General features: G+C 38.3%; 4 protein-coding genes across 14 annotated transcripts; 2 read left to right on the forward strand and 2 right to left on the reverse strand.

Moving 5' to 3' along the window:
- Positions 1-76,271: 76,271 nt before the first annotated feature.
- On the reverse strand, positions 76,272-98,574 carry MRPL39 (mitochondrial ribosomal protein L39). 4 transcript variants are annotated; one of them, XM_033418068.2, is made up of 10 exons: positions 98,436-98,574; positions 97,435-97,641; positions 95,501-95,640; positions 92,754-92,853; positions 91,610-91,677; positions 88,035-88,147; positions 85,445-85,510; positions 83,837-83,990; positions 79,218-79,281; positions 76,272-76,375 (listed from the first exon to the last, which is right to left on the reverse strand). In XM_033418068.2, the coding sequence occupies exons 1-10, from the start codon at positions 98,497-98,499 to the stop codon at positions 76,368-76,370; spliced, it is 984 nt and encodes a 327-aa protein (XP_033273959.1). In that variant the 5' UTR covers positions 98,500-98,574; the 3' UTR covers positions 76,272-76,367. The 4 variants fall into 4 exon arrangements, with proteins under 4 accessions (XP_033273959.1, XP_033273967.1, XP_033273961.1 ...); XM_033418076.2 differs by having other exon boundaries at positions 98,415-98,533; XM_033418070.2 differs by having other exon boundaries at positions 98,279-98,523.
- Positions 98,575-126,582: 28,008 nt separating this feature from the next.
- Positions 126,583-194,320, forward strand: JAM2 (junctional adhesion molecule 2). 4 transcript variants are annotated; one of them, XM_004264469.3, is made up of 10 exons: positions 126,583-127,058; positions 165,846-165,911; positions 173,042-173,149; positions 174,576-174,728; positions 177,685-177,887; positions 181,774-181,873; positions 186,076-186,183; positions 187,952-187,967; positions 190,692-190,734; positions 192,315-194,320. In XM_004264469.3, exons 1-10 carry the CDS (start codon positions 126,836-126,838, stop codon positions 192,345-192,347), a joined length of 1,053 nt encoding a protein of 350 aa, XP_004264517.1. In that variant the 5' UTR covers positions 126,583-126,835; the 3' UTR covers positions 192,348-194,320. The 4 variants fall into 4 exon arrangements, with proteins under 4 accessions (XP_004264517.1, XP_049566341.1, XP_049566342.1 ...); XM_033418089.2 differs by lacking the exon at positions 126,583-127,058 and adding an exon at positions 164,151-164,275; XM_049710384.1 differs by lacking the exons at positions 187,952-187,967; positions 190,692-190,734; positions 192,315-194,320 and adding an exon at positions 186,305-187,944 and having other exon boundaries at positions 126,587-127,058.
- A 5,883-nt stretch (positions 194,321-200,203) lies between these two features.
- On the reverse strand, positions 200,204-207,413 carry ATP5PF (ATP synthase peripheral stalk subunit F6). Of its 3 annotated transcripts, none has more exons than XM_004264475.4 (4): positions 207,279-207,413; positions 203,666-203,842; positions 200,884-201,008; positions 200,204-200,387 (listed from the first exon to the last, which is right to left on the reverse strand). In XM_004264475.4, the coding sequence occupies exons 2-4, from the start codon at positions 203,827-203,829 to the stop codon at positions 200,350-200,352; spliced, it is 327 nt and encodes a 108-aa protein (XP_004264523.1). In that variant the 5' UTR covers positions 203,830-203,842; positions 207,279-207,413; the 3' UTR covers positions 200,204-200,349. The 3 variants fall into 3 exon arrangements, with proteins under 3 accessions (XP_004264523.1, XP_033274005.1, XP_049566344.1); XM_033418114.2 differs by lacking the exon at positions 207,279-207,413 and adding an exon at positions 206,941-207,087; XM_049710387.1 differs by lacking the exon at positions 207,279-207,413 and adding an exon at positions 206,549-206,621.
- Positions 207,278-243,509, forward strand: GABPA (GA binding protein transcription factor subunit alpha). Of its 3 annotated transcripts, none has more exons than XM_004264471.3 (10): positions 207,278-207,360; positions 214,809-214,910; positions 218,370-218,514; positions 220,621-220,705; positions 222,787-223,032; positions 228,484-228,678; positions 232,452-232,505; positions 233,436-233,576; positions 233,819-234,011; positions 239,914-243,509. In XM_004264471.3, exons 2-10 carry the CDS (start codon positions 214,834-214,836, stop codon positions 240,140-240,142), a joined length of 1,365 nt encoding a protein of 454 aa, XP_004264519.1. In that variant the 5' UTR covers positions 207,278-207,360; positions 214,809-214,833; the 3' UTR covers positions 240,143-243,509. The 3 variants fall into 3 exon arrangements, with proteins under 3 accessions (XP_004264519.1, XP_033273986.1, XP_033273994.1); XM_033418095.2 differs by lacking the exon at positions 207,278-207,360 and adding an exon at positions 207,733-207,872; XM_033418103.2 differs by lacking the exon at positions 207,278-207,360 and adding an exon at positions 212,948-213,112.
- Positions 243,510-269,633: the final 26,124 nt, after the last annotated feature.

Below are 269,633 nucleotides of genomic sequence, written 5' to 3' on the forward strand. Positions count from 1 at the left end.
CTTATTCACTCAAATGCTTTTAAACCATATTGGATTACTGCACTGCAATTCCATCCACTAAATTGAACCAGCCAAGGAAAACCAAATTCACCTGAATGCCTAGGAGAGCTCATCATAAATTGGTGGTTCAGTTTTGAGCCTTAGGAGAAAAGCTAAAATGAATAATACAGATTGCTCTAACTATTCTCCAATACCATCAGGATTTCAAACTTTCATTAAATCAAACATGCATCACCACCACCAAACAGAATTCATTTACTGGAGGGACAAAAGTACGTGGGTAGGTTTCTGAGGTCATGTTGAGACATATATTTTCATTATTTTCATATCTCTTTTCTAAATTGCTATTTACTGGCAAAATGAACTGAAAGTCCACTAAAGACTTTCTATTCTTCCACCTGATTTGGTTATGAAACTTGGCCTTAATCTTAGAGGTAGATAATTCAGCCTGAGGGTAATCAAAGAAACTAAACCAGGTCTACTTTTTTCACCTAGAACTTGTTATGGTATGTGTATTGTTCCTGCTGATAGCTTGACCTGTTTTTTAAAAATGGAAAAATTTTAAAAACCATGAAAGTACGTGTTATTTTCTCATTTTTCCTCATTGATCACTTTTCATTGAAATATTGTATATTTTAGCGAACCTTGAAACTGGTTTATTGTAGTAAAAAATATCAACATTCTAGGTAGGTTTAGTTTCTGTCCACAACAAATGTAAGGTTTAGAAACTTAATTTCTAAGAATAGACATTGCTTTGCCTGTTGAATAAAGACAAAAGAAAAATGAGTATTATCTGTAATTAAAATAGAACATAACCAAATTGTTCAAATTGCCATTTTAGAAAATTGGTATCATCGATGTACCTTTAGGTCATCTTCCCCATTTATTGTAAATCCAGATTTCTAATAGAATGGAATAAAATACTTAAACCATATAACAAAATATTCCCAAATCACTGAAAAATTCTTCAGCTGTGAATTCAATAGGTTTCTGTGATTTTTTCACGTAATCTTCATGTTTGTTAAGTGTAAACTAAAAGCTTCCTCACGGTTTTCACATGATTAATGGCTTATTTGACTGGCACTTTTTCTTAAAAAACATTGTTTTCTCTACTAACCTTTCCTCTAAGTGCAAATAAAAATAATCTCCTTGATTCTAAGTACTTTGCAAACCTTGTAAAAATTTAAAATAATGTCACTGCTTCTGATACTCTCTGGCTCTGTAAGTCCTTCCTCATAAGCCATTTCTAACACTGTTCTTACTGTGGTAAAGCTAATCGAAAAATAAAGTGATGAATGAGCTTGTATTGAAAATTTAAGAACAGCAGCTATTACCGTATAACACCAAGCAGAAGGGCAGTAGCTGTCCTTTCTCACAGCTGGAAACCATAGGAGGGCTTATTATCATCACTTGCTATGATTAACTCTCTACCTTTTTAACCACGTAACTCACAATATTAGGAAGAATAGAATAGCTTGCTTGTCCAAAGACAAAGTATAAGATGTGCCTTGAACTCAAAAATGTAGTTGATAACAGAGGATGGAAAAAAACAGCCAGAAAATGTCAGGCCTGGGAGTCAGCTAGGCAGGTGGGGATGGGAGATGAGTGAGGTGTAAAAAGGATGTGGTCCATGCCGCGGAGCGGCTAGGCCCGTGAGCTATGGCCGCTGAGCCTGAGCGTCCGGAGCCTGTGCTCCGCAACGGGAAAGGCCACAACAGTGAGAGGCCCACGTACTGCAAAAAAAAAAAAAAAAAAAAAATGATGTGGTCAGGGGGAGGGGGCCACAGGCAAGAGATCAACTCCTCTAGGGAGAGGAGTGCCTAGAGGGAAAAAAATAAAGAAATCAGACTTTTATGCCACCCACTAAGAAAAGACAAGAAGCAGAGTCCAAGGAATCATGTGGTAGACAGAATAATGGCCCCAGCAAAAATGTCCACATTCTAATTCCTAGAACTTGTGACTATGTTATGTCACATGGCAAAGGGAATTAAGGTCACAGGTGGAATTAAGGTTGCTATTCAGCTGACCTTAAAATAGGGAGATTTCTTGGATTATCTGTGTAGACCCAGTGTCATCACAAGGGTTCCTAAAAATGGAAGAGGGAAACAAGGGAATCAGAAAAAGAGATATGACAAGGCAAGCAGGGTCAAAGAGGTGTTATGCTGTTGGCTTTGAAAATATAAAGGGGTCCCTCAAGCCAAGGAATGTGGGCAGCCTCTAGAAGCTGGGAAAAGCAAGGAAACAGATTCTCCCTATAACCTCAAGGAAGGAATGCAGGCTTACCAATACATTGACTTTAGCCTAGTGATCAGCATCATACTCTGACCTATAGAACTGTAAGATAATAAATTTGTGTTGTTTTAAGCCACTAAGTTTGTGGTAACTTGCTGGCAGTGGTAGAAAACTAACATGGATCTGTGCCCAATGACTGAGAACAAACTAAAGGGGACGAACAGGCTATTCAATCAGTGTTTGTTGAAAAAAATGGAGAAATGAGTGAATAGAGGAATATGAGGCAGTTGGCAACCACATTCTGGGGTCCATCAAAGATAAGGGAGTCATCAGCCACAGAACGTGATAATAACAATTGATCTATAGACTCAGCATCAATTTCCCTGAACTTTCCCATCCTATGGAGTGTGGATAAAACATGCCTAGTGAAGAATATGTGTTAAAAGTCAGGCTTAAACAAATACATAAAGACATACTCAACATTACTAATCATCAGGGAGATGTATATCAAAATCACAATAAGCTATGACCTCACACCTGTTAGAAAGGCTATCATCAAAAAGACAAGAAATAGGGCTTCCCTGGTGGCACAGTGGTTGAGAGTCTGCCTGCCAACGCAGGGGACACGGGTTCGTGCCCTGGTCTGGGAGGATCCCACATGCCGCGGAGCAACTAGGCCCATGAGCCACAACTACTGAGCCTGCGCCGTCTGGAGCCTGTGCTCAGCAAGAAGAGAGGCCGCGATAGTGAGAGGCCCGCGCACAGGCCTCCACTTGCCACAACTGGAGAAAGCCCTCGCACAGAAACGAAGACCCAACACAGCCATAAATAAATAAATAAATATATTTTTTAAAAAAAGACAAGAAATAACAAGTTTGGCAAGGATGGGGAGGAAAGGGGACCCTTGGGCACTGTCAGTGGGAATGTAAATTGGTACAACCACCATGGAAAACAGTATGGAGGTTCCTCAAAAAATTAAAAGTAGAACTACCATATGATCCAGCACTTCCATTTCTGAGTATATATCTGAAGAAAATGAAATAACTCTCTTGAAGAGATATCTACACCTCTGTGTTCATTACAGCTTTATTTACAATAGCCAATACATGGAAACAACCTAAGTGTCTATCGGTGAATGAATGGATAAAGAAAAATAATAATAAATATATATATATATAATATATATATCCAAAGGAATATTATTCATCTGTAAAGAAGAAAGAAGTCCTGATATTTGTAATAACATGGATGAATGAAACTTGAGGGCATTATGCTAAGTGAAATAAGTCAAACAGAGAAAGAAAATATGGTGCGATCTTACTTATATGTGGGCTCTTCTATGTTTCTCATAGAAACAGAGAACAGATTGGTGGTTGCCACAGGTGGAGGGTGGTAGGTAGGGGAAATGGATGAAGCTGGTCAAAGGGTATAAACTTCCAGTTATAACATGAATAAGTCCTGGGGATGCAATGTACAGCATGCTGACCATAGTTAACAACACTGTATTGTATATTTGAAAGTTGCTAGGAGAGTAGATTTTGAAATTTCTCACCACAAAAGAACAATTGTAACTATATGAGGTGATGGATGTGTTAACTAAGCTTTTTGTGGTGATCATTTTGCAACGTATACATAAAAAATCACTACATTGTATACCTTAAACTTACACAATGTTATATGTCACTTATATCTCAATAAAGTTGGAAAAAGTAAAATCAGGCTTATCTCCCAGTTTCCCAGGTTATTGTGGCAGTTGATCAAGACTGACAAAATGGTATTACCTTACAGCTGCTGACCTTTGTCCAGCAATTAGCCCCACCCCACTCCACTCCCTTCCTCCCACCATGAAAAACACCTGCCAGTCAGATCACCTTACCATGCTCTCTGTCTCCTAGGTCTTTAAGCTTGCTGCTGCCTCTGCCTGGCAGGCTCTTATTGCATACTCCCATAGATGCTCACATCCTCTACTTCATGACATTTGTTTAGTGACTGGTATTTTCCAGTACACCCTAAATCAGGAACACCGGTACAGCCCAATAGTACAGAAGAGTGCCTGGGTCAACCATATTTGCATCAATACGAATCTACCCTTGCTGATTTAATTGGACCAAACTTGCTCTCCTGGGCTGTCACAAATGCTTGTAAAAGGCAGGGATAATATCCATCTTGCTCATCATTCACTCCTCAACATCTAGTACTGACACAAGATGGGTTCCCAGCAAATTTTTGTGGAATGAAAACACTAAAAGACCAAAACAATAAAATCTTGGTCTTTTTGAGAAATTCACTCTTGGATTCCAATTTTGATTCCTGACACCAAGGTGAGTGTTTGGGGCTACTACTGATATTCTCTTCAAAGTTAAAGTGATAACTGCCTTTTATACTTTTCTTTTCCAGCAGGAAGAATAAAAAATATTTTATAATTTCTATTTTCAGCTTTAATATATGAATAAAATGAAAGTCTATTATGTCTAATGTGTGTACATATAAATATACACATACCCTGTATTAGTCAGTGTTCTGGTGAAAGAGGACCAATAGGAGACAGATGATAGATAGATAGATAGATAGATAGACAGATAGACATAGATAGACATAGATAGATAGATAGATAGATAGACATAGATAGACATAGATAGATAAATAGATGATAGATAGATGATAGATGATAGATAGATAGATAGATTAGATAGATAGATAGATGATAGATGATAGATAGATAGACATAGATAGACATAGATAGATAGATAGACATAGATAGACATAGACAGATAGATAGATAGACATAGATAGATGATAGATAGATAGATTAGATAGATAGATGATAGATGATAGATAGATAGATGATAGATAGGTAGATAGATGATAGATAGATGATAGATAGATAGATAGATAGATAGATGATAGATAGATAGACAGATGATAGAGAGATAGATAGATAGATAAATAGATGATAGACAGATAATAGATAGATGATAGATAGGTAGATAGATGATAGATAGATAGATAGATAGATGATAGATAGATAGATAAATAGATGATAGGTAGATGATAGATAGATAGATGATAGATAGATTAGATAGATAGATAGATAGATGATAGATTAGATAGATAGATAAATAGTAGATAGATGATAGATAGATAAATAGATGATAGATAGATGATAGATAGGTAGATGATAGATTAGATAGTAGATAGATAGATGATAGATGATAGATGATAGATAGTAGATAGATAGTAGATTGATAGATAGATGATAGATAGATGATAGATATATAGATTGATAGATGATAGATAGATAGATGATAGATAGATAGATAGACATAGATAGAGGCTTATTGTAAGGCATTGGTGCACATTATGGACTATGGAAGCTGAGAAGTCCCACAGTCTGTCTGCAGGCTGGAGACCCAGGAAAGCCAGTAGTGTAGTTCCAGTCTGAGTCCAAAGGCCTGAGGACCAGGAGAGCCAATGATGTAAGTCCCATGTCTCAGTTCATGCAGTCAGGCAGAGATAGCAAGTTATCCCTTACCCCAACTTTTATTCTACTCAGGCCCTCAACAGATTGGATGATGTCCATCCAAATTGAGAAGGGAAATCTGCTTAACTCAATCTATGAATTCAAATGCTAATCTCTTCTGGAAACACCACACAGACACACCCAGAAATCATGTTTAACCAAATATCTGGGCACCCACTGGCCCAGTCAAGCTGACACATAAAACTGACTATCACACACATATATATATAATTTATTTTATTTTCAAATAGCCTTTATTTTCACTAATGCGTTTTGATTCTAGACTCATGGAATGCTCCTTCACTCTCATATCCGATGATTTGATGAGCAAGAGATTTCTGGATTCAGATGGCTAAATGAAGCTATACTGATTCTCTCTCTTCCAATACACCATGATTTAGAGCACATATATTCAAAATTAACAAAATAAGTTCACCAATATAACTCCCCCAAAAAAGCAGAGTCTAAATATGTATTCTTTCCAAGAAAGGTACCCAAGAAGAACCTGAAGCAGAATCAGGTAGCAGAGCAGAGTGAACCCCACCCCTACCCCTCCCATCCTGCTCACAGACCAGTCTAGTGATCAAAATTTTGACATTTCTGGGGCTTCCCTGGTGGCACAGTGGTTGAGAGTCCGCTTGCCGATGCAGGGGACGCAGGTTCGTACCCCAGTCCGGGAAGATCCCACATGCCGCAAAGCGGCTGAGCCCGTGAGCCATGGCCGCTGAGCCTGCGCGTCCGGAGCCTGTGCTCCGCAACGGGAGAGGCCACAACAGTGAGAGGCCCGCATACCGCAAAAAAAAAAAAAAAAAAAAAAAAAAAATTGTGACATTTCTAACTAATATATCCATGTGTTCATTTTCTATAGCTTCCATAACAAATTACCACAAATTTAGCCACTTAACACAACACTAATTTATGATCCCACCGTTCTGTAGGTCAGGAGTCTGGTGAGCTCAGCTGGTTCCTCTGGCCCGGGTTTCACAGGCTGAGATCAAGTTGTTGGCAAGCTGGACTCTTATCTGGAGCCTCTGAGGGAGCATCGGTTTCCAAGCTCGTCCAGGCTGTTGACAGAATTCAGTTATTTGGGCTGCAGGGCTGAGGTCTCTGTTTCCTTGCTGGCTGTTAGCCAGGAGCCTCTCTCAGCCTGAATTCCTCATCATGTTGTTCTCACAACTGCAAACCAGCAACTTCCTGTTAAGTCCTCCTCATGCTTTGAATCTCTCTGAATTCTCTTTCTACCTCATCCCTTCTGCCTCCAGCTGGAGAAAGTTCTCTGCTTTTAAGGGTTTATGTGATTAGCTTTGGTCCTCTTGGATAATCCAAAATAATTTCCCTATTTTACGGTCAGTAACTTTAATTGCATCTGCAAAGTCCCATTTGCTACGTAACATAACCTATTCATAGGTTCCAGGGATTAGGGCATAGACATCTTTAGGGGAGGGAAGGGACCTTATGCCAACCACACCCCACATCTCAAAGGAGCTAAATGCAGAGGGTTAGAGGTCTCATCTTTCCCCTCTTCTGACTCTAGAATACTATATAGGATGTGTAGAAATTAGTAAAAAAAAAAATTGTCAGGAGACAAGATCCAGAGTTACACCAAACCGGGGGAGGGGTTGTGGCAGAGGGCAGAGATCCCACCTGAAATGCAAAGATATTCTCCCCCAGGGATGGAATACAACCCCCAGTTGGGTAGAGTGGGTCCTAGAGTGGCTCCACCGGTTTACACAATCTTGGAAGAGACAGCAGAGCTCATGTCTTCCAAAAATGATGGCACACCCCCTTCTTTGGAAGCTGAGCTCTTCCTCTCAGTCACCACTGTGCTATGGTTTTACACAAAGTAGATGGACCACCAAAAATTCAGCACTCAAACTGTGAATCAGTGGAGTAAGGAAATGTGTCAAAGGTATGGTGGAAAGGGAGGTATGAATCTGCCCACACTCTCAGACTAAATGAAATTTCTGGGCAGAGCCACACAAGCATGAGTAAGCTAGAAAAAGGAATGGCGTGGCATGCATGCAAGCTACATGGAGAAAGGAAGGAAGACAGCAAGGAAGGGAGGGAGGGAGGGAGGACAGAAAGGGGTGAGAGAGAGAAAGAAAAAAATATACACAACCAAGAGAAAAAAATTCCCAAGTGCTTCAAACTATTTAGAACATTAACAAAAATGCTCAAACATTTTTTTTTAAAAGAATGACATGAGAGCATTGCAGGTTTAATTAAACAATTTGAGGACCTAAACAGCATTATCAAAGACCTAATGGATGAATTTTTAAAAACAGGAAACATAATACGCATGGCTACAGACTGAATAATTGTCATGGAGGAAAGACAGAGCTAGTCAGAAGGAAGACAGATGAAAGAGAGATTAAAGCAATCTGAGAAAAACTGAAAATGATGGAATCTAGGTAAAGATAACCTGTCATAATTGATGTCTGGAGCAGAAAACCCTCCAAATAATGTTGGGACAACCCTTTTAATGGAAAAAGACTATTCAGGGGCACTTGTTAAAGATGGTCATGCAAACTTTATTTGGGACCATCGTAACAGGTATATGGACCACTGCAATGGAACTTTACAGCAGGAGAAAGAGATTAGGCTCAACTCTGATTACAGCACAGGCAGGTGGGAATTTATAGCCAGGGGAAAGGGTGAGGGTCAATGGACAGAAAATTACTAAGAGGAAACATCAGGGGTAAGGGGGATTCTGGCTAAACTGACCTGACAAGATCCTTTGCTGAAGACAGGCCAGGATGAGAAAACATCACCTGTGGGATGGGGAGGGTGAGGGTGAGGAACCTGATCAGAGATCGAAGGTGATCAGACATCAGGTATGCAGGGTTCTTGTCAAACTGACTTAGCAAAGTTCTTCCTAAAACTAGATTTTACAAGGAAGGGCGCAGATGGGCCTAGGAGGAGATTCAGGAACCTGACTGAAGTTTGCTCAAGCAAAGAATCTCCTGCTCGTCTTTCTACTGAGAGGAGGAAAGCTCTACTCAGTTCCCTAAGAGGAAAAAATATGAAACAACCATTTCACCTTGAGTCTGTTCTTTCATTCTGTTTTCCCCAAGGACAGATTGATTTACCTGACGGGTGAATTTGGAATAAAGGACTGGAAAGGGGTGGATCTGTGCCTTTTGGCCCTTGCTTCTGACCTTCCTGTTTGTGGAGAGGTACAGCCAGCTCTGCATCTCAGGGCAAGATAGAGGGCTGACTGAGGGGCATGAAACACGGTGAGCAAATCTGTCTAATTCAGGAGGAATATCATAAACCCACTTGGCCTCAGCTCTCAACGTATACTTTCCAGCTTTATTATAATAAGGATAACATCTTAAACTCTATTAATCTGTCTCCTGGGTCTTATTTCTTTCTTGCTTTCAAACTTGAGAGGAAAAGAAATGGGTAATATTCACCAGTCCTCCTAAATTCAACAAAATATTTTTATTAAAAATACTCAAAGAGGGCTTCCCTGGTGGCGCAGTGGTTGACAGTCTGTCTGCCAATGCAGGGGACACAGGTTCGAGCCCTGGTCTGGGAGGAGCAGCTGGGCCCATGCGCCACAACTGCTGAACCTGCACTCTAAAGCTTGCAAGCCACAACTACTGAGCCCACGTGCCACAACTGCTGAGGCCCGCGTGCCTGGAGCCTATGTTCTGCAGCGGGTGGGGGGCCCACGATGAGAGGCCCGTGTACTGCAGTGAGGGATGGCCCCCCTCACCGCAGCTGGAGAGAGCCCACGCATAGCAACAAAGACCCAATGCAGCCATAAATAAATAAATAAATAAATATTCAAAGATATAATACAGAAAAATCTTTCAAAAGTGAAGAAAGAACTTGACTATGTCAAGTAAAAGAGTATGTGTTTCAGGTACATCTGTTGCAGACTATGACTCACTCATAACTCACTCATGTCCTTTTTAATTGATTGACTTCAAGGATAAATCAAAAAATATTCATATACCCCCAAAGAAAAGGCAAATCTCTCTGAAAAGGGCATAGAAATGAGTCTGGCCAAGATTTCCTGAAGGCAACTATCCAGAGTCCTAGAGGAGGAAGGGCACACTCCAAGATATTGTTTAACAGAAGAGGCGAAAATCAAAAGCTTTTGATTTATTTCCTTCTTACAGCTTTTTATTTAGTCCTTTGACATTATCCTTACAAAGACTTTCTTTGTAAGATTATTCTTGATTATATACATATTGGCTCATATTGTTTCACAAAATCTCTGTGCTTTCCTTTTCTATTTAAACAGTTAATCCAACTAGAATTTATTTTAGTTATTATGGAAGCAAGGGATGGAACTTAATCTTTTTCTAAATTTTTAGCAACTGTCCCAAAATAATTTTTAAATGATTTATTCTATCTTATATTGCTTTGAAATATCAAATTAAGGAAGATAGTAGAAATCTATTGAGAAGTAGATAGTCCAGGTTCACTATGCTAAATTCTCTTCAATAAATCATTAACACACACAAACACTTCTATTTCTGGACTTCCTACTCTGTTTCTTTAGATTGACCAAGTATTCTTGGACCAGAAATACGCTATTTTTATTAACATAGCTTTACAATATATTTTAATGCCAAGAAGCTTAAATTCTATTCCTTAGTGCCTTCTCTCCTCCCCCGCACACACACATATTACTCTTCTATTTAAAATTTTCTTTAGCTTTTCTCTCTTATTAAATTTTCACAATGAGATTTAGGTGCATGAAATTGAATTAATCATAATTCTTGGTCAATCATAGTTGTTGGAATAGATCTATATTACTTTATCTATTTAGCATCTATTCGTTTATTATTTAATAATAAAATGGATACCCATTAATCTATCACCCAGCCCAAGAACAGGAACATTAACTTACATCTACTTATGTACACCCCATCCTATTCCCCTGCCTCTCCTTTGCACACACACATCTGGAGGTAACCACTATCCTCAGTTTTGTGTATATTATTTCCTTACGTTTTTTTGGGGGGGAGGGGCTGCGTTGGGTCTTCGTTGCTGTGTGCGGGCTTTCTCTAGCTGCGGCGAGCGGGGGCTGCTCTTCGTTGCCGTGCACAGGCTTCTCATTGCAGTGGCTTCTCTTGTGGAACACACGCTCTAGGGGCACAGGCTTCAGCAGTTGTACCTCGCAAGCTCTAGAGTACAGGCTCAGTAGTTGTGGCGCACGGGCTCAGCTGCTCCTCGGCATGTGGGATCCTCCCAGACCAGGGCTCAAACCTGTGTCCCCTGCATTGGCAGGCGGATTCTTAACCACTGCACCACCAGGGAAGCCCCTATTTCCTTACTTTGTAAAACAATTTTTACATATAAGCATGTTTAACCAAACACTTTATTTTACTTGCTTTTTAACTTCAGAAACGTTATTTTTATAGATGACTTTAGAATTATTTTGTCAAATCTGTCCCTGAAAAAAATTTACAACTTTAATTGAAATGCATTATATTTATATGTAATTTGGGGAAGAATTATTACCTCTATAATAAAGAAACTTCAGGAATTAGTGGTTATGACCATTTTCATTTAAAATCCCTCTCTCTCTCTCTTTTGCTCTCTATCCTGTTGCTGTTATTGTTTTTGTTGTTTTGCTTGAGGTTTGTCTAGTAATTGATCCTTTCAATGAACTGTGTTTGGAATGTATATACTAGAATTTGGTTTTAAATTCATAATTTTCTGCTTTAATCTTTTTGGTTCTGTTCTACTGATGTTCCTAGATTCCTTGTATAACCCTCTTTTAACTCCTTGTATTACCACAGCCTGTTTAAGCTTTATTTTTTCTTATTTAATAAAATAAATAACACATTGAAAATCTTGAGTACATTCTTACTACTCTGGTTTTCACTCTATTCTAAATATCCTGTAATTGCAATTTTGTTTTCCTCTAGACCTTGAAGTTATTCAGGATAATTTTTTTTAATTTCCAAGTTATTGGGTCTTTAAATCAAACTTACAGTGTTAATTTCTGTTTTTCCTACGTTGTGTTCAGGGGTTGAGTCCCGTAAACTTTGTTTTTTTATAACATGTTGAGGTTATGTGTTCTAATACGTGATCATGTTTTAATGTCCTATGAACATATTCTTTGTGTGTGAGATACAAAAACTGATGTTATCTACATTATTTAAGTGGTTATTAGTGAAAGAATATGATCTCTGGAATATGCCTTAAAACATAACAACAATAACTCACTAATGAAATGCACACACACATAAAAGGGGTAGAAAGCGATGAAAAAATAATGGCAAAATGTGAATTTACCTTTTATCAATATAGATTGGTAATGGTTTTGCTTTGCATGCCAGCTTTCTTTTTGTTTGTATTGATCTTTGCTCATTCTTTAACTTTTAACTTTTTTGGTGATTTTGCTTAAATGGTATCTTTTTTCAACATTATTTTGTTGAATTTTTAAAACCCTACATGAAAGTATTGTTCATTTAATAGAGAAGTTTAACTCATTTATAAATATTGTCATAATTTATATATTTCATATTAAATCTATCCTTTATAGCTGTTTTTAATCCTTTCTTGTTTATAATGTACAATATGATTCAGCTATCTAGGCTAGTCTTTAATATATAGGAAAAATATGTCCTTTTTAAAAAATCTATTAATAGTTACATTTATGTTTTTAAATCATTTTTAATCTATAAATCCAAATTTCAGAATCAAAAATGAAACTCATACATTCAGTCAACAAGTACATAATGAGCCCTTATGCTATGCCAACTACTATAACGTGATTTGAAAATCAAAAGGCAAAAAAAGATAAACCTAGTCCTTGTCCATACATAGCTTAAAATCTATTTGCAGTTACAACTCAGCATTACAAGGGCAACTACAGGAAAGCAAAAGATGCTATGGAAGCATGTAGGAGAGATCCCCCACCTTGACTAAGATGTTCAGAGAACATTTTATGGAGGAAATGACATCTCAGCCAAGACCTTGAGATTGAGTGGGAGTCAGTTAAGACCTTTTAAGCTTTATTATTTAACTTAGAACATGTTTGATCCTCTTCCCTACCATCACTACTTCTCAGCTGTTATTAATATTATCTGATGTTTTATACTTAGATATTTGCTATTAGTTTACCATTTTGCATTCACTAGGAAATGTTGACTTTTTCCTCAGATTTTAACAAGGTAAGTTAAATGTATCTTTATTTCAACGAGTTTTAGTGCTCATATCTAGGTCTTTTAAGCCATTATCTTGCTATTCTTTAGGTACCATTTTCCCTGAAAAATTCTAAATTCTAAAAGGTAAACAGCTAAATATATTTTCCTGAGGTCTGTACCTAATTCTTCCTCCATATCTTTAGGGATATTGCTAAATTAATTATCCCCTCTTGACCATATATCTAGCTCTCCCTCTCTTTCTAGCTCTTTTCCTTCAGCGTATAAATATCCTCAATACCTTTTCTGCTTGAAAAGTCGTGTTTTTGACCCCTTGTTTCTTGTAGCTACTACCCTACATCATTCTCTTCAATGCCAAACTACTTCCTACTTGAAAAAGTTGTCTACACTCTTATGTCCAATTTATAAACACCTGTCTGCTCTTAAACCACTGCTGTAAGCCAGTTTCTATCCTCAGCTCTCGCCTGACACCGCTGTCATCAACATCATCAAAGACCTTCCTGTTGCCAAAAATCAAAGAAATTTTTATGTTACTTGACTTCCCTGCCACACCTAAATCTGTAGAGCAGCTCCTGTGTCACTAAACTCTCTCCTAAGTTGGCTTTTAAGACTCTTCTGTGGTTTTCCTCCTTCCTTGTCCTTCTACTTTTCACTCTTCCTTCAATCATCTCTTAAGTATTGGGGTCCTCAGACTTTTTGAGTTTAAACAGGACTTTTTTTCTCATCTATTCTCTTCTTACACTAGTACTTTTCCTGTCTGATATGGTATAATCTCCATGGCATCAAATAATGTCTATATACCAGTGACTCCAAAATATATACATCTGAAACCAAAATTAATGCTCTGGGCTCCAGAGCATTACATGTAATTGTGCATTCGTGTCTCCACTTGGATATCCAATAAGCATCTTAGTTCAATGTGTCCATCTTCCTCCCAATACTCTTTTCCTATATTCCCTGTGTTTTTCTCTTCTTTGAAACCAGAAACCTAAGAATCATCCCTGACTCCTTCTCCCTGACACATATGGTCAGGCATCAATTACTAATATTTCTACTTTTCAAATTTATATCTTCTTCTCTGATTCCCCACAACTGGCTTAATTCAAGTTCTCATAATTTACCAAATTGGATCATTGCCAAGGTCTTCCATCGTCACCATTTTTGCTCCACTCCAATCCATTCATTAGATTCCTCACAGAATTATTTCCCTAAAACACAAATATGATCATGCCACTTATATACTTCCATCTTCTGATAACTCTTCACTGCCTTGAACAGAGTATTCAAATACCTAACCTGGTATACAAGGTAGTTTCTGATCTAGCCCCTTCCATTAACTGCAGTCTCATCACTACCCCAACTCATACGCACAGGCTCATGCAACCATTTTCCCTAACAAAGTACTTTCTCCCTTTGCATATATAGTTCCCTCTAACTGAAAATTTAAAAATCACCTTTTCTTCCTTACCTGAGCAATTCTTACTTATCCTTTCAGATAGCTCATATGTTATCCCCTATCCTCTCTACTAGTTTGGATCTGACAATTTCATCCCCCAATCTGGGTTACATTTTTTTTCAAGTGTTTATATCATCTTTATAATCATTTTTATTGTCACATTTATAACATTTTAAATAACTGTCTCCAATATTCAACTAAGAATTCAATGAGGGCAGGAATCATATCTTACAAATCCTTCTGCCTTGAGGGCCTGTCACCAATGCCCCATGATCAAGATATAGATTTATAGATTTATATGAATGAACAACAAGTAGTTCAGCATAGATGTATTATGAAGACATACAGGAAAATAGCCAGGTCATGAAAAAACTTGTGTGTCAGACAAGTCATCTTAACAGGAAAGGATATGACCAAATGTACATGTTTAAAACCTCATACTCATGGCCATGTGGTAAATAGACCATAGATGAATAGAACTGGAGGAAGCAAGTGCTTTGAAATGGTTCGAGTGAACAATTATGAAAACCAAACTGATGACAGCAAGGATAGAGAGTGGGAAGCAGATATAAATGACACTTCGAAAGTAAAGTGAATAGGAGTCAATGGCCAATTCAATATAGGAGTTAATGAGGCATTAAGAACCATGAGCAACTCCAAGACTTCTGGCTTGACTGACTCAGAAGATAGATTACTCATGTTGTAAATCATCAAGTCATATTAAGCATATGCTCTAAACAGGCAATGTACCGGGTGCTTAGACCACGAGATAAATAAATCAAACATAGCCCCTGCCTTTCACAGTGTGCAGTCAAAGAGATAAACACACAATAGAACATAATCAATGTTATTATAGATCTGTAGGCAAGGTCCTATGGGAGGAAAAAAAAAGAAAGAAAGTGCTTAACTCTGCTTGGGAATAAGTAGTTTGTAAAACTACCTAGAGTGAAATAAATGCCAAGAAGAATGAGGTACAGTCAACTGAAGTAGGGAATTTAGGAAGTGGAGCAGAATCTGAAGGAGGAAGGGAGGACAATTGGAAGTTGAGATTGAGGGGCCTTTGGGTAATCCAAGTGCCAGCCATCAGGCAGCCAGAATCCAGAGTTGATGGGGAAGAGCTGAGCTAGAGACTTCTTACACCAGGATTACCACAAGGGCTTAGTATTATTTTTTTCTGAAGCTGCCTTAACAAACTACCATAAACTTGGTGGCTTGAAACAACAGAAATTTATTCCCTCAGAGTCTTGAAGGCCAGAAGTCCGAAGTCAAGGTCTGGGCAGGGCCATGCTCCCTCTAGAGGTTCTAGAGGAGAATCTTTCCTTGCCTCTTCCAGCCTCTTCTGGAGGCTGTCAGTGTTCCTACACTTGTGACCTCACCGCTCCAATCTCTGCTTCCATGGTTACATTGCCTCCTCCTCTTCTATCCGTCCCAAACCTTCTCCTGTCTTTCTCTTACAATTCAGGATGATCGCCTCATCTCAGGATACTTAATTGTATCTACAAAGACACTTTTTCTGAATAAGGTAACCTTCATAGTTCTGGGGATTAGAATGTGGACATACCTGGGGGGAGAACCATTCAATCCACTACAGGCATCCTAAGTGAACTCCTTGCTTTCACCACTGTGTCCTTCAGTCAATCCTCAAAACTGCAGCCAACAAGACTCAAAACTTAAGTCACAGATGTAGAAAACAAACTTATGGTTACCAGGGGGGGAAGGCGGGGCGGGGGGGGGAGGGATAAATTGGGAAATTGCGATTGACATATACACACTAATATATATAAAATAGATAATTAATAAGGACCTACTCTATAGCACAGGGAACTCGACTCAATACTCTGTAATGACCTATATGGGAAAAGAATGTAAAAAAGAGTGGAGATGTGTGTGTGTGTGTGTGTGTGTGTGTGTGTGTGTGTGTGTGTGTGTGTATAACTGGTTCACTTTGCTGTACACCTGAAACTAACACAACACTCTAAATCAACTCTTCTCCAATAAAAATTTTAAAAACAAAACAAAACAAAAAACCTTAAATCAGATCAAGTCACTTCTTCATTCAAATCCCTCTATTGGTTCGCACTTCCAGTAACAGCCCAATGGTCTACCAAGCTTGAGTATATCTGGCCCCCAGTTAGCTCTCTGGCCTCATCTCCTACTTCTGTTCCTCATGTTCACTCCATTCCAGACACACCAGCCTCCTGGCTATTCCTCAACATGACACACACACTACACCTAATATACCATTGTATGATGGTTAATTTAATGTGTCCCCTTGACCAGGTCATGAGGTGCCCGTACATTTGGTCAAACATTATTCTGAGTGTGCCTGTGAGGGTGTTTCTGAATGAGGTTAATACTTGTTTTAATTTTATCAAGAATTTATTGTCAGTAAGAAGACTGGCTAATGGTAGTTTTCAGTAAAAATCCTTTACAAGACCACTGCATCACAAATATACAGACACTATTGAAAAAAGAAAAAACTGTGTCATGGTGGTTTTGGTTCTAAACAGGTGTGCAGAAGGTCCCCCTTACACTCTCCAATAATGAAAATGCTTATAATTCTAAATTACAGCAAACATTTAAGACGTGTTCATGTATCAGATCTTTCCTCATCTTACATAGCGCTAGAAATGAATGATTATATTGAAATGTATCAGTGAGATGTCATACTTCAGTGGAAAATGGCAAATAGTGAAACCCCAATTATATTAAAAAATCAGGGTGCTAGGCAGTGACACTAACACCATCAAAATTCGGCCAAAGACAAATGCACAAAATATCTTGAAAATCTAGTTAAAACTATAAAAAATCAAATCTGTATATAAAATTTATCTAAAGAAACCAGGAAAATTAAAATGATTGAATCTATATAAATACATGAATCATGTTAACAAGATTTCAAGACTGATTTTCATTTCATGATTTTAACACAAATGTAAATACAAAAAAGATGTTCATAAATGGCACCAATGTAAATCTCAACCAGTGACAGTTGGTTAGGACACTAGAAATGATTCACACATCAAGAACTGTGGAATTCAGTACAGCCATGCCCATTTTAGCTCACCAAGAAAAAGCACTTAAGCACAGCTGCAAAGAACAATGACGAAAATTACTTATATAATCTCTGGGTTCATTAAAGTCCAGGCACTTTGAGGGGAGTTTGAGCATCAGACTTCCATATGTTGTTATGAACCTAGTCGAGGAACTGTCACCTCTTCAAAGTGGCTGTCATGGCACTCTCATGGACACTCGTCAAGACCTCAGACTCTGTACATGCCGACATATCTGAGGAGGAAGGTGTGGGCATGTACACAGACATAGGCATGTTTGCTACAGTGGAGGCTTCAAAGTTTCTTTGATACCCTGAAGAGTAAGGGGCATAGGGTTCTCTACTAGTATTGTTCTCACCAGTGCCTACTTTTTGAGGTTCAGACATACTGACACAATAGAAACTGGGCAGATAAGTGATTCAAGTTGAACTTTGGCCGGTTTCTCAATGAAGAACCCAAACTACCTGGAGCAAGCATGTTTCTTGGAGGGTTTATGGATTCAAACTGATCACTGAATTCTGGAGGTCATGTTGATGGTTCATCAGGCACACGAAAGTCTTCTAGTGATGGCAGAAAAATCACTTTCAAAGTCGTAACCTCCAGGGTTATAGTCTGTATCAACGGCATTTGGATATGCTGAATACAGGAGTGTCTGCTCATCAATAATTGGGGAATTCTTATATATGTGGCATAGGAACATTTGGCATCCAATCCGATGTATGCCAGTGATACCCAGTGTCATCACATGATTCAGACGGAAAGGCGCTATGGGATTTCCCTTCAGACAGGATTTCCCAGGCACTGTATGAGTGAGAAAGCCTTTCCTCTAGACGTTTCTTGGAGAGGCAAGGATCTAGATCCACTACTTTAGTACCGTGGTGGATGTCTGTGTTAGGCTTCTCTATTGAGTCACTGTCAGGAGGAGAGTTCAAAGGATGAGAGGGAGGCAAGGTTGGGGCTATGTACAGACATCTACTGCTTTTCCATGTCTGTGCACAGACTCAGGGTTAAAGGTATTGAATTCAGGATGCTCTGGTATAACAGATCCTTCAAAGGAATTTCAGTAAAGATTGTTCCAAGAGCCACTTGGAATGCTTGGAGTGTAGGAAATAGGATGGATAGACACCTGGGGTGGTATGTCTGAGTAAATATTCTTATTTAGCTTTGAATCAAACTATGGTCTTGGCAAAAAAGCTGTGGTTGGTCCCAAGTGTCTGTCTTCAGCTTCAGCCTGGTGTTTCTTCTTTCAGCTAAACATCTTATGGCAAAGGACGAACACCACCACCAGTAAATATATCCTTGTTATAAAAAATATTCCTATTCTTTCAGCCAATTTAACATGTCATGGAGTCAACACATGTTGATAGGAGGTGGCATTCTCACAGTATTTTCCTCTGTACTTGTGGATGCAGTTACAGTGATAGGAGCCATGTGTATTCTCACAAAGGGCCCTGTTATGGCAGAAGTTTCTAGCACATTCATCGATGTCACTCTGACACATTTCTCCCCTAAAACCTGAATCACACTGACAAACGGTACCATCCAAACTGTCAAAACATGTTCCACCATTTTTACAGGGTTCATCTTTGCAGCATGGACTAAGCTGGCAGCTCTGACCAGTACATAATTGTCTACATTGGCAAACAAAGTCCATTGTCCACAATGCATGTACCACCATATAAGCATGGATTGGAGGAACATAGATTGCTGTTCACCTCACCTATGTTTAAGGCACTGCATTTGCAGTAATAACCTCCAGTAGGTGATGAATTGTAAATGCCTCCATCCTGGCAGGGGTTACTTGAGCAGTCCTCTATAGCTGTTCATAAGCACCCAAGAGATATATCCACTGATTATTCAATGTGCACATAGCTTCTTGGTTTGCTATTTAAAGGGATCTCCTGCCCATTCAAATAAATTGAATCCATACAACCCCTGAAACCATTAGTAACTTCTTCCACGCCTTGTGCCTTGCTGGTGGATATGACCCCCCTAAAACACATGATTATCCAGGTTTTGATAATTACTGATTATCCAGGTTTTCAGAGCCCCTGGGGCTGTGCCTGATGCAGTGTGGACTTGGTCTAGAACCAATCTGGCATAGTTTCCATTCACTTCAAGTGACACTGCATGTCACAGCCCATCATTGAATTGAATGCTTCAAACAAACACAATTCCAGGGCCACTTCTACAGTTAAATTTGCATTGTAGTCTTTCATTATGAATCTCCACGATGTTATAGTCGGCTCCTTGTGTATACATTACAACTGCATGAGTAGAATATGTTCTAAGCCTCAGGGTCAGTTTCATCTCTAATTTGTTTTTATTTTCAAGATTTCCATTTTAAGAGATAGACTCAGTAAAGCAGATTGTCCTCCCTAATATACACAGGGCTTGTCCAATTAATCAAAGGCCAGAATAGAACAAAAAACTGATCCTCCTGAATAGGAGGGAGCTCCTTCTGCTTGACTGTCTTTGAGTAGGGACATTGGCTTTCTCTTGCCTTCAAGCTCAAACTGAAACACAGGCTCTTCCTGGGTCTCAAACCTGCCAGCTTTTGGAATGGGACTATGTCTTTGGCTCTCCTGGTTCTCAGGCCTTAGGACCCAGACTAGAACTAAACCATCAGCTCTCCTGGGTCTCCAGTTTGCCAACTCACTCAGCAGATCTTGAGTCTTATCAACTTCCATAATTGCATCAGCCAAATTTTTATAATACAACTCTTATATGTATACCTTCTATTGGTTCTGTTTCTCTAGAGAGCCATAATACACATATCTTTTACCTATTTCTCTTATTGGCTGTCTCCCACTGGAATCTAAAATCATGAGGTCAGGGATTTTTCTGGCTTGCTCCCTGGTCACTTGGTCACGTTTAGAGCCTAAAATATGTCTGGCACATTGTATGCATTGAAAAAAATCTCTTGGGCTTCCCTGGTGGTGCAGTGGTTGAGAGTCCGCCTGCCAATGCAGGGGACACGGGTTCGTGCCCCGGTCTGGGAAGATCCCACATGCCGCGGAGTGGCTGGGCCCATGAGCCATGGCCGCTGAGCCTGAGCATCCGGAGCCTGTGCTCCACAACGGGAGAGGCCGCAACAGTGAGAGGCCTGCGTACTACAAAAAAAAAATCTCTTATTGGATTAATTCATGGATATATACAAATCTGAGAGTACTCAGCAAAACACTATATTTTCCTTTCAGTTTAAATAACATAGTACACAGAATATTTCTTGTAATATTCAGTGGATTCTGGTTCACCTAAAATATCAGTGGTCTTTGGCAGAAGAGGTATGTAAGAAAATAATTTAAAATACAGTAAAATTTCAAAGACAGACAAGAAGGCCTTGAATCACACATTATGAAGGCGTTAAATACCCAAGCAAAAGAAGAAGGGACAGACAAGAATATATATCTTTGAGAAGAAAATAAGTCAAAAATAGAATGTAATTGATAAGAAGTTTTAGATTATGCCTACAGGATCAAATTTTTTTAAAGAAAAGTTAACTAGAAACTTCTCTAAATGTATGTGCATAATTATATTTTTAGACTGCTTTTTCTGAAAGCTTTCTGGTTTATAGCCTATAAGGCTTTTATGAAAAGAGAAAAAGCCATTGAATTATATCATTTAAAAACTTGGGGCTTCCCTGGTGGCACAGTAGTTGAGAGTCTGCCTGCCGATGCAGGGGACACGGGTTCGTGCCCCGGTCCAGGAAGATCCCACATGCCATGGAGTGGCTGGGCCTGTGAGCCATGGCCGCTGAGCCTGTGTGTCCGGAGCCTATGCTCCGCAACGAGAGAGGCCACAACAGTGAGAGGCCCACGTACAGCTAAAAAAAAAAAAAAAAATTTCAAAGTTCTGCCTTCCAATAGAAGATGGTTGACTAAACATACACATTTCCTTTTCTTCCCACCACAAATCCCTCTGAAGTAATACAATATAAAAATATGAATAACTATGGTAATGCAGGAAAGCCAGGAAGGCTTGGACAGAAACAATGAGGATTTCTTGAACATATAAAGGAGATAAAATGGATGCTGAATGTCTTTCAAAACAAGATATAAACAAATTAGGTTTTAACTCAAAAAGTGAGTCTTTCTTCAGAAGAAACCCTGAAAAAAAATTCTAAAAGGAGAGAGGGCAGACAGCAAAAGCAAGAAGAACTACAATCCTGCAGCCTGTGGAACAACCACCACATTCACAGAAAGATAGACAAAATGAAAAGGCAGAGGGCTATGTACCAGATGAAGGAACAAGATAAAACCCCAGAAAAACAACTAAATGAAGTGGAAATAGGAAAACCATCCAGAAAAAGAATTCAGGATAATGGTAGTGAAGATGATCCAGGACCTCACAAAAAGAATGGAGGCAAAGACTGAGAAGATGTAAGAAATGTTTAACAAAGATTTAGAAGAACTAAAGAGCAAACAGAGATGAACAACACAGTAACTGAAATGAAAACTACACTAGAAGGAATGAATAGCAGAATAACTGAGGCAGAAGTACAGATAAATGACCTGGAAGACAGAATGGTGGAATTCACTCTTGAGGAACAGAATAAAGAAAAAAGAATGAAAAGAAATGAAGACAGCCTAAGAGACCTCAGGGACAACATTAAATGCAACAACTTTTGCATTATACGGGTCCCAGAAGGAGAAGAGAGAGAGAAAGGACCTGAGAAAATATTTGAAGAGATTATAGTTGAAAACTTCCCTAACATGGAAAAGGAAATAGCCACCCAAGTCCAGGAAATGCAGGGTCCCATACAGGATAAACCCAAGGAGAAACATGCTGAGACACATAGTAATCAAACTGGCAAAAATTAAGACAAAGAAAAATTATTGAAAGCAGCAAGGGAAAAATGACAAATAACATATAAGGGAACTCCCATAAGGTTAACAGCTGATTTCTCAGCAGAAACTCTACACGCCAGAAGGGAGTGGCATGATATACTTAAAGTGATGAAAGGGAACAACCTACAACCAAGATTACTTTATGCAGCAAGGATCTCATTCAGATTCGATGGAGAAATCAAAAGTTTTACAAACAACCAAAAGCAAAGAGAATTCAGTACCACCAAACCAGCTCTACAACAAATGCTAAAGGAACATCTCTAAGTGGGAAACAAAAGAGAAGAAAAGGACCTACAAAAACAAACCCAAAACAATTAAGAAAACAGTCATAGGAACATGAATACAAAAACAAGACCCATATATATGCTGTCTACAAGAGACCCACTTCAGACCTAGGGGCACATTCAGACAGAAAGTGAGGGGATGGAAAAGATATTCCATGCAAATGGAAATCAAAAGAAAGCTGGAGTGGCAATACTCATATCAGATAAAATAGACTTTAAAGTAAAGAATGTTACAGAGACAAGGAAGGACACTACATAAAGATAAAGGGATCAATCCAAGAAGAAGACATAACAATTATAAATATAAATGCACCCAACATAGGAGCACCTCGATACATAAAGCAACTACTAACAGCTATAAAAGAGGAAATCAACAGTAACACAATAATAGTGGGGGACTTTAACACCTCACTTACACCATGTACAGATCATCCAAAATGCAAATAAATAAGGAAACAGAAGCTTTAAATAACACAATAGACCAGATAGATTTAATTATATTTATAGGGCATTCCATCACAAAACAGCAGATTACACTTTCTTCTCAAGTGGTCACGGAATATTCTCCAGGACAGATCACATCTTGAGTCACAAATCAAGCCTCAGTAAATTTAAGAAAATTGAAATCATATCAATCATCTTTTCTGACCACAACACTATGAGATTAGAAATCAATTACAGGGGAAAAAAGTAAAAAACACAAAAACATGGAGACTAAACAATACATTACTAAATAACCAAGAGATCACTGAAGAAATCAAAGAGGGAATAAAAAAATACCTAGAAACAAATGACAATGAAAACACGACGATCGAAAACCTATGGGATGCAGCAAAAGCAGTTCTAAGAGGGACTTTTACAGCTATACAAGCTTACCTCAAGAAACAAGAAAAATCTCAAATAAAAAATCTAACCTTACAGCTAAAGGAACTAGAGAAAGAAGAACAAACAAAACCAAAAGTTAGTAGAAGGAAAGAAATCATAAAGATCAGAGCAGAGATAAAGGAAAGAGAAACAAAGAAAACAATAGCAAAGATCAATAAAACTAAAAGCTGGTTCTTTGAGAAGATAAACAAACTTGATAAACCATTAGTCAGACTCATCAAGAAAAGGAGGGAGAGGACTGAAATCCATAAAATTAGAAGTGAAAAAGGAGAAGTTACAACAGACATTGCAGAAATACAAAGCATCCTAAGAGACTACTACAAGCAACTCTATGCCAATAAAATGGACAACTTGGAAAAAATGGACAAATTCTTAGAAAGGTATAAACTTCCAAGACTGAACAAGGAAGAAATATAAAATATGAACAGACCAATCACAAGTAATGAAATTGAAACTGTGATTTAAAATCTTCCAACAAGGGCTTCCCTGGTGGCGCAGTGGTTGAGAGTCCACCTGCCGATGCAGGGGACATGGGTTCGTGCCCCGGTCCGGGAAGATCCCACATGCTGCGGAGCGGCTAGGCCCGTGAGCCGTGACCACTGAGCCTGTGCGTCCGGAGCCTGTGCTCTGCAACGGGAGAGGCCACAAAGTGAGAGGCCCGCGTACCACAAAGAAAAAGAAAAAAACTTCCAACAAACAGAAGTCCAGGCCCAGATGGCTTCACAGGTGAATTCTATCAAACATTTAGAGAAGAACTACACCCATCCTTCTCAAACTCTTCAAAATATTTGCAGAGGAAGGAACACTCCCAAACTCATTCTATGAGGCCACCATCACCCTGATACCAAAACCAGACAAAGATACTACAGAAAAAGAAAATTACAGACCAATATCACTGATGAATATAGATGCAAAAATCCTCAACAAAATACTAGCAAACAAAATCCAACAACACATTAAAAGGATCATGCACCATGATCAAGTGGGATTTATCCCAGGGATGCAAGGATTCTTCAATATACACAAATCAATCAATGTGATACACCATATTAACAAACTGAAGGATAAAAAACATATGATCATCTCAATAGATGCAGAAAAAGCTTTTGACAAAATTCAACACACATTTATGATAAAAACTCTCCAGAAAGTGGGCATAGAGGGAACCTATCTCAAGATAATAAAGGTCATATATGAGAAACCCACAGCAAACATCATTCTCAATGGTGAAAAGCTGAAAGCATTTCCTCTAAGATCAGGAACAAGACAAGGATGTCCACTCTCGCCACTATTCTTCAACATAGTTTAAGAAGTCCTAGCTACGGAAATCAGAGAATAAAAAGAAATAAAAGAGATACAAATTGGAAAAGAAGAAGTAAAACTGTCCCTGTTTGCAGATGACATGATACTATACATAGAGCATCCTAAACATGCCACCAGAAAACTACTAGAGCTAATCAATGAATTTGGTAAAGTTGCAGGATACAAAATTAATGCACAGAAATCTCTTGCATTCCTATACAGTAATGATGAAAAATCTGAAAAAGAAATTAAGGAAACACTCCCATTTACCATTGCAAAAAAAAGAATAAAATACCTAGGAATAAACCTACCTAGGGAGACAAACGACCTGTATGCAGAAAACTATAAGACACCGTTGAAAGAAATTAGAGATGAAACAAACAGATGGAGAGATATACCATGTTCTTGGATTGGAAGAATCAACATTGTGAAAATGACTATACTACCCAAAGCAATGTAGAGATTGAATGCAATCTCTATCAAATTACCAATGGCATTTTTTACAGAACTAGAGCAAAAAATCAAAATTTGTACAGAGACACAAAAGACCGCGAACAGCCAAAGCAGTCTTGAGGGAAAAAAATGGAGCGGGAGGAATCAGACTCTCTGACTTCAGACTATTCTACAAAGCTACAGTAATCAAGACAATATGGTACTGGCACAAAAACAGAAATATAGATGAATGGAACAGGATAGAAAGCCCAGAGATAAACCCACACACATATGGTCAACAAATCTATGACAAAGGAGGCAAGGATAAACAATGGAGATAAAACAGTCTCTTCAATAAGTGTTGCTGGGAAAACTGGACAGCTAGATGTAAAAGAATGAAATTAGAACACTCCCTAACACCATACACAAAAATAAACTCAAAATGGATTAGAGACCTAAATGTAAGACCGGACACTGTAAAACTCTTAGAGGAAAACATAGGAAGAACACTCTTTGACAAAAATCACAGCAAGATCTTCTTTGATCTACCTCCTAGAGTAATGGAAATAAAAACAAAAATAAACAAGTGGGACCTAATGAACCTTAAAACCTTTTGCAAAGCAAATGAAACTAGAAGCAAGATGAAAAGACACCCCTCAGAATGGGAAAAAATACTTGCAAATGAATCAACGGACAAAGGATTAATCTCCAAAATATATAAACAGCTCATGCAGAGCAATATTAAAAAAACAAACATCCCAATTAAAAAATGGGCAGAAGACCTAAGTAGACTTCTCTCCAAAGAGGACATACAGATGGTCAAAAAGCACATGAAAAGCTGCTCAACATCACTAATTATTAGAGAAATGCAAAGCAAAGCTCCAATGAGGTATCACCTCACACCAGTTAGAATGGGCATCATCAGATAATCTACAAACACAAATGTTGGAGAGGGTGTGGAGGAAAGGGAACCCTCATGCACTGTTGGTGGGAATGTAAGTTGATACAGCCACTGTGGAGAACAGTATGAAGGTTCCTTAAAAAACTAAAAATAGAATTACCATATGACCCAGCAGTTCCACTACTGGGCATATACCTAGAGAAAACCATAATTCAAAAAGACACATGCACCACAATGTTCATTGCAGCACTATTTACAATAGCCAGGTCATGGAAGCAACCTAAATGCTCATTGACAGACGAATGGATAAAGAAGATGTGGTACATATGTACAATGGAATATTGCTCAGCCATAAAAAGGAACGAAATTGGGTCATTTGTAGAGACGTGGATGAATCTAGAGACTCTCATACAGAGTGAAGTAAGTCAGAAAGAGAAAAACAAATATCACATATTAACGCATAGATATGAAACCTAGAAAAATGGTACAGATGAACCAGTTTGCAGGGCAGAAATAGAGACACAGATGTAGCGAACAAATGTATGGATACCAAGGGGAGAAAGCAGTGGCAGGTGGGGGTGGGGATGTGATGAATTGGGAGATTGGGATTGACATGTATACACTGATGTGTATAAAATGGATGACTAATAACAATCTTCTGTATAAAAATTTTTTTTAATTTTTAAAAAATTAAAAAATCCTAAAAGCATAGGCAGCTAAAGCTGACCCATCTATTAAGCTATGAGTTGGTTGTTAAGGAGATTAAAGCTCCATAAGGCTCCAAGTTCAAGTTGTAGTTGAGTACACCTTAATTTTCTCTATCTGCCAAGGTCCTCTTACAGCATAGTAAACCCACAGCTGAGAGAACAGGAGGACTACTATCAGTAAATAAGGGATTCAATAAATTTCTGGAACACAAAAAGCATAAGAAGGAATAGCTATTGATGAAGCAGAACAGAGGAATGTATAGCCTAAAACACACACATACACACACATACACACACACACAACACACACACACAGAGACTGTACCACTGGGAGGTGTCTACCTGGTCTGTTGGTAAGACTCAGAAATACTATACTTGGTACATCAGATGGTTGAAGGGTGGTGCAGGCCCTAAAAACAAGAGTCTGCAGAGGAACAGTCAATCCCCTCCTGACAGCATGGTGTTTCTCCTTAAGGAAGAAAAAAAAGTGGGGAATTCTCTTTTAAAATGGAGTAAACTTTCTGGGAAAAACTGAAGTAGCTCAGAGTCAGCACCCCAGAAACCCCACCACCACCTCCAGTTTCCCTAAAAGAAAACTTGCCAGCTGACAGGTCCCACCCCTGTTCACAGACCTCATGGTCAGCTTTTCTATTTTCTCATTTTGAAATACGAATGGAAAACCAAGGATCACCAGACATTTGTGGAAAAAAAACATAGTACACTAACTACAAATAACCTCTAGGAAACAGAAAAAACCAAAAGAAACAAACAAAAAAGGCAGAAAATAACTTAGAAAATGTTAATTCGTACCCTAGGAGAAATTAAACTAAGATAAAAATCTCGGTTTTGTGTAACCTAAAGCTTAATCAATACTGGGGGTCTTTTTTAAAATGTAAAATTAGAAATATAAAACTTGCTGCAAAAATGAATATTTATATATGAAAAATGTCACAATTTAAATTACATGATCTTAGAGATTCCAATCCCTCTTTTTTGAGATCTATTCAGCCAGAAGAGCTTTCATAAAACTGTTTCCTGATTGTAACATAGCTTTACCTGCCCACTTAGAATACTCTACAACTCCCAGCAACTTTCTGAACTCAAGTGTGGGTCCTTAGTTTTGTGGTAAATTTATTCTGGCAAAGATAAAAAAGGAGGGGGAGGAGAATGAAGATTAGAGAGCAAGAAAGGTATTTTTAACGTTACTGCCAAAAAACAAAAATCAATAAACGTTTTGAAAGACATAGTTGAGGAAACCTCTCAGAAAATAAGTCAAAGAACTCCTCCTCAAAAAAGAGAGGAAAGGGGTTTCCCTGGTGGTCCAGCGGGTAAGACTCTATGCTCCCAATGCAGGGGGCCTGGGTTTAGTCCCTGGTCGGGGAACTAAATCCTGCACGCCACAACAAAGAGTTCACATGCCGCAACTGAGGGGTCCACGTGCCACAACAAAGACCCAGTTCAGAAAAAATAAATAAATAAATATTTTTTAGAAAGAGAGAGAGAGAAAAGATTAGACACAAAGAGGATTAATCCAAGTGGCCCATCATCAGACCAATAAAGAAAGGTTGCAGGAAAATGATTAGAGACAGCAGAACAGAGATAAGTATAAAATGAAGGAGGAGAATTCCCCTGGGTTAAAGACACACTCAGATTTTCAGACTAAAATATCCCCCCACATGCCCAAAAGTTGATGAGTAAAGACCCACACCTGTACATACTATTGTGAAATTTTAGAGTGCAAGAATTAAAGACAATATTCTAAATATTCCCAGTTAGAGAAAAATCAAAACATAAAAGGAAGCCACATACAAAGAAACAAGAATTAATCCAGCATCAGACTTCTCATTTGTAACACTAGATGCAAGAATACAACAAGACGTGGCTTCAAAGTTCTAAACAAGGGATTGGCAAAGTACATCCCGTGGGCCAGACGCAGCCTGCTGCCTCTTTTGAAAATGAAGTTTTACTGGAACACAGCCAGGCTCATTCATTTACCTCTTGTCTATAACTTCTTTTATGCTACAAAGGCAGAGTTGAGTAGTTGCAACAGAAACCATATGGCTCACAGAGCCTAAAATATTTACTATCTGGCCCTTTACAGAAGTTTGCTGACCACTGCTCTTCAGGAAAATGATTATCAACCTAGATTTCTACAACCTTCCAAACCATAATACAAGCTGGAGGATAAGATATATTTACAAACATGAAAGAACTAATAGCTTAATCTATCATACCCTCTTGGAGAATGGAATACACAAGTGGAGTCATAACACAGAAAAGAAAAGGACGTGTGATCCAGGAAACAATGGCTCTTACATCAGAGAATAGTAAGAAAAGTGTAAGGATGACAACCGTGCAGCAAGTCAGGGCACCCAATCCATACTGTGTTGGGAAGACAGAGGAGAGGTCTCTAGGAAACAGAACTTGACAGGATTGACATAATGAAGAGACTGAGGTAGCGGGGAAATGAGGCTATGGTGAAGGCAATACTCTTCAGGGAGAGAACTCCATTTTCTCTAATAATGTAAATACTGACTATTGAGTTTCAATGTGTACCATGAGCCTGTAAGCAAACATGGAAGATTCAATCATGACTGCAAAAAAGAAAGTAAATGTCATCAATCATTACAGTGTAAAAGGAAAAATACAGATCAAAAAGGCTGAAAGATTAAGGGGAGAGGAGACTTAAAGGAAAACTCTCTTCTCTTTGTAATATCTTCATCTTACAGAGTGAGGCAGGACTCTGATGTATCAAGTAATAAAGGTACAATGCTGACCAATACAGAAATCAAAAGTGATAATGGAACTATACTGTAAAGAGAGAAAAGAGGGAGTATGTGGTATAAGTAAATTAAAATGTCTAAATCTGATCAAGTAAGTAACAGTGATATAAATGTGTCATTTAGAAATAAGGTTGAAATCGCCTAGAAAAAAAACTGGTAAAAGTGTTTAAAATGGCCCTGGGAAGCAGAAGTGGGAGTGGGAGGGATGGGGCAGAATTGATGTTTTTAAGCATAAGTCTCTCTGCATTTGATTTTCTAATGATGTGCTTGGTAAATATTTATTTTAAGTGAATAACAAAGTTGTTATTAACCTCTGGATGATGAAATTAAATAATGAAATGGAATGAAATGAAATGAAATGAAATGAGCTGGACTGCATGCAGAGTAGATTCACCACTCCTACTCTCACACCAGTGTGCTGCTGCAATTGTCCCTGGGATAAATAAAGCAAATTTGCTCCATATTGCTTCATTATCTCCTTCTGTACTGTTATTATCAAATATACTATTTATTGTCAAATATATATTTTAATGCATATATTTTCATATATATAGTATATACTCAAAAATATGGTGTTATAATTATTTCATTATTGATTTAAACATTCTTACATTTTTAAGGAAATATAAAAGAAAAGATGGAAAAATACATATGCAGACTGTTACACATACCTACATATTTAACATTTCCTGTGGTCTGCATCTTTCCTGTGGATCTGAGTTAACATCTTCTGTCATTTCCTTCCTTTCTGCTGGACTTTTTTTTTAGTATTCCATAAAGGGAAAGACTGCTAGCAATGAATTCTCTCAGCTTTTGTAGATCTAGGAATGTCTTCATTTTATCTTATAATTTTTGAAGAATAATTTTGTTGGATATTGGCAGGTTTGTTTTTCCCCAGAACTTTGATTATGGCATTTCACTGTCTTTGGATCTCCCTTGTTTCTGATGAGAAGTCAGCTGTTTATTTCTGTATTGTTAATGCTCTCTGTGTGGTGAGTTGTTTTTTTCTTGTGGCTTTCAAGATTTCTCTTTATTTTTAACTTTCAGTAGTTGCGCTATGATATGTCTAAATGTGATTCTCTTTATGTTTATACTAGATTCATTGAGATTCTCAGATGTGTAGGTAAATGTTTTTCATCAAATTTGGGATTTTTTTTAAAACAAGTAGCTGTAAATATAGGTCGATATATATGAACCTCATGGTAACCACAAATCAAAAACCTAAAACAGATTCAAAAAAAAAAAAAACAGAGAGAAAGGAACCCAACATAACACTAAAGAAAATCATCAAACCACAAGAGAAGAAACTAAAAGAAGAAAAAAAACAGAGAACTATAAAAACAATCCAAAAACAATTAACAAAATGGCAATAAGTACATACATATCAACAATCACTTTAAATGTAAATAGACTAAATGCTCCAACCAAAGACATAGGGTGGCTGAATGGATAAAAAACAATACCCATCTATATGCTATCTTAAGACTTCAGAACTTAAGACACATACAGACTGAAAGCAAAGGGATGGAAAAAGATATGTGGTGCAAATGGAAATGAAAAGAAAGCTGGGGTAGCAACACTCATAACAAACAAAATAGACATTAAGACAAAGTCTATAACAAAAGACAAAAAAGAGCACTAATGATAAAAGGGTCAATTGAAGAAGAGAATATAACATTCATAAACATACATGTACCTAATATAGGAGCACCTAAATATGTAAAGCAAGTAATAACAGACATAAAGGGAGAAATTGAAAGTAATACAATAATAGTAGGGGATTTTAATACCCCATTTACATCAATGGGCCAACCATCCAGTGAGAAAATCAATATGGAAACAGTGGCCTTAGATAACACATTAGACCAGATGAACTTGATCTCTATAGAACATTCCAACCAAAAGCAGTAGAATACACATTCTTTTCAAGTACATGAAACTTTTTTCAGAGTAGATAACATGCTAGGCCACATAACAAGTCTCAATAAATTTAAGAAGACTGAAATCATATCAAGCAGTTTTTCCAACCACAACATGAAATTAGAAATCAACTACAGGAAGAAAGCTAGAAAAAACACAAACACATGGAGACTAAAAAAGAAAAAAAAAAAAAAAAAGCATGCTACTAAAAAACCAATAGGTCAATGAAGAAATCAAAAAGGAAATCAAAAAATACCTTGAGACAAATGAAAATAGAAACACAACTTTCAGATCTATGCCAAGATGGGCCAATATCTGGAAAATAATCAATGTGATACACTACATTAACAAAACAAAGGAAAAAAATCACATGATCATCTCAATAGATGCAGAAAAAGCATTTGACAAAATTCAACATATATACATGATAGAAACTAACAATAAAGTTGCTATAGAGGGAACATACCTCAATGTAATAAAGGCCATTTATGACAAACCCACTGCTAACTTCATACTAAATGGTGAAACGCTGAAAGCATTTCCTCTGAGATCAGGAACAAGACAAGGATACCTTCTCTCACCACTTTTTAAATATAGTATTGGAAGTGCTAACCACAGAAATCAGACAATAAAAAGGGATAAAAGACATCCAAATTTGAAGGGAAGAAGTAAAGCTGTCACAACTTGCAGATGATACGATACTTTATATATAATAAAGACTCCACCAAAGAAGTATTAGATCCAATAAATAAATTCAATACAGCTGCAGGATACAAGATTAATATACAGAAATCTGTTGCAATTCTATACACTAATAATGAAATATCAGAAAGATAAATCAAGAAAACAATCCCATTTACAATCAAATCAAAAAGAATAAAATACCTAGGCATAAATTTAACTGAGAAAGTGAAAGACCTGTACTCTGAAAACTATAAAACATTAATGAAGGAAATTAAATGCAATACAAATAAATGGAAATATATCCTGTGTTCATGGATTGGAAGAATTAATATTGTTAAAAATTCTATACTACCCAAAGCAATATGCAGATTCAATGCAATCACTATCAAAATACCCATGGCATTTTTCACAGAACTAGAATAAATAATTCTAAAATTTGTATGGAAACACAAAAGATCCTCAATAACAAAAACAATCTTGAGAAAGAAGAATAGAGCTGGAAGAATCATACTCCCTGACTTTAGACTATACTACAAAGTTACAGTAATTAAAACAGTAGGGGGATTCACTGGTGGCGCAGTGGTTAAGAATCCGCCTGCCAGTAAAGGGGACATGGGCTCGAGCCCTGGTCCGGGAAGATCCCACATGCCATGGAGCAACTAAGCCTGTGCACCACAGCTACTGAGCCTGCGCTCTAGAGCCCATAAGCCACAACTACTGAAGCCCACATGCCTAGAGCCCAGGCTCTGCAACAAGAGAAGCCACTGAAATGAGAAGCCTGTGCACCACAACAAAGAGTAGCCCCCACTCGCTGCAACTAGAGAAAGCCCGCGCCCAGCAACAAAGACCCAACTCAGCCAAAAATAAATACATAAATTTATTATTTTTTAAAGTATGATACTGGCACAAAAACAACCACATAGATCAATGGAACAGAATAGAAAGCACAGAAATAAACCCATACACATATGGTCAACTAATCTATGAAAAAGGAGGCAAGATATACAATGGGGAAAAGACAGCCCCTTCAATAAGTGGTGTTAGGAAAACTGGACAGCTACATGTAAAAAAATGAAACTAGAACATTTTCTCAAAAATAAACTCAAAATGAATTCAAGACTTAAATGTAAAACCTGAAACCATAAAACTCCTAGAAGAAAACATAGGCAGTATGCTCTTTGACATTGGTCTTAGCAATACTTTTTTGGATATGTCTCAGGCAAGGGAAACAAAAGCAAAAATAAACAAATGGGACCTAATTAAAGTTAAAAGCTTTTTCACAGCAAAGGAAACCATCAATGAAATGAAAGGGCAATCTACTGAATGGGAAAAGATATTTGCAAATGATATGTCTGATAAGAGGTTGATATCCAAAATATATAAAAAGCTCATAAACTCAATATCAAAAAAACAAACAATCTGATTTTAAAATGGGCAGAGGACTTGAATAGACATTTCCAAAGAAGACATACAAATGGCTAACAGACACATGAAAAGATGTTCAACATCACTAATCATCAGGGAAATGCAAATCAAAACCACAATGAGATATCACCTCACACCTGTTAGAATGGATATCATCAAAAAGACAAGAAATAACAAGTGTTGGCAAAGATGTGGATTAAAAGGAATTCTCACGCACTGTTGGTGGGAATGTAAATTGGTATAGCCACTATGGAAACAGTATGGAGTTTCCTCAAAAAACTTATAAATATAACTACTATACAATCCAGCAACTCTACTCCTGGGTATTTATCCAAAGAAAACTAAAACACTAATCTGAAAGATATACACACCCCAATGTTCATAGCAGTATTATTTACAATAGCCAAGATATGGAAGCAATATAGTTTGCTTCCAAAAGATGAATGGATAAAGAAAATGTGCCATATATATACAACAGAATATTACTCAGCCATGAGAGAGAATGAAATTTTGCCATTTGCAACAACATGGATGGAGCTGGAGGGTATTACATTTAGTGAAATAACTCAGAGAAAGACAAATACTGTATGTTTCACTTACATATGGAATCTAAAAAATAAAACAAATGAACAAATATAACAAAACAGAAATAGACTCACAGATACAGAGAACAACTTAGGGGTTACCAGAGAGGAGTGGGGTGGGGGCGGGCAAAACAGGTGAAGCGGATTAAGAGGTACAAACTACTAGGTTTAAAATAAATAAGTTACAAGGATGTAATTGTACAGCAGAGGGAACTTAGTCATTATTTTATAATAACTTTGTATGGAGTGTAATCTATAAAAATATTGAATTACTATGTTGTACACCTGAAACTAATATACTATTATAAGTCAACTATACTTCAATAAAAGATTAAGGAAGTTTTTGGCCCTTAGTTCTTCAAATATTTTTCTCTACTCCTTTCTCTCTCCTCTCTTTCTGGAACTCCCATTACATGTATGCTGTATGCTTTATGTTGTCCTAAGGTTTCCTTTTTCTTCAATTTTCTTCTTTTCATTTTTCAGATTGAATTATTTCTATTGATCTTTTTCTTCCTTCAAGTCTCTTATTTTTTTCCTCTGCTATTTCAAATCTGCTGTTAAGCCTGTCTGATAAAATTTTTTATTTCAGTAATTGTATTTTTCAACTCTAGAATTTACATTTTGGGTTTTTTTATACTTTATATTTCTCTATTTATATTTTCTGTGTATTAAGTCATCATCATCACATTTTCCTTTCATTATTTGAACATAATTTCCTTTAATTCTTTGAAAATATTTATAATAGCTGCTTTGAAGTTTTTGTCTATAACCCCAAACTTGGGCTCACTCTGAGCAGTTTCTGTGGACTTCTTTCTTTTTTACTTTTTTTTTTTAACTGAGTATGGGTTATATTTTCCTGTTTCTTGCATATCAAGTAAATTTTGTTTTTTTTTAAATGAACATTTTTAGATAAATATTGTAGGAATCCTTGATTCTGTTTTATCTTTCTTAGGGTTGTGGAGTTTTTTAACTTTTTTTAGTAATTTATCCGGACTTAAGCTGTGGAATCACTGATGTCTATTCTCAGTTTTTTAATTACTTTTTTAGACTATTTATCTAAAGTTCTCCCTTTTATACACATAGCTTATTGGTAAACCAATGATGTGGGCAGAAGTTGAGCTCAAATTCCTCATTCCCATAGGACTTCCACCTCTGTCAATTGATTTTTGTGTTGCTTGCAAAATGCAAAGTTACAACCAGTTCTCAAGTTTTCCTTGACTTTCACTTTTCACCAGGCTCTCTCAGGTCTCCCCCATGCATGTACAGTTTTATAGTCAGCCAAGAATGTATAGAGAATTTATATCAGGCTTTCTATGGATAACTCATTTCCAGGGTTTCCCCATTAAATTTCTGGCTAGTCTACCATTCACCCCAACCAGAACCACAAAGTCAGATTTGCAAAGCTATAGCTATTCCCCATTTATTCCCAACCATGTCCACCCCTTTTAAACAACAAAGCCAAGTATTTTCACCCCCCACCCAAATTTAGTTCACTTCCCTTACAGCAAAGCTGTTTGTTTCAAGACCATCCCCATGCTGATAAAACTATCATTCTTGCCAGCCAAGTTCGGGTGGGGCAAGTGCAGGAAGGATGAATACAGTCCCAGTCAAAAGGCCACACTCTACTGTCCTTACCTGAAGTTCTAGCATTTTTTCAAGAATAAATTCTTCTCAATTTGTTATCTGACTTTGGATGATTTCCAGTGCCCAACCTCTTCACAGCTTCATAAATGGATTTGCCTTCCCTCAAAGAGATTTGAGAAAAAATACCACCTAAAAACACAAGAACAGACTGTTTATAAAACAAATCAAACCAAAAATCTAGCCACTTAGTAATGTTTGAGTCTTATGAAAAGTGCTTGAATACTAAGAAATGTAAACTCTGATTATGGACTAATTAGAAATTAATAAAATTAGGACAACACATATAAAAACTAATGAAATTGTGCCAAAGTGGTATGCAAAGAAGTATTTTTAGCTTTACAATTATTTATAAGAAAGAAAGAAAGAGAGAGAGAAGGAAAGGAAGAGAGAAAGAAAAGGAAGGAAGGAAGGAAGGAAGGGAGGGAGGGAGGGAGGGAGGGAGGGAGAAAGATCTTAAGGAATTAGAAAAAGAACAATAACCAATAAATAAAAAACAATAAATAAATAACAATAAAATAAACCAAAATAAAATAGAAGGAAGAAAAGCATACAGTTAAAAGAAGAAAGTATGAAATATGGAAGAGAAAATTAATCTTGGAAAATAAATATAGGAACTGGTTCTTTGGAAAACAGCAGTGAAATACACAAACTCCAAGCAAGTCTAATGAAGGAAAACATCACTAGAATTAAGCTCCATGAGAGCCTTATTTGCCACTGCATTCTCAGCACCAAGAAAATTGCCTGGTATATATAGGTACTCTGTAGATATTTGTTAAATCAAAAAACTGAATGAACAAACATTAAATTTCTTAAAGAATATAGAAACAAATACAGAATAGAACTTTTAAAGCACATGCTTCTCACTTGTAGGTCTGCAAGTTGGCTACATATCTGCTGGACTATGTTGAGTTCCAGATTCTGGGGTTCAAGCTCTAAGCCCCAAGGCTCCAGGCTAAATGCTATATTCAGTTCTATTCCATGTATCTTCATCTTCATCTCGGACCACAGACTGCTCATTGCATTCTCGTCTCATGATAGATCACAGGCATACAAGAGGCCAAGCAAAATTATGCAGGCACACTTAATGCCTTTACAAGCATCCATCCACTAACATTCTATTGTCCAAAGGTAGACAATGGGGCAATGTCTTAACCAGTTCAGGCTATAACAGAGTACCATAGATTGGGTAGCTTAAACAACATATATTTCTCACAGTTTTGGAGGCAAGATCAAGGTGCAAGCATGGTCAGATTCTCTTCCAGTTTGTAGATGACTGCCTTCTTGCTGTATCCTCACATGGTGGAGAGATCATCTCTCATGTGTCTCTTTTTATCACAGCACTATTCCCATTCATGAGGGCTCCACCCTCATGTCCTAATTACCTCCCAAAAGCCCCACCTCCAAATATTATCACACTGGGAATTATAACTTTTACATATGAATTTTAGGGGGCAAAAGCATTCAGTCTATAGCAGGCATGAAAATATACCACACCCACTCCAGTGTACTCTATGGTTATATGCCAGAAGGAAGTAGTAATGGATTAAGAACAGTAATCCAATGTACCACAAAGCTCAATTTACCACAATAACTGATATGAAAAATAAGTCTACAGTGAGGTAACATTTCTTACCTATGCAATTGAGAAAAATCCTAAATATATTTTCTTGGTGGGGCTATGGGGAAACAGGTATTCTCATACGTTAGTAGTTAGAATACAAAACAGTCCCTCTGAAAGGGAATTTGGCAACCTCTAGAAAAATTATATATGCATTTATTCTTTGACCCAGCAATTCCACATCTAGCAATCTATGCAAAAGACACATTGGTGTGACTATCAGTTTTTATGTGTCAGCTTGGCTAGATTATAGTCCTCAGTTATTCATTCAAACACTAATCTAAGTGTTGCTGTGAAGGTATTTTGTAGATGTGATTGATGGCCATAATCAGTTTACTTTAAGTAAGAAGGATTATACTAAGTAGTTTGAATGGGCCTGATTCTTTCAGTTTGAAAGTTTTAAGAGCAGAAGTTTCCCTGAGGAAGAAGAAATTCCCACCTGTGAACTAGAACTTCACCTTACGAGCAAGATTTCTAGCCTTCCTGACACCCTGTCCTGCCAATTTCAACTGACCTAGCCAGTCTCAACAATCACTCAAGCCAATTCCTTGCAATAAATATCCTACTAGTACTGTTTCTCTGGTGGAACCCTGACTAATAAAATTGGTAAAAATACCAAAAGGCATAACACAAGAGTATTCATTATAGCACTATTTATAATTGCAAAAAATTGAAAATGTCCATCAATATGGGGACTGCAATGGAGGACTATTGCTATGGACTGTAAGCTAGTGTTCCCTCAAAGTTCATATGTTGAAACCTTCATCCCCAATGCAATGGTGTTTGGAGATGGGGCCTTTAGGAGGTAATTAGGTCATGAGAATAGAACCCTCCTCATGAGATTAGTGCCTTTATAAGAAGAATCAGGAGACAGTTTGCTTCCTCTCTCCATCATGTGAGGACACGAGAAGGCAATATCTACAAACCTGGAAGAAGAGTCTTATTACACCCCAGATCTGCTAGCACCTTGATCTTGGACTTCCATCCTACAGAACAGTAAGAAATAAATTTCTGTTGATCTAGTCTATGATATTTGTTATAGCAGCCCAAACTGTATAAGACAATTATGCATCTAAAATAAGGAATAAAGACTAACTCTATCTTCTGCTATGGTGTGATATCCAAAATGCATTGCAAATCAAGAAACACAAGATAAAGAAAAGTGTACACAGCACACTGACATTTATGTAAGAAAGGAAGATATATGCTCAAAAATTGAAGGATAAATTATAAAAATATATTTTAAGGAAAGTAAAAGAAGAAACAGAGAGAAGAGAGGGAGAAAAGATAAACTTCTCTAAATATACTTGTTTTCTAAATTTGAGTTTGAAACCATGCAAATGACTTATGAAAATACATAAAACAAAAATAACTCAAAATAAAAAAGCAATACCTAAAAATTGAAAGTAAATTAAAGAAGTGAACTTAATTGTGAATCACGTTATTAGCCAACAGGGAGAAATTACTTCAAGTGACTTTAAAACGAAGTATTTGGATTATACATTCCCTGTGGGCTATCCTCTGAGGACAAAGAGAAGTGAAAAAAAATTATAAAGTATTAAGCTGTTTTCAGTAGTAATATTACCAGCAACAGTGCTGGTGTTATACACTCTGGTGTGTGTGTAGTAGGATAAAGTAAACAAGTAGTAATGTAAAGATAGCTGGCATGGGAGAGAAGAGATACAGGTGTGACATCAAAGTAAAGTAATACCATGTAGTTTTAAATATGAACTAAAAATATTAGTGAGAGGTAGTAGTTAATGATAAGGGTTAACTTGTCCAAGAATGGTCACCTGCAAGGAGAAGCTGGCCTCTGTGAAGCTATGTGACAACTGGCTACAACCCAGCCACCCAAGGCAATCAGTCCTGGCCAAGCATGATGTTTAGACCTAGCAACTCCCTCTGTATTAGTTTCCTATGCTGCTGTAACAAACCTCCACAAACTTAATACTTTAAAACAACATAGATTTATTATTCTACAGTTCTGAAAAGCAGAATTGTAAAATGGATCAGCAGAGCTCTGTTCCTTTAGAAGGCTCTAGGGGAGAATCTGTTTTCCTGCCTGTTCCAGCTTCTAGAAGCTGCCCACATTCCTTGGCTCATGGCCTTCTTCCATATTCAAAGCCAGTGATGGCTGGGCCAGTCTTTCTCACATCAAGTTATACTCTGATGCCAACTTTTTTGCTTCCCTCTGTTACATTTAAATGACCCTTGTGATCAAATTGGGTCCACCTGAAGAATTTAGTATAATCTAATTTTAAGGTCAACTGATGGGCAAATGTAATTCTAACTAAAACCTTAATTCTCACTTTCCATGTAACATAACATATTCACAGGATCCAGGGATTAGGATGAGGACATCTTTGAGAAGACCATTATTCTGCTTCCTAAACACCTCACCCAGGACATGCCAGGAAAGAGGTTTATGTTTCCCCAACTACGAATGCTAATATGGTGAATTCTGTCATTAACTTGTTATATCATACAGCTACAACCAGAAGGCTTGGACCCTGGCCCCCGATCACATCAGGAGAAAGGCAAGTGCCTCCCTAATCATATGCTTAAAGCCACATAGCCCAGGAGTCAGTTATCACTCTCCCAAAATCTAAGTCTTTTCCTATCAGGTTGCTGTGACCCACCTTAGGATGTGAATGGTAACAAGGAACCTTCACATCTGCTGCTGCCAATGTACTCATGAATTTTCCCCAATGAACACCAACCCAGCAGCTTTGGTGCTATTAAATTATTTGCTCCATGGAAATTGAATACAGCCTAGTGCTTAAAGCATTAAATCGTGGTCAATCAAAATGCTTGGAGCCTGCCCCATCAGATAATTTTGATAAGAGCAAACAAAAGTACTTAACACTCTAGTGAATTAAAGCAAACATTTTGTTACAGAAGATAGTAATGCAGTAATGAGAAGAGAAAAGAACAATGACAGAAAACCTATACTATCCAGAACCCATATTCACACAAGCCAGAGAGACAGGGACAGTAAAACCGAATGGGTGGTCATCTACAGCAAGAACAGGGCACTTGTAGTTTCTCTCACTGGGATGAGACAAAAATGATCTTACTACTTTGCCAAATGATTTTACTATCTTCATACCTTCATACCAGAAGCCTTCGAACCAGGCTTCTTAAATCCCTAGAAGTCTCATAATTAGTTACACCGGTAGCTATTTCTAGAGCTAAGTTTGCCTGTTGCATAACATATTTTTTTTAATTTAAGAATATGCAGCATGAACAAAAATTAATTCAAAATGGATCAGAGACCTAAATGTAAAATGCAAAACTCTAAAACTCCTAGAAGAAAACATAGAAGACCAAGAAGATCTTGGGTGTGTTGATGACTTTTTAGATATAACCCTGAAGGCTACATGATACATGAATGAAATAATTGATAAGCTAAACTTTTTTAAAATTAAAAACTTCTCTGTGAATACTGTTATCCAAAGTATACAAACAACTACTAAAACTCAACAATAAGAAAATAAACAACCTGATTAAAAAATGGGTCAAACACCTTAACAGATACCTCACCAAAGAAGATATACAGATGGAAAGTAAGCATATCAAAAGATGCTCTACCTCATACGTCATCAGGAAAATGCAAACTAAAACAGCTAGATACCACTACACACATTAAAATGTCCAAAATCCAGGACATTGACAGCAAACGCTGGAGAGGATGTGGAGCAACAGGAATTCTCATTCAATTGCTGGAAAGAATGCAAAATGACACAGCCACTTTGGAAGACAGTTTGGGAGTTTCTTACAAAACTAAACATAATTTTGCCATACAACCCAGCATGCAACCCAATCATGCATCTTGGTATTTACCTAAATATCTAAAACCTAATTACCTAAATTCCTAAAATGACCCTAAAACTGAAGATTTATGGTCACACAAAAACCTGCACACAGATGTGTACAGCAGCTTTATTCATAATTGCCAAAACTTGGAAGCAACCAAGATGTCCTTCAGTAGGTGAATGAATAAACTGTAGTACACCCAAACAATGGGATATTATCAGCACTTAAATGAGCTATCGAGCCATGAAAAGACATGGAGGCATCTTAAATGCATATTACTAAGTGAAAATAGTCAATCTTAAAGGCTATTTACTATATGACATTCTGGGAACTCCAAAACTATGGGGACAGTAAAAAGGTCAGTGGTTGCCAGGGGTTGGAGTATGAGGCAGGAATGAGTAGGCAGAATACAGTATTTTTAGGGCAATGAAAAACTCTGAATGATACCATATGGCAGATATATGTCTTTATACTTTTGTCCAAACCCATAAAATGTACAACATCAAGAGTGAACTCTAAGATAAACTATAGATTCGGGGTGACTGTGATGTGTCAATGCAGGTTCATTGGTTTTAACAAACATACCAATCTGGTGGTAATGTTAATAATGGGGCAGTCTCTGCATGTGTGAGGGCAGGGAGTATATGTGAAACCTCTGTACCTTCTCAATTTTGCTGTGTCTCTGAAACTATTCTTTAAAGGAAAAAAAAAAAGAATACACAACTTGTCCTGTATTCTCTTGTACATCCTTGGACACTTGCCCAGTAGATTCATGATTCCAGCATATCTAATGCCCTAAAAGATTATATTAGTGTTTGCACACAATTTATTACTCCAAGGAAGCCAAAGTTATTAATAAACTAATCTATACACACTTTTTCTCCATATGAGGTGGGAATCTTCTGTTTTCTACAAATCGACCCAATGGAGGTAGAACTTCTTGAATTATTTTACATCATTTCTCAGTATAATTTGTGAATATGATTTCCAAGTATAGTGGTAAAGACAGCATGTAAATGCAAAAGTGATCATTTAATGGTTAGGAACAATAAGAATAGAATAAAGAACTTTAAGATTTAAGGCTGTCAGTCTCTTCAGCAAGTGGTGTTGGGAAAGTTGGACAGCCACATGTAAATTAATAAAGTTAAAACACTCCCTCACACCATACACAAAAATAAACTCAAAATGGCTTAAAGACTTAAATATAAGACATAACACCATAAAACTCCTAAAGAGAACATTCTCTGGCATAAAAAAAAACAAAACATTCTCTGGCATAAATCATAGCAGTGTTTTCTTAAGTCAGTCTCCCAAGGCAATAGAAATAAAAGTAAAAATAAACAAATGGGACCTAATCAAACTTATGAGCTTTTGCACAGCAAAGGAAACCATAAACAAAACAAAAAGACAACCTATGGACTGGGAGAAAATACTTGCAAACAATGTGACCAACAAAGGCATGATTTCCAAAACATACAAACACCTCATACAACTCAATAACGAAAAAACAAACAACCCAATCAAAAAATGGGCAGAAGAACTAAATAGACATTTCTCCAAAGAAGACATACAGAGGGCCAACAGGCACATGAAAAGATGCTCAACATCGCTAATTATTAGAGAAATGCAAATCAAAACTACAATGAGGTATCACCTCACACCAGTCAGAATGGCCATCATCAAAAAGGCTACAAATTATAAATGCTGGAGAGCGTGTGGAGAAAAGGGAGCCCTCCTACACTGCTGGTGGGAATGTAAACTGGTACAGCCACTATGGAGAGCAGTATGGAGGTTCTTTAAAAAACTAAAATTAGGGCTTCCCTGGTGGCACAGTGGTTGAGAGTTTGCCTGCCAATTCAGGGGACACAGGCTCACGCCCTGGTCTGGGAAGATCCCACATGCCGTGGAGCGGCTGGGCCCGTGAGCCATGGCCGCTGAGCCTGCGTGTCCAGAGCCTGTGCTCCGCAACGGGAGAGGCCACAACAGTGAGAGGTCCACGTACAGCTAAAAAAAAAAACAAACTAAAATTAGGGTTACCATATGATCCAGCAATCCCAGTCCTGGACATATATCTGAAGAAAAGTTTAATTTGAAAAGATACACGTGCCCCAATGTTCACAGCAGCACTATTTACAATAGCCAAGACTTGGAAGAAACCTAAATGTCCATTGACAGATGAATGGATAAAGAAGATGTTATATGTATATATGTGTATATATATATATATATATATATATATATATATATGAATACTACTCAGCCATAAAAAAGAATTAAATAATGCCATTTGTAGCAACATGGATGGACCTAGAGATTATCATACTAAGTGAAGTCAGTCAGTCAGAGTAATACAAATATCATATGATATCACTTATATGTGGAATCTAAAAAATGATACAAATGAACTTATTTACAAAACAGAAATAGACTGGGCTCCCTGGTGGCGCAGTGGTTGAGAGTCCGCCTGCCGATGCAGGGGACACGGGTTTGTGCCCCGGTCCGGGAAGATCCCGCATGCCGCAGAGCGGCTGGGCCCATGAGCCATGGCCGCTGGGCCTGCGCATCCGGAGCCTGTGCTCCGCAACAGGAGAGGCCACAACAGTGAGAGGCCCGCGTACCGCAAAAAAACAAAACAAAACATAAAAAAACAGGCCTGGAGATGCAGAAGAGGGTACAAAAGAGCCACTGGGAATATTTAACTAATTTAAAAATAAATCTCTGAAAAGAGAAAACTGAGATTATTTTATTTATATAAAAGAATACAGAGAGAAAACCAAACACCATTATGATAGTCAATGAGTGCATTCAACATATGTCAATTCCTATGTTGAATCCCTAGCCCCCAATGTAATTGTACTAGGAGATGGAGCTTTTAGGAGGTAATTAAGGTTAAACAAGGTCATAAGGGTGAAGTCCTAATTCAACAGGACTAGTGGTCCTATAAAACAGAGAGACACCCCTCTCTATGTGCATGCTCTGAGGAAAGCCCATGGGAGGCCATGGCAAGAAGTTAGCTATCTGGAAACCAGGAAGAGAAAGAGCCCTCACCAGGAACCAAATTGGCTGGTACCTTGATCTTGTACTTCCCAACCTCCAGAACTGTGAGAAATCGATGTCTGCTTTTTAGGCCCCCCAATCTACATTAATTTTTATGTCAGCCCAAGCCAACTAAGTTAACACATCAAAGTACCACTGAGTTTGCAGAATGGTTCCAGGGCCTGGTTTGTTCACACTGGTCTTCAGGCAGAAACAGAACACAGGAACGAATAGCGTTGGTGCTCAGAGAAGTCTCTCTGGTCATTTCAGAGAAGAAGAAAAAAAAAAAAAGTCAGTGGAGAGTGATTTACTGCGAGTGACTCATCAATTCACCAACTGAAGCTAAGAACGCTGGGCCAGGCCAGTAGAGATAAGAGCTCGGCTGGGGTCAGATACTGAGTGAAGGGAGTGCCATGGGGGGGTGGCTGGAGGAGTTTTCTCTATATGTGATGATGGTAGATGGGGAAGCAGGATGGTTCCCTGCCAATGTTGTTCATAAACCAAAATATTTTTAGGATCTCCGTTCAATCCCAAGACTCTAACCCTTCCTTTATTACCTGAAATTTTCTAACACACTGTGACAACCTGGCTTCCCAAAACATAAAAAAGGAGAAATTGTCTAAGAGCAAAAAGTTTTCATTACCATAAAGTTTAAACATTAAGGTTATAAAATAAGTTATCTACAGAAGGCAGGCAGCATATATATAGACAAAAGGATTCTCACGAGGTAATTGGTGCGTACAAATGATTGACAATTAGGGCATAACTAATCAGAGCCTGTAACTCAGTGCAACAAACACTACTCTCTTATTTAGATGTCTGACTTCATTCCACTGTGCTTTTGGAAGGGGTGAAAGGGAAAGACAAAGTTGAAAGGTTAATTGTAATTTGTAAACTTCATCTCTTTAATGGAAAGAGATTTAAAAAGGAGAGGGGGACACGCCTTTATCCTCTGAAGGGGAAGACAGGCATCCCAGCATTGAAGAGTATCATGTAACACTCTAAATCAGAAACCCATTTACAGAGGAAATGCCGGTAGGAAAACATAGACTTCAGATTTACTTCCAAGACGTTATAACAGTGAAAGGAATAAAAGTTAAATTATGATAGGAAGAAAACCCAACTTCTTATGCTCTATGTATGAAAAACAAACACCATTCATTAAGTCTGGACATCTTATGCAGGCAAATATTTAGCCTTGGGCATTAATTATGGTTGTGCCAATGATGGGGTCTAGAGGATGCCAATTCAACCCGTTACATCCCCAGGAACGGAAAGCATCCACAAGTTCATGGAGTAGTGGATTATCTCCATTTTATTATTCAACTGAAACCCTGTGCTACATTACATAAGCTGGCCAAGCCTGAAATGTCAGTCTATTTCTTCACCCACCATCTAAAAACTATGATCCACTCTGACAAATGTCTCTTTCTTATATTCTTCCAAAAGGCTGAGCTTCAAGATGAGTTTAATACTAAGCTTCCTGGAATTATTTTTAATTTTTTCCATGATTAATTTTTAAGGAGAGAGGTTGTAGGTTGGTTCCTAATCATTCCCTGTGATTGTTGTGGTTTCTGCAGAATTTCATGAACTTATGGTGTGTTTACCAAAACTTCTTCATTGGTATATAGTTGTGTCAGTTGCCACAATCAATTCATCATTATCTATAATAAGTAATATCAACAAGTACCACTGTGATCTGGGAGGTCACTGGTCTGCTCAGCCTCTGGTGGACATGAGTCATGAGGAGAAGGACAAGGATGTCAGCCAGATCAGCCCTGGACACACATATGGATTAGTTTGCTAGAGGTACCATAACAAAGTAACACAAACTAGGTGTCCTCAGCAACAGAACTTTATTGTCTTACACCATTATGGAGGCTGGAAGTCCAAAATGAAGGTATTGGCAGAGTTGGCTCCTTCTGACGGTTGTGAGGGAAGGATCTGGTCTAGTCCTCTGCCCTTGGTGTGTAGATGGTCATCTTCTCTCTGTGTCACTTTATATCATCTTCCCTTTATGTGTATCTTTTTCTCTACACATGACAATTTTTTTTAAGGACACCAGTCCTATTGGAATAGGAGCCCACCTTAAGACTTCATCTTAAGTAATTACATCTGCAATGACCCTATTTCCAAATAAGGTCACATTCTAAGGTACTGGGGTTAGGACTTCAATGTATAAATTCAGGGGAGATGCAATTCAACCCATAACAACATCCATGAAACAACACTTGTGCCAGCAAGTGGCTCCTACTTTCTCAAGCTCTCATTTGAAACAGGCACTGTGTATACATCATCTTATTTAATCGTTGTATCCCTGTCTTGATCTGCTAAGGCTGCCATAACAAAATACCATAGACAGGTGGCTTAAACAACAGACATATATTTTCTCAGATCTGGAGGCTTGGAAAGTCCAAGATCAAGGTCAAGCAGGATTCAGTTTCTGGTGAGGACTCCTCCTGGCTGAATTTTTCTTTGCGTGAGTGTGGAGAAAGAGAGCTCTGGGATCTCTTCCTCTTCTCATAAGCGCACCAGCCCTATCAGATTAGGTTCTGATGACCTCATTTAACCTTTATCACCTCCTCACAGGCGCTATTTCTTAATACAGTCACATTAGGACTTAAACACACGAATTTGGGGGAAAAAGTTTGAGGGAAACAATTCACTCCATAGCGATCCCTAATGGAAGACATTATTATCTTCATTTTACAGATGAGGAAACTGAAGCACAGAGAGGTTAATCCCCAGGTCCCACAGCTAGAACTAGTGTAAAATGTCAGTCAGTTCAATTTCAAAAAAAGATTTAACAGACTACCCTGGTTGCGCAGTGGTTAAGAATCCGCCTGCCAATGCAGGCGACAGGGGTTCGAGCCCTGGTCCGGGAAGATCCCACGCGCCGTGGAACAATTAAGCCCATGAGCCGCAACTACTGAGTCTGCACTCTAGAGCCCACAAGCCTCAACTATCGAGCACGGGTGCTGCAACTACTGAAGCCCGTGCGCCTAGAGCCCGTGCTCTGCAACAGGAGAAGCCACCACAATGAGAAGCTCATGCACCGCAACGAAGAGTAGCCCCCCGCTCTCCGCAACTAGAGAAAGCCCACGCACAGCAACGAAGACCCAACGCAGCCAAAAATAAATAAATAATTAAAATTAAATAAACAAAAAAACACATTTACCTATCTACCATTACTGTGTATCCCAAACTAGGACCTAATATGAGAAAAGGGAATTTGGACAGGCTTTGCAGGTGTCTACAAGCAGCAGAGTTATGGCCCACCCTGGTGGGGATCATGATTCCTTTCCCCACCACACACTTTACCGCTCTTCTCCAGCTCCTGGACCAACATGGATCTGGCAGGGAGACAGGACTGTGGAGACATACACCTGAGGCAGAGCTGGGTTTGAATCTCTTTTTGACTTCTTACTATGACCTAAGGCAAAGGGCTTAATCTCTCTGTGCCTTTGTGTCCCTCCCTCTTACGATCACACTGAGGACCAAAAGAATGAATACATGTAAGGAGTTTTAGAACAGGGCCTGGCACACAGTAAATGCTTTATAAATGTTATTTGTTATTATAATCATTCTTTTTCGAATTACAAGGAATAGGGAAAATGTAAGCATTCAGAACAGAGGGTTTTAAAATGTCTCCAGCTTCCTTAACCAACCTGGGCCATCTGTAAATTGACTACATCATTTCTAGCTTCCATGCCATCAGGCATTCTAGAAACTAATTTTCTGATATCAGCTTAATACAAACTATTCTAAAATGTCTCCTGCCCCACCTTGGGATGGAGATCCCACTATAGGAGACCTGTGCTGGAATCCAGCCCTGGCCCTGTATTAGCCACAAAAAGGTATGTGTCTCATGGCTATGGGGCCAAGTCTATTCCTGACTTTCCCCTCCTCCCTCCCCCTCAAATTTCTTTCTTCTTCCTTCTTACGGTCTACAAGTTTATTGAACTGAGGCTCAAAAATGAGTTACTCAACTAGGCTTGCGGTATACACGTGTCACGTTTTAGATTGATTTTATTCATTTCCATCCAATGTGTCAAAGGACCTGCTCCAGGAAAATGCCCCCCAGCTCTTGACAGGATGAGAGAAAGTGAAGAGAGAGACAATGAAAGCAAAATTAAAACTCAAGTCCTTTGTGCTCCAGGAATATAACCTTAGAGTGGGAATGGGGGGTTGGAGGAGGTGTGGGCGAAAAAATATTGGTGAGGCCAAAATTAAAGAAGGTCGGGGCCTTATATCCTACCACCCTCAAGTATAAATGTGGGTAACAGGCAAGGCACGAATGCACTCAGACCCCAGGTGTACATCCCAAACCACAGGCTGACTCCTGAAGGGTATTGAGGGCAGGGGGTCACATGGAGGGGTCCCTTGACCGTGTCTACCTCTGTTGGGACCCGCTTGCCTCCAGCTGATTCCGTTGGGGAAGAAAAAGGTCTCCCACTTGCTCCCTCTTCTTTCTCATCTACAAGGATAGTGTAAAGACACCCCTGTCACCCAGTTAGCAACTTCCCCTCTGCCCGCCGACTGAACGCTCATTTGAATGCGTTTCCTTTTCATTAAGAACAAAGGTTGGAGTCCGAGCCTCGCAGCGCGGGGGCCGGAAAGTACACGACGTGTGTCGAGAGCAAACACACACACACACACACACACACACACACACACACACACACACACACACAATGACCCACGAGAAAGGGAAAGGGGAAAACACCAATCCCGCGCTGGGCTTTTTCGACTTTTCCTTTAAAAAGAAAAAAGTTTTCAAGCTGTAGGTTCCAAGAACAGGCAGAAGGCGGGGGGGTGGGGGGGTGGGGGGGTGGGGTGGGTGCGAGGCGGGGGTTTACAGAAAAGGCGCCTGGTCGGTTATGAGTCACAAGTGGGTTATAAAAGGGTCGCACGTTCGCAGGCGCGGGCTTCCTGTGCGCGGCCGAGTCGGGTCGCAGCCCCGAGGTCCCGTCGGGCCGCCTCCAGCCTCGGGACGCGAGCGGAGCCGAGCCCAGCGGCGATCACGCGACGCGGGGAAGGAAGGAAGGTACGCCGACTTTGCACTCTTCTCCGCGCCGGGACTCGGCGGGCGGCGGCGGCGGCGGCGGCGGCGGCGGCGGCTCCCGGGTCCCCCGCTGCCGGGCGCCGGGGGCGGGGGCGGCGCGCACGTGGCCACCACCTAGTGCCGCGCCCGAGCCCGCGAGCGTCCGTCCTAGGGGCGCCGTCCGGGGGACCTCGCCCTGGCCATCAGGTGGCTCGGGATGGATTTCTGGGGAGGAAGGGGGAAGGGGAAGGAGGGGTGCTCAAGACCCGGCCCTCGGCTTCTCCCCAAATTTCCCTTGGTTGGTAGGAGGGGTACCAGGGACGTGGCCCTGGACGAGCTTAGTTAATGGAGCGGCCAGGCAAGTGTGCAGAACAGACTTGAGGGGCAGGGTGGATTGGATCAAAAGGGACTGCCTTCAGGATAGGAGCCTTTTCTATTTTCTTTTGAAAAATAACAAATAATATACCTTCATTTTATAAAGTTAGAATCCTAACGTCTTAGATATCAAGGTCTTTATTTAATCGACGTGAGGACTGAGCAGACGTTCTGTGAGCTTCTGTTTTTACTTGCTCCCATCGTGCCAGGGTGCCCTTTGGCAGAGCACGTTGGTTAGCTCTCTTTATTCCCACAAACCCCCCGTATGTGTCTGTCCTCCACGTCCCAAGGGTGGACCAGTTCTTTGAGTTTTCTGTCATCTAAAGCAGGCATATTGGGATGATTATGAATAAAATTTAACCTGGAATTACTGAAGTTGACAGCTGACAAACATATAAGCCAGAATCCAGTCCTTTAAAATGAGAAGACTGAGGACGCGGGAGGTGAAGTTACTTTTCCAATGTCACACAGCAGATCCAAGACACCATGTGATTTGAAGAGGCCAAAGGTATCTAATAATGCTCATAATTTAGTCTATATTTTATGTCAAATAGTTGAGGTCCAGTGGAGATATTCTTTTCATGTGACCTTATGTAGAAGATTACATAAAGCCGGAGTTACTCTTTCTCTCCATTCATCTCTCTGAAGAAGTAGTGCCTCTGATGTATGGCTTTAACATAATGTATACTCTAAATGACTGTAGGGCAGCTGAACTTTGAATAATCATGGGACTGAGCTTTTAAAAATGGTTATGTATAAAGTATTGAATTGTCTATCCATGTTAACAGTAATATAAGCTATAAAGTTGCCAAGGCAATTTCCTGCCTATTGTCTAGTTTGATAGAGTCATCATAATAGAAAATTAGCAGGGTAGGTGGTGTTATCCCATTTTGCCCATGAGGACTTGTGGCTTGGAGAATTTATGTTTTCTCTGGTAAGGTCACTAGGTCCTTAGTATAAAGCCTGCTTCTAGGGACGGATGTGGGATGTGTGATGTGGGGCGTGGGGCTGTGCAGCCCAGGAGCCTTTTGACTCCATTTAAGCTCATGTCCATTATACTTGCTGCCCCCCTGATTTCTTGCAGGGAGCCAAAGCACACTGAGTAATTACTTCTGCTGCACGGACTAGTGGGTAATGGCTGGTAATAACCGAGTTTCCTCATGCAGTGGGTCAGCTCTCCCTGGCCACCGGACCAAGCTTCTGAACCATGTATATTAACAAAGAGAAACCTGAGCGCGGGCTGAAACCTGCGCTCTTTCAAGGCAGGTCAGTGGCATTGGCACAAACTTCTAGTCTTGTTTTTACTTAACTAATCATGTGTAAAAAGTGTAACTTCTTGGGCTTCCCTGGTGGTGCAGTGGTTGAGGGTCCGCCTGCCAATGCAGGGGACACGGGTTCGTGCCCCGGTCTGGGAAGATCCCACATGCCGCAGAGCGGCTAGGCCCGTGTGCCATGGCCGCTGAGCCTGCGCGTCCGGAGCCTGTGCTCTGCAATGGGAGAGGCCGCAACAGTGAGAGGCCCGCGTACCGCAAAAAAAAAAAAAAAAAAAAAAGTGTAACTTCTTGGTCTTAACAAAACAAACAAACAAAATCCCTGAATGCCATTGCTGTGCATGCAATTCAACTGCAGTAACATAACTAGTTAGAATGTGCTGTGGATTTTGTCATTCTGTACTTTCCAATCACAAACATGGAAAATTAATAACCTTCATCTTTCTGCTTCTGTCGTCAAATCAGTCTTCTGTGAATCAAAAACGCCACCCAAAAAAGCCCTAAGTTTTAACTTTTGAAAGGTTTTTTTCATCAGCTGTTTTATGTCATGACTAAGAGCTACCGCTCAACTGAAAGGAGGTTTTTCATATCAAAGTAATAGTTCTTAACTGTTTTTTTCCAATCTCAAATCTAATGGAAGTTATGTATGCTTTTCCCAGATTTTTTTCTTTTTTAATGTGCATGCTCACACCCAATTTTGCATTCAGTGTCAGGATGCTCCAGGCTTCCTTGAATCTCAGCCATGATCCTCCTGGGGGTGGAGTTTCATAATCTCTATTCTAAACCTAGTAGGACTAAATGGCTTGAGTGGTAGAGACTGGTGGGTAGACTCTACCTTGCCCCTGGATTGAGCACCCCTGTCTTTGACAAGCTGGCGTCTCTACGGTGTTGTGAGGTCATTGGGTATTGCTCAGCTGAAGCCATTGATTTTTATACCTTCGTTGTTTTGGTGTTAGGCCTCCGAAGCCTGGTATTATGGAAAGAGCACCAGCCTGGGAATCATGGCAGGTTTCTAAGTCCCAAGCTCTGAGCAAATGCCTGTGCCTCATTCTTCTTATCTCTAAAATGGGTGGCTGGGATTAAAGTCATTTCCGAAGTCTCTTAAACTGATGAAATTCTATGATTCCAGCGTGACTACCACTTCATTTTCCTATAGCTCCTAAGACACAGCTGGGCTCAGTGAATTCATATCCTCTATGTCCAAAGAGAGCGTAAGTACCAGTATAATTGACTAGAGAATATATGTTTGTCTTTCACTGATCTTATTGCTTCAGAACTGTCACATGTTGGCTGAAATTGGCTAGAATAAGAATATTGTGAAACTTATTTTTCTCAAGGAAAAATATTAAAATTTTAAAAGCTGCTCTTTATCCCACCTTTTGAATACATCTTTATCTCAGACTCTTAAGTAAATGCAGCATTTTTAATTTGATCACTGCTGTATAATTTTCATCTACCACGAAATACTTAAGCTCTGTCCATCAATCTTGTCTTTGGCTTACAATACCCGGGGCCTCAAGCAAGACCACCCCCAAAGCACATCTATCCTTAAATAAATATGCCACGTGTCTGAACAGTTCCACACCCTCAGTCACAACTCCAGGACTCACAGCAATGTGGAAAAACACTTTGAACCAAAAGGCACAGCTCCCACCCTTACGCAAGATGACACACTAGCCAGAAAATGGGGCTTAACATCAGTCAGGGGGCATGGTACTACAATAGACTGTGAATACATCTGTGCTAATTCTGAAAAACAGGAACCATGTGTGGGTACATGGGGTTAAGGCACTGGCAGAAGGAAAGATTACTGAAGGCTATCAAACAGCTGATTTCATGAAATTGTGAAGCTGATGTTTGGATAAGGACAATGACAGATAACAACGTTTGTGTCATGACTCCATAAATGAGAATGTTCTATATGCAGTAGAGATTCTTGGCTGTCTTAACAAAATGCTATGCTCTTTTATGTGGCTCAGCCATGGTCAGGCCAGCATTGTGGTTCAGAGCATGGATGCTGGTGCCAGACTGCCCTCGTTGGTATCCCAGCAGTTTAACCTTGGGCAAGTTACTTCACCTGTCTGTGCCTCCATGCCCCCAGGTGCAAATGGGCAGGTGATAATACTCATTCTGAAGGTTGTTAAGAAGAATAAGCCAGTTAGCAAACATCGAGCAGTCAAACTGCTGCCCGGTCCAGAGGGTGCCCTGTGTGAGTGTTTGCTATTATTATGAATACATTTATGATCTTTTATATTTCAGGAAACCAATTTGGAAAATGAGATACAAAAACAGCCTAAGAAAGTAAAGTATATATGTACAAAGTGGTCTCTAAAAGTTCTTGACAAAGTAAAAAAGTTGTTTGTTTTAAAGAGCTTCTAACAGTTTCAGAATGCATTTCTCTCCTGATCCCAAAGAAAAACTAATGAAACATTTTAGAAAATCATTTCCAAGGAAACATCTTGCTGTACCTTCTAGCAGTTACCTATGACTTAGAGACTAGGATACAAAAGGATTATTTGGCTTCTACAGGTTTTTCAATAACCTCTAATTTATATAATGATTCAGTTATACAGTAGTAAATGTATCTTCACCTGTACTTTTAAAACAACAAGTGCAACATGTAATAGATGTACAGAGACTTATGGGCCCTCGGCAAGTATTCATGACTGATGCCATTAGCACTGTGGCTCACACCCACTGTGATTATGAGCCTAGCACCCGACAAATGCTTTACGTTCACTGTGTCACTTCATCTTCACAACGACCTTTTCAGTAGGTTCTATCATTATCTCTATTTTTAGAGAAACAGCTAAAACTTAAAGAGGTCAATTAAATTACCAAGTACCACACAGCTAGTAACATTGCTGGCATCAGGAATGGAACCCAGGCAGGTTGAAAACAACAGAACAATAACACCCTGGACCTTTCACTTAGATTCATAACATCTGCCACATTTGCTTTATTTCTCTTTGTCCCTATCCACCTCTCTCTCTATGACTGTATCTATATGCAGACCTGGCATTTCACCTCTAAATGCTTTGGCATGTTGTCTCCTAAGAATGAGAACATGCTCCCACACAATGAAAACACATGTTTATGGCATCCAACTGTGGGTCCAAAAAAAAAAAAAAACATGAATGGAACCTAGTTTTTATCCACAACTTCAGATAAGTATATCTGGCAGAATTCTCCAGCTTTATCCTATAATGATTATACTTTGTAGACTGAGATCAAAGCCTAGACTCTTCTGAATGTAAATGGTCCATTACTCATCTGGAATACCAACAAACCTCACTGATCTGCTTCCACATTTATAAGCTTCTACTACCCTAACTCTCCAAGAATCTGCATATTAGTTAAATCTTACTGAAACACTCCCATGTCAGATCCAAGCCAGTTGTGCAGACACAAATGCCTTTGGAGGATCTCAAGCACTTATTCAAAGCATTTACTGAGCGTGAGCTATGTATCAAGGACTGAGGTAAGACCGAGTCCCTGCCCTCAAGCACACCTCAGCACTAGTGAACGACATAGTCACAGTGCTGGGTGATGAGTGCTCCAACTGAGCATGGAGAGAGGACCGACCACCTTGGGGGAGACAGCAGGAGGGAGGGTCACATCAGAAGACAAAGAGAACCCAGCCTCCCGGAGTTTGCTCTCTGCTGGAGAAAGAGAAAGAAGGCAAGGCGGGCAAGGCTATCTTTGAGGAGAAATTTGGAGTAGGAATATCTAGTGCCTAAGAGTATGTATGAGATTATGTCTAGAGATGACTTCGTGTAGAGTAGCAGACGTAACCCTCATCTGGGGTGTCACGGCCCTGACTAAAGTGCTATGGGGGTGGAAGAAGTAAATGGTATGGTGTTTGCCTTGTAACTCAGGGTATCCTATACACGAGGCATCTTAAGAAAATTAATTTTTAAACGGGCAAAACTAAACTGTTCCCAGAACTTGCTCAGTTTGTCTAACATAGTTCTCAGTACACAAAATTTTCCTTTCCGTGATGGTGTGTAGAAATAGAAATTTATGAACTGTGTCTTGTAGAAAAGCTGATTTTTCCTATAATGCCAGACATAGGAGACCGTGTACATATAACCAACAAACAGGTTACACATAGTAAGTTCCAAAGGAGGCATTTTATTGAAATTCACTGTTGAGAATAGGCACTATAAACCCAAATGCACAGAGGAGGCCTAGAAGAGGTGACCCTTGAAAGATGGCAAACACCCAGAGTTGATACCTGCCATCACCCTTCCTTTTTCCTGAGGCGGGGGAGGTGAGGGGAAGGGGAGAGAAAAGACATTGAAAATAAATTATAAATGAAAAAGAAAATTATGATTAAAATTATCTTCTGGAATATGATACTTTAAAGTTTAAGTTGTTACACACGTGGAAAACCTTTTGTGTAAATATGAAAGAAGAATGAACGGCTATGATTTAAAGCAATAGAATGCATCTACCCTGAGCTCTCTCCTTCCCGACCCTTGTTTTTATCCATGATTGTTTGATAACATTTTCCCAAAGTTTCGGGCCTGAAGCTGTGCCAGGGTGAGGTTGGGGCATGGAGGAAGTCCCCTCTGTGATACACTGGTCCAGGAGTCAGGCTGGACTCAGGCTGGCTCTCAACCTACTTCTCACTCCATAGAATGACTCTGGGGGAAAATATTTCTAACCTGTTTTTTTCCACATCCTTATCTGAAAAGTGAAGGTATTAATCTCTGTCCATAATAGAACTATTGGGAAGCCTACTTAGCTTGTAAATAAGTTCCAAGGGAGTTTCACTAAAAAACTTCCTGGTTTTAAAATTGGGAAAAGCAGAATAATCCTCTAAGGCCAATATTCTTTCTCATTTGCGTATTCACAATCTAATGGTCACTCTGTATAATGTTTCCATGGTGATCCTGTGTATCCACACTGGCTTTCTTCTGAGACAGTTCAAAAGTATGAAGAACTTAGTTTTATGTTTTAAAATCATTATTGGTATATATCTTTAAAAACTCATTTTCTGAATTTCAAAATACAGAAAGGTATGTTCTATTAAAGCTGTTTCATGTGCAAACAAGTCTTCCCGGTAAGGAGCTCTTAATTTAGAAAAAGTAGATATTTTCATTAAAGAATTCTTAATTAGAACTATTAAGAAAAGGGATGTTAGATATTTTATGGAAGCAAATGAAAGAAAGTATCATGACATAGTGAGTTTATAATATTTTTCCCAGCAATGGCTTATACAGGGAATTTTCCTTAAATGTAAAGTTAATGACATGAAAAGTAATTTTATCATTTATCAGGAGGTCAGGATATGGGTTATTTCTAAAGAACAAAAGATGCATTTGTGTGCTTTTTTTTTATTGGAGTATAATTGCTTTACAATGGTGTGTTAGTTTCTCCTGTACAGTGAAGTGAATCAGCTACACATATACAGGTATCCCCACCATCTCAATCAGTAGCAGGTCACACCATCAATCCCTCTTTAATGATGGAATTCATGTGAATACAAGAGGAACATAATACTCTTTGCTGCATTTCCTGACAGCACAGAAGTTGACTTAACTCTAAAATGAGTTACTGAGATGTAACACAGAATAATCATATTCTACAGAAAACGATAATAAAAAAACTTCACAAGACTAAACACACTTTAGAAAACCAGTCACTTAAATATTTCTTTTTGTCACTGAATACTGAAGGTCTTTATGAAGAATTATTGAGAAATTGAACAATTTACATGTGGTTTTATAACACGTAGGCGTTGAAACACAGAGGACTGAACTAAAACTCAGGTGAGACTGTTTTAAATACTTAATTTGTGGCTTTTGTAGTCTGGACATGAAAAGAATGAACTCTCAGATGATTTGAGGGTACATCCTCATCTTTCCTCCAAATCACTCTTTATCCCCATTAAAACTTACCCACTTTGGTCCTCCCTCCTCAGTCCTTGATCTCTGCTTTCAGAGATGACTAGCTAGCTAACCTAACAAAGAAGTCTAAGTTGAGGTGTCCATGGAGGGACTTCAACCCCACTCTTCTCCTCCTTCTCCAAATAACTGATTTGCCTTTCAAGGACATTTTACCTGAAACATTACCTGCCACCGTGGTTCTCCCACCCAAAGGAGATGGTTCTAATTGTAAGAAATTCAGACTAAGTAGAAGCGAAGGGAAGCACTACTATGTAGAATTGTTAGAGGGGCAGGTCCTTGGGGCATCATATGCGCAAGCACCCTAGTCAAAAGTTAATCAAGAAATTGTTCTTCCAAAGATGAACAGCGACAAGTACAAACTTTCTCAGGATCTTGATTTTTACATACCTTCGTTAATCTTCACTGCTTAGTTTTATGACCTAAATCAAAACAGCAACTTCAGAACATAGGGAATTAGAGTAAGTTCTGGTGGGAAAGCCAGATGCTGCTTTCTTATGCAATTATATGCTAGTCGCTTTCAGTGAGCGGATCCCAATAGGAATCAACATTGAATTCCATTTTAATGATTATGATTTTTACTGGTACACAAAAAAATTAAATAAAAATGGGGAAATATTTAAAGGAAGTTATCTAAACTTAATCATTTTAATTTTCAAAAGCATAATTACATTACTTTTCACCTATTAAAATGGCTTTGGAGCTAGGATTTGTAAGGCTACATCAATATAGGATCATGCCTTTCAGTAGAAATAAGTGTATATTCACTTTGTAGCAACAAATTAATAGTTTCCAAGTATTTATACCTTTCATGGTGAGTAAAGTCAGGGCTGTCTCGTGATGGCTTGGTTATAAGAGTCAATCATTGTAACTCTTTTCTTTTTAAAGAAAATTTCATAGCATGCAGTTCTTTTTTTTTTTTCTTTTTTTGTTCAATTATTTTTAATTTTTTATGCATCTAAAGTCCTTTGAATGTGTTTCCTTTTTCTTGAGTTTATCTGAAAGTAATATGCACACTCAAACACTAATAAGAGTTGTAAACATGTCCACATTCATAATTCCCATCAAAAAAGAGATATTTCTGAAAAAGGTTACAGTATTCTAAATTTTCTTACCAAGGGGAAAAATATTATGTATTACAAAGTCATGTTAATTACCTATTATAAAAGCCTTGTGAAGTGAAATATCTTGTGAATCCATATCTATTTCCATCTATATCTATTTCTTTATATCTGTGTCTCTATAACATTTGTTATATTGACAGACTCTTCGTATCTGTTACATCAACAATTTAGATTTCTGCTTTGTGTGTGTGTGTGTGTGTGTGTGTGTGTGTGTTTGGGTTTATTAGAAGAGGATATTACACTAAAATTCTTGAGGCTTTCTATAATAGGAAAGGGGTAATCTTTCAAACTGAGTGACAAGAGTTATGCAGGACCCATGAAAGAAGATACTGAAAATGCTTGGTATTCATTCATTCATTCATCAAGCATTACTGAGTGCCTACTATATTCCAGGACCTCTGTTAAACATAGGAATAAGAAAATGAATAAGACATTAGATTGTCTCAGTGTAGTAAGAGAGACTGATAAACAGGGAATTTAATCATGGTGTAATATATTCTATGACAGAGGTGCAGAGTATTATCGGAGCACTGAAGAAGTGTTCTTTTCTTGTTTTGAGAGATCAGAAGACCTTCTCCGAGAAGGTGATGTTTTCCAGAATGAGAAGTTACTGGCTAGGGGAAAAAGGAGAGAGAGGCACCCCAGGCAGCAGAGACACCATATGCAAAGGGGAAAGTAAGAGTCCTGAGAGATCAGGCACTGGAATGACTTGGTGCAGAAGGCCTGGGTGGTGGGTGTGATGGGAAATGGGCTGGAGAGGGAAGACAAGTCACATGTATGCCCTGCTAACAGTGGAGTAATCTGAAGTCAAAGGCTTCAGGATAAGAAGGCAGGGGCAGTGAGTATGGAGAAAAGAGCATGGATCTTTGAGTCAGCTAGGATGTATAATAACAATAGCTCCTGGAATGCAGTTCTTTTGGTATGCAAATATGAAGTGGTTGGTGCTGAGAATATGCAGCAAAATAAGAAAATACATAGGTATATAAAATTGTGGAAGGATCTAACTTATGATTCATATACGAAGAGATCCTTAGTGACAAACTTAAGACATATTCTACTCTGAATGTACAGCTACTGACGTGTTTCCTGGCAAATCAGTAAGGTAAGAAGAAAAGGATATATTGCAATAATATGCCCCCCCCCACAAAAATCATCCTTCAGAAAAGCATAATTTAAGGAAATTTTCCCCAGAATGCTGCCTTCAGTTTAGTGCTAACTACCAGAGGGAGAATCGATCTGCCATATAATGAAAGATACCTATTGTTGTTATTCATCTAGTATATCTAGAGCTTCATTTTGGTAGATTTTTATTGAAGACAAGAAGGAATGGTTCTGACACTCAATTACTGAGTAATAAATTCTGTCAAGTACTACATTGAACTTGGAACCTATCTTCAGCTACTGAAAAGAATTGTGCTATAGTCAAGTTTATATTCACAATGGACATTTCATGCTGTGGGCCTAAAAGTAGTGTGGGTCATAGGGTTTAAAGTATGTCTTTAGAACTGCCCTAGTCAAGACCCTCACTCTAATTTATATTGTATAATCCATATGAATTTCTCTGTATTGCTATACATTACACATTATATTTGTTACAGTCTTATCAAATGGTTAGCAGCTGTAGCTGTTGATTGCTGGGCCTATAATTATATACAATTCTTCTGCCACCCTACCAGCTGGGTGGCTGTACTGATTCCAGAATAAGCCACTTCTTTTCTTATTACCTCATGACATCATCCTGTGCCCAATGCCTTGACTAATAGACTAGCCTTTGTTGTCTGTGGTCACTAATTTCCACTCAGACACACAGAGCAATTCTGGTTTTGGTTAACTTGGGTCCTCCTTGCAAACCCAGGCAAAAACAGTGAAGGTGAGCACAGCTTCACTGCTGGCTGAATGACATTCTGGTCGTTCTAATATCTAAAAGTCTACTGACTATACTTTTAAAAATACTATTCTGGGATAATTTCTCCTTTATTCTGTTTATTGGGATTAATGCTTTTCATCTCTCATTATGTTTTAAATGAGATTTAAGATCGTGTAGTATATTTAGACAAAGTGCTCATTCTGTGCAGTTTTAGGAATTCATCATGTCTGAGGGGTCTGTCTAGATAACACAGTACCACAGTTTCTGTCTGAGCACTGTGAACAAAAGGGGACCTGTGTGGTGCTTTTATTTCAGCATACCTTTAGTGTCTGAACCAATAAAAAAAATAAAAACTGTTAGAATTTTTAATATAGTATTGTGAAAAACATTGTCACTTTTCTGAGCATTCTAATCAGTCGATTGTGGAAAAAGATGAGAGAGAAAAAAATCTGATTATTATACTAAATGCATTTTTTTAATACCTGTGCTCAGATGTCACCTTTAAAGAACAGGAGCAAAATTTATGGGAAGAACGGTACGCAAGCAATTCACCTTAAATACGAATTAGACACAGCTCTTTAAAAGAAGGTTGAATGATATTGGCTGGAGGAACTAACATTAGGATATTAATTTACATTTATTGAGCATTTACTGAGTCCAAGGTTCTGTGAAAGGGGAAAAAAAGTCCATATTTTTATAAGCTTTATTGACTGAAAATCTGTATAAGTAAACTAGAATCCATTATTTAATTCAAAGCTCTTCATCATTAAACTAATTCATCTCAGAAAACAGCAAAGTTAAAGAAAAAAAGTACTATCAGTAAGAATGACAAATTTCCTTGGTCTGGAAATTTCCAAACCACGATATTCTGCCCTGTCAAAATATATTCACTGGGGAATTTTTAACTTTATACACTTCTTTTGAACTTAATCACAATTTCACATCGAGCTGGCTTCATGATTAAATAAAAGAGAAGGTGATTCCCCTCTTGTGCTAAAGGCAACCACATACTTGAATGATACTCTAACTTCTAGGTTCTGCTATAGTAACACCGAAACCAGAAGCTTGTGGGAGAAATGTCACTTTATCTGAGAGAGTAAAATCGGACTCTAACAGGAAGTAGCAAATTCACCTTTTTCTTTTTTCAATCCACTCTGCCGAAGGCAAGTAGTTTGGAACACAGCACTCTGTAAGTCATACTTCCTTTACGCAGATCAAAACCAAAGCCACTGGGTAGTGCTTCCCCCTAAGGAATCTCTAAATAGAAGATGGGGCCATTTTATGATGGATTCATTTGTAGGCAAGACCTCCACTGCCTGTATCAGATCTCCCGAAAAAAAATAAAGGTAAAACCACAACTATTTATTACAGAATGAAAATCTAGCCCAAACTCCTCTGTAAAATAAGGTAATTCTGTTTTAATCTTCATAAATCATTAAGCACCATTTTTAATATTTTGGCCTTTTACCTCAATTACCTACTTTTCAGGTGAGATATAAATCAGAAAAGATAGTACTATGTCAGAATGCAAGGTCTCGCCTTTGCATTTTAGCATTTGGGGACTTTGAAGAATGGTTGCATTTTTGTTTTAAAGATGATCCGTATGTGTAAATAATTCAGAACTATATTAGAATTGAAAACATAAATTTTAAAATAGTCTTCCAGTACACTTAAAGGTAAACATATCATCCTTTAATTGACAATTTCTCTACCCTGAACAAATGACTAACTAGGATTTAATGAACCCTCTCCCTTAAAGAAAAAAGAGACTGTCTTTGCTTTCAGATTTATAGTCTGTGACTCCAACTTTATAACTGCATGTGCGTACACAACAATTTCTGTCTCTCTTGCAGGTGGCACAGACCAGGAAGAGGAAATCTGTGGTTTAAATTCTTTATGCCTCATCCTCTGAGGGCTGGAGGCTTGCTGGAGGCTGTATGCTGTTAATGCTAATCGTGATAGGGGTTTTTACCTCTGACTGACTCCTACATGTTAGCATTAGCAGGGTACGGTGCCTGTTACTAGCATTCACATGGGACAAACGGCCGACATGGGAGGATGACAAAGAAGCGTGAGTCACTCCGTTGGATAAACTCAGACTTCAGGCTTTATTATTTTTTGTTAATCATAATATAGTCACTGGGATGTTCCACCTTAAATTAAGTGTTAAGAGTAAGGTCATTTGAAAGATTTATCAGCTGTATCCTGAATGCCAACATTTTTACTTTAATCCTCAAGCCCACATCCTTGTTTTTATCTTTAATGGAAAATATATTCGTGTCATTTTTAATTCGAAGTTATGGTTTGTCTCTTGTAACTGTTCATAAACACTTTCCATAATTCAACCGGAAAAAATATGGACTAAACACATTCTGAAACAAGCTTCTAGAATATCCTTGTAGTTGAAAATTAAAAGGGCTACCACTATCCACCAGTTACATCATAGATTGTCCAGAAACGTGTATAAAAAGATTTAGAAATTGGTATTTTCCCCCATGTTATAATTCTATTTAGACAACTTTAGTGTAAGATGGATACTTTTATTTGAATCTTAAGGGAGAACTGAAAGGCTATGACAATTATCAACAATTTGTCTTTTATATTTTTACAAATTAGTATGGTAATTGACATCTGAGAGCTAACCCCTGTCTTTTCCCTACAAGATACAAAGATTTAATCAAAAGTTTAATATTTGAAATTAAGTCCCAAATCTAGCCACATAACACCGTGAGGTCAGAGAATCCACTTTTCCTCTCAGCCTGTTTCTCCTTCCACAGAATTGGGCTAATACTTTATGATGTTGGTGTGAGGCTTACATGAGCTAGAGAACTAGTTTGTAAAATATAAAGTGCTACATTAATGTTATAGTAAAATTAATCCAAGAACTACTCCCCCTACTTTGTTAGAGAAGAGCTAATGATTTGGTTTACAGAATTTTTCAGGTTTGGATTTCTATGCAACCTTTCTCCATAATTATAGAACTCTATCACTTACAAATATGTAGCTAATTGTAATTGTTAGCATATTTAATGTGTATTTGTATTAGCAACTCTTCTTAACATTTTGTCAAAGGGGTTATGCACTGTAACCAAATAAATCTCTTGAGTCTTTAGTTGATTTAAAAGAATTTTTTTTGTTATGGCCTTTTTTCTTTTGCAAAGTACAAACTGTAATTTCAGAAGTTATTTACACACACAAAAAAAAAAATGGGAAAAAATTATGCGAATACTAAGGGGAACATTCCTGACTCCTAGGACACAGTATTCTCATCTGAGGGCATCCCCTTGGCCTGTCCCCCATTTCTGTTCAAGTTAAGTGTTACCAAGATAAATTTCTCCTCAACCTGGAGTGAACATTTGGCTCCATGGAGCCCCCATGTAGGTATGTCACGCTGAAGGGTATTTCTTCGCACTGTGCATCTCATCTGCACTGTTTGTCTACAAGGAGTCCTTGTTTTGAGTCCCAATTCTTCAAAACCCTGCTTGCAACCTACAGCCACCAAGTCCCATAGTGTTAGGCCTGGAATACACTAAGCTCATATTACCTTCCTGCTGTGATAATGAAAAGCTACGACCAACAAGAAGGCAGATTAAGAAAAACTGCCCTGTGAAATGCTTCCTTTGAAGAGCACTAAACTACCCTACGTGAAACTAAAGGGAGTTACTTAATCTCTGTACGCCTCCGTCTCCTCAACAGTAAAATGATGAATATATTTCATAAGGATGACAGGCTTAAATGAAAGTGTTTGTAAAGAGGACCATGTCCACTATGCGTTGTGTTAATTAAACACTAGCTTTAAAACTTGTAACTTTCAGCTTTAAATCAAGTGATCTACTATAGCAGATCTCCCCAGTAACTTCAGTCTAACCGTAAGCCTCTGATGACAACCAAGAGAACCTAGATACTGCAAGGGCCCCATCCTCTCAGGCTTCTAGTTCCTGATCTCATGGTCTTAGATGGAGTCCTTCTGACCAATATATTCAGTCATTTCAAAAATTCTCGGAGCATGAGTAAGACTGGGTGTGTGTTTGGGTTGAAGGAAGGGATAAGTGACAAGAAAGAGTGTGTGTGTGTGAGTGAGTGTGTGTGTGTGTGTGTGTGTGTGTTTTGAAGTGACAACTAAGGATGGCTGAAGACGAAGTCAGCTCTGTGGTAGATGGTGTAGGGAAAAGGAACCCAATTTTGTACACAGAAAAACTGAATTGAATGAAACACTACATTACGCAGGACCTGATTTCTTAAAAAAAAAAACAAACTGAAGAATGTCAAGATGGTTTTCTAGGATCTGACCCACTTCCCCAGAAACTTGCTAAATTAGAGACCAGTCCTTTCCTACCCACTGTCAGCAGCCAGATAGACCCAGTAGCTTAAAAATAAAGGGAAGGAACTTCCCTGGTGGTCCAGTGGTTAAGACTCCACGCTCCCAATACAGGGGCCCCGGGTTCGATTCCTAGTCAGGGAACTAGATCCCGCATGCCACAACAAAGAACCCCCATGCTGCAACTAAGAGCCTGCATGCTGCAAGTGAAAAAAGATCTCACGTGCTGCAATGAGGATTCCACACACAGCAATGAAGATCCCACATGCCGCAACTAAGACCCGGCACACCCAAATAAATAAATATTTTTTTAAAATAAAATAAAGAGAAAAGAAATAGAGGAATAAGAAGAAAAAAGGTGAAGTCAGGGGATTAAAGAATGTATAGAAAACATGGAGTATTAGAATTTCCCCAAAAATAGAGATGAGCAGGGCTTTGTTCAAAGAAGGTGGGGAAACCTGAAGAGGAAAAAAGCTTGAAGAAAATAGAGCCCATAAATGGGCAGCACTCAAAAAAGCTGACCCATTATGTGGTTCTCCACTTACAATGACCAGAAAACAGTGAAACCAACTGATGAAACTTGCACATAAGCTTTCCACTTTATATTTCAAATTCTCTTATATGCAATGAGTATAAAGAAATAATATACACATAAAAGGTTTGCTGCTGTTGTTGTTGTTATTACTATTGTATTTTAACTAATCTAAGTGTTCCAGTATTAGTCTTCAGCTGGCTAACATACATATTCCTAACCACTTAAGTAATGATTTTTTTTAGGTGGATTTCTCAACTATCATCCCAAAGATGTCTTCTCTATCTTGGATCACTCTTCCACCCTTCTTTGCAAAGCTCAGGGGTTTCCCAGATCACTAGCACTTAACACACTGTATACTAATTTGTTTTAGTGTGTGAATGATTGCCCTAGAGGAAGTGGAACCCATGAGGGCCCATCCACCATCTTGCATTTCTGTATCCCACTCAATGATTACTGACTTAATCACACCACTATCATTCCAAGTCCAACTGTAAAAATAGAAATAAGTTTACATACAATAAACATTTCACTTTATACTGATAGGCTCAAAGAGGTGATTTTGGGTAAAGATTCATTATAGCAAACAAATGACTGGAAAGTTCTACATATAACTGAAGAGCTAGGGCAGTGACTCTCACCTTGGAAACTCGTTAAGGTGCAGGTCCCCAGGCTCCCACCCCCACCAAGGTTCTTATTCTGTAATGAAGCTGAGGAAACTACCTTTTTACCAAGCTAACCAGGCAATCCAGATGCAAGTGGTTCATAAACTGACTCTGAGAAACAGTAGTTTATACCCAGTGCTGCTGTTGGTGTGGCAGCTAGGAATGATGCTCAGCGGAAATCCTGCAACATACAGGTGTAATGTCTGTTTACACACCATTCACTCTGTGTAATGAGAGGTTCTGCAATGTGGGCTGAGTGATGAGATGCCCTTATCACTGATCTCTTTGGGGGATAAGCAGCAATAAATTTCATGTCCCATTATCCTTCCCTGCCAAAAACATCCTAACCATCTCAATAAAATCCACCTGACTTGAAAGTTGCCCACTGAAACCAGCTATAACCAACCAATGACCTCGTACTATTTAGGCCTAACAGATCAGCTGCTACTTAGAGCAGTAGTTAGGGAGGGTCAAGTAGAAGGAATTCGGTGCAGTTCCTGACAAAAGAATGGATTGACTAAAGAAACAAGCATGAAATGTCGCTGCCATCCTATCTCACCCTCTCACCCCTGGGCTGTCAAGGCCTCACCAACCTTTATACCCAGTCTCCACTTAGGAAAATCCTACCCTTTCCCAAATGCTGACAGCTCAGCAATTTCTGACCCCTTTGCCCATGCTGAGCACATAGGAAAAGAACGCTGAAAAGGGTTGCACCCAAAAGCGATCCTTCTCCTCTGTTATCCCAAAGTACATTTTGTATCTCATAAAAGTGCTTTGCACTGTGCCCCGCGTCCATTATTTGCGTACATGTTGCCCTCTCTTCTAGATCATGAGCTCCTGTAGGGAAGAAATATCATTTTAAACTTTTCTGTATTCCACTCAGCTCAGGGCCTTGCTCACAGCTGCTTAAGTGGAATGGGAAAACGTATCCAAGTCTCCACTGACTTTGGAAATACAGCTTGTTCTGATGCAGGAGACTATCTGTACCTGGCATATGTGTATGTCCAGACCTGAGGGACTGTTTTTCAGGTTGACTTGTATGGACTCATTACAGACAGCTCAAACATCAATTTGGCTTTTCCTAAATTCTGCAGCTCAAGAAGGCAGTCTCCATATTCATTTTAACAAATTCCATCATTAAAAAAATATATATGAAAATTTGTCCTTTCCCTCTCTCCAGGCAGGCTTGGTGTAACACGCAACTTTGCGATCCCTTAGAAATAACACTGCAGTAGTAGCCACCCCCAAAACTATAAATATTTTCCCTTTCTTTCAATATATTTAACCATGTATGAAATCTAAAATCTAATTGAATAAATTTATCTTCAAAAGGATGTTATCTATATTTGTCAAAACTGAAAATACACATACTCTTTGACCTATAGGATCACCTACAAGAATTTATATTATAGAACTACTAGCACACGTGGAGCATCATATGTTCAAGGTTACCAAATGAAGCATTATTTTAATAGCAAAAATGTTAAATCAACAGGGTTCTAACTAAATAATGGTACATCTTTATTTAACACAAATACAGTATTCAGTACAAACAGAATACTATATACTGAAAGAAGAGAAACAATGTATGTAACTTCTAAAACAGAAAGGAAAAAAGAAAATTAGGAAAATTGGATCAATCCAGTATATGGCAAGAAAGGAGAGAAAAGAATGCAAAGAAATGGTAATCACAGGAAGGGGTATATGAATGAAAACCTATTTCTTAAAAGACAGTAATTCCAAAACTGGATTTGAAAAGAAAATAACAGTTTTATGCTGTTTATAAAAGAAAGACTTAAAACATTAACAACATTTAAAAAGTTGAAAAGGGAAAGAAAAATGTATACCATATAAACACTAACAAAAATCGAATGTAAAAATAGAACCAGATTAAAGAAAAAATAGATTGAGGAAACCAGATTAAGGGGGAAAAGCATTATTAGGGATACAGAGGATCCTTATTTACTGATAAAAAAGAAACAATTTGCCACCAAGTTATAAAAATTCCAAACCAGAATATATAATGCTAACAAAATAGTGTCAAAATAAAATAAGCAAATATAAATTGTCAAATCCACAATCATTGTAGGAGAATAGATTTAAGGTAGAGAAAACAAACAAAAAAGAAGATTCCTATGTGCTTTTTTAAAGAGAAAACCTAAAATATAATAATATGAAAAGTTAAAAGGAATGGAAAAATATTTACAACTAACCTAAAGAAATCTCATGTAGAAGTATCAGTATCAACCAGAGGGCAGACAGCAGAAGCAAGAAGAACTACAATCCTGCAGCCTGTGGAACAAAAACCACACTCACAGAAAGATAGACAAGATGAAAAGGCAGAAGGCTATGTACCAGATGAAGGAACAAGATAAAACCCCAGAAAAACAACGAAAACGAAGTGGAGACAGGCAACCTTCCAGAAAAAGAATTCAGAAAAATGATAGTGAAGATGATCCAGGACCTTAGAAAAATAATGGAGGCAAAGATCGAGAAGATGCAAGAAATGTTTAAAAAAGACCTACAAGAATTAAACAACAAACAAACAGAGATGAACAATACAATAACTGAAATGAAAACTACACTAGAAGGAATGAATAGCAGAATAACTGAGGCAGCAGAACAGATAAATGACCCAGAAGACAGAATGGTAGAATTCACTGTTGTGGAACAGAATAAAGAAAAAAGAATGAAAAGAAATGAAGACAGACTAAGAGACCACTGGGACAACATTAAACGTAACAATATTCGCATTATAGGGGTCCCAGAAGGAGAAGAGAGAAAGAACCCGAGAAAATATTTAAAGAGATTATAGTCGAAAACTTCCCTAACGTGGGAAAGAAAATAGCCACCCAAGTCCAGGAAGCACAGAGAGTCCTATATAGGATAAACACAAGGAGAAACATGCTGAGACACATAGTAATCAAACTGGCAAAAATTAAAAACAAAGAAAAATTATTGAAAGCAGCAAGGGAAAAATGACAAATAACATACAAGGGAACTCCCATAAGGTTAACAGATCTTTTCTCAGCAGAAACTCTACAAGCCAGAAGGGAGTAGCATGACATATTTAAAGTGATGAAAGGGAAGAACCTACAACCAAGATTACTCTACCCGGCAAGGATCTCATTCAGATTTGATGGAGAAATCAAAAGCTTTACAGACAAGCAAAAGCTAAGAGAATTCAGCTCCACCAAATCAGCTCTACAACAAATGCTAAAGGAACTTCTCTAAGTGGGAAACACAAGAGAAGAAAAGGACCTACAAAAACAAACCCAAAACAATTAAGAAAGTGTTCATAGGAACATACATATCAATAATTACCTTAAATGTGAATGGATTAAAGGCTCCAACCAAAAGACACAGGCTCGCTGAATCGATACAAAAACAAGACCCATATATATGCTGTCTACAAGAGACCCACTTCAGACCTAGGGACACATACAGACTGAAAGTGAGGGGATGGAAAAAGACATTCCATGCAAATGGAAGTCAAAAGAAAGCTGGAGTAGCAATATTCATATCCGATAAAATAGACTTTAAAATAAAGAATGTTACAAGAGACAAGGAAGGACACTACATAATAATCAAGGGATCAACCACAAAGAAGATATAGCAATTATGAATATATATGCACCCAACAGAGGAGCACCTCAATACATAAGGCAACTGCTAACAGCTATAAAAGAGGAAATTGACAGTAACACAATAGTAGTGGGGGACTTTAACACCTCACTTACACCAATGGACAGATCATCCTAACAGAAAATTAATAAGGAAACACAAGCTTTAAATGACACAATAGACCAGATACAGTTAATTGATATTTATAGGACATTCCATCCAAAACCAGATTACACTTTCTTCTAAGTGCGCACAGAACATTCTCCAGGATAGATAACATCTTGGATCACAAATCAAGCCTCAGTAAATTTAAGAAAACTTAAATCATATCAAGCATCTTTTCTGACCACAAGGCTATGAGATTAGGAATCAATTACAAGGAAAAAAACGTAAAAAACACAAACACATGGAGGCTAAACAATACGTTACTAAATAACCAAGAGATCACTGAAGAAATCAAAGAGGAAATCAAAAAATACCTAGAGACAAATGACAATGAAAACACGACGATCGAAAACCTATGGGATGCAGCAAAAGCAGTTCTAAGAGGGAAGTTTATAGCAATACAAGCCTACCTCAAGAAACAAGAAAAATCTCAAATAAACAATCTAACCTTACACCTAAAGGAACTAGAGAAAGAAGAACAAACAAAACCAAAAGTTAGTAGGAGGAAAGAAATCATAAAGATCAGAGCAGAAATAAATGAAATAGAAACAAAGAAAACAATAGCAAAGATCAATAAAACTAAAAGCTGGTTCTTTGAGAAGGTAAACAAAATTAATAAACCATTATCCAGACTCATCAAGAAAAACAGGGAGAGGACTCAAATCCATAAAATTAGAAGTGAAAAAGGAGAAGTTACAACAGACACTGCAGAAATACAAAGCATCCTAAGAGACCACTACAAGCAACTCTATGCCAATAAAATGGACAACCTGGACGAAATGGACAAATTCTTAGAAAGGTATAACCTTCCAAGACTGAACCAGGAAGAAACAGAAAATATGAACAGACCAATCACAAGTAATGAAATTGAAACTGTGATTAAAAATCTTCCAACAAACAAAAGTCTAGGACCAGATGCCTTCACAGGTGAATTCTATCAAACATTTAGAGAAGAGCTAACACCCATCCTTCTCAAACTCTTCCACAACACTGCAGAGGAAGGACCATTCCCAAACTCATTCTATGAAGCCACTGTCACCCTGATACCAAAACCAGACAAAGATACACAAAAAAAGAAAATTATAGACCAATATCACTGATGAATATAGATGCAAAAATCCTCAACAAACTACTCGCAAACAGAATCCAACAACACATTAAAAGGATCATACACCATGATCAAGTGGGATTTATCCCAGGGATGCAAGGATTCTTCAATATACACATATCAATAAATGTGATACACCATATTAACAAATTGAAGAATAAAAACCATATGATCATCTCAATAGATGCAGAAAAAGCTTTTGACAAAATTCAACACCCATTTATGATAAAAACTTTCCAGAAGGTGGGCATAGAGGGAAACTACCTCAACATAATAAAGGCCATATATGACAAACCCACAGCAAACATCACTCTCAATGGTGAAAAACTGAAACCATTTCCTCTAAGATCAGGAACAAGACAAGGATGTCCACTCTCACCACTATTATTCAACACAGTTTTGGAAGTCCTAGCCACAGCAATCTGAGCAGAAAAAGAAATAAAAGGAATACAAATTGGAAAAGAAGAAGTAAAACTGTCACTGTTTGCAGATGACATGATACTATACATAGAGCATCCTAAAGATGTCACCAGAAAACTACTAGAGCTAATCAATGAATTTGGTAAAGTTGCAGGATACAAAATTAATGCACAGAAATCTCTTGCATTCCTATACACTAATGATGAAAAATCTGAAAGAGAAATTAAGGAAACACTCCCATTTACCATCGCAACAAAAAGAATAAAATATCTAGGAATAAACCTATCTAAGGAGACAAAAGACCTGTATGCAGAAAATAAGACACTGATGAAAGAAATTAAAGATGATACAAACAGATGGAGAGATATACCATGTTCTTGAATTGGAAGAATCAACATTGTGAAAATAACTATACTACCCAAAGCAATCTAGAGATTGAATGCAATCCCTATCAAATTACCAATGGCATTTTTTACAGAACTAGAACAAAAAATCTTAAAATTTGGACAGAGACACAAGAGACCCCGGATAGCCAAAGCAGTCTTGAGGGGGAAAAACAGAGCTGGAGGAATCAGACTTCCTGACTTCAGACTATACTACAAAGCTACAGTAATCAAGACAAAATTGTATTGGCATAAAAACAGAGATATAGATCAATGGAACAGGATAGAAAGCCCAGAGATAAACCCACTGACCTATGGTCAACTAATCTAATGCAAAGGAGGCAAGGATATACAATGGAGAAAAGACAGTCTCTTCAGTAAGTGGTGCTGGGAAAACTGGACAGCAACATGTAAAAGAATGAATTTAGAACACTCCCTAACATCATACACAAAAATAAACTCAAAATGGATTAGAGACCTAAATGTAAGACCAGACACTATAAATCTCTTAGAGGAAAACATAGGAAGTACCCTCTTTGACAAAAATCACAGCAAGATCTTTTTTGATCCACCTTCTAGAGTAATGGAAATAAAAACAAAAATAAACGAATGGGACCTAATGAAACTTAAAAGCTTCTGCAAAGCACAGGAAACTACAAACAAGACGAAAAGAAAACCCTCAGAATGGGAGGAAATATTTGCAAACGAATCAACGGACAAAGGATTAATCTCCAAAATATATAAACAGCTCATGCAGCTCAATATCAAAAAAACAAACAACCCAATCCAAAAATGGGCAGAAGACCTAAATAGACATTTCTCCAAAGAAGACATACAGATGACCAAGAAGCACATGAAAAGCTGCTCAACATCACTAATTATTAGAGAAATGCAAGTCAAAACTACAATGAGGTATCACCTCACACCAGTTAGAATGGGCATCATCAGAAAATCTACAAACAACAAATGCTGGAGAGGGTGTGGAGAAAAGGGAACCCTCTTGCACTGTTGGTGGGAATGTAAATTGATACAGCCACTGTGGAGAACAGTATGGAGGTTCCTTAAAAAACTATAAATAGAGCTACCATATGACCCAGCAATCCCACTCCTGGGCATATACCCAGAGAAAACCATAATTCAAAAAGACACATGCACCCCAATGTTCATTGCAGCACTATTTACAATAGCCAGGTCATGGAAGCAACCTAAATGTCCATCGACATATGAATGGACAAAGAAGATATGGTATATATAGACAATGGAATATTGCTCAGCCATAAAAAGGAACGAAATTGGGTCATTTGTAGAGACGTGGATGGATCTAGAGACTGTCATACAGAGTGAAGTAAGTCAGAAAGAGAAAAACAAATATCATATATTAACGCATATATGTGGAACCTAGAAAAATGGTACAGATGAACCTATTTGCAGGGCAGAAATACAGACACAGATGTAGAGAACAAACGTATGGACACCAAGGGGGGAAAATGGCGGGTGGTGGTGGTGGTGGGATCAATTGGGAGATTGGGATTGACATGTATACACTAATATGTATAAAATGGATAACTAATAAGAACCTTCTGTATAAAAAAGTAAAATAAAATTCAAACAAAAAAAGAAGTATTGGTATCAGAAAAACAGATTTTCAGACTAGCACTCAGAAGTTGACACGCTGATCCAACAACCATCAAAATTTTGAAATAAAAAATAAGAATTCACCATACCATAAATTAAAATGTGTTATGAAGCTGTAATAATTAAAACTGTGTGACAGTGGTGCAGGGATAGACAAATGGACAAGCAAGGTGCACCCAGGCATTTAAAGGAATCTGATACATGTATGATATAACCTCTAAGAGTAGGAAGAAAATAAATGGTACAGAATAACTGACTATCCATGTGGGGGTGGAGAGGGTTCAAAATTAGATCCCTTCCCTCACTCTATATGCAAAATTAAATGTCAAATAAATGACACAATTAAATATGAAAAGACTTTAAAATGTTAAAAAATACAAAAGAATACCTTATAACTTCAAGTTAGGGAAGGCTTTTTAAGATTTCCTAAACACATATAAATCATAAAGAAAAAGATGAGTAATTCTGACCACACAGAGACAGCATCAACAAAGTTAAAAGATAAGCCAGGCTAAAGATATTTGCAGTGACAAAGGTTTTTCTGAAAATATAAAGCACTCGTATTAAAAGGAACAAAGAGGGGACTTCCCTGGTGGTGCAGTCGTTAAGAATCTGCCTGCCAGTGCAGGGGACATGGGTTCGAGCCCTGGCCGGGGAAGATCCCACATGTCACACAGCAACTAAGCCTGTGCGCCACAACTACTGACCCTGCACTCTAGAGCCCATGAGCCACAACTACTGAGCCCACGTGCCACAACTACTGCAGCTTGCTTGCCTAGAGCCTGTGCCCCTCAACAAAGAGAAGCCACAGCAAAGAGAAGCCTACGCACCACCACAAAGAGTAGGCCCCGCTCGCCGCAACTAGAGAAAGTCCGTGCCCAGCAACGAAGACCCAACGCAGCCAATAAATAAATAAACAAATAAATAATTTTATTAAAAGAAATAATAAAAAAAAATAAAAGGATCAAAGATCCGATAAAAAAATAAATAAATGGGGCAAAGCCTTAAACTGGTAACTCACAGAAGAGGAAATCTTATTGGATACTAAACAAAGGGAGAAATGCTCATTGTCACTATATGCTCAGTATTAAACAAATTAATTTAATTAGATAGGATCATGCATATCCAACCGACCAAATATTTGAATGTCTGACAATGACAAGTATTTGCGAGGGAGTAGGGAAACAGGAACTATCAGACTACTAATAGGGAGTAAACTGGTACAACTATTGTGGTGACTAACAATATTTAGTAGAGTTGAAGATGCATGTTCTACTTCTAGGTATGTACCCTAGAGATACTGTCAAATGTGTACACAAAGAAACATAAACAAGAGTATTTTCTGCAGTACTGTTTATAATACTAAAAAGTCAAGACCAACCTCAATGGTCAATAAGAGAATGAACTAATTGTGGGATTAATCATACAAATGGGATACTATATACTCCTACAGGTATTAACCAGCTCAGCACAAGTACTAGCTCTACATGTATCAACATGTTAAATGTGAACACACAATACTGAGCAACGGAAGCAAATTTCAAAAGGATATGCATATCATGAAACCAATTATGTTTAGTATAAAATACAGAGAATAATATACATTGCAAATCATGAATGGTAAGGATATGCAGAAAAAAAGGACAGTAGTTCTTCTTGGAAATGACATGAGGAAAACTTTCAATGGATAGAAAGCTTTTTCTTTATTTAAAAACGAAAGGAAGAAGGTTAACAGTGGTTAATTTGGATAGTGGCTATATGTCAACATTCTTGGTTGCAAACAAGATCTGCTCTACTAGTTCAAGCAAAAAACAAATGGCTCACAAGGCTCAGAGATCAGGTTACAGGACTCAAAGAAATGCCCATTATTACAGCACAGAGCAGCAGCAGGGAGAAAACCACTGAGCACAGCCCCACACCTTGTACCACGACACGGGACCCTCCGCCGCTGCTGCCTTAAAAGCCACATGTCACTGTTCCCCTCAACAAACTGGATCCCGTGTGCCATGGTCTTCACAGCATCACTTTCAAATTTCACACAGGTGTGTCTAACTAGTGAGCCTAGGACGCCTGTCTGGGCCCTGACTGCAAGGAAGGTTTGGAAACTAAGTTTCACTCTCCACTTGGTAAGATACATAAAGGGGGAAGTCATCAAACAGTGGATGTTCAAGCAGGGCTAGGTGCCCAAAAAGCATGAAAAATGTCCATCCAAATAAGGGTTTGTTAAATTATTTTTTGTAAGCTCAAAATATTTCACAATTTTTTAAAAGAAAAAGAAATTCAAAGTATAAATCCACAGACAACAAAGGGGATGGGAGAGGAAAACAGCAGCAGACAAGAAATTTCGCCCAGTTGCTAAAAGATGGACAGTGGAGTGACCAATGCAACAGTAGAGGATGTCACCGCCTAGAATACATGCAGGAGTCCAGCAGAAGACAGCCAACCTGCCCAGTTGGCCTGGAGAAGCTCAAAGATGGTGGAAGACAGAAGACAGAAGAGGGGCTAAAGAGAATGGGATCAACTAAAGGTCTATATACAAACCAGTTGATCTCTACTCCATACCCCCTACCTCCAAATACAGAAGGACCTGAATCCAGATATTTGCCCACAGGTAAGATACTGGAGGGATCTCATAAAATAAAAGAACAGTCTGGGGAGAACGAGACTAGTCATTATAGAAACCAGTCACCAAGACTGACAATCTCTTCATTCTAGCATTAGAAAATCCCCATCATAACAGCCAGCTTCACCTACTTATCTTGAGAAGCCAAACCTCGTCTATACCACAGAGCCACCACTCAACCTCCCTACAGCCGCATTATCAACTAAAACTAACAACCAACAATCGCTAGATTTGAAAAAAAAAAAAAAAAAGCCTGAAACATGAAAGACTGAGATAAGCAAAAAATCCAACTCTAGAGGAACGAGATCATTCAGGGACTAGGAAATAGATGAATGAACAAATCAATGACTATAACTCTATTAGTATGTTCAGAAAGATTCACAAATACATACTATAACTGTTAAACATGAACAAGAGAGTGGTACATAAGAGCACGTCAGTGAAAGCACCTGGGTCCAAATTCCAGCTTTGCTACTTGCCAGTTCTATGCTCCCCAGTTTCCTCATTTACAAAATGGAAACACCGTCTCAACAGGTTGTTGTGAGGATTAAATAAGAGACTCCATGTGAAAAGCTCAGCACGATGGCCAGTATATAGGAAATACTCAGTTACTCAGTAAATAGTCAGTTAATCCATCCACAAACACTTGCCACTTGCCACAATGTTGTTTACTGCATCACTGTTGACAACAGTGAAAAATGGAAACTAGGATGGTCCTATTTATGTTTGTAAAAGATGGCATTTGTATTTGTGCATATATGTTTATACATGTACAAAAAAGGACTGAAAGGAGAAAACAGGCCAAAGTGTTACATTCGGGGAGAGGAGGAGACAGGGTTGTTTCTGTGTAAAATTTTTATTGTGTTATCCTTTAGAAAAAGGAAAAAGTAAACATCAGTATACATCTTAGGGAGAAAAAGACAAAAAGCACACACAAACATTACATAGAAAACTTTTATTTTAATTTACTACACATATCTAAATTTGAGGAAGTTACTAGGCAGATGCACTTTCCTCTGTAGGCTGAGTTTGATCTTCAGGTACCTGTAAAAACATAAATAGCTTTACTTTTCTAATAAACACTTTTAGTTTTACCCTTCACCCACCATTTAAAATCACTGCACAGCCTTTCTCTTATAATGACCCTGTCTTTGTCTTTCTCCTTCAATAGTAATTATTATAGAAAGTTAAGTAGAAAGAGAAGAAAACTTACAAGACCAAGTTCCCAATATAAATTACCAAGTACAACAATTCCATTAAAAATACACTGAGGCATATATCTAGGCTTCTCAAGATGGTCATTTTATTTTTCATCTATAAAATGAAATCATTAGTTTAAGAAAAATATCAGCAGTGCTGCAACAAGGTATTTTAAATCAATCTATCTTGTTGAAAAAAATCAATAATTCTACTTTGAATATAGTATAATACAGGTTTAGTAGAAACAGATATCTGTATGTTAATATTTCTATTATATGTCACTCAGACATAGCAAACAAACAGAGCTAAACTGTATCCCTCATCACCCCCAAAACCTGCCCTACTTCCTGCATTATCTATTTCAGTGAACGGCTCTATCCAGGTGCCCAAGCCTGGCATGAGAGAATCCACAGTTCTCTTACCTGCATATTTAATCAACAGTCCTATTAGTCCCACCTAAGTAACTCTCACAGCCATTTTCACTGCCCTGCCGGAACTTCAGGATCTCATCATCTACTATGGCTTAAGTCACAGTTATCTTCCATGCTGCCCCCAGAATGAGCTTTTACACAGGAATAGTTTACCAATAGGTCACTTCCTTATTCAAATTCTCCAGTTACCTGTCACTTCCTTATTCAAATTCTCCAGTTACCTCCAATCACCTTCAGGAGGGGAATGCAAATTCCACATCATGGAAGACAAGCCCCTCATATTCTATTTCCAACAAACTAATCTGGACTCATCACCCACCCTACATGTGACTGTACATCCAGATTCATCTTACATTCACCACACACTCCATTCCTCCACACCTCTTAGGCGAGTAGCTTAAAACCAGCTTAAGAAACATCAATTCCTGGGAAGCTTCCTTAACCAACCCCTCCCAGCTTGGTTTGGGTCCTTCTCTTCTTTATGCCAGAGCCCCACATGTACACCTGAATTGTCTGCTTCTAAGTCTAGTTATCCTGTTCAAGTAACTTCCTTGAGGACAGCAAGAAGATTGTGTTCATTACTATACCCACTGTTGCTGGCACATAACAAACATTCAATAAGTCTGTGTAGTTAAATCAATGAAGCATATGTTTAACCTACTCCCTTTAGACGAGCAAACAAACAGTGGAAGAAGGAAACTGAACCAAAATAAATGTTGCAAAAACAGCTACTCACTGATTTCTACTAGATACTACTCTAGGTTACTGTCTCTACTATTTTTCTACATTTCTTATAGACTCATTTTTTTCTCTAGTTTCTTAATCTAAAATGGACATTGTGACCAACCAAAGAGACAAAGTTACTCTCCCTATTCAAAAACACTTTCTTCTCATGAGAAAAAGAAAATTTATATCACCTTTACACAAAAACATTATAGCTAAGTGCCTAAATAGTGAATTCTATCTGTAAAGTCATTGATAAAGACTAGGTTTACACATCATCATGCAAAATAATCACTAAAAATGTATTGGGTAATCCCCCATATGCCGAGTGCTGTGTTCAAACTCTGGCATTACACATAGTATACAGCCAACCCTGAATGGGTTAACACAATGTAAATGTACTAGCAAAAATAATCAGAAAACAATATGAGGAGGGATACAATCAAGCAGAGATTGCAGGGATGGATATTTGTTCAGAGATTACTCTGAGAATGTTACATGGAGAAGGTACGATTTGGACAAGGTCTTGCAGAATGAGTAGGATGTAAACAGACAGGAGGAGGATGGGAAACAGAGTCTAGACATAACTGTCATAAAGAAACAAACTTGAGCATAAGTTTGAGTTAACAATATGCAATACGTATTTGAAAGTTGCTAAGAGAGATTTTAAACCTTCTCATCATAAAAAAAAAGCTAACTCTCTGAGATCATGGATGTGTTAACTAACCTTATTGTGTTAAACATTTTGCAATACATAGATATAACAAATCATTACACAGTATATCTTAAAATTACACAATGCTGTATGGCAACTGTATTTCAATAAAGCTGGAAAAAAATGAAGTGACAGAAGAAGGTAAACTAAAACAAAGAAACAAGAAAGTAAGTTTGATGCGTACTTGTAAGCTTGACTAGAGTGGAAACTTAGGGTAATGAGGAAGGGTTCATGAGGCCAGGTTACACAGGAGAGCTATCAGATAATGTAAGTAAAAAGTTAACACTTAGTCTCTGAAAGAGTGAACAGGGATGATCGTGGTCAAGAAATATAATCATTCCTATTTGTGAAATCTAGATGCTAGTGACACAGAATAAACGACAGTAGCACAAGTATTCAAATTTGGTTCTTCAGGACATTTGCATATTTAATATGTCAACTGTCGAGGCAGCTTTAACTCATATCTGGCAAATCTTTAAATGTTCATTAAGTTTACCAAAAAATTATCAAGACCTAATTAACACCATTACAACCATTAAGAACTACAACTACTATACAGTAATATTCTTATTTTTCTTCAAGTTCTACAATATCATTCCCATGATACTAACAAATAAAAATGAAAAGAATTGCCAAATAACAACTTTTCTCTTGCCAAAATACTAACAGGGTCAACAACCACAATACCGCTTTAGCTATTTAGACAACTAATTACTTTTTTCTTTCTTTCTCTTTTCTTTTTTCTTTATTATTTTGTTGTTGTGGTAGTAGTGGTTGCTTAATTTCAAGGAAAATTTCTTCATAGAAATGTACTCACCTGTTGTCAAAAACACCATTTTCCGAGACCTTTCCAATAGTTTATTCCATATCGTAAAATGTGCCTTGAGAAGAAAAGATTTACTATAAGTTATATAAAGCACAAAAGTTACAATAGAAGAGGCTGAGTCTTTACATAGGTTTTAAACAAAACAAATACATAAAAAGTTAGGCAGTACTAATGAGGCGAAGTGGTTCCAAAAGTGAGTTCAAGTAGGGAAAAAGGGTACATACTATACAGAGCAGCTGCTTTGTTTAGCATTTAAGAAAAGAAGACTTAAGGACTGAATATGCCATTCTTCCTCTTTGTCCTTCTTAATCATTACCACCGTAGAACACGTTCCTTCTAATGGGAAGCAAAAATCTGTCCCACTTTTCCACCCGTTCTTTTCTTAAATAGCCAATTCCAACATGCTAGTGGTCATTCTTCAAATCACAAGCAAGCACAAGGAAAGGTTCATTAAGAATCAACTATGACGCAAGAGGGAGGGGATGTGGGGATATATGTGTACGTATAGCTGATTCACTTTGTTATACAGCAGAAACTAACACAACATTGTAAAACAATTATACTCCAATAAAGATGTTAAAAAAAAAAAAACAACTGTGACATCTCACACTGAAAGAGCGGACCTAGAGGATTTAGTAAATTACCCTAAAGAACAAGTAAAAACTAATGAAGACAACAGTAAAGTTATAGAACCACTTTCCTTAATTCTTAACAATCTTATGTAGCAGAGGATTATCAGAATGCATAAATGAAAAATGCAAGGTGCAAAACGACCACATCAATGTTACTAACTCAGTTGAAGGTGATACTGAGGGATATGGGTGGGTCAGGGACTATTTCAAACTGGATGAGCTGGTAAAATCTGTAATAAAAGGTAAAATTACTAAATATGTACATGCAAACCTTCTGGAGGAAGAGCAGCATGGTATGTTAAAGGGAAAACCATACCTGGCTCAGGCAGAATGAGCAGCGGGTGGGAGACTTTAAGGTGTGAGTGGAATATAACGGGTAACGGAGAAAGCGGTATGAGATGCAGTCAGAGAGAGAGAGGCAGGAGCCACACAACGTAGGGCTTTGTGAGACAGAGTGAAGGGTTGGCATTTGTTCATGGGAAGCCACTGGAACGTCTGGGGCAGAGGAACTGCATGATCTGATTTGTATATTAAAAGCTTCGTTTTGGCTACTCAGCAGAGAATGTGCTGTAGGGGGCAAGAATGAAAGCAAAGAAGGGGAGTGAAGAGAAAGAGCGACAGGGATGAGGGAAGCAGTAGTGGATGAGCTGCTATGCCGTGGATGCATTCGGAATATGTTTTAGGGTTAAGAGTTGAAAGGACTTGCTGGTGGATGGGATGTGGCATGGCTATGAGGGAAACAGAGAATCAAGGATTACCTCAAACAGCCGGCTAGACGACAGTATCATTCACTGAAATGGAAAAAGCTAGGAAAGGAAGGTGTGTGGAAAAAACATGTAAAGGACACGTATGGTAAAAACTAAAAAATGCTGATGAAAGGGATGAAAGAAGATTTAAATAAATGAAAAGATATATTGTGTTCATAGATTGGAAGGCTCAATGCAGTAAAGACATCAATTCTCCCCAAACTGATATACAGGTTTAATAAAATTTCTATCAAAATCCCAGCAAAGGAGAACCATTGAAGATGGCGGAAAAGTAAGACGCGGAGATCACCTTCCTCCCCACAAATACATCAGAAATACATCTACATGTGGAACAACTCCTACAGAACACCTACTGAATGCTGGCAGAAGACCTCAGACTTCCCAAAAGACAAGAAACTCCCCACGTACCGGGGTAGGGCAAAAGAAAAAAGAAAATCACAGCAAGATTTATTGATAGAAAAAAGATTACCCTAAAGTTAAATGGAAAGGCAATGGATCTAGAATAGCTAAAACAATTTTTATAACAAATAATAACATGGGAGGAATTATTCTACCTCATTTTAAGACCTATTAAAGCTATAGTAATCAAGATTGTGTGATATCTGGAATAGACACATAAATCAATGGAACACAATTGAGAACCCAGAAATAGACCCACACATATACGACCACTGATTTTTAACAACAGTACAAAAGCAACTCAACAAAGGAAGGATAGCCTTTTCAACAAATGGTACTGGAGAAGTTTGACAAGTATAGGGAAAAAGAAAACAAGGAACCTCATCCTAAATCTCACACCTTATACAAAATTTAACTCAAAATAAACTACAAACTTAAATATAAAACTTTTAGGAAGAACAATAGGGGAGAATCTTTGGGATCTAGGGCTGGGCATTTAATTCTTAGAATTGACACCAAAAGTATGATCCATAAAGGGAAAAACTGATAACCGGACTTCATCAAAATTAAAAACTGCTACCTGTTTTTAATTGAAAAGACAAGCTACAGACAGAAAGAAAATATTTGCAAACTACATATCTAGCAAAGAACTAGTATCCAGAATATCAAAAAAACAAAAAAAAAAACTCTCAAAACAACAGTAAAAAAGCAAACAATCCAATTAGAATGTGGGCAAAAGAGAAAAACAGACATTTCATCAAAAAAAGATACAGATGGCAAGTAAGCCCATGAAAAGATGTTCAACATAACTGGCCAGTAGGGAAATGCAAATTAAAATTAAATAAGAAACCACTACAAACCCATCAGAATAGCTAAAATAAAAATTACTGACAACATCAAGTGCTGACAAGGATTAGAAAAACTGATTATTCACACACTGCTGGTGGGAACAGAAACTGGAACTTAGCTTGGTAGTTTCTTAAAAAACTAAACATGCCCCTGCCATATGACCCAGCAATTGCACTCCTGGGCATTTATCCCAAAGAAATGAAAACATTTATTCACAAAAACCTACACACCAATGTTTACTGCAGCTTTATTCAGAATAGCTTTATTCAAAGTAGCCAGAAGCAACCCAAATATCCTTTAACAAGTGAACGGCTAAACAAACTGTGGTATATCCACACCAAGGAATACCACTAAGCAATTAAAAGGAACAATTTTTTTTTCTGTTTTTTTTGTTTTGTTTTGTTTTTTATTTATTTATTTATTTTTATTTTTGGCTGCCTTGGGTCTTTGTTGCTGCACATGGGCGTTCTCTAGTTGTGGTGAGCAGGGGCCACTCTTCGTTGCAGTGCGCGTGCTTCTCATTGGGTGGCTTCTCTTGTTGCAGAGCACAGGCTCTAGGTGCACGAGCTTCAGTAGCTGTGGCACTCAGGCTCCGTAGTTGTGGCTCGCGGGATCTAGAGTGCAGGCTCAGTAGTTGTGGCGCATGGGCTTAGTTGCTCCACGGCATGTGGGATCTTCCCAGACCAGGGATCGAACCTGTGTCCCTTGCACTGGCAGGCGGATTCTTAACCACTGTGCCACCAGGGGAGCCCAACAGGAACAAACTATTGATATATTGATACATGCAACAATTTAGATGAATCTCCAGAGCATTACACTGAGTGAAAAACCCAATCCCAAAAGATCACAATAGTGAATGATCCCATTCATATGACATTCTTGAAATGACAAAATTATAGAAATGGAGAACAAATGAGAAGTTACCAGAAGCAAGGAGGTGGGGGCGGAGCAGAGGGGAGTGGGTGTGAGTGGCTGTGGCTATCAAAGGCCAACATGAGGGATCCTTGTGAAGGAATTGCTCTGTATCTTCACTGTATCAATGTCCATACTCTGGCTGTGATAGTGTGCTATAGTTTTGCAAGATGTTACCATTGGAAAAACTGGGTAGAGGTACTTGGGATCTCTCTGTATTATTTCTTAGGACTGCATATAAATCTACAATTATCTCAAAATCAGAACTTTAATTAAAAAATAGAAGCATTAGCAAGGGGTGGGAGTAATATGGAAAATGATATGGAATAGATCCTCAAAATAGATTAGGGAGAAGAACGTGCCAAATGTTAAGGCCAAAAGGCACCCCTGAAGGTCCTATCAATATGTGCTCCATTACCCCTCACTGCACCCTCCTCTATACTAATTTGAAGTATTAAAAATACTATCTCGGACTTCCCTGGTGGCGCAGTCGTTAAGAATTCGCCTGCCAATGCAGGGGACACAGGTTCGAGACCTGGTCCAGGAAGGTCCCACATGTCGCGGAGCAACTAAGCCCGTGTGCCACAACTACTGAGCCTGCGCTCTAGAGCCCACAAGCCACAACGACTGAGCCCACCTGCCACAACTATTGAAGTCCGTGCACCTAGAGCCCGTGCTCCACAGCGAAGAGGCCACCGTAATGAGAAGCCCACACACCGCAACAAAGAGTAGCCTCCGCTCGCCACTAGAGAAAGCCCACGTGCAGCAACGAAGACCCAATGCAGCCAAGAATAGATAAATAAATAAATGTATAAAAAAAAGAAAAACTATCTTAATTTGACTTAATTTTTTCAACCAATACTTCTTTTGTAAATTATCTGTTTACATCCTGGGTAAAATTATTTTTAATCATAAACCCAAGTTGACAAAATATTAGTGTTACACAACTTAATGAAAATTAAAATGTATGTCCTTCAAATTGGTATAAAATCAAGACCAGAATCACACCCACACCCAAACTGAATGAGCTGAAACTTTAAGCTTTACTTACTCTTAAGTGCACAGGTAAAGAGAGACCCTGGAATCTTCGTACAAGACTCGACTGGGTGGCTTGAAGATTATGAACCGCTGACACTTCGTACTGGAAACAAATACTTGTTCTTGGAATAAGAGGGCCCTCACTCACATCAATGAAGTCACCAAATCTGATTTGATTTAAAAAATAAACAAATAAAACCTCAAAATCAAATCACTTATAATAGTTAAAAAAAAATCTATTCATTCTTTTTGCCACTACATCCCTAATCAAGAACAATCTATGTGGATCAATTCCATCTCTAATAGCCCCCGACACAAGAATCTCAAGTGATGAGACTAAAATTTTAGAAATTAAAATCAATGAATCCGGGCTTCCTTGGTGGCACAGTGGTTGAGAGTCCGCCTGCCGATGCAGGGGACACGGGTTCGTGCCCCGGTCCGGGAAGATCCCACATGCTACAGAACGGCTGGGCCCGTGAGCCATGGCCACTGAGCTTGCACGTCCGGAACCTGTGCTCCGCAACGGGAGAGGCCACAACAGTGAGAGGCCCGCGTACCACGAAAAAAAACAAAAAAAACAAAAAAAACCCAATGAATCCTTTTCTTACTTAGCATTAATATAATTTTAAAGATTTTTAAATATTTTTTTAATTAATTAATTAATTAACTATTTGGCTGCTTTGGGTCTCTGTTGCTGCATACAGGCTTTCTCTAGTTGCGGCGAGCAGGGCTACTCTTCATTGCAGTGAGCGGTTTTCTCACTGTGGTGGCTTCTTTTGTTGTGGAGCACGGGCTCTAGGTGCACGGGCTTCAGTAGTTGTGGCTCGTGGGCTCTAGAGCACAGGCTCAGTAGTTGTGGCACACGGGCTTAGTTGCTCCACGGCATGTGGGATCTTCCTGGACCAGGGCTGGAACCTGTGTCCCCTGCATTGGCAGGCAGATTCTTAACCACTGCACCACCAAGAAAGTCCCTTAAAGATTCTTAAGATCACTGAACACATCATGCTATCAAGTGGATCCAATGTCTAAAACTGATATCCTATCACCTTATAACAACTAACTGCAACAGAGTTTAGAATTTAGCATGTAAGACAGCTTCCTAGAGGAAAAAATTTAAATCTGAGTCAAGAAAACATTAAGTTGAGAAAACAGATACAGGCCGTGAAGCCACTTTTGCATAATGCATTCTTACCTCTCTCATCCCAGCATCAGAAAGCACACTGTGATATAACTTCCTTATATGTAACATAAGTAGTAACTAGTTAGGCAGTACTCATGTTTCTATATACATATGAATCATGTTCATTTCATAACAATGAGTATTTTGCCCAATTTCAAAATTAACTCTAAAAATTACATTTTCTTACAATGGTTTCCAACTCTTTCAGAAATAGAAATAACAAACAATAAAATGAGGAACAGAAACCACAACTGTTCCTGAAGATGACTTAAAGCTTCCAATTACACCATAGCAAAAAATTGAACAAAGCAGTAAAAAGTAAGGTAATAAGACCAACAAATTAAGGTACAAATCTTTTCCAGTCATACACCAGTCAGGTAACAATAAAACTAAACCTTCCTATAAATTAGCATAGCAGTCAATTTTTATATGTTTACTTACCTGTGTAGCTTGACTATTCTCTCAGGGTTCTGAGATGCCTTCTCTTCTATAAAATCTAATTTGTACCTAAAAAGCAGCAAAGAAACAAATGTTTTAATCCTAAATGTACAAAAAGGTGTTTAAAGCCACTTCCCTTTCTCTTCCTCTTCAGCCGTAATTTTTGCAAGAGGGGTTTACACTTGGAGTCTCCCCTTCCTCACTTCCCATTCACACCTCACTTCCTTCAATCTGGCCACAGCTTCACAACTCCACCAAACTGTTCTCCTTGGTGCCAACCTAATGGACACTCTTTAGTCCTTATTTCCACTGCTCACCTCCACTTCTCAAAGTGTTCTTTTCCACTGGCTTCTGTGGCATTCCCTACTGCTTGTTATTTTAACTCTCTGGTCACCCTTCTCTTTCCCTGCCCTTCAAGGGTTCTGTCCATAAACTCTTTTCACTCTAAGCATCCTCTCTGGGCTAGCTCCTTGATTTGCACAGTTTTAATTACTACTTATGTGTTTATATCTTCTACACCTCTGCTTCCAATCCACATACCTCTTCTGAGCCCCAAACTGTATATCCAAAACACTCCAGACATCCACCAGGGTGTCTACAAGCATCTTACACTCCCAAGTTCTCAAACTGAACAAAAACTTACCCTCTCTTTTCTCACCAAATTTATTCTTATTCCTGAATTCCCTAGTTTAATAAATGACATCACCAACTACCCGCAGCTCCAAGTGAAAAACTTCAGAGATTTCCTTGATTCCTGTTTCTCCCACCACATTCCCTCCATCCAATTCATTACCAAGTCACATCAATTCTACTGCCTAAATGTCTCTCAAATCCACTAGGGTCTGTCAGTATAATGAATAGTACAGATGGAACTGCACAGCCCAGGTTCAAATCATGACCTTACCACTTACTATTAAGAGCCTTGCCTATTTACCCCAGAATGCTAAACAAACATTACACATGTGTGGCAAGGTTGGGAAGCGTCAGTTTGTGCAAAAACATCCGCTTACTGCCATACCCCTTCTTCCAGAGCCCTGATGATTACTGAGGGAGCCAATTCCCTTGAATACTTGTTCCTCTTGACCCACTTCTAAGAGAAACTCCTGTCCCCTGGGAGGCAAAGCCACTGAAAGTTCCCCCTACAGGAGAAAGGCCCCATCACTGATCCACCTTCAACCTCCAAAACTCTGTCTCCTCAAACTTGCCCCTAGATGATCTCCCACCTCCCTTTACACATTCACCTAAAGTTACCAAAGTCCTACAAGCCTCTCCTAGACTTTGACAGTTGAGTGGGAGGAAAGGGAAATCTCAGTGTAACATGAAATGAAAGTTTAGAGTACGCTGCCCAATATAGTAGCTATGGAGCACGTAAATGTAATTAGTCCTAATTGAAATGTGCCTTAAGTGTGAAATACACACCAGATTCTGAAGACTTAGTATGAAAAAGAGAATTATAAAATATTGTTTTTAATATCAATCACATGTTGAAATGTTTCACATACATTGTTTAAATAAAACTGTTTTATTAAAATTAACTTCACCTTTATTCTGAATTTTTTTTTAATATAGCTAACTAATAAATTTAGTTATATAGATGACTCACATTATATTTCTATTGGACAACACAGCCCTAGAATTTTGGTGGGGGAGGTGACTTGATAAATTCTGATAATTTAAGGAATTTTCTTATAGAATTAATGGTAATTTAGTTGTAAAGAATAATTTGTACTCCAGTTCAGTATATTCCTACTGCTTTCTAAGTACACTGGTTCCAAAATATGCTAAATGTTATAAACTAGCCCATGAGAATCTGTGCCTCATTTTATAAATAGCTAAAGAAATTCCAAACTATTTACCTTTAACAATTTGCAGGTGCACATTTTGGCTTCAGAATCTAGTATCTGTATGATTTTTTGCAATGCAGGTATTCCTTTCTAATTAATTCTAATTTTAATTTGTTTAACATTAAAATTTAGTTTATGTTCTCACAATTAGTAGAAGATAAATTGGAAGTTTTCTGAGTGAAAAAGGGAACTGAGAAGGCAGGCAGGATTTAACATGTTGGCGAAGAAAATCTATCAAATGGCTAATTCCCATGCAGAAGACTAAGATCTGTGTGAACGTTTTACTTCAGCTGTTAGCTGCCTCCGAACAGCTGGTATTTTCTGTCTTACCCTTTTCATCTGAAGAGTGGAAAGATGGGAAGGAAAGGTTGCCAAATGCAACAGTTTAAATAAATTTAAGTTTAAATTCAAAATAATACAATTTCTTAACGTAGGCTACCACTTCACAATGGAAGGAAAAAAGGGAAACATATTGCTATGGTGATATAAAGAAAAGGACTAGCCAAAGAAAAAGAGAAGTAAGACAAAGTAAGAAAATTATCAAAGGTGTGGCAGGGGTACTTCTTCTCAGTGAAATAATGAGATGAACAAAAGCAAATAGGCTGGTGCAGAAAAGAGATCCCAGAGCTAAAAAGTAAAAAGTGTGTTACATAAATACATCAAATATGAAAGTTATTAAGAGCTGAATTTTCTTCATTACATACAACTTTGGGAGGTTTAATTTTGTTTAAAAGGAAGCCAACACTTACTTATTGTGTTGAAATATTTCTAACGCCACTTTTGCTTCAACTTCCAGAGTTTCAAATGGAAGATCCTTATAAATTAAAGTACGAGCATCTTTTGTGAAGGAACATAGGTTCTCCTTAAAAATGAAAGTATTAACCTTTTGTAACAATTTACTTAAAAACATTTCCCTATAAGGCAGATAAAACTGTATGCTTAATATTATAAGTCCAACTACAACAAAAAGCAAATTTGCTAGGAAAGCATTAATTTGCAACAATTAAATACTGGAACCATAAAATGTACAATTAGCAATTTTTCCCAATTCTACAAACTATAAAACTTGCAATTAACTTGTAATTAAATAGCCGCCTATATTAGAAATATTATGGATAATCCCACAAAGAAATTTTAATGAACATTTCGTTCAAATTATACAGCCCTATAAATGTTTATTAAAATGATGGTGCAACAAGTAGAAATACTAAGAAGTAAATGGTAAGATACAAAAATTTATTTATACTATGAGTATAAAACTAAGCTTTTTAAATAAAGGCATGAGGAAAAAATTATTATTTATGTGATTCAGAAACTTTCACTAGGAAATGTAATGTCATCATTGGCCATGTCCAAAATATAGCATAAATCCAATATTAGAAATTTCTGTTTAATGAAAATGTCAATTTCACACAATTAAAATGATTAATAATACACATTAACAATGTTTATGAGTTTAATAAAAACTATAAATAAAAACTATAGTTTTCACACTATAAATCATAACGAATACAGAAAAGATCAAGCACTATTATGCAAATAATTTTTGCAATAAAATTCTTTCCATAAACTTCCTAATAGACTCTTTTGAATGAAATGACTCTTCTCCATTCTTAAATGGACAATTTTCTGTACAACCAATGCACATTCATGGTTTAATATAGCTGTTACTTGACTGTAACTTTCCCCCACTTTCTAAACCCCATGGTGCCTGCAATTAACTAGCACATTTCTTTTTTAAAGTTTTATCTTTAAAAAAAGGAAAAGGAGGCAGCAAGTTTCATACATAATGAGACTTAAATTTTCATCTCCTTAGTTTTTACTTAACTCCCCCAATGAATTAAGAATCTTGACAGACTTGAAAAAAAAAGAAATTATATTGCCACAAGTCCACAGATCATGAAGAAACCATTCCAACCTCTCCCCTCACGCCCCCATCTCTCCCAATATCTCTCTTCCCTCCCTTTCTCTCTCTTTTTTCCTTCCTGTTTCCCTCCTCTCTCTCTCTCTCTCTCTCGATATTAAGCAGTAACGGCAGGATTACACAAGAAATAACTGTCAAAGCCAGCATTTAAATCTGGATCTTCCCTGACTCCAAAAATTTTTTTTTCAGGTGTCATTTGTGATTTCCTTTTTTTTCCCCCCACATCTTTATTGGAGTATAAATGCTTTACAATGGTGTGTTAGTTTCTGCTGTATAACAAAGTGAATCAGCTATACATATACATATATCCCCATATCCCCTCCCTCTTGAGCCTCCCTGCCACCCTCCCTATCCCACCCCTCTAGGTCATCACAAAGCACCGAGCTGATCTCCCTGTGCTATGCGGCTGCTTCCCACTAGCTATCTAGCTTACGTTTGGTAGTGTATATATGTCAGTGCCACTCTCTCACTTTGTCCCAGCTTGCCCTCCCACCCCCAACCTCCCATGCCCTCAAGTTAGTTCTCTACGTCTGCATCTTTACTCCTGCCCTGCCACTAGGTTCATCAGTACGGCTTTTTAAAATTCCATATATATGCATTAGCATACAGTATTTGTTTTTCTCTTTCTGACTTACTTCACTCTGTATGACAGATTCCAGGTCCATCCACCTCACTACAAATAACTCAATTTTGTTTCTTTTTATGGCTGAGTAATATTCCATTGTATATATGTGCCACATCTTCTTTATCCATTCATCTGTTGATGGACATTTAGGTTGTTTCCATGTCCTGGCTATTTTAAATAGTGCTGCAATGAACATTGTGGTACATGTGTCTTTTTGAATTATGGTTTTCTCAGGGTATATGACCAGTAGTGGGATTGCTGGGTCATATGGTAGTTCTATTTTTAGTTTTTTAAGGAACCTCCATACTGTTCTCCATAGTGGCTGTACCAATTTACATTCCCACCAGCAGTGCAGGAGGGTTCCCTTTTCTCTGCACCCTCTCCAGCATTTATTGTTTGTAGATTTTTTGATGATGGCCGTTCTGACTGGTGTGAGGTGATACCTCATTGTGGTTTTGATTTGCATTTCTCTAATGATTGGTGATGTTGAGCATCTTTCCATGCATTTGCTGGCTGACTCCAAAATTTTTGCTTTTAGAAACTACAATATTTCACTAAATCCAAGATGTACCACTAAGAAAAAACATTACCAGTTATAATCATAAGATGCTATCTACTGTAAGTCACATTTGCTCTACAGAATTACACTGAGTGAAAAAAGTCAATCCCAAAAGATTACATACTGAACGATTTCATTTACAAAACATTCTTGAAATGACAAAACTATACAAATAGAGAACAGATTAGTGGTTGCCACAGTTTAAGGATGGGGGGGCGGATGGAGACTAAAGAGAAACGTGGGTAATTTTGGCAGTGATAGAAATGTTCCTGGCTGTATCAGTGTCAATATCCTGGTTGTGATATGGTACTATGGTTTTGCAAGATAATACCATTGGGGAAACTGAGTAAAAAGAACATGGAATCTCTATGTATTATTCCTTAAACTCCATGTGTATCTATAATTTTCTTCAACTAAAAACAGTTTAATTTTAAAAAGTTATAGAAACAAACAAAAGACACATTTGTTTTCAGAGATATTAAAATGTGAAAAAAATGTACATAGCGGAATTGATAAAATGGTATGCTACACTGCCTCCCCTCTTCTGATCTCCAGACTTCCAATCTGTAGGACATACAGTTTTGCTTAATTAAGAATTAGGCATTTGTCTGTTCTCCCCAATCATAACTAAGCCTCTAGGCTTGACTTTTGCAAGCCATCAGCATCCTCTACCTACACAGCACCTGATCTAGATTCACTCTGTTAACCAGGCTCCTGCTGCTACCCCAGTCCCAGACCAACAAGGAGCACCCTCCTTATGAAGGCAGACCATTCCAGAAGAGGCTAGTTTGCTGCTATTTAGTTTGCTGCTATTTCGGTTACCTTTGTCAAAGCCCGATATTTTAATTCACCCCTCCCCCACTCTCAATGTAACCCTTGGTGATAGGAAGATCTCAGGATGCAATAGGCTTAAAATGGCTTAGGGCAGTGGTTTTCAAATTGTGCTCTGAAGATCCAAGGAGGTAAGGCTCCAGGCCCCTCGCCCCCACATCAACCAAGACAGTTAAACTTCTATATTTTATTCTGGGTACCATGCTGTTGTGAATACCCTCAATCATATACATTTGTCTTAAATACACTAAAAAGCAACAATAAAGATTGACTGATTCTTTTAATATCCTCGACATGCAGTACCATTCAACAATACTAACACAGGACTCGTTCTAACAAAGAAAGGCACAGACTCTAAAATTAATACTCCAAAAAGTAGACTTACTTTTGTTGGCATCCACTCATCAAGTCTCTTATCCAAAACTACATCATAGCAGAAGGCTCCAGTGATTACTGTAAATCCAACCAAAATAAAAAGCAAAGTCAAATCTGTTAGGGTAGAAAGTTACTAATTTGCAACAAATGAATATTTAGACCATAAAATGAAGGGTCAACAATCTCTCCCAACACTACAAATTATAAAATTGTCACCATTATTCCAGCTGCTTGTCAGAGCTATACCAACTTTCCCCCTACCATAAAACTAACTCACCTTTTTGTTAACCCAACATCACCAGTATTTTTTAACCATTCACATTTTCTTCAGGAATATTACCACCATAGAGATCTCAAATATTAGTTACTAGATATAAAAATTCCTAAAGAGTAAGATAGTTAATAAGTAGATGAATAACTAAATGGACATGAAATGTTTAATTTCTTTTTTAATATCTTCTAAATTTCATTTTTTGTTGTTTTGTTTTGCTTAGAATCATTTATTGCCAAATCAAATATTTTTTGGTATATAAACTTCCACCTTTTTAAAAAAAACTACAGTTGTGATCCTACTACACATACTGTTGCAAAATCCTAGTTTTAGGAAAATTACAAAGAATGTGAACTGTTCCACCTCCCCAAAATGGTATTCCTCCCCAGTGTCAGGGTCATTTCTGGTGAAATGGTACCACCTAAACACAGTTTTCTACAGAAGTCTATTTATACTCATATCTCCTCCTCCCATTCTGTTTGGAAATAAGTACTTAAAATGCTAAGAAATAAATACTGACACAATATAATTACATGAAATTCACATTCAAAAGAAACATTCTCCTCTAATTCTATTATGTTAATAACTGACCGCCAGTAATTAAATAAAATGGATTCTTTTACCATTATAAATAGAAGGTATATATGACAGTAATAGGATGGATTTTGTTACCCATAATAAATGGAATGTATGTATGATGGTAATTTATATTAGACTAAATTAGAAGTGAACTCTATACAACAAAAATATGTACCAAAATATTCAAAGATTACAGAAAGTGTCTGTGTGTCTATATACACACACATATATATATATATGTATATAGACACACACACACACACACATATATATGTTTATTTATTTATTTATATGTGTACATCACCTGGAACTTCTGGAGCTCTGACCAAACTGACCACATATTCATCTTTGAATGCCCTCTCTATCACACAGCCCATCATCATGGCACAAGAACGCCAATAAGCCTAGAAAAATAAAATGCACACAAACATAATAAACACAAGATTTACTAACATTTCTTTAATATTAAAATCTAGGTTGACTTTTGACTTAGGAACCATTTCTCAAATATCTGTCCATCCTCCACATTTAGCAATGGTTACCATCAGACCATGACATGACCACCACCAAGCAAAACCCACAAAAGAATGAAGCACCAACTTCATGTGGTTAGCAATGTTTGTATAAGATACCAGACACTATAATGTTTATCAACCAATAAATAGTTTTACTATCGGTAGTAATTTTACTTTTAACCCAGTATAAAGTTAACTTGTTAACAAACTTGTGCTAAAGTAAAATAAATATATTAAAATATACCTGTTTATAACATACATAAATATGGAGGGATAACCCAACTTTTTTTTTTTCCATCTTTATTGGAATATAATTGCTTTATAATGGAAGCCAACTTTTAAGAATTACTTACGGGCTTCCCTGGTGGCGCAGTGGTTAAGAATCCCTCTGCCAATGCAGGGGACACGGGTTCAAGCCCTGGTCCAGGAAGATCCCACATGCCACGGAGCAACTAAGCCCGTGCGCCACAACTACTGAGCTGGTGCTCTAAAGCCCACGAGCCACAACTACTGAGCCCACGTGCCACAACTACTGAAGCCCGTGCGTCTAGAGCCCGTGCTCCATAACAAGAGAAGCCACCGCAATGAGAAGCCCACGCACTGCAACAAAGAGTAGCCCCCGCTTGCTGCAGCTAGAGAAAGCCCGCACATGGCAACAAAGACCCAATGCAGCCAAAAATAAACATAAAAATAAAATAATAAAATTTTAAAAAAGAATTATTTATGACTCCTATCCTATACCTAACATCACATATCACTTAGGTTATTCATATTTATAACAAAGCAACCTCACTATTAACTGGGCTTCCATCTCACTAGCATTTTGATCCATGGACATGCCCAATATGGGTATCCATGCAATGACCTTCCCAGAGTCATAAAGAGAAATGTAAGTCCTACACCATCTTAAGCTCTGTACTGGCACTACTATAACTAGGCACGTGGCTTTCCTAAGCTCTTCTCCGTATCTGAGGACAAGAGTGGGCTCATTTGGTTGCACATGGCAGAGACTGCTCCAGAATGTGTTCTACACAACCATACAAATATACTAAAAATAAATGCAAACCCAGGCCTTGAAGGCCAGTAGCAAAATGCACTTCTTCATCTATCTGACTTGACTGTTTTTAATGTCTGGTGAACTCCAGGGTCAATGCCTAGATGCAAATCCAGGCTCAGCCACTTAGCAAACTGGTAACCTTGGTCAGGCTACGACACCTCTCTTTGCCTCAGTTTATTTATCTGTAGAAAGGAGACAATAGCACCTTTTATGGGAATTTTTAAAGAGGATTAAATGAGTTAATACCTGTGAATCACTAAAACAGTGCCTGATATACAATAAATGTTCAATGTTAGCTACTACTATTATCATGTCTACCATTTCCTTCTTTAAGTATTTCATTTCAACAAATATTTATTAAATACCTACTGTATGTAAGTCAAGGACAAGATCTAATAAGGGACATGATCCCTGTCGTCACAGAGCCAAGAATCCAGTACATTCAGCAGTTCGTATTACAAGGGAAAATCAAACTACTGTATCTAGAGACACTAGCCGCATGTTGTGAGGCCCGGAAGAAAAGAGGGATTCATTCTGACAAGAAGAAACTGAGAAGGTTCCACAGAGCATATGGCATTTTAATCGAACTATAACAGATAAACAGGATTTTAATAGGGAGGAAAGAAAATACTCGAAGAGCATCAACAAAAGCAAGGAGGATAACACAACAGAAACCATTAGTGACCACGTCCTCCAGTGTGACTGGAGCAAAGACGAAGTGGAAAGATGCCATGGAAGGTGAAGCTCAAAAGGCAGGCGAGAGTGAGAAAAGTGTCCACGCAGAGCTGGGAAAGTTATATGAACGGTTATCAGGTAGACAAGTTCTTTAGGAATAAGTGACATCATCCTTACATCATTTAATAAAACTCTTGCAGGACTATTAAGGAAGACTTTCAGATTAAAAAAGGGGGGTGGGGGCTTCCCTGGTGGCGCAGTGGTTGAGAGTCCACCTGCCGATGCAGGGGACACGGGTTTGTGCCCTGGTCCGGGAAGATCACACATGCCGCGGAGCGGCTAGGCCCCTGAGCCATGGCCGCTGAGCCTGCGCGTCCGGAGCCTGTGCTCCGCAACAGGAGAGGCCACAACAGTGAGAGGCCCGCGTACCGCAGGAAAAAAAAAAGGGGGGGGGGTGGGTGGGAGAGTTAAAAAGTTATTGAAATAATCCAGAAAAGATGGTGAAAGACAAGAATGAAATTACTGCAATATACAGGGTGATTAATAAAAGCAAGCTGAACAAAGATATGAATGTCATTTAGTTTTCTCAAACCAAAATACAGAGACATCAATGCCACTGAGGATTTTTGAACTATGAACATGCCTAATCTACCAAGTAAAACCCTGATTATCTAGTACAGTACAACATTTGACCTTGGCCAGATTTGTACATTTCAAACTCCATAGGAAACAGATTTTAATTTAAAAAAAGACTAGAAAGAAAACTGGGGGGAGGGATACAAAGGAACATAGAGGCAGAAATACCTTATTGACTTCTCCCGGATCATCATCTTTGAAAGTAAGAAATTTAATTTCACATGACTTGGTCAAAGGCTTATACATGTCCCAAGGCTGTCCGTCCACAAGAGCCAGAATGGACTTCCTGCAGTACCACTCACTTAAATCTAGGAATTTAAAACAGATTGAAGATCTAACTCTAACAAAACCCAAGTGAAAAATTACATGTTTAAGCGCTACGTTAAGAAATAAAACAACAGAAAGGCAAGATTCTGCAAGCTGTCCTTTTTGGGGAGAAAAAAAAGATTTGTCGCCAATAAAAAAAATGATTCCCAACACATCCAATGTATTGCTAATTATTAATGAAATTACCCAAACAAAAATCATTAAGGCTAAGTCTAACTTGAAATTAATCTGTCAATTATTAAGTAATAAAATAGTTTTCCAAGAGCTACCCTTAAATATTCGGAGAGCGGCATCGTGGATATATTTGGCTATATGCACACACAGCTTAGAAGGGAAAATATATAAATACACATCCCAGTAAGTCTGTTCTAGATGGGTTTGGGGTCTTGCTCCCAAACCATCTTTACTTCCCTAACATGGACTCTTCAAGTTAAATACCATAGTTACCAGTTTTTATTCAATAATTATCAGTATGAATTCACACATAAACCAATCAGCTCTGGTCTGTTATATGACTCCAGAATGCAACTCCAACTCTGATTAGATGTTTTTTGAGTACCCAGCTATTCACAGAAGTGGTCAAACCACAGGTCTAAATAAGTTCCATAAGGCGGGGATCATGCCTATTTCTGCTCACTTGCCCGTATAGCTAGAGACTAGCATCAGGCCTGAAATACACTAGGTACTCAGTAAAATTTATTGAATGACTGACGGTATGAGTGACAAGCAAGTCTGAGGGCAGTGGTCATGCTAAGAGTGGTTCAGAGGCTTCATCTCTACATGTGATGTGTGTAAAACTCCTGAGCCTGAGCTTTGTCTTAGCCTCCTCTGTATTCCTAATGCCTATCCTACAGCAGAGGTTCAATAAATGCTTGCCAAACAAGTAAGCAATTATAAGTACTAATTCAAGTGCCAAAGTAAAGGAAGATTGAGAGTACACACTCGGCAGGTCAGCTTAAGCTTTTAACTAAAGTTAATTACTTAAATGGAATCATTACTGAGTTTTCCAAAAATCTGAACAATGCAGCCAATCATATATGAGCGAGCATGTAGGTGTACATATCTACTTTTTGTTCTTTTGGAATTTAAACGTTACCAGTTCTATCAAAGCTACTACAAAAGCATTTTGATCGAAAATAACATAGAGGCCTTGTTCCCTTCATTTCCACACCAAATCACACACAGGGCCTTGTTTCCTCCCTTAAGATATGAACACAACAAATATTTTTACCCCAATCACATTCACCCCATGCACTCACACATTTACTACATGTACATGTAAATGTAAACAAAGACACAACACACAGAGGCAAGTGGTGAGCAGATAAAAGACTTAAGTTAGGCTATAAAGAGCAGGAAAGGAAAAGAAGGCCAAAAAAAGCTGATCATCTGAGGCCAGGGCAGGCCCTCCACCCCAAAATCCTTTAATGGGACTCACATGGTGACTGCTCCCATTACACCACAGTGTGTCTAAAAGAGGCAAGCACACTAGTAGCAATGCTTTCAGGTCTGCTTCCTGCAGGAAACAATGACAGCCCTCTAAACTCAGCCAGATTCCAGCAAGTCCCAGGACAACCTATGCGTTACAGCACCAACCTTTCAAGACCCACAGTGCCCTCAACTGCTAAGCCTGCAGTGAACACTCAGTAAGATGCTAGATAAAGGAGAACTTCCGGGAACTTCAGGGAGCAATTACAGCATCTTGTCTCCTCTGTACCGGTTCTTCTCCTGATTTATGCAAAATCTTCAAAATGGTACCCTGATTCGTTACTTACGCATGGCACAGCTATAAGGAGTTGAGATGTTTTTATTCATGACAAAGACAGTGCCAGGGTCAAATTTCCCAACGTGCTTAACTTCAATCTTCTCAGTTCGGGGAGTTAATGATAGCTGCCTGTTTTTCTCTTTGTTAAAGAGATCATTCTGCATTTCTGTCAGTTCGGTCGGTGACAGTTGAGAAGCAGGTGATGTCGCTATAAATCCTGTGCAGAAGTTACAATAAATGTGAATACTGACCAAAAAAATAATATATTGCCCCACCCTGTTCCCCTCCCGTATCACCATCCTCCAACAAGGAAAGAATAGGAGGCAAGGGAACTTTAAACGCTGTTCACCAAAATGAGTTCAGAAGTAAACTTAAACCCCTTTCTAATATTAATAATTAAAACGCCCACGGAAAAGAACTGCAGCCTGCCCTGATCCGCGCCTTTACTTCAAGTTTGCTTTTTCACCATCAGATCGCCACTTCCCACCAGTTTCCTAGGTCGTATTCCAATCTGGGCTTTACAATAAGGGGCAAAAAGTAACCAGGAAGTGGAGTCAAAACCAGACCAGTCATTGGAAACGTGAGCAAAACTGTCGCTTTGAAAAGGCCTTGAGGACAAGAAAGCTCCACGAGACTGCAGGTCCCACACCAAAACTCTCCATATGTAGAGAGAGAAATGCTAAGCTTATTTTCCAAACCCCAAATCAGAGGATTTGGCAAGGCATGTACGAGTCCAATGGAAAAATAAGGACACGTTTGCACCGGGACGTGGTCTCCCTCCCAGGGGCACCCCAAGCTCCTCCCGCGGCCCCGCCCCTGCCCTCCCCGTCCCTCTCGCGTCCCGAGATATGTACCCCAAGGCTGGGAAGGGGCGGCCAACACAGCAAGGACTCAAAAGACCCTCCTCGGCCTCCAACCCCGCGGGACCCCCCAGGACCCGCCTCGGGCCCAATCTGGGCAGACGCCATCCTCTAAGCCTCCCTCCCTGACCCTATGGCCGCTAAAACTCACTCCAGCTGGCCCCGCCGCCGGGGGCGGCCCGCCAGAGCCGCAAGCCCCAGACTCCCACAGCCATTGCCTCCTCCGCGGCGCTAGGAACCTCCGCGCGCAAGTCCTTCTCCGTCTTCTTCCCCGGAAACTCCGAGCGCGCACCCCAGGTTCCGTCGGACAGTTTTGTTCCGGGCCGGGCTGTCGGGCGGCATCCGCCACCAGGGGGCGCGCTCGCGCCTCGCTGATAGTCGCTGGATGTCTGGAGTCCAGAGCCCGGCTTGTTCCCGGCACGCGCAGGATGACCCGGAGGTCCTCGGCCCCACGGCGCCCGGTCGGCCACCCGGTGGGCTCTGCAGGGGGACAAGCGTCTCCTTTGGAGCCGCAGAGCCCGACACGCGTCGTCACCCTCCGCAGGTTCGATTCCCCGCCTGCTGAGCAAAACCCTTGTTTCTCTCAAAGTATGTTTCTGGGGAGAAAAACAGAAAAGCTGACTTCTGTTTACTCTTACTTTCGTGGTCAGCCCGGCCGGCCACGTCGATGGCATCTTCAAGCTCTTGGCTTAACTCTCGGTTTTGCAAGGGTGAGTTCTTAGGGTAGCTGAAGTGGGTCTGCGCCCGGCTTCTCCATTTATTTAGCCGTAGTAATATGGACCTCAAAACGTGTCCTGTTGACGTTGGAGGGAACTTTGTAATCCGTAGAGCGTTTTACAAATTATCTAGATTAATTTATATACTATATAGAGGGCACGTTAAAAGAATCCCATGTTAAAGGGTGGAATTTTTGTCTCTTGTTCACTGATGGATCCCAAGCACCCAGAATGCAGCGTGGCACACAGTAGGTGCTCAATATGTATTTGTTGAACGACTGAATGCCTTTGCATTCAGCGCAGTGTCTGATTCCTTTGTCCGACTAGGATGTTGCTGATATTGAAGTAAGCATCCCAGAGGTTTAGTATGGAAATGCTCTTATTCAAAGTTGTTTACTGCTATAGCTTTATTTAAATCGTGTAAATTGACAAATTCAGCTCAAGGCCTTTCCCTACTCTGCTCCTTGACTTGCAATTGAAAGACACCACCACCAGGTGGCAATACTGGCTAAGGAACAGATGGGCACCGTGAGACTTACCTCCTGCAGCGAAATTGGGGAACCGTGGTCCAGAGGCACAATCTTAGTTATAAGATAAGTACTGGGGATGTAACGTACAACATGATGACTATAATCAACAATGCTATATGGTGTATTAGAAAGTTGCTAAAAGAGGAAATTCTAAAAGTTCTCATCACAAGGAAAAAGTATTTTGTTTTCGTAACTTTATGAGGTGATGGATGTTAACTAAACTTATTGTGGTAATCATTTTGCAATATATACATATGTCAAATCATTATGCTGTACACCTTAAACAGAGTTGTACATTATTTATAAAACTGCAAGAAAAAAAGAAGACTCTGTGCTTGTTAGATCTGTCACCTTGACCCAAATTGTACATTCGCAATAACTGCACAGGGAAAGTATAATTATCGTCACTTTTTTCTTTTTTTTTTCGGTTCGCGGGCCTCTCACTGCTGTGGCCTCTCCCGTTGTGGAGCACAGGCTTAGCGGCCATGGCTCACAGGCCCAGCCGCTCCGCGGCATGTGGGATCCTCCCGGACCGGGGCACGAACCCGTGTCCCCTGCATCGGCAGGCGGACTCTCAACCACTGGGCCACCAGGGAAGCCCTATCTTCAGTTTTTAAATGAGGAATGTAAGTAAGTGTCCGAACTTGGATTTAAACCCAGTCTGCATTTTACCAGACCACCTCTCAATTAAGATACTATCTCAAAACACGAAATATGCATACATCAATATATATGTGTGATGTGTATATATCAGCAAAAAATGTGTATTTTTTGCTTCCTCCTTAAATTTGATCCCTTGGTGATCTTTGTTTCGCTAGCCTTTTAGAGTCTATCCCCATTTAACCTCATGTAGTTGCCTGCAGAACATTTTAGAGTGATACTTAAACAAAGCCTCAGAACATAAATTTAAACAAGTTTAATCATGAATTGCACAGGAAGCAGTGATTGGAAGCCACAAATATCACAGAAATTAACTTGGCTGGAAGGATGTTAGAAATGATAATGTCCAACAAATACTGAATGTATGGCCAGTCATGTTGAACATGCCAATCAATCAGGTTTTCTCACAACCTACTCATGCAATAAGCATATTATTAATCTTCATTTTCTAGGAGAGGAAATTCAGGTTGGGAGAGCTTGAGAGACCTACCTGAGTTAGATATTTGGCCAAGAACCCCCCAAATATTTCCTTACCCTAAATCTCCTATCTTGCCCCCTTCTTTATCACCCCTCTCCCCAAATCTTAGTCTCACTCTTTCAATTTCCCTCCCAAATAAGAAGAATCAGGTCTGTGACAGTAAATATCGAAGGTGAATTTGGAGCATCTTATTGTGCCAGAAGGCAAGAAAATACTCAAAGACAGGAAGAAACATGTTAAAAGGACACAGGATCCAGCTCAAAGGGGGCTCCCATTGTACAAATTTAGTTTGAATTACAAAAAGAATAATGATGAAGGATTATAACGTTATGTATGCTAAAAATCCATGAGCCCATAGTGATACTCAAAAATAAATGGGAGTAGAGAGTGGAGAGGACGTTTTCTTTACAAAAGAATGCCAGGTAACACATAGAGTAGGAATAACAGAATGGGGAAAAGTCAACCATTCTGCAACTACCAGTGTAATGTTCAATTCAGGAAGGGATCATCTGTGGATACTAAAACCAATGGGGAAAGTTTGTTGAGGGTCAAGATATTCACAAATATCACCCCACAGATTACTGACAAAACATAAAGGGATAAAGGAAACTTTTCAATGGAGAAATCTGATGGATACCACCTTAACGTCGTGGTCAAACTTGTCATCACCCAAAATGGGACAGTTTGACATTATTTGTGCTTCCTTGTTGTGATATAAACAAATAATCCATGTAGTATTCCTACCGTAAATGTTGACCCTGAATCTAAAGAGTTATGAGGAAGAAAAATCAGATATATCCAGAAAATGATACATTCTATAAAGCAACCAGCCTGTACTCTTCAAAAATATCAGTTTCGTGAAAGATGGACCAAAAAAGGTCAGGGACCTGCTCTAAATTAAAGGAGATTAAAGAAACATACAACTAGTACCTGTGTATGATCCTTGCTTGGGTTATGGATCAGAAAGAAAAAAATGTACAAAGGAGATTATTATGAAAGAAATTTGAATATAAACTGTATGCTAATTAATATTATTGTATCAATATTATATTTCTTGGATATGATTATTGTATTGATATAGGAAAAAGGCTTTGTTCTTAGGATATAATGTTGAAATATTTAGGGATGCAGTATCTTCACACCTGTAAGTAACTCTCAAACAGTCCAGTAAGCATAGAGAGGGAGCAAGAGAAAGGAAGCAAATGTGGCAAAATGTTACCAATTGGTGAAGCTAAGTGAGGTGCTGATGGTCCCACTCTTTCAACTTTATTCTCAAATTTTTCCAAATAAAAAGTTGGGGGAATAACCACAGTAGTTTTCAACCACAAAAGTCGGGTTTGCGCACACTGCCTGTCAGGGGCAGCAGCTACAGGCCCGCTGGGGCTCTGCAATATTATCCCAGAATCCACGCTGTAAAAGCAGCCCCTGCTTGGGACTTGTGATTCTGTGGCAAAAAGAAAAGAGAGCAAGGACTCATCAGGACCCTTCAGAGCTTCTGCTCAGATCCAGCTGGTACTCAGCCTCCGAGTCCCCTAACCCCAGCAAGTCCCACAGCCAAGCCCAGTGGAGTCCGGCAGGAGGTGTCTGCCTTCTGCAGGGAGCCAGGAAATGAGGTTATAAAAGTCTCCATCGAGAAACAGAACACTGAAATCTAGAATCCAGTAACACAGTTATTCTCCCACAATCACGAGATGAGCTGAGACTTAAATGCAGATCGACCTCCAAAGCCGATGCTTTCTTGTTTCTCAAATTTACATGGTTTTTTTAAATCCAAATAGTTGATTTCACATCTTCAAATTATTATACATTTACTCACTTGGAAAATCAAAAAAAATATCATACCGTGGAGAATTTCCTCCCAGCTTCTTTCCCCATTCACAAGTTCTTAACCAAAACCTGGCAGGGGTTACCACTGTTGTTAATTTCTTATGTACCCTTGAGAGTTCTTGAGGCCTCGGTCTGCTAACCCAAACAGATAATCTTATTTTCCACCCTTTTTGACCCAAAATGCAAGCAAGCAAACATGTGGTTCTTTACCTTGAAAAGCTGTACTTTTTATCAGGTTGTGTTCGTCTGCTTCCCCTAAGAGCCACCAAGACAGAGTTAATCAAACAAGGGTTTTATTAGGGGAAACAACTATGAGAGAAAAGGGGGAGGAGCCTGGTAAAGCTAACCCCTCATAAAATAGAGAAGGAAGGAGGGTAGAGAGGAGGCTAAAGAGGGGTCATCAAGGGTTTGAGGGGTGTCCTTGAGCCAAAGCCCACCACCAGAGGGGTCCCAGTCTCGCAGGAGTGGACCTGCCGTAGTGTCCTGACCACACCCAGTCTTTGGCTGGGAGCAGACTTTGGGGGTGTGGCTGCAAACACGGCCATGGATTTCAGAGTCAGCAGCTGGGACTCTCGGTCAGTGACGCTCCCTGTACTTGGAGGTCTGTGAAGCATACAAAATAAGCTGTGTTTAAGAAGTTAAAGAAGCACTTGCTATGCATTTTACATTTCCTACGTGTTAAACACACACACACACACACACACACACACACACACACATGCACATTTCTAACAGTTATCTCACATCAGGGTACAATACCCTCTGCTTGCACCTGGCCTGACAGGTGAGGACAGACAATCTACCCCTAAGAAATAACGAGAGAGAAAAAACAGGTGCAACCCATAGCTAAACTTCAACATCAGTCCTTACCAACTCTCTAATGGGCTGAGGTGGCAGCGGAGGGTGTGTGGCGGGGGGTGGGGGGGTGACTGTGTGCCTGTATGTGTTGGTGGGTTTCTGGAGAAATGAAATGCAGTTGAATATAAAGATGTACATATAGTCCACTACCATTCCTCCTTAAACCATCCCTTTCTTCTTTATACCACAAGAAAATCATTTCAGTGCTTTTCCTAATAGTAAAGAGAGAACCAAGGATACAGATCATCAAGGCATAGAGTTCTCGTACGTAATATTATTTTCTTTTTCATTTTTAAAAAATATGCATGTATGTATGTGCATGTGTGTATATAAATTGTGTTAAGAAAGTAACACAATGTTTTTGTTTCTGACTCTTATTAATAGATACCAGATAATGTTTATTTAAAATACTAATGATTCAGTAAGTCTTGAAAACTATAAATTAAATCACAAGTTGAAGAGATAGTAAGGATCATTTACTCGACTCACCCCCAGCTCGTTTAATAGAGAAAGTAAGTTACAGAAAGGCTAGTGTTTGGCTCAAGGTCATACAGAATGCTAGCGTAGCATCTGGGATGACGAGGAACACCAGGGCATGTGAAAAATGCCAGGACTCCTGAAATTGGCATGTGTTCTTTAGAATGCTCTGGATCATCCCACCCTGCGGCAGCCACACCAAATCCTTCATTGCATAGTGTTGTGGACACTGCAAGAATTCTCCCATTTGCTTAGGGTTTCAAAGAGGTACTAATCCCTCAAACACATGTTAATATATGTGTTTTCTTTGATGAAGAGGGACAGATAAAAGCTTGCGTCTCCAAAAGTAAGCTCCTCCTTCAGCACCACCCATCCATCCTGTTTCAGAGTGAGAAAGCTCACCTACAAATTCAGAGCTTTTCAGAGTGAAGGGTTCATGCTCTTGGGGTGGTGGGGTGAAAATTAACTAAGGCAATGCTCTTTTCATGAAACAGAATACTTTCCTCCAGAATCGCTCTCCCTTAATTATACATAGCCTTTTTTTCCACTCTTTATTGTTGTTTGAAACTCTTGACTCCCCCGTCTTATTCCTTATCCCTTGGCTATGACATCTGCCTGTCCTTTCTCCTCTGCCCACCATCCAATCTTGACCTTCCCTGGGAAAAACACACAAGCTGAGTCCTGATCACCCAAAGCCACCTTCACCCACAGACTAACTCAGGAAATACAGTATCGTGAGGAGTAAAAGCATCAGTTAGATCCCAGATCTCCACTTCTTAGCCCTGTGGCTTTGGGCCAGTTGGACCATAACTTACATAACCATACTTCCTTTGAGATACACTTAGGATATTTGAAATATTTTGCAGCAATGAGTATCTATGTATCTAAAAATCTGCTCACTGGTATAAGTATTCCTATAGAAGAGCTTCCTAGCAGTGGAATTGCTTGGTCAAATGTATATCATTTGAAATATTGATAAGTGCTTCCAAAGTGTCCACCAAAGCCATTAACATACAAGACAAAGCAGAGATACGTTTATTCCAGATGATAGTTTCGAATATTATCATAGTGGTAAAAAGCTACACTTTCCCCGAATCTTTGAATTTGCAACTGAGGTCCAAGGTCACACCCTCCAATCTTGCACCTTTCGTGCTTCAGATGCAAGAGCTTTCTTAACCTGGCCAGGCATTCGCCTGTTCAAGTCTGGCATTTATTTGCTGGAGTCATCAAAGAAAATGCAAACTCAGAGCCAATAATTTCAGCTTCTGTCAATCTGTAGTTCAGAGAGCTGGATTGTATCTCTAAATCCTATTATAAAGGCTTGTGCCAAATGATTGCATATCTTTGATTAGAATGAGTTGATCTAATTAGACTTTTCTTAGTGTTTTCCTCTGGACTCCCTCTCAACTACTTTTACATTTTTTATTGCTGTTTTACATTACACAAACGATAGTCTCTCTATGAAAATCCAAACATTAGGAACATATAGAGAGTAAAGTATGAAAGCCATCCTTCCAGATCTTGCTGCACTCTGTATCTATATATCTATAGCTATGTCTCAGGCATTCTTATTTTTTCAGTCCATTACTTAGTGTCTAACTGCTCTATACTGACATTACTCTAGTTATTCAAATAACTCTCCAAGTAGACGTGGCAAAAGCAATGAAATACAGGGACAACAAGAATAAAGAAATAGTAACTCCCTGAACATTTCTTTCTGTGACAACTGTGGGAGTATTTTGATAACTGTTGGCAGCAGGACACTGCATGTGATGTGGGGAAGGAAACCTTGGCATTCAAACAAGCAAATGGTTTGGCGACAGTTTATTAAATTTCTTCCATGCTTGCAAAAGCCAGTAACAATTTCTCAGACTGCAGAATTACTACACGTGACAGGTTTGAGAATGTTTCACAATATTCATCAAGTAAATCACCCTTCAAAATTAAAAATTATATGAACTCTTTCAATAATTGTAACTGCTAAAACAAAAGCTCACTGGTGTATGTATTTAACCTGTGCATTTTGGATGATTGTCTGCCATGGAATCAGAGGCTAAGCAAAAACATCCAAGTAAAATTATAATTCAGTTTTACTGGTAGGTTTCTGTCAAACTATTACATCTTCTTCAGGCCCAAAATAGTCCACATTCCTTCCCTAAAAATATAACTGTGAATGCCTACATTAAAAAAAGATTTCAAATCAATAGCTAACTTTATACCTTAACGAAGTAGAATAAGAAGAGCATACTAAGCCCAAAGCTAGCAGAAAAAAGGAAGTAATGAGGATTAAAGCAGAAATAGAGAAATAGAAATAGAGAACAGGAAAACGATAATCAATGAAACCAAAAGTTGGTTCTTTGACAAAATAAACAAAATTGACACACCTTTAGCTAGATTGACCAAGAAAAAAAGAGAGAAAAAGAAAATTACGAAAATCAGGAATGAAAGAGGGCACATTACTACCAACCTTAATGTAATAAAATGGATTATAAGGAAAGCTATGAACAACTGTATACCAGAAAATTAGATAACTTAGAGGAAATGGACAAATTCCTAGAAAGGCACAAACTACCAAAACTGACTCAAGAAAAAGTAGAAAATAAGCCTATAATAAGAAAAGAGATCACATTAGTAATTTAAAATCTTCCCACCAATAAAAGACCAGGTTCAGATGATTTTACTGGTGAGGTCGGCTAAACATTTCAAGGAAAATTAATATTAATTTTTTACGAACTCTTCCAAAAGATAGGAGAGGCAGGAAAACTTTCCAACTCATTTTATGAGGCCAGAATTACTCTGAAAACCAGAAAAAGATATCAGAAGAAAAATATACAGACCAATATCCCTTATGAATATCTGTGCAAAAAAATTCCCAACAAAATACTAGCAAACTGAATTCAGTAATCTACAAAAATATTATATACCATGACCAAATGAGATTTATCCCAGGAATTTCAGGGTGGTTTAATACATGAATATCAATTAGTATAATACACTATAAAATAGAATAAAGGACAAAGAAACGATAATCTCAGTAGATGAAGAAAAGACATTTGAGGACTTCCCTGGTGGCACAGTGGTTAAGAATCCGCCTGCCAATGCAGGGGACACGGGTTCGATCCCTGGTCCGGGAAGATCCCACATGCTGAGGAGCAACTAAGCCACAACTACTGAGCCTGCGCTCTAGAGCCCATGAGCCACAACTATTGAGCCCACTTGCCACAACTACTGAAGCCCGCGCATCTAGAGCCTGTGCTCCGCAACAAGAGAAGCCACCGCAATGAGAAGCCCGCACACCGCAACGAAGAGTAGCCCCCACTCACATCAACTAGAGAAAGCCCGTGCGCAGCAACAAAGACCCAATGCAACCAAAAATAAATAATAAATTAATTTTAAAAAAGAAAAGACATTTGAAAAATCCAACACTTTTTTTTTCTATTGATTTACAAATGTTGTGTTAATTTCAAGTGTACAGCAAAGTGATTCATACATAAATTGTATATATATAATATAATATATATATATATGTTCTTTTCCATTATAGGCTATTACAAGATATTGAGTATAGTTCCCTGTGCTATACAGTAAGTCCCTGCTGTTTATCTATTTTATATATAGTAGTGTGTATATGTTAATCCCAAACTCCTAATTTATCCCTCCCCCCTTTACCCTTTGGTAACTAAATTTGTTTTCTATGTCTGTGAGTCTATTTCTCTTTTGTAAGCAAACTCATTTGTATCACTTTTTTAGATTCCACATATAAGTGATGCCATATATTTGTCTTTCTCTGTCTAATTTATCTCACTTAGTATGACAAGCTCTAGGTCCATCCTCATTGCTGTAAATGGCATTATTTCATTCTTTTTTATGGCTGAGTAATATTCCATTGTGTGTGTGTGTGTGTGTGTGTGTGTGTGTGTGTGTACCACATATATACCACATCTTTATCCATTCATCTATCGATCTATCAATGGACATTTAGGTTGCTTCCCTGTCTTGGCTATTGTACATAGTGCTGCAGTGAACACTGGGGTGCATGTATCCTTTTGAATTTGAGTTTTTGTCTTTTCTGAATATATGCCAAGGAGGTTTGCTGGGTCATATGGTAACTCTATTTTAGTTTTTTAAGGAATCTCCATACTGTTCTCCATAGTGGCTGCACCAATTTGCATTCCTACCAAAAGTGTAGGAAGGTTCCCTCTTCTCCACACCCTCTCCAGCATTTATTATTTTTAGACTTTTTATGATGACCATTCTGACTGGTGTGAGGTGATACCTCATTGTAGTTTTGATTTGCATTTTTCTAATAATTAGCGATGTAGAACATCTTTTCATGTGCCTGTTGGCCTCCTGTATGTCTTCTTCGGAGAAATGTCTGTTTTGGTCTTCTAATCATTTTTTGATTGGATTGTTTGGTTTTTTGATATTGAGCTGAATGAGCTGTTTGTATATTTTGGAAATTAATTCCTTGTGGATTGCATCATTTGCAAATATTTTCTCCCACTCTGTAGGTTGTCTTTTTGTTTTGCTTATGGTTTCCTTTGCTGTACAAAAGTTTTTAAGTTTAATAAGGTCCCATTTGTTTATTTTTGCTTTTGTTTCCGTTACTCTAGAAGACATATCCAAAAAAATATTGCTGTGATTTATGTCAAAGACTGTTCTGCCTATGTTTTCCTCTAGGAATTTTATAGTATCCAGCCTTACATTTAGGTCATTAATCCATTTTGAGTTTACTTTTTGTATATGGTGCTGGAGAATGTTCTAATTTCATTGTTTTACATATAGCTGTCCAGTTTTCCCAGCACTGCTTATTAAAGAGACTGTCTTTTCTCCATTGTGTATTCTTGCCTCCTGTGTCATAGATTGACCATAAGTACATGGTTTTATTTCTGGACTTGCTATCCTATTCCACTGATCTACAACACCCTTTCTTGATAAAAACATTCAACTATTGGTTGGCCAAAAAGTTCGTTTGGGTTTTTCTGTAAGATGTTACAGAACAACCCGAATGAACTTTAGGCCAATCTAATAGAAATAGAAAGGACCTTCCTCAACTATCCACAGCTAAGACATTTATATACAACAGTGAAAGACTAAATACTTTCCCTTAAATCAGGAACAAGAAAGAAAAGGATATCTACACTTTTCACTTCTATTTAACATTGTACTGGAGGTTACATCCAGGGCAATTAGGCAAGAAAATAAGTAAAAACATCTAGATTGGAAAGGAGGAAGTAATACTATCTCTATTTATAGATGACATGATCAGGTATATAAAAAATCCTAAGGAATCCACTAAAAAATTATTAGAACTAATAAAAGAGTACAAGAAAATTGCAGAATACAAGATCAATATACAAAAATCAATTCTAGGGCTTCCCTGGTGGTGCAGTGGTTGAGAGTCCGCCTGCCGATGCAGGAGACACGGGTTCGTGCCCCGGTCTGGGGGGATCCCACATGCTGCAGAGCGGCTGGGCCTGTGAGCCATGGCCGCTGAGCCTGTGCATCCAGGCCTGTGCTCCGCAATGGGAGAGGCCATAGCAGTGAGAGGCCCGCGTACTGCAAAAAAAAAAAAAAAAATCAATTCTATTTCTATAGACTAGCAATGAAAATTCTGAAAATAGAATGAAGAAAATAATTCCATTCACAATATCATCAAAAAGAACAAATTACTTAGGTATAAATTTAGCAAAGAAGTGCAAGACTTGTACACTGAATACCACAAAAGATGGCTGAAAATAATTAAAGACCTAAGTAAATGGAAAGACATCCCATGTTCATGGATCAGAAGACTTAATATTGCTAAGATAGTGACACCCCTCAAATTGATTCACAGTTGCAACATAATCCCCATCAAAATCCTAGCTGGCTTTGAAGAAACTGACAAGCTGACTCTAAAATTCATACAGAATTAAAAAATAATCTCAAAAAAGAAGAACAAAATTGAAAGACTCATACCTCATGACTTCTGAACTCAGTACAAAACTACATGAATCAATACAATGTGGCACTGGCATAAAGATAGACATAGAATGACAGAGTAAACTGAGTGTCCAGAAATAAACCCTTATGTTTATGATCAGTTGATTTTTGACAAATGTGCCAAGGCATTAATAGGGAAAGACCTGTCCCACAGCCATTTGGGATGCTTGTTTGTTTTTTTTAATAATCTTATTTATTTATTTTTTTATTGAAGTAGAGTTAATTTACAATGTTGTGTTAGTTTCAAGTGTACAACAAAGTGATTCAGCTATACATATATATATTCTTTTTCAGATTCTTTTCCATTATAGGTTACTACAATATATTGAGTATAGTGCCCTGTGCTATACAGTAGGTCCTTGTTGTTTACCTATTTTATATATAGTAGTGCGTGTATGTTAATCCCAAACTCCTAATTTATCTCTCTCCCCAACCTCCCACCCCCACCTCTGCTCTCCCCATTGGTAACCATAAGTTTGTTTTGTATGTCTGTCAGTCTATTTCTGTTTTGTAAACAAGTTCACTTCTATCAATTTTTTAGATTCCGCATATAAGTGAAATTGTATGATATTTGTCTTCCTCTGCCTTACTTACTTTATTTAGTATGATATTCTCTAGGTCCATCCATGTTGCTGAAAATGGCATTATTTCATTCCTTTTTATGGCTCAGTAATTTTCCATTGTGTGTGTGTGTGTGTGTATGTGTATATATATATATATATATATATATATATATATATATATATATACCACATCTTCTCCTGTTGATGGATATTTAGGTTGCTTCCATGTCCTGGCAATTATAAATAGTGCTGCAATGAACATTGGGGTGCATGTATCCTTTCAAACTATAGTTTTCTCCAGATATGTGCCCGGGAGTGGGATTGCTGGATCATATGGCAGTTCTATTTTTAGTTTTTTAAGAAACCTCCATACTGTTCTCCATAATGACTGTTCCAATGTACATTTCCACCTACAGTGTAGGAGGGTTCCCTTTTCTCCACATCCTCTCCAGCATTTGTTATTTGTAGACTTTTTGATAATGGCCATTCTGACTGGTGTGAGGTGATACCTCATTGTAGTTTTGATTTGCATTTCTCTAATAATTAGCGATGTTGAGCATCTTTTCATGTGCCTGTTGGCCATTTGTATGTCTTCTTTGGAGAAATGTCTGTCTACAGCCATTCCATCCTGAACATGCCCAATCTCGTCTAGAGAAATGACTATTTAGGTCTTCTGCCCATTTTTTGATTGGGTCGTTTGGTTTTTGTTTGCTTGTTTGTTTGTTATTGAGTTGTATAGCTGTTTGTATATTTTAGAAATTAATCCCTTGTCAGTTGCATCATTTGCAAATATTTTCTCCCATTCTCTAGGTTGTCTTTTCATTTTGTTTATGGCTTTCTTTGATGTACAAAAGATTTTAAGCTTAATTAGGTTGGGTGTGTTTTGTTTTTCTTCAGAAAAGTTTATTTTATTTACTTCTCCTAGGCAAGTGAACATCCTGGTGAGATGTCATCATGCTCCCTTGCCTCCCCTTTCTTTCCTTTGCTCTTCTCCCCCAAAGAACAGCAGGAGTGCCAGAATCAGTTGGAGAATGCAAGATAAAAACAGTGAAGAGAAGTTTCTGTTTCTCTCCCCCAGTGAATTGGCCTTCCAACTTGCAGTCAAGGCCTTCATAAAATTAAACTTGTTTTGATAGTGATTACTTCTCTTGGATCAGCTGAGTAAGTGGAGCCAGTAACATAGCAGAGAGATTTTGAAGATCCAGCAAGTTTGCATAGGAGGAGAGGATACCAAATTAAGTTAAGTCTTTGGTTTCTTATTTATGAAGATGAGGTTACTTTTTCATTCACTTTTTGTTATGTGTATGAAATTTTGAAATGTGTGTGAAATATGTGTGAAACATTTCAGCTGTACAGAAAATAAGAAAAAGTAGTATAACAAATGCCATATACCCACTGTCGAGATTAACAATTTGCCACATTTTGCCTCTTCCATGTTTTTATGAAATATTTTCTTTTATTCATTTTTAAAATTGAAGTGGAGTTGATATACAATATCATGTTACTTTCTGGTGTACTATACAGCAATTTGACATTTGCACACATTATGAAATGATCACCACAGTAAGTCTAGTAACCATCTGTCCCTGTACAAAGCTATTATAATATTATTGACCATTTTAATATAAATTACAGATGTTATGACATTTCACTTCTAATTTTTCAGTGTGTATATTTTTAATAATAATGATATTTTCTTACATAAAAGCAAGTTACACTTGACTAAAACTTTTGAGGTTAAAACTGGGGAGATTTCCAATACCACAAAGCTTTCATTATTATTCCCATCACTCTTTCCCTTACTAGCAGGAGAGGAGGGAAAAACTTGGACCTGTTAGAATTGGTCCAAGTACCAGCTGAGACTTTATTTTTTGGTGTTTCCAGAAAGGCCCTGACATCAGAAAGCAAAAATCTCTTTAATTCTAAACTATTGACAAAGACTGTGGTCAACTTAGGCCAAAAGCCAAAGCTCTCCTCATTGAAAAATGCAGTAGAAAGATTTGGCTAAATACCAGTAGCTTTTTTAAATTAAGAATCTCAGTCAACATGTTGGAGGTTTTGAATGCAGAAAGAAGGGAAGGGAGTATAGAAAAGAGAAAAGTGATGATAAGAGGAAGATCAGAAGAGAGAAGAAAAGAAACAGTCTTATAAACCCCAACTCAGATACCACAATCAAGGCATCTCTTTCTTCTATCTCCCTATATCCCTTTCTGTTCTAAGATTGTTTTTTTTTTTAATAAATTTATTTATTTATTTATTTATTTATTTATTTATTTATTTTTGGCTGCGTTGGGTCTTCATTGCTGGGCGCGGGCTTTCTCTAGTTGCGGCGAGCAGGGGCTACTCTTCGTTGCGGTGCGCGGGCTTCTCATTGCGGTGGTTTCTCTTGTTGCGGAGCATGGGCTCTAGGTGCGTGGGCTTCAGTAGTTGTGGCTCGCGGGCTCCAGAACACAGGCTCAGTAGTTGTGGTGCACGGGCTTAGTTGCTTCGCAGCATGTGGGATCTTCCTGGACCAGGGATTGAACCCGTGTCCCCTGCATTGGCAGGCAGATTCTTAACCACTGCACCACCAGGGAAGTCCTGTTTTAAGATTCTTGACTTACTAGGATAAAATTAAATATGCTTTAAACAGTTTATGAGAGAGAGAGAGAGAGACCGTGTGTGTGTGTATATGTGTGTGTGTGTGTGTGTGTGTGTGTGTGTGTGTGCGTGTGTGTGTTTGAAGTGGTTGGGGCAGGAGGGAAAAGAAAAAATCTGTAGTAGTTGAGTAGAGGTTGCTTATCATACTGACAACTTTCCAGCAGCAATAAAATACGGTATTGTTACTAGAAGACTTGCTTATTCTCTGTTTCTGAATTTGAAAAGTAGCCTAGTTTTATAGTTGAAAATGCCTTTAAAATCACATACCTCAGTCCCATTTTCTATATATGAGGAACCAAAGTTCCAGAGGTTTTAGATGGCTTATCTAAAAGTGTCTCTAGGGAAAAAAGATGTAGTTTCTGGAATGGCCAATATATCTCCACTTTTGATTGTCAGTGCTCCAGGATGTTTAGGCCCTATCCTAGGGAGGAATGACAAGGATGGCCATTTCCGCCATAGGCTGTAACCCCCATATCCTGCTTCTTAAACTGCATTCCACCCCATCAAGCATTTTCAAGGTCTCCATCAAAGTTCCCTGCCATTGTGTTCACTGGCTCCAAGCCAGAGGACAAACATTTGAACTTCTGTCCCTACGAGGATTCCTAGCACTTCAGGGAATCAGCAGCCTGGCCTTTGTTAGAATATCACACTTCCAGGAAAAAAATATTTTTGACAACTCTTCCAATTCCTAGGAGCACTCACATCTATAAGGCACAAGGCAAACCTTAAAATTCAGTGAAAAGCAAGAGGGTTTTAAAGGTTATCATATGAGAAAATATGCCCTTTCTTGACCTCTCCAGAGAAACACAAATCTTGGCTTGTTTGGTAGACAGAATGTTGTCACTTAGAGCATTATATCGGTCGTGAAACCAAATGTTAACCTTCTGCTGCTCTTCCAGTCAGCTACTTTTCATCAGGGTCAAAAAGAGCATTCCAGAAAAATTAAAACTATCCACCTGCTTTAAAGAGGAAAGATCCAAGAACATAGCAGTTTCCTAAATCTTTGGGAATAAACAGGCGTCATTCTGTTTCTTGTCTACTATCTAATCTTTTCTGTAGCAAGTTTATTCATGTTCTCTAACCCCTTCCCAAAGGTCTTAAAGATGAAAAATGCAGTTGAGATGCTGGTCATAAAAGTTATTTTAGGTATAGAATTTCATCAGCATTAAGAATTTGATTACGCAAAACAATTAAAGGTTTATAGAGATACATTAGAGAAAAATGTGTTCAGGATACATAGTAAACACTAAACAAATCAAAAGCAGCCTGTTTTTGCTACCAGTACTCCTATTTATCTGTCTTAAGTTGGAGCACATACTAAATTCTGTACTTAAAAAATATGCCTTGTGGGCTTCCCTGGTGGCGCAGTGGTTGAGAGTCCGCCTGCCGATGCAGGGGACACGGGTTCGTGCCCCGGTCCGGGAAGATCCCACATGTCACGGAGCGGCTGGGCCCGTGAGCCATGGCCACTGAGCCTGCGCTTCCGGAGCCTGTGCTCCGCAACGGGAGAGGCCACAACAGTGAGAGGCCCGCGCACCGCAAAAAGAAAAAAAAAAGCCTTGAGAACTAGGTACAAAGAAAAAGGGCCGCAGTGGATTTTATCCTTTTTCTCTGTACTCCAGGATAAATTAATGAAAATGCAAAGAATATTTTTATGTCATGTTTTTCTTTGTTGGCCAATGGCAAAACATACCCTCTTGGCAAATAGGCAGGTATTAGAATCCACTACTAAAATCTCAAATTCTACTGCTGCCAATTTGGCCATATGAATCAAAACTTCTGACTTTTTTACCACCAACTATCCTGAGGAAATAATCACGCAAGAGTACAAACATACAAGAATGTGCATCACAGCTTTCTTTATGATATTAAAAAATCAAAACAACCTAAAAGCAAATAAATATGGATCTGTTAAACAGTTATTATATCCCTAGAGCGAATACAATGGTGCCATCAGCACTGATATTGCAGTAGATTGGTGACTTGGAAAAATGGTTATAGGAGTGGAGGTAACATGGCAGTGCTGTAGAGTAAAGGCTTTAGATATAGACAGACCTGGAACCATGTCCTGTTGTACCATTGACCAATTGGGTGCCCTGGGGCAATTTATTGGACCTCATTCAGACCCTCAGTTCCTTCATATGTAGAATCAAAGGAGATCATGAACACAGAGCACTTAGCAATGAGATTGGCATGTAGAGATAACTGAAGCTTAAAAGCAGTACTACTGACTTTAAAAAGACATTGTTAGATGTTATGGACTGAATGTTTGTGTTCCCTCAAAAATCATATGTTGAGACCCTAATCCTAATGTGATGGTATTTGGAAGTAGGACATTTGGGAGGCGATTTAGGTCATGAGGGTGGAGCCCTCATGAATGGGATAAGTCTCCTTATAAGAAGATGCCAGAGCTCTCTTTCCTCCATGTGAGGACACAACAAGACATCGGCTGTCTGCAACCTGGAAGGGGGCCCTTGCTGGAACCTGATTGTCCCAACACCCTGACCTTGAACGTCCTATCCTCCAGAACTTAAGAAATAAATTTCTGTTGTTTATAAACCACTCAGACTCTGGTGCTTTGTTATAGCAGCCTGAACTAAGTTGTTAGGTTAAAAAAAAACGTACAGTACTATGACACTCTTGTCAAAGATATATGGATCCATATATCCACCCAGTAGCTATATATCTATTGAGCATTTAATAACTGACAAGCACTTTGTTAGGAAAAGGGACTACAATAATGAGATTAAAAATTAGACCCTGTCTTCATGGAGTTCACAGTCTACTACTGGTGACTGATTGTGACCAATTGAGTTTAAAATCCCAGCTTTGATACCAGAGAGGAAGAGGGTAACGAGAGCTTGCAATAGTAGGATTTGATCTAGTCAGGAAGGGCAGGAAAATTTCCTAAGGAAATTGAAGTTTAGCAGAGACAGAAGGATGAAGAGGTGGTGACCAGCTGAGATGGAGGTGAACTGACAGCAGTGAACATAACAGTTCAGCGCGTTGAATCTGGACTAAGCCCAGTGCCGTTGCAAACCTTACTCTACCCGCCACAAGTTGTTGTGATTCTGGGCTTGTCACTCAATCTCTCTGTCCCAGTGACCTCACCTGTAAAATGGAAATAATAGATTTTCTAATTTATATGATTATGAGGATTAAAGTAGGTAATATGAAAAAAATTTAGCATAGTGCCTAATATATATATAGCAAATATTCAGAGATAATACTAAAGAAAGAACAAAGAATGAAGATCCAAGTGCAAAGAGGGAACAGTATATGCAAAGGCCCTGTGGTATCATGATGAGAAAAAGGGAATGAAGTGGTGCTGTATATCCTCCTTTTATTCTAAAAGCTGCTGGAATCCTTGAAGGTTTTCAGCCAGGCTCTCCATGGCCTCCATCGCTCTCCCTCTCAACCTTTGTGCTACAGTCCCACCTGCCAACTCTCACTCTGTGTACTTGTCACAAGGTCTGTGCACCTGGTGTTCCCTTTTCATAGACTGTTCTTCCCACCTGTTTTCTCCTACTCCCTTCAACTTTCAGACTAAGTGTCACTCCCTCAGACTAGCCTTCCCTGACTTCCCAAATATGCAAACCCTTAATTAATTAGCCCCCCTAGTATCCATGCTTGCTTTGCCTGATTGATGTCTATCTCATCCACGAGATGAGATATTGTCTGTTACTGCACATAATTGTGTCCCAAGCCATCAGCATAGTGGTTGGCCTATAGTAGGTGCTTATTTCATGTTGCATAATGAAAGAGAGAAAGGATGGGAGAGAAGGAGGAAGGTAAAAAAGTGGAGAAAATTGAAGTGGGGTGAAGCGGTGAGAAAGTCAACTCAATTTTAGACTTGATTTTAATTTAAATATTTAAAAATCAATTTTAACTGATTTTGAGTGGAACATCTAGATATTCTAAAAACAGGGAAAACTGATTTGGATTTCAAGAGAAAGATCTGAGCTAGAGAGATATAGACTACAGAGTTATTAGAACATGAAAGATAACTGAAGTAAGGGAATGGGGAATAGCAGGGTCTTTAGAGACAGATGGTTTGGGTTCATTACCTGTGTGAATGTGGGCAGGTTAGTAAGTCTCTAAGTCACCAGACAGATACAGAGAGATAGGTCCCTATCACAGCCAGCCAGACTCCCAATAGTGTGTTTCCCACATCCCCAGGCTGCCTCACACCCAGCTGGTCACTCAGATTACCCTGAACATTCATCATACAGAAATCATACAGATTTTGATCTTCTATTTGTTTAGCCTCTGGAGTTGATCGGGTACTTACTGATACCCAGCAGTTATAGATAGGGCTGTTTAAAAACGCATAATCATACCTTTCCCCAGCTCCCTCACTGGGTTGTTGCAGAGATCCAAAGAGAAAATGCGTATGAAAGGACCTGCAAAATATCGTGTCAAACAAATGAAGATGACATTATCATGACAGAGAACAAGTCACAACATTCAGGATGGCTTTTTCTTCTCCCTAGAAGAGAGAAATGCATTCCACTGGAGTCCATCTTCTCAGATATCTTAGTAATTAAGAACATGGGTCTTGGAAGTCAGACAAATCTGGGTTTAAAGCTGGATCAGTTATTTCCTAGTTGCCTAGTCCTGGGTCAGGGACTTAACTTTCCTAAGCCTTTGTTCTCATCTGTAAGATGATAATAGTACCTCTTCCCAAAGTTGTTTATCAGATAATGCCTATAAAGTGCTCTGCATAGTGCCAGAAAATAGTACTTAATACATGGTAACAATTAATATCGTCTTTAGAAGTGTTCTGGAGAGCAGCAACCAAATGGAAGAATCACTGCATCTTTCCTAAATCTTTTTAGTATCCTCTCATCTGGGCTGTATTGCTATAGATCCAAGATGGTGAGTTAGACTGCAAAGCTCCCTCAACCCAGCGGAGTTTTACTTCCCCCACTCACTCTTCAATGAAGGACATACATTAAGCGTAGCTGTCCTAGGCAAGGGGTCTCAGGAGAAAATTAGATATAATGTGGGTCAAGTTATATACAAAAAGGCAAATCCATTCCCAGCCGGTACTGAGGGATCTACACTCTTTGGGGGACTGCAGAGGAAAGACATAACTAGCATTCATTCCAGGACTGGCTCTTTTCTTATCTTGCTGTGTGACCTTGGGTAAATTATATCACTCCTTTGGTTCTCATCATTCTTAACTGTGAAATGAGGGAGGGGAAATGTGGGGAGGGGATGGAGTTGGGAAGTACCTTTTCCCCCAAGTTTTAGTTGTTATGACTCCATCCTTATAGACTAACTGATGCCTGTCCATCCTTTGTTTGACCCTGACAAATGTTTGTTAAATGCTGTCTCTTCCCCAAGAAAATTCCATTTTAAAAAAGTCATTTTCTTATTACTTAATTCCCTATGAAGTTGCTAATTATCCTTCAATTTAAAAAAAACAACCACTGAATTGATGATAAATGTGCTTTTAAAAAAGGAAAGAAAGCATTAATAACTAATTTACTGATCACTGGTGAACGTCACTTAACTGTCAGGTAGAACCACCCTGGAGCTGTTAAGTCATGTAGGAGCAGAGATTGTGAAAGGCTGTCCTGCTTGTAGTAATTAGAACCAGGTGAGGCTGTTACCGGGTCCAAGACAAGGTGTTGAGGCAAGGAAGATGACTTTATCCGGAAAGCCAGCTGACCAAGAAGGTGGCAGACTAGTGCCTCTCATAAACCATCTTATCCAGGTTTGGATGCCAGTTTCTTTTATAGTACAGAGAGGGGGAGGAGATGAGGAAGTAAAGTAAAAAGGCCATAAATTTTGCAAATATCCCCTGGAATGGCCAGCCTTGTGGAGGGGATGTGTTCATTTCTTGTTTCTTGCAGCCTTCCACAAGTGCGCCTGGTCAGGTTGTCTCCCTGTGAGCTGAACAGAGGCACTTTAACATTCAGGCAGAGGGGCAGGGTTCCGAGGCAGGCCACTATGTATGATGATAATAACAAAAGCAACGAAAAGCAAAGGTTAAAGTCAAAGAAACATGGAGTCCGACTTAGCTCTCCCCTGTTACAAGGCTAGTGAGGGTTTTTTTCTTTCTTGGAAGAAATTTTTGAGCACTGTATTGTTATAATAACTGGAAGAAAGATGTCACTTTGGGAGAGTCATGAAGATCTTCTTGAGGGGCTGTAGAATAGGGCTTCTCTAAATATAGGTTTATTTGAGCACAAGTCATGAGTGTGCTTATGGGCATATCAGAACGAAAAACTGAAATCAGGCTTATTTCAGAAAAGAATCTGAGGGATAATGATGAAGGATGAGTAATAAGCATCCCATGAAAGACCTTAAATTCTATCCACAGGCAGTTAGAATGTATATGAGAGACACTTCGGAATTTATGTGGTTCTGGAAATGGAAGACGTTTTTCCCTCTTTTCTCTAATTTGCAGAGTGTGGGCATTTACCAGCAACTTCTCCACACCCGTGAGGAAAAATAACCCATTCAACATAGAAATACCGAATCTGAGATGTTGTGAGAAGTCACTCAGTTTAAGAAGTCACTTCCGCCAGGGAACTCCTATGCTGCTGCTGTTTGTAATCATTTCATTTTAATCTTTGCACTAGTTTTATAATTTATTAAGTAAAGAACACGAGTCTTTAAATTTTTTCTACAAGTTCTTTGGAGGCTTGCTTTCTCTATTGTCCAAGTGGTTAATACCCTCATAATTACTAAATGCAGGAGACAATTTTCAATCGTCTTTTTAGCACTGAAGACAGTAAATACCTCCACCTCTGGCTCCTGATTCTCTCTGAGTTCCTCTCATACATTTTTGACTGCTCTTTCTTGTGTTCTTTTGTTTGTTTCAAGTTTGTTATTAGACTTTATTATTTAGGTTTTAGATTCACAACAAAATTAAGCAGAAGGAATGGAGATTTCCCATATACGCTCTGCCCCCAGCACATCCTAGCCTCCCCCATGTCTCCCACAAGCGTGATACATTTGTTACAACTGATGAACATACACTGACATATCACAATCACCCAGAGTCCATAGTTTACATTAGGGTTCATTCTTGGTATTGTACATTCTATGGGTTTGGACTATGGACAAAGAAATATTGCCTGACATTTTAGTAATCAAAGAATATTGCCTGCCATCAAGCCATCAACCACTGCAGGTTCCCACAGTGGTGCACCCTGAGAGGAATTCAGGATGGTGAAAAACAGGATACTGGCCCTAGATATCAAAGGAATGATTTTAATGATCTCTGACTCTTGCATCTTCCCTACATAGAAAAGCACTAAACTCATTAACTTGAAATGTCTGTTTTTGTGATTAGCAGTAATCTTTTGACATTCTACTACATGGATTTGTTTGTTTGTTTGTTGTAGCAAAAACTCCTATATATCCTGGTTCCTCCCTTACCTCTTCTGAGCAGTCTCTCAGAGCTTAGCTGAGAGGCTGTATCCCAAGCTTAAGCCCTCAGAAAGTTTGCCGAATAAAACATAATTCTCAACTTCTAGGTTGTGCTTCTTTTTTTTTTTTTCTGTTGTCATGGGACTGAGCCCTGAACCTGGGGTGTCTGCACTAATTCTGGGTAGTTAGTGTCAGAACTGAATTGAATTGCAGGACACCCCCTCAGTGTCTAGAAAGTGGGAGAATTGTCTGGTATGCGGGAAGAAAATCCCATGCAAAAATATCATATACACTAAGTGTATGTTTAATTTGGTAAGAAACTGCTGAAGTCTCTTCCAAATTGGCTGTACCATTTTGCATTCCCACCAGCAATGAATGAGAGTTCCTTTTGGTCCACAGCCTCACCAGCATTTGACGGTGTTGATGTTGTCAGTGTTCTGGACTTTGCTCATTGTAATAAGTGTGATAGTGGTACCTTGTTGTGTTTTAATTTGGACTTCCTTGATGACATATTATGCGGAGTATCTTTTCATATAGTTGCGTGTGTTGACCTAAAACAAATAGACTGCGAGTTATTTCTCCAGCAAAGATGGGTTTACTTGGGATCTGCAGAGAATTGCAATTTGGGGTCTGCATCCATGGTGAGCCAAATGCAAGTCCCTGCACTGCAAGGGAAGGAGAACACTTTTATAGAGGGTAAAAGGAAGTTGGGAGGGCTAAAATAAACAGTAAAATAAACAGTTCATGGCTTTTCATTGGTTGAGTCCTTGCCAGGGAAGGAGTCTTTCTTCTTCCTCTTGGGCGCTGCTATTGTCACAGGGCATGAGAGCATCTCATTCTGGTCCCCCGACTCGATTTAATTGAAGTTTCTGTTTTTGTTTTTAATTTATTTATTTTATCTTTGGCTGTGTTGGGTCTTCTTTGCTGCCACGCGGGCTTTCTCTAGTCGTGGTGAGCAGGGGCTACTCTTCGTTGCGGTGCATGGGCTTCTCATTGCGGTGGCTTCTCTTGTTGCGGAGCACGGACTCTAGCTGCACAGGCTTCAGTAGTTGTGGCTCGCGGGCTCCAGAACACAGGCTCAGTAGTTGTGGTGCACGGGCTTAGTTACTTCGCGGCATGTGGGATCTTCCCGGACCAGGGATCAAACTCGTGTCCCCTGCATTGGCAGGCGGATTCTTAACCACTGTGCCACCAGGGAAGCCCGAAGTTGCTGTTAATTAATTTTTTTATGCTTACTATCTCTATATCTTCTTTGGTGAGGTGTCTACTAAGGTCTTTGACCAATTTTTTTTGTTTTTAAGTCTTTATTGAATTTGTTACAATATTGCTTTTGTTCTATGTTTTGGTTTTTTGGCCACAAGGCATGTGGGATCTTAGCTCCCCAACCAGGAACCGAATCCTCACCCCCTGCATTGGAAGGTGAAGTCTATAACCACTGGACCACCAGGGAAGTCCCCTGACCAATTTTTAAGATTGGGTTGTTTTCTTATTGTTGAGTTTTAAGAGTTCTTTGTATATTTGGGGTAATAGCTCTTTATCAGATACATTTTTTTGCAAATATTTTCTCCCAATCTGTGGCTTCTAATTCTCTTGAAATTGTCCTTCAAAGAGCAGAAGTTTTTAATTTTGAAAACTTTAATGAAGTCTAGTTTATCAATTCTTTCTTGCTTGAATCACGCCTTTGGTATTTTATCTAAAAAGTCACTACCAGGGACTTCCATGGTAGTCCAGTGCTCCCAGTGCAGGGGGCCTGGGTTCAATCTCTGGTCAGAGAACTAGATCCCACATGCTGCAACTAAGGATCTCTCATGCTGCAACTAAGATCTGGCGCATAGTAAACAAAAAAAGTCACCAACAAACCCAAGGTCCTCTAGATTTTGTCCTTTGTTATTGAAGGGGAGCAGAATCTGTCACCCCAAAATATGCCTCTTTGGCAGGAGGATTATTTTAGGCTGATACTTTTAAGAAACAGCAAACATAGGAAAAGCCCTGAAAACTGAGTAGAAGTACAAAAGCTCCTTTTGTAGGAGACATTTATATTTCTAAGGGAAATCTCTATTTGTATGGGTATCTCCCTCTCTGTACCTAGAAGAGAAGGGTGATTCTAAATCTCTGGAAACACTTATTGATGGAGAAGGCAGTGAATTAAATCTGCAGAACAACCTTACCCTTGGTTACTGTGCTTTTGCTGGTCACCTCCCATAACTGGCCTGGGTGGGGGGCTAGGGGGAGACCGCAACATCTTTTGTCTTTAACTACAGACGGCATCTAAGGTGGTGACTTGGGCCATTTTGGAGAGTTATTCAGTGTTCTTGGATATCTCCCTTGAATATAGAAGGTATACAATTTACTAAATGTGTTTGTTTTTCTCCCATTAACCTGTCTTTTCATTACGGAGGGATCTCAACCAAGAACCTAAAAGGGGAGAGGAAAAATTATTTCTACTTCCCCACATTATCTTCTAGGAGTTTTGTAGTTTTGCAGTTTACATTTAGGTCTGTGATCCGTTTTGAGTTCATTTTTTGTGATAAAAATATAAGGTCTGTGTCTAGATTCACTTTTATTTTTTAACATGGATCTTCTTCCTACCTCTTATTGGATTTATTTCCTTAGATTTACCTCTAGATGAATATTCACTTCTTTTTCTGATTGATCTCATTCATTCACTCTCATGGCTTCTCCCATCTTCTAGAAAGGTTCTCAAATACCAGTCCATTGACTAGTTTCATCAGAGTCAACCAGGGTGCTTCTCAGTAATGCAGTCAGCCCTCTGTATCCACAGGTGCTGCATCCTCAGATTCAACCAACCACAGATCAAAAATATTCGAAAAAAAATTCCAGAAAATTCCAAAAAGCAAAATTTGAATTTGATGCGTGCTGGCAACTGTTTACATAGCGCTTCCTTTGTATTAGGTATTATAAATAATCTAGAGGTGACTTAAAGTATATGGGAGGATTGCGCAGGTTATATGCAAATACTAATGCCATTTTATATAAGTGACTTGAGCATCCTCAGATTTTGGTATCCATGGGGAGTCCCCAAACCAATCCCCCTCAGACACCAAGGACGAGACTGTACAGCTTCCCAGGCGCCCCTGAGATAGAAACGTCTGGGACTCAGAATTTTTAACATAATTTTAAGCAGAGAATCATATTTAAGGATCTCTAGGAGATTCCAAAGAGCAATCTTAGCGATCACTGTTCTAGGGGAAGCTGATGATATTTACATCTACTTCTTTTTTTTAAATAAATTTATTTATTTTATTTATTTATTTTTGGCTGTGTTGAATCTTCATTGCTGCGTGCGGGCTTTCTCTAGTTGTGGTGAGCTGGGGCTACTCTTCGTTGTGGTACGCAGGCTTCTCATTGCAGTGGCTTCTCTCGTTGCAGAGCACGGGCTCTAGGCGCACAGGCTTCAGTAGTTGTGGCACGCAGGCTCAGTAGTTGTGGCTCACGGGCTCTAGAGCGCAGGCTCGGTAGTGGCGCTCTGGCTTTGTTGCTCTACGGCATGTGGGATCTTCCTGGACCAGGGCTCCAACCCGGGTCCCCTGCACTGGCAGGCGGATTCTTAACCACTCTACCACCAGGGAAACCCTACATTTATTTCTTTATCAATTCTGAGGGCTTCCTGAATTCTAGCCCAATTTTTCTAATAATAGCTGGTCATCTCACTAGATAACCCTTAGTCAACTCAACCCAATCCTTTTGGAACTATGTATGCCGCCTATGTTTCGTTTTCATGTAATGATGCTATCTATAACCACATATAGCCACCCAGGCTAGAAATCTCCATTACTACAACTCCCCCGCTTTCTCACCTCCATAGCTGACACAATCATCTAGATAGATGACACAGTCCTGCTGTGGAATACCATTGGAATCTACCTGCCTCTTCACTTACTGTGACCATTTACTTCATGCCTCATCTCTTTCTCAGAACACTGCAATGGTTTTCAGACTTGTCTAACATTCTGATTCTCTTATCTCTAAACCATTCTCTACATTTCCATATGAATCATCATTCTAAGGCAACAATGTCTTATAGAACTTTCTGGAATGATGGCAATGCTACATATCTGCATTGTCCAGGAGGACAGACACTACTCAATGTGGCTATTGAGAACTTCAAACGTGACAAGTATGACCGGAGAATTGTATTTTAAATTTAATGGAATTGAAATTTATATAGCCACATGAATCTAGAGGCTACCATAATGGACAGAGCAGTTCTACTGTGGATTATTTTATATCCTACCCTAGTGCTTTCCAAAAGCTCTTTACCTACAGGATAAGGTCTAGAGTCTATAGTATGACATTGAATGACACTCATAATCGAAACGTCTTTTCAGTTTCTGCTACCTCCCCTGCCCCCATTCCACATGTTCTACTCTAGCACTGTAGAAACTTGCTTTTCCTAAACAAGACATAATTTTTAGATCTCTCAGATTTTGAGCCTGCTCTTTGCTCTGCCTAGAATGTCCTTCCCTTATTTCCTTCCTTTCAAAAGTTGCCCCAACTTTCCATGCCGATAAAGAGTGTATGGGAGGATGTGTGTAGGTTATACGTCCTGCATGCATCCCCAACATAGGAACCTCCCCTTAGCCTTGACCTTTGATCTTGAACAAGCTGTTTAGCATCTCTCTGCCTGGTTATCTCATCTGTAGAGTGGGAATGATAATATTTTCTCTCTAACAGAGTTGTTGGAGGATTAGATATTGCAGTATTCAGACTCCACTGCTGAGAATGCACTCAATAAAAAACGTATTATTTTCTGTCCTCCCGTAACACTTATGACGTGGTATTTGAGGCCTTTCCAGGTGGGACTCATTCTCTCTTTCCTCAAGACTGTGAGCTCCTTAGCAGCAAAGTCTTGATCTTATTCATCATTGTCCTCCAGCAGCCGCATATTGTAGCTATTTGACAAATGCCTTGACTGGGGGACAGATAACTGAGTGAATCAGTTATTCACATAGGGTGTCACAGAATTTTTTTTAAAAAGTACCCCTTTTGTGTGTGTGTATCTTTAGCAAGGAGCAAAAGAGGCAGATAGTTGGGGCAAGAATGAGAAAAGAGGGTGCCAACAACTCTTCTTGTAAAGCATTAAATCTTTCTTGTTACTGCCCAGAAAAACTGGCGTTAAGCCTGTTGTTGAATCTGTATCCTTTCTCCTTGCTTGACTAGAGTATAGCTCTCACATTTTTGCCATTTTGACTTTCCTTTCTGGGTCCTCTGTCCCTCTCCCGCCATGGGCATTAAGCTTCCATCACTGTCACCAAGGAAACAGCAGGGATGCTCATTCCTCACAGCTCTGCATATCTGAACTCTGGTTGCCTTTGTCCACTGAGCTAACTAAATTCTTCGTGTGCACACCACTAAATCAACTGTCTTCTACACAGAACTTTAACCATTATTGTACGTTAAAAAAAAAAAAAGTGTAACTATTTCTTCTCTTGGGAATGGTCTTTTTCCAGACCTGTCAGTACTGTTGAATGCAGCGGACATTTTCGGTCCCTAGGAGTAAATATAAAAATTGCCTGTTTAGCCCTTGCACTGTGTGCACTGTAAGTGCGGGTCAATTTTAAAGCACTGCAACAGAGCATTCATAATGGGTTTCGCTTTTAAAAGCACTGTAGACCAAAAATAAACCTGACAAAGGGCAGCTGTAGAGTTTTAACATGTGGAAAACTCCACAGGCGGCAGTTATATAACTGGAAAGAAACATAATAAATATTTCACACCGTTAGATGAACTTGTAACTCTGACACGTGAAAAGCAAAGAACACAAAACACACCTCAACTCTCCAAAGAAGCAGAAAGCTTACACCGAGAAGAGGCCAAGGCGATTGCTAAAATCTGAGTCCTGCCTTCCAGCTCGAGTCTTGATTGCTTTTTTTCCCCCCTTCGCCTCCAAGGCGGAGCCGGCGAACCCCATCTCCCCGGAGCGCCTACCCCGCAGGTTCGCGGGTTGGCCAGAAATTTTCCAAAGATCTCCACCCTTAGGCTGAAAACCCCCAGAGAAGTTTTGTGCCAAGGAGGGGAAGAGAGGAGTCGGAGCAAGGCAGGCTCAGTCCCCCCTCCTCCGCGCCCCACCCCCAAGCCCTGCGGCCAGCGCCTCCCGCGCCCGGGCTCCTCGCCCTGGGGGACAGCTGGCAGCCCCGCGCCGGACCAGACACAAAGCCGATCAATCCCGGCGGCGCGGGGGCGGGGGCCGCCCGCCCCGCCAGGGCTTCCCTTCCGCCCGTCGCCTCCTCCGGCCCCCTCATTAGGACCCAGCCGACAGCTCGTCCGGCTTCCTCGGCCCGCCCCGTCCCAACCTCCCCACACGCCCCCCCCGAAAAAAAAAGAACTATCCAGACCCCCCCAAGTCCCCGGTTAGGCCAGACCCGCCTCTAGGCAGCCGGTTAAGAAGACGCCCCTGGAAGGGGGAAACTGACATGCCATCAGGCCCCGCCCCTCCCCTCCCATGCAAGAGTGTCTCTGCTCCCGCCCCGAGAAGTTCAGTGCCCCCCCGGGCTGCCTCCCGCGCTTCCGCGCTCCCGCCGCCGGGACCCTCGGCTTCCGAGGAGTCGGCAGCTCCCGACCCCGCGAAGATGGCGAGGAGGAGCCGCCACCGCCTCCTCCTGTTGCTGCTGCGCTACCTGGTGGTCGCCCTGGACTGTAAGTTGCTGGGGGTACCGCCACCCTCCCACCCACTCCTGCTGAGACCAGCTCCCCCAAACCTCCAGCCCCTACTACGCTCGGCGCTGGCGGAGGGCTTTCTCTGGGGTCCCGGACGGAAGGTCTGCCGCGGGGCAGCTGACTTGACACCCAGCGAGCCCAGAATTCGGGGGTGCCGTCTACGGCTGGGGGCCGGAGGTCTTCAGTTTAGTGTAAATCGCATCTGATTTTGTCAGTTCTAGTTAGAGAAACTTAAGGGTCCACACCAGCAGGTTCTCATCTTGCAAAGTTGGGTTGAGTTTTCAAAGACACGGAAACGTGAATAGAATGCAAAACTCACTAACTCCTTAGAAGATGCTAAGATCCCAAGATGGCATCATTCGGAGGCAGGCGCCGGCCACACGCTTAGCACTAGAGCAGGGGGCACTATTAGAATTGTCATGGCTTTTGAGGGTCCCAGTTGTGCCGCTAATGTGCAGTGCACTTTTGGGACGCGTGGTGGGAGGGAATTCCTGGCTGCTGAGCCAGAATTACTTGTATCCTCTCCACCTGCACATCTACATTCAGTTAGAGGAGTCTGGTCTGGGCGCTCCAGCCAGCTGCTGTGTCCTCAGGGTACGTCAACGGGATTGTTAGAAAGATACAGAAGCTCTGATGCAGTAGCGGGAGACGTCCCAAAGCCAACTTCACGGGATGGTTGTAAACAGGATTTTCACGGATTCTGGGCTCATAAGATTTAAAATCCTGGGAATGTTTCCTATTATTTTGTTTTTCTCGTGTTAACTTTTTAGAAAAAAATGGAGGAGATTACAATAGATCTTTAGCACACTTAAGAAACGAAGTTTTCCTTTTTCTTTTGTTTTTCCTTTTTTTCTTTTTACTTTCCTTTTATTTATTTTTAATAGAATGCATTATTGTTGTTGCTATTCAAGTTCTGGTAATATAATACTTAAAATAACCTGCAGGTTGCGTGTCTAATAGCATAAAACAATGACTCTTTCTCGAGCTCTCATTGCCTGAGTATTGCTCAGCTCAACGTGGTGTGAGTTTTTGTCCCTGAGTGGGGAAAGAAGGTGCAAGTTGTCTCAGCGAAGGGGGCATGTGCTGACCTATATTATAGGAAATCAAACCAAGAAGTCAAGGCTTCACAATAAAAACCATTATGCAATTTTGACATATCAATTGGTATCATGTTGAACACACAGACAAAAAAATCACTAAAGCCGAAAGGCAACAAAGAGGCAGACTGGAGGAATTGTAACAAAACTACTGGAAAAGTTATGTATTTCACTGACAGTCTTAAATTTGAAACAAAAAGGACTGACTTTAGTGTAGAATTATCACTAATTAAAAACAGAGAAAATTATTTTACTCTGGTATTCCTACACAGTAATCAAAATAGAAACAATACACCCTAAGTTTGAAACTGTAGCCAAGAATAACCCAGAGGCAAACACAGGCTTAGATGAATAGGCAGAATAAGCGCTTTTTCAAGCTTTGGGTAAAGCTAGCACTTTGGCCCTCCTAACCCTGACTCCTACAGGGGATTAATTTGGAAGTGTGCAGGGATCTTTTCTGTATTGTTCCTGGGATGCCAAAAGGTCTGGTATTGCAAGAATGTTTTATTTGCTTTTTAAATTTTTTTTAAATTTTATAACAGTTTAGACTTAAAGAAAAATTACAAAGATGGTATAGAGAGTTCCCATATACACCACACCCACTTTCCCCTATTATTAATATTTTACATTAGTGTGATACATTTGTCACAATTAAGGAACCAATACTGGTACATTATTATTAACTGAAGTCCATACTTTTTTCAGATTTCCTTCATTCTTCCCTGATGTTCTTTTCTGCTCCAGGATCCCATCCAGGACACCACAGTACATTTAGTAATCCTGTATGTATCCTTAGGCTCCTCTTAGCTGTGACAGTTTCTCAGACTTCCCTTGTTTTGTTATTACCTTGGCAGGTTTGAGGCGTATTGGCAAAATATTTTGTAGAATGTCCCTCAATTGGTATTTCTCTGATATTTTTCTCATGACTAGACTGGGTTTGTGGTTTTTTTTGGAGGGCGATCTCCGAGGTGAAGTATCATTTTCATCACATCATATCAAGGGTACATACTGTGACCATGACTTATCACTGTTGATGTTAACCTTTATCACCTGGTCGGGTAGTGTATGCCAGGTATCTCCATGGGTTACCTTCCCCCCCACTTTCCATACTGTATTTTTTGGAAGGAAATCACTATGTACAACCCACACTTAAGGAAGAAGAGTTATACTCCACCTCCTTGAGAGTGGAGTAGCTCCATAAATTACTTGGAATTTCTCTGCTTGAGAGATGTCTCTCCCCCCACTCCATTCATTCATTCATTCATTCATCTATTTTTTTTATGTCAGTATAAGCTCATCAATATTTATTTTGCACTTTGGATAACAGTCCAATACTATTTTATTTATTTTAGATTGTCAGCTTTGGCCATTGGGAGTTCTTAAAATTGGTTCCTGTGTCCCTTTGACATCCCCCCATCATTGTGTATATATGTGTGTGTGTTTGTTTGTTTTTGGCACTTCCTTACTTTCTGGTCCCACAAAATGCTCCAGGCTGATCCTGTATATTTTCTGCTCCAGTTCCAGAATCAGCCACTGCTCCAAGGAGCCCTGGTTCCTTTGATTGGAGAATGGTATTAGAAACCAAGATCTGGGCACTAGGTACATTCATTGCTTTTAGGGTGTTGTTGAAAAAACAAGAATGTTCTTCGAGGCTAAGTTTCACCCCACCATCCTGTTTTTGATTTATCCACTCAGGTTTCACATTCAGATCCAAAAACTGTACTGAAGGCTTACCTATGGATCACACCGTTCCTAGGACTTTCCTGTATGTTTTCTCTTTTTAAGTTCTCAACAAATGCATGAGATAGAACATATCTTCAACTTACAGGTAGGGACCCTAAGGCTCAGGAAAGCTAAGTTACTTGTCTGGGCTCACTTATCTAGGCTGGAAAGAGGTGGCACTGGGATTTGAAGATCAGAGACTTTGTTGCATAGATAGCTGGCCTTCACTCTCTTTTTTCTGAACACTTAACTCTTTTTATCATCTTCATTCAAGAAAAGACAGTGGATTCCTTATGCTCTAATTATATACTCATCTTCTTGATATTCATCCCAAATACGACTGTACCACTCTTTTGTCTCAATCCTAATATGTATAATATCATGCTCATTCCCATTCTTTCCTTTTACTTCTATCTGTCAATATTCTTTGTTTCTTTTTGGTAGTCAGGAGGATTGCTTTTTGTTGTTGTTACTTAAATTATGATTTCAGTGTACCTGTTGATAGATGGACATTTATTTGTGTGTTTAGTTGAATTATATTTTTCTTTCCCACTAAAATAGAAGCTCCATGTGGGAAGAAATTTCTTGATGTTTGCTCACTACTGTATGTCCAGTGCTGAGCAAAGTGCTTGGTTAATAGTACGGGTAAATATACACCTGTCGAAGGGGAAGGGGATAAGGTGGAGTGGGTGGAAGAAATGTATGGATAGAGTTAATGATTGTATTATAAATCATGAAGCCCTAACTTATTCTGCGTAGGTGAGATGCCATAAAAGGAGTTGAATGTGAATGAGAGCAGTGTGCTGTTCTTGGCAATACACATCTGGTGGCAGCTTGTCCTCAGATCTAGACTGGAACCCAAGCCAGGCAACTTGGCCTGAGTTTGTAATCTCTCATCAACTGACAAGGACCGTGGAGGCAGAGAGAGGTTTGGATCTTCTGCAAAATTACAAGGTTCTGCCTTTATGATGGAATTGACCCAAAACAGCACTCCAGGAAACCGGTGCCAGGAAAATTCTGCCCTCTGTCAACATTGTTAAGAGCAAAGCATCATAATCAACTAGCTGAAGAGAACTGGTTCCATCTTGACATAGTCAAGATGAATGCAAAGGTCAAATTGTGCTTGCTGGTAGACCTGATAATCATTTTAAGACAGTAACAGACATGACATTAAAAAGGAAGATGTCAAAAGCAAAAATATCGCATAAAGAGAACAGTGAGTTCCCTATGGCTGAGGACACTCATTTACCCCTCCACATGAGCAGTTCAATGAGAGAAGCCCATGTGTATTTACACACATTTGCTCTGCCCATGGTTTCTATCACACTGTCTTCCTCCAGTGGGCCTCTTTGGTGGAGAAGATGTATTAGACCATAGAGGCAAGAGCCACTGTGTTTGTTAAAGTCAGACCAGCAGAAATCTGTAAAAGCCATTGTTTAAAATAACATTTCTTTACATCCCATAACAATGTAGTGACACCACTGCTGAGCCGATACTACAGGCTACCTGTATTGCCAGATTGATGTTTTTTTAAAAATAAATTTATTTATTTTATTTTATTTTTGGATGGGTCTTCGTTGCTGTGCGTGGGCTTTCTCTGGTTGCAGCCAGCAGGGGCTACTCCTTGTTGCGGCGCGCGGGCTTTTCACTGCAGTGGCTTCTCTTGTTGCGGAGCACGGCCTCTACGCACGCAGGCTTCAGTAGTTGTGGCACGTGGGCTCAGTAGTTGTGGCTCGTGGGCTCAGTAGTTGTGGCTCGTGGGCTCTAGAGCGCAGGCTCAGTAGTTGTGTCGCACGGGCTTAGTTGCTCCGCGGCATGTGGGATTTTCCCGGACCAGGGCTCGAACCCCTGCCCCCTGCACTGGCAGGCGGATTCTTAACCACTGCACCACCAGGGAAGCCCTCCCAGATTGACGTTTTGAGGAAGATGAGGGTGAGTCAGAATCTGGGTCAAGTGCTTTCTTTGGCAAAAGAAGAAAAAGAAAACTTAAAACTGGGCACTACTTTCTTGGAAGGTGTTACTGAGGTCAGAACTCAGGGAAAAAAAGCCCAACTGTATTAGTTTCCTATTGTCACAGTAACAAATTACGATAAATTTAATGCCGCGCAAATTTATTATCTTAAATTTCTAGAGGTCAGAAGTGTGAAATAGGTCTCACTGGGCTAAAATCGAGGTATGGGAAGGGCAGGGTTCCTTCTGGAGGGTCTAGGGGAGAATCTGTTTCTATGTGTTTTCCAGCTTCTAGAGGCCAGCCATGGCCCCATTCCTCCAGATGCAAAGCCAGCGATGCCAGGCTGCCATATCTCTGGTTCTCTCTCTTCTGCCTCCCTCTTCCACTTACAAGGACCCTTAAAATTACATCAGGCCCACCTGGGTAATCCAGAATAATCTACTCATCTCAAGATCAGCTGGTTAGCGACTTTAATTCCATCTACAACCTTATTTCCTATTTACCATGTAAGGTAACATATTTATAGGTTCCTGGAATTAAGATGTGGACACCTTGCCGGTGGGGGGGGGGGATTATTTTGCCTACCACAGGAACCAAAATTAGGATGTGTGTAATCGGTGTTGTGGCCAAGAACATTCTAGAGCCTATGGAGCAACCATAACTCTTCCCTTTAAATTATACTTCATAGTGTTATAGATTTGCATTTTTTGAGCTGTATTTCAGATGCCATAGTGTAGTGGTAAAGAGGACGTACTCTGATGCTGAACTCTGCTCACTTACTAGCTCTGTGACTTTGTACAAGTTATTTGACTTTTGTGTGGGTTAGTTGACCCATCTGTAATGGTGACAATTCCAATAACAGTACTTACCTCATAGAGGTTTAGGGAGAAAGAAATGTGTTCACATGTATAAAGCATTTAAAAAACTGTTACTGTTATTATTGTTAAAATTTGGGGGCAATGAAGTTAAACATTCATATTATCACTTATAATGGATTTCTGACATTTTTGAGAGTCATAGACAAAGAATAGGCTGTTTCATAAGTACTGTACTAGTTTAAACGCCTGTTTTATTTACTTTTATTATTTTAAGAGTTTATTTTAGGGAATTCCCTGGCGGTCTAATGGTTAGGACTCCATGCTTCCACTGCAGTGGGCACTGGTTCAATCCCTGGTCGGGAATTAAGATTCCACAAGCCGCGCAGCATGGCCAAAAAGTAAAATAAAATAACTAAAATGTTAGATTAAAAACTTTAAAATGTTAAAAAAAGAATTTTTTTAGAATGTGTTTTTTTAAGTTTTATTACAAAATACACACACATACATCTCTATCTATGAAAAGATTATACTCATAACCAGGTAAAGAAGATGAGGGAGACCATTTCTGATGGTGCCAACAGCATGCACAGATGTCCCTGGGGGAGAGCGTTCAGGAAGAGGGTGAAGGAATAAAATAAGTTCTTTAAGGCCAGAGTATGGAGAGCAGGGGAGGGTGAGAGGCAGCAGCCAGACGGTGGAGGGCTTTGTGAGACACAGTTAGGATTTTGAATTTATCCTAAAGTAAGGAGAAGCCATTGAAGGCTTTTAAACACTGAATATCCGTCAGATTTGCATTTCAAAAAGAGAACCCAGTGGATGGAGGATAGAGAATGGGCAGAATGGGTAGGTGGGAAGTTGGAAGTGGGGAGACCAGTGATTGGAGGGGTCCAGGCAATTACTTCCTAAGTATGTCTTTTATATAGTTTACTGAAATATATACATACACAAACGTATATCATTAAACATATACATATACCCACAGAAAATTGTTTTATTATTTGAAATGTAGTTAATTAATCAGGGATTTGAGAAAAATTGTTCTTTGGTTTTTAAGGATTTTTTTTTAAAAATCATGTATACTGGAGGTGTTTCCAACTTTCTGTTCAGCTCCCAGCATATAAATGTAAAACAGTAGCTCTTTGGGTTACTATTTCTCTTCTTTCAGTGTTGTTCTCTTTTCCAATACCTGAGTTTGTCTTCCATCAGTATTGTTTTAAGTGTTTTTAGAGTTTCATCAAGTTGCCACCCTTTGGAGGGTGACTTGATTAGCTGTGATGGGAATAAGAGTGGCCTTCTATATTACTAAGGGTATGAGTGTGTGCATGAGAGAGAGAGAGAGAGAGAGAGAGAGAGGATGTGTGTGCTCAAATGAATGCCTGCTGACAGGCCCACAGAACCCTACTGAGGATCTTCAAACCAATGAGTGGGTCAGCAGTGTTCTGCAGTTTGAATTGTTCTTATGTTTTATGAGGAGAGAAGCAGAACACTGTCCTGGACCTAGTCCTGTGAAGTAGGTCAGGAACTGCTCTCTTAAAGGGAACCCTCCTACACTGTTGATGGGAATGTAAATTGGTGCAGTCACTATGGAAGCAGTATGGAGGTTCCTTAAAAAACTAAAAATAGACTTACCATATGATCCAGCAATCCCATTCCTGGGCACAGATCCGGAAAAGACAAAAACTCTAATTTGAAAAGACACAGGCACCCCAGTGTTCTTTGAAGCTCTATTTACAATAGCCAAGACATGGAAGCAACCTAAATGTCCATTGACAGATGAATAGATAAAGAAGATGTGGTAAATATACACAGTGGAATATTACTCAGCCATAAAAAGAATGAAATAATGCAGTAAGTCAGACAGAGAAATATAAATAGCATATAATATCACTTATATGTGGAATCTAAAATGAACTTACTTCCAAAACAGAAATAGACTTACAGACATAGAAAACAAACTTATGGTTACTAAACAGGAAGGGCGGGGAGGGATAAATTAGGAGTTTGGGATTAATAGATTCACACTACTATATATAAAATAGATAAACAACAAGGACCTACCATGTAGCACAGGAAACTATATTCAATATCTTATAATAACCTATAATGGAAAAGAATCTGAAAAAGAATATATATATATATATATATATATATACTTTGTTGTATACCTGAAACTAACACAACATTGTAAGTCAACTATACTTCAATAAAAAAATAATAATTTAAAAAATATATTCTTCGGAAACAATTTTGAACGGTTCCCGAAGTACAACCACAGAACTGTATAATGTTCTAAAGGACAGAATTCGACGAGTACTGATTAAACCATAATTTTCCTCCCAGAAATTCTCTAAAACTGTTGAAAATAGAGGTAAACACTTCATTTTACTCTAAGTAAACGGGTCATTCATGCCTGTTCAACTGCGTTCTCCAGGTCTTCAAAGGATCTCCTACTGCTGTTGTTGACATTGCTAACAGCCCACTGGGAAAGAAACTTTGTGGAGAAAAATGTCAAATATTTCCTTCTAGAAACTGGAAGTGGGGAAACGTACAAGAGGGGACTCTATGTGAGTAAATAAAGTGCTCTTGAATGATTTAAAAAAGAAAAAGAGCTACTCTCTTAGCTTTCCACTGTCTGGGCTCCAAAAGCCCTGAGCAAGCATCCTCGTGAGCATAACTGACATGAGTTTTAGTCCTTAACTAAAGAGTCTTGTCTTTCTCTCTCTCTCATGTCATTGGACTCAAGATTTTATTTGTTTCGTTGGATTTTCTATTTTGTTTTAGTCTTCAAAGTGCCTCACAGGGACATTTTGGGACAAATTTGTCTTTATATTTGTACAGAGTGAAGAAGCCTAGCTGATCTCTCTCCTTTATGCAAGGTGTTTCCGGTTTGCTGGCTCACATCTTGTGAAAAGAGTCACCTGCTGTTTTCAGTTTTAGCTTTTCTCACACTATGAAAACTTGCTCAATACTTTATGATGGACGTGATCAAAGACAAAGATAGATCACTGTTAAATGCATCTACTTACATGTTCAACTAGCATAATTTATGTATATGGTGAATTTGAACATCACAGAAAAGTTATCAAATGAGAACTGTCTCCTTTACAGTCCTCCTGATTTTTATTCCACTCCCACTCTTTTAATCTGATTGTTTAATTGAGGTATAGTTGATGTACAATATTATATAAGTTTCAGATATACGACATTCACAATTTTTAAAGGTTATACTCCGTTTATAGTTATTATACAATATTGGTTATATTCCCTGTGCTGTACAATATATCCTTGTAGCTTGTTTATCGTATGCATAGTAGGTTGTACCTCTTAATCTCCTACCCCTATGTTGTCCCTTTCCCTCACTCCCTCCGCTCGTAACCACTAGTTCATTCTCTATACCTGTGAGTCTGTTTCCTTTTTGTTATATTCACTAGTTTGTTTTATTTTTTAGATTCCACATATAAGTGATATTATACAGTATTTGTCTTTCTCTGATTTATTTCACTAAGCATAATACCCTCCAAGTCCACCCATGTTGTTGCAAATGACAAATTTTCATTCTCTTTTTATGGCTGAGTAATATTGCATTGTGTTTGTGTGTGTGTGTGTGTGTGTGTGTGTGTGTGTATGAGACATCTTCTTTATCCATTCATCTGTTGATAGACACTTAGGTTGCTTCTATATCTTGGCTACTGTAAATAATGCTGCTATGAACATCGGGGTGCATGTATCTTTTTGAATTAGTGTTTTTGTTTTCTTCAGATATATGCCCTGAAATGGAATTGCTGCATCACATGGTAGCTCTGTTTTTAGTTTTTTGAGGAACCCGCATGCTGTTTTTCACAGTGCTTGCATCAATTTACATTCCTACCAATAGTGTATAAGGGTTCCCTTTTCTCTACTTCCTCATCAATGAAGTAGCCCACTCTTAAGTTTCTTGCATGTGATTCCAGAAAAATCGTGGGGCGGGGAATGTAGTTCCAGCATATATGAGCATACCTGTATAGTTTCTTTAAAAATAAAAATTACTGTGCTTAATGTTCTGCACCTTCCAACAGATCAAATCATATTGTGTATAATATTCTGTGCTTTCCTACAAAGTATCTATTTTTACCAGTAACTAAAGCCACAACCCAAAGCTGGGTCACCAAACAGGACTCATGATAACATCTTGAAGAGGCCTTTTTAAAACCCTATGCCAAGATGCAGTAGGGACGATCTTCTAGTTAAAACCACTAAATATACGTAGTGAAACCAAGTGCTATAACAAAACAGAGGGAAATAAACTCCCAAACCAGTGATCAAAACTAGAAAGAGAAAAATTCCAACTGAGACCCAGTGAAAAAATCCAAAGGAGAAGAGAGTAAGGGCCAGAGAGGACAGAGACAGCAGCACCAGCTAGGATTTACAGACAAGTGAAAGCTGTTGCTATTTTTAAAGGAGAGGAAAGAAGTAATGACCATGAATAAAATTGGAACACGTTGAGCTACTGGGAAAGTGCTAAATTTGAAAAGAGAGAATTGTGTTTATGTTTAGAAAAATGCTCTAGAGTCACTTTAAAATAGGAGTGGATTCTAATCAAAAGTAGAATGGACATATGAAATAAACAATGACTCAGGTGTAAATAAACACTGATCTATTCAATCCAATAATTTAATTACTGGTTATTATTATTTAATCCAATAATCTAAACACAGTGTGCTCTGCCATAAAATATGTAAAAGTTTTACATAAACTGATTGGAGCTATGGTATCATTGTACTATGACGCCATATAATGCTTTTGGTCCCAGAAGAAGTCAGGTTCTTTTGTGTTTGTGCCGCGTGTGTGTGTGTGTGTGTGTGTGTAAGGGAGTGAACCTCTATGGCATTTTATCTAGATACAATGTTTCTCCTCCCAGCCTCCATCTCTTCTACTGTCATTGTTCTCCTTGTTCAAATGTTCTCCATGTTGCCAAACGCAAGTCCTCTCTGAAGGTCTAAGTCCAAAATCCCTTACCTCTTCTTTTTTTTTTTTTTTTTTTTTGCGGTACGCGGGCCTCTCACTGTTGTGGCCTCTCCCGTTGCGGAGCACAGGCTCCGGACGTGCAGGCTCAGCAGCCATGGCTCATGGGCCCAGCCACTCCGCGGCATGTGGGATCTTCCCGGACCGGGGCACGAACCTGTGTCCCCTGCATCGGCAGGCGGACTCTCAACCACTGCGCCACCAGGGAAGCCCTCAAACTTTTGTTTTTGATTCCATATTCTACTTTTTTTTTTTTTAAAGAGCGTATGCCCCAATGTAAGTTTTTGGTTATAAATTATATACATGTATTTTTGTATCAATATATTACATTAATTATAAAATATACATAAAATAAGTATTATATTAGATGCAAACACCAATACCTTTGGGCAGAAATGAAGTGGTGGTAGCCCTATATTACAGAGTTTGATAAAGGCTCTGTAATTAAAACACTGTGGGACTGGTACATGAAGAGACTGACAGACCGATGGAACAGAATATAAAGTCCAGAAATTGGCGCAAGTTCATTTATAAATTTAGGATAGATAGGGATAAAAATAGAGATCTATCTATCTAAACCTACCTTTCTATATGTCTGTATTTATCTATCTATCTATTTATCCACATATAAAATGGTAGCATCTCAAACCATTGAGAATTCTTATTAAATGTTGTTAAAACAGTTGTGCAGTGATTTAAGGTAAATTGGATCTGAACCTGATAGTGTACATAGGGATAAAGTCCAAATGAATCAGAGATCTAAATGTAAGTAAGTAAGCAAATAAATAAGACCATTGCCCACAAACAAAACAAAACAAACAAAACAAAACAGAACAAAGCATGGTACGTTCTTCTATGAATTGGACTATATATCCAAAGAGCATCTGCATGAAAAAAATAAAACACTATACACACATCAAAAGATAAATGTCTAATTGGGAAAATATATTTGTAGTTTAATCCTCAACCAAAGAGTATTATCACTGATATAACAAAGAGCCCATAAAAATGGAAAGAGAATAAAAATATAAAGAACAAAATAGAAAAATGGCACATGGGCATGCCAACACACACACACACACACACACACACACACACACACACACACACAAGCAAACCCCAGAGAGTTCCCAGAAGAAAAATTCAAATGATTCTTCAAGTATGAAGCTCTTTGGAATTCACTGGCTGTCTAGTGATAGGACTCCTTGCTTTCACTGCCAAGGCTCCCGGGTTCAATCCCTGGTCAGGGAACTAAGATCCCACAAGCTGCGCAGCCAAAAAAAAAAAAAAAAACTGATAAGTATGAAGCTCTGCTCAACATAACTTGAAATGTAAATTATTAAACCTTCACAAAGACTGCATCTCTTGTCTACCAGATTAGCAAAGACATATAACTCATCTGCATGTTCCTTTACTGAGGTTGTATGGAAATAGGCACTTTCACACACTCTTGATGGGCAGTGTAATGAGGTGTCTGCTCTGGAGTGCAATTCAGCAATGTGTAGAAGAATTACATATCTACCCTTTGACTCATCCACCCCACTACTGGGAGCTTGTTCCAGAGCTGTATAAAACAGGATATGATTCATGCATAATATTATTTATTTCAAAATTATTTATTAAAAAAAGACTGAAAACAATCAAATAGCCATCAGTAGGGGGTTGGCTGAATAAATAAAATGGTGTGCAATGTAGTCATGAAAAGGAATGAGGGCAGTCTCCATGTATGGATACAGTAAGTGAAAAAAGCAAGGTACAGAACTGCATAGCTTCACATGCTACACTTTTCGTAAGAAAGAAATGCTGGGCAGTTAAATGAAAACTATTCACAATGGGTAGAAGAGACAGGAATAGAACAGATTTCTCTTAATAACTTATTACATAGATTTGATTTTGAAAACTTAAAGGTTTTATTTAAAAGATAAAATTCATTAAAGCATCCATCTGTGAACATTCAAAACAGATGGAAAGAGATGAACCTACTGTATATCAAATCAGTGATATAACCACATAGAGGAAAGAAGCTCCAGTCTGAGCTTAGAAAATAATATTCCCCTGAATAGTAGGATATACTTTAGGGATGAATAAAGCTACAAATACTTTGTAAACTAAAGTAATTTAAAATAGTGGTTTTGTTCTTTTGAAACTACTTTGTATTACAGGACAATTCAAATCAGTAATTATATCGACATCGAAAGATAAAGATTTTCATTGTAGGAAAAAAGAGATACATGTATAATGTTTTTTAAAAAGGTAAGTTAAAGCCCTATAATGGTATATTTGATTTGAAAAATCACTATGAACTCATGATGCTTTTTTCAGATGCAAGAATCTGAAAAAGAATATATATATACATAAACATATATATGTATATATATACAGTAACTGAATCACCTTGCTGTATACCTGAAACTAACATTATAAATCAACTATATTTAAATTTTAAAAAATGAAAGAAAAAGACAAAAAAAAAAGGAAAGAACGACACATTTTCTGTGTCTGTCTACTAAAAAGGCCTAGATGAAATCACAACCTGTATCAGTCAGCTCTTATGAAGTAACAAAACCCACCCAAATCTCAGTAGTTTGCAACTATATGCATCATTTTTGCTGCTTTTCAATTTTGGTGGCTCCAGGTCAGCTGCAAAATCTCTGCTTTACATGTCTCATTCCTGGCCCCAGGCTGAAAGAGCTGCCCCTATTTGGGAGAGACAGTCCTTGTGGCCAAGGGCAAAGGCAGGAGGCAGAGCTAAATCATGCAACAGCTCTGAAAAGCATCCACTTAACATGATGGATGTCCACTGGTCAAAGCACGTCACATGGCCAGACCTGGAACTGGGGTAGGGGAGTGTATTCTGCCTGCCAGGATGCCCTGGAAATCATGCGATAATAAGTGGGAAGGGAATGAGTAGTTGGGAATAATAATATAATCTATTCTACAACCCCATAAAAATGATCACAAACAGACTGTGATCTAGATACCATTCCACACTAGCAGTGACTCGGGATCTTTGGAGGAGCATCTGATTCCATGTTTAGAGTGGGGCATATATGAGTGTGGGACATTTTGTTGCACCAGAAAGCAAGTTAGAACTCTCAGAGCTACTGAGGTTGTGTCTAAAAGACACAGGAATCAACATAAAAGGGTTCCCTTTGGCCAAATTAGAGGCAATTTGAGAATCAAAAAATTTTTTTTAAATATTGAATGCAATTGATTTAAAGATGTTGAATATATTTTTTAATGTATTAATTATGCAGATACCAAAAAGAGAGAGAAAGTCAATTAGAAAAAAAAAAAAAGACACAGTTACCACGCTTTGGTCACCATCTGAACTAAGTCAGTTTCTTCTTACTCTGATATTTGGCAGTCAATAATAAGGCTTTGTCCTGCTTTCCTTTATGTTTGCATATGTAACCACATCCTTAATTGACAAGGAAAAGTTCTTCTTTATAGAATTCAAGCTAATAAATGCGCAAAGATAATAGAAAAAAATAGAATCTAATTATTATTATCCTGAAACTTGTAATTGGCTTAGGATATGATTATTAATGGGTAAAAACAGAAAAAGTGTTGATGGGAAACTTTACAATGGAGGGATCAGTCTCTTTATCACCTGAAACCACTATTTAGTCTTAACATCATTAAAAGTGGCACAACCAAACATTCAGTGATATAATAGGAAGCATATAACATTCCCTATGTAGTATTTTTGACCATCCCTCAAAAAAAATAGTGACCTTTCCTTGAATCAACCCTCTAGACAAGCTAACTTCTTTTTGAAGGAGAGTAGATACATAGATTAAATGACCCCACAAGGCCACACACAAACTCAGAAACTGGGCTTTTCTACAGAATAACTGACCAGGTTTCTGCAACAAGTCAATGGCATGAAAGGAAAAAATAAAAGGGAGGAAAGAGCAGGTTAGCTTTAGATTAGAACAAACCAAGACAAAAAGCCTACAAAGCAAATGTAATGTTGAGACATGGTTTGGATCCTGATTCAAATAAAACATCAAGGAAATTGGACTAGGGCTGGATATTAGGTTATACCAAGGAAGTATTTTAAATTTTGTTAGTTGTTCTAATGGAGTTGTAGACATATGTCTTCAATTTGAGTTGATACCTACTTAAATATTTAATAAAGAAAAAAAATTTAATATATATGATTTGCTTGAAAATTCCTCAACAACAAAAAGGGGTAGATGAAGTAAACGTGGCAAAGTCTTTATAACTGTTGAATCCAAATAATGAAATATGGGCGTTATTGTTCTGTTCTCTCCACTTTTATGTCTATTTGGAAATTTTTCAAAGTAAAAAACTACTTAAACCCATAAATACAAATAAAGAGAAGAATGTGACAAATATATAGAAATTCTAATATTTTTATTCACCCCTCTGGGTTTTCTTATACATTCTACCTTAGAGTCTACTGGTTTAAAGAGAAAATAAAAAGACCAAAGTGAGTGTACATAAGATATCTGAATTATCTGTTTTCTTAAACTCCACACCTTAGCCAAGGTAGTCAATATAAGAAACCCACATTCTGTTTAAATAGCCCCCTTTTAAATCTAGTTTGTCTCTTTCATACTAATAAAATGCCTTCAGACAAACAAATGAACACCCTGCCACTAACTGGAACTTCACGATCCTGGGTTACACTGCAAAATCTGTTAGTAAATCCACTGCATAACAGCCGTTTTTCTTCATGATGTAGTGTGGATCTTTCGGTTCATTTATTTTGAAAGGAACTTTAATATTTTATTCCCTAAAATGTGAAAGGACCCATTAGATGAGTGCATGTCATATTCATAGACTGATGGCAAGAAAAGATGAATGTAAAAAGTGAGTTGATTAAATTCCTCAATATTTAAAATTTTTTCTCCTGCATTTATTTAATGCAGGCTGACTCAATCAGGCCTTTCTTATCAAGCATCTGGCTCTTCTAAACAACAAAAGAGAACACTTGCAGCCTTCTTATAGGGTAAGGGCATATCCAGCATTTGACATTATCAACTCTTTCAAAATTGCTCATACTTTCTAAAATATTTAATGTTCAAACCCTTGTCATTAATAACTTAATGTCAAGTTCCAAATGAGTTCTTTTATTTATTTATTTATTTATTTATGGCTGCATTGGGTCTTTGTTGCTGCGAGCAGGCTTTCTCTAGTTGTGGCACGTGGGCTCAGTAGTTGTGGCTCACAGGGTTAGTTGCTCCGTGGCGTGTGGGATCTTCCAGGACCAGGGATCAAACCTGTGTACACTGCATTGGCAGGAGGATTCTTAACCACTGCGCCACCATGGATGTCCCCGAAATGAGTTCTTTATATGATTTAATTTCCCATAGTTCCTCGAACCCTGAAGACTCCAAAGCTCTAAAGATTCTCTAGAGAAGACTCTGGTTGTGGGGAAAAAATGAAAGAAATAGAGGCGTTTGGAAGCAACCTAGAGCCTGTGTCAGCAGCTTATGCACACTAGCAGTGTAGTCATTTATGTCAGGAGCTATTTTCAACACTTTCCCCCAATGCGCCATGAATTCATGAGCAAGAGAATGTAGATGTTAATAGAGGAAAGAGTTTCACTTCACCTTCCATTCTATTATTTCTTGGTTTTAGAGTGCAAGCAAGATTGCATCACAACCCTCTAACCGATTTTATATTTAGAGTCCTAATTATTTGAACAAACAAGTCGTATCTCTCTAGCCTGTACCATTTTACACATTCAACTATTTATATGTTTAGCAGTGAGACACCCAAATCTGCTGAGGAATGATGAGAACAGTCAAAACTAGCCTTTTGCATTACATGGGCTAGAATAGCTGAAGAAATGTATTTTTCTAATTATTAGGGAAAAAAAGGACAAGTAATTTTGGAAGTGGGACACAGAGGTACTTTTTAATAAAGCTAAGTTACCTCACCAATGAGTGTGTAGAATAGTAATGTTTTTTTTCCCAGAGGACAGTGGATTCCCATCTTTTACTTGAAGGAATATCCATTACATTTTCCCTGACAGGGTGACTCTGGGGCATTTTCAAACTGACTGGGATGATGGGCAGAATCACCTTCACTTTTTAAATTAATTTTATGAATTATATTTCTAATGTATATTTGACAGTGATACATTATCAAATTTATAGGTTAAATATCCATGTGAAATGTCTCTACTGGATGGTTCAAAGAACCTCCTTATATTTTAAACCATAAATGTCACATTTGTTCACAAAGAAACAAAAAGTATGATGTAAATAAAATGGAGCTTGGGATCCAAGGAACTAAGATTGTGTCAGTTCTGCTCTTAGTAATGATATGGCTTTAGAAAACGGCTTAATTTTATTCAGGTCTTATTTTCCTTATTTGTAAAATGAGGGAGGAGGTTTGATTTAGTGATGATAATGTTCTTTATAATTTAATGTTTTATATTTTTTAATGGGGGAAATGTACCATACTTAGCCTGTGATGATAAAATTATGTGGAGTTGTGAACATGTTTTAATTCTAAACTGCCTTTTTCAGAGTTCTTATTGGTTAAAACACAGAGTTTGTTTTGAAAAGAAGCAAGACATGGACTCCAAAAGTGGCTTGGTATTCATGGAGCTCATATCTTCATGTATATTATGTTTAGTTTCTATTTGATGCAGTAGGCAACAGGAAGTTGCTGGAAGTTTTGATGAGTGAAACAATATGCCAGAAAATTGGTATTTGAAGTAAACAATAATTTTGACCCCTACATGTAGGATAGACAGGAGGAAAAAGGTAACTTTAGCCCAGATATTAAGTAATAGAGTCCAAGATTAAAGTAGCTGTCAAAAAAATTGTTTAAAAAGAGTTAAATCCAGAAGACATTTAAAATAGAAATTGGTAAGTCTTAGTGCTTGATTAAATATAGGGGACATCAAAGAAATCAGAACAATACTTCTAAGTATTGTAAACATGAAGAACCATAGAAATCATAGTATTTAAATGGAAAAGGAGTGATTATTGTCTATAGTTCGGGAGGCAACAAAATAGCCAACTAAAAATGTCTGTATAGACTATTGGAAAGAGGGTGAGAAGTGACTACAAATAGAACTACCATAGGACCCAGCAATCCCACTACTGGTCATATACCCTGAGAAAACCATAATTCAAAAGAGTCATGTACCACAGTGTTCACTGCAGCTCTATTTACAATAGCCAGGACGTGGAAGCAACCTAAGTGTCCATCATCGGATGAATGGATAAAGAAGATGTGGCACATATATACAATGGAATATCACTCAGCCATAGAAGGAAACGAAATTGAGTTATTTATAGTGAGGTGGATGGACCTAGAGTCTGTCATACAGAGTGAAGTAAGTCAGAAAGAGAAAAACAAATACCATACACTAACACATATATATGGAATCTAAGAAAAAAAAAAAAAAGTCATGAGGAGCCTAGGGGTAAGATGGGAATAAAGACACAGACCTACTAGAGAATGGACTTGAGGATATGGGGAGGGGGAAGGGTAAGCTGTGACAAAGTGAGAGAGTGGCATGGACATATATACACTACCAAATGTAAAATAGATAGCTAGTGGGAAGCAGCCGCATAGCACAGGGAGATCAGCTCGGTGCTTTGTGACCACCTAGAGGTGTGGGATAGGGAGGGTGGGAGGGAGGGAGACACAAGAGAGAAGAGATATGGGAACATAGGTGTATGTATAACTGATTCACATTGTTATAAAGCAGAAACTAACACACCATTGTAAAGCAATTATACTCCAATAAAGTTGTTAAAAAAAAAAAAAAAAAGAATGTAAAGGAGCAGAGACAATGAAGAAAAAGTGCCCAGGGAAGTAATAGGCAAGCAACAGAAAGAACAGTGTCATGGATGAGGGGAGGAATTTTGCCGAGTCAGTTGTTATCTGGAGGCTAAGAAGGATGAAGAAGGGGAAAGATCAGAGTGAAGTAACGGGCAACCTGAGGGATTAAAAAGTAAAGAAAGAACAAAATTAGCATTTGAATAGAACTCTAGGATTAAAAAAATACTTTCACTGGAATTATGGTATTTAAGTCGTGTTAACATCCCTTTGTGGTACCTAGAACTATTTTTATCACGGTTTCATAAATGAGAAACAGAGGCTTAGAATGTCTTTAGGGATACAGTACTTAGAGGCAGGACTTGAAGTTAGAACTGCTGACTCCAAATCTCATTTTTTTTCCTCTGTGGGTGACAAAGTATCAGGAAAGGTAGAAGGCTGAGGAGATTCGGGGGGAAATGAAGATGATCTTTCCTGGTGTTCACTTCAGCAACATGATGCACGAGGCAGGGAGAGAGGGAGCTTCCCTCCGTCTTGTTAGGTACAGATTTAGAATCAGCACAGTGGCCTGCAGGCGCAGTGCAAAAATGACTAATTGTTTCTATCGTAATAAGAAAATAATTTGACTATTCTATTTGGAATGTGGTTCATGGTTTAAATATCTTAATGAGTTAATAAATACTTTTTGATATTTCGTATATTTGCACTGTGGTTGTCTCAACATATATAAATGCCTTCCATGTTCACAACTCAAATTGAATTCAGAGCAATATTAACCCGAAGGGTAACCCATAAGCCTGCAATAAATATTTCATGATCTGAAAATCTTGTTTAAGTAAATGGGAAAAATATCCAAAAATGAGCATATTCAATATCATCAGGGATTTATTATCGAATTTAGTCAACCTAAGAGCATCACAGATCATTTTAAAGGGAAATGGAAAAAGTCCCCCTAATTTCTAGCCTTTTTTCTAAAAGTTAATATTATAAGATCTTTCAGAATGTTGAGTCCAGGATTTCTAATTAGGCTTCGGGCACTTATAGCTTAATTAATATGAGTCTCTGTGTTGTATCTTTTTTTTAATAAATTTATTTTTATTTATTTTTGGCTGTGTTGGGTCTTTGTTGCTGTGCACGGGCTTTCTCTAGTTGCGGGGAGCGGGGGGCTACTCTTCGTTGTGGAGCGTGGTCTTCTCATTGCGGTGGCTTCTCTTGTTGCAGAGCACGGGCTCTAGGCACGCGGGCTTCAGTAGGTGTGGCTCATGGGCTCTAGAGCGCAGGCTCAGTAGTTGTGGCGCACAGACTTAGTTGCTCCGCGGCACGTGGGATCTTCCCGGACCAGGGCTCGAACCCGTGTCCCCTGCATTGGCAGGCAGATTCTTAACCACTGCGCCACCAGGGAAGCCCTGTGTTATATCTTTGAAGGTGGAGAAAACTGGGTTATGATTTCATAATATGCTTACCTTTTCAAAGATTTTTATTGAAGATGTGGATCGGAGATCTTAAAGATCATTTAAAAGGGTGATAGTACATGCCTGAAAAAGAATAAAATAGTTTTGGGCATTCTGTTATTGAGAGACAAGAAGACTTAAGAGACATCAATTATCCCAGTTAAATTCATCAAAATTAGTTAAAGTTTTCGTAGCTGAAAATGTTATCCTTTGAAATACAGCATATTGTGAGTAGGAAGAATTATATTGGGCTTCAATTTGGAGCAGTGAGTAATTCAAAGTTGAAAGAGGTAAGATAGAAAGTAACAAAATTGAAAAGCCTCCAAACTGTGTAAAATAAGTCTTGAATAAATCCTGTATCCTCTCCAGTACCCCATTTGCAGTTTTGTTGTGAGGACAGGTACCACCAGTGTATCATGATACTGATTATAAGTTTCACTCTTGAAAAATTAACTTTATGGTTATGTTACATCAGCTGTATAAGTGGAGAACACTTTCAGTTTATTAAACAAAGCTTCCAAATTTCCGTTAGCTCAGAGTGTGTTCAAGGAATTCAATTGGGAACTAGCCCCAGGAGCGGTGTTCCTGCCCCAGGGGGTGTCATGGAGTTCTGTAGGACCTATTTAATTGTCACAGTGATAGGTGGTTTGTGGGGCAGGAACCAGGCTGATAAACATCTGTGTGCCAAGCCATGCTGCAAAATAATTTCCCTGTGTCCCTCACCTTTCATCCTCCATGACTTTCTCAGATTCCATTGCATGTTCATATAAGTGCAAACTTTTTACCTATGAACACAGTTTTTTTGTTGTTGCATTGCACAGCCTTAATATATATCTAAATATACAATTTTCTATTCTAATGTCTACAGTAACCCGGTTCTTTATTTTTCGGTACCATTTGGAATGGCTTCTGGTTTTCTTACTTCTCTTAAATCCAATTTAATGTTATTATTATTTTTTATGAGCTTTTTTTTTTTTTGGCTGCACACCATGGCATGCGGGATCTTAGTTCTACCACCAGGGATCAAACCTGCACCCCCTGCGTGGAAGCATGGGGTCTTAACCACTGGACCACCAGGGAAGTCTGTTTTATGAGCTTTTTAAGAAATTTTATTTTTTTTTAATATTCTACATATAAGAGAGGTCATATGGTATTTGTCTTTCTCTTTCTGACTTATTTCACATAGCATAAGGTCCATTTATGTTGCTGCAAGTGGCAAAATTTCACTCTTTTTTAATGGCTGAATAATATTTATTCAGCTTCTTTATGCATTTGCCCGTCGACAGTAGTTTGCATATCTTGGCTATTGTCAATAAGTGTAGATTAATATCTGACTTCTTCACTGTGTCTTCTAGTGTAGTCATGTACAAGCATTTATAAATTGAAATATATATTATGTTACTATAAATTGTTTTCCTTTTATTTCTCCTTAATATTAAAGGAATATTATATTTATAATTAGTTTATATAAATATTATATTTATATAATATATAAATATATTTATTATATATTATAAATATATATTTATATTTATTATAAATATTATATTTAGTTTTCCAAATTCTGTATATATAATATAAATATATAATGTTAATTATCTATAAATTTTGTTTAAGGATAATAAAAGAGGCATCAAAAATTTATTATGGGGCTTCCCTGGTGGCGCAGTGGTTGAGAGTCTGCCTGCCGATGCAGGGGACACGAGTTCGTGCCCCGGTCCGGGAAGATCCCACATGCGGCAGAGCGGCTGGGCCCGCGAGCCATGGCCACTGAGCCTGCGCGTCCAGAGCCTGTGCTCTGCAACGAGAGAGGCCACAACAGTGAGAGGCCCGCGTACCGCAAAAAAAAAAAAAAAAAAAAAAATTTATTATGAAAAGAGATTCTGATAGTGCTGAGAACCAATGAGTTAAAATAAATAAGTGTAAATTACATGTATTTCATCATTGCACTAAATTCTTCAGTTTGTGGCAGTTGAAGGTAGGAAATTTATTATATATTCTATTTTTAGGGAGCCAACTTTTCCCTTTCCAAGGTCCATTTTTAGCTGACATGAGAAAAAAAGTGAAATGGGAGAAAAATGTTAAAAATAATGACACTACAGAATGCACTGCAGGAAAACCATGTGTGCATATATGCACATTTCACCAAAATATGCTAAAGTAGTTTTTTCCTTTTATATGTAGTGAAGGTATTGCTAGTTTAGAGTTATGCAGTGTCAGTATTTTAGATTTTTGTAAAAAGAGGCTATAAACCTTTAATACAATCAAAGAAATGTTAAAATATAACTAAAGCTTAATACTTTATTTTAATTCAGCTAGTTTTATTCATTGGTCTAGTATGTCAGGTATTGTGCTAGATTAAAAAAATATATAGTTTAGAGACTTCCCTGGTGGCGCAGTGGTTAAGAATCCACTTGCTAATGCAAGGGACACGGGTTCAAACCCTGGTCTGGGAAGATCCCACATGCTGCAGAACAACTAAGCCTGTGCGCCACAACTACTGAGCCTGCACTCTAGAGCCTGGAAACCACAACTACTGAAGCCTACGTGCCACAACTACTGAAGCCCACGCGCCTAGAGCCCATGCTCCTCAACAAGAGAAGCCACAAGAAGGAGAAGCCCGTGCACCACGATGAAGAGTAGCCCCTGCTCACCGCAACTAGAGAAAGCCTGCACTCAGCAATGAAGACCCAAAGCAGCCAAAAATAAATAAATAAAATTTAAAAATATATATATATATATATAGTTTATAGTATATTTAAAATATGTTCTACATTAGATATATAGTTTATAGTACATATAAAATACTGCAAAAGAATTTATAATACATCTGATTTGAAGACAAAACATGTTCAGTCTTGTTTACAACAGACATTTAATTATCTCCTTTTGTGTGTTAAGCACAATACAGGTACAGTTCCTAATATCACCATGTGCCAACACTACCCAATGGAAGAATCAGATATGTAAGAGACAGTTTGTAAAAATAAACAAATAAGGGCTCATAAAAAGTGCTGTGTCATATAGGAGAATGGATGAGTATGTATAGAAGGACAGAAGGGGCTGGTGAAGACTTTACCTTTCCTGATATTTCAGCGGTGTGTTGAATTATACAGAGAAATTCAGCATTTCTCAGGAGAGTATTGGGGAGCAGGGATTTGAGGCAGAGAGCCTTTGAGACTGCAAAGGCTTTTGGAGTGAAAAGAGCCCACGTGAGTGGGAGGCCCATGGTGGGTGACTTGAACATAGGGTATGGAGGGGGGCAGTGATTGAGGGGGAGATTGAAAGACAGGAGCTAGTTCTGAAAGGCCATTTGAAGGAATTTGGAATTCATCCTGAAGGCAAAGGGGAAGCCTCTGAAGGAAGCTAAGTATGATCAGATTGTGTTTTCAGAATCTAACTCATGTAGGAGGGAGGCAGATGAATTGCAAACTTGTCCACATCTGTATTCGTACTTGGCTATTTCCCTCCCGAATCAAAGGAAGTGGAGTGTCTCCTGTTGAAAGCTAATTCCTTACTTGTGCTCATGATGCTCTTCTTCTAGTCTCATTGGGTCCTTTTCTTCAGCAGTTATTCCTATCTCATATATCTTCAACTTATCTTCATTATTAACTCTTTTATCACAGGCTATAGACATGTTCAAGTCTGCAATTTTGAGAGGGAAAAAGATCCACCATGATTCTATAGTCAAACATCTTGAATTGATGCTCTACATTTATTTTCTCCATTTTTTACTGACCATTCAACCTGCGTCAAACTGCCCTTCCCACGCCATTGAAATTGCTATCATTGTATCACCAGTAACTTATTAGTTCCTAAATTCACAGCTTACTTTCATCAAAACCTTACTTGACCTCTGAGACTTCAGACGTTGTTGATACTCCCTTCTTGCAAGTCTGCCCATCTTTGATTTCCATGACATCATTCTTTCCTGGTTTCTCTTACTTCTCTGATTGCCTTTTCTCAATCTTCTACATTCTTTTCTCTTGGACTTTTTCTCTCTTATTCTACTATAAATTATATCCCCCCCTTGGAAAGTCACAATAATCCTTAGCATATTAAGAGCTCTGTAAAGTTCTACAGTAGATAACTTTGATTCAACTTGCTAACCCAATGTTTGTCAAATCTTTATGACCATGAAACCTTCATCTTCTATGAAATGCTAAAAGTCAATGGCCAATCTGAGGGATGGGAGACAGAAAAGGAGCATCAGAAAAAAAAAAAACAGGAGGGAAATGGTGTCACAAAAGCCACCAAATGAGCCAAATCATAAAATGCTATTTAATTTTATCAAAGTAGATTGGAAAGGAAAGTTCCATGGGTAGTCAAAATATCATTCAGAGCTTTCACAGGAGAAGTTCCTAGAGGTGGTGAGACTTAAGAGGGACCTTGAAGATTGGAAAGAATTTTAGTGGAGAATTTTAATGCCCACACCTCCCCTCCAAGTGAAGACTCATGTGAAAATAATAAGGAAGATTCAATTAAACATGTCTTGAAGATATAGACATGGCTCTGAGAAGGGTGTTTGTTAAAGTTTAAAGAGGAGTGGTTGACTTTGTAAGTTTATTCTAGATGAGCTTTCTCAGAACATAAATGATTATGGAACATTTCTTAAAATTACAGTGTATTGCTGAACCTCCAGAAGGAACTCCTAAGATACAAAGAACACTTGTTTTGGGCTTCCCTGGTGGTGCAGTGGTTGAGAGTCCGCCTGCCGATGCAGGGGACAGGGGTTCGTGCCCCGGTCTGGGAAGATTCCACATGCCGCGGAGCGGCTGGGCCCTGTGAGCTATGACCGCTGAGCCTGTGCGTCCGGAGCCTGTGCTCCGCAACGGGGAGAGGCCACAACAGTGAGAGGCCCGCGTATCGCAAAAAAAAAAAAAAAAAAAAAAAAAAAGAACACTTGTATTAAATTAGACACTCCAAAATTAATTTATTACTGTAATTCATTATGATGCTTGTATTAGTCAGAATTCTCCAGAGAAACAGAACCAATAGGATATGTGTGTGTACATAGATATAAATATATAGATATCTAGATTTATTTTAAGGAATTGTCTCATGCGATTAAAAAGGCAGGCAAGTCCAAAATCTGCAGAGTGGGCCAGCAGGCTGGAGACCAAGGAAGAGCCAACGCTGCAGTTCAAGTTCCAAGGGTGTCTGCTGGCATAATTCCTTCTTGCTTGAGGGAGCTCAGTCTTTTGTTCTATTCAGAACATCTACTGACTAGATGAGGCTCACCCACACTATGGAGGGCAATCTGCTTCACTCAAAGTCTACCAATTTAAATGTTAATCTCATCCAAAAACAGCCTCATGGAAACATCCAGAAAAATGTTTGACCACATATCTGGGCAATGTGGCACAGCCAAGTCAACACAAAATTAACCATCACAATGCTATTTTAAATCATACATCAAAACTTTTAAAAAGCAAGTAATTTTGTTTTAAAAGATAAAACTTCTCACCTTTGTGGTTATTAAAATCAGAATTTTTTATTAAATTTACTTTTAGGTGACAAAGATGTTTTTAAAACAAGAATGGTGATTTATGGCATTTAAAATCACGTTTAAGGCAACTACTCAGAAAGATATTTTAGGAGTTGACTCATCATTTTTAGCATCAAATATGTTTAATTTTTTGTTGCAGCATAATATGAAAATTGATTCTCCACAGTGATGCACTAAGTGTTTTTAGGTTCAAATTGGCTGCTTCAAAATTTTTCATTGTTTAATCTTGTGCATCCCATCCCTTAATTTAAAAAATTAAACATAGCTCTTTATATTCCATTTTCATTTTCTCCATAATTAAATTCATTTCCATTCATTTGGCAAATATTTATTGAGTATCTACTACACATCAAGCATGATTCTTAGCCCTTGGGCTATTGATAAAGAAATAAAGGCCCCTGCCCTCAATACATAAGTACATTATATACTATGTTAGAATGACAGGTTCAATGGAAAAAAGAGAAATCAAAGCAGGATTAAGGGAAGCAGGAGTTTGAAAGGGAAAAGGTCAGGTGCAGGTGAGATTGTGATATTAAACAGGGTCATCAGAGTAGACTTCATCAAGGAGGTATATTTTGAGAATAAACTTGAAAAAGTGAAGAATTTTGTAAACCTCTGAAGGAAGAGGCTTTCAGGGAGAGGAAATAGACAGAGCCTGGCCTGTTTTGAGGAAGAAGAAGGCCATTGTCCTTGGAGCAGAGCTCAGAGGGAAGAGTTAAGAAGGTCTGAAAGGCAATGAGGCCAAATTGTATAGAGCCATCTTGGCCAATGAAGGACTTTTACCCTTACTCTGGTGAAATAAAGAACTAATCCAAGGTGCCACGATCTGATTTAGCATTTCAAAGGATCACCTTAGTGTATGTGTTGAGATTAAATTCTGCAGGAGCAGGATAGTGTAGAAGGCCAGTCAGGAGTTTATTGCAGTGATCCAGGCAAGAGGCAGTGGTGCTCAGATCAGGTGGTAGCAATGGAATTAGTGAGAATGGACAGTTTCTGGATGCATTTTGAAGGTAGAGCTAATAGGGTTTGCTGATGAACTGGATATGGCATGGGTTTGGGGAAGTGGAATCATTAAAGATAACTGCAAGATTTTTGGCCAGAGCAACCAGAATAATCATCTGAGGTGGGGAAAGTGGAGCAGGTTCATAAATAAAGATGAGGTTTGGACGTAGTGTTTGAAATGTCTGTTAAACCTTCAAGGTTGAATAGGCATTTGGATCTGAGTCCAGAGTTCAGCAGAGACACCTAGACTGGAGCTATGTATTTGGGAGTTGTTAACATCTGGGAGTGTTTAATGCCCTGAGTTTGGTTCACATCATTCAGGAAGGACGTATAGACAGAGAAGAGGAGATGTCCCAGGATAAGATCCATGAGAAGGAAACCTAGACAAGTGTATTGTCCTGGACGTTAAGTGCAAAAAGCATATAAAGGAGAAGGGAATGATGAATTCTGTGAGATTAAGGTAGTTAGGGAAGGTGTCATCATAAATCATGTATTACAAATGACAAAACACAATCCAAAGAGGCTATAACTGTCCCAAATATGTCAAAGCAAGAATTTAAACCTAGGCCTTCCCTTCTCTAGGCAGCCACTGTAATGAAGAAGTCAAGCTAGTCATTTTAAAAAGGAAGAAAAATAGGAGTTCCCTGGTAGTCTAGTGGTTAGGATTTGGCGCTTTCACTGCCATGGCCTGGGTTCAGTCCCTGGTGGGGGAACTGAGATCCCACAAGGCAAGCTGCGCAGCCTAATTAATTAAAAGGGAAGAAAAAGTAATAACTCTAAAAATTCATTCTCTGTTTTTATAGTCCATCCTAATACATGATTACTATGGAGTCATTTATGAAACACTAAATCTGCATCAACACATTGGATAAAAAACAATGTGGAGTGAGGAGAGGGAGAGGAGAAACAAATGTTTGTAGAGATTGGACCCTTGCCAGCATCGAGGCTAAGCAATTACATACTTTAATTTAATCTTTACAACCTGTAAGGAAGGCATTGGTAGCTTCATTTTACCTAAGTGGAAACTAAGGTTTAGAAGATCGAGGCTGTAGCTTGCCCAAGGCGAAGTAACTAATCATTCATAGCAAAGGGTTTCCAACCTAGATAGATCTCATTTCCTCTCTGTCAGTTCTGACTTCCTGAAGACAAAGAATGATTCTCTTTTCATCTGGAATAAAGACTTAGGTCACATTTCTATCAGACTACCCTTTCTGCACCCATCTGGACCTTAACGTTGCTTTTTGTTTGCCTTTGGATGATATTCAGTCAAAAAGCCAACCTGTGGAAGGTGGTGTTGGTGATACAATACTATTTAGCTCTTTATCCCCATGGGTGAGAAGTCAGTTCTAATATCTCCTCATCAGAAACTTGAAATGCTGAGACTGACTCTACATAATTCAAAATATCTCGCTGATTCTGCCACAAATTCAGTCTTCATCATGCTGTACAGGATGTCAAAGCCATTTTGCTTGAATTATGTTATGGCAATTAGACTTTTTTTTTTAATTTATTTTTGACTGTGTTGGGTCTTTATTGCTGCACGCGGGCTTTCTCTAGTTGAGGAGAGCGGGGGTTACTCTTCATTGCGGTGTGCGGGCTTCTCATTGCGGTGGCTTCTCTTGTTGCAGAGCATGGGCTCCAGGCGTGCAGGCTGCAGTAGTTGTGGCATGCAGCCTCAGTAATTGTGGCTCTCGGGCTCAGTAGTTGTGGCTTGCGGGCTCTAGAGCGCAGGCTCAGTAGTTATGGCACACAGGCTTAGCTGTTCGGCGGCATGTGGGATCTTCCCGGACCAGGGCTCGAACCTGTGTCGCCTGAATTGGCAGGTGGATTCTTTAACCACTGCACCACCAGGGAAGACCCAGCAATTAGACTTTTGCATGCCGTATTTGGACACAAATACCTTTGTCCATCTTTTTAATACTTGATCTGAATAAGGGTCAAAAATTGGATCTCTAATATTCCTTTTACGACCATTCCAGGGTGTAGCTCTGTAGGCCCCACTGATTTGAATGCATGCAGATTGTCTTAGTTATGTTGAGCTGCTATCACAAAAATACCACAGATTGGGTAGCAACAGACATTTATTTCTCATGGTTCTGGAGGCTAAAAGTCCAAGATCAATGTGTTTGAAGATGCGGTGTCTGTGAGAGCCTGCTTCCTTGTTGCAGACTGATACTTTTTTGTTTTGTTTTTTAAACAGCTTTATTGAGATATAATTCACATACCATACAATTCACCCTTTTAAAGTAGATAATTCAGTGTTTTATTTTAACATATTCACAGATTTGTGCAACTGTCACCACTATCCAATTCCAAAAGATTTTCATTACTCCCAAAAGAAACCCCATACCTGTAACAGGCACTCTCCCCAGCCCTTGGCAACTACGTACTGTTTTCTGTCTCTGTGGATTTGCCTATGCTGGAAATTTCATAAAAGTGGAGTCATAATATATGGCCTTTGTGACTGGCTTCTTTCACTTATAATATTTTCAAAGTTTATCCATGTTGTGTCATGTTATCTTAACTTCATTCCTTTTCATTGCCAAATAATATGCCATTGTATGGCTAGACCTCATTTTATTTATCCATTCATCAGTTGATGGACATTTCGTTTGTTTCGACTTTTTGGATTTTACTAATAATACAGACTGCCAACTCCTCGTATCCTCACATGATGGAGAGAGAGAGAGTGCTCTCTGGGGTCCCTGCTTTTTTGTTTGTTTGTTTGTTTGTTTTTCTGTACACGGGCCTCTCACTGCTGTGGCCTCTCCTACTGCGGAGCACAGGCTCCGGACACGCAGGCTCAGCGGCCATGGCTCACGGGCCCAGCTGCTCCGCGGCATGTGGGATCTTCCCGGACTGGGGCACGAACCCGTGTCCCCTGCATCGGCAGGCGGACTCTCAACCACTGCGCCACCAGGGAAGCCCTCTGGGGTCCCTTTTATAAGGACACTAATCCCATTCATGAGGGCACGGCATCCTCAAGACCTAATCACCTCCCCCAAACCCTACCTCCTAATACCATCACATTGGGGGTTAGGATTTCAACATATTAATTTTGGGGAGACACAAACATTCAGTCCATAACACAGATGTTCATTAAATCATTTCTTTCAATTGGCTTAGTTGACTGGTCCTAAAAAATGCATTCTGGTGTTAGCTCACAGTTGGATGTGTAGGACCAGTTTTGAAATAAAAGAATGAGTCAGAGAACTGTCTTTAATAAAAGAAAGGGGAAGTTATAGTTCTTGGATTTGAGCACCCTAGAAATCAGGGTAACTAACCCTGAGCAATCTTGCCTGACAGTAGTAAAATATGACAGTTAAGCAACACCAAGCCATTGTTTCCATGTTCTGCACTTCAAAATAAATGGTTCTTGTTCCTTTGGCTTCCTGAAGATTAATCAAGGAAACATGAAGCAACAATAAACTGGGAAGCTTTCCCTTAGTTTTCAAATCTCTTCTGGAAGCATTTATGGTAATAGAATTTAATTAATAGCACATGTATGAAATGTAAGGGCTAAAGCTTTTATGAATCATCATACAGCAGGAGAGTTAAAAACTAAAATTTATTCAACTCTCATATTTTAAGAATTGAAATTTGAGAAAGAGAATACAATTTACTTGGTCATATAAAATCTTAGTGTTTTAGGGGCTTCCCTGGTGGTTCAGTGGCTAAGAATCTGCCTGCCAATGCAGGGGACATGGGTTCGAGCCCTGGTCCGGGAAGATCCCACATGTTGCGGAGCAACTAAGCCCGTGCACCACAACTACTGAGCCTGTGCTCTAGAGCCCACGAGACACAACTACTGACCCCACGTGCCACAACTACTGAAGCCCATGTGCCTAGAGCCCATGCTCCACAACAAGAGATGCCACTGCAATGAGAAACCTGTACACCACAACGAAGAGTAACCCTGCTCACCTCAACTAGAGAAAAGCCTGCTCACAGCAACAAAGACCCAACACAGCCAAAAATAAAATAAATTAATTTTTAAAAAAATTTTTTAAAAATCTTACTATTTTAAAGGTTGAACTATCAGACAGTTAGTTCAGGACCCTGGAGACCACTTTATTGTGGGTGGTCAAATTTAGAAAGCTAAGTAAACTCATTAATAAGGAGCAGTCCATAAGTGTGTGCCGGGATAGATTATTAGAGTTCTCACTAAGAAAAATTATACAAAAAAATCTTATCCTTGCAAATTTTACAAAATGTGCAAATTACTAGGCCCTCTTCACTTCACTCCCAGGCCCTTAGGAGATGTCCAGGCAAGGGAGGACCCCAAAGCTTAAGCCTTATTAAACTCAGTCTGTCTCCTGTTATGTGTCTATTCATTGTATTCTATAGATCTTCTAATTCAGAAAAAGATTGAAAACATTAGCTGTGCACTATCTTCATTTGAGAAATGCAAAGATAACTTCATTTGCAGATTATAAATTTAACAGACTGGTGATATTAGAGATCTTTTTGATACTTTTTATGCTAGTCTCTGTAAAACACAATTTGTATTCATAGCTGCATGTTCACTCTTTCAAAACATAACTTTTACTGCATTAAACGGTTGCTATTGATTCCTGAAATTCAGTCAGTAAGGTGGAGAAATAAAACTCTTGAAGTGTAAAGAAAGTTTAAAACAAACATCTATATAGAGTTGGGGATAGAGAGAGCTTAACAGATGGTAAAGAGCTGTCTTCTCACATATGTTGCTTCAGTGGATTTATAGATATCAAATGACTGTAGAATAACCATTTCATTGTCCCCTGGCCCAAACAGCCACTGAATAATCTGTGTTGTCAGTTGTTAGGACTTTCTGTGCAGATCTGCATATTGTAGAGATTCAGAACCAGAGTTCAGAATCCAGATTCAGAAGATTGGTTTTAGCTCTTTGCTCAGAGCTGATCAAACTTCTGGAGAAGTGACTAACAATACGTCTTCTCAAAAATTGTTTATTTGACAATTATATTAGTATGTTTATTGCTGCTGAGAAACGTAACTATCGAATGCTGGTGGTGGGACTTTTAATCTTGAAAAACTATATTGAAGTTTAAGAATTAGCAACTATAATTTTGCATTAAAGGGCAATGAATAATCTTAAATTAAAGCATCATCAAGTTCTCAAAGCCTGATGTACCATCTATATTTTAAGGTTGTTCCTGAGACACAACCCAGACTACAAATCAATTAGTGAAGAGAGACACTCAGGTTTATCTTCCATTTTAGTATCTTGGCCATTGTCTGTTTTGATACTTGACATCTTTAGTAACGATTTCTTATTTTACACTAACAGAGTGTTAAGGCCATTGTTTTCTGGCACCTTAATCTTAGGGAGAACGAATTAGGACATCGAATGGTTAATATCCATGCCTTACATTGAGTATGTGATTCCTATTAGCATCAGTCTGAGAGTCTGCTGGATTTGAGTTGACTGTTGTTGTCTATCTAAAATCTATAGTCAATGCCACTGGTGAACAAATTGTGTTTGGCTGAGGTTGTCACTTGGGGAGTGTCAAAGAAAGACCTCAGAATGCTCAAAGGGCTTCTTTCATGTCCTAGTGGTGAGCATCTGGTGAGAAATTCAGCTACTGATGGCTTTCTGATGCTGTTGGCCACCATTAAACATTTGAAGATGTGCTTGAAGAACATTTCTTTGAAATTTTTGAGAATTTATTTTACTGTAAGAAGTTAATTTATTTACTTCATTGCAAATATCACATGAAAAATTGAATCGTCCAGTGGTTTGGGTAACGGAAAACTGTGAAAGTTTCCCTAAATTTACTAACGCATATAGTTTTATGAAAACAACTTATACTTAGTGCCAAAGCATCATTTGTCCTTCTTGTATTCAAATGATTAAAAAATCAGAAAAGGGAAGGAGCATAAAATTTTTGTGCAGTATATAATATACAAATATACAAATATATACAAATATACAAAGTTTGTATATTTGTACAAAGTTTGTTCAAATTAATTCATTCACCATAAACATCTGTCCGTTAACACTTTCTCTGTTAAAATGGCAATTTGTTATAAACTCTCTGAATAATATTTTTACAACCCTAAAGATTGATAGTGGATGTGAAGTTGTCTGCAGAGTGCCTGAGAGTAGCATTGTTTGGTACTGATTTCTCCCAATGCCTTGCACAGATTTGAGAACGGGGGATGAGGGGGTGGGGTGGGAGGGGGTCTGTGGAGCTGGACTAAACGTATCTGTAGGTAGATTCACATCTTGGCTTCCCTGCTTTCTAGTGTTGTGACCTTGAGCAAGGTACTTAACCTCTCTCAATTGTCACATCTGTCAAATAAGGATATTAACAGAGTGGAGTCACATCTTTGTTAGATGCTAGGTTCTTAAGGGGAAAATTTATTCATTGTAAAAATCACCCTTAAATTCTTCAGGTCATCACTAACTCACCAGGACATCAGCCATGGGTAGCTCCAAAGTCAAACACATCTTTTATTCCTCCTTGCGCTTTGGTGTGGCTCCCCTTTCTCTGAACATAGGATGCCAATGTCTCATTAAGAAGAAGGGCCAGAATGGCCCGAGACTAGAAGAACGTGTCCGTCTGTGTGTCTGTCTCTCTCTCCCTTTCCCTTGCTTCCTTCCTCTCCCTCCTCCGCCCTCTCCTCTCCCTCCCCTTATTTATTATTTTTTGTTTGCGGTACGCGGGCCTCTCACTGTTGTGGCTTCTCCTGTTGCAAAGCACAGGCTCTGGACGCGCAGGCTCAGCGGCCATGGCTCACGGGCTCAGCCGCTCTGCGGCATGTGGGATCCTCCCGGACAGGGGCACGAACCCGTGTCCCCTGCATCGGCAAGCGGACTCTCAACCACTGCGCCACAAGGGAAGCCCTCTCCCTCCCCTTCTATGACCTATTATGGTTGAATGACAGATAGTGACAGAGATGAGTATATTATCTAATATATCCTAATTCCTACCTCATTAGGTTACTTTCTATCCATATAAATATTTATCTGTAATAAATACTGGATGGTATTATTGTTACTGCTAGCCCTATGGATTTTTAAAATATTTGTTACTCTAATAATTGTATATAAGTGATTAAACCACATGGTTAAGGGCTTCCCTGGTGGCGCAGTGGTTAAGAATCCACCTGCCAATGCAGGGGACATGGGTTCAAGCCCTGGTCCAGGAAGATACCACATGCTGCGGAGCAACTAAGCCCTTGCGCCACGACTACTGAGCCTGTGCTCTAGAGCCCGCGAGCCACAACTACTGAACCCGAGAGGCACAACTGCTGAGGCCGTGTGCCCCAACTACTGAAGTCTGCACACCTAGAGCCCATGTTCCACAACAAGAGAAGCCACCGCAATGAGAAGCCACTGCAATGAGAAGCCCGCGCACCGCGACAAAGAGTAGCCCCCGCTCGCCGCAACTAGAGAAAGCCCGCATGCAGCAACGAAGACCCAATGCAGCCCCCCAAAAAACAATATAAATAAATTTTTAAAAAGAAAACACATGGCTATTAATTTTTATTTTTGAAAACTTATGAAATAATTTATACCCACAGTTTTTATGACTTGCTTTTATGCACAGTATTCTCTCTAATGTACTTAAAAAAAATTTTTTATTAGAGTATAGTTGATTTACAATACTGTGTTAGTTTCAGGAGTACAGCAAAGTGAATCAGTTATACATATATGTATATACACTCTTTTTTAGATTCTTTTCCCATATAGGTCATTACAGAGTATTGAGTAGAGTTCCCTGTGGCATACAGTAGGTCCTTACTAGTTAGTTATTAGTCCTTATTTATTTTTGGCTGCATTGGGTCTTCGTTGCTGGACGCGGAATTTCTCTAGTTGTGGCGAGCAGGGGCTACTCTTTGTTGTGGTGCGCGGGCTTCTCACTGTGGTGGCTTCTCTTGTGGAGCACAGGCTCTAGGCGCGCAGGCTTCAGTAGTTGTGGCTCACGGGCTTAGTTGCTCCACGGCATGTGGGATCTTCCCAGACCAGGGCTCGAACCTGTGTCCCCTGCATTGGCAGGCAGATTCTTAACCACTGCGCCACCAGGGAAGTCCTCTCTAATGTATTTTTAAAACAAACAAAACCTCTGTAACGTATCAGTTTCTCCTAATCATGTTTTCAATGAAAAGTGTTCACTTAAATAACACTTTTATAGTAAATTTTTAAGTTGTGATAGTGTGAATACATATTTATTCTTAGTCAAACCAAATTATTTTAGACGGGTGATAGACATATAAGAACTTTCATTCTTACAGTGGGGGGGAGAAAAGAATCACAAAGGTTTTATTTGACTAGGAATTACTTGACTTGGAGATTTAGAAGTTATGGAAATAATCATCTCTTAATCTCATTTTATGAACTGCCAGTGATTTTGGAACACATCCATAGCTATGAAAGACGTTTTGTAACTAGGTTTAAAACAATTTTTGACCTTAATCAGCGGCCCTACTTGACAAGTTTTTATTTTTCTACTTAACTTACTCAAGAAAAGTGAAGAAAGAAAATCAGTTTAAGAAACCAGCCAGTAGCCTGCCAATGCAAGGGACGCAGCTCGAGCCCTGGTCTGGGAAGATCCCACATGCCACGGAGCAACTGAGCCTGTGCACCACAACTACTGAGGCCGTGTGCCACAATTACTGAAGCCCATGCACCTAGAGCCCATGCTCCGCAACAAGAGAAGCCACCTCAGTGAGAAGCCTGCACACAGCAACGAAGAGTAGCCCCTGCTCGCCGCAACTAGAGAATGCCCGTGTGCAGCAACGAAGACCCAACACAGCCAAAAATAAATAAATAAATAAATAAATATATTAAAAAAAAAAAAAGAATACGGCCAACAGATCCTATTCCTAACATCTGCTAGTGAAATACTGATACAAAACATTTTGTTTTCATAAATAGAGTTATTGGGTTCAAGTTAGAAAAATAAAACTGAATTTGAAGACTTAGGCTGGAAAACAGTAGAAATCTTATATATTTTTTTTAAGATTTAGAGCTTTCTGTTTAAATAAGTTCAACGTAAGTGACTACACTTTAAAAAATATTTTTACTTAATTAAAGGGAAACCTTGAAGTAAATGGAATTAGAGGAAGCAAGACGGCTAGGAGAAGATGCTTAAAATCATTGAAGGAAATATTCAACCTACCAAGAAATGCTATCTATTCATTAATTTAATAGTACTAAGCCCCGTTATAATTGTTTTGCCTTCATAGCTTTTGCAATTCAACCAATCCTTTCTTTTTCCTGTCTGAGACACATTTTTTTTCTATTCAAATATATACATACAAAAGTTATGAGGGAAGTAATAAAATTCCTGAAATTAACAGCTGTTATTTTCCATAGAACTTTAAAAGTGATTTTTGAAAATTAAAGAAATAATTCTCAAAGGAAGTTTTAGCAAGTAGAAAACTGGAACTGAGAAAAGGGAAGAGGGACTTCCCTGGTGGCACAGTGGTTAAGAGTCTGCCTGCCAATGCAGGGGACACGGGTTTGATCCCTGGTCCAGGAAGATCCCACATGCCACGGAGCAACTAAGCCCATGCGCCACAACTACTGAGCCTGCGTGCCACAGCTACTGAAGCCTGCATGCCTAGAACCAGTGCTCTGCAACTGCAACAAGAGAAGACACCGCGATGAGAAGCCTGTGCACCGCAACAAAGAGTAGACCCCACTCGCCACAACTAGAGAAAGCCCGCACGCAGCAACAAAGACCCAACGCAGCCAAAATTAATTAATTATTAATTTTTTTTAAAAAAGGAAAAGGGAAAGATGATTCAATCTGGTCCTAAATCTTCCAGTCTCAGATTGGACTAATGTTTGCCTCAAATGAAAGAAGGCCCAAGACTCCTAAAGAAAATAAACATTCTCAGTAGGCAATGTGGTGTTTGAAAAGTTCAAAGACATGATGTGAAGGGAACAAAGATTATCTTTTCCTATTTTGCCAACATTGTCCTCTCAACTGGTTTCTAGGGAATATGAATCTTCATTGTTTTGTCTAAAAAGTATACTAAAATAGTTCAAAAGTCATGAGAAATGCCAGTCATAATTGGAACTTCTCTGAGCACACTAATTTACACATTTCTAAAGGAGAAAAGAGACTCTTTCAAAGTGTACTTCGAAAGTTTCACAGAATAGTGGTTTAGAATCAGAATCACAGGAAAAACATTCAGCGATCATGTCATTTAAACGTGGGTGTAATGCACAAGGACCCATGAGACCCTAACTTTTCTCCAGCTCACTTAAGAGGATTCTGGCTTGGCCAGCTTAGTCTCTTCCCTTCCTCTGCTCTCTGAAAATCCAAACCCTCCTTTTGGACTCTACAAAATAAAATTGAGGCAGGAGAGGAGAAGCTGGAAAAGAAAGGCATGAGGGGCTGGTGGGGGAGCAGTTCAGAGGACTATGGGACATATTCTAGTATGTGACAAAAGTACATGGAAAAGGGAAAATAGAGTATTTTAAAAGATTTCTTGGACCCCTTCATGGTTTTTGAAATATGCAAGCAAAAGAGTTATTTTGAAATTACTCTTTGGTGGCTCCAATACCTCTCTAAGACTGAGCCAAGTGGGTTACTGCTTTATACAAATATATTTACAAGGTCAGTAAAAAGGATCAGTTCAGGCCTACATTCTTCACATAGATTGGCCAATTTCCTTAGTGAAGATGTTTGCAATTTAGAGATATGTAGAACCTGAATATTTAAACAATGTTGAACAGTTGAGCTAGACATTTGAGGTTTATAGTTTTCTGAGATTTTTAATTTCACAATTAGATCTGCTGTCCAGGCTTCCAAGAGAAGAGAGAAAGGAAAAAAGAAAAAATTATCCAGAATAGCATGTATTCTTCAGGAGTGATAGAATCCGGCACAGTGGAAGATTCATTTACATGTCAAGGTACTTATAGATAAATGATTGAAAGATAAGATGCCATGTCATATGAAGGATTTTTCTCTCCTTCACAAAAGTGTAATAAATTATTTCATAGTTAAGAAATTCTGATCTTATAGGAACTTTCCAAATCCTTGAACTCATGGTTCCTTGCCCTCTTAAGTCTATTCCTGGGTTGTCAAACCAGCCTAGCTGTAAGTCTAGAGCAGTGGTTCTCAACCAGGTAGGACTTCCCCATCTTACACTCAGGGGACATTTGGCAATATCTAGGAACATTTTTGGTTGTCATGACTTGGGGTAGGGGGGTAGGGATGCTACTGGCATCTGGTGGGTAGAAGCAGGTGATACTGCAAAGCATCCTACAATGCACAGGACAGCCTCCCACAACAAAGAATGATCTAGTCTCAAATGTCAATAGTGTCAACATTGAGAAAGCTTTATCTAGAGCTTTCCTCTGAGATTACCTTAGTGTCCTACTTCTCCAGTCATAGTCTCTTAGCTTCCACCTTCCTGTTATTCTTCTGAGCCAGTCCTTGCCTTGCTTATTACCACCAATTTCTCAACCTATGCCATCTTCATTAGACCAGTGGACTTTTCCACCAGGCACCTTTGTTAATCTGCAGTCCTTCCTCATAGTTCAGCTTGGGAGGAACGTGATGTGAGGCCCAGTATAGAACAGTAATAAACAATGTGGGCTTTGGGTATAATTTAGGTAAGTTAAAATCCCAGATCCACCACTTACTACTAATATAACCTTGGCCAAGTTTCTTAGCCTCTCAGTGCGTCAGTTTCCCCACCTGAAAAAAATGTGGATTTCATCAGGTGGGGAAACTGATAATATCGCCACCATCAGTCATCAACATCATCATCATCATATCAGATCCCATTAGGGATTTCAGTCTTATAGATCAGTGATTTTTCCAGGATTGGAAAATCATGGAACTGTTTAGGGGGATAACAAAGGTGTTCTGCTTGCATTTTTTATCAGACCTTTATTACACAAAGTTTATAATCATTATATATTATGTATATACTATGCACATATATACTATGTATATATCATGTACATACCATGTATGTACTATGTACATTTCATAGTAAATACGTTGAATGACTCATTTCTATATGATATAGGTATAGTCAGGGATAAGTTCATAAAGCAATTTATGTCCTTACATAAAGCACTAAAAATAATTAGCTTTTATTTGCAGGGGGCAATACCTGTGACAGTACTAGATCGCACATTAGGCTGAATTAAGGACATAAACTCTTGTTTAACAGTTGAGCTTGTGAGAGTGTGTTGTCTGAGGGGGCAGCAGGGGGGAGGGGCGCAAATAGATGCATGAGTTCTGCTTTGGGAAATGCTTAAAGGGCAAAACCACAATATAGAAAATGGAAAAAACGTACAGTTTGCCTGAGCTTTTCCTATTTTGATACTTTAAAACTTATGTGTTATGAATTGTGTGAAACTGTCACCAAACTTCAGGCTAGTTTTCTTTAATATGGCATCCCATTCAAACATTTGAAAATGGCCTTTTGCACTATTTTAATTATCCTGTCTGTTTTAATCTTTCAGATCATAAGGCCTATGGATTCTCTGCCTCAAAAGATCATCAAGTAGTCACAGCAATAGAGTATCAAGGTAGAGTACCTTACTGATTTTCACGGTCCATATTGTTGAAATAACTCACAGAGATGACACACGTTAGTGCCTTTCTGTTTGTCAGGAACCTCTGTCTCACTTCACGCTAACTCCCCTGCTGAAATGCTGCTCCCTGCTGTTTCCCCCTTGAGAACTCTTTCTCCACCTCCTCAGTAGAAATTTTGGACATTCCGTGAGAGACCTGATGTACAAAGAATGTCTCATTACATAAAGTATCTGCAACAAATCAAATCTAATTTGTAAAACTGGGAGAAGGAGATCTTGCAAAGTTTCCAGTCAGCTAAATTTGGTAAATGGGAATTAACACTGCAAACCCCACTCTGTATATTTAAGAGAACGTTAATATAGCCTATTGTTGGGGTATCATTTTGCTATTTATTTTAGCCTCTTAAAATATTTATAAGGGAGGAGTTGGTATTTAACAGGTGTAAAGTTTCAGTTTTGCAAGATGAAAAAGTTCCGGAGATTGCTTGCACAACAATGTGAATGTATTTAACACTACTGAACTGTACAGTAAAAATCATTAAGAAGGTAAATTTTAAGTTATGTATATTTTATCACAATTAAAATTTTTTTAAGGATCTAATAACCAAAAAGAATTATAAGCCTTTATAAATTTACTTCAAATGTTGACTATCTACTACTTCTCTGAAGGGTTTTTACCTAGAACACATTAATAATACTGGGCAACCTGAAAAATTACTGTTTCTTAAATGTGATGCTTCTTTAGACCGTAAACATTTAAGAAACTGATTTCAAATGTCTGATCCCTTTTCTTTAGGCATGTCTTAGTTTCCTGCAGTTGGAGAGAGATAGGTTTGGAGTAAAGAGAAAAAGATTTAAAAAGGGGGCCTGATGTGAGAAGAATTAAATGATCTAGTATTTAACCAGTCATGCCCGGCATAGAGTAAGTTATATGTGCTTGTTAAATAATAATATGCTATAATAAGAATCAGTGAATCAGTCATTCACTTAAATAATTATTTAGGTTATTCAGGTTCTTTGAAGTCCTACTATTTTACATGATTAAGCTAATAAAACACTCTTTATCATGACATAGCTTTAAATGGGGAGAGGTGGGAAAAAGAAATTAATGACTGGTAGTAATTTGGGACTATGGAGTACTTATAGGGAAGACAAACACGGCTGGGTGAGATGCCAAAAAGGAGACTGGAAAAGCCAATGAGTGAGCACAGTGAGAGGAAAAGATGGAGCAGGATATCCATGTGGGACAAAGGAAACAAAGTTAATTTCTCTCACTTTTTACTTTTCTGGAGGATCTTACTGTTGGGTCCAGCTGGATACCGTGGATATTCATCCCTGCCTCCCCAGGCCCTACGCCATGATATCTGAATTAGGATGCCAAGAGTATATTCTTTAGTCTTACATTACTTTAAAAAAATGTATTAAGGCGAAATTCACATAACATAAAATTCACGATGTTAAAGTGAACAATTAAGTGTCATTTATTATATCCACAGTGTTGTGTGACCACCACCTCTATCTAGTTTCAAAGCATTTCCAACACTCTAAACTAAAACCCTGTACCATTTTTATATCACTTTAAAATGTGTGTTTTATTTTTAAAATAAATCCTTCTACAGATAGGAAATAGAAAATCCTTCTATGTTTATTGCAATCAAATGTTAGTCTTATTTACTCCCAAGTAAGTATTTTCTATTTTTTTAATCTCGCCTCTGCTCCTTTTAATTAAAAATTACATTTTGATTCTATTTTATATGTGCTCCAATCATTCCAACTTGGCTTTCCATAAAGCAAAAATAAATTTCTATCTATCTTCTTCAACATTTCACTTTTAGGATATTTTATGCAGTAACTTAATTTTACTTAAAGTCTAAAATATTTTTTTTGTTTTTACTTTTTTAAATTGAAGTATAGTTGATTTACAATGTTGTGTTAATTTCTGCTGCACAGCAAAGTGACTCGGTTGGTTATGCATATGTACATTATACATTCTTTTTTATATTTTTTTCCATTACAGTTTATCCCAGGACATTGAATCTAGTTCCCTGTGCTATACCTTGTTGTAGGACCTTGTTGTCCATCCATTCTATATGTAATAATTTGTATCTACTAACCCTAATCTCGCAGTCTATCCCCCCCCACCTTCCCTTCCCCTTGGCAACCACAAGTCTGTTCTCTATGTCTGTGAGTCTGTTTCTGTTTTTTAGATAGGTTCATTTGTGTCATATTTTAGATTCCACATATAAGTGATATCATATGGTGTTTGTCTTTCTCTTTCTGACTTATTTCACTTAGTATGATAATCTCTAGCGGCATCCGTGTTGCTGCAAATGGCTTTTTCTTTTTTTTAATTTATTTATTTTATTTTTGGCGGTGTCGGGTCTTTGTTGCTGCGTGCAGGCTTTTCTCTGGTTGCAGCGAGCGGGGGCTACTCTTCGTTGCAGTGCGCGGGCTTCTCATTGCAGTGGCTTCTCTTGTTTCAGAGCACGTGGGCTTCAGTAGTTGTGGCACTTGGGTTCAGTAGTTGTGGCTCATGGGCTCCAGAGTGCAGGCTCAGTAGTTGTGGCACATAGGCTTAGTTGCTCTGCAGCATGTGGCATCTTCCCAGACCAGGGCTTGAACCCATGTCCCCTGCATTGGCGGGCAGATTCTTAACCAATGCGCTACCAGGGAAGCCCCCTGTAAATGGCTTTTTTTTTTTTTTTCATGGCTGAGTAGTTAGTATTCCACTGTATATATGTACCACCTCTTCTTTATCCATTCATCTGTCAATGGACATTTAGGTTGTTTCCATGTCTTGGCTATGGTGAATAGTGCTGCTATGAGCATAGGGGTGCATGTATCTTTTTAAATTATAGTTTTGTCGGGATATATGCCCAGGAATGGGATTGCTGGATCATATGGTAATTCTATTTTTAGTTTTCTGAGGGACCTCCATACTGCTTTCTGTAATGGCTGCACGAGCTTACATTCCCACCAACAGTGCAAGAGGGTTCCCTTTTCTCCACACCCTCTCCAGCATTTGTTATTTGTAGACATTTTAATGATGGTCATTCTGATCAGTGTGAGGTGATACCTCATTGTAGTTCTGATTTGCATTTCTCTAATGATTAACAATATTGAGCATCTTTCATGTGCCTCTTGGCCATCTGTATGTCTTCTTTGGAGAAGTGTGTATTTAGGTCTTCTGCCTATTTTTTGATTGGGTTGTTTGTTTTTTTGTTGTTGAGTTGTACTAAAATATTTTATGATTTGTGTATATGTGTGTTCCCCCCAATTCATTCAGTTTTTTGTCTCTTGTCTCTATGATTTCAAACAATTATGAATTAATTAATTCCTTCTTTTCAGTACTGCTTTTCTGTATCACCTCCCATAGTGATGCCAAAAGCAGAATGAGAGTAAAGCGAGCGCTGCTCTGCCAGGCTTGTAAGTTACATGAGCAGCCTTATGCAGAGAGCACAACCCTGAGAGAAATAAATCAGAATTTAATAGCATGCTTTTCTCCACAGAAGTAATAATTTATGGTAATTCTCCAGAACTACTTTGGTAGTATACATTCTCTTCTTGCATTATGTAAGATTTTGATGATTTTTAACTTGAGCACAGAGAATGAAATCAAACAAGAGTCAACAATACAGAATCTTAGAAAAATTAAAATTCACAGTGATTCTAGCTGTGTGATTCCTTAAAGTGATTATTTTGCTACATGTTGAACAAATGCTTTTTCCAAACAAAGAATTATCTTTTCTCAATCCAAACTGGAACAGATATTTTTGGCAATGTAATAATCATCTTAATAGAAAAACTTGGCGCATTTTTCTGTTCTAATATGCCTTGCTTTGAGAAAGTATGATTTATGTCTATATTATTTTCTTTACTGTCTCAAACACAGGAAACACTTTAGCTCAAATCTGAGTAATTTGGGGGTAGATTTATGATGGTATTAAGTATGGATTTCTACCATGCCAAGGCAAGCTTACAACTACAAGTAAGAGAAGTGCCTCATGGGTAAAAGTAATAATAACCATTTATGGAACATGGACTATATACAGAGTACCATGTGCACCCAAGTATGTAAATATATTATCTCATTTAATCTTTACCACAACTTTGCAAGATGAGTAATGTTGTTCTTGTCATTTTACAGATGTGAACACAATCACATCTTTTTTTAAAAAAGTTAAATAATTTGCTCAATATCACACATCTGGTTTATGGCAGAGGTCTAACTTCAAAGCCTGTGCCTTAAACTACTATATTATGGCATAATAATGCCGAGGGCTAGACACAGAAAATTATGCTGGCCATGAATGTTGAATTTGGGCTGAAAAGAGAGAGGAGAGTCCATGGTAGTTAGCTTCTCAGTTCACTTGGTTCTTTATCCTCAGATGTTGGCCCCATGATTCAGTAGATTTACTGTTTCTCACAGTTTTTGAGGTCAAGGTGTTCCCCTGCTTGGAACACTCCCAAAGAACCACAAGGCGAAATTCAGATTCCAGGAAATTCAAAAATTCAAATTCCCTCTTTTAAGTCTTTGGTTAATTATCACCTTCTAAATGAGGTGAACTCTGACTACTCTATTTTTTTAAAACTGCACCCCCATTCCCCAGATTCCCAAACTTCCTGTACTCTGATCTACTCTTATTTTCATAGCACTCATGACCTCTTAACGTACTATATAATTCACTTCGTGATGTTTCTTGTGTGTCTGACCCCCTGCAAATTGTAAGATCCCAAAGGGGAGGGATCTTTGTTTTGCTCACTGCTATAGCTCAAGAACAATGCCGGACACACAGTAAATACTCAATATATTTTGGACAAATTGCATAGACCATTTCTCCACATTTTATATGGTCAATGAGATTGAGGCTGGAGTGGAGTCACTTCACTTAAGAAAACCATTGGTTACATTTTAAACATAATTTCTGCAGAGGTTTTCCATAGAGTAATGAGTATAGAAATCAGGAAGAATTCACCAAAAGGAGTGTGTGTGTGTGTGTGTGTGTGTGTGTGTCCAGTTAAATATGTGAAACAATATGATTATTTGAGTGTAAATTTATTCCTAAGACCTAGGAGTGTGAGCTAAAAATGAGTGTGGGTGTGTGTTTAATTGCTGGAAACTCAACAAAATACGGGAAGGAAACCTATCTAGAGCTCAAGACTCCGGAAGGCCACCACCCATTCTCCTTAATCAACAGAACAGAGCCATGTTTCCTCAGACAAGTCCCTCGGCACACATTTGTCTGTGTAGCATAATTGTAAACATGCCTGTAAAATGATGTCTGTTTGTAACATAAAACCTTTTAAAACTAGGCATCCAAAAAAAAAAAAAAACCTAGGTATCCTTAAAAACAAATTTTGGATTATTTTTCCTTGTCTTTCTTTTCTCTATCCTACTTTCTATCTTCCATTACCTGTTATTCTATTTCTATATTTTTAGCAATGTGTGTGAAACTAAAAAAAAAATTAGAAACAACATTTTAACAGAAAAATCATAATTCTGTCACACAGAAATCATCACTGGGTTAATATTTTCATACATATTCATACAGGCTTTTTGTCCATATCTATGTGTATACTTTTAATAAAACCTGGGATAAATATTATAAGTATTGCTTTCTAATCTACCATGTCATGTAATATCCTGAATTATTTTTTTTTAACGGCATTAAGTCTGCTTAACATCAAAATCAGAGGTATGAGAAGGATTTTAACATAGTTTCTCTTCTAGTCAAAGATACTGTGTTTTTTAGGTCAAACTGTATGCATTGTGGAGGAAAAAAAGTTTCAGAAATATGAAGTTGAGGGAACTCTGCCCTGTACTCTGTAATAACCTATATGGGAAAAGAATCTGAAAAATAATGGATATATGTACATGTATACCTGAATCACTTTGCAGTACACCTGAAACTAACACAACATTGTAAATCAACTATATTCCAATATAAAATAAAAACTTAAAAAAAATATGAAGTTGACACTCCAGAGAGCTGGCTGAAACATACTTTAAAAATAGTTAGAACTAGGGCTTCCCTGGTGGCGCAGTGGTTGAGAGTCCGCCTGCCGATGCAGGGGACACGGGTTCGTGCCCCAGTCCGGGAAGATCCCACATGCTGCAGAGCAGCTGGGCCCGTGAGCCATGGCCGCTGAGCCTGCGCGTCCAGAGCCTGTGCTCCGCAACGGGAGAGGCCACAACAGAGAGAGGCCCGCGTACCGCAAAAAAAAAAAAAAAGTTAGAACTAGATATTTCCATTTGGCAACTTGAAGTAGTTGGCAGGCAAGCCCTGGGTTTTTCTTCCGTCCGTCATCTTGTGTGGACAGTTAAAGGAGGGGGCTCCTTGGGTAGTTCCAGGAATTCTTTAATGACATAACTGCAGTAAATTGCCCGTGGTAAAGTAACCTTAGTGAGCTACATTGAGGCGGTTAAACCTGATGCCAAGATGAAATCTTTGAATAATTTTTCTGGATTGAGGTGAGGGGTGGGAGTCAATGATTTATTAGGAGACCATATTGGGTGTGTATTAATGTATTTTCAGAGAAGGTTATCAAAAAAGGGATCTGAGTGAGCATGTAGCGTGTTGAGGGACCATTTGGGGTTCCATAGCATGGCCTGGGCTGGGCTAAGTGCCTTTCTTAGGCAGTAGGTGTGAAGCATCCACTATTTACCTCCATCCTGGCACTCATCACCTTGGACTGAAATTACACTGTCTTATTTGTCTCTTCTACCAGACTGTAAACTCCTTGAAGACTGAGATGGGGAAGAAAAAGATAAATAATTAATCATAGCTGCCATTTTTAAAGACTTACTATGTCCAGGCATGTGTGCTTTGCATATATTATTGTATATGAAGACTCAACAACTCTATGAGATACTATCTTATTTTACAGATGATAACTGAAGCTCAAGAACTAGGGAAAGTAGCATAGTGTCACAAAATTATTTTGCGAAATAATCATAATGCTTTCAATTCATCTTTGAATTAAGCCAACCTGTTGAGGAAATTTATGAATAAATAAATGAATGAATGGATAAAATAATAATTTAAGGATGTTAAAAATTTATTAAGTAAAATATTATTTCAGAGGGACAATTTTTTAAAAAGTATTTTTATTTATGTTCCTAGAGGTTATTTTAGCCTGTAAATACCCAAAGAAGACCATTTCCTCCAGATTGGAGTGGAAGAAACTGGGGCGCAGTGTCTCCTTTGTCTACTATCAACAGGCTCTTCAAGGTAAGATGCTGGGACTCGATAAGGTGAGAGCAAGAGAGCACCAAATACCCCAGGTCCTTTAATTAACCAATGAGGGCAGGACATGGCTGATGACTGAGAATGTGTTTCTGTAAGTGTGAGATGAAACCAATAGAGACTGAGACCCAAAACACAACAACCACAAAAACAGAGGACAGGGAACAGAAGAAGTTCACCTCCATGCATGAACTCCATGGAGGCCCTGGACCCCTCATTTCTCACTTCACTTCTAGAGGATGTAAGATGCAATTGTTCTTGCTGGCCCAGTAGATTAAACTCTTGCGGGAAAGGAAGAAAAGATGGTGTGGGGTTGGGATGGAGGGTCACTGCTCAATTGTAGTAACTTTACCCTATTTCCATATCACCATTGAGAAAGCAAGGCCATCACTGAGAAGTTTAGGGAGTTAAGACTTAGGGGAAGGTAAATACAGCTACCCTTATCCAGTGCTTTCTTTTTTACATTTTTTATTGTTATACATTTCTTTATACTCCCTATCGTTCTTGTTGAATATATAGTGAACTTTTAATTTAAAGTATTGGTAATGATAGATAAAATGCAATGGTGTCTGTGATTTAGTTCAAAATAATCCAGTGGTTAAAGGTGCAGATGTAGTAAGACAGGCGTAGCATTGATTAAAATTACAGTTGGGTGATGGTTTGTTGAGGTTCATTTTACTATACTCTCTAATTTTGTGCATGCTTAAAATTTTCCATTATAATTATTTAAAAAGTTGGAAATATAACTTAAGTATAATAAACAGGTTATTATTTTAAAATATGTTTTACTTTAATTTTAAAGAATTAAACAAGTGAACAAATGTTTAAAGTTCATAGAAAATTTAAAATATCCCTGTGGTTCTTACCTGTTAAGATAGGATTACGGGCAGCAGAGGCCTAATAGCACAGCTGTCTTTACTTGAATTTTCTGTAATGCTAATCTAATGTGATACAAAACACTATTTTAATTCCGCACAAATTACTATCAAAAACTAATCCAAAGAATGTTTTTAAAGACCCCCTCACCTTCTTTTTTGTGACAGTATCATGCAAGCCACCACACATAAAGTTACTGTTCCAGCTAGTTAAACTAGGCTCTCCAGTATCTTTTGAAGATGTGAATCTATTTATTCTAGCATACTAGAAAGGGGATGAGGCAGGAATGAGGGTTGAATTCTTTCAAATAAAATATGGGAATATGGAACTGAGTGTTCTTTTGTGAACAGTATGACGTTCTAAAAAAGAAATAGAAGTTTGAAAGAGCAGCACTCATATACAATTTTAAAATTTTTAAATTGAGTTTATTAATAGGAAAATAAATGCAGTGGTTACTGAATGAAGTGACTAGAGAAAGGTAGTATTAGAAAATGATTATATCATTATTAACATCATTGTCCTCTTTTTCTAAAAGGAGATTTTAAAGATCGAGCTGAGATGATAGATTTCAGCATACGGATCAAAAATGTTACGAGAAATGATGCCGGGAAATATCGTTGTGAAGTTAGTGCCCCATCTGAACAAGGTCAAAACCTGGAAGAGGATACACTCACTCTAGAAGTATTAGGTGATGTGCTTGTATCTGTGTGATTACTGTTCCCACCCTCATCCCCATCATCCAACCCTGGAGCAATGAGGCAACTCAGGGCCCCAGCGAGTGAAGTTATAAAGGTGGACCACCAGCACCGCTGTTCCTGCAAAATCTTGGCTATTACTCCTTTTCACCTCGTTGGCTGCTTAAATGTTAATGTTACTAACTTATTATGACAAAATCTCTTTTCAATTAAGATTCAGGTAAACCTTAATTGTCCTCCACTGTACATAGAAGCATTTTCCCCAAGAGTTTATTTTTTAACATCTTTATTGGAGTATAATTGCTTTACAATGGTGTGTTAGTTTCTGCTTTATCAAGAGTTTATTTTTCAGTCATTTTCAGCATAGGTAGTAATTCTCTTACCATATAAAATAGTCTCTGGGCTTCCCTGGTGGCGCAGTGGTTGAGAGTCCGCCTGCCGATGCAGGGGAAACGGGTTCGTGCCCCAGTCCGGGAGGATACCACATGCCGCGGAGCGGCTGGGCCCGTGAGCCATGGCCGCTGAGCCTGCGTGTCCGGAGTCTGTGCTCCGCAACGGGAGAGGCCACAGCGGTGAGAGGCCCGCATACTGCAAAAAAAAAAAAAAAGTCTCAAATGAGATGACAGAAAAGCAATAAAACAAAAAAAGTATTGGAATTAGCAGATGCAAGCTACTATATATATAGAATGAATAAACAACAAAGTCCTACTGTATAGCACAGGGAGCTATATTCAATATCCTGTGATAAAACCATAATGGAAAAGAATATGAAAACCAATGTATATATATGTATAACTGAATCACTTTGCTGTACAGCAGAAATTAACACAACATTATAAATCAACTATACTTCAATAAAATAATTTTTTTTTAAATGTAGGCTGGGGAAGTATAGAAGTTATTTTGGTAAAGAAAGGAAATTAGCATTTATTATGCAGCTAGTATGCATTAGGCTCTTTCACATGTGTAATTTTACTTAATCTTCACTGACAACCTGATTTTTACAGATGAGGAGATAGATGCTAAGTGATTTTCCTAAGGCTGCAGAGCTAGTAAGTATCTGGGCCAGGATTTGGATCCAGATGGGGTTAACTTCAAAGCCAATATATTTAGTTACTCTAAGACTCACTGATAGATAGTAACTGCCCATGATGACAACTGGTGGAGGAAATGATCAGTTCTTCTCCATAGATGTTACTATAAACTACTAAGCAAAGAGAATAAAACGACTCCTCTTCCTTTTTCTACATAGTCCAGGCTCTTTCTGAAATTCTAATGATGTACTTACTGTTATAGAAGAAATTTCATTCAGAAAACCTTGCAGGAGATTCAGCTGGTGTATTAGTCTTCTGCTACATACCAAATGATCACAAACTTAGCAGCTTAAAACAACCACCCATTTATTAGCTCACAGTTCTGTAGATCAGAAGCTCAGCAAAATGTGGCTGGGTTCTCTGCCCAGGATATCACAAGGCTGAGATCGAGGAGTCAGCTGGGCTCAATTATTGACTGGAGGCTCTGGAAGCAAATCTGCCGTCAAGCTTATTTATTCTTGTTGGCAGATTTCAGTTCCTTACGGTTGTAGAACTGAGGTCCCCTTTCCATGCTGGCTACCAGCTGGAGGCCACGCTCAGTTCCCAGAGCCACCACATTCCTTGCCATGGGGCCTCTCTATCTACAACCCAACAAAAGCATGTTGAATCCTTCTTGTGTTTTGAATCTCTGAATTTCCCTTCTGTGACCGGCCAGAGAAAACTACTTTTAAAGAGGTCATGTGGGGACTTCCCTGGTGGTCCAGTGGGTAAGACTCGACACTTCCAATGCAGGGGGCATGGGTTTGATCCCTGGTCGGTGAACCAGATACTGCATGCATGCCCGCAACTAAGAAGTCCGCAGGCCACAACGAAGATCCTGCATGCCACAAGACCCGGTGCAGCCTAAATAAATAAATAAATAAAATATTTAAAAAAAAAAGAGGTCATGTCATTAGGGCAGACCCATCTAAATAATCTCCCCTACCTTAAAGACAAGAGATTTGGGACCTTAATTACACCTCTAAAATCCCTTCAGAGTAGTACCTACATTTGTGTTTGATTGAATAACTGAGAGAACGTGTACATACACCAGGGCCGGGGAATTGGGGGGACCGTGTTAGAACTCTGCCTACACAGACAGTTCTGGGTTTTCCTGGATTTAAGTAAAGTCTGGTTTACTTTACAAATCCCTGGGACCAGAATAACCTTAATTCAGGTATTCTCTGTCTTGGCCTGAATGGGATTTTAGTTTGAGTACTGATCCTGAAAATATACTCAGGTTTGACTTTGTTGGAATATAGTTGATAATAATACATTAAAATCATTGATGAGGGGAGAAGTAGAGATTGTTTATCTAGAAAAGAATAGCTGTTGTAGTAGCTAATGTAGTGTTTGCAAGTGTAACAGGCAAGCCCTGAACTCTCAGTGAGTGGCTTACATAATAGAAGTTTCTTTCTTATGTAAGTAAAGTCTAAATAATTGGAGACAGAGATAGGAGTGGTGGAACTATATTGCCCTACTTAATGAAATCAGTAGGGACCCAAGCTAATGTAAGCATGACATCTTTGATACATAGCTTTCTGAGGTCACCATGGGTATTGACACCTCCTTGGTAGTGGGAGGGGGAGGGAATGGATGGAGAATCATACAGGAAGGTTTTATGGATCAGGCATGGGAATAGCATATATGACTTTTCCCCAGATTCCATTGGTCAGAACTCATGCATGTGATCCCATCCGGCTACAAGGGGGCTGACAAATGTGGTCTAGCTGTGTGCCTGTGAGGAAAGGAAGTGGGTCTCTTGAACAAGTAGCCAGTCTCTGTCACAGGTGTCCAATAAATCCATCTTTAGCTGGCTGTTAAAATCCTCATTTAGCTTGTAAATAACCAATGCCATTTGACTTCCATCCTCCAGTGGCTCCGGCAGTTCCATCATGTGAAGTACCCAGTTCTGCACTGCGTGGAACTGTGGTGGAGTTGCGATGTCAAGACAAAGAAGGCAACCCGGCTCCTGAATACACGTGGTTTAAGGATGGCATCCGTTTGCTAGAGAATCCAAAACTTGGCTCCCCAAGTGCCAACAGCTCATACACAATGAATACAAAATCTGGAACTCTGGTAAGGTCATTTCAAGCATTGGCCTAATAACTGTCTTGCATTTGGAAAAAAAAAATATTAGAACTAAAATAATGTAGAGTAGAGGGCTGATACCATTGCTGGTTAAGTAGAGAGAGGAAAGGATAGCAGGAAAGATGGCGGCACTCATACAGAGAAGTGATGGAAAAGGCTGCCACAGGAGAGGAGAAGACAAAACAGAGAACTAGGGAGTTGGACACAAAAAGGTCTGCACCAGGGGCCTGACGCAGGCCAAGATGGAGTCATGATGATGGATCAGGCCTGGAAAGGTACTAGGTGCAGTCTTGTATTTATAATACCAGGGAAATGCATGAAAACTCCCTTGGGAAGGGGACCCTCCTACACTGTTGGTGGGAATGTAAACTGATGCAGCCACTATGGAAAACAGTATGGAGGTTCCTTAAAAAACTAAAAATAGAACTACCATATGATCCTGCAGTCCCACTCCTGGGCATATATCCAGAGAAAACTAATTTGAAAAGATACATGCACCTCAGTGTTCATAGCAGCACTGTTTACAATAACCAAGACATAGAAGCAACCAAAATGTCCATTGACAGATGAAAGGATAAAAAAGATGTGCTGTATATATATATATATATATATATATATATATACACATACATACATACACACATATATACACACACACATATATATCACATATATTTCATTCTTTTATATTTATATATAAAAGAATGAAATAATGCCATTTGCAGCAACTTGGATGGACCTAGAGATCATCATAATAAGTGAAGTATGTCAGACAGAGAAAGACAAATATCATATGACATCACTTATCTGTGGAATCTAAAATGTGATACAGGGCTTCCCTGGTGGCGCAGTGGGTAAGAATCCGCTTGCCAGTGCAGGAGACACGGGTTCGAGCCCTGGTCCAGGAAGATGCCACATGCTGCAGAGCAACTAAGCCCATGCACCGCAACTACTGAGCCTGTACTCTAGAGCCCGCAAGCCACAACTACTGAAGCCCACGTGCCGCAACTACTGAAGCCTGCATGCCTAGAGCCAGTGCTCCACAGCAAGAGAAGCCACCACAATGAGAAGCCCGTGCACCGCAACGAAGAGTAGCCCCCGCTCACCACAACCAGAGAAAGCCTGCGCGCAGCAATGAAGACCCAACGCAGCCAAAAATTAATAAATAAATAAATATTTTTAAAAAAAGGTAAACAAGAAGGTCCTACCGTATAGTGCAGGGAACTATATTCCATATCTTGTAATCAACCATAAGGGAAAAGATTCTGAAAAAGAATAGAGATATACATGTATGTATAACACCACCAGAAACAAACACAACGTTGTAAATCAACTATACTTTAATAAAAAAAATTTTTTAAATAGAAAACTCTCTTGGGGATGCCCTGACCTCAGTACCAGCCTTGTGAGAATAGTGACTCTTGCCAACCTATGATAGGATGTCTGTGTCATTAAACTCTTCCATGACTAGCTCGTCAACAATTGACTTTGTGACTTGAGTATCTATTACTTTAGATTTAGTCCAGATTGTCTGATCGATTGAAAAGCCTTTCTAAGGAATCCTGTTGGAAATCTGTAAATAAGATCTTTAAAGTTAATGACATTTACAAATAAAAGTATTTTTACTGTTTTTGACTCTGACTTTTTAGGGTAGAGGTGGGAGTAAAAAAAAGACAATTAAATTTGAAGCTTTTTCTTTTGATTCAAAGTAATATGTCAGTTTAAAAATGCTGCATTTCCAGCAAGGCAGAATCACTATCACAACCACTATCAAAAGAATCTTAAAGGCGTGGTAATAAAAATTTTAATAAATTTTTAGAGGAGGTATAATATTTCCTTTCATCCCTTCAATCTACAAGTGCATGATAACATTTAAAAACTAGATCCTCTGGTAAGTAATAAAGCATATTGATAAAGTGACTGAAAGATAAACATATCGGTGGATTGATGTGGCTACTCCCTGAGGAAGGGATGCTCTGGCCCTTTCAGCATCAGCAGGCTCAGTCAGCAGGTCCAAGTGATTTTACACTGAGAAATTGGGTAGAAAACCTGCGGTCATACTTGGCTATATTTACTTTACAAATTTGTGTTTTCTCAGAGCAGGTGATGAAAAGCCCCAAGCCAAGTCTGAAAAGATATAGATTCACTTTCCTCAGCTCAACCCTTGAAATATCTGTGATGTCAAAGGGGTGCACCAGGGCAGAACCAGCATGGGTTATTTTCTGAAAAATGAGCAAAACAAAGACTCCAGTGTATGGAAGACAACGGCTTCCTTTTAATCACCAGTTATAATATCCTGGAAGATCATTTTCGGTTTTAGTCTAACTTTTGTTTATACATAACCTTGGCTTTGAGCTCATGGTGAATATCTTTAAAGGAGTCTGGCTCTTGGGACTGATGATTCCATAAAGTGAGAATACACAAGGGAATGCTTTCTATTGCACCATGTTGAAGGATACAGAAAGAAGAGGTATGTGGGTAGTGGGTAGGGAAAAGAGAGGAAAAGGCCGTAAATAGATCAAAACCCTGGCTGTTTTTAGGCACATATATTACATGAGGATACAAGACAATAAGGAAGTGCTCCTTAGAGGTTCATGGCCCCCTTGGACGCAGTCAGCAGTGACCACTGTGGTACTGAGGGTGTGACAGGAGGATACTGAAAGAATGGGTCTGAGCACCCCTCTCACCCTCCTTAGGTCCTGGCAGGATTCTTGAAGGTGTCCAGAACACACTGAATTCCCTCCCTCCTACTAACTACCTAACGAACTTCTCTCCTTCTATCCATCTATCTACCCATTGTTTCTTTCCTCCTGTCTACCTGCCTGCCTCCCTTCCTTCTTTCTTTCCTTCCTTCCTTCCCTCTTTCCTTCCTTCCTTCCTGAAACTCTCCGAGGTGCTAAACTACTATGAAGCCTGTTACATCAAAGTCTTGCCTTTCAGTTGCTTTGGCACAGAGTAGACAGAACAAGGGTTGGTTGGACTTTATCTTTTCATAATTTTCACAAATTCTACAACTGATAGAAGTTGTAATCCTATAAATGACATTAAGGCTTTCCTAGGCCCTATGCTACTTCCTGGTAGTAACTCTGGCTCTTTAGAGGAAGTGTTCATTGTTTGCTGCTGCAGTGAACTCACTGTGACTTAGAAAACTGCCTTTAAGGCCAAGGAGGCCTTTATTTATAAATGGTGTTTCCTAGGACTTAGAACTACCTACAATAGTTAATACTACTATGTGCTGTAAACTTTTAAAAATGCCCACTGTCTTCCTAACTGTACTACTTTTTCAGTATCACACACTAAAAAAGACACTTCCTGTATATATTTAATTCTTTCTCTGTCAAATTAAACAGAGGCCTAGCTAATTACTCCTTGAAGACATGGCAGATTTCTGAATTCACTGTAAAGATATAAAGTCCTAGGGACTTCCCTGTGGCACAGTGGTTGGGAATCTGCCTGCCAGTTCAGGGGTCATGGGTTTGATCCCTGGTCCGGGAAGATCCCACGTGCCGCAGAGCAACGAAGCCCGTGCACCACAACTAGTGAGCCTGCGCTCTAGAGCCCGCGAGCCACAGCTACTGAGCCCACTCGACTAGAGCCCATGCTCTGCAACAAGAGAAGCCACCGCAATGAGAAGCCTGCGCACTGCAGAGAAGAGTAGCTCCCGCTTGCCTCAACTAGAGAAAGCCTGCGTGCAGTAACGAAGACCCCACTGCAGCCAAAAATAAAGTAAAATTTTAAAAAAAATGTATAAAGTCCTAAGTCACTGAAAAGGAAAGACCGACTTAATGATAAATTTAAGGAACACAGTTCTTTTGGGAGTCTACTGATAGATTTATTGCTTAAGTAAATATGTATTTTTTTCTTCTACAAATAGCAATTTAATACTGTTTCAAAACTGGACAGTGGAGAATATTCCTGCGAAGCCCGTAATTCTGTTGGACATAGCAGGTGTCCTGGGAAACGAATGCAAGTAGGTAAGCACAAAATATTGGGAGGAACAAATGGTTTAAAATTAGTATGTGCAAATATTTGGGGGTGGAAGGAGCAAGGAGTAAGTAAGAGCTGAGTGATTTGAAGTATAAATGGAAGGGAATGTTTAAAATCAGTTTGACATAATATTACAAAAAGCAAAGATGCTGTTTTAATCCAGCTTCCAAGCAAGACAGGAATATTTATCATTGTATTTTATAGATTTTTGAATTTTTCCAATAATTAATTTTAAAATATGCTCATCTGAGCAATCCTCTTTGAAACAAAAGCTAAGAGTCCTGTAAGTTGCTCAGAGTCAAGAATTCAGAATGGGGGTTCAAATTCCAGCTCTGCCACTTATTAACTATGGGCTCTTCAGCAAGTTAATTAACCTCCATGCCTCAGTCTCCCCAAAATTGAAGTTATAATACACTGTCCTCATAGAGTTGTTAGGAAGATTAAAATAATTAATATTCAAAAGTGTTAGAATGGCACTGGTGTATTTTTAGCACTATATAGGTACTGGCTATTTTAATTGTTGGTAATTTGTTTCAAACCCCTGAAATAGTATGTTTATACTTATTGCAGAGTAGGCTGTCCAAAAAGACTTTTTTTTTTTGGCCATGCTGCGCGGCTTGCAGGATCTCAATTCCCCAACCAGGAGCTGAACCCGGGCCACAGTAGTGAAAGCGCAGAGTCCTAGGCCACCAGGGAACTCCCAAGACATGTTGAATATAGTTATGGATCTAGTTTGCTATAAAACATAGCTGCCATATATTATATTCACAAAATAAATGTCTTAGAGTTGAATAAAATTCAGGCTCAATTATCTTTTCAGATTACATGAGTTTCAGAGCAAACATTGTTTTTCATTTTACTTTTAACAATTTGGTTAAACTCATTCTTGTATGAAAGCTGTGTTTTGAAAATGGTTGTGTAATAGAGAGAGATGAGCTGGAGATGGCATCCGAGGGGTTAAAGGTCACTCTGGAGGGGGCTGCACCCTAGGTTTCAGGAGCTTGTCCTCAGCTTTGTGGGGTCAGAAATTCATTTTTTCAACACGTCTTGAGCTATGCAGGTACGTGGGCAGTAATTTATATTGTCTGTGTACAGTTAACTCTTAGCATGATATTTTAAAGAAAATATAATCTTATTAGACTTCAGGATATCCTAAAGTATAAGATATTCAATAGTATACTCTAATTTCCACAAGTAAGTTTGAATTTCAGGGTTTTTTTTTAAATTCGGGGACACATATTATCTACCCAACCCACTCAAGTGTTGACATTTAAAGTCAAACATAAGCATTTGCTTAAATTATCAGAAAATATCCCTCTCAATGCCGCTTTGGAGTTATTAGAAAATTCACTATCACATTTTATTTTTTCTTTAAATGATCATGTTTAATTTCAGTGCCTAATTTAGTTTTATCTTAAGAAATAATATAGGTGAAGTCATGGTTTTGACATACTAGTTAAATTTTTCCTAGCATGCAGTGAATAAATACATAACAAACTTTAGATTTCTGTGTTTTGCTAGTAGTATCACTTTAATTTGAACATGATTTCCACATATCTATTCTTTCTGGTATAAGTTGACTTAAAAGTTAGAATTGCTTTGTTTAAAGCTCATCCATTGATCCTCGATGTTTTACATCCTTGGTTTGGAATTCAGATCTTTGGAAATACATAATTCATGAAGCCTCATTTCCAGTTTTCTTTGTGAAGTATCACCAACAACTTGTAACCAAAACCAGATCTGTTTACTGTTCTAAATAAATTCTTTCTGAAGTACAGAAAGAAAGTAAATCATGGGTTTGCTGATTATTCCCAGGCTGCTTTATTGTACAACTCCAGAAAATTCTGCTCACACTTAGCATTTGGTTCCTTTCCTTTTATTTTAGAATAATGATACCCTCCTTTTATTGTGGCTTTTTTATTAAGAAAGAACACACAATATTTTCATATGTGTTATTACATTTTCTCTTTAGTGAGGCATAATAAGGCGGGCATATTACTTGCTCAGAATCTCACAGTAATTACAAATGGGATGAACACAACTTACCTCTAACTTACAAGTCTTCTATCTTCTTTTTTTGAAGAAAATAAAATAACATTTATACCATGACTTAGTACTTACTGGATAAAACAGTTTTTTTTGTTTAGAATTTGCCTTTAGCTTGAATACTTCATGGATGTCAGATTCATTGACAAACTACAGGACAGTTTTTTGTCAATGAAAATTTCAATCTAAGGGTGATTATAGCCCTTAGGTTAAACCCTTTGTAGGTGTCAAATCATTGACTATTACAAAGAAAATTGTAGGCAGTTTGGTTCTCAGGAGTTTTATTTAGTTATTAATTTAATTTTGCCTTAGATTATGATTATTGTGTAGTTCTTTTTTTCCTCTCTGCTATTTTTTGTCCAAGTGAATAAATAGATGAATCTCCACCTCCCAATACCCAAGCAAATATGAACCGAGTTTATATCAAGCAATAATTAAGGTTTCCTACTCTAGTCAAATTACTCAGCCTTTCGAAAGATTGACCCAGTTTCCTTTTTTAAAAAAAAAAATCAGTTAATATTTCAGAGGCATCTGGAAAAATTAATAACACTTGGCATTAAGAAAAAAAATTAAGACCAGGAAATTTTACGATAAGCAGACTCATTCAAATAATAGTTCTTAAAAAATCATTCCCAAAATGTGCACTGCTTTAAAATATCTAAAATTACTAGTGAGAAACTGGTACCTAATGTTTTCTCCAAGTTATTTAACCATATGTTAATTAATACTTGCTTTTAAAAAAAGAACCCTTTGTTCCTTTAAAAACTGTAGGAATTTGCATATTAATCAATACATAAGAAGTGTCTAAATGACAGAAGAGTATGGCTCATGAAATCCTCATGGACAAGATGGAAAGATGTGACCCAAATTGAATGTGTAGATGGATTCACACATGGTTGGATCCCTCACCCAGAGCATGCTAGTAAATTTTGTTATATGAAGATATATGTCTAATAGCCTGTTAAATTGTTCTTTCCCAAAGTCATGTTTATCATTTTATTAATGACTTGAATGTATTTTTGATGCAGTTCCCAGTTGCAGAAATATTAACCTCAGAAGGTTAATAATCTAATTCTTTGGCAACAGAATCAGTAACTGGAAAAACCTCACAAGTTGGTAACATGGTAGTGATTTTTCAAAGTTAGGTCCAAAAAATGCAGTTATGTTGGGTTAGAGGAAAGATGACTTAGTAGTAACAGGAAAAAGCCTGGGGAAGTTTAATTCATTTTTAACTTAATGGGATAACAGTTTAATGGCATATATGTATGTGGGTGTGTTATGTGTGCGTATGTACACACACCCACGCACAAGCCCATATAAATTCAAGAAAGAAGATGTTTCTGATACTTAGTTTTATAGAACAACAGTGGTATGGGCTTTCTTTGGGGTTGAATGAATTTTCCGTATTTGTGAAATTGACCCAGATGACGATGTAGAGGAATTTTAAGGAAAATTTGAGGGGAGTGTTGTAGTAGAATACTTGAACTCACTGAATTTCAAAGCTCACTTCCAATCTGATATTTAATCATATGGATTATTGCATCTCCAAATGCATGCAAGAGAGTACCATACATTTTATTTCTGGATCATAGAACTTTTTAAAATTTAAGATTCTTGCAAGACGTAGCTCTGCTAATATTTTCAATCAATTTTGAACCATATCCGTGGAAGTGAGTTAGTGGAACAGGCTTAAAAAGCATGAAACTATCTGTATTTATGGTATAGCTACAAAGGGGAGCTTTTATTTGTTTTGTTTTAATTAATTTATTTATTTTTGGCTGTGTTGGGTCTTCGTTGCTGTGCGCGGGCTTTCTCTAGTTGCGGCGAGCAGAAGCTACTCTTTAATGCAGTGTGCAGGCTTCTCATTGCGGTGGCTTCTCTTGTTGTGGAGCACGGGCTCTAGGCGCGCGGGCTTCAGTAGTTGTGGCACGTGGGCTTAGTAGTTGTGGCTTAGTTGCTCCGTGGCATGTGGGATCTTCCCGGACCAGGGCTCGAACCTGTGTCCCCCGCACTGGTAGGCGGATTCTTAACCACTGGGCCACCAGGGAAGTCCGAGGGGAGTTTTTTGAGCTTTTTCGATTTAATAACTACATCGGTCCATCTTTTTGACATGAATTCATGCATGGTTTATTTTGCATTCCAGATGATCTCAACATAAGTGGCATAATAGCAGCTGTAGTAGTTGTGGCCTTAGTGATTTCTGTCTGTGGCCTTGGCGTGTGCTATGCTCAGAGGAAAGGCTACTTTTCAAGTAAGTGAATTTCACTCTTTGCCAGACAACTTCCTGTGGATATAGTTTTCTTCTGAGACACTGTTTCTCCTAAGATGTTCTAACAGACTCTGGAGAATATTTTTCGTTAATTTTCCTGCAGTAGAAAATGTCCAAGATGACATGAAGGTGAGTCATGAAGCATCCCGGCGAATATAGGGAGGAAAGGCAGAGGTGTCTCATCGCAACATTCCAGGAATCATCACAGACTATGTGAGAGGCACCGGGGAGGGGCATAGCGCAGCGATACCGAGAGATGTGCAATGTGGATGGATATTTATAGCACATGTACATGTATTTAAGATCCTTTTATTTTAAGTAAGGGATCGTATATCTCAAGATGAAAATTAATTTCTAGTTTTATGATAAGAAATTTCATTGGAATAAATCTGTGAAATGTTTTATCAGTATAGAACAGTGGAATGTTGAATGTCAAATTTAGCACAACTGTATTTAGAAGACAATTGTTCAATTAAAAACTAGAAACCTATTGTATTATAGTTGCTTCTGAGGTTTTTAATTCTTCAAGTTTAGGTCTGTTGGAACTCGCGTTTGGTGATACAATAGGTTTGATGTAAATGGATAAGATTTTTAAATGTTTTATTCTCTTAATGCATTTCTTTACTTCCAGTCTTTAAAATTATCTGAGACCTTCAAAGTTGCACAACTCCATCAAGTCCACTAAAAATAGTGTATAAAGTAGAATTTTTAAGGATAATACATTTATAGCATGAACAAATTTTAGACCTGCTGTTTTTATAGTGAACATTAATTTTGAAATTTAGGTTTAAAAAATATCTTATATCAAAATAAAACTTAAATGTAAAGGGGGTTTCTAATAATACCTATAAATAGGTATTGTAAAATGTTTCCATGAATGTGGTTTCAAGGATATTCCCTATAATTAAGAATAACTGCTCTGTGAATGAATAGTAGCTGTTGTGTGGTGCTCCTATCCAGTCCAGTGTAATGTAATCCGGCTGAGTCCCCCTGCTGGTCAACAGTGGAAGTACAGACAGATAAGGTTGCTCATTCAAAATTCTTGTCTTTTCTCTCTACCTGCAAAGAATACCTGTCTGAGTGTTTTTATTAAAGACTTGGTAAACGGTTTTTCTTAAAATGCTGAATTAATTAAAGATTTTACGTGAATATTATTAGTTCATTAGCTAAGAATGTTACTCCCGTTTTCATCTAGCAGAAAATCTATCTAAGAGAACCATTTTCTTGAACTTGCATTTCAGACAGGGGCTGGCAAACTATGACCCATGGACCAAATCTGGTCTGCCACTTGATTTTCTATGGCCCACGAGCTAAGAATGGTTTTTACATATAAACATTGCAGTCTATTTGATAATAGGGAACCCTAACATTGAACCCCCAAATAAGAGAAATGTTATCCCTCCAAAGAATTCCATTCTTCTAATTAGTAGACCTGTATTACAAGACTTTGATTATTATTATTATATTTTTAATTCATTGATAAAAATTTTTGAAAATTTGTTTTCTCTTTTGTTATGTAAGTACTTACTTAATATCCTCGATTTTACCTCTTTGCCCACAAAGCCTAAAATATTTGCCATGTGGACCTTTACAGAAGAAGTTTGCCAACGTTTGATTTAGGAGGTATACAATGTCAGCAAGTGAGAATCAAAACTGAGAAAAAGGAATTAAGCTCAAACTCATTTTTATATGAATCTGTATCATACCCTATTAATTCTTGCATTAATGATATATACTTGTTCTTTTGTAGAAGAAACCTCCTTCCAGTAAGTATACTTTCTTAATGCATGCCTTCCCCCATATCAACTACTTTTTTGTTCATCATCCGTTTAAAGTCAAAAGTGGGAAGTTGGGTTGTTTGTGTGGGTTTAATTCTATGGGCGGTGACTCGAATTCATCAAGGAACACATCCCACCTCACGCCTCATGCCAACTTGTCAACGATGTTTAGTTACCTAGAGAAGAAATATAGTCATTAATTTGACTTTGTAGGCATTTCCATAGTACTACTTGAAAAACTTTTTGTGTTTTTCTAAATTTAAAATGTTCAAATAAATTTTTCCCTAAAACTCATTTTACATTTCATTGAATACCAAATATATGTGCAACCCTGTTCTAGGGACTGATAACAGAGCAGTGAATAAAATAGACCAAAAAACTCCTCTGCCCCATGGAGCTTGCATTCTAGTAGAGTAAGGCAGAAAGTAAACAATTACATGAGCGCAACAGTATGTCAGATTGTGATAAGTATTATGGAGAAAGATAAAGCAGGTAAGAGAACAGAGAATGCACAGGGGAGGAGTGGAGATTGCCCTTGTAAATAGGTGGTTAGAGAGGGCCTCACCTGATGAGGGGACGTCTGAGGGAGTGAGATATGCAGATAAGCAGAGAGGAGAGAACAAAGGGAAAGATCTCAAGCTAGGCGTGCCTGGAGTTTCTGAGGAACAACAAGGGGACCGGTGTGGTTGGAACAGAGTGAGAACAATGCAGGGAGGAGATGAGTGAACACAAATAGTGTAGTGGGGGCCAGATTATATGGAGTCTGTTCCAGGCAGTTGTGAGGAGTTTGGCTTTGGTTCTGAGTAAGATGGGACATCATTGGAGATTCTTGAACAGAGGGGTAGCATCTCATTTAATTCTTAGAAGCTCACGCTGACTGCTGTGTTGAGAATAAACTGTAAGGTGACAGAGGGTGGAGGAAGCAGGGAGAACAGTTAGGAAACTACTAACTAATCTAGACAAGAGAAAATGGCGGCTGGTCGCAAAGTGATGGTGTCAGAAATGTTGAGAAGTGATAGGATTCTGGATATATTTTGAACAGTTTGCTGGTTGATTGGATGTGGGCTGTGAGAAGAAGAGAGAAATCAAAGATGGCTCCAAGGCTCTGGGAAAGATGAAGTTACCATTTACTGAAGTGTGAAAGGTTTCAGGAGGAGCATGTTTGAGAGTGGTGGTGTAGGTAGGCAGAGAGGTCTGTCTGGAGTGCTTTGAAATTTTAATATTTGAGATGCCTATTATACTGCCAAGGAGAGTTAATTAGTGAGTAACTGAATATATGAATCTGGAGTTTGGGAAAACATCTTAACTAGAGTTAGAAATTTAGGAGTCATTGGTACGTGAGATCTGGATGAGATCACCAGAGTCTCCAGTGTATTTGCAGTTGATTTGTGCCTGTCTTTGTATGTATGGAAATGGCAGACCCAACCTCGACTCTATGGGCGTTCCCCTCTACTCTCAGCTGCCATGCTTCGGAGACTTTGTCATCTCCTAAGTCTTTTGAAGACCAAGAAGATGCCATTGATTTCCTGTTCCTAGACTTGCTCCTCAGTGATGGTCTCTGAGCCTCATAATATCCCAGTGCAAGTCCAGGATGAGGTCCAAGTTAACAGGACTAGCAGTAGCCAGGTCAGGAGTGAGTTCTGAAAAGCAGGGTAGCCTGATGGTGGTATGGCCAATCCCCCATCGCACTCCAGGCAATTGTGAGGATTCCCACTTTTATTGAGTAAGATGGAAAGTGATTGGAGGGAGGGTTATGAACAGAGAAGAGACATCATCTTATATATGGAGAAAGGCTGGCAATGCTAGGGTGAGGGAGGTTATTCTTTCATTCAGTCCCTATTACTGTCTCTATTAACCCAGGGAGGCAATATCTTTATTCCTATACACATCTTCCGTTTGTCAAATCCATGCTCCTCAAAATTTGTTGGACAATGAATTGGATGTTGTATTAGTCTGCTAGGGCTGCCTTAAAAGTGCCATCAACTGGTGGCTTAAACAACAGAAATTTATTTTCTCATAGTTCTGGAGGCTAGAAGTCCAGGCCTCTTTCTTTGACTTAAAGGTGGTGTTCTCCCTGTCTTCACACGATCTTATGTTTAAACATCCCTGTTTATGTCTGAATTTCCTGTTCTTATAAGGATATCAGTCATATTGGATTAGGACCCACCCTAATTACTTCATTTTAATTTAATTACCTCTTTAAAGACCCTGTCTCTAAATATGGTCACATTCTGAGGTACTGGGAGGTTGGGACTTGAACCTGTGAATGTTTGGTGGGGACACAGTTCAGCCCATAACAGGTAACTGGAACCGTAGTCACCACATAAAACTTTCCTTCCATGGAAAAAATGAAATTTGAGATTATAATGATTAAACTTTCAAAATAGTAAATGTCAATGAGTTGAGTTAAAAGTTAGTCTCTGGTTTGCATATTCCGCAAAAGTCATTAGTATCTAGCCCTAGGCTACAAGTAGACACACAGGGCTTCACACATGCAGATATTTTGTTACATGGTTTTCTCTATGAATATTGTCTATAAATATAAGAAATTCAGTTAGGATTTCTGGGGGCTTTTGTACCTTTTTTACTAAGATAAACGTTCATCTTCCTGTTGAGAAAATGTGTGGAGGTAACATTAACTAAAAGAGGATATATGTTTTAGAATTGGAAGCAATAATATAGTAAATGCTGTCTTTTATGTTCCACAAACAGGAAGAGTAGTTCTGCATCTAAAGCCACTGCAATGAGTGAAAATGTGAGTATTTTTAAAGCATATTTCACTTTTAATATACCTTGTACTAGTGTCTACCGCTGGTCTTTAGAAGGAGCTAAATAAATGTTAGCTCCCATCCCGTCTGGGAAGGCAGCATTTGTAGAGCAGTGGGGCTTTACCATCCCATTATTTTCTCTCATTGTGTTTTCTATTATTAGTCGGCCTCCTTAGTATCATTAGATCTGGCATTATCAGCTCCATTTTATAGATGAAGAAATTAGGACACACATTCTCACAGTATTACAATGGCCAAGCTGGGACCCAGGTACCTTGATTCTTGTCAGCTTGACCAAGCAGATCACTTCCAGAAGATCTGTGGTTCCAGGACTCTCCTGTGGTTATTCAAAGCACTTGGAAATTTTAGGGATATGGAATATCCTCTGCTTTTGCAGAAAGGAACATTTCAGAAATCCTTGAAAAGATGCAAGAATTACCTAATTCAGATTGTTAAGGGAACATAATTTAGATGCTTGGACCCTTGTGTACTTTTGCATTTGTAAGCACTACATTGAAGCAGTAAATACCATCATTGCTCAGATTTTGTAGCTCTTTGGATGGTTATTCAGCCTTCTGGACTATTTTTCAGCAATACAGTGAGGGAAGGGAGGTTCCCGATGTTTTTAGAAGTCTAAGCCCTTTCTTGAGAAATGGAGCGCTACTTCCCTGAATTCCTTAGTACTCTGTGGCAGGGATTTGCTTAGATTTCCTTTCAGTAGAGCTTGGGTGGGGCGTGTATTTTAAACACTCAAGTGACTCTGATAGACACTAACCTTTAAGACCTACATACTGTTCCATAGACTTTTTTTCCCGCCAAAAATTAAAAAAATTGTCTACTCCACAATCTATCATGGAAATCACTTTATTTTGTGGTTTAAAATACCAAAGCATATTGTTCATCAATTAGCAGACAAGCAACATGTTAACTCTATATTTGCTCCTATAATTTGTAGAAAATACTCCTTTGAGTGCGGAGTAAAATAATCTCACCTGACCAAATAGGAAGAGACACTTTGTGGCTGAGTCGGAAGAACAAAAGCTTTGCTCTTTTTCTTTGTCTTCTGCTCGGTTGCCCTCGTCAGCCAAGAGCAAGAGTGTCCAATTTGAATTCTGCCCCAGAGCAGGGTTTCTCAACATTGGCACTACTGTCATGTTCTCCTAATTCTTATATAACAATTTATATAAGAAATGACAATTTCTTCTAAGGCTTATATAACGAATGTTTTATAATTTCACATAATTCTTTCTTGTTCTGTATGTTGTAGGATGCTTAGGACCACCTGACCTCTACCTGCTAGATGCCAGTAGCATCCCCCCAGCAAACAGGACTTCTCCTGTTCTAATTCCCACTCCTACTTCTTTGCTCTTTAGGCAGAGATTCAAGGATTTGTCTCCTGGTATTTAATTATTTAGTTCCCCATAAAATAGATTTAATTAAATATACGCTGGTTTGTACCTGCAAGATTCTCATAGTGGATGTATCTTTGTATTCATAAGATTTCTATATTTCTTTAAATGTTAAGTAATACATCATATTTAAACTTGTTTTTTCTTTCTTCTCCTAGGATTTCAAGCACACAAAATCCTTTATAATTTAAAAGAATTCCATCTTTGCGATGCACCAAAACCCCAGTTGTTGCACTATTAAAAGATTATAAAACTCTGCTTTGTCTTACATTTGCCAAGAGGTACATGAGGAGGTGAAATTGGTGTTTCAGTGTAATCTTTATGACTGCTACATCACTTGAAATTTTTATTTTACACAAATAGTTTTGTCAGCAGCTAAAATACAGTCTGGCTTCTTGTGTCTGGACAAAGTTAAAGGAGTCAAAATACTTTGTAATATTCTGGGGCTTGTGAAATGTTAAATATCGTAACTTCTAGAGTAAGTTACTAAAAATATATCATACTGGTTGTGAAATTAATCCACAGAGCGTGAAAATGTAAGCTGTATGCACCCTCTGTGCAAGAGTCTGATGTAGAGGGTTCAGAAAATACTCTGACAGATGCAAAAGGAACCTCTGGTCTCGTTATTCTGTTGCTCATTTATCACTAATATATTCACAGAAGGGAAGTGGCAGGAAGGGTCTTACACCCAAGGATTTGCACTTTTTGTTTACTTTCATGTCTGAGAACCAAAATCAACATGAAGAAAAATACCTAATGACCAGAGCTCACTCACCTGGTGTGTGCCGTTGATTTCTTCATTAAACATCAGTCTGAGAGTTCAACACAAACCCAAGTGTCTTATTTCACCCCCAGAGCTGCTTGTTGCTATTTACCTCCCCTAAGACCCCTTTGAAGAGGATCAGTGACTTTGACATCAGAACTCGCCATTGGAACCAACACACATAACCCTACAGATACTTGTCCCTGCGTGATGGTGACTTCACATCTCTCTGTCTCTAAAATTAGTGCAGTGAAATTTTGCATTGGGCCGAGTCCCTTGCTGTTACGGCCAGTGGTTTTCCAACCCTGCTTATGGCAAAGTCAGGGATATGGAGGGGAGGACAGGTTGCCTGACAAGTAAAATGAGATGAAACGGCTCAGGGTGGCTCCTGGCACCTGGTGCTACGCTTGATACATAGAAAACACAGGAGAAATGAAATGAAAAATGGGTCCGATTATCTGGTTTCTAAACTGATAGATCACAAAGACCTCCAGCTAGTGTTACAAAGTGAAAATTCCAATGATCCATGTAATAGGGAGAGTAATTAGACTGTGTTAAAAGCATAATCATCCAGAACTTATTCTGATTATTCGTTTCATATTGAAAAGACAATATGGCTAGGGCATTTCCAGTTCCAGGCAAATCTAGACGAAAAAGGTCCCTCACTACCTTTGACAACTTTGAACACGGTTAAACTGCTTTTAAAGGAGTCCACTCTTTTTGCCCAATAGGCAGAGCAAATCACCAGGATTCACGGGACAGACAGTTGGATTAAGTACTCACCAAGTGCCGAATATGTGCCTGGACACCAGGTCACTGGGAAGATGCCTGTTGTCACACTGCCCCCACTTGTCTGTGACATTCAGTGATTCTCACCAGACCTCTTCCAACAGTTTCCGTAAAGGGCCAGGTAGTAGATATTTTAAGACATGTAGGCCATATGGTCCCTGCCATAACTGCCTGTACTGTACTCAACTCTGCCATTTTTCATGTCATGGTATTGTAGCATGAAAGCAGCCACAGACAATACTTTTAAAATGGTCATGTTTGTGTTCTTAAAACAGGAGGCACAGACAGGATCTGGTCCACATGCATAGTTTCCCAACTCTTGGTGATGAAGCATGAAAAGAAAAAAAACAAAAAACTATCATTATAATTCTTAGAGCATTTTGATTTTGTTTTCATGAAGTAAAATTGTGTTTTATAAAGGTTAGGGCGTTAGTATCTTTAATAGCAAGTTTTAATTATTATCATTGTAACCAGATTTAATTTATTTTTACTCGGGGGTTTAACCCAACTAAATCTGGAACAACTGTTTTTCAATACAGCCTTGAAAAAAACTTCATCTCACAGGTGGTTTTGTCTGATTAAAGTCTACATTAATAAAAATAGCTGAACGTGTTCAATTTTTTAGTCCCATTTAATGGTGCAGGGCAAGAGTCATTCACCTATTGTTATTCAAATGAAACCCAGGAAACTAGTCCCTCTTACTGTCTGTAGCTACAAGGCTAACGCTTTAGCTGCCTAAGATGAGAATCTCATCTCTCAGCCTGGGTGCCTGCCAACCTTTCCAATGCTGAAAAAATGCTCTGAAAGTAAAATGTCACAACTATTTATTGAACACTTTATATATGTCGTGGAAGTGGGGGGTGGATGGAGTTGAGGCTGTATAAATCTCAAATTCACCTCAACGATTGTATAAAGAGGGCAATGTCGTCATTTTACAGATGAGGAAACTGAGATGAACTGAGTCAGTGACTGCCAAGTTTACAAAGCTGACAAGTGAAGAGGCAGTGTCTATGTGACCCAGGTCTATCCGATGCAGGATGTTTTACACAAGATGTTTTTTCTCTGCCCCCAACATTCCTTCCTTTGAAATTCTCAAATTCTTCTCTCCTAGGACAGCTTCCCTTCACCCTGCCTAGTCTCACAGCCTGTGATACTTTCTGCCTTCCCTTTGCCCCTACCCCAGGTAAATGCCATGGTGGATCATTTCATCCCCTTGCCACAGATACCCAAATCTTTGATCTTATTTTTTTCAAGATTGAAGCTAACCACGATTTAAACTTAACCACCATTTAAATTATATTCTCTACCACTACCACCCTCCCTATCTCCATTTTCAACCTCCCATTTATTCACAGACTCCATCATTCATTGGCACGATTGTCACTACTTTTTATCTCCAGCTACAATCTCACACCTTTTGTCTTCTGCTACCTTCCTCCCTCAAGTACCCCCTCTCTTAGTAGCATTTTTTTTTATATAATAACAAATGTTTTTGTTAGTTTTACTTTTTAGTTTCTAATTTCTTTTTTTTTTAAACATCTTTATTGGAGTATAATTGCTTTACAATGGTGTGTTAGTTTCTGCTTATAACAAAGTGAATCAGTTATACATATACATATGTTCCCATATCTCTTCCCTCTTGCGTCTCCCTCCCTCTCACCCTCCCTATCCCACCCTTCTAGGTGGTCACAAACCACCTAGCTGATCTCCCTGTGCTATGTGGCTACTTCCCACTAGCTATCTATTTCACGTTTGGTAATCCCACTACTGGGCATATACCCTGAGAAAACCATAATTCAAAAAGAGTCATGTACCACAATGTTCATTGCAGCTCTATTTACAATAGCCAGGACATGGAAGCAACCTAAGTGTCCATCAACAGATGAATGTATAAAGAAGATGTGGCACATATATACAATGAAATATTACTCAGCCATAAAAAGAAACGAAATTGTTATTTGTAGTGAGCTGGATGGACCTAGAGTCTGTCATACAGAGTGAGGTAAGTCAGAAAGAGAAAAACAAATACCATATGCTAACACATATATATGGAATCTAAGAAAAAAAAGTCATGAATAACCTAGGGGTAAGACGGGAATAAAGACACAAACCTACTAGAGAATGGACTTGAGGATATAGGGAGGTGGAAGGGTAAACTGGGACAAACTGAGAGCGTGGCATGGACACATATACACTTGGTAGCACTTTTAATCTCTCCTGTCCTGAAGGCTCCTTTGCCCTCTAGTCTCCCCCTCACACACCCCATCAGTCTAACAGTTACTGCCAGATTACTCTCTTGAACAGTCAACTCCCTTCTCCCTTTTCTCCCATCCCCTTGCTGAAAACCTTTCACTCTTTTCCTTTACATAGTCTCTCACCAAGGTCTAAACATTTTACCCTGAAATTCAGGGCCTCCCCCCACGTACACACGTTGTCATATTGTCACACCTACCTGTTCAGCCATATGTTCAAACTGAACTAAGGTCATTGTATCTCAACGACCCTTTTTTTCTTCTCCTTTACCTGGAAAGCTGATTCTCCTAATCACAAGATATGTAGATTCTAGTTACTCTTCAGGACATCTTTCAAATTCCACCTTCTCTATGCAGCCTTCCCTCTTCTCCCTTCTGGAAGAAGTTTCTTTCTTCTCTGAATTTCCATAGCACTTGGTTTTCTTATGGCACTTGTTGGTTTTATATTTCTTAATACAGTTATGTATGTACATCTCTGGCATCACCACCAATCTATTAATAGAACCACTTTGAGAAAAGAGCCACGTTTTACATACATATTTATAAGCCCCAAAGTATTTAACTGTATCTAATGTGTAGTCAGTATCCAGTAAGTGCTAAATGAATTTTTTAAGATCAAAAGAGCACTTGTGAAAGGGCAATTTAAAGAGTATTTATTGATAAAATTTCTCCATAGATTTAGAATATTAATACTGTATTTTGCAATGTTATTATAATCCAGTTCATTTGTTATGCAGAGTCACACAAATTAATGCTCCATGAATTCAGGCTGGACAGACATGACTTTTATTCTACTCCTATTAGTTATTAGGCATCCATTTCCACACAGTCCTTAAAAAGATCTTAAAATATTTTTCTACTTTAAAGTAAGACATACTAGAATATGTTTTTATACTTTTTACTAAGAAAATGTCAAAACAAATGAATAGTGTGTCAACAAAGGACTTGTTTAACTTCTTTAAGACTGAGGGCAGATGGTTTTAAAGCTCCATTTTATGATGTTTTCAACACTAAATGTGCTACACAGAAGTGCTTCTTAAAGATGGTATAAAAACTGAGATTTCTTTATGACCTGTAGTTAGATTCCTAAAGTTGCCCCCTGCCATTTAACTTTTCATTCTCAAGCTTCCTTTCCTTCCAAATATTTAACTACCATGAATTATACTGAAGTTGCTGTTGGTCAAGAAACCTAGTTTTCTAAATTTTAGGATAACATATAGCAAAAAGAATTAGAAAAAGTTTTATATGTAAAGACATATTCATGTAACAGAATGTCGACTGGGATTTTTCCTGTTGCCTGAAGGCTGACAAGTACCTCACTTTCTAAAGAAACCCATAACTAATTTGGGTATAAATACCTGCTTTGATGTTCATGAAGAGACAGTTGTGCTACCCTGAAATTATTACCCTGGTCGTCTCTCCTTTACCCCACCACACAAAATCCATAAACTAAAGTGTGTAGGGATGGATTGGGGGTGGGGAGCAATGGAGAGAGACAGAATGAATTGTCCAAGTCGTGTGAGTTTGCCAAAGTTGTGAGTTCTACTTCCCAACTCACCCCCCAAGGCAAGTAAAGAGAATTTTAAAGAGAATCACCTGCAACAATTGAAGGCACATGCCAAGAAGCAAAGAGCTATTTGAGCAGAGTGAAAAGAGAGTTGGAAAAAGATATCAAGGTAAAGAGCAGGGGAAATGGTGAAGCACCTATCTTCCCATTGTGTCTCAGGGCAAGGATGTGTGAGTTTCCTGTGGTCAAGTAGGCATCTTTGAAAGTAGCTGGCCTTGAGCCTTCTTGCCAGTGTCTGAGAGCAAACATCTGAAATAAGAGTCTGTGAACTGGACCATTGAGGTGGGAGCTGAGGGGAGTTTGGAAGAGATGGGTCGGACCTCCCATTTAAGGTAACCTGCATAATAGGAAACTTTCTAGCCCACAGAGCCTTCCAAGAACTCATACATTAAGAATCTAACCAGAGTAAGCATTTATAAGCCTGCCACACCGAGGGTAGCAACAATCAGAAACAAAAATTCTACACTAAATGGATTTAAGTAAAAATCGCCTACAATGGAAGCCCTCTTTGGTTATTGCTATTTTTATTAAAGGGAGTACTAGACACGTAACAGGCAGGCACATGTCCATTTCCAGTTCCTGTACCTTTCCTCAACTCAAATATGCCCTTATAAGAACACCAGTCTTCTTATAAGGACACCTGTCAGACTGGACTCAAGCCCACTCTAACAACCTCATTTTAACTTAATCCCATTTAAGGGTCCCAATCCCCAAATACAATCATATTGGGAGGTTCTGAGAGTTAGGGCTTCCACATAGGAGTTTTAGGGGAACACGATTCAGCCCACACCACCAGGCAAGGGAGAAAAATGCCATTTTAAACAGCTAAAAGCCTAGAAAGTTGAGGTCATTTGTAATAACATATAAGGTGGTCCCAAATGCTAAGTGCAGGACCACTTTCTTGTAGGCTGAAATAACAGATAAAGGCTGGAGTTTGCAAATTTGGGGCAGCCTTACCAGAAAGTTGAAGGGGCTATGAGGAAGAAGGGGCAATGGTTAACATCCATGACTCAAAGCACCACTACAGCATTCAGTTGGAAAAAAAACAAGAGCACTTCTCTGGTCAAAATTTAGCTAAATGCATAGCCCTAAGATATAGGGCATGAGTAGGATGCTTAACACAGTATCCCTGCAGAAAGCCACAAATAGAGTCCTTCTGTTTACATAATGAAGAGATTGGGATGTTCAAGCAAACTCCAAGTAGTTGCGAGACAGACAAAAAAAAATTATGAATAGGTGTGAGATTATAAAAGGTAAAATTCAACTAAACTCTGAATTGGGGAGGGAAACATGAACGGAAAGGGTCAGCCCCATCTCCACCTAGACTGGCAGGGTCGCTGTTGACCCCAGGCTGCTTGCTTGCCACAGGAAGGCGGAGTAGAGCCACTTCAGGGGAGGGGAGGTTAGACAAAGGAACAGATCAATGAGGCTTCCTTGGTTACCTTTAATGGTGCCATAATGAAACATCGAATTCTGTTTCAACGTCTACAACTATTTAAAAGTAGTCCAACTGACCCATCATTGCTTAGCTTCATTTGAAGAAAACTGGGCAGTTTCTTCCTACTACTTCACCCTCCCCAATTCCATCTCTTCACATCTTACTAATCACACCTATATCATTAGGAAATATTTGTGGATCTTTTGAAAAGTATTCCTCACCAGGTTGAGACTTCAGCTAGTATGGCATGCCATAGTAAAAATCTATTTCTCTTTTGAAGTGAGCTAACCTCATAAGAAAGGCTGTATTTTTGACTTCACATTTTTGAAGAAAATCTCTAAAGCTTTACTAAAGACAGGTATTTACTGACATAAGTCAGAGAGATTGTCAGATAGAAAAAGGCACAACTGCTTTTCCTGTTTTTAAAAAAGAATAATTAAAAATAAAACCATCTACTCTGAAATTTTGATGTGCTTGCTCTGCCACTTCTCTGGCACATCATATCTGCTGGACCTTCCATCAGCTGGGCAAACAACACCACAGAGCTTAATATATATATATATTTTTTGCAGTACGCAGGCCTCTCACTGTTGTGGCCTCTCCCGTTGCGGAGCACAGGCTCCGGACGCCCAGGCTCAGCGGCCAGGGCTCACGGGCCCAGCCGCTCCGCAGCATGTGGGATCTTCCCAGACCGGGGCATGAACCCACGTCCCCTGCATCGGCAGGCGGACTCTCAACCACTGCGCCACCAGGGAAGCCCTACAGCTTAATATTTTAAAGGAAATTCCTTTGTAGAACCCTCCCCTCTCTGGCTCCCAGCTCCCCCTGATCTATCCATATAGCCCCATAAAAGACACTGTGATCATTACACTGCAAGGGAAGAGGAGGGACCTGAGTTACTGGGATAATAAAAGCATTTAACATATGAGGAGATGGAAGTTAAAACACAATGGATGTTCCTGGACATATTCACAATCACACTTGAGTTTCCTGAAAAAGCTATGAAAAAGGATTTATGAACCATTTCTTCATATTCTGGGAACGGGTATAACATTCTCCGCAGCAAACATTCCTTAAGTCAGGTGGCTCCCCTCCAGCAGTAAGTCTCCGCAACAAAAAGGACACCCCTGCACTCAGAAGAATCTGGCAAGTAGTACCCAATTAATTCAAGGTCTCCATCTGCTTTGATATAACCAAATGGGAGGATCTAAAAACACAGAATTCAATACACTCAAGTGTACACCCAACACCACCAAATAATTTATTTTGAAATCAGAATTAAAAGAACGTATGACAGTTGTGAAATGTATGTTTATGCTGTTACTTCTGATCAGTTATACAATTAATCTAGGACAAATTACCAGATAAATTTTACATTATTTCTTCAGGACTGTGGTTTCTCGACGACTTCAAACTTGGGATCTAAGAGGAAAAAAAGGTTCAAGCTTAGCCATACTGCAATAAAGTTCATCTTCTAGAAAGTTTTAATATTTAACTCATCAATCTTCTGATTTTTTAAAGAAACATCTACATGGAAATATAACAACTGCTTAAGATTTATTCAGGACTTACAGTGAGCCAGGCTCTCTATGTCATTTAACTACAACTATCATTATGAGGAAAACAGCATAATTCTCCCCAAATGTCAGATGAGAAAGAGGGACCAATTAACTATCCAAAATCACACAGCTCATAAGTGATATTGTCAGGAGTTTGATTTTAGATCCCTGCCGTTTAACCTCTATGCTATGTGATCTCCTACCCCAATGGCATTTATCCCAGAGCTTCCCATGCACATGTCACTGTTCTAATAAATTCACATGTAATTGTCATTTAATCCTCTACACAACCCAAGTATAAATATTCTCCACTTAAAATGATCTCCCACAACAATGAATCTGTGATTAAAAAGACTTACCTTCAAATGTGAAGTTAGGGAACGTATTCATGTCTGCTTTACCATACATTTGCTTAAGCTTAAAAAGCTCCCTGTCTAGTTCTTGCTGATACTCTGGGCCAACATCAACAGGTCCGCCAGATGTCCTGTTGTGTAAACGACCAAGTTGAAAACAGATTTTAATCATTAGTTTACAAAAACAAAATTAAGTTTCATAGATCTTCTATATGTAGGGAAAAGCAGACTTTTCTGAAAGATAACAAGCAGTTCCACTTGAATTTCAGCTCAAACTATTTTAACTATTACGAGGTTTCACATAAATGAAGCAACTTCAAACAAACCTCTAACATTCAACGTCTGTCAGTATCAAGGATACTTATTAAAAGTCAACCTCTCAGGGTCTAAGCAGCAATAAGGTATAACGGCCAAGTCTGCGGGGTCTGGGGTGAATGACTGCTTCCGTTTCAGCGTCAGCTCTACAATTCAGTAACTGTGTGAACTAGAGCAAACCGTGTGAACTAAACTCTACATCTACAACTCGAAGTCTTACCTGATGGTGGCGTTGAGAGAAAGAGAGATTGTGTACATGTACCACTCAGCATAGTGCCTGGCACACAGTGAGCACTCAGTTATCTACTATCACTATGATTTAGATTAACCACCACTGGACGGCATTCAAAAACTTTAAGTCTCTATAACAGGGGCCTAACAAAGAAGCAAATTACTTCCTACCCCCAGAGGTTTTGCCATTTAGAAAAAAAAAATAACATGTTTATAAACAATTATGCTGTAAGGGAGTTAGGTGATAACCTACAAAGACACGGTTTAACAAAAAGCTACTTGAATTGAGGGATCACTTTTGCTAAGCTGAACAGGGAAATTTCATTTTAAAAAGGTGGCATTTGTGACAAACCATGCATTTGGGTCAGATTTTAATTTGAGACATTCTAAGACTGAAAAAGCAAGGATGAGGAGGTGGTAAAGCACTGGCTGTATGTGGGGAACACTAAACAGCCTAGAGGGAAAAGCCAGCGGGACCCAGATCACAGGAGGCTGAGAATGTTAAGCCTGGGACTTTGTATTTTGTTTGCTAAGCAATAAAATGACAAAATTAGAGCTGTGCTTTGGAAAGATAAATATAGCATCATGGACCAGCAGTGTTTACACAAATTCTGTTTGTCAGAATGTTACTGCCCACTTATCAATGAATATAATAAAAAAATCTATAAGTGAAAATTCTATCAAGGCTAATATTTTCACCCATGCCTATGATAAAAGCATACGATCTTATTTATGCTACAGATTTTCCACAAAAAATACTGAGCCAGCTCTAATTTAAGAACTTGTTAATGATGTTTCTTGCTATGGACCCAATGTTCTTCTACATCAGCATGTGCAACAGAACCTTCTGTGATAATAGAAATGCTCTATGTATGTGCTGTCTAATATGGTAACCAGTAGCCATATCTGGTATTGAGCAATAGAAATGTGACTAAGGCAACTGAGGAACTGAACTTTTATTTACACTTCATTAGAATTTGAATAGTCACATGTGATTAATAGCTATAGAGATATACAGTTCAGTTCTAGATAGAGCCTTCAACCAGATACTTTGATGACTGTTGTCCAGCTCTGGGATCCACAAGCTTTTAGAAACATTCACTCTTCCAAGCCGCCTTCCAAAATGCACCAGCTAGAAAGGAGCATTTCTTCCTATGAGTTCTCCAAACACTGAATGTGTCACTATCTTAGCATCTAACCTATTTAAACTTATATTGTATTTACTTGCTTAGAAACTTTCTACCCCATCAGACTTTAAGAGTATTGTGTAGGGATTCCCTGGTGGCGCAGTGGTTGAGAGTCCGCCTGCCGATGCAGGGGACACGGGTTCATGCCCCAGTGTGGGAAGATCCCACATGCCGCAGAACGGCTAGGCCCGTGAGCCATGGCCGCTGAGCCTGTGCGTCCGGAGCCTGTGCACTGCAACGGGAGATGCCACATCAGTGAGAGGCCCGTGAACCGCAAAAAAAAAAAGAATATTGTGTAAATGCAAAGTGGCTTCTTTCTTTGTAGCCCACCACTGTTAATAGTCCAGCACTTTGCACATGGTAGACAACCAAATAAAACAAAACTCTGAATTGATCTGTATCACTTTTCCGAAGATTTGGGCGTTGAACTTCATACTAAGGTCATCATTCATCTCCAAAACTGTGTGGTTCTATTATTATGTTGCTCCTGGACTTGCTTTATGTCATGAAGCAGGAGTCTTTTGATATTCCCAGAAATATATAAATATGGAAGTAGCATTAAAGAAAAAATGTTGTGTCTATACATTTCCCCCAAATCATGATGTCACAAAAAGGGCACTGAATTGAGAGTTAGAATATTTTGATTATGTTTTCCCCACAATTAGTTTTATGACCTTAGGCTAATCAATGTCTAAGGGGCTTAGTTTTTCTCAAATATGGTTCCTAAATGATTTCCAAGATCCCATGTACTTGTATGAATTGATTCTAGTTTATAATAAATGACACTATAGTAGGGATATATCTAAAATGGCACTAGATTTAATGGGATTCTCCCTTGGAACCCATATAAGGAAGAGAAAATTTGGGACTTAAAAAAAAAAAAATCAAGATTCTCATCTTCTTCTTTGGAGCAGGTAATGAACCTTTATGATAGAGATCAGCTCAGTGAAGGTCTTAGACACTTTCAAACGCCAAGTAATTTTTTATTACCATCTCAAAACTTACATACTTTGAATATTCACATGTACACCATAGTTGATTATCTACCCACTTACTGTCGCTTAGTTCTATATTCTCTAATCTTGTCCACGAAGAGTTTCTGGACAGGATCAAGTTCCTTATTAAATGCCACTGCCGTAAAACCGATGTTCCTCCTCAAAGAGACCGAGACTGCAGACTGAATGACAGAGGTCAACCTGAAGAGCCTCTGAAGAATCATGGTGATTCTGTTACTGGAAACAAGCACCAGAATGTGAAGATACTTTAAAATAGATATAATTGTAAAACACCTGTTAATATGTTATAGTGGGCATCTAATTCTACTAATTGCTACAGAACTTAAATCATACCAGAATTCAGTAAACACTAAGAACAGTCACCTGACCATAGCTCCCTTCCCCTCTCTACCCCACACTGCAAGTTTTTTGCTTCTTAACCAAAAGGCCCTGGAACCTAGCAGCAGTTAGGAACCACTCAGGCCTGCGTGTGGCTCCACTAGGGTCAGACGCAGAAAGCAAGCTCAGAATCTGGGATGGCATGTTTTCTTCTCCATGAATTTATTAGTCTTGGCTGCCCACCCTCAGCAGAAAAAGAATAATACTGATCCCCAAATTAACGTACCAGGTTTCCCTGACTCCCTCAAAAGGCAAAAAGGGAGCTGTGCAGGGAGCCTGGAGACAGTTGCCTGAGCCTCAGTTTCTACTTCCCGGGCCCACAGGGAAAGAAACTGCTCTGCTTGTTACAACTGCAGGATTCTAGACATTCAAGGACACTGTAAAAACCAAATCTAAGTCCAAAAGAACCAGCAAGGAAGACAGCAACTAGTCCAAGGGAGCCCACCAACAAGAGAGGAAAAATCAAGCAGTACAATCTGATCAGTGAAATAGAATTTGTGAAGGAGAAGAAAGTCTGAACTTTTAAAATAAGGACTTAAAGACTTCTAAGTCCTAGACTTCCTGAAGCTAAAATACATGGTCATCTAACTAAAAAATTACAGTATATAAATTAGAGGATGATCTCAGTTGAGACCTCATTTAGTGTCCTGAAAAGATCAAATGCAAAAAAAAAAAAATTGTATGCAAACAGAAATTCCAAAAGAAAAGAAATAAATAGGGAGACCATAAATAATTAGAAAAAACTGCCCAAGATGAAGAAAGGCTGATTAAACTGAAAGGGCTTACCAAACCCTTCTGGAATGATGATAAAGATTCACACCTCAATACAGCCTGGTAAAATTTCTGAACCTTAAAGTGAAAACCCAACATGCTAACATGTTTCCCATGCCACCCCCCCAAATTACCTAATAACAGCAATAACAATAAGCATCATCTCACTGACACTGGACTACTATTAAATTATAATACTACTGCTCAAAGTGTGGTCTGGGGACCAGCGGTAGTATTGCCTTACTGGTCTATAGTAATACCAAAATTGGCAATAAGCATTTAGAAACTTTTACAGCAAACTGACAGAGTAATTCATATCTGTTGAATTTAATAATACAAAAAGAGTTCATATTTTGTGTGTCTTCATTGTTTTGTCTTTCATCTACTAATTTTTCCAGTAATTCATTTTTACTGTATTCTTCAAAAATATCCACACGGGTTGAGGGGAAAATGGCCCTTTACTAATGAGAGTTGGAAAGCACTAAGCTAGACGACAATGGAGTAGCACAGCAGTTCTCAAATACAGGTGGCGGTATCCCCCAGGAGATATCTGGCAATGTCTGAAGACATTTTTGGTTGTCTTGATAGCGGCGAGTGTTACTGGCCTCTAGAGGATAAAAACCAGGATGCTGCCAAACATCCTATAACAACAACAACAATAACAACAATAGCCTGCCCACAACAAAGAAATATCTGGTCGAAAATGTCAATAGTGCTAAGGTTGAGAAGCCCTGAAATTGCACATAAAAACCACCAAAAGAAATCCTACAATCAACCAAATATCCTTCACCTGCCAGCATGAAAGAAAACTATTTGAAGAAATTAAAGATTTCATCATACATCACTCTTATACCTCATCAGAGGAAAAAAAGGGGGGAGGGGAGACTCCAAGCAAACAACAAATGACCTTAAGGTGCCACTTAATAGCATTCTCATTTTACACAGAAACTGAGGCTTAGCGGTAAGTACCTGATCCCAGGTTACACAGTAGAATTTGACAGAACACAAACATATTTTTCAAATTGTGCAATTCAGTGTATATTTTCCCCTTTGGCAACGTAAAAACACACAACACTCTGCAACGTGGTCACCTAACACTTGTTCAGCCCTAGGTATTTTGCAAAGTACTTCTAGACATATTCTCTCCTTGTACCCTTATGGCAATACTGTGAAGAAACAGAGAAAGGTGTTCTTATCCCTCCTTTACAGATAAGAAAATGTTTAAGAAAAGTGATTAAATTATTCATATTCCCACAATTAATTTGCTCTAAGTCTAACATTGCAAAGATCATGTTACTCCTACTGCAACATGGGTAAAACCCATTTTCATTTTTTGTATTTCTATCATCTAAGTACGAATGATTCCCAAATCACACTTCTAATTTTGGTCTTTTTCCTGAACTCCAAACCTATACATTCGACAGCTCTCATCCTTTCCTAAGTCCTACCGGGCCCTCAAATTCAACTTATCTAAAAAATGAACACATAATCTCACTATCAAAACTTGCTCCTTTTCCTTTATTCCGTTTCATTTTTTTCCCCACTGATTAAAGATCTAGTGAAAAAGATACATGTTATTACACAAATAGGTATAAAATACCAACTATGATTAAGTTCTCTATTCGAGTACTATGAGGGGCCACGCCAGCCTATGATAGGGATTTGACACACTCAGAAAGACTGGGGAAGGCAACAGCAAGAAAAGGGTACAGCGTAAGAGGCGGCCTTGTGCTGAGGGGGAGCACAGTTCTCCCGTTTACAATGATGACTGACCAGCCTTTCGCTGCGATTTCGGCGCATGTTCATTGCTGAAGTCAATCCACAACTCGCCTGACTTAACCGGCTCTCTTTTTCCCTCCTGGAATCCGTGATGTAAAACAAAGCTGCTTAACCAAGTTTTAGCACCACCAACGTTTTTAGGTGGGTTGCAAACTTTTAAGATTACTATTATCCTTTCCCCTCTTACGTTCTACTTTTAAATGCTGTAGTTCAGAACAATCGCCCGCGCGCCAGGGCTGAGCAGGCCTGGCTGCAGACCGGCCCCGCGGGCATGACCTTGGCTGCCCCAGCCGGGCGGCGGGTCCATGAAGCGCCGGCCCCCCTGCCTCCCACGCCACCCTGAGCGTCAGGCTGGCCCTGAGAGCGGTATTATCAGGGCTACCTACTGAGTCTACCGCAAACTTCAAGGCCTAAAGGCGCCGAGATCAGCAATGACTCCGGGCCAGACCGTGAAGGTGTCCAGGATACAGGCGGCTCTCTTTCAGAAGGGCAGAGGTGATAGGCATCCCAGACCTCGTGAAGAAACCCAGAATGCTCGTCCCTAGAGGCCAAGTGAGTCCAGTTACCCTCCCAGTCACCTTGCACTCGGTGCCGAGCTGCCAGAGCTACCACCACCACCGCCGCCGCCGCCGCCACCGTTTTACTTCCGGCCCTGGCTCCGCCCCCCCGCCTAACCGCCATCGCAATGCATTATGGGCCGCCGTTTCAGTCGGTCGACACTCACCGGACAGGAAGCGTCTCGGAGACAGTCGGCGACCGGACGGCTCTAGGTGAGACAGAAGCCAAACAGGAGGAGGAAGTGGAGGGTAAGTGCTTCCGGGTCCCCTGGCGACGCCTCCGCCATCTTTCCTTCTCCCAAGTTGACCTGCTCTCTTTTTCCCTCTCGGAAACCTTGTTTTGTACGCATGCGCACTTGGACTGGCCTTTCCCCTAGTTCAATCCCCACCGCCCCGAGTCAGCGTCCTCTTCCTTGGGGTGGTTGAGGTGTACGACTGTGCAGGCAAAGTGACAGAGTGTAAAACAAAGCGGATTGGGGCGTTGGGCTCCCTTGTGCCTCGTGAGCCTCCGTTGCCTCGGGCGTTCGTTTCGCGCAACCTGCTGGGAGTTGTAGTCCCGGACCCAGGGGTGCCTGGGAGGTGGGGGGGGGGTTGGAGTTTCTCTGCGCCGTTTTCGCGGGAAGGGCCCAGGGGCCTCTCACTTCGAGTCGCTGGAGCTGCGGGTCTTACCGGGAGAGACGCCGCACGTGGAGCCCGCGGCGCTGCGGTTTTCAGCCGGCTCTGGACTGCGGGCGGGGGCGACGGGGCCGAATCCAGAGCGGGTGAGTGCGGCCGCTGGGGAGGAGGGGAGCGCGGGTCCGCGCGGGCCGGCTTCGTTCCGGGGCCTTCTCCCCCACAGCGGCCCCCCCGCGGCCGCCTCTGTGTTTTGTTTCCGCTGGTCCCCGGCGCTGTGACTCCCATTTCCGTTCGTGGAGACTTGAGGGAGCCGGGTGGGGAGGGGCGGGGGAGGCTGTGCGGGGAGCGGAGGGGAGGGGCGGGGGGCGCGCGGCGCGGGACTCTGCTAAGCCGCGCGCACTCGGGGCCCCGGTCGTTCGTGTCACCCTTCGCCGCCCCCTTCCCTCACTATCCCCTGCTCGACTGTCCGCCGTGGTCCGCATTCGCCGCGGTCGGGATCTGATCCTGACGCCCCGGGGATTTCAGAGGAACATGCAAAACCATCCTCCTTGCCAACTCAGCGATTCGCTTTCACTTCGTATCCAGTTGTCTTTCTAGAATTCTTACAGTTGCATCAAAGCTATCTATTAATGTATATGGTGTCCGTTGGGTTTCTTTTAAAAACGAGGAAGTGTGAGGCAAGGGGAAAATGATGGGTTAATGTAGCTTGTCAGCTTTTTTAGTTTTTTTGTGGACTGGAAGATACGCCCGCGCGTGTTTGTATTTAGGAACCCTAGTTTGGTTAGGTTAACATCAGAGAGGACAACGCCTAATGTTGCACTGCAAGATGACGAGTAGTGATTTAGAAATACGCGCAGTAGGTCTGAGTCGTGAGAGGAGCAAAGTTTTAGAAAGGTCCACTTAAGCAAAGTGAAGAACTGGACAGTGATAACGTTCTTAGGTACTTTGTTGTCTTAAATATCAAAAGAAACTGGTCCAACTCGTTCGGAACTACTTAAAGGGAATAATAATCTCTCTCTCTTAGGGTTTGATCCAAGCTTTCCAAGCTTATTTATTTTTAAACATATTCTGACACTAGGTGGACTTAAGCAGTGTTTACGTGGATTGCGTCTACAGGACCAATGCCATGAGGGGTGTATAGTCTTGAAGTAAGAAAATAATGAGCTAGGTGTTTCGTTGAGGCAAGTCATGAGAGCATGTGGAGGCTGAATACCAAATTAAAACTGTTGACTTTAATCTTCCTCCAGCTTTTATTTATGAAACTTCAAGTTTACAGGAAAATTGAAAAAATTATACAGTGAAATTATACAAGGAACACCTTCACCCCCAGGGTCACCAAGTGTTAACCTTTCTCCACTCTTGCTTTCTTTCTCCATGTGTATCCACACAGATGTATGTGTGTTACTTTTTCTTAGCTATTGACTTTATCTTTAAGAAACAAAAATGTCTTTTAATTTACTCAGGATACTTAACAGTATTTTTTAGCTCGAGAGAATGTGCAGTTATCTGGTAGGTACTCCCAGATTGCACTTGTATTTATGTATCCTTTATTTATTTATTATCCTTTATTTATTTATTGTCCTTTACTGGGAAAAATTGGCCTAAACTCTGTAAACTAATAATGTGTTCCAGTGAAGAATAATCCTCAAATTTATCTGTGACTCTAAAAGAGAATGATAAACATAATTGTATTTTAAAGAATAGTAGCCTTTCCTGGAATTGTTAGTTAAATATAAATTTAGTTTGTATTCATTTTGTGAAGTGTTCTGAACCCAGGTTAGATTTAATCTAGGAGAAACCAGGGTGTCAAGGGACACCTTTTCCTAGGGGGAAGGGCCCAAAGTAACGCTCTCTTCTCCATTTTCTTACGTATTGATATAGAATCCTGGGGAATTGTTTCCAGAAAAAGAGCTAAGACCCACTCAAGCAGTGATATCAAAGATTTGGACAGTTTCCCAAATCTCTCCATTGCTTCTTTAGCTTAAATTTAGAGAATTGAGAAAGAGGAAGATCAATTCAGGGACTGTAAGTAGCATGATTTTTTCCAAAAGCATATTGGATTCTTTTTTTTTTTTTTCTTTATTTGGCACCTTCTAGAGACTGATCTGTGACTTTTTTGGAAGATCACAGGGTAAATTTCTTAACAATCCTCTGTCTTAGTGCTTATACTCAGAGGTACCAAAGGTGTCCCTGCTGATAAGCCCTCAGGGCCATTTCTCAGCCTCTGGTTGTTACCAGAAAACTGGGTTCATCTCTTGGTGGGTGGCAAGACAAAAGACACAACCAAGCCAAAGATCAGAAGAAGAAAGGGTGTACTACTTGCAGCAAGGAGAATACCAGGATCTTCCCAAAGCGGTATCCTGAACAGCAAAATTGATGACCTTTTAAGCTAAGGGTACTTGCATATTCATGAAGGGTCTTGGGTGGTGCATGCCTATTCATGAAGGGGCTTCAGCAGGAGAATTCAGCATAGAATTGGGGCAAAGGTTGACAGCATCCATGCTTTAGTTGATTGAGGTCACAAGGGTCAGAAAAGGTCAACATTATCATCCCTTAGGTTACAGTTGATCTGGTGGTTGAGCGCTGGGGGGGGGGGGTTAAATTCTGAAAAACAGCTTAAGAAAGTGCTTCAGGCTAATCTTTACCATGGAAACAGAACTGGGAGTCTTTATAACTGATTTATTATCTTTGCTATTGTTACTCCTTAAGAGCATTATTACTGAGACCTGTTCAAGGGTAATCATTGTGGCCAGGCTTAGATTCCCAAATGGCTTAGGCCAAAAATGGCTTCTCATGTCAAGAAAGCCGTGCCTGGTCCTTCTTCTCTGGGTACCGCCTACCCTATCTGCTTACAGTTACTGCTTCTTAGGCTTTCTGTTTTTACAAAGTTCCTAGAAAATTCACTTGTTTTCTAATCTTTTTTTTAAAGTTGGTTATGGAGATGGGAGTGAATGTCCTTGTAGGCCCTGAAAATACAACATAAATGATCCTTTTAAGTGCTGTCCTGCTAAAAACCTTATTCTGGTTCTTACTTTTTTTGTACAGTTTTTATGATTTTTGCGTGTATGTGTGTGTACGTTACCTCCTTGTTTCTAACAGCTACTGTAGTTCCATGGTGTGTACTTCTTTCATATTTTCTTGTATCCGCAGTACTCTCTTACCATGGATATTGGCTTCAGCTTTCAGCTATCTCCAGCAAAGCTGCCCTTAACATCCTATTATCAATCATCGTGAGAATGTCTCTGGAATGCTTATCTGAGGGCAAGATTGCTGGGTCATAGGTATAAGCACTTTATTTGAGCAAGTGCTGCTAGAGTTTTCTCCAAAATAGTCCTGTCTATACTCTATCAATAGTCCTGTCTATATTCGATGCCCCCATGTCCCTGCTAACTCTTTTCAGTATTCAACGTTCTAATCTTTGCCATATATGCACAGTATAAAGTGAATAATTTGAATGTGAGCATTTCTTCATGTCCGTAGCCATTTTGGTTTCTCTTTATGTGAGTTTCCTTTTTCTGTGCTTTACTGGCTTTTCTAATTTGTCCTGACTTTTGGGGGGGTGTTATCAACTTGCAGGAGTTCACTGTGTATTCCAATTATTAGTCCCTTGTCATGTGTGGATATTGGAAATATCTGTTTCTACTCTGTAGCCTGTCAGTTAAACATAACTCTTAATTTTTATGTAAGGAAATCTATCAGTTTTTTTCCTTATGGTTTATGTTTTTGAAATTATGTTTAAGAAATCTTTTCTATCATTAGACCACAAAAAAATTCCCACCATTTTCTTCTGTTAGCTTCATAGATTTACCTTTCACATTGAAGCCTTTTAGGCTTCTGGAGTCAGTTATATAGTGTGTAATAGTTGTTATAACATTCACTTATCCAACACATTTTAATAGAGTGCCTACAAAGGGAGAGGCAGTTCAAAGTTCTTTGTATATATCTGTGAACAAATACCCCTTCCCAGGTGAGCTTGTGTTGTCCTACAAGGATAGGCCTTATTGGGTCACCACCTCCTGTTTTGCTCTAGTGCTCAGGATGAATTCCACAGTTTTACACATAGTATCTGTTAAGAAATAGGCTTTATGGGGAAAGGGAAGACTTACTAGGCCAGGGTCAGCAAGAAAAGAAAACAAAAGCCCTTCATTCTTTCATCATCCCAACCAAAATCTGCTGGGGCCTAGGCATTCTGCTGGATGTGCATGATGTGTATCTATTTCAGTGGAGAGCCCCACCCTCTTATTATGCTTTCTTATTGTAGGGGAGCTGTGAGAGCAACCTTAATAATGTGGGGAAAGTCAGATCATTTTTGTACTAGGCAGTCTAGATTTGGATGCCAGCGATTTATAGAATAAGTTGTCAGAAAACCAGCTCCCCAGCATTTGGAGATGTTTGGACCTGAGGAGAGTTACAATCCTTTTTAAAGTGGGAAAGAAGACTGTGTTAGTTTCCCAGAGCTACTGTAACAAATTACTACAAACTTAGTGGCTTGAAAACAATTTATTATCATACATTTCTTGAAGTCAGAAGTCTGAAATGGGTCTTCCTGGGCTAAAATCAGATGTTAGCAGAGTTGCACGTCTTCTGGAGGCTCTAGGGGAGAATCTGTTTCCTTTTTCCAGGTTTTAGAGGCTGCCTGCGTTCCTTGGTTTGTGGCTCCTTTCTTTCATCTTCAAAGCCAGTCATAGCCAGCCAGTCAAGTCCTTCTCACTTTGAATCACTCTGGATCTCTTCACATTCCCTCTTTCCCTCTTAAGGATACTTGTGATTTCCTTGGACTCACCTAGATAAGCCAGGATAATCTCTGTATTTGAAGGTCAGTTTATTAGTAAACTTAATTCCCCTTGGCCATGTGAGTGAGCATAATCACAGGTTCTGGGTTGTTATTGTGCCTACCACAAAGACCTTGGTCCCTTGAGAAGTTGGGACCTGGGGAAGCCCCTCCCACCTCCGGTAGCTAGGGGCAGTCCGTAGGCCAGGCAAACCAACTTAAGTTCCTGGGGTCACTTTTGGACAGTTTTGGTTTTTGCACCCTGGCAATGATCCAACAGAGAAAGAAAGACAATAAATGTAGTAAATTATTAGTATGTTAGAGGATGAGTGCTGTGGACAAGAAGAAAGATGCAAGGACAAGTAAGGAGGCCAGTGTGGGAGAGGGAGTCAGAGCAGTAGTAGAATGGGGATGGGGAGTAGATCACGTAGGACCTTGTTGGCCATTGTGAAGTCTTTAGTTTTTTTTTTTTTACTGTGAATGGTATCAAAGGAGTGCTGTGATGTAACTTCAGTTTTAAAAAGGATCACACTGGCAGTTGTATTGACTGAGAACAGACTGCAGGGGGGCAAGGGCACCAACACAGGGAAACGTGTTAGGAAGAGGCTATTCCAGGTAAGAGATGGTGGAGGCTCTTGTTCTAGTGTATATTTGCAGTATAGAGCATGTACTTCAGTTGATAGACCTAAAGCATGATATTATGGAGCCACAGGCAGTTTAGCCTCACTAACCTCTGGATAGTTTTCTTATGAGGGTAGACTCAAAATAAGATTGTTCTGTGTAAAGCATTTGAATGTGGTGCCTGATACTCAGTAAATAATGGTTATTATTAATAGGAATGACTATTTGAATTCTTCATTTTGTCAAATCTTTAAAGTGGGAGCATGGACTCCTTTATAAACATTAAAGTACCAAATTTAGAGGACCATTCCTTGCAAGTCAGAGAGTTGAAGGCACTTAGAAGTACTTTTTTAGATGTAGTAGTAAACTTAGAAAACTCTATTCTGGACTGAGAGTATATATCGAGTCCAGAGACAGATTCACTGACGTACAGTGAGGTCCTAACAACCTGAAACTTACATTAACACCTTGGAAATGGTCATAAAGAAATACCAATATATGCAGCTATTTTATGCATTACTTAGCATTTTTTTAATTATAATGTTTTAGTATCACGAGTACAAATGGTACAAAATTGCACATAATGTATCAATGGTACAAAAATCAATGGAAGTTTAGCAGGTAATAATTTTACACGAGAGAATTAAAAACTGAAATAATGGTTTGTTTAAAATGTATAAAACCACATCTGAAAAACAATCATAAAAAATTCTAGTGTTGGGACTTCCCTGGTGGCATAGTGGTTAAGAATCCACCTGCCAGTGCAGGGGACACAGGTTCGATCCTCGATCCTTGGTCCAGGAAGATCCCACATGCTGCGGAGCAGCTGAGCCCGTGCACCACAACTACTGAGCCCACATGCCACAACTACCGAAGCCCACGCACCTAGAGCCTGTGCTCCACAACGAAGAGTAGCCCCCACTTGCCCCAACTAGAGAAAGCTGGCGCTCAACAGCAAAGATCCAACGCAGCCAAAATAAATAAATAAATAAAATTCTAGTGTGTAATCAGGGCAATAATGCACATATCTATAATGATTTTGTTACTTTATTTTGCTGTTTGAGAATATTGTACTGGCATTTATAAGAAATGTAACACAAAGCTGGGATTAACTTTTAATTTATATTATTTTGTCAGTATAATGGTTTGCAATAAATTCTGCTAATAAGGTACAGCTTTTAGCTGAACGATTGTAAATTGTTCATCTCCATGTTGTTTTTTGTTTGGCCACACCATGCATCATGAGGGATCTTAGCTCCCTGACCAGGGATGGAACCCATGCCCTCTGTAGTGGAAGTGCAGAGTCCAAACCACTGGACCGCCAGGGAATTTCTATGTTGATTTTTAAGCTGCAGGTTTGAATCTGTTATTAAGACTGAATTGCTGTAATATAGTTGACATGCCTTCACTTAATTTTGAAGTAACCTGAATTAATTTATTGGCTGAGATTGGGCTGAAAACATCCCAGTAAATCCAAGGGAATGATAATGATGTCATGTCAGGCTGATAAACACCATTTAAACAAAAACTAGTTTATAAATATTAGTTGTGGATTTTCTTTTATATGTGAAGATTACTTCCTCCTCTTCTGCTTATCCTCCACTTTTATTTGAATTGTGTCTTTACTTCTTGTATACCGTGTCTGCCTATGCAGATAATTTCAGAATGTCTTTCATTTTAACTTTTGTAGGGTCAGCTTTTGAAATACTTCAATCATGACGAAAAGAGAAGCAGAGGAGCTGATAGAAATTGAGATTGATGGAACAGAGAAACCAGAGTGCACAGAAGAAAGGTTCGTATTTTTTTAATTTACCACTTTTTATATTATCAACATGCCTAATTAAGAATGAAGCCAAGGGCTTCCCTGGTGGCGCAGTGGTTGAGAGTCTGCCTGCCGATGCAGGGGACACGGGTTCGTGCCCTGGTTCGGGAAGATCCCACATGAGAGGCCACAACAGTGAGAGGCCTGCATACCGCAAAAAAAAAAAAAAAAAAAAATCACGCTAAGTTCTTTTGGGGGCCTTTTTTTTTTTTCCAACTGACCTCAGCATTTTGGGGGATAATGTATTGCCTTTTTCCTCAGACTTACTGGGTTTGTTGGTTTTGTAGCTGGGAGGAAAAGATAGTTTTAAAGACAGTAATAAGCATAGCTGATAATGATCAAGCAATTGATTGTGATGGTTTTTCCCACTCAGGCACTGTTTGATTCTTTTTCCTTTTGTCAGTGCTGATTACTTTTATTTCAGTAAGAGTTTAATGCACAGCCTAAACTAATTCAACAAATAACAGCTGTCTGGAGTACATGAATAAATGAGACTGTAACTTGCCCTTGTAGAGACTACCTTGTATTTGAGGAAACATACATCTGTATGAGCCATCACAGTACTAAGCATTTAGAGAAGTGAAAGGTGTTAGTTTTTGGAATAGTAATAGAATATTACTTACTCCATTAAGGAAGGAGGGCAGTGGTAATGAGTTCAGAATCCAAGGAGAGAATATGGGTAAAAAATAGGGATTTGGGAGTCAAGAAGGTTGAGGAGGGTAATGGCTAATAGTCCTACTTTACTCTGTAAAGTAGGAGATAATAAACTGAAAGTAAAAGGACCTCAAGGGTAGCAGAAAACTGACATAGAGTAACGAAGGTTCAGAACAACTATGATGGGAATGGAGAAGATCACTAAAGTTGAGTAGGATGCTGAGTGTTGAGAGTGCAGCTGAGGTTAAAGACCTTAAATTTTTTAAAATTGTATTTTATTGTGGTAAGTATATTTAACACAAGATCTACCCTCAATAAATTTTTAAGTGTACAATACAGTATTGTCAACTGCAGGCATAATGTTGTGCAATGGATCTCTACAACTTATTTGTCTTGCATAATTGAGATTTCATGCCAGTTAATTAGCAACTCCCCCATTTTTTCTGCGGTTACTTATGCCACCTCTTCTGCTCAGAAGAGACGTTTGGCTCTAGCTCAAAAGAGAAACCCCAGTTTAGTGTCCTCCGTCCTGTCCTCCCCCACCATGCCCTCGTACAGAAACATTTTCCTGACAGAAAAGGTCTAAAATACCTTGACATGGCTGCCTGGGAGACCTTAAATTTTTAATGGAGCTTTTCAACATGTTCGGTTATGCTGTTTTCTCCAACGGAAGAAACAATAGGCTGCATGTCTTTCTTAATTTTCATACATGTGCACATATAAATGTTTAGGTTGTGTGTGTATACGTACATACATACATTTATTTATTTATTTATGTAGCACATTACCCCAGAACTTTGCAGCTTAAAGCACCCAACTGTTATTATCGCACGAAGTTTCTCAGAATCCGGAACCTTGGGACAGTTTAGCTGGATGGCTTTGGCTCAGGGTACTTTGTGAGCTTGCAGTGAAGCTGTTCGTCTGGGCTACAGTCATCTGAAGAGCTGACTGAGGCTGGCATATCTGTTTCTGAGATCACTCATAAGACTGGTGACAGGACCATTCGCTTCCTCACCACATGGGCTTCTTTCCGTGCAGGGCTGCTCATGACATGGTGGCTGGCTTTCCCTAAAGCAGATGGTCTGAGAGAGAGCCTTCGCCACAGTGTCTTATTTTTAAATAACCTAATCTAAGAAGCAGTACATATATCACTCTTAGTCCTTAGTCCTTTGGTCACACAGTCCAACCTTGGTACAATTCGGGAGGGAACTATGAAAAGATGTGAATATTAGGAGGTAAGAATCATTTGGGCTATCTTGGAGACTGACATGCACGTATTTATTTTTATATATACATACATACAAATGGTCCACAAAGTCTGAAGTTTTTACTGTTTGACCCCTTACAGAAAACCTTTGCTGATGTCTCATGTAAGATATTGGTAGTTACTGTGGTTGATAGTTACTGTTGACCTGGGGAGTAGCTATGTAAAGGAAGCAGTTATAGCTAGCTATCTAGTTGTAGCAGATTGCTATGCAGAAATTTAGGTCCAGTGATGTGAGATCATCCACACTTTCTCAAGGGAAATTGGTAATCAGGTTTTTTATATGGATCTCCCAAGGTTTAAATGGTGGCAACAGAATATTAAAAAGTGTTTTAAATGTTGAGCTCATGTAAAATAGGTCTTTAAAAATCTGTGTTAAAGTGACATTTTAAAGATTATTGTTATGAAAAAAAGAAAAATATAGCCCACTCTGCTATAGCTGAAGAATTAGTAAAAATACTCACTTAGCCAAAAGACCCAATTATTTTACCTTAACAAATAATAATAAGAATATGTTTACTATTATTTTTAAATAATCTTGTTTTTTTCAGTCATGACTGTTCTCTTTTATAAATTTTAAAAGTTTTAGGAATTTAGGCTGAATATGTTCAGTGAATATCATGTGTATATTGCATTATACTTGGAATTTATGTGAAAATGGAACTTGACAAATTTTAAATACATACTGTTTTTGACAACTGCAAATGAGATTTAAACCATATATAAATTAAACATGTCATGAAACTTGATTGAATTCTAGGTTTATCAATTCAGCAAATACTAATTGGTGCCTATTTTCTGTTTGGCCTCAAATAAGGATTCACAAAAGATACGTAGAATTACGTACCAGAGATTTTACCTCAAGGAACTTTGTAGAATTCAAAGTATGAAATAATAATGCAAAAGAGCCCTTAGAGAGTTTTAAAGGAAAATTATAATTTTTTAAGGTGGATCTAGACTGATTATAACCAGTAGTTTTCAGATTAGATTAAATGAAAATATTTTTGATAATTTATATTTTCATGTCTTATAATTTACATTATTAAATTGTATTAATCTTGGAAAGAGAAATTGACTAGTAGAGATGGCATACAAGTTTTGAAGAGGCTTTATATATTCCTTTCTGAGCCTAAAATTCTTCAAAATAACTTGGAAATATAATATAAATGCAAACGTTTCTCCTTAAATATTGTATATGCAATATTTGTATGTGTATACACACATGCATACATATGTATGTATATAATGTGGTGTATTTGAAAAGGTGCCTTAAATTTCAAGCTAGCATTTCTCTGTGCGATGTGATTCAGTATTAAGCTTGGCAACACTAACTGTTGATGAGCCTACCACTGTGAAAGGTGTCTGTGCAGAAAGGAGTTTCAAAGGCCAGAAATGTGTTTTGGTGTTGAATTTTGTTTTCACCATATCATTGCATTAATATCCAGGGTAAGAATGTAATTGTTAACCATTATATTCTTTAACACTGGATCCTTTAACATTGTATTCTTTAGCATTGTTGAACAAACCTACACTCCAGCTGAATGTGTAAGCCAGGCCATAGACATCAATGAGCCAATAGGCAATTTAAAGAAACTACTAGAACCAAGACTGCAGTGTTCTTTGGATGCTCATGAAATTTGCCTGCAAGATATCCAGGTATTATTTTTTTCTTTTTTGAGATTTGTATTTCAGCATTTATATCTGCATTAGAAATGTTTTGTTGTTGTTGGCCTTTTCTCTCTAGCTGTGACCTTTTTCTCCATTTGACCTATATTATTATAAAATGTAAGCATTTAGAAGTAAAAAGAATTCTTTCAGAAAAATTTCCTCCACTTAAAATTATTTTTAAAAGATTGAGTAATAAATCAAACATTCTTTTTTTTACTTTGACAAATATAAAATGAGAAGTTTAAATACATTTTAATCAGAGCTTAAAACGTAGAGTAGTGAGAAACACATTGACCTTGGAAGCTGAAGAAGTGTGTCCTCACACCCTGTTTCTAACTTTTAACTTCTTTGTGCATCAGTTTCCTCATCTTTTAAAGATAGTTTGACCAAATGATTTTATATTCCCTTCCATCTTTATTTGCTCCAGCAGTAAATTTTGGATAAGCTACAAAGGGATACATTAGAATGTGAACCCAGGCCTGTGTGACTCTAAAACTCTTCACTTGTTTGAGGCTGACTTTTTAATAAAGTTTTTATTGAATAATTCATTGTCACTGGACTTGACCTGTTTTTTTCTCATATGTAAAATTAAGGGACTCAATCTCTTACTTGTTTTTTAGCTCTGATATTTGTTGCTGCTCTTAAAATACCTGACCTAACCAAAACAAAAGTAACACCTGCAAAGTACCCAGCCTATCATAGGATCTCAATATATATTGGTAGAATAAATGGAAATATGCATAATTTATAGTATCATAGAATTCAGAGCTGGCCTTGCATCTAGGACATTTTGGATTTCTTCCTGTCCCCCTCCCCCTTCTCCTCCTCAAAAAGGATCTGAGGATAGTAACTTCTGTTCTCCATCTCAATTAATGCAAGTATACAGTTGGAGTCAGAATGCTTGCTGCTTGTGGTAATGCTTTTGTATTTTCAGATGAGTGCTGACTTCAGAGCTGATGAACAACAGTTGAGTTGTACTTCTCTAAGCAATATGACCTGAGATCAAATATCATGCTTGAGTTTTGTCCTTGTGCCAGCTCTTAACTGAACTAGCTAGAGTGTCCAGTACCTGAGAGCCCTCTTCAGAGTTATACAGGCTTTAGCTTCTAGTAGATAATACCAGTGTCTACTGGAGAGGGGAGAAATCTTGCTATGAGGAGAATTTTTAACAAAATGTCAGGCAGAGACTGTTGTCTTAAGGAGTGAAGCTGCCACGTTTGACCTGTCCAAGTGTAGGGTTACAAAGTTTGTCTTGTCTCTGTTTAAGTTAGATGCATAGTCACTTAAGATTTTAGGCTTTATGTGTATGATGTTTTTAATATTAGAAAATATGTTTGTACCATGACTACAGTATTGGCTGAATTCTTGGGAATGAGTGGGAGGAGCTTTGTACCTCCAGCTGTATGATATGCAGACACAGAGATACACATTATTCAAAATAATTACAACAGAAGCCTGTTTATAAATGGATGACAAAATGTCTAGAAGTCAGAATTACTTTTTGCCATTTGTGTGAAATGTATTCAAAAGCACTGATACTGAAAGGTACTGAAAGGATACAGAATTATGATTAAAGATATTCACAGCTAGGTCAAGTAGTAAGGTTATAAGTCCTTTAACTTCATTAACTTTATGATCAAAAATTTAGAGTTAACCCTGATCTTAAATGTGTATCATTGATTAAAAGGGAGATATGGCAAGAATTACGTAAATAAATTTATATAAATTGTCCCCACTAATAAAACACCCTTGCTTATTCATGGCAGATAAATAGCATTATCTTCTACTTTAAATACTTTTACAGAAAAAATAATTGCCTTTGGCATTATTTAAAATTCTAAACTAGACTTCAGAGCTAGAGAAAACCACCACTTACAGTAAATCCTGTCGTTTGTGTTGTCCTTAATTGCTACCACAGTGGTTAAGTTATTTTCAGTTTTGGCAAAGAATTAAATGATAGGACAACTTGAATAATTAAACGTGTTCTGTAACTTAATTAGTATGCCTCAGTAATTAAGTCCTGTTTGGCACATCCATTTATATTAAACAAGATGACTGAGCTAAAATAATCTTAATCATTTTATCCATGTTTAGCTGGATCCAGAACGAAGTTTATTTGACCAAGGAGTAAAGACAGACGGAACTGTACAGCTTAGTGTACAGGTAATTTCTTACCAAGGTAAGTTACTTTTAATGTTGTTACTTAAAAGTTTAGCTCATGTTTTTCTAATATGGGAACTCAATTTTATAAGTTTTAGATGTCTAAATTAGTTAATGTGATGTTATAGCCAAATATTCATGCTTTTGATTTAATTGTTTTATCTGTCAGGATGAAGCAGATAGTATAACACATTCTACCTACTTTAATCAGGAAAGGGTATATTACAGGGTAGTAAATAACAGGATCACAGGGAGGGCTGAAAGAACAGGTTCTAGTTGACTTTCTAAGAATGCCTCAGCCACGCTGTAGAACTGGACTGCCAAGGAAGCTGCTGCTCTGCCGGGATCTGGAAAATGCCAAATCTGAAAGCCACAACTATAGCTGTCGATTTGGAACCATGCTGCCTTTTCAGTGATTCACATTAGCCAAAAAATGGATGCTGTGTGCTTGCTTGTCCCCTCTTAACTCATCTCCAAATAGAACGCTCATGGCAGTGATTCTAGAACCTAAATCACATCTGCAACCGTAGCTGCAAGGACATGTATAGTCTCTGCAGCTTAGCACAGAGAGAGGAATTTGCAAAGGATGTGATGTGACCCAGTCAGCCATATCCATCACAGTATTTTACTAATCTGTGTAAATACACAAGTTAGAAAATTAGGAAACCATTTTTGGTGGGTTGAATTTTAGTTTTTTTAAATGTGGCTTTTTGGGATTTCTAACCAGAGTTTTAGACTAATTTTCATCTCTGAACATATTGTATTGCTTACAATTATATTTCACAAACCAAAGTTTTCTTCACATTATGAAAATGGTAACTACTTATGATCCTTAATTTCCCCAGGATTTACTATTGTTGGGAATAGGAAAGAAAATCAATCTTTGTTTTTTATCTTTAAAAGTTTAGTGACCTCTCAGTATAGGTGTGTTTAAGAAGAGTTGACTTGATGCAATTTGAATGGAGGATTAGGGGATAATTTTTAGGAAAAATCTTCTTCAAAAATTATAATTTGTTTCCTCATGTATATTTGAAAGAACTGACTTCTGTTTACACTACCTGATGAATTATAGCTGTATATTTTCTTGTAATAATGATTTTCCTGATTGAACTTCAGAATATTGAAAATGAGTTTTGTTTTTTCTTGCAAATACACTTTGATTAAATTTTTGATATAGATTGTAACTGAATCAGTGAGCAAACAGTAGCTGTTAAGTAGTATGATAGTTTTTTGCAGCTGTTATTTTAATATAAGTATCTGAGATTATTTCATAAAGGGCTAGTTTATTCTATTTTGAATATCTTAAGTATTTGGGTTTTTCTTCATTCAATTGAAAATGAAAATCAGAATTTAATGATGTGAATTTAATGTAACAAGCTTAGTGTCTGTTCATTTTTAATACATGTACTTTGTCTTCTAAAAAGAAAAGGAGTCAGTAAATAATTTTAATTTTTTCAACTTCTCAGGATAAGTAGCTACTCATTTATACTCTCCATAGTGTAGTTTTAATTTTTTATTCCATAGTGGTACTTTTTTTCCTAATGTTTGTAGGTGGGGTGTGTGTGTGCTTGCATGCATGTGTGTGTGTATATATGCATGGTGGTGGTAGTATTCTTAAATTATTTTAGACTTACAGAAGAGTTGCAAGTGTAGTAAAAGAATTCCTGGATATCCTTAACCCAGATTCCCCAAATATTAACTTTTACTATGTTTGCTTTATTCTCTCTCTCCCTCATCCCCACATTATTTTTTTGACCTGGTTAAGAATGAGATGTAGACATTATTCCTTCCTATCTCTAAATACATTAGTGTGTTTTCCGAAAACAAGACGTTCTTTTGCATGACCACAGTTCAGTTATCAAAATGAGGAAATTAATATTGGTACAATACTGTTATCTAATCTATCAAAGTTCTGCTGAATTGTTGTTTTTCTCATTTAATAGAAATTTGTTTAAATTCTCTAGACATAATGCTAAAAATATTTAAAATGGAGCCTTGCTCTACCATTTGAGAACATATAAACTAAACTAAATTTTTATTTGTTAGAGACTTTCGTGTTTTCACTTAGATATACTTGTTTTCTTTTTAATCACTGGTAAGGAATTGAACCAAAGCTAAACATCCTGGAAATTGTTAAACCTGCGGAAACAGTTGAAGTAGTTATTGATCCAGATGCCCACCATGCCGAAGCAGAAGCACATCTTGTTGAGGAAGCTCAAGTGATAACTCTTGATGGCACAAAACACATTACAACCATTTCAGATGAAACCTCAGAACAAGTGACGAGATGGGCTGCTGCTCTGGAAGGTTATAGGAAAGAGCAAGAACGTCTTGGGATACCCTATGGTAATAAAATGCATAATAATTATGTTAGGTAGAATAATAAGAATTAAGCTTGACATGAAAGACAGTAGGGTGAGTAGATTATCTATCTTAAATGTAGAATTTTTAGGAAATACATTGATTTTCTTTGGTTTTGGTTTTGTTTTTTTTGGACGGTAACATATGATGGTGCTGGGAATACAAAGATACAAAGAAAAAAATCTGCCCTTAGGGCATTCACAATGTAGTTGATGAGAGAGAAGATAATTGCTATAAACGTAACATGTTTTTAAGCTGTCAATAACTGGTATAAAGAAACATACTCTTAGAATCTCAAAAGGATCATAGTGGTCTGGGGGAAAATTGGGGAAGAGTTTATTATAGACAAGGAAACTGCTAGACATTGCCGACAGGAAATGTTTGTGCAAAGCTGAGAAGTGTGAGTAGTGAGAAGATGCATTGGGTAAGGAGTTATTCTGTAGCATTGTAGAACTGTTTTTGTTTTTTTTTTTGTGGTACGCGGGCCTCTCACTGTCGTGGCCTCCCCCGTTGCGGAGCACAGGCTCCGGACGCTCATGCTCAGTGGCCATGGCTCACGGGCCCAACCACTCCGCGGCATGTGGGATCTTCCTGGACTCGGGCACGAACCCGTGTCCCCTGCATCGGCAGGCGGACTCTCAACCACTGCGCCACCAGGGAAGCCCTGTAGAACTGTTTTTGATTGATGGAAGTGACAGTTGAAAATGAATGTGGCAGTGGTATATGGCATAAGTTGGAGCAGGTAATTTGGGTGTGACTAGGTGATAATATTTAGGTTAGCCTAGACCAGGTGATTTCTGTGGGAGCAGAAAGGAGGAGATGAATCAAAATAATGATGGGACTGAGCAACTGATTGATGGATTGTGTGAACGTAGAGAGGGGAGATTCAAGTATTGATCTAATTTCTCAAGCTTGGGTGACTAGGCAATAATAATATAAGAATTGGTTGCATCTTCATTACATATTTCCTGAGCCAGGCATCATGTTAAATTCTGGGCTTTCAGTAGTGCACAGGAAAGATAGTCCATGCCTTCTAAACCTTAGTGGGGAAGGTAGGAAAGTCTGGTATTGGAAAGATTTTTCAAGGGAAAGTATTGATTGTACTTGATTTTCAAGTAATAGTACAAATTCAACTGGAGGTCACCAGAAAGTAGTTTCAGGTGCACAAAATTTGGACTGGAGATAAAGATGTTATCTGGGACTCAGTCACATTGAATTTGTTAAAGTCATACAAGTAGATGCAGTCTCTGACGGAGAGAGATAAAATGGAAGAGAACATAATGCTGGACCTTGTCAACGTTTAGGGTTGAGGAACAGGAAGTGGGGGAGATATGGAAAGCTTAACAGATAGAAGGAAAATAAGAACCGTATATAGTGCTGATGAAATTGGGGAAGAGTTTTAGATGGTCACAAGTCTCGACACTGCTGAGAAAGTCAAAGAATGCTGACTGAGTAATATCTATTACATTTGGTCATTAGAGGCTCATTGGTAGATTTAGATAAAAGCAGCTGCTGAGTTGGAGCGACAAAGGTGAATTATAAGAACTAAATAAACATTGTAGAAATGGAGAAAATTGAGTATGAATTGGGGGGGGCAGGTGGGAAGAATGCTGGGGTAATAAATAAATAATATTGAAGGTTCAAGAGTTGGTGGTGACCTGAGTGTATTTGTAGATAAATGGTGTGGAACTAGTGGGAGAAGGAAAGATTAAAGAAGCAAGGATAGGAGTTATTCATAACAAGATAAAAGAGTTCAGTTTGAAGGATGAGACCTAAGCCATTCCTCAAAGAATAAGAAAGCTGTTAAGATCAAGTCTAGTGGCAGTGTGGATCTTTTCATTTGCTGTCAATTTCGGGTTTTCTGTGTAGCATCTCAGTCTGGCCCTGTGCTGCCCGGTGCCGTGGTCACCAGTCCCATGTGAGCACTTGAAATATGCCTGGTCTGAATTGAGATATGCTGTAAGAGTAAAACACCCAGTACAAAAGGAAAAGAATGTACAATCTTATAAATTTTTTACCTAGATTACATGTTGAAATGAAAACATTTGGATGTATTAAGTGAAATTATTATCAAAACGAATTTCACCTGTTTCTTTACCTTTTAATGTAGCCATTAGAAAATTTTAAAGTTACATAGTGGCCTGCATTATGTTGGACAGTGCTGATCTACACAATTTCTGCCTTCAGTACTGGGGAGTTTTCCTTCATTATTATTTTGATAATAACCTTCTGTGTTTCTCTGTTCTTTTTCTAGAACTTCTATCAAATCTCCTGGGTTGATCCTCTACATCTTTTTTCTTCCTTATTTTTCATCTTCATATCTATTTGTACTACTTTCTGCCAAATTTTCTTGTCTTTTTTTTTAATTATATATAGTTTATTTATTTATTTATTTATGGCTGCATTGGGTCTTCGTTGCTGAGCGCGGGCTTTTCTCTAGTTGCGGCAAGTAGGAGCCACTCTTCGTTGCGGTTCATGGGCTTCAGTTAGTTGTAGCACACAGGCTCAGTAGTTGTGGCTCACAGGCTCAATAATTGTGATGCACGGGCTTAGTTGCTCCGCGGCATGTGGGGTCTTCTCGGACCAGGGCTCGAACCTGTGTCCCCTGCATTGGCAGGAGGATTCTTAACCACTGCACCACCAAGGAAGTCCCTTTCTTTTCTTTATATTGCAACCTGATTTTTAGTTTCAATTTACAAGGGCTATTTATTTTGGTCGTTACCTTTCCATAGCATTCTGATCTTATATTACAGATATCATGTTTTCTCTCCTCTCTATGTTGATTACAGTGAAGTGGAGGTTTATTATTATTTTTTTTGTTGTTTGCAGTTTGTTATTGCATTATTTCTGCTTCCTCTGGGTTCTGTTTTTCTGTTTATTTTTGGTCATCTAGTGGTTTCCTTTTCGTCTCTCGAATATCTGATTATTTTTGACCATTTGTTCATATTTAAGAGTGAATAACTTTAAAGCTAATTAGTTTGAAGTCTGGAAGGAGTTTGTTGACTATGCCGGTGAAATGGGGTGTTGGTCATTTTATTAAAAGATTTTCAAGTGTCAGCATGTATAGATCTTTTTCCTGGGTCTCCAAACTTCTCTGGAAAATTGGCCAAACACGTGTCAGGAATAGAAGGTTGGGGTGAGGATTTAGGGTTGATGTGTGTGTGTAAATGTTGCATTCTGGAAGTGGAAAGGGAAGTGGAGTGGGTGGAGAGGGTCTCACTCTTCGGTTTGTAGACCGGTCTAAAGTGTTCCTGGTGCCTACGTGGTGGGGAGATGCTTCCATTTCTGTCGTTTCCCACTCATGTTCCTGTGAGTTTACATCTTTCAGAAGTTTCTTTAGCATCATTTTACTAAGGACTTAGAGAAAAGAGGCAGGGAGAACATGCATGGCAATTAGTTATGTTAAACTAGAAGACCTGGTATTATTTAAGAAAACAAGGCGGACTAACTATTTTCCCCTAACATGTTTTTTTTTTTTTTTGCGGTATGCGGGCCTCTCACTGCTGTGGCCTCTCCTGTTGCGGAGCACAGGCTCCGGACGCGCAGGCTCAGCGGCCATGGCTCACGGGCCCAGCCGCTCCGCGGCACGTGGGATCTTTCCGGACTGGGGCACGAACCCGTGTCCCCTGCATCGGCAGGCGGACTCCCAACCACGGCGCCACCAGGGAAGCCCCTCCTCTAACTTTTTGATCCTGATACTTTTTTGTTCATGTTTACATAAAATGTGCTTACTTGAACTTTGAAGTGTGTTTCAGGATAGCTTTTCTAACTTTCCAGAACTCCTTCTATTTGTTGTTTTGGAGTAGTATTAAAAAATAGAGCCTCTTGCTTTCTCAGTTCCTGTCAGTTCCTTGACTTCACTTTTATCTGGACCTCCTCTCTCCCTTTCCTTCGTGTTTCGATGCTACTCAATTTCAGTTCCACTCCCACCGGTTTCTCTTTATTGTGGTCTTCTCCTCTGGAAGTGATCCTTGGCTTAGTTTGAAAATTTCACAGGTGCTTCACTGCTCCATCTCCTTTAAAGCTGACCATGGACCTTTGTATTCCTCTGCTACTGGGTTGGGCAAAACTGTGCTTTCAAAGAATACTTCCTGGCTGTGTTCAGTTTTTCGCATGCTCGGGATGGAGAGTGAGATGTTCCTTTGCTTCCCTCTGCTTTCTCCTGCCCAGATGCTGATACCATACAGCTCTTTGACTGTTACTGCTTTGTCTTCACCTGCATGTATTTTGGGTTCCATGGGGATATCATGTCACCTGGTTTAGTTGTAAATGTCCATGGATTTTTGGTTTTGCTCTCTAGTTGCTTTTAGTGGTGGGTTTTGTTTTGTTTTATGTGTGCATTCAGAGAAATTTTAAAACTTTGCTGCCATCTTCTTAGAATCTTCCTTCCTTAACTTCCTTGTGAAAAAAATCAAATAAAAAATCAATTCTGTGGCTTGCAATCCTGTATTATGTTTGATTCATTTTTACTGTAAATTGGCTCTTGATAAGTACCTGAGTGTTATTTTTCCTCACTTATTTTCTTATTGAATAGCATGCATCTTGGGGGCATATAATCAATACCATTTGGATAGATGACCTTCTCCGTGCAGAAATACCTATACCAAAATTAATTCAGCTAGTATTTATTAAAATTCTGTGAGTAGAAATTCCGTTACATGCCAGGGATACAATCATGAACTATTTACACATGTTGACCATCTTTTTTATTTGTGAATTCATTCAGTAGTAAAAAACGATGAAGAAAATGAAACTATTTGGATTCACCTTTTACAGATTTAACAAATGTACGCACAAAGCGCCGTGGTAAGCTCTGAAGATTCAGTGGTTTACAAGACACAGTCCTTATATTTAAGACCTCAAGGTTTTATGGGGGGACAGCTGAGTAGACATGCAATTAGCGTGTTGTATTGTAAGTGCTACCATAAGGGTAAGTGCAGGAACAACTAGCTTTTTACAAGAAGTAAAAGTGAGGAAAGAGTACGTTCATATTTTGGAGAATACGTCTCCCCAGAAACCCCTTACAATTTTATTTTTTCAGTGCATCAAATCATACACTACGACAAAATAATTTTTTAAAACTTGTTTAATTTACTCCATTTTCTACAAGGTAATCATGTATTTTATTCTTCCATTTGGCCCACTGGAGAGCAGTTTTGCATTTTGTTTTTCTTGATAAAATTCCAGACTAACTGATGTAGAAATAAGTGAATCCATCAAAAATTTAGATTAAGAAATTGAAAAGGAGCTAAGGAGAAAATAGAGCATAAGAATCTTTTTTATTTCATATAATGAGTTTATTTACTTCACTTACTTGTAAAAAAAAAGAAACCTGTCTGGATTTTATCTGCGTGTTTGTGTGTGTTTACAAGTTAACTGTAAATTTATATAATATCTAAGATGCAACTAGGCCAATGGTAATATTTTTCTCTTTAGATCCCATACAGTGGTCCACAGACCAAGTCCTGCATTGGGTGGTTTGGGTAATGAAGGAATTCAGCATGACCGATATAGACCTCACTACACTGAATATTTCCGGAAGAGAACTCTGTAGTCTCAACCAAGAAGATTTTTTTCAGCGGGTTCCTCGGGGAGAAATTCTCTGGAGTCATCTGGAACTTCTTCGAAAATGTATAAAATTGAAATTATTGTCTATTTGCATTGTAGCTTAAGTTTAGTTTTATTTCTTTATAACTTTGTTTTCATCTAAATTGTTCATTGATAATAGCAATAATAATTAACATTTATTAATTGTGTAAGGTTGTACTGAGAGCTTTATATGTATTATCTCATTTGATCTCGTACTAATGCCACAGATCATTACTTTCCTTATCTCTTCAGATACGAATCTGAGGCTTAGAGAGCCCCTACAAGGTTATAGAACCTAGGGTGAGGCAGAGCCAGGCTCCAAACCCAGGCAGACTAACCCTAGAATCCAAGTTCTGAAGTAAGAGTCTATGCCCTGCATTTAGCTCTGTTCATATATTCTAGTTGTTGACTTCTGTTTCATCAGTCAGTCCTGTCCTTTATGCTCATCTTCTAGAAATTTAAGGTTATTTCTTCACAGGTGGCTTCCCTCGCATTCCCTTCATTATTGGGATTAACTCTTTTAAAATATCTTTTAATTGAATGGGATCTTAAGGGAGAAAGGGGAAGTGTAAGTATGCAACACACCATCTTGAATTGGAAGCCACAGATTATAGTGTTACCATGTTGCTTGACAGACATTATTATGATTAAGGCTGTCCAACAAAAAGAGCTCAAATAGATGTAAATTATTTTGCTTGAATTTTAATCCATCTTATATTTCAGTGACTGTTAAAATATCTTAGCAGTAACCCATTCCCTGACACTGTTAAATAAATCAGGAATGCTAGCCAAACCCATATAGTTTTCAGAATGTGTGAATAGGACATTCTGACTTTGTTTTATAACGGTTATGGATGAAAATGTAACTGGTAGCATTTCATCCTACTGTGTACCCAGTAAGGGGACAGATCTGGTAGAGGGATTTTTCACAATCATTTAATGCTTAGGGTTTTTATCTGCTGTTGAATAAGAAATGAGCTCTGTAGAGAAGCTTTCCTTCATTGTTTTTATTGGTAATATCTCTCTTGTGTTGGTTCTCTTAAATATCAGGAGGAGAAAAATATTTAAAAGACTTATTACATTCATTATATTTACACGGTTTATTTCCAGTTTCAGTTCCTATTAGATAAATAAGTTGAATGTTCTGGTTGAAAGTTTATCCTTGGCTTCGCAGGTTTTCTTCTCTGCAGAGCTTTTCAGCTGAGTAAGGTAAATTCCTGAATTGTTTCAGGTTTTTAACATGTAAGTTATGTTTACAGAAACATTTTCTTGTAGGGACTCTCGAGAATAGAACAAGGGCAGTGTTTAGACTACAGTTTAGTTTTTCTCAAATTCATGGTTTTCGCTCTGTCTCCCAGGTCAGCACTTTTTGGTTGTTTCTCTCTGGTTCGCCCAGTGCTTCTCAAATGTTAAAGCTCATTCGGAGACTTTTCCTAGTACAGGGGGCAGAGAAATCTTGTGTATCTTTCCATCTCCTTGCAGTCAGTGGTAGGATGGGTCTTCTTCAGAAGAGCTCTGCTCTGGAATTGTTTTGTTTTCAAAAGTAACAAAGCCCCAGAGCCTAGATGAGTATCTTAGGGAATTCCTTGCTTATCTGGCCGTGGTTCTTTGCCTGGTGAGGAAATCCCATCTGGTTTGGGAATCTAATTCTCAGAATCTGGGAATGGATAGGGTGGTGTGTAAGGCTATTTCTGGCAAACTTTCTATAATTCACAAGCCTTACCTCCCAGAACAGGCTCCTTTGGGCACAGTCTAGTTCTCTGGCCCCTCCTGTAGAGTGAAGTCTACAGCATATTTCTGAAAGGCATTTATTAACCCAGCATTTATTATCTTTTCCTCAATGATCTGTCAAGGAGACACAGTACTGAACAGATAGAGCTCCATCTTTACATATTTGTGTTAGTTTTCCCACCTGAGCCACTAGCTTCCTGCAGCTTCCCTTCTTGTGAAACTTCATCCAAGTCCTACAATACATGGGGAAGATAATTAGGAAATGTTCCAGTAGTACCAGCTCTATGATGTCCTTCTTCGTATGAATATGTCTTCTGCCACCAAAGGCACAAAGCTCTCAGTTTGCTGAGGGTCTTATTTAGAAAAAAGAATTGCCTTATACCTTTAGTGTCCAAAGTTTCTTCATAAAATGCCTCCATAGGCTCAGAGCTTTGCCCCTTAGGGCTCTGCTTCCTTCATGTATGACCAGGATTTGAGGGCTATAGAGGAATATGATATTTAGAGTGCCTGTATGGTCTTGGACCAGCCTTTCCAAAGCCCCTCTCTTTTTGTGTTCTGCCTTGTTATCTTGAGAGTTCCCCAGGAAACAAACCAAACTCCACTCTGAAAATCAGGGCTGAGAAGCTGATCTTACAGATCAGTAATGCCTGTGCTGTGTGGTGGTGACTCCCTTTCGCCTCTTTTTGGTCTAGGGCACTGTGTTTATTTACAGTCACGAATGGAACAATTTCATTCCAATAGCACTTTGCCTTTTCAAGTTACTTTTGTAAAATCTGAGGGAAAATATACCACAAATATAAAGCATGCATTTTTCTTCAAGAGGGACAGTGGTTCTTGGGGAGAAGGCTCAGAACTAGGAATGTGGATAAAAGAATAGTGTCTTCAATTTACTGAAAAGTTAACTATGTTTCAGGCATTGTGCTTCTTAAAAATATTTTCCTTTAATCCTTACAACCACCTCATACAGTGGTAGGTGGGGGTATCTCATTTCAATATGAAGAAATCAGTGGTGAAGTTGGTTGAATAATTTACCACAGTCACACAGCCAGTAAGTGAGTGCTAAGATCAGAACCCAGATCTGAGGCTAGTTCCATGTAATTGTTTAAACTCCCAAACTCAGGACCCCCAAAGAAAGCTCCCATCTGACAAGTAGGATTCAGATCTCTTTTTAGCTTCCCAGTCCTCTCCAGCTCTGTGTCTTTAGTTGGATCCTGGCATGGCATCCTAAGTAGAACTGTGTTGGGAGCCCAGGCCCCAGGACTCACTCAGTACACAGATGATTGCTGGTAGGTGCTATTTCAGTTCAAGAGAGAAGCATCCAGTCTATGATGGGCACTAAATAGGCTGAAGGAATATAGACTGGGAAGTGAAACTCTTGTCTGAGAGGTAAAGAATACCATTTAAGTAGGGAATAGCAACAGATGAGTAATGAATGGTTCTCCAAAGGGTCACTAGGACCTTTTACACTGTAACTCATGTCGAGAGCTGTATTTGTAGACATGTTAAATTATTTAGTTCAGTTGTGACACTGAGGACAGCTACAATTCCACTGAAAATTTGGCTGTCTTTAAGAAGAAGCATTCTAAAGTTAAAGCCGTTTTATTAAAAAATGGATGTTAGTTAAGTAAATTATGACACTCTCTCAGATCATCTTGAAGAGAAAGAGCCTTTTTGATGAAGAAAGTGTATCTAAATAATTTCATTGTGATGTATATTCTCATCTTTGATCTGATCTTTAAGATTTCCTATTTTATATAAAACATAGATAAATAGATTTAGAATAGGTATTTACATTTAGAAAACCCTGGTTCTCTGAATAACTTTTCTGAACATGAAAAGAATTTGGAACTTTCCTTCTACTTCTCTTAAAAATATCTTTTCCCTGTAAAATGATGATCAAGGATCTTTTTAAGTTATTATGCCAATAAGTTTCAGTTGTTTGATGTTTTGCTTTTTTGTTTGCTTGGTTTTTGTTTTAGTTGTGGAGTTTTTTTTTGTTTTTTTTTTTGTTTTGAATTTTACTGCATTGGAGTTTGCATTTCTGGTTTAAGTGAAAACAAAAAATTTTTGTGTGTGTTCTTCAGATGTATTGGCAAGCCAAGAACAACAGATGAATGAGATAGTTACAATTGATCAACGTGAGTATTCATGTGCCCATAATGTGTGGCCCATTTATCAATAAGAAACGTTTTCTTTATTTAGTACTGCAAGGTAGTAAAAAGAAAAACTAATTTTTAAATTTCATATGAAGTATTTTAGATATACAAAGAAATAATAAAGTATAACCAACATCTGTGTATACCATAAGAGATAAAACTTTATATATCAGGTCTACCTGTTGTAGATCCCATTTTAAATGACTATCCTGAACTTGATGTTTATTATTCTATGCATATTTTATCTTTTTACCAACTTACGTAACCATAAACACTTTAGGGCATTGTTGATTACATGTCTGAACTTTTGGGGAAAAATGGTGCTATACTGTGCATATCCTTTTGTAACTCGCTTTTTTGTTTAACATTTATGAGACCCATGTTGATAAATGTAGCTCAATTTTATTTTCACTGCTGTATATTATTTTTAAAACTTTGTGAACATCATTGAATGAATATTGTAAGAATGCTTGTGAGATTCTCTGGTTGTAATATCATGGGGTTTCTACCCTTTCAACCTTACTAGGTAAGACCAAAGTTTTTCTCAAAGGGGGTATGTTTGTACTCTTATCAGCGGTGGAACGTGAATTCTCATTTGTCCACATTCTCCAAAATTTGATAAACCATTTTTTATGATCAAATATTTTAAAAAATAATTTTTTAAAATAACTTTAATGTATCACTAGATTTATCACATCATTAAGTTTTTCCAAAATAAGGAAACCAACTTTTATTCGCTATGTTAAGATTCACAAACTGTAATACAGACATCATACCTTATCCTCTGAACTTGTGCTGAGGTAATTAGACGGGCATTAGTTAAACTAATTGCATTTTATTTCTTTCAGTAATTTTTTTCACTGTTTGTATTGGAAGGAGAAAAAAAAATTTTTTCCTTGTCTTGCTTTGCAGCTGTGCAAATTATTCCAGCATCAGTGCAGTCTGCTACACCAACAGCCATTAAAGCTATAAATAGTAGTGCAAAGGCAGCTAAAGTACAAAGAGCTCCAAGGATTTCAGGAGAAGATAGAAGTTCACCTGGGAACAGAACAGGTATTTTTGCATTATCATCTGGTATTTATAAAATTTGTTGAATTATGTATATTTCGTTTTATTTCACAGTATGAAAATGTGAATATGGACTGTTTCTCTGGCGATACTTAGACAGCATTTGTAAAAAAAATTTGTGTTTTTAGTATGGCTGAGGTATGCACCAGAAGACCTGTGTGTTGTCTTTTGCCTTCTGTTAATCCGTAGCATTGTGGTCAATATTTGTCATTCTTGTCAATTTTTAGGAAACAACGGCCAAATCCAACTGTGGCAGTTTTTGCTAGAACTTCTTACTGACAAGGATGCTCGAGACTGCATTTCTTGGGTTGGTGATGAAGGAGAATTTAAGCTAAATCAGCCCGAACTGGTTGCACAAAAATGGGGACAACGTAAAAATAAACCTACAATGAACTATGAGAAACTTAGTCGTGCATTAAGGTAAGAATTTATTACTTTTCTTTAAGTATCAAACCTTTCTAAAAAATAGCTAAGAAAAAAATAGAATAAGAATTCTAGTGTAAACACTGTTATGTAATGATGTTAAAATACTTGTTTATAAAATGTTTTCTTTATATAAATAAAACTAAAATTTTTCACATTTATGTTAAAAATTACTTCTTAAAAAGATTTTTAGTAATAATTTGAGGTATGTAGAGTTTTTTGAAAGATGATTCTAAGATTTTTATCTGATTTAAAAGCATGTACTATGTTTAAAACCAACATATCTAATCTTTGAGGTTTCTGTTATTTACATAACAGATGCTGTCGTTTGGTATAGGTGAACTGAATGAGTGTAAATTCTAGCAAATACGTAGATATTGTCAATTTTTATAATTAGATGCAAAATGTCAACCCATTTCCCTGTTTTTCCTTCCCCCACAATATGCCAAAATCTGAATATCCAAACTTTACATCAGTTAAATTGGAGTAGAATAATTATTTATAATTTCTCGTAAGTGGTATGAAAGTTTTTGACATAATTACTGTCATAAATTATGCTTACTACAGCGATAGAAATTCAGTATGTACACTTAAGTATCTGAGAAGTAGGATATATAGGAATTGTGTCTATATTTTTGGAAGAGTGAATTTGGTAAAGCAGTTCTGCAGTTTACCTCTGTATTCCTAAATAACATGCTTTTACTGCTACTTTATGTTTCACTGGAGCATTGTTTGTGAATTTCACACAGAGATTACGATTTACCTCTCATTATTAACACACATACCCTTCCCATCCCTTCATCCAAGTGTAATATAATTATGTGGAAGTGTTGATTAGATCAGTATTCATTGTTACAGGATCATGGCATGTAAGTACCATTACATAGTTTATCATGATTATTTTTCTTTTCCAGAATGACCATTTGTTTTCCTTAGCATACATAAGTAACTACAGTGCTTTATTTTCAATGTACTTATCACTTATTCAGTCTCAAACACTTTGCCAACTATCTAAAGATCCTTTCTGTATCATCAGTTTTGACAGTTGATGTGATTGTGTACATACAAGTCCCCTCAAAATTACAGATGAATTATTAGAATTAATAGTTAAGATGTCACTTCTCCCCAGATTGGTCTAACTTTCAATGCAGTAACCGCCTGAATAAATGTTTTCATAGAACTTGACAAGATAATTGTAAAATTTATATAGGAATATAAGGTATCGCAATAACCAGGACACCTGAAGAAGATTAATTAACAAAGTGGGAAGACTTGCTCTACAGGATATTGAGACTCACTGTAAAGCTACAACAACAGTAAGACAGTGATCTATTTGCTTAGGATAGACAAATAGACCAAGGATTAGAGTAGCTAGCCCAAATAGAACCAAGAATGTAGGAACATTTGATTTAAAGATGGCAGTGGGGAAAAGACCTACTTTTCAATCAGTAGTGCTGGGACAGTTGACTATCCATATTGACCCCTTCCTCATAGCATACTAAAAATCAATTCTATGTCGCTTGTAGCTCTAAATGTGAAAGTAAAATAGGGAGGCATCTAGAAATACCTACTTGACTTCAGTAGATGAGGAAAGACATTAACAGAGCCAAAAGCACTAACATAATGGAAAAGATCAATAAATTGGACTACATTTAAATTTAAAACTTCCGGTCATCAGAAACCATCATTAGGAGGGTGAAAGTCAAGCCACACATATCTGACGTAAGACTCTTACCTGGAATATGTAAAGAACTCTTACAAATCCATAGGAGAATTAGGAAAAATGGGCAAGAAACTTAAGCAGACATATTAGACTAGAGATTGTCCAAATGGCCGATGAACATATGCAGTGGTGCACAACCTCATTAGTAATCAGGGAAATGTATTTTATTTATTTATTTATTTATTTATTTATTTATTTTTATTTATTGGCTGCGTTGGGTCTTTGTTGCTGTGCGCGGGCTTTCTCTAGTTGTGGCAAACAGGGGCTACTCTTCGTTGCGGTACACGGGCTTCTCATTGCGGTGGCTTCCCTTGTTGCGGAGCACGGGCTCTAGGCGCACAAGCTTCAGTAGTTGTGGCACGCGGGCTCAGTAGTTGCAGCACACGGGCTTAGTTGCTCCGTGGCATGTGGGGTCTTCCCGGACCAGGGCTTGAACCCGTGTCCCCTGCGTTGGCAGGCGGATTCTTAACCACTGCACCACCGGGGAAGTCCAGGGAAATGTATTTTAAAACCACAATAAAATGGTACAGTGTACATCCCAGAGTGGCTAAAATTAAAATAATTGCTTTTAAAATTAAAACCAAGTGTTGGTGAGGATATGGAGCAGTGGGAATGCTTCTACACTTTTGGTAGGAATGTAAACTGTGACCGATAACCCAGTAGTTTGTCTTCTAAGGATGTACCAGACAAAAATGTACATATATGTTCACATGGATGCTTATAACAGCATTATATATAACATCCCCAAACCAGAAACCACCCAGGTATCTATCAACAGTAGAGTGAATAAGTAAACTATAATATACAAAGGGAATACTGTGTATCCATTAAAAATGCACTGATATGGGTGAATGTCACAAACATAATATTCAGTGAAAAAAATCCAGACCCAAAAGAGTACATACTGGATTTATATAGTAGAGTTTTTAAAAAAACCAGCAAAACTAAATTACAGCATTTATGGATGCATGTTTGGGTGATAAGACTATAAAAAGAAGCAATGGAATTATTATCATGAAACAGGATTGTGTAACCTTTTGGAGCAAGGGAGGAGTGATGATGGGGAGGCGCCGCAGAGGAGCTCTAGGGTGCTGACAGTGTTCTGTGTCCTGACCTGAGTAGTTAACAGGTGACTGTTTGCTTTGTAATAAATCACTGAGCTGTTCGCTTTTGTGTCCTTTCTGTTTGTGTAATATATTTCCCAATTTAAAAGTTTTTTAAAAATACAAGTAAAAAAAGGGGGTGGGGAGAAAAGAAATCATATCCATGAAAATACAGGCATCGAGGCTTCCCTGGTGGCACGGTGGTTAAGAATCCACCTGCCAATGCAGGGGACACAGGTTCGAGCCCTGGTTCGGGAAGATCCCAAATGCCACGGAGCAGCTAAGTCTGTGTGCCACAACTACTGAGCCTGTGCTCTAGAGCCCGCGAGCCACAACTACTGAGCCCATGTGCCACAACTACTGAAGCCCACGCACCTAGACCCCGTGCTTCACAACAAGAGAAGCCACCTTAATGAGAGGCCTGCGCACCGCAATGAAAAGTAGCTCCGCTCGCTGCAGCTAAAAAGAAAGCCTGTGCGCAGCAACAAAGACCCAACACAGCCATAAATGAATGAATGAATGAATGAATGAAAGAAAATACAGGCATTGTGTACCTTTCTACTTTCTTCATTTTAGGGGGGAAACAGTGAGTGCTGTTATATGTGGTCATGTGACGCATCTACTAGATTGGAGGAAGTATTAAGTAAAATTGTTAATTTAAATGAGAACGTATGTGTATGACATTTTATAACATCTTACCAAGAAACATACGATTATACCAGCTCCAGTTTTGTTTTAGAAATGTAAAACCACTTTCCCTCTTCATTTTCCTTTTTTCCCAAGTGTCTTATTTGTTACAGCCTTACATATTATGTCGAAATTTTCTTAAGAAATTGAAATGCCTACAGCAGTTTAACTGGATGACAAGCATTGGTGGTTTGTGGGCTGAGATCTAAATTCTGTATTAATGTAATTGACAAAAAAGGAGACAGGAGACTATGCCCAGTGTGTTATATCTCTCACTGGGAAAGTGAACATAACCATTATACTTTAGCTGTTCTAGAATTAGGGAAAGATGACATAATTTCCTGCATGTAGTCTTTTCATTAATGGATTTTTGGTTAAACTGAGTGATTTTTATAATAAAATCCTGCTAAATGTGATCGTTTGTACCACTGGTACTTTTGCAAATAGCTGTTGCTTTTGTAACAGCTCTTCATCAAATGGTGCAAATGAGCAGTGCAGTTTTAAAATAAAGGCTCCAAAATCTGCCAGCCCAGAAAAGTTTCGACTTACCTTTTTTTTCCTATTATTGGAATTGGCAGTGCATAGGGGTAAATAAAGTCTGTTTTCCAAAGTATAAATCCAACTGTTTTATATCCATAGAAAACAGCAGTAAACCAGACTTCTAGAGTGATTTCCCCAAATGTACCTGTGCAGGTTAAGAAACATTGTTTCTTTATGATGTCCTCTTTTATGTTTTTCTGTATCCTCTCTCTTTTTTTTTTTCAAGCCCTTTTGCTTACTCTTTTGAGGCTCCCTATTGGTTTGGAGAATTTCTCTGTAAGGGGAGAGCCTTTACATATTAAAATGATAAAGATGAAAGCATAGCTACATAATAAAGGATTTTGTACGAGACAGAGAGGAAATGGACATTCCAACAATCCAAAGAATATGTGTATTAAATTTTTATTCATATTATATGAATAAAGCTATATATCAATATAGCTTCTATTTTCTAGAGGGCTATATGTGGCAGTCATTGTGTGCTAAGCACTTTACAAAGATAATCCTTTTAATCTTCAACAATTCTATTAGTGTTAATACTGTTTTTAATGTCATTTTATAAATGAGGAATAAAAGCTTAGAGAAAATATGCCTTCCCTGTGGTCACAAAGGGTAATAAGTTGAGATGTTAGGTTTTGAATCTCGGCGTCTGATTCAGAGCCCTTATTCTTAGGCTCTATTACTGCTCCCAAGGTTTTTTGTTTTGCTTAGTAATGTTTATTTTTAAATCAGTGTTTCATCGTAATTTTTGAAAATATGTTTTGAAGATTTAGTACATAAAATTTGAGTGCTTAGCATTGAAATTTTAGTTAATGTTCTGAAGTTTCCTTGGATAATAACATTAAATATTTTATATAGACTCAGTGTTAATTGCTATTGTGATAGATACAATACTAGTCTTCTTCTTATGGAATAATCTGTGAAATATTGTAAGAAGTCCAAATTTTTAAATTTTATTTATTTATTTATTTACATCTTTATTGCAGTATAATTGCTTTACAATGGTGTGTTAGTTTCTGCTGTATAACAAAGTGAATCAGCCATACATAAACATATATCCCCATATCTCTCCCCTCTTACATCTCCCTCCTACCCTCCCTATCCCACCCCTCTAGGTGGTCACAAAGCACTGAGCTGATCTCCCTGTGCTATGCAGCTGCTTCCCATTAGCTATCTATTTTACATTTGGTAGTGTACATACGTCCATGCCACTCTGTCACTTCGTCCCAGCTTACCTTTCCCCCTCCCCGTGTCCTCAAGTTCATTCTCTACGTCTGCATCTTTACTCCTGTCCTGCCTCTAAGTTCTTCAGAACCATTTTTTTTTAGATTCCATATATATGTGTTAGCATACGGTATTTGTTTTTCTCTTTCTGACTTACTTCACTCTGTATGACAGTCTCTAGGTCCATCCACCTCACTACAAATAACTCAATTTTGTTTCTTTTTATGGCTGAGTAATATTCCATTGTATATATGTGCCACATCTTCTTTATCCATTCATCTGTCAGTGGACACTTCCATGTCCTGGCTGTTGTAAATAGAGCTGCAATGAACATTGTGGTACATGATTCTTTTTGATTTATGGTTTTCTCAGGGTATATGCCCAGTAGTGGGATTGCTGGGTTGTATGGTAGTTCTGTTTCAAATTTTATTTTCTGTTTTGTTTGTTTTGGTTTTGGCCGCACCACACAGCCTGTGGGATCTTAGTTCTGCAACCGGAGATCGAACCCGGGTCCACGGCAGTGAAAGCCCACGTCCTAATCACTGGACCACCAGGAAATTCCCAAGAAGTCCAAATTTAAAATTTTTTTATATAGTCCTAATGTGTTTTCTCTTTTTTAAAGGTATTATTATGATGGGGACATGATTTGTAAAGTTCAAGGCAAGAGATTTGTATACAAGTTTGTCTGTGACTTGAAGACTCTTATTGGATACAGTGCAGCAGAGTTGAACCGTTTGGTCACAGAATGTGAACAGAAGAAACTTGCAAAGATGCAACTCCATGGAATTGCCCAGCCAGTCACAGCAGTAGCCCTGGCTACTGCGTCTCTGCAAACAGAAAAGGATAATTGAGCCCAGGACCTTTTGGGAGTCCAAGGTCTTTCTTAAATGTTAGAGCAAGTATTGCTCTTACCTTTATTACTGAATTTGAATCTTCTTTTATTTCTAGACTGTACAATCTGATGCATGATTTTTTTATAAATATTTCATACTCTTGTGAATTTGGATCTTTTTACTTTGAGCATATATTTTAGAAAATGTGTATGTTAAACGATCACCACAATGTCTTTAGGCAGGTTCATTGTGGGATAGTTTGTTAACAGTCAAGAAAGCTAAACTGGTCAGTATTAATGTCTAGCCCAACCAAAAATAGCCAGTAGCTATTGATGAAAAATAAATGAAAGTATCTCCAGGAAACAGTCTGGCTTAACTATTTTTTGAAAATATAACTGTTTCCCCTCTCTGCTGCTTTAGATGTTGCTTTACATAGAACCAGAAAATGGAATTTTTCACAGCTGAAGCATGTATGCCTGTTTCATCTAATCAAGCAGAGCTAAAATAGTCATATCAAATAAAATTATAATATTAATAAATTACTAAACTAAGAGCATCACGTTATTAATTTATATATTTGCAAGCAAAGGACAGTAGAAGACTGGCAGAGGAACAGTGCTGAAGAAAGAGATCCAGGTTTAAATCTGGCTTTACTCAAGCCAATTTTAAGGATTTACTGTATAGCTATTTCATAATGTCAGGCCAAGAACTTAAATTATTATAAGAGAGGCATTAAATTCTAATAAACCAACTATTACAAAAATTCTCAAATGATCTCTGCTTTCCCTATCAGAGATTTAAAAAACTGAAAAAGTGTACCTCAACCTGAAAATAAAAGTTTGGTTTAGTTTGGTTTGGTATGGCTTTCTTTTTTTTTTTTTTTTAATTACCCTGTAGTGCTGGTTTATTATACAAAGCAGCTTATATAAGTCCTGGGTTTCTGATGAAGTGAAGACTTTAAATCAGTCAGTAGTACTTTACCTTTCAAGACATTAGTAAATTACTTGCAAATAGTTTTAAAAGGACATTTTGAACTCCAGTGTAGGCAGTCTTTTCTTAAAACAAAATTTCCCATTTATTTAATTTTTTCCTTTGAATATTATATATGAGTGTACAGATATCTGTATACATGTCCAGTTGACCATCTTATACATATATACATGTACACACATATAAATGAAGACATAATATTCAAAGCAAAGATATTTCAAAAGGTGATAACTCATTTAAAAAATTCTTTAAAAATTAAGTAACTCTTACATACGTAAAACTCCTTACTTACCACAAGCCAACACTAAACAGAAATGGCTAGAAATGTCTTTCTTTTTTTCTTGCTTGCTGTGCTTGGTTTCCTTGCTTTTTTTCGTTTTGTTTTAAGGTATTACGCACGAATCATGATATGAGATACTGGCAAATAATCCTCTTATAGCAGAAGATTGATTCTCAAATATTACTTTATGTATCTTCTCCCTCATCATCGCCTTTAAATCCATCCCTCTAAACAGCTTAATAAGAGCTCAATACTTTTGACTGACTAGGAGGAAAGTGCCATGCTAATGCAGTCAAAGAGGCACTGTTAGCAGTTGCTGCCACTAGTAGCAAATAGTGGTTTGGAGAGAACCATAGGGACAGGGATCTTAGGAACAAGGAGTAGAGGAGGGCGTCTGTGACCTCCTTTTCTGGTAACCTCACATCATAATATTAAGTGTTATGCTGTACGACTGCAACATGTAATGTCAGGTCATTTATGTTTTTATTATGTCTATGTCTAAGTCCTTTAAGACCCTGCAGTAGAATCTAAAAAGAATAAAATTTGTAATTTCCATTTTTACGTTTTTATAAACACATACAGAGTAGACTCACAAATTATTAGTTTAATTTGGATGCTGTGATTGCAAGGATATCTGAATAGAATAGCAATATGAAATAATATATAGAAGCTCTAGTTCAGATAACAGCTAAAAAGAAGGTTTGCACCATCCTCTTATGGCCTGGGAAGTTGACAAGTCACTTACAGTTTTAAAATAATAATAATAAAATTTACTCTTCTGGTATATTTTTCAAGAGCTTAAAATTATTGACTTTTTGATTTAAAATACTTTGGGGGAGACACGTTAAAGTTTTAGCCAAGATGACAGATTTCCGTTATGTCTCAACTGTATGTATATATATTTTTAAGACAAGGAACACCCATATTTCTTCTAGATCCCTAAAATCAAACTATTATTTCTTTTTTCCTTATGTGTTCCTCAGATACTTTTTTTTAAAGCACCGCATTCTATCCATTTTCTTCCTTTTGCAGTTTTTATTTTATTCCTCATCATTTGAACAGAGTTCTCATACATGATCAGGTGCTGTTTCTTTTTTCTTCTTTGCCTCTCACCATTGTTTTATGCACCATAAGTAATGAGATTAATTTCCCCAGTTGACTCAAGAAACTTCTGTTACTTTGTCTCAACTTATAAACTATTTCCGTTGTCCTTATTGAGGTTGCAGTTATCAGAAGCCAAGTAGTTTTTTCTTTTGTTGAAAGATAACTTGTGTTCTGAAAGAAAATATAATTTGCTCTGCTTTTATGAATAAATTTTCCAGAGAAGAATTTACAATATATTCAAAAGGGAGAAAGATAAAATTATTGGCCATCTTCCATACCATGTAAGTACAAAAATAATGAAGTGTGTTCAGTTTTGTTTTAAAACTTTTTTTCCACATGAGATTCTCATTGAGCCAACTTTCATACATATCTTGCTGGCCTTAAGTTTAGAAATTTGTGTTGGCATCAGAAAATCCAACAAATTAGGCAGAATTACTCTGTGGTTGATTGTCACATGAATCGACTCATCACATTTATTTTTGTGTCAGTCTGTGTCAGTTAATTAGGAAAAATTGTTTAGTTGTTTTTCTCCCCTGAATAAATGGTGAAATTCAACTATGATATTTCTTTAAAGGATTGTGCCTCCGAATATTTTAGGTGAGGTCTGCTGTTTTACATATTCACCATTTTATGCTACTGCCTTTTAAAAAGAACTAATGTATCTTTGAAATAGCACAAAAATGTTTTAAAATTCATAATTTCAAAACAACATGTGACTAACTTAATGTCTTCATATCTAGAGGGTATAAAAATATTGATATTTCAGTGATATTTCACTTGCTGCCAGAAAAAAATATTCTCAATCTTTTGTAAGAGGGAAGAGGATTTTTGCATACATTTTTACTCTTTAAATAAAGACACTTGTACTGTCATAACAACAATTATGTATTTGTGGCTTTTTTTTTGTAATTTTACATAAGACAGTTATTTTCTGTTTTTACTCAGATAAAAAATATTTGTGCATAAAATGTAAAAATAGTAAAATGAGAAAAATAAAACTATTATACAGTATATTTCTGTTTTTTAGAATTTTTTTCCCCATCATACAGATAGTCTCAAATTCCTGGGATATTAGGTTAGATGAAAATATGACAGTTCACATCTAGTATATAATTCCCATATACTTTTTTAAAAACTATCAATTTGGGAAGAACAAATTCCACTGAACTAAAATTAGGTGTTAGAGAGTTTAGTCTTTTTAAGAAAATAAATGAAAACCCCATCCACAAAGCCGAACTGTTTCAGAATAGCAACAGAAGAAAGGTAACACTGAGTACTTGTCAAAAGGCAAGTCGATGATCGCTAAAATAGAAATTCTTAGTAAAGTTTGTGGGTTTTTTGGTTTGTTTTGTTTTTAATTATGAAAAATGACCTCTCCCTGTTGTCTGAGAAACCAGGACCAGAGTATAGAGGGGTCAAAGGGAACAGGAGAAAAACCTGACTTACGCTTTTGTTTATGGTCAAGCAGTGATCACATTTTGACTGACATGCTTTAAAAAGAAACAGTTTGAGTGAAATAAACTGCTTTTCACACTGTCTAATTTTATCTAGTTTGAAGTGATGAAAATCATCAGGAAATTAATGAGGTATATTTGTTCTCCCAAGACACTTTTTTTGTGTACAACTTTAAAGCTTAATTTGCAAGCTAATAAGCACATGTTTAAAAAGATTTTTACTACTGGCAAACTGATTTAGAACACGACTTTTAAAATTTCTGTGGTCTGAAGGATGACTTTTTTATTTCCAGTTTGTCACAGACCAAAACTTTTATGAAATAAAAAGTGAATTAATGTGGGGAGGAGGAAATGGGGAGTTGTTTAGTGGGTAGAAAATTTCAGTTTTACATGATGAAAAAGTTCTGGAGATTGGTCCAGCAATGAATATACTTAACACTACTGAATTGTACACTTAGGCATAGGTAAGATGATAAATTTTATGGTATGTGTATTTTGCCACAATTAAAGCTTATTTTAAAAAAATCAGTTACTAGGAGAATTTAAAAATTCAATTAACTCACCAAATTAACAATACAGAGGGAAAAAAACATCATCTCAGTAGATGCAGGAAAAGTATACAGTGAAATTCAACATCCGTTCATGATGAAATCTCTGGGCCGACTAGAATTAGAAGGGAACTTCCTTAACTTGATAAAGAGTATGAAAAACCTACAGCTAGCATCATGCACAGTGGTTTGTTTTCCATCTAAGATTTGGGGAAAAGCAAAGAAATATCTGCTGTCACCATTTCTAGTCAACACTATACTGAAGACTACCTGGAAATAAGGTAAGAAAAAAAGAGGCATATGTATTGTAGGAAATAAAACTTCAGAATATATCAAATACGTTGAAAATCCTAAAGAATAGATTTTTTTTAAAAAAAAAATCTGCTAGAATTAGTGAGTTTAGGGAGATAAGACACAAGGTCAGTATACAAAACTCAATGTTATTTCTATATGCTAGCAACAAATAATTGGATATTGAAATTTAAAGCTACCATTTACAATAGTATTAAAAAGCATGAATTAATTAGGGAAAAATGTAGCAAAATTTGTGTAAGAGTGGTCCAATGAAAACCACAGAAATTGCTAAGAAATGTGGGGAAAAAAAGATACATACCATAATGGTCAATTGGAAGACTCAGTTTTGTAAATGTTGATTGTCTCTAAATCCATAATCAACTCGAAGTTCTGGCAGTGTTTTTTGTAAACAAGCTGATTATAAAATCTGTATGTAAATGCAAATGACCCAGAATAGCCAAAATAATTTGAAAAAAAAAAATTAGAGAACTTGCACTGTCTATATAAAGCTTTGCTATTCTTATACAGCAAGATGTATTGAGATAAGGATAGATACGGACTAGTGAACAGAATAGTCCAGAGATAGACTCACACATATATAGCTAATTGGGTTTTGACAACGGTGCAAGGTACCTGAATAGGGAAAGGATAGTCTTTTCAATAAATGTTATGAAAACTGGATATATTTATGGAGAAAAGTGAACCTCAGTCCTTACCTCATATCACACATAAAAATTGGATGGCTAAAAATGGATCATCAACCTAAACATAAAAAGTCTCAAACTTCTTGAAACTAATATAATATTGTCAATCAACTATACCTCAATTTAAAAGTTTAAAACCTCTCAAACTTATAAAACAACAAAATTTTCATGACCTTGGCATAGTCAAAGACTTCTTAGATAATAAAGCAGAATCATAAAGAAAAAAAATCAGTAAAATAGACTTCAAATCTTTTGAAAGCTCTGTTCTTTGAAAGACACTTCAAAAGTAAAAGGCAAAACAGGTTGGGGGAAAATACTTGCAATACACTTATCTTACAAAGTTCTTATTTCAAAGATATATATGGATCTCTTAATAAGACCATCCAGTAATACACGGTCAAAGTATTTGAACAGACATTTCACAAAAGATGTACAAATAGTCAATAAGTCTATGGAAAACTGCTCAGCATTATCAGTCATCGGGAAACACAAAATCACAATTCAGTACCACCAAATATTCCTTATAACTGCTAAAAGTTAAATGCCTCACAACACCAAGTGCTGGTGATGACATGGAACAAATGGAAATCATTCATGTCGCTGGTGAAAATGTAAAATAATAGCACGCTACGTTGGTAAAGTTAAACACATTTTTGTCACAACCCAGCAATTCCAATCCAAGGCTTTTACCCAAGAGAAATAAAACATATCTACTGAAAGACTTGTACACTAACGTTTATAGCAGCTTTATTCATAATGGTCCCAAACTGTAAACAATACAAATGTTCATCAGCAGGTGACTGAACAAGCAAACTGTGGAATACTCGTGCAATGGAAATACCACTCAGCAATAAAAAATAATGAGCTACTGCTTCACCAAGAACCCTAGAAAAGGCACATTTAAGTGTAAGAACAGAAGGCAGATCCCTGGTCACCTAGGGCTGGGGCTGGGGGATGATTTTCTGCATTGGGCACAATAAAATTTTGAGGGGTGATGAGCCTCTTCTACGTTATGCTACAATTACATGGGTGGACAAATTTGCCAAAATTAAATGTACTTGTAAAACTGAGAGCATGAGGCTATGTAAATTGCACCTCAGTAAAGTTAAAAACTGAATTACTAGAAAGATGAAATGAGAAAGACAAAAATACCCACTTTTTAAAATTTATCAAGTTCAACAGACATAGATTACTCTGTCAAATTGCTGTAGTTTCAATGTCTGTCCTTATCTTCCTGTGGACAGATAACAAGAGCTCACTGACTGTTACTCATCAGCAGACCACACTTATTTTTAGAATATTTTGTCATTAAGTGATGAGCATCACTTTTAACTGAATGATTATGGCAATGTCACTAGTGTATGAAAATGTCTCTGTAATCTGAGGAAAGCATTTTCTGATATCTGCTAACAAGGTAATTGATCTTGGGGTCTGTACTTCATGACACAACTAACACCCAATTAACACCTATGCTATCTTTAGGTGTAACAGTAACTATATATGAATGGAATAGAACAACTCTTCAATTCACTTGCTTAGAAATCTATGCAAAAAAATTGTTCTTATATTCTCCATACTAAAGGAAAAGTGGTTGGTTTTACTTTATGGATAAAAGGATATGGTACACATTGCATTAGTACATCCATCAACATTACTGTGTAGTTGAACCAGAATGTTCGCTTGGCTTAGTGATTAAAGGAAAAAGTTATGCATTAAGAACCCCATAGTAGGATTCTTGTCTTCAGATCTTAGATTATAAAATGGAGAGGATATTTTATTTTAAAGAAAATTCTTTAGCTGTGAATATCTACCCTGTTGGTCTGAAATTCATTAAGTGATTAAACAAATACAGAGTACCTAACTGTACAGAATATACAAGGCAGCATGTCAAGGAAAGAGCCAGAAGAACTAGGTTATAGTCCCAGGTTTGCCGCTGACTAGATATGAAACTGAGGGCAAGTCGTTTAGCCTCTCTGCTCTTGCATATCCTCCTGTCTAAGCTAGGATAATTGATAACATTTGTCTACAGTGCAGGTGTATGGAGTGGATTAAACGGAATCATGTAGGTGAAAGCATTGCATCTTACAATTATGTAACACTAAACAAGCACAAAGGTCTGGAAAAGAAAATTATCCTCCAAAGAATACTGTTTTCTATTGTTGAAATTAGTGCTTATCTCATTTAATGATAAAATGATACAATATTGTAAAATGACAAAATGCTGTAAAAATGGTAAAATATTGTTGAATGGCTGAATGAATGACTAAATGAATAATGGCTAATTCTGATCACTTAGCACAATACCTTCTAGGTCCATCCACGATGTTGCAAATGACAAGATTTTATTCTTTGTTATGGCTGAATAATATTCCACTGTGTATCTTCTTCATCTTGACTATTGTAAATAATGCTGCAATGAACATGGAGTGCAGATATCTTTTAGAATTAGTGCTTTTGTTTTCTTCAGAAAAATACCCAGAAGTAGAATTTCTGCGTTGTATGGTAGTCTTATTTTTAATTTTTTAAGGAACATCTGTACTGTTTTCCACAGTGGCTGCAGCAATTTACATTCCCGCTAACAGTGTACGAGGGTTCCCTTTTTTTCACATCCTCACCGACACCAGTTATCTGTTGTCTTTTAGATAACTGCCATTCTGATAGGTGTGAGGTGATACCTCATTGTGGTTTTGATTTGCATTCATCGTGAATGGCATCTTATATCACTTATTTTATAGACAAAGAATAAGTGTTATATTTGAGAACTCCTTTTTTTCCTATGTTTTTTTAGGATATAATTGAAATTTGGATCTGCTGAAACACATTATTGTCAGCATCAATATTGCATAGGGAAATAGATAAAAAAAAGAAATTGATTAAAAATATCAGAGGGGGAGGACGAGGGGAAGACGGCGGAAGAGTAAGACGCGGCGATCACCTTCCTCCCCAGATACACCAGAAATACATCCACACGTGGAACAACTCCTGAAAATATCAGAGGGACTTCCCTGGTGGCACAGTGGTTAAGGCTCCATGCTCCCAATGCAGGGGGCCTGGGTTTGATCCCCAGACAGGGAACTAGATCCCACATGCATGCTGCAACTAAGGAGCCTGGCTGCCACAACTAAGACCCTGCACAACCAAATAAATAAGTAAATAAATAAAATAAATATTTAAAAAAGAAAAAGAAAAATTGGTCTCACACCACATTCCTTATAAAAAAATATTAGAAATATCTTATTGATCACATATTTTTATCCACTTGATAGGGTAATTATGTCAATTTTTTGATTCTAAAAATATATATTGAAATATTTTCTCTTTCTGACATGAAAACAATAAAATTTGTGTGGATTTTTTTTTCTTTTTTAAGAAACATACCATGGTAGTAAAGTGCATGCTCATATTTCAGTAAATAGGAGACACAGGGAAAACAGTTTTTCACCACTTCAATGCTTAATTCTTTTCCATAATATATTTGATTTTTATATATGCCTTTTAAAATCAGTCTGAGAACTAACATTGTAGAAACTATTTTGCATTCAACTATTTTCTCCTAAATGGAATTTAGGTTGTTGCACTGATTGACTCCAAATCTCATTATGAACACACAGCAACTAATACCAATGGTTTAGGTTTGAAAAAGTGAAGGGCATAAGATTATCTGTGGCATTTTGATTTTATTTATTTTTCTGTTGAAGCTATCACATTTAATACACTTTGCTGTAAACTTTATATGATGTAGACATTTTATGAAATATTGATACTTTTTTTGTTTCTAACAAAGAGCAGTTTAGATAAATGAATGACTCAATAGTTTGCAAAAAATTTTAACATGCTAGGGAAGAACTTTTCAAAGTAGAAGGAAGGAAGTGAGCATTCTCAGAAGGCATTACTAAATGTACCATGTTACTACTCTAGATTGATATACCTTAATCATAAAATTTGATTTAAAATGACCCCAGAAATGACAGAAATCAGCTGTGTCACATACTAAATTTTGACTCCAAGTTATTAGAAATAACGAACTAAATTATACCTACTTTAGAATTCATTGAAATCCTGAAAATGCTGAAAATTTAAAAAAAAAATTTAAAGATGTTTGAAAGAAATTAGTATAAACAGAAAAATGCCCACATGAAATGCTGAAATGTGAAAAAAATGATAAAATGTAATTTTCTGAATATAAGACTAAACACCCTGTGATCCTTAATATTACACATCCATTGATACTTTTTATTGTTCTTCAAGGAAAGCACTTAATACATATTATTAAGACAAAATAAAAACTAATCAAATGCAACTTTGCAGATATTTTCAAAATCGATAAAATCTAATACCAAAAATAAATAAGCTTTTAATAAATCTATCAGTTTAGGGCACTGAATATTAGTAAATTATTTTATTTAAGGAATCTAGAACCAGTTAGTGTGTAATACATAGATACATTTAAGTTACTTCTTGACTACAGGACTTGTCAATACAAATGAAATGCTCTTTTCAATAGAACTAATGTATTATGAACACTTCTTCATTTTTTGAAAGCATCGAACTCAACAGTGTGCAATGCTCTGTTCATTTGTTCTCAGCTTTTAATTTGTGAATGAGTCACCTGGTGATCCTGTTAAAATATAGATTCCAATTCATTAGGTCTGCGGTGGCACCTGAGATTCTATATTTCTGACAAGCTCCCAGAGGATGCTAATGCTACTAGTCTGGGATGACACTCAGTGTAACAAGGCTGTAAAGAATAGAAAATATCCAGAATGAAATTAACAATGAATGTGTTTAGATTTCTCTGTTTTCACTGGCTTCAATTCTTTTTTTTTTTAACATCTTTATTGGAGTATAATTGCTTTACAATGGTGTGTTAGTTTCTGCTTTATAACAAAGTGACTCAGCTATACATATACACATATCCCCATATCTCTTCCCTCTTGCGTCTCCCTCCCTCCCACCCTCCCCATCCCACCCTTCTAGGTGGTCACAAAGCACCAAGCTGATCTCCCTGTGCAATGTGGCTGCTTCCCACTAGATGTCAATTTTACATTTGGTAGTGTATATATGTCCATGTCACTCTCCCACTTTGTCCGAGCTTACCCTTCCCCATCCCTGTGTCCTCAAGTCCATTCTCTGGTAGGTCTGCTTCTTTATTCCCATCCTGCCCCTAGGCTCGTCATAACCATTTTTTTTCTAGATTCCATATATATGTGTTAGAATACAGTATTTGTTTTTCTCCTTCTGACTTACTTCACTCTGTATGACAGACTCTAGGTCCATCCACCTCACTACAAATAACTCAATTTCGTTTCTTTTTATGGCTGAGTAATATTCCATTGTATATATGTGCCACATCTTCTTTATCCATTAATCTGTCGATGGACCGTAGGTTGATTCCATGTCCTGGCTATTGTAAATAGAGCTACAATGAACATTTTGGTACATGACTCTTTTTGAATTATGATTTTCTCAGGGTATATGCCCAGTAGTGGAATGGCTGGGTCATATGGTAGTTCTATTTTTAATTTTTTAAGGAACCTCCATACTGTTCTCCATAGTGGCTGTATCAATTTACATTCCCACCAGCAGTGCAAGAGGGTTCCCTTTTCTCCACACTGTCTCCAGCATTTATTGTTTGTAGATTTTTTTGTGATGGCCATTCTGTCCAGTGTGAGGTGATACCTCATTGTAGTTTGGATTTGTATTTCTTTAATGATTAGTGATGTTGAGCATACTTTCATGTGTTTGTTGGCAATCTGTGTATCTTCTTTGGAGAAATGTCTATTTGAGTCTTCTGCCCATGTTTGGATTGGGTTGTTTTTTTGATATTGAGCTGCATGAGCTGCTTGTATATTTTGGAGTTTAATACTTTGTCCATTGCTTCATTGGCAAATATTTTCTCCCATTCTGAGGGTTGTCTTTTGGTCTTGTTTATGGTTTCCTTTGTTGTGCAAAAGCTTTGAAGTTTCATTAGGTCCCATTTGTTTATCTTTGTTTTTATTTCCATTTCTCTAGAAGGTGGATCAAAAAGAATCTTTCTGTGATTTACGTCATAGAGTGTTCTGCCTATGTTTTCCTCTAAAAGTTTTATAGTGTCTGGCCTGACATTTAGGACTTTACTCCATTTTGAGTGTATTTTTGTGTATGGTATTATGGAGTGTTCTAATTTCATACTTTTACGTGTACCTGTCCAGTTTTCCCAGCACCACTTATCAAAGATGCTGTCTTTTCTCCATTGTATATTCTTGCCTCCTTTATCAAAGATAAGGTGACCATATGTGTGTGGGTTTATCTCTAAGCTTTCTTTCCTGTTTCATTGATCTATATTTCTGTTTTTGTGTCAGTACCATACTGTCTTGATTACTGTAGCTTTGTAGTATAGTCTGAAGTCAGGGAGCCTGATTCCTCCAGCTCTGCTTTTCTTTCTCAAGATTGCTTTGGCTATTTGGGGTCTTTTGTGTTCCATACAAATTGTGAAATTTTTTGTTCTCGTTCTGTAAAAAATGCCAGTGGTAGTTTCATAGGGATTGCATGGAATCTGTAGATTGCTATGGAAATATAGTCATTTTCACAATGTTGATTCTTCCAATCCAAGAACATGGTATATCTCTCCATCTGTTTTTATCATCTTTAATTTCTTTCATCAGTGTCCTATAATTTTCTGCATACAGGTCTTTTGTCTCCTTAGATAGGTTTATTTCTAGGTATTTTATTCTTTTTGTTGCAGTGGTAAATGGGAGTGTTTCCTTAACTTCACTTTCAGATTTTTCATCACTGGTGTGTAGGGATGCAAGAGATTTCTGTGCATTAATTTTGTATCCTGCTACTTTACCAAATTCATTGATTAGCTCTTATAGTTTTCTGGTAGCATGTTTAGGATTCTCTATGTATAGCATCATGTCATCTGCAAGCAGTGACAGCTTTACTTCTTCTCTTCCGATTTGGATTCCTTTTATTTCTTTTTCTTCTCTGATTGCTGTGGCTAAAACTTCCAAAACAATGTTGAATAATAGTGGTGAGAGTGGGCAACCTTGTCTTGTTCCTGGTCTTAGTGGAAATGGTTTCAGTTTTCACCATTGAGAACAATGTTGGCTGTGGGTTTGTCATATATAGCCTTTATTATGCTGAGAAAAGTTCCCTCTATGCCTACTTTCTGGAGGGTTTTTATCATAAATGTGTGTTTAATTTTGTCAAAAGCTTTTTCTGCATCTATTGAGTCGATTATATGGATTTTATTCTTCAGTTTGGCAATATGGTGTATCTTATTGATTGATTTGCATATACTGAAGAATCCTTGCATTCCTGGGATAAACCCCACTTGATCATGGTGTATGATCCTTTTAATGTGCTGTTGGATTCTGTTTGCTAGTATTTTGTTGAGGATTTTTGCAGCTACGTTCATCAGTGTTATTGGCCTGTAGTTTTCTTTCTTTGTGACATCTTTGTCTTGTTTTGGTATCAGGGTGATGGTGACCTCGGAGAATGAGTTTGGGAGTGTTCCTCCCTCTGCTATATTTTGGAAGAGTTTGAGAAGGATGGTTGTTAGCTTTTCTCTAAATGCTTGATAGAATTCGCCTGTGAAGCCATCTGGTCCTGGGCTTTTGTTTGTTGGAAGATTTTTAATCAGTTTCAATTTCAGTCCTTGAGATTGGTCTGTTTATATTTTCTATTTCTTCCTGGTTCAGTTTTGGAAGGTTGTGCTTTTCTAAGAATTTGTCTATTTCTTCCAGGTTGTCCATTTTATTGGCATATAGTTGCTTGTAGTAATCTCTCATGATCCTTTGTATTTCTGCAGTGTCAGTTCATTTCTGACATATTTCTTCATTTCTAATTCTGTTGATTTGAGTCTTCTTTTTTTTCTTGAAGAGGCTGGCTAATGGTTTATCAATTTTGTTTATCTTCTGAAAGAACCAGCTTTTAGTTTTATTCATCTTTCCTATTGTTTCCTTCATTTTTCTCCATTTATTTCTGATCTGATCTTTATGATTTCTTTCCTTCCGCTAACTTTGGGGTTTTTTTGTTCTTCTTTCTCTAATTGCTTTAGGTGTGTTAGTTTGTTTATTTGAGATGTTTCTTGTTTCTTAAGGTAGGATTGTATTTCTATAAACTTCCCTCTTAGAACTGCTTTTGCTGCATCCCATAGGTTTTAGGTTGTCTTGTTTTCATTGTCATTTGTTTCTAGGTATTTTTTGATTTCCTCTTTGATTTCTTCAGTGATCTCTTGGTTATTAAGTAGTGTATTGTTTATCCTCCATGTGTTTGTATTTTTAACAGATTTTTTCCTGTAATTGATATCTAGTCTCATAGCATTGTGGTTGGAAAAGATACCTGATACGATTTCAATTTTCTTAAATTTATTAAGGCTTGATTTGTGACTCAAGATATGATCTATCCTGGAGAATGTTCCATGAACACTTGAGAAGAAAGTGTATTCTGTTGTTTCTGGATGGAATACCCTATAAATATCAATTAAGTCCATCTTCTTTAACGTATCATTTAAAGCTTGTGTTTCCTTAGTTATTTTCATTTTGGATGATCTGTCCATTGCATTTTACTTTTTAAGTGAAGATTTTTGGTGCAGAATTCCAAAAATGGCAGAATTACCCTCCAGTTAAGATATTATTCAAGGATTCAAAAGTCGTACTAACCTTTCTTGTTCTATAAGCTGAAAAATAGCAGCTGTCAGGCAGAATTCTCATGACAAGTTCTTGTCAAATTCTCAGTACTGAAGCAGAGAAATGAACCATTGAAGAGCAGTAAGCTTCGAAAGAATTTAGCAAACAGGAAGTCAAAATCTTGCAGAGGTGAAATCATTCACCTGGGTGGATTTACAGCTGAAACATTCCATGATATGTATTTGATAAACTTTTGTGCTGCTGGGGGAGAAAAAATCTTCCTCATATTTATTTCTTGTGAAGAAAATTAGCTTATTTCATCCCTGTTGAGAAACAATGCTATGTATCTTTGCAAAGGTAAATCAAAGTAAGGTGGTCTTCTACATTTTCACTTCGTCTGTGAAGATACCAGAGTTTCCTGTGGCTATTTGATTTTCAAGTCATTGGCAATATCTTTGAAACAGGATCATCTCAGGTGTTCTTGAATCAGCCTGTGGGACCTACTGAGAGTAAATTAGACACATCCTGGAAGATGGATGTACTCTTTCTGAAAGTCAGTGATTATCTCAGCTTACTAAATAGCGTCCTAGAAATCTGAGAGAATTGTGCTTCGGCCATCTCTACTCCAGACACAGTATACTGGTTTCCTGAAGTAAATCTTTCTGTATTTTCTCCATTTCCCAAAAGTTGATAGCTAGAATGTCAGCTTGGTGTCTCATTGTGGTGAAGTATGAATAGGGACTATATTTCACCCTGTTCCCTCTGATTGAAATGTTTCTTCTCTTTATTCTTCCTTTTCCTCCCATTTCTCTGCCTGTCAAAAATCTTATCATCCTTTTTTGTCCTGAATCAAGTATCCCTTCCTTCTTGAACACACACACTTTCCTTGACATTACACAAACCTGATCTTCCCACCTCAATGGCACCTACTTTCTGGGCTCAGTACTGGGCCCCCTTTCTTCCTCCAACTTCACATTAGGTGACTATAACTTTTCAAATCATACATGTGATTGATTGCAAATCTTAATATCTAGCCTTGACTTCACCCAGAATCCAAGAATAATATATCCATAATAATATAACAATATCCAAGACAACTGTTTATAAGGATACATAATAAGACAGTAAATATGTAGAAGGTGGTACTTTTAAGTACTTTTAAGTTTCTAACCCACTTTTGCTCTTCCTTGATTTCTCTTCTCAGTAAATAGCTCCCCACCCACCCAACTGCTCAAGAGAAAGGACTTAAAATTTTCCTTGATTCCTCCATTTTCCTCGTCCTTACATCCAATCTATCAGTAAATATTCTATCACTAATATCTGTCATTAATCCATCTCCTCACCTCCATCTACACTACTACTAACCCATTGTCAAGCCCAGAGTACTCATGAGGATTTCTGGAAGAGCCTCTTTTAATATGGTGAGTTATATTGACTAATTTTAAAATGTTAAACCGACCTGGCTTTCTTAGAATTAGCCCTGCTTGGTCCTGATGTATTATTGCTTTAACATATTGCTGTATTTTGTTTACTAGTATTCTGCTGAGGGTTTGTTTGGGTATTTTTTTTTTCTGTTTTCTTAGGGATATTGGCCTGTACTGTTCTTTTCTTATCAGGCTTTGATATTGGGCTAATACTGACCCCATAAAATTTCTGGATAATATTGGTATTATTTCTTCCTTAAATATTTGGTAGAATTCACCACTGAAACCATCTTGGTCTGGAGTTTTCTTTGTGAGAAGACTTTTTTTAAATAACAAATTCAATTTTCCTAAATACATACAGGAAAATTAAGATTTTTAAATATCATTTTAGGTCAGTTTGGATACGTTGATTTTTTTCCCCAAGAAATTTGTCCATTTCACCTACGCTGTCATTTACTGACATAAAGTTGCTATTATCCTTTGAATGTCTACAGAATCTATAGCAATACCTTGCTTTCATTCTTGATATTGATAACTTGCTATTTTCTTGTCTTTCTTGATTGGTCTTTTTTTTTTTTTTCTCCGTATGCGGGCCTCTCACTGTTGTGGCCTCTCCCATTGCAGAGCACAGGCTCCGGATGTGCAGGCCCAGCGGCCATGGCTCACAGGCCCAGCCGCTCCACAGCATGTGGGATCTTCCCGGACCGGGGCATGAACCCATGTCTGCTGCATTGGCAGGCGGACTCTCAACCACTGTGCCACCAGGGAAGCCCCTCTTGATTGCTCTTGCTAGGAGTCTATCAATTTGTTAATCTTTTCAAAGACTCGATTTTTGTCTTGGTTAATTTTTCTACTCTTTTTTTTCTACTTTATTGATTTATGCTCTTATCTTTATTGCTTTCCTTCTTGTTTGAGTTTAATATAATCATAATTTTCTGGTTTCTTAAGGGGAAAACTTATGTTATTGATTTTACACATTTAAAATTTTTTACCGTATATGGAGTTTCCTTAAAAAACTAAAAATAGAATTACCATATGACCCAGCAATCGCACTACTGGGCATATACCCTGAGAAAACCATAATTCAAAAAGAGTCATGTACCAAAACGTTCATTGCAGCTCTATTTACAATAGCCAGGACATGGAAGCAACCTAAATGTCCATTGACAGATGAATGGATAAAGAAGATGTGGCACATATAAACAATAGAATATTACTCAGACATAAAAAGAAATGAAACTGAGTTATTTGTAGTGAGGTGGATGGACCTAGAGTCTGTCATACTGAGTGAAGTGAGTCAGAAAGAGAAAAACAAATACCGTATGCTAACACATATATATGGAATCTAAGAAAAAAAAAAAAGGTCATGAAGAACCTAGGGGTAAGACGGGAATAAAGACACAGACCTACGAGAGAATGGCCTCGATGATATGGGGAGGGCGGAAGGGTAAGCTGTGACAAAGTGAGAGAGTGTCATGGACATATATACACTACCAAGCATAAAATAGATAGCTAGTGGGAAGCAGCTGCGTAGCACAGGGAAATCAGCTCGGTGGTTTGTGACCACCTAGAGAGGTGGCATAGGGAGGGGGGGGGGAGGGAGATGCAAGAGGGAAGAGATATGGGAACATATGTATATGTATAACTGATCCACTTTGTTATAAAGCAGAAACACACCATTGTAAAGCAATTTTACTCCAATAAAGATGTTGAAAAAAATTTTTTTTACTGTAAAAATTTAAAGCTGTGCATTTCTTCTAAACACAGCTTTAGCTGCATCACACAAATTTTAGAATGTTGTATTTTCATTATACTTCAAATATATTTTAAATTCTCTTATGATCTCCTGTTTTGCACCCTTGAATTATTTCAAAATATGTTGTTTAATTTCAAATATTAATCACAGTGTTTTTATAATTGTAAAAAGTTAGGAATAACCCAAATTTCTCACAAGAGGGTATCGTTTGAGTTTATTATGGAAACCCATAAAAATTCAATCTATTAAAAATGATATTGCATATTAAGCAACAGAGCATATAAGCAACGTTTTATTAAGGGAAAAACAGGTTATGACATAGTATTCAAAATTTCACTTTGAGGTGTACATACATCTGTATCTATACATGTAAATTGCATGTATTTATGTGGCATTTACACCACAGCTAGCTTATAAGAAATGTGGATGCTGTTCCTTAACAGACATTTTTATTCTCTTCAGAATATTCATGACTTTGGGTACATGAAGGAAAGCCCAGAACTGAATTTAAAGGTAAGGTTTGGGGAGGCCTAAGTTGTTCTGTACAAGAAAGTAAGATTTTCTTGTCATTGTTTTTGACCCAGAAACTAAGAGAAAAGAGGAGAGCTGACAAACGTGTCTGTAAGACCTGTGTTGCAGAATCTTTTAGCAAAATTAATACCAAATATGGAATTTTAAGATGTTGGCATTGCTATAATAGATAGAAAGGTGATAGAGATAGAGATGTCAATCTAGATCTCTCTGTCTATATGTATATATATCCTCCTCTATCGCCTTCCTGCACCTGCACAATCTCTGCTTCACATACAAATGAACTGAATAGTAGATTTGGAAGCAATTAACTGAGAAACATGACTAAATCTGAGGAGTAAAAAGCCTCTGGGCTGACATTGTGTTTGTGTGTGCATACATTTGAGTATATTGTATATGACTTTTAAAGAATTAGAAGGTAATTCACTAAAATATAAATGTTTGTTATCTATCTCTAGGTACTAGAATTATGATTTGGGGTTTTTTTTAACTGTATATTCCAAATTTTCTATAATAAAACCATATGGCTGTAGTGATACTTCCATTTACGGTCAAGGGGGAATAACAGGGTGCTATGGTCTGAATGATTGTGTCCCACCAAAATTCACATGTTGAAATTCTAACGCCTAATGTGACAGTGTTAGGAGGTGGGGCCTTAGGGAGGTGAGTCGGTCATGAGGACAGAGCCCTCATGAATGAAATTCATCCCCTTATAATATAAGAGGCCTGAGAGAGCTCCTGCCCCTTCCACCACATGAGGTACTGTAAGAAGTCTGCAGCTCAGAAGAGGGTCCTCCCTCGGCCACACTGGCACCCTGATCTTGGATTTCGAGCCTCCAGAACTGTGAGAATAAATATCTGTTGTTTATAAGCCCCCCAGTCTGTGGTAGTGTTATGGTAGCCTGAACGGGCTAAGACATGGGGACTGGATTTACCCTCCTTCCTTAAACAAATGTAAAGCCATAAAAAAAATATGAGACAACATTTTCCAGACCTTGGACATCAAGCAGCACTGGACGGCGATCATAAGAGGGGGAAACAAATGAGGTAAGCCCTGTGATTGCCCCAGCATACGGCCTGGAATGAGATTCCAGCATGCAGCATGGGGGCGACGGAACTGGGGAGATGCCACTGGGAGGCCAAGACAGGTAGGGTTTGCAGAACGGGGTCCCAGAGGGAAGAGGGCTACGTAGAGCCAGAGCTTGGGAGACGCGTAAGGGGTTCCCTGGGAGTCTTCTGCTGAGTGCTGATCTGTACAGATAAGTGAGGACACTACCCAAGGCTGAGGTAAGAGCCACCTGTCAGGAGCACAGGGACCAATGCTCAGAGCTCCCCCAGGGCTGGAAGAGTTGTTTCCACCAGCCAAAGAAGAAAACTTTGCAATTCATGAGGCATTTACTAGGGTACTCAGAAGACTAGGGACTAAAAGCTGCTTTGGTCCCACCTAACAAATTTTTAAAAACAAGCTTAGTCCCAGAACAAAGCTTCAAAGTCCTTATAAAATAAAAAAATAAAATATAATATAGTATTTCTTATTTGCATTATTAAAAAAAAAAACTCTTATTCTTCAAATTCCAACTAAGATGCTGATTCTCTTCTTCTAAACTCTTAGAGCATTCTTTTATGGCAATTGACACACCCTATATTTTATGGGTTTTGTCCAATTTTATTGTAAGTGGGTTTTGTCTAGTTGTACTGTAAATTCCCAGGAGGCAGAGCACCCAAGAATTATGCATATTTGTAACTATCTTGCATTGTTGTTGCCTTACATATAATCTGATTTCAAAAGATTTATTTTCCTAGGAAATGAATGAGTACTCCAATAAATGTATCCAAAAGTATTAAGTATTAATTGGCTGTTAATTTGTATGATGAATTTATTTAGAAATCTACTTTTTAAAAAATGTAAAGGCTAGTAGTGTAGAAAGTGATGAATTTGGGGGTTTCTGTGATGCTTAGAGGTTCCAGTTCCAACTTTTTCCAGTTGATGTCACTATGGCAAAGGTATATCAAACATCTGGCATAAAGCAGTAGAGAGAGGAAATACAAATCTAATAATATGGCTGAATCAGGAGGAAACGTATTTTGGGGGATGTTGCTAAAATGTGGATGGGGAACAAGGCAAAACATCAGAATTCAATTCTTGGGAACCAGTGGCTACGTGAATGCATTTATCTGATCTTATAAGAGTCAGTAAAAAAGTAAACAAACAAGTCTATAACGAGTTGGGAAGCTGCTGAAATTGCTGCTCTTTGCAAAGACACAGCAGGTAAATCTCCCGGTGATCTGAACTGCCATGATGCCTTGAGGGAGCCGATTACAGCCTCAGCCTGGCTTCTAGGCTCTTTAGAATGTAGTAAATGGACCCTTTGAGGCTAAATTTCTGGCAATGGGCAGGTGTGCTGCCTCCCTCAGCACAGGAAGTCAGGACAGATAACAGAGGAAGTCCAATGTTGTTTATTAAAAGGAGTGGTAATGGCTCAGAGTATCTGAAAATTAACAGAAGTTGAAATTAAAACATCCACTTGGGCACGTTAGGCTCCAAAGTAAATAATAAGTCCTTGAGTTTCAGCAGCTGTTTAGGGCTTCCTCTATCTTGTAGTGTTAGTTTAAATGGCAAGGTAAAGGAACTTAAGTAACTAAAACACTTCATCCACAAGTATATACTGGATGTTTCTCTGAAATGGGAAAATTGATCTGTTTTCAGATATTACTCAGCTGTGCAGGGATGCAAACAGACGAATTCATTAGCACTCTCCACAGAGCATACCGTGATACAAGTGAGAAGCGCTCAAGCTGAGGTTACGCAAATGTTTTCTGTTATGAAACCTTGACTCTATGGGACCACAATTTTCAAGGAGAATCTCATTTCGGACCATTTCCTGTTGTCACACTTGATGTGAAAGGTGATTTTTCTAATTAAGATACTAATAAGCTGCTTTTACCTTGTTTCAAAGAACAACTCCTCTTGGTTTTTTTGGTTTTGTTTTTCCTCTGCCTAAAAGTAGGAAGCCAAAGCTGTTTAAAATTCAATTTTCCACATCAAGATACTGAGTGCTCCCAGTGAAGAAAAAGTTTTTGTGAAGTCTAAGGAATTTCAAGGCAAGACCGTGTGATGTCATCAGTGTTAAAGCTGTAACTAAGCACATCAACTAAGAATTGCTGTTTCTGTTTTAGACCTATGAACCGGTAATAGTGATGAGCATGGAGGATATTTATTTGGAATTCTGCTGGAGAAAGTCAGAATTGTGCAGCCTGACTTTCACATGGCCATCCACAGCTTTAGATGCTGAAGTACTCCATCAGTGAGAGTCATGGTGCCCAGAGAGGGGCCTCAGGCCGGGTTTTATGGGGAAGGTATCAGGCCCAAGATGGAAAAATGGGGAAGATCAGTCTCTTGATGCTCTCGTGTTTCAGAAACAGGCACTGAAACCATGAAATGGGTTTTAAAGATACAGAGAGGACCTGGGTTTCCGTGGCCTTGACCAGGATTTGGTTACAAATGGGCCTTGAATGAGATTCCTGGACTAGGTGGCTAGGAAGACACAGCTGGTTCCTAGAAAGCATCTGAGAAATACCTTCATCCCACAGAGGAGGCAGAGAGAGAAACCCCTTGGAGTGGAACACTAATAATGACCAGGGTAAAACGGAGCACAGAAAAAAGAGAGAGAGGAAATGTTGATTCTCGTTCACAGAATAAAATCTAGAAAGGAAAATGGTCTTTGTGAAGCAAATTCTGTCAAAATACATCTTGTTTTTCAAGTTTGGGTTTAGAATTAACAGCAAGACAGTTGCCGGTTTGTCTGGTAGGTGTGTGTTGAAGCATTTTCTTCATCTAGAATTTCCCCAGTGATCTTTCTGGGAATTTTTTCTGTATCCCAAGGTTTCAACAAATATTGATTAAATGTCTATTCTATGCTAAGAGATACAAAAGAAGCATTTGTCATCCCTTTGTAAGGCAAATAAATTGAGATGAGATTCCTAAGATTTGGGGATTTCATGGAAGAGTAAAATTACATAGAAAATACAAGCAAGAATATACTATTTTCCTAGGGCTGCCATAACAAGGTACCACAGACTGGATGGCTTAAAAAACAGAAATTTATTTTCTTACAGTTCTGGACGCTAACAGTCCAAGATCAAGGTGTTAACGGTGTTGGTTCTTTCAGAGGCCTCTCTCTTTGGCCTTCTTCTCCGTGTGTCCTCATGTGGTCTTCTCTCTGTGTGTGTCTGTGCCCCAATCTCCTTTATAAGGACACCAGCCATATTGCATTAGAGTCCACCTTAATGACCTCATTTTAAATTAATTACCTCTTTAAAGACCCTATGCTGAGGTACTAGAGGTTAGGACTTCAACATATGAATTTGGGAGGGACCCAATTCAGCTCATAGGAAAAACCAACAGCAACAAACCAACAACCCTAAATGGATGACACATAGCTTCAAACTTTTTATTTTGTCAAATCAGAAGTTTAAAAAAGCAACATATGATGCCATTATAATTTAATAAAAGAAATGATTTATTAACAGAAAACAAGAAGTAATAAGGCTATAATCAAGGAACAAAGGAATATCCTGTAAACTAAATGCGTTTAACCTTTTAAACGTCTTATAGATTTGTCCTTGTCTTTAGAACAAGTGAAATCTTGAAGTCTTTATTAGTGACTGGGGCCGTTCTGCTAAAATACGAGGACAACATTATTGTAACTTGATGCCCAAACTGAAATTTGGTTCCAGCATTTTCAAAACCTTAATCATCCTGGTGAAAACCTTGCAGGAAATGAAGACCTGAATATATCCCGAGGCCTCTTGTTTTGGGGAAACCACCAGAAGAGATTATTTGGCGATGCATATATTAAGCAGATTCCTTAAACCTGAAGAGGAGATCCTAAAGAGGTAGAGGGGTCTATGTAATAATAATCGAAAGAAAAAGAGAGAGAGAAAGAGAGGAGTGAAGGCAGGGTGGCATTTGTAGAGTGTATCATATTTCTCTGTATGAATTTAAACTGTCCTATGCCTTTGATCTGCCACTCTCTTTTATGGAGATGGGGTGTGTGTGTGTGTGTGTGTGTGTGTGTGTGTGTGTGTGTGTGTGTGTGTGTGTGTGTGTGTTGTTGCTGTTCTTATTGTTGTTCCTGTTGTTTGAGAAGTTGTTCATAAGGGATTGGGAGCTGAGACTTGATGTTGTTGGAAATTATGTGAAGCCCGATCTTCATCTCACACAAAGAGGGAACTAGACCACTCAGATGGAATTCAGCCCCAACTGTGCTGTTGATTTCCTGCTTGTGGAGCTATTAAAACAGAATCATCCCTATTTGGAGAAAGGTTCTGGTATTTTACTAATGTGTTCTGATGTAGTTTCCTACTGAGGCCCTATAACAAATTCAAAGCCCTGTAGGCAAGTCTTTTGTTGAACAAAGGGGATATTCCTACCACCAATTATCCCAGGAAGAAATGTATTCTAAAAAAGGAAATTAGGACTAATCATACAGTCCTTAGATTAGCTTAGAAGGAGGTGGATGGACCCTGGTTCTGTTGTGTAGATCTTCTGCTGGTAGGATAGGACAGTAATGTCAGGAGACAAGCTCAAGGGTACTCTCATTGGAGGGTAAAGTACCCTCTACCCCCATGCAGTTTAGGACAAGGTACCCAGTCAGGATGACTCTTGTCTGAAGAGCTCTGAGAGCAGCAGTATCCATTGATAGCAAAAATAAAACTGCTTGTCTATTACATTGAAATTACTTTCTGTAACCTTTGAGTCCTGATTAAAAAGTCTTATTAAGGAGTGTGCTCTGTCTTATATGTGCTTTGAGCAAGTAAAGAGTTGGTTCCATGTTGGGCCCAGGTGTGAAGGATTTGCAATGTTTAGACAAGATAATATACTGATCCTGATGTAATTTAAAACCTATATTTTGTTCATCATGGATTTTTTTTGCATACATTTAAAAAGATATTGCATTAAAATATTATTTACCCCAATCTCTGAGTTTTTGGTAAATTTTGCACCTTAGTATCAGTTATGAATTCTTTCAACTCTAAAATTCCAGGGTCTGTTTTACAATGAGACAAGGAGTTTTAAGTTTCCAAGTTCACAGAAAATGGAACAAGGGATACAACAATAATGTTTTATATCACAGTAGGCAAAAGCTTAACAAAGCACATAAAAGTATTTCATGACTGTAAGAGCCGTTGGCATATATATTAAAAACCTTCTCAGTAAATGGTAATTAACAGTGAGTCCAGAAGAAAGAAGAGAGAGGAAGGGAAAAACTACAGCCTTGGGGTGGCGATGGCAAGTCTAAATATGACAATCACACACAGATCACTGGTAGCATAAGATTCTTGGCCTGAAACTGTACATTCTGATATGATGTGTTTATGCTTATTTTTGGATATGGTATGAGGGTAAGTTGAAAATATTTCTACCCACACTTGTAATAAATCATTACTGTGGAACTGTTATGTCACATTCACAGCACTTTCTTGAGTTTAGAAAAATGTAAGCATTACAATTAAATATCTGGAAGACGAAGACTTCTGATTCCAGCTCCAAAATGTAGAGCAGTTGGAATTTACCACTCCTGTCCTCACAATAAGAAAAAGCTGAACAAATTGAAAATCTATGACTTTTCTTGGACCCATCAGAGAGTTGAAATTACAGGATGAAGTGCCATCTGAAACCTGGCAAAACAAGTGAATTCAGAGAGCCAATATCTGCTCAGCTCCACTCAAATAGAAGCTAGTAGAGCTATAAAGTGGTAGGAACACACTTAACTGGTAATTTTGATGAACTGCTGGAGACTTCATTTGGGTGAACTTGAGAGTTAAAAACTCCTGGGGTCTAGTCTAAGGGGAACTCCATCCTTTCTTGGATTTTTCCAAGAATCTCATCAGGTTCTCATGATGAATAGCCAAGAAAGATCCCTTCCTGGTTCTGGTAGAGAGAAAGAGTAACTGTTAGGAAACATGCCCAGAACATTCTCCATAACAAAAGAGACTCTTTAGTGGACAAGACTTTATCTCAACCGAGATAGGGCATTTCTCCCACTCCAGCCCCCCTCTACCCTTCTCACTTAAGAAGGAAGACAAGATCAGAAAGTCATAGCCCAGGGACATAGGCTCCACAGAAGTACTGGGATTTATTCTGAGTATAGAAAATTTATCATCCCTCACACCTTACCACCACACCAACAGTGATCCACTATAATAGCAGTGGATTGCTGTCACAATGATTTTCATTCCTAGAATTTCCTTTTGATTCCTTTCTTAGAAAATACATAAGCTGCAAGCTGCAGACTCTCTCTGAGGAGTTCTTAAGGAAACACAAAGTCAACAGGAGAGATGAAAACAAGGACACTAGAGGAATCTGAAGTCTTTGGCATGGACAGTTACACACAGCACAATTCCTAGTCAGATTAACATACAAACTCACTCCAAAACCCTATACACTCAGCTCATATTACCTGATACATCATGTCTGGCTTTCAACAGAAAAATTTCCAGACATGCTAAAGGCAAAAAAAAAAAAAAATGAAAAAAAGGAAAGAAAAGAAAGAAAACCACAAAGTCTGAAAGAGAAAGCAAACATCAAAACTAGACTCAGTTATGATACAACTTTTGGAATTATCAGAGAGGGAATTTAAAATAACCATGGCTAATATGTTAAAGGATCTAATACAATAACAGATGGGAAATATAGGCAGAGAGATGGAAACTTTAAGAATGAATCAATAGGAAATGTTTGAAATCAAAAGCACTGTAACATAAACACACAGTGCTTTTGATGTGCTCATCAGTAGGCTGGACATGGCTGAGGAAAGAATCAGTGAGCTTGAAGATTTGTCAATAAAAACTTCCCAAACTGAAATACAAAGAGAAAAAAAGAATGAATAAAATGCAACAGAACATCCAGCAAAGGTGGAACAATTTCAAAAGATATAACTTACCCATAATTAGAATAACAGGAGATGAATGAGGATAAAGCAGGAGAAATATTTGAAGTATTTATAGCTGAGAATTTCCCCAAATTAATGACAGGCACAAAACTATAGATCAAGAAAGCTCAGAGAATACCAGCTAGATAAATACCAAAAAGTCTATATATAGGCATATCATATTCAAACTGAAGAAAATCAAAGACAGAGAGAAAATCTTAAGTTTCAGAGTAGAAAAAAAATCCTTACAGGTAGGGAAACAAAAACAAGAATTACAATGAACGTCTCATCAGAAAACATGCAAGCAAGAAGAGAGTGGAGTGAAATACTTAAGCATTGAAAGAAAAAAAAAAAACCCACCAACCTAGAATTCTATATCCCACAAAATTATCTTTAAAAATAAAGGAGAAATAGTCTTTCTGAGATGAACACAAATTGAGTGGATTCATTGCCAGCAGACATGTCCTATAAAAAATGTTTAAAGAAGTTCTTCAAGGAGATGGAAAATGATATAAGTCAGAAACTCAGATCTACATAAAGCAAGGAAGATTGTTGGAGAAGGAATAAAGTAAAATAAAATTTTTATTTTTCTTATTCTCATTGAGCTAAAAGAAATTATTTAAGTAACAATGTTGTGAGCGATTATACATATAAGTGAAATGAATGACAGAAATATCATAAGGGATGAGAAGGAGGAATTGGGAATACTCTGTTATAAAGTATCTGTGCTGTATGTTAAGTGGTATATAATGTTATTTGAAGGTTGACAGATTAGTTACAAATGTATGTTGCAAACTCTAGAGCAATCACTAAAAAATTAGAAGTTTAATTGCTATCTAAGAAAGGAGATAAAACAAAGTCATATAAAATACCCAATTAAAACCAAAGAAGGCAGAAAGATAGGGAAAAAAATAGAAAACATTTACAAACACGGTAGATATTAATCCAAGTATTTAAATAGTTACTTTAAATGGAAATGGTCTAAATATATGAATTAAAAGACAAAGATTGTCAAAGTAGATTAAAAAACGAGACTCAATTATATGTTGTCTATAAGAAACCCACTTTACACATAAAGACTCAAATTAAAAGTAAGAGGGTGGAGGGCTTCCCTGGTGGCGCAGTGGTTGAGAGTCCGCCTGCCGATGCAGGGGACACGGGTTCGTTCCCCGGTCTGAGAAGATCCCACATGCCGTGGAGCAGCTGGGCCCGTGAGCCATGGCCGTTGAGCCTACGCGTCCGGAGCCTGTGCTCCGCAACGGGAGAGGCCACAACGGTGAGAGGCCCGCGTACCACAAAAAAAAGTAAAAGGGTGGAGAAAGGTACTCCATGATACCATTAATTTAAAAAAAGATGGAGTAGCTCTATTAATTTCAGACAAACAGACTCTTCAGAGTAAGAAAAATTATCAGGGATAAAGAAGGGTGTTACATAAAAATAAATGGATCAATTCTCCAAGAAAACAAATCATCTTCAACATTTATGCACCTAGCAATAGAGTGTCAAAATACATGTGGCAAGAACAAATAGAACTGCAAGGAGACATAGACAAATCCACAATTATAACTGGAGACTTCAACACTCCTCTCTGAGTAATTGATTGTTTAAGCAGGCAGAAAAACAGTAAGGATATATATAAGAATATAGTTGATTGAACAGCTCCATCAATCAATTGGATCTAATGTGACAGTTATAGAAGTCTTCATCCAAAATAGCAGAATACACATTTTTCTCAAGCTTATGTGGAACATATAGACATGGAGCACACCTGAACAAATTAAAAAATATATATATCATACCAAGTATGTTCTCAATCACAAAGGCAGTAAAGCAGAAATAAAGAACAGAAAGATGGCTGGAAAACCCCCAAGTGTTTGGAAATGAAGCAACACAATCCTAAATAACTCATGGGTCAAGGATGAAGCCTCAAGAGATACTAAAAATGTTTTGAACTAAATGAAAATGAAAATACAATGTATCAAAATTCTTGGGACGCAGTGAAAGCAGTGCTTAGAGTGAAATTTATAACATTAAGTGCATATATTAGAAAAGAATAAAGATCTAAAAGCTATTATATAAGCTCCCACCTTAGAAAACAAGAGAAAGGAGAGCAATTTTAAGGCTAAAGCAAGCAGAAAAAATAAAATAAAATTTTGAGTGGGAATCATTGAAATTGAAAACAGGAAATCAATAGGCAAAATGCATGAATGCAATGAATGAAAAGCTGAACTTCAGTTAATAAAATTGTATTGTTATTGGTTCAATAGTTGTGACAAATATAATATGTTAATAATAGAGGAAACTGGGCATGGGGCATGTGTATCTCTGAATACTTTTTACTTTCTTTGTAATTCTTCTGTAAATCCAAAACTGTTACAAAAATTGTTTCTTTAAAAAATTAAATATCTAGCTTGAGAAGGTGACCTCATTACCAAGCAAGCTGGCAGAACCTGCTTTTTTGAAGAGCTGTAAGAAAACACATATATTTGGGATGGTGCAGCTCAGACCCAGCCAAGGCTCTCAGGCAAGGCATATTTGGGGTTTCTTGAGTACGAAATTGTGTAAGATCTCTAAGCAGTCACCTCCCATCCATTTCCAAATGCAGCAGGGTATAAATAAGTCAGTAGCATTTAAAAGATCAGGTGTAAAAGGATACAAAAGCAAGGATATAGAGAAAAGACAGAAAGGTTACCTCTGGAAATAGCATTTAAAAAGTGAAAGTTCAGCATGACTGTAGAGTTGCAAAAACTGCTTAGGTTAACTGCTGGCTTTTTTTTTTTTTTAATAATTTTGAAAGAAAGAAAAGAGGAACACAGACCTCATAAAATCAGCCTTAGAAAAAATGAGGTATTATATTGCTATTTCTTCTAATTTTGGTTTAAGGAACAGGAACACCCCGATGAACAGGAACTTAAACAAGATAGAAAGCTCATTTCATTCTCTTATCAAATTTGGAGGCAGATTGACCAGGGCTTGATTTCCTCATTTGTAAAATTGATGATAACAGTACCTGGTTCTTGGGCTGTTTAATGATTATTATCATCATCATTTTAGCTATTACTCAGACTTTGAATGGGGAATGGATTGGACATAAATATGAGGGACAAAAGCAAATTTTAAGACCTGGGACAGAACTTAACTCTCAGCAGGACTGGATTTATACCCCATTCTTCCCTGGAATACTGGTTAAGGGATGAGTATGATAGTTTTGGGAGGTAGCTCAGGAAGGTACCACAAGTGCCCTCAGCGCTAGGGTAGAGGGCAGACCACTGATTAATTTTCCTATTTCGTCTTACAATTTGTGGTATATCTTTGAGATTCAGGCCACTGGCTGTATGTCAGTCTTGGTTTTCAGTGTATTATGAGTTTTTACCAATGTGTTTGCAGAGATTTTTAATGAAAACTTTTGCAGTAACTGCACTAGGAGTTGCTCTCTGGATGCCCATTTTAATTTGAAGTTCATTTTTATAGCCCCTAAAAGGATGCCCTGCTGTAGTTGTTAAAGGGCTCCTAACACTGTAAAATCTGTTGATGGGTTGTCTATGTTTCTTAATCTTCCAGCAAACATTGGAATAAGTGCTCCTTTCCTGATGCCAAGTCAGAGAGCATTTGAATAGGGAACTAATAATCTGTAGGAGTTTTAGTACATTACATCCAGCGGGTCTTGAGAAGTGGGAAACAATGGAAGAGTTCAGGAAACAAAATTTCATGACCAGTATCCACCAGCTAAAGCTAAGCTACATCAGATGGGATTGCTTTTCTTAGAAAGATAACAGCCCATGTGTCTTCAGATATCTCATTTACATTGCATGCCACTTGCTTTGGAACATTATTTTCATATTCATACATCTTTGATTTTCTTATTCTACTAGTATCCC

This window comes from Orcinus orca, chromosome 5 (assembly GCF_937001465.1).
Source record: "Orcinus orca chromosome 5, mOrcOrc1.1, whole genome shotgun sequence".
NCBI classification, from domain to species: domain Eukaryota; kingdom Metazoa; phylum Chordata; class Mammalia; order Artiodactyla; family Delphinidae; genus Orcinus; species Orcinus orca.

Coding starts and splice junctions, on each gene's coding strand:
- MRPL39 (XM_033418067.2), bottom strand. CDS start 98,499: ATGGCTGTGGGAGTCTGGGGCTTGCGGCTCTGGCGGGCCGCCCCCGGC. Junction 92,854..95,500: donor ATCCGGGAGAAGTCAATAAG/GTATTTCTGCCT, acceptor TTATTTTTCTAG/GCTTATTGGCGTTCTTGTGC. Junction 91,678..92,753: donor CAGAGCTCCAGAAGTTCCAG/GTGATGTACACA, acceptor TTGGATTTACAG/TAATCACTGGAGCCTTCTGC.
- JAM2 (XM_004264469.3), top strand. CDS start 126,836: ATGCCATCAGGCCCCGCCCCTCCCCTCCCATGCAAGAGTGTCTCTGCT. Junction 181,874..186,075: donor TGGGAAACGAATGCAAGTAG/GTAAGCACAAAA, acceptor TTTGCATTCCAG/ATGATCTCAACATAAGTGGC. Junction 190,735..192,314: donor CCACTGCAATGAGTGAAAAT/GTGAGTATTTTT, acceptor TTCTTCTCCTAG/GATTTCAAGCACACAAAATC.
- ATP5PF (XM_004264475.4), bottom strand. CDS start 203,829: ATGATTCTTCAGAGGCTCTTCAGGTTGACCTCTGTCATTCAGTCTGCA. Junction 201,009..203,665: donor GAATATAGAACTAAGCGACA/GTAAGTGGGTAG, acceptor TTTACACAACAG/GACATCTGGCGGACCTGTTG. Junction 200,388..200,883: donor CCCTAACTTCACATTTGAAG/GTAAGTCTTTTT, acceptor TTTTCCTCTTAG/ATCCCAAGTTTGAAGTCGTC.
- GABPA (XM_004264471.3), top strand. CDS start 214,834: ATGACGAAAAGAGAAGCAGAGGAGCTGATAGAAATTGAGATTGATGGA. Junction 218,515..220,620: donor TTTGCCTGCAAGATATCCAG/GTATTATTTTTT, acceptor ATCCATGTTTAG/CTGGATCCAGAACGAAGTTT. Junction 223,033..228,483: donor ACGTCTTGGGATACCCTATG/GTAATAAAATGC, acceptor TTTTCTCTTTAG/ATCCCATACAGTGGTCCACA.